This window comes from Lepeophtheirus salmonis, chromosome 10 (assembly GCF_016086655.4).
Source record: "Lepeophtheirus salmonis chromosome 10, UVic_Lsal_1.4, whole genome shotgun sequence".
Taxonomy (NCBI): domain Eukaryota; kingdom Metazoa; phylum Arthropoda; class Copepoda; order Siphonostomatoida; family Caligidae; genus Lepeophtheirus; species Lepeophtheirus salmonis.
The window spans coordinates 239,848-528,205 of record NC_052140.2 but is presented as its reverse complement, the minus strand read 5'-3'; the positions used below and the strand labels follow the sequence as shown (position 1 = coordinate 528,205).

At 32.7% G+C, this 288,358-nt stretch overlaps 10 protein-coding genes and 3 long non-coding RNA genes across 20 annotated transcripts; 7 read left to right on the top strand and 6 right to left on the bottom strand.

The window, feature by feature from the left end:
- Positions 1-59,077: 59,077 nt before the first annotated feature.
- On the bottom strand, positions 59,078-66,350 carry Aldh-III (Aldehyde dehydrogenase type III). 6 transcript variants are annotated; one of them, XM_040720277.2, is made up of 7 exons: positions 66,046-66,349; positions 64,437-65,360; positions 63,550-63,776; positions 63,186-63,482; positions 62,369-62,728; positions 62,063-62,269; positions 59,078-59,683 (listed from the first exon to the last, which is right to left on the bottom strand). In XM_040720277.2, exons 3-7 carry the CDS (start codon positions 63,739-63,741, stop codon positions 59,237-59,239), a joined length of 1,503 nt encoding a protein of 500 aa, XP_040576211.1. In that variant the 5' UTR covers positions 63,742-63,776; positions 64,437-65,360; positions 66,046-66,349; the 3' UTR covers positions 59,078-59,236. The 6 variants fall into 6 exon arrangements, with proteins under 6 accessions (XP_040576211.1, XP_071747646.1, XP_071747645.1 ...); XM_071891545.1 differs by having other exon boundaries at positions 65,198-65,360; positions 66,046-66,326; XM_071891544.1 differs by lacking the exon at positions 64,437-65,360 and having other exon boundaries at positions 66,046-66,350.
- On the top strand, positions 64,036-66,150 carry LOC121125143 (uncharacterized). The gene is made up of 2 exons (XR_005866558.2): positions 64,036-64,478; positions 64,541-66,150. It is a non-coding gene; the product is annotated as an uncharacterized lncRNA (long non-coding RNA).
- Positions 66,351-67,932: 1,582 nt separating the features above from the next.
- LOC121125112 (kelch-like protein 3) lies at positions 67,933-70,910 on the bottom strand. Its single transcript, XM_040720224.2, has 3 exons — positions 69,575-70,910; positions 68,504-69,506; positions 67,933-68,435 (listed from the first exon to the last, which is right to left on the bottom strand). The coding sequence occupies exons 1-3, from the start codon at positions 70,092-70,094 to the stop codon at positions 68,042-68,044; spliced, it is 1,917 nt and encodes a 638-aa protein (XP_040576158.1). The 5' UTR covers positions 70,095-70,910; the 3' UTR covers positions 67,933-68,041.
- A 240-nt stretch (positions 70,911-71,150) lies between these two features.
- LOC121125113 (mitochondrial tRNA methylthiotransferase CDK5RAP1) lies at positions 71,151-73,773 on the bottom strand. 3 transcript variants are annotated; one of them, XM_040720225.2, is made up of 5 exons: positions 73,448-73,773; positions 73,068-73,365; positions 71,968-72,981; positions 71,758-71,907; positions 71,151-71,467 (listed from the first exon to the last, which is right to left on the bottom strand). In XM_040720225.2, exons 2-5 carry the CDS (start codon positions 73,332-73,334, stop codon positions 71,243-71,245), a joined length of 1,656 nt encoding a protein of 551 aa, XP_040576159.1. In that variant the 5' UTR covers positions 73,335-73,365; positions 73,448-73,773; the 3' UTR covers positions 71,151-71,242. The 3 variants fall into 3 exon arrangements, with proteins under 3 accessions (XP_040576159.1, XP_040576160.1, XP_071747644.1); XM_040720226.2 differs by having other exon boundaries at positions 73,068-73,353; positions 73,448-73,588; XM_071891543.1 differs by lacking the exon at positions 73,448-73,773 and having other exon boundaries at positions 73,068-73,447.
- Positions 73,774-85,964: 12,191 nt separating this feature from the next.
- On the top strand, positions 85,965-92,845 carry LOC121125127 (phosphatidylcholine:ceramide cholinephosphotransferase 1). Its single transcript, XM_040720243.2, has 5 exons — positions 85,965-86,688; positions 89,566-89,648; positions 90,962-91,146; positions 92,064-92,165; positions 92,227-92,845. The coding sequence occupies exons 1-5, from the start codon at positions 86,290-86,292 to the stop codon at positions 92,592-92,594; spliced, it is 1,137 nt and encodes a 378-aa protein (XP_040576177.1). The 5' UTR covers positions 85,965-86,289; the 3' UTR covers positions 92,595-92,845.
- Positions 92,846-93,899: 1,054 nt separating this feature from the next.
- LOC121125279 (transmembrane protein 179) lies at positions 93,900-95,949 on the top strand. The gene is made up of 2 exons (XM_040720438.2): positions 93,900-94,458; positions 94,523-95,949. The coding sequence occupies exons 1-2, from the start codon at positions 94,077-94,079 to the stop codon at positions 95,074-95,076; spliced, it is 936 nt and encodes a 311-aa protein (XP_040576372.1). The 5' UTR covers positions 93,900-94,076; the 3' UTR covers positions 95,077-95,949.
- Positions 95,950-96,049: 100 nt separating this feature from the next.
- LOC121125525 (uncharacterized) lies at positions 96,050-202,849 on the top strand. Its single transcript, XM_071891340.1, has 11 exons — positions 96,050-96,353; positions 97,816-98,064; positions 101,677-101,904; positions 156,227-156,361; positions 161,372-161,779; positions 162,368-162,496; positions 163,919-164,157; positions 165,310-165,533; positions 170,266-170,408; positions 201,200-201,399; positions 202,674-202,849. Exons 1-11 carry the CDS (start codon positions 96,050-96,052, stop codon positions 202,740-202,742), a joined length of 2,328 nt encoding a protein of 775 aa, XP_071747441.1. The 3' UTR covers positions 202,743-202,849.
- LOC121125393 (SPARC-related modular calcium-binding protein 1) lies at positions 202,739-207,199 on the bottom strand. Its single transcript, XM_040720590.2, has 9 exons — positions 206,597-207,199; positions 204,677-205,046; positions 204,507-204,566; positions 204,099-204,437; positions 203,915-204,034; positions 203,694-203,851; positions 203,310-203,627; positions 203,087-203,243; positions 202,739-203,025 (listed from the first exon to the last, which is right to left on the bottom strand). Exons 1-9 carry the CDS (start codon positions 206,669-206,671, stop codon positions 202,940-202,942), a joined length of 1,683 nt encoding a protein of 560 aa, XP_040576524.1. The 5' UTR covers positions 206,672-207,199; the 3' UTR covers positions 202,739-202,939.
- Positions 207,200-242,287: 35,088 nt separating this feature from the next.
- LOC139906509 (uncharacterized) lies at positions 242,288-243,629 on the top strand. The gene is made up of 4 exons (XR_011782079.1): positions 242,288-242,425; positions 242,731-242,769; positions 242,842-243,147; positions 243,362-243,629. It is a non-coding gene; the product is annotated as an uncharacterized lncRNA (long non-coding RNA).
- Positions 243,630-257,249: 13,620 nt separating this feature from the next.
- Positions 257,250-258,104, top strand: LOC121125065 (protein YIPF1). Its single transcript, XM_040720167.2, has one exon. The coding sequence runs from the start codon at positions 257,250-257,252 to the stop codon at positions 257,970-257,972; it is 723 nt and encodes a 240-aa protein (XP_040576101.1). The 3' UTR covers positions 257,973-258,104.
- LOC121125066 (ribosomal RNA processing protein 36 homolog) lies at positions 257,993-261,713 on the top strand. The gene is made up of 3 exons (XM_040720169.2): positions 257,993-258,133; positions 258,377-258,655; positions 261,224-261,713. Exons 1-3 carry the CDS (start codon positions 258,104-258,106, stop codon positions 261,533-261,535), a joined length of 621 nt encoding a protein of 206 aa, XP_040576103.1. The 5' UTR covers positions 257,993-258,103; the 3' UTR covers positions 261,536-261,713.
- LOC121125063 (uncharacterized) lies at positions 261,539-264,427 on the bottom strand. Its single transcript, XM_040720166.2, has 3 exons — positions 264,005-264,427; positions 262,382-263,929; positions 261,539-262,309 (listed from the first exon to the last, which is right to left on the bottom strand). The coding sequence occupies exons 1-3, from the start codon at positions 264,075-264,077 to the stop codon at positions 262,281-262,283; spliced, it is 1,650 nt and encodes a 549-aa protein (XP_040576100.1). The 5' UTR covers positions 264,078-264,427; the 3' UTR covers positions 261,539-262,280.
- Positions 264,428-279,472: 15,045 nt separating this feature from the next.
- LOC139906496 (uncharacterized) lies at positions 279,473-281,497 on the bottom strand. Its single transcript, XR_011782051.1, has 3 exons — positions 281,361-281,497; positions 279,770-279,808; positions 279,473-279,680 (listed from the first exon to the last, which is right to left on the bottom strand). It is a non-coding gene; the product is annotated as an uncharacterized lncRNA (long non-coding RNA).
- Positions 281,498-288,358: the final 6,861 nt, after the last annotated feature.

Here is a 288,358-nt window from a genome sequence, read left to right as displayed (position 1 = left end):
TGTATGATAGGTTTCTAAACGGTTGCATACAACGTTATTTGATTTATAAGTAATTCTCCAAATGTCCCAAATTTGGGACATTAATAATAATGAGGACAATAGCTTTTGTAAATAAAAAGCATATATTAAAGGAGCAACTACAAAAAGGTATTTTGTCCTGTTAATCATTCCTTTCTCAAATGATACAATTAAAAACCTCGTACTGAGTGAAGTGATACAAGAGTACCAAGTTCTTTGTCTTTTATGATCACACACGAATGCTCAATCAGGCTTAGAATATTATTAAATATAGTAAGAAAAGAAATTCACTACGCATGAGTTAAATAATAATGACAACATATGAGGAAAAGAAAATTCATTCGCCAAAAATGGGGGAGCTCAAAAATACACGGATTTTCATCTATAATCACTAACTATTTTTAATATATCGGGATTTCCCAGGAATTTTCCAAATAGTCAAGAAGAAAGGGACTCGGGACATATCTCTAATTTCTTTATAGATTATGAAACTATATATATATACGTAAATATTCTTTTCATTCTGTTTGTAGAAATGATACCTGGGATGCATTTGTAAGGCCTTTTTTTTTCTTTCATCTAAATAATTATGCATATTCTGTTAAAAAGTGTTTTAACACTATGCTGTGAATTGCTTATGAAACTACACCCCAATTTTTGCCTACATTTATTTAAACAAAGAAACTTTCTTTTGTTTAGTTTTAATTTCAAGTAATTATCTTTTTTTCTCTTTCTATTTTAATTTTGAAAAAGATGACCTATGTTTGTTGGTGTATCTACCAACATAAGGGTGTTGTCACGATGCCAATAATTTCGAGTATCGGTTCCAGTAGCAATATCAGTATCGCTCTTTTGATATTTTTCGATTCTTAATCTATTTCGACTGAACAAGGAAAAAAAAAATGCTATTAAGCTCTGTGCACCATTGTTATAAATTGAGTGGCAATACCTATAAGTTAAAAAAATATGACAAATCAAAGATCCTGTTTGCCAAAATATTGAGGTCTAAACTAATTATGGATTTAGAATTCATAATCTGTACATAGAGGTGTATAAAATATGTCCTGCAAAGCGGGAAATCCCTTTTCTAGTTGTTTTTTTTTTACTTTCCAAAGCTGTTGTCCATATTATTTTATTCTTGAAGAAAGAAACTACAAGGATACGGTAATCAGTAGTGCGTGTGCTCATGAAAGATGAGGAGTAAGAACAGTGCCGTATGTCAGGAAGATTTTTCGGTCCGCTTTACAAGGGTGAACGGTTGATTTTCTGTGGTGAACGTGGGATATTTAAACAGGGCAAATGCTACAGCATAGATTAAATCTTGCATGAATATCGTCCAATGGACTGTCTGACCATTATTTTCTTCAGGCAAACATTGGGAAAATAAAATGAAAAGGAAAAACTCTAGACGGAAAGTCAATGCCGACCTATTCATAAAGGAAGGAGTATAATGGAGTATAAAATGCACGGTGCAAGAATGAGAGAAAATTTTTGAACTATACAATTAAGTTAAACAATTTAAACCTCCTTAAATATTTTTAAAATAATAACGGATTAAGATAATGAACGAGATTATAATATACCATGGAACAGTTACATCGACCGAAAATAAATTATGTTCACAAGTCTTGATGCTCTTAACTCGCATGTATACGTGCTGATGTGTTTAAAAAAGGAAGAAAAAATGCATGTGTTCTTTATCATGATTAGAAGAAGAAGTTTTCCTCTCTTTCCTTGACGCAAAGGTGTCAATCAAACTGTCCATGTCTTCATGGAGCACCTTGTCCACCATCACCCTGTCCATGTTCAAGAGGGTGAGGGAGGAGAGCCTCTCCTGGTCCATGGTGGTCCTCATGTGGTTCTTGAGCCTTCTGAGACAGGAAAATGACAACTCCGTCTCACAGCTGCTGATGGGCATTGAGGCCAGGATAACGATCACCTTGTATAGCTCCAGCATCAGGCGGAACACTCCCGAGCTTATTAAGTCCACAGCAATTTGTGACGAAACCATGTCTTCTGTGTCAATATCTGCCTAGAGAAACATAAATTTTAAACATATAATGCAAAATGAAACATTATAATATTAACCTTGAATTGCTGGAAGATTGCATGGTCTGACTGGAGCTGTTCGAGTTCAAGTCTGTAGTGCTTGGCGACACGCTCAATGACACAGGTCTCCACTTCACTGTCATTGACGATTGTAATGAGATCCATTGTGATGTTTGTATCGTCGGTGGCAAATCTGCTCTCAAGCTCTAATACAATCTTATTGATTGCAACATCGAAATGTGTTTCACGGAAGTAAGATTCAGTTGTTCCTTTCCACTTTATTCTCCTTGGAATCTTGGCCTCCTTGAATTCCAAATCAATTGAGTCCTCCTGGTCAAATACTGATTTCATCTCAGACGACTTCAACTCAGCAAGTTTCCAGATTGATTCAAAGATTTTCTCATTCATAAGATCTTCAGGAGTCCTAATCACTAGGTTGACGTGTTTCCGGGCCTTTGTTTGGTCAACCTTTCTGCCTTGAAGTTCATTTGACAAGCTAGATGTGCGTCTGAGGAGTGTCTTCAACAGTTCAATGCCGAAAACAAATTCGTGACTAAAGATGCTGTTGAGCAGAGAAGTTGCTGTTGAACTCGACAATGTATTTTTATCTTTTCTCATTATTATGGGGGTCTTCATGATTCTGACCATCCCTAGAGATACAGCGTGTACAGCATCGTGCGGAGACTCCAGCGGGTAGCAGACTGGTTCTTCAGGGTCATCACCTTGGCATGCTCCTCATCTTTACTTGTTATCTTCACCGACTTGTAGATTGCTGACCTCTTTGGTGACCCTTCAATGAAGTTGTATAAAATTTGTACTGTCCCCATTGTATTTCTCAACAGGGTTATATCTGAGAGAAGATCCTTGACTACAAGATTGAGGACATGGGCGTAGCAGTGGATGTAGACACACAGTGTGGCTGCTTCCTTCCACATGGCTACAACCCTTCTTGATGCCGGATATGTTGGAGGCACCGTCCGCAGCCAGGAGACAGTGCGGGCGGGGTTAAGGCCGAGATCCTTGACAACCTCGTGAAGATGCTCAAACAAATATTTGCCGTCAGTCTGGGTAACTTTTACGAACTTGAGGAAGCTCTCTTTCTTGATGCCTTCACTTCATATCCCAGTGACAGACTGAACTGCTCCGTGTTTGACATATCTGATGTCTTAACAATCACAGAGAACCAGTAGTCATCATCGCCGGCACAAGTTTTGACATTTTCAATTATATTTTCCGTCACTTTGGATGCTATAATCTCTATCAGCTCATTTTGGATGTCAGGTGATCCATTTGGCAAAACCTGCCCCAGTTGAACCAATTTTTTTGACTTCGGCCTCCAATCTTTGAGAATATGATTGTCGTGTGAACGCAGGGACAAAAGCTCTAAGAAGTTTCCTCGATTGTTTTCATTAGATTCCGTCAACTTTTCTCTTGTTTCGGAATCGCCCCTAAAAGCCAATCCTTGCTTTGTGAGGAACCCAACAGTTTGGAAAAGATACCTCAAATAAGCTCGCCACTTCAAGACTTCCTCAGCATGTTGAGACTGAACATGGCTGAGAACCGAGGTATTCTTTCTCTTTGATGTGAGGAAATTGATCCACTTTTCCATCGACAGTTTGTGTTTTTTGTTGTTAGAATGAACTTTCAACGAGGAACTGTTTTTCCATGTTTTGAACTTAAATTTCCCAAGGTTGAAATGGAAAATTTGGAACAGGCAAACACTTCTGACTTTTCAACCTTGTCATATTCTAGCCACGGGAACTTAAGGAACCAATCATATTGAAAGTATTTGTCATCTATCTGAGGACTGTATGTTTGTAACTTGGGCTGTAGAGGATGCTCTCTCTCGACTTTAGGCCAAATTTCCCGCTCAGTCTCCACTCTGGTTCTGGTCTGGATGTCCTTCCATTTGGCTCCCACCCAGGTACCGGGTCACCCAGCTGGCTCGTGAAGACAACAGGGTACTCTGGGCCTCCGTCCACAAACTCCATCTCCTCAGGCTTGCTCTTCTCATCTTCCTGGACATTGTCAAGTCTCAGAGTCCTCTGCAGAGGGAATATTGTTGTTGTTGACTACAGATGCTCGGGAGAGAAGATTGGTCCGATATCGAGATTAGGAAGTCTTACTCCATGAGAAATCCGGTAATTTGATGATTCGCCATTATTTTCTATGTGTGCAGTAACTTTTTCTTCAGCAGAAACGGACTTTTCAGATCTTGGTTCAGGCAGTAAGGCCTCAACTGGGCAGGGGCATCGGGACAGGAGGAGGCAGTGACTGAGGATGAGGATGTAGCAGAGGAAGTTTTCTTAACAGCAAAGTTCAATTTTTCTGCTTCTTATGATCCATTTTCACTTGATACTTGCAGCTGGGGTAATTCTTATGGAGTTTAACTTTGTGATCATTAAAGTTGTCCTTCTGTATTTCCTTCTGATAGATAGAACAAATACTCTTAACTCTCTGTTAAAATGCGTTTTCCGCTTCCCGTGATACATTTCTGATAATTAATAAATTACTGCAACAATCCACTCTAAAAAGTACATAACTATTATTTATGTCCCTTTTAAGCAGTAATAATTTAATTTATCTTGTGTTCAATAAAACAAATTCTCACGCTCTTAAATATTTCAAGAGTACTCCATACGAAAAATGTTGTGTGCGTTTTTTTTTTTTTTTGGCTGTAAAGTACTTCACATTTGCAACCAGTAACGTTAAACGTAATATCTAACTCAAATATCCACTCAATGTGAAGTACTTTAAATCCATACGAAAAATGTTGTGTGCGTCTTTGTTTTTTATTTTATATCTTGAAATAATTGCAGTAATTTATTAATTATCAGAAATGTATCACGGGAAGCGGAAAACGCGTTTTATATTCAAAGGTTCAATCATTTATATTTATAAAATGACAGGCAATATTTGAAAGAGATATTACGGTAAATTACAGAATTTGAATTCAAATTTCTGCGATGAATTGAGATACCCGAGAGTGTTAACTGTAGTTTAAAACCTCCGTTTAATTTGGCCCAAATATTGTCTTAGAGATATAGTTTAATTTACTAATTCTATAAATGTGCCGGTGAATTTTGGCTACTTTAAGTACAATTTGTGGTGCTTCCAACACAAAAAATCAGAATCATTTTTTCATTTAAATGAACTATAATTTGTTGGAAAATGTATTCCATGTTCAATTTTGAGAAAAATTATCTAGCTTCCTTTTGGGTGGACGAGCTACAAATATGTAATTTTATTATAATGACTCAGTACTATTATGAGTTGGTCATAAGTTACATATATATAATAGATTTTAATAATTAATTATGACTTAATTCATCTATATTTACATACCTATATAATTGGTGGACGGTTGAGTAAGGTTTTTTTTTACAAAATGGAAACTAACTAGACCTCAATATTTTGGCAAACAGGATCTTTGATTTGTCATATTTTTTTAACTTATAGGTATTGCCACTCAATTTATAACAATGGTGCACAGAGCTTAATAGCATTTTTTTTTTCCTTGTTCAGTCGAAATAGATTAAGAATCGAAAAATATCAAAAGAGCGATACTGATATTGCTACTGGAACCGATACTCGAAATTATTGGCATCGTGACAACACCCTTATGTTGGTAGATACACCAACAAACATAGGTCATCTTTTTCAAAATTAAAATAGAAAGAGAAAAGAAGATAATTACTTGAAATTAAAACTAAACAAAAGAAAGTTTCTTTGTTTAAATAAATGTAGGCAAAAATTGGGGTGTAGTTTCATAAGCAATTCACAGCATAGTGTTAAAACACTTTTTAACAGAATATGCATAATTATTTAGATGAAAGAAAAAAAAGGCCTTACAAATGCATCCCAGGTATCATTTCTACAAACAGAATGAAAAGAATATTTACGTATATATATATAGTTTCATAATCTATAAAGAAATTAGAGATATGTCCCGAGTCCCTTTCTTCTTGACTATTTGGAAAATTCCTGGGAAATCCCGATATATTAAAAATAGTTAGTGATTATAGATGAAAATCCGTGTATTTTTGAGCTCCCCCATTTTTGGCGAATGAATTTTCTTTTCCTCATATGTTGTCATTATTATTTAACTCATGCGTAGTGAACTTCCGTTCCTACTATATTTAATTATATTCTAAACCTGATTGAACATTCGTGTGTGATCATAAAAGACAAAGAACTTGGTACTATTGTATCACTTCACTCAGTACGAGGTTTTTAATTGTATCATTTGAGAAAGGAATTATTAATAGGACAAAATACCTTTTTGTAGTTGCTCCTTGAATATATGTTTTCTTTATTTACAAAAGCTATTGTCCTCATTATTATTAATGTCCCAAATTTGGGACATATGGAGAATTACTTATAAATCAAATAACGTTGTATGCAACCGTTTAGAAACCTATCATACAGGTTAAGTACACGTTTGGAGCCACACTGATACTGTGTACTGGCCAAAACAATGCAAGGTATGTCAATTACATGTCAAAATCAAAAGGCGCGCACGTGTTTTGATATGTCCTAATCCGCTCTAAAGCTTTTGACCAAGTAGTGAAACGAGGACCCACGTTATCAATGTATTGTTGCATAGAAAGAGGGACTGTTTCGTTATTATTTGGAGATATAATTAGCACTTATGATGTTATCTAATGTATTTACTTTTTAGAAGATGTTCATTCGAAGTCCGGAAGACCAATTTAGCTTAACTAAAGAAAAATTTTATAATATCAAGTTTTCATATATCATTAATGTAAAAATATTATTAAACTATGGAGTTCTAAGTCGAGTCTCGAGTCCAAGTTCCGACCTCTGACAATACGTGCCCATTGTAACTTAAATTATACATCCATCATTATAATAACAATCAATAAATCATTAATGCATAATTGAAAACGTCATCCATCCTCTTCTCTTTTTTGGGAAATTAAAAAACAAGGAAAAATCAAAGAATAAGATAATTTATTCTTTCCCCAAAGTAATTTTAGAGTGTGAGCTTTGCGTGCTTCATCAATCGCTCTCCTTATTAAATCTCAGCCTACTTCAATAAGAACAATGACAAAGTGACCTCATATGAAGTGTTAAAACGCTGCATCATTCCATCTACTCAGGCTAACGGTCCCGTTTCGCTACTTGGCTTAAAGCTTTAATCCGCTCAAACGATTTTGTTCTATGAATCCTATGAGCCATGTACTTATGTAATAATTATTTTAAGTACTATTGACTAATAAATACATATTAAGACCTTTTTGTATTTGTATGCCCAATGAAACACATACTGATGTACCAAATTTGGGACCTTAAATACACGTTTATATCAAAATATATTTTTTTATGCTAAATACGGTAAGTTATACAGAATATACTTCATTTATGTGAGAAAAATTTATATATCTAATTCTAACATAATTTGAGTCATAGAGGGTTAAAGACGGATCGTCACCCTGAGGATTCGTTGTGGCGTTACATGTGTAAGTCCTTGTTGGACTCCAATTATAATTGAAGATCGACATAGGAGTCAGTCTTGCCAATGTCCTTTCTTATTTCATTGTCCTCCCTTGGCACTGCTGCTATCTTCCCAAACATTATTTATATTGTCAGTGTTACCATGTAAGTTTTCAAGTGCTTTTTTTTTAACATGCCCAAAATACATGCGATTTTCATCACTACTAGGGATTGTGGTCCAGGGTCCCTTACTTCTTTATTATTTGGAAAATTACAATGCATTAAAAAGGAATCGTGGTTTGTATTGTGTAGGTCTTCATTTATTCAGTCTAGTCTTAGTCCTTCACTGTCGGCCTTTGGAATGTTTACTAAAAATGTTGATGGTTTATTAGGACAAATAAAACAAAAAAAAAAACATTCATTTTATAATTATAATGCAATTCAAAATAAACATATGTTATTTTTTCTTAATTATATAATTTATTCTATTATGAAACCGGATATTTAAAATAAAAAAAAACTGGAAAATACCCTCATTCACTTCGCCAGAAATCAAATTTACCTTCTTTAAGGACCAACAACTTGCAGAAAAATCTTTTGTAGGAACTCTTAAATATCGATTTCAAATTTGCATTAATTTACGGTAGAGGTTAATAAAAAAAGTTGTACCTAACGTTTTCAAAAAGACACACTGGCGCTTTGAGGGAGAGGAAGAAAAGTAGACTGTGTTCACTGCATTGTTCAAAGAGGATCTCATGTTAAAAAATCAGCTGCTTTGGAATATATAAGTGACAGACAGATGTCCACAAATATAATAAAACAATTTATGGAAATTTCATTTTAATTTTTCTTTAAAACTAAAAAGATCAATTGTCATGAATGTTTTGGAAGAAATTAGGCAGACCAATAAATTATCATTAGAGATGATGGGTAATTCATATTGGAAAATACTCATTGATTAACGAACAAACATATTATGAGGGAAGCGCACAATTCCATAATTGTTCCAATTATGAAAACAACCATTTAAAATTATGATTAAAAAATTCAAATGGAATATTTATGTCAACCAAAAATAAACAATAACAACAAATGCACCCGATTTCTTTATATATTAAGGCGAAAAATCCCAAGGAAAAATTGTTCAAGACGAAAGTACCGGACACCCACTTTCTGAACTTTAAAAATATCAACTAAGATTATCCTGTTAGTCCGGAATGGGAGATCATTTAAACAAGGTAGTTTGCTTCTGTTTTTTTCTCCAAAACCACAATACTCCTTTAAAGTCAATGTAGCCAGAAGATCTGGATCTAAGGCCTCCAGGTCTCCAAGAACTTCCCAAGCCATTTCTCAGTGCTTACACTTTATAGTCAGATGCTATTTCCTGAAAAATGAAAGAATAAAGGATAACAGCTTCAGAAAATAAAAATACTCTTCAGATTGCCAACAATTAAAAAACTTGCACGTTCAAAAGTGCTTAGGATTTACACCCCTACTCATGAGCTACTTATGTCCATTAGTTCATTATTCTGTACTTCTTAAGAGCCTTTGCAAGCAAGGCTAAAGTTTCTATCCAAGTCTGAAGTTTAAATACGGATATCTACCCAGTTTCAAATAAAAGACTCGAATCCCATCCCTAATACTACATAGTCTGCATGATAAGTATATATTGGTTCTAATTCATGTACGAATAATAATTATTCTATTAGTGGCTTATATAAGAAATGACTGGATTTGTCTTTCCTATATTTGATGAAAAATTTAGTAAATAAATATTAAAAGGAGTATTAAATCTGCCTACGATTGCTTCAAGATACGAACTAGGAGGAAATACCCCTAATAAGGACAAAGTTTTTCTTAGCAATCGACATCTAATTATGTGATCTACAACATTTTTCATAGAAAAATTGTAAGAAAATAACTGATTACCTTTCAAAATTTGTATTATAGAGATGAGTAAAAAATAACGTTTGGCCCAGTTTTTATCACTAGAGTGGTAAAAAATATAAGCTGCCGTTATTTAAAAAGTAGACACGGAAAATTAACGTAGTTAATGTTTGGGAGGAGAGCAACTTAGTTGTCATGACGTTTCATTGGATTGGCCAAGGAGTACGTTATTTACATGGAGGAAGCGTTATTTTTTCCCTCTAGTATGTTTGGGCCAAAATAATATCAAAAAATAGTAGTAGGTCATATTATATATTATTGAACAACTTTCTCCAAATCATTTAAATAATTCTATAATAATGATTATTATTTTAATTGAGTTTCGTTCTTTTCTGTGATAAACTATTCTTGTTTAAGGCCCAATGGTTTTCTTTTTTAGTTTTATGAATTACGTTATTACATTCATTTTTAAAGTTTTTCATAAAAATATTAAACATGCTGCCAGAAGTTTTGGAAATATAACGTTTGGAAGTCGAACGCATTAATGGTCTTTGAGATAAATAAATAAAAATGTAAGAAACACAACACTAATTGATTGTCATGTGATTGTATTTTTGCTTGCAAATGCACCATGACTGCATACTCCATTTGTTCATTAAATGATTTATAGTCTTTAGCACGTATTTAATGCTCTATTTTCATTTCTTCATAATCTATTTATAAAGTTAATCATTCTTAATCATGATTCATTATTTTGTATCCGAAAAATGTGTTTTGCATTAAAGCCCGTAATGAAAATCTTCAAGGCTGTAAATTAAGTCAATCTTTAAGTATTTAATTTCTGATAATTAATGAGTATACATCAAGAATCGGACTTATTTATTAATCATCTAGAGTGGCTACCAAACTCAATGTTCATTATTATTCGCAGGTCTGCGTATTCCAGTGGTAAGCATGTGCTCAATATATAATTATGCTCCAAGATAGGAGACTGCATTCTATTTACAATTATATAATGCAATCTAATTTGTATCTGTCATAGACCCAAGTACCCAATATGTGCATTAGCCTGTCCCGTTTTGAGGTTCATTTTTGTTTTCTTTTGCACAAATAACTTTTTGACGATCAGAGTAAAAAAAAAAAAAAATACAAAAAAAAGTAAAGTTGAAGGCTTCTCAAGGCATTTTTGGCGTGGTACAAGTCTTTTTGATGGCTCTTGTTGTACCGTTCCAAAAATATGAGAAAAAATCGTATATTAAATACTTCATCCAAGTTGGTTAAAAATGTGAATCTTATTATTACTAATTATTACAATTTTTATTTGACAAATTTAGAATAATCATAAATAAAATATGATTTTTCACTGAAGAATGTGTTAACCTACAAAAACTGTAAGGTAGTTTCATGGGAGTCTGGAAGAAGTGCCCTGGAAGGGCTGTCGTCTCCCTAAATCCATGGATTTTTGACTTTATCAACCCAAAATTATCAGTTAGTTTAAAATTGTAAGTTTTTTACCCATGAGGGTAACGAGTATTCAAGTGAGTAACGTGCATAGCTCGTAATTCCTCATGTGGTTTGCATAGACTTGAAAATACTCGAGAAGAGAAATTCAGCTCGCGGTGCATCACTAAGAATGCTAGGTGTCAAAAATTGGACTTTTTAAATTTATATTAATAAAACATTAATTGTCTCTCTGCCTGAATGTACAAATGTATATTTGAAAAGAGTCACCCTCTGCACTGATCCCTATTATATGTTCAAATGAATTTTGTTTGTTTTTGTTAATGAACGCTCTAAAGACTAAAGTACTCATCAGTCATTCCAACATTTATTATTATTTTTTTTTTTTCAGACTCTTAATTATTATTTCAGTCTGAAGGCGAGAATACATATGAATTGATATAAGTAGATATGTAAATCCTATAAAGTTAGCTGTCCCGTTTTTGTTTTTTTCCCTTAGCAGTTGTGATTATTATTTAATTCCTTCTTGAGTAGTAAACATCCTTTCCTGAATCAATTCAATTATATTCAACCCCTGATTGAATATGCATGTGTGCTTATAAAAGACGGGGAGTAACCCTGAGGATTTGTTACGGAATTATAATTGTAAGTTCTTCTTGGACTCAAGGAGGAAGAATGGTGGTTCTACATCAGAGGAATTCTTGCCAATGTCAGGGTTACCATGTTGAGTGTCTTTCTTTTTTTCAACTTGCCCATTAATCACACGATTTTCAAAACTAGATATTGACTATTTTATGGGTGAGTGTGCTCAAGAAAATGGAGAGTAAACACTGTGGATTTCTTCAGGAATTATCTTTTATTTTATTAATGGAAAATTTGTCTTTTAGCCAACGACTAATTACTCCAGGTCATAGTTTATTATAAAGGGTCAATACTTAATTAGCGTTAACTATCAATATACGAGCAACTTAAAATACAACGTATAATGGTATGGATACAATACATTTAGGGTAGAAATGAGATACACTCGCGTCTTCAGCAATTGTCAGGGATTCTTATAATGACGACAGGTCTGTTTAGACTGAATGTTGTAAGATTCTAGAAGCGTGCTCTTTTAGCTGACGTTATTATGATAATAAAACAGTGACTAAGCATTTAGCTTATTAAGTTTATCAGTTAAAAGTAATGTGCACCTTTCAGCGGACCTGAAATGTATTTGCAAGTGGGGGCCAAATTATATAATGCTGATGTCATCAGTGGTGTTCTTTCTTTGACAATTTCCACAGTTTTTTCTCTATTATTATTTTATCTCATAGAACGTATTGAATAAACAAGAAAATAGAACATTATAATAAACATAAATGTCAAATACATATATACGAGGTGTGTTCAAAAAGTAAGATGACGTTGCAAATTTTGCGGACAAGGTACATTTGGTATGCTACATTTGGCTCTGGACGCCCAAGCACGTCAACATCAACAGTTGCTGTGGATATTGACATGTCGGTTAGCTCGTGGCAAAATGAGTGTCAGCGAATTTGTTTCGAAATTGCTTAATTTTGACAAAAAGAATCGTCGCATTTTTGGCTAAAATCAACATCCCAATCATGCTCCAGCCACCATATACACCGGATTTGGCTCCATGGGACTTTTTCTTGTTCCCAAGGACAGCTCAAGGCTATACTGAAAAAATTGCTACGAGAATTGGCAAAATGCGTGTGCACAAGGGTATTGTATCTGAGGGGGATTACTTTGAATAGTACAACATAAGTTTTCCTAAAAAATACAAAATCCCCTTACTTTTGAACATATAATAAACAGGTATAAAAATTTTTAAAAAAAAACACATAAAAACCATAAAGATAAAAACAAATTTTGATAACGTGAAGAAGAATTTGACGCAATCTTAGTTGACCAAAACATTTCAGTTGTGATTATAACTACACTATCATATTGTAATAGTTGCGGTTCAAAAAATTATGATTGTCTGTTATTGATGTAATCCAAACTCGCACAAAGCTATCTTTACTATTTTATTCTCAGGGTAAACACTCTTAACATTTATTTATTTTTAATGCCAAATTTTAACAGAAACTTTTTTTTTTTTTTTTTTTTGAAAAAAAAAAAATATTTTTTAGAAGTGATAAAAAAATCTTTTTTTATTTGAGACACAATGGGAAAAAAAGTTTCAAATTTTTTTTCATCTTTAACCAAGACGAAATCTTTTTATTGCGATAAAACTTTCTCAAAAGTGGGGGGTCAATGAATCACAAAGGGGAGATGTGCTAGGGTGAACGGCATCTAGTCACCATGAAAATATCAATATGGAGGCCGTACTTTCCAACACTTTGAATACTGAAACTTTTACAAAACATAATTTATTAATTAACAATAGAATTCCAAAAAAAAAAAGTCCTCTTTTTGGAAATCAATGGTGGCCATACCCTAAAAACGGGACAGTCTAATGTTTATTCGTTTATATTATGTTTGTTATATTAAATATGAACCTACTTAAAAAAAATATATCAAGAAACTACTTGAATTGACTATTGTGTCATTGTGAAGACAGACAGAAATATACTTGAAATATATCTCAATCCATCATCATTTTTCATGTGACTTATGCATTCAATTTAGTTAGATTCTATAAAGTTCTTTGAACGTAATTGATGTTTAAATAAATGAACAATTATTTTTTGTACATCGATAGATAGTTATACTATTTCTATGGATCTGGGCAAAATGCATTAGAAATTATTTCAAAAATGGAAACACATTAAGAAATCATAAACTAATTGGTGATATAAAAAATAATACAATCTATTGTATTAATATTAGTGTTGGATTCAAGTATTACTGAAATTTAAAAAAATCGATTTTGCAAAAGTCAGGCTTGTACCCGTTCAGACAATTATCGTTTATCCATTAACTTCTGGCAAAAAAAAACCATTATGGCCCTCATGTATTAATTTACTTCTGCTCATTTAAAAAACAAAACAAAAAGCCGACCTCGTGATTAGTTTTTGACCAAATTGAGTTGACTAATTTGAATTACTCCTGCAAATGACGAAAACACATCATTAAACCCATGCAGAAAGTAACACTTTTAATTTTAAAGTTCAACATGATGTACATCATTTATTAATTAACAATATAATTTCAACAAAATTAATACTATAAATAGATCTGTATCTGAGCTCTCTGACTCATTACTGCACCTACTGAGGATGTAGTCTTCTGTTATGGCCTCTCAGTGCTGGTTGATAGTGGTTTTGAGGGCCCCAGTGTTTGAATCATGGACACTTCAGGCCTTCACCTCGACATGCACCTAAAATGTGTAATCAAGGGGGTAGGCATCAGGGCTGTAGATAGTCCAAAAGGCTCATTCAAAAGAGTCTTACAATGATGGAAATTGGGTTCCTTCATTAATGGTCTGAAAAGTGACCTATCCACCCTCATAAGGCTCTTTCATTTTTTGATAGCTCCCTGGACAGTCTGTTGTGAAACCTCGAGATATCTTACATGGACTTGAGGGGATTGGCTTGGACTGTTTTTGTTTTACTCTTTCAATTCCAGATTGACCTTCTTGACAGTACATTTCTTCTTCTCCAACGTTTTGTACTTGCTGACGGAGTAGACGGTGGTCCTGAAGACGCCCAAGTGTTTCTAGTGTGCAAAGGGAAATTTTTCGATCACGTTCGAGTGTCCTTTTTCCGACTTGTACTTGTTTTGTCATGTAGCTATATAATCTTAATTAATCAACCTTCATTCATTATTGAATGAGGTCATTCAGATTTCACTGGACGACCCCATTGAGACAACAAAGTGTTTTTTTTTTTACTCTAGTAGATTAAAATCTTAAGTCTGCAGCAGAGAACTTAAGCTATGCTTGGAGTTAAGTAGTTTGTATTGAAAAAAAGAGAAGGAGAGAACGATATATCTGATACATCTGAATTAAGACTCTTTTTAATATAAGATGCCTGTTATATGATTTTGGACAGGGAAAATGGACTACTGCCATAAAAAAAAAGAGCTTTCTACATTTAAAATAGTCTTAGTAACGGGAAAATATTTAAATCCATATTTTTTTTTATTGGATTATGCATTTTTAAAACAATGTACATCAAAGAAAGACAATAATGCATACTTCAGAGGGAGAAGTAAACAAACTGACGACCAATTAAATAATGTACAAAAAAAAAAAAAAAGAGCACGCCCAACAACCGTTTAAAGGTTTTTTTTTAACAAACTACTCAACTCTAGCTATAGCAAATATTAGAAACAAAGATGCAGTAATATTTTGAGATACGAGTACCACAGCCTACGAATTTTATTAGGACAATAGCTGGTCCAAAGATGCTTACTTTGCATTTTTATTATGATATTTTATATGCGAAATTACTTTGACTTACAATCTACGGTCCATGAACGAATTCAACTCGTATATTATTGGTATAAAGGTGTATTATAATTTCAATGTCCTTAGCTAAAAGAAAAAAGTTGATAACTTAACTTTTTATTACGCCATCAGCAGAGTTAATTCTGTAGTTTGAATTGCCGAGTATAATTGTGAGAAAAACAAACAAACCCTTATTGTCCATTGACATCTTTGCTCAATCATTCGCACATCTTGTTGGCTCTATGTACATATTTATTTCTCTATGGTTTGACCAATGCAATTTTTTCTTCCATTCTCATAATTCACTTTGTGAAAGGGTTGATTAATTGAGGTTAGTTATAGATAAAAATTATGATAGCCTTAGTGGTTCTTAGTGGACAAAAAGAAGTATCGTAGCCATCTAAAATAGATCCAGTAGCTTTCTTTTCTCCACTTTGCTTTACTAAATGGTACCAGAGTAAAATACTAGCCTACATTGAACGATCACCCGATCCATTTAAACGAAAAATGAAAAAAAAAGGTTTTTCGAAGCTTGTTTGAACAAGCTATGCAATACTTATTATCCACTCTAGCAACATAATAGTGAGTGATGGGACTGAGATGATAATAACTGTGCAAGATGGCAGCAGCCTAAATTAATTTACCTTTTTTTGTATTTATATAGATACAGCTTTTTGAAATATTTTTCTATTAAGATTATAAATATTTTCTAAATTTATTAAGTAATCTAGTAAAATTGGTCCATAACTATTGAGCTTAGATCTTTTGTATTCAATCATGGATGTCTTTACTCAGATTCTACTTGACTCAATGCTCAAAAACTCAAAATTTACCCGACTCAATATTTAATTGTACGTTCTAGAAATAGATGGGGAATATCCGTATCCGTGGACTCGTAACCAGAGCATCAATGTAAAAAATACTCGAATATTCAATGAATTATTCAATTATTCATATGAACAATCCTTCATTTGGGCAAGGGATATTTGAAATCTATGTGCCCAGACATACACACAAAATAAATATTTGTCTCGATATTCAAAAATGCACCTAAAAACGTAACGACAGTTTTACTACAGGGTTTTGCACTACAATTAGAACAAATGTGACCTCATTCAGATCCTGCATGAGTGCATCACGGACAAGTGATTAGATACAAGAGGTTAGATGTCAAATTAAATAAATTACCGTGGTTTTTCATTTTGAGTCAGTTGTCAAGAAAAAGCAGCTTAGAAGAAACACTACCGTTGAATTACACCACGTAAGCCACGAAGTAATTACATCTTCAAACTCACTATACATATACTCAACAAACACAGTCTGGAGGGTCGTTAAGAAGCAGGTTACCTCTGGAAACATCACTGCGAAAATCCAAGTAAGGTCTTGTGTTAAGAAGCAGGGCTGGAGCATTATAGCTACTCCGATCCAGGTACCCTACTTTTTAGCTGGAGAAAAAGTGCTCTATACATCACTCCAAGATCAGCAAGGTTGTTAAACGCATGGTTTTACACTCACACAAGACAAAATGACCGTTTGTAGACCAACAAGAAGGCAGACGTCATGAGCCCTTCTTTCGAGGTTCTAAGCTCGGTGGTGAATCCCTGGATGAACGAGAAGGCAAGTGGAAGACCCTATCTGTTCCAACAGGCTTCTGTATCTACTTACCAGTCCAAGAAGGTGCATTCTAGGCTACACAACAATGTGGCACCCTTTTTGGACACCCAGACGTGACCTTCCAACTCTCCTGACCTGAACCCCTTGGACTTCTATGTCTAGGGAGAGTTGGAGAGACACATCTGCGACACATTACATAGCAGTGGGAAGTTCCTCAAGGCTACTATCAAGCGTGTGGTTGCAAGGCTCCCTCTCCGGACATTATCAAAGTCTACTGAGCATTCTGCGAGAGAATTGAGGGAATGATTGAGGCCAATGGAGCTCATATTGAAAAATAATATTCTTTTACCATCTATGCTGTTAAATAAAACCAAAAAAATTAGTCACACTGCATATTGTCTTTATCTAGATGAGGTGAAATTTATATATGGAATTTAATAAAAAGAAAAAGCAAAAGATACATAAAAAATTAAATAAAAGCATAAAACAAAATTATTCTGTAGATCCGGAATACCTTTTAAAAATTTAAAATTAGTTCTATTACTGATAGTCCTTACAACCGGTCCTAAGACTCGAATGGATCCAAAAAATAAGGACCGACACTATACTAGTTATGGAGTATACTTTTATAAAATTTGACAGTAAATGAATAAACAAAACAAAGCCACAAAATGACTTAAAATTTAATAAAAAAGCAAAAGATACATCAAAAATTAAATAAAAGCATAAAACAAAATTATTCTGTAGATCCAGAATACAAATAGTTTATGGACAGTGGGCGTAGTCTAATATGTCCCCAGCATAGTTCCATGGACAGGGAATCCTAAAGGAGAAGGTAGACAATTGCCAACAATCATTCTTTTACAGCTTGATAAGGCAAACCCCATAACTTTTCTTTTTGGAAGCACACTTTGAATTTTTAAGGAGAGACCAAATAAAATTAAAGTCGTTATAAATCTTTCTTTAATTCCGGCAATGTTCAGTGTGATAAACTCTGGAGTGCCGGCAACTCACCAACGCATGCATAACTGTGTTGAACATTTTGCCACAGTCCTTACAGAGAGTATTAAAAAATAGACCACCCGAGGACATTTGAAATTGGGCAGTAAATCGCTTTCCATCCCTGATTTTAGAGATGGAACTCGTGATCCCCTTTTCCAAGTTTTAGGTAAATTCAAACAATTTAAGTATCCATCCCATATTTTATCCGCCTTTTCTTCAGAGTTGGAGGGAAAATTCATACTTCAGTGCCACGGAATTTGAGTGAGATGGATGATTGCAGCTCTTTTCAGTGGAAAGAAAAACTTTCCACTAATGAAGAAAGAATTATAGTCAAGATCATGAAACGTGATTATATTCCAGGATAACGCTGTCCATTTCAACTTTTTTGGGTCTCTGAGATTTTTAAAGAAAAACTTTTTATTACTATTCTGACGCACAATGTCAATTGTTGAAGAGGATAAATAGACTGGTACCCCTTTCCAAATGATCCTCTGGACAGCTCCCCAAGAATGAGAAAATTCATCGATTTTAGCATTAGCCAATTCTAGGCAGGATGGGACGAAATAAATGCACGCCACTACGACCATGAGTTTCTAGAAAGGTCAATTATAATCTTTTGATAAATTTTCTGAATAATTATAGAGAGCAAAGACAACCCTCCTCCTAAAGGACTTTTGGGTCTTATGGAATCTATGTAGCTTCGATGAAAAAGCTTATTGGGCCGTCAATTTTCTTCGTCAATGACATTGTCGGCTAACCATGGAATAGATGTTGCCTTATAAAGAGTTTCAGGAACAATTTAATAATTAAAGAGGTCAATTCTTTTTTGTAGATTAAATTTCTTCCATTTGTTCATGAAAGAATTTATCAAAAGATTTAGATCCGTCTAGTATAGGAGGCGACATTACTTTCCCACCTAATTCCTAAAATATCAATACTCTTTTTGATGGAGTAATCAGCTATTCTAAGTCCTGCGAAGGGATCCCATTTACCCAGGTGGAGAATAACTGCCTTCTTGTTGTTAATCTTCAAACCAGACCACATTATATCTCAGTTTGAAATTGAATGATGGATGTCTACCCGATTTCAAATAAAATATCCGAAAGCCAAGTGATGAGATATCCCTTGAATATAGAGTTGACTCAATATTCATTCACCCAAACTCGATAGTTATTATAACTCGAATCCAAAACTAATTAAATGCATTAATACATATATTTTATTTTATTGTAATAATTAATGACAAAATACTGCAGCAAACACTGAATGAACAATACTTATAACCATATAAATGTTTTATTGTATGTATATTATATCAACCACCACATCAACTTTCCGTGATTCAGCCACATTGCTTATATGCACATTTTGTCACTTAAAATAAGGAAAGCTTCTATTTTTGTAACAACCATGCGGTGTATTCCTCTCGTAATGCATTGATGGAGGTATTCTTCTGATCAGGTATATCATTACCATATTATCCTACTTCCCATGGGACTTCAACATTGACAAGCTCTTAATAGAAATCTACAACTCTAAACCAAGTTTTGAAATGAAGACCACGTTACCAATATTTGTCCAAAGATCATTTTTTAGCGACACTTTGTTTGTCCGCTAGGGGCGTTGAATATACTCATAACTAGTGATGTGTCGGTCCTTATTTTTTGGACCCATTCCAGTCTTAGGACCGGTTCTAAGGACTATCAGTAATAGAACTAATTTTTTTTTAAATATTGATTGACGTCATCAAGGACCGAACTTTATAAATTTGAAAGTTCTGATATGCATTACTGAACTCTACCGGGACTTAATTTGACGAGATTGCAGTTTTAAGTTCTTATTAAGGACTGACACAACATATTCATAATTAACTATGCAACCTCCATGAATCCACACTTTTAACTGAATTGACAAGGTAAATTATACTAAGAAAAGAAAAAAAACTGTATAAGAAATATAGGAAAATAGGGACGTCATATGTACTGGTATCATATAGGTACAGTTTACACATCCTTACCTTTATCATAGAACGAAACCTTTCCTATAAAAAAATAGAAAAAAGGTCCGAAATCATCTCCCCGTAAGCCAATCAATCATACCAACTGATCTTGTAATTACTCCCAGACTATCATTGTCATATTATTCCTCCACAATCTTTAAATTGAATTATATATATCTATGCTTCCATAATATTAAAATCCTATATAGTATTTTACTCGATACTGTAACATAATATTGCTTAGAAATACTTTATTTAAAGCGTAGCCTTAGATTTGTATTTTTAAATGATAGTCAAAACTTATTTATAGAAATAATAAGATGGTGTATATATATATATACTACAAAATATACAGGGTAGGGCAGCAAAACGTAGACTCGAGAGATGGATTTAGAAGTCCATCAATAATTTTATAATGTCCTAATAGGCAAAAAAAATAATCTTAACAAAAGATGAAAACAAGGTTTTTGCAAAACTTTTTCACACAATATGGCCACCTTTATTATCAATCACAGCCTTTACACGTCTCCTGAAGGTCATCTCTTTGGACCAGAATCGATCCATGTTATCTTAGTAGAGCTTTTGGCACTTGGCGGACGTCTGAGAGGAGCCTGAGTCTACACCTAGTTGCCCTCCGGATAGTTGTCTTCTCCCATGGTGTACCTGAGCACCTTATAGTAGCCCTCGAGGCCAATTTTCTGTCTAGTCTTGAAAAAGAACTGAGGCATCTTCTTTCATCAGAGGCCGCAACGCTGTGGACCATCGTTTGAGCCGTATATTTGGTTTGATAAGCACTGTGGACCTCTTCTTTTGTTTCTGCAAGCCAGTGGTTGCTTGGGGGGTTTTGTAATTGATCAATTTTATTGTCAGAGAAAAATTTCACAATTGACCCATTTGTTGTGATCCCTGTGAGGGTTTTCTTGCAAATCTCAAGCCTCCTGCATTTCATGTCCTCTGTCAGATAGTAAGTCTATGAATCACAGGCTCCTTGAGCACTTAACAATGTCTGGTGTCTTCATCAAATTAACTCCAGTATCTAGGAGATCTGATATGTGCTGCCTTTTTGCTTGTTGCTCGCTCATGATGATGAAATGACTAAATGGTTAGTTTTGTTTACCTAGGTAAAAACGAATGTGGTAATAGAGTATCAAAAAATAATCACTAAACCTTTTCATAGTAATAAGAAACTAAACATTCATTCACAGTCCACGTTTTACTGCCCTACCCTATATATATACGCCAATGGCTCATCAAGAAATTGTATTCCTGTCCTTTTGGAAACGGTAACAACGTGTTTAATGTGCGGCACAACTTGTCTGCAGATATATGACGCTATTATTGCAACATAATGCATGGGATTATAAACGATAATTATGACTGAAAACATTATAGAATGTGAAAAATTCAAACACAAAGAAAAGTTTAGATAACACGAAAATGATGCGATGAAATCATAATATTCCTTTAATTGGTAAGATGGAATTTGCACAAATTAAATCTTAGTAAAAATTATGGTATTACATTTACTCCATCTGTGCCAGGAATTATCTTTAGAAGTCCATATAGATAAAGTATATTTCCTTCTCTAGGGAAACCTACATACGCACATTGAGTTCTATAGAATAATTCATTTCAAGTGTGTTGTCCTTGAACTACGTCGTTCCACATAATATTTGAGATCATATTATGAATTGACTGGATAGAAAACTCCCTAGCGGCTATTCTTTTACATCAAACAGTCCCTGCGGAAAAAGTTATCAGTATGACCAGAAATTTACTCAAACTAACAGGTATGTTTTTCACTTTTTCTTAAACATTAAGTATAAGGGTTGAATCATACACAAAGTTTGAAGTTTGTAGTAGGGGAGGGCCATTTTTTTTTTTAACATGGTATATAATAAATGTTTGTATAACTAATCTTTAGGGTCAGGGGGCCTGGCCAATTAAATACAAACTCTAACAATATCCGAATGTCAAAAAAACTCATCCAAGTGCTTTTTCTACAGGGCTGGTTTTATAGGCGCTCATTAAGGTACTTTTTCTAGTACGAACAGTAAAATACAGTAAAAAATAGGGGTCCAAAACTGTTTTCCCATATTCGAAATACATCTTAGCATACTGATCCAGCCTCAAATCATAGAATTATTGATCTTGAATTACGTAATGTAACATCATGTAAAGGTTATAAGATACAAAAATGAATATTGGAGGAAGAGGATTTTAAAGAACTTCTTCGTTATAGACTCGAGAGTAATTTTCATTGTTCTTAAGTTTTGTACAATTCAAACAAGTAAGAAAATTGTTAAGAGATGTAAGAAAAAATTTCGGGAGTTTCAAAAAAACTTGGAAGAAGTTTTGTCGTATAGTTTGATGTTTTTGAGATCTTTCACTTCTGATATCGTTAATATGTACAAGATATCAGATATACGCTCATCCCTTCCTTTTAGAAAATTCCGGTTGGTTGTAGATGTTAACATAAGAATAAAAAACAATCATTTTAAAACCAAAAACTAGTGTAAAGTAGAAAAATATATATAGACAAAACCCTTTTATAATATATATTTTTCCCCACCATCCACCTATCCATCCTATTCTATACACATTCGTTCGTCCATTCTCCCGATCCAAGGAGCCTGGCTACCCTATCTGTGATGTATCTAAAAATACGGATCGATTGAACCACCTGGGATCTCCTTCCCTCTGATCCGGATCGCGTAGAGTATTGAGAGGACCCTTACAACCAAACTTTCAATTTTATGCCATTTACAAAATTCTAAATTTTGAAGAATTTTTCCCTAAATTATCTTTTTCTTTCCATTTTTTCGTATAGTAGAAAATTGTGGAGCATATTCAAAGACATTTAACTTTTTATCTGTCAAGAACAAGTAAAAATACAAACGGTGTGGACCTTACTCATCGACTCTTAATTCATATAATGTTTGCTCATAAGTAAAATTGCTTGTGAGCGTATTCATTACAACTCACTAGTTACCATATTTATTTATGAATGATAGTGATGAGATCTCAGGCGTGGTTTTTGTACGAGTCACAAGAAAGGGAAGGGGTATATAAACTTCAAAAATCATATTGAATCTTCAGTCGTTAAGAGGTTGTCAATCTCTTTGGATCACTTTCCTCGGAGAGGAGAGTGAGCTATTGAAGACTTGTTCTTCTTAATAGACTGTAATTTAAATCAATTGATTTTTTTACCGGCCTTCCCTTACTCCACTTTGCGAGTAAAGGAAGTGTGCTCCATAATTAATTTTGGTTCGATTAGTTTATTTTCTGAACCTTTTTTTCCTTGGCCTCTCCGTTCGGGGATTTTGGTCTGGAGAGTGAAACACCTTTTTAATAACGACAAAAGAATAAAATAAAGTACTGAAAGGTTTTTCCGTTGTGTTTGGGGTTCACAATTTCACAACGTCCCCCTTTTTATTCGCAAAAATTATTATTTTTGGTGTTTTCATTCGAAGGATTAAATTCTCATTCACGTGATTCGGGTCAAGAAGTCCTCTCTTTTTCTTTTTCGTATTTGAATTTTTATTTAATAAGAGAGGAAGAAATCTTTATGGTTTCAAATATAATTTTTCAATTATAGTAGCAATTTAAAATTGAACAACATTCATAACTTCAAACATGTAATTTGCAGCCTTAAAACTCAAAATGTACATAATTAGTACATTTGTGAAAAGATTCGAGAGTTGATTGGATGTTTCTAAGTAAAGAGGGGTTTAGAAATTATTTTCCTAATTTTTCGGTTTTTTGATACAAGATTCAATTTTGAAATAAATCCATCTTTATTGCTTATATAATACTTAAGTTTGAATAATAATTATAAAACAAATGTGTCCAAATCATATATTTTTTCTTATATCTAAATGCTACTGATACGGGCTATAGGTAAATTAATCAACCATACCTTTTTGGGGTCTCTGGTGTCTGACTCTCGTTTGTATATCTAACATTTCCTACGGACGAATTATATCTTTTTTTTTTTTTTTTTTGATCAAAGCTACGTTTGAATAGAGCCTCAACAGAGAAACACTATCAACATTAAAAACAATGTTGTGAGGTTCGCCAAACTTCAACAAACCGAGAACTTCCTTGCTATTGTTTACTCTCTCTTCTAATGAAAGTTTATCACCCCCCATTAAAAAAACTTTGTGGACAATTGATATATTGTATATATCTTTAAATTCGTATAAGTTATATAAGTTAATTTTTGTACTATAATGAGGGTCCACCTGTATATGAACTCTTGCTACTTTACAAAAAGAAGATATTGTGCGAGCAAATTTTCTTTCGATGTCCGTCTATATTATTACAATCCAATTAAATGCACATACACATACAATAGATGACTTTTTTCAACCTTTGATAAAAGATAAGACAACTTTAAAAAATAAAATTTAGTAGAACTAAATACTTTTGATAACTTTTTCGGAAAATGTAAACCAGAATGATTGAAATGTTGAAAAATATATCAATATGTGGGATATCTTATAATATGTATGTGTGATGCTTCAACTGATTAAAATGCAACAAAAAAAATATTTTTTAGTTTGATATTTATTTTTTATTTTTCTATAAAGAAAATAGGAAACAAAAAAATAATATTTTATGTCGCTTATTTAAGTCATTTTGAAAATAACTGAGTGCCTTTGTTTGTCATATTTTAGATAAACAAATTAAATTTTAGAAAACTTTTTGTTTCAAAATATTTCTTTAAATTACTAAAGATATTATTCATTAATTTCGAATACCAAGTATCATACACCCCATCATAGTGAACAAGAATTTTTTGATTCAAAAAGCAAGAATTTTAAATCTATTTTAAAGTTATGTCCAACTTTATAAACAAGAGATATACTATAAACTTCTCATATTTGTTTTAAAAAAATTTAACTTCTAATTAATATTATGAACTACTGTTCTTAAATTTTATTTTGTCAGTCTATATGAATCATAAAATAAGTTAAGATATAAAAACATAAGTAAAATTGACCAAATTAGCGAGCTAAAAATGAGTTCTATCGAATTTGGTGTCATGCAAAAAAAATTAATGAGTGCTGATTGTCCAAATTATGTTAATGTAACCAGATTTATGGTAGAAAATCCAAATTTTTAAGACCTTTAGGGAATCGCCAAGTTTCAATTGTCTAATCATCTACAACTATAACAAAGAAAGTTTGCCAATCACATGTCAAATCTTTTTCCCTCTAAATTCTCTCATTGAAAATATTTTTAAAGATAAATAAAAAAAAGACTAACTGATAATTAAAATCAGGGGGGATACAGTCGAGAAAATTATATTTGAATGTAATCAACGAATTTCTATTCGTATACTCCTAGCAGATGGGCGTCTTCAGAACAACTTTCTACGCCGTCAGCAAATCCGAAATGTTGGAGAGAAAGAAGGGCTCTGTAAAAAAACCAAACTGGAGGAGTAAAGGAAAATAGCCAAGGTCAATCCCCTCAAGTCCATGAGGGTCAATTCGTGAGATCTCAGCGTTTCACGCCAGATTGTCCAGAGAACTATCAAAAGAGTAGTTGGTATGAGCTTTATGAACTTTTGACACCAACAATGAAAGAATCCCATCTCTTTCATTGCAAGGCTCTTTTGAATGAGTCTTTTGACTTATTTCTAACCTTTTTTGACCCTTTTGGCTTCCCTACAGCTCTGATGTCAAGCCCCTCGGCCATATCTTTTGGGTGCAGATCGAAGGGAAGTCCTGCAGTGTCCGATATCCAAACACCGAGGTCCTCGAAGCCACTGTCATCCAGCACTTGTACGTCATGAGACATCTGCAGCGTGTGCCAGGCCTTCTGCCGTCGCCAGGAAGTTATCATTGCCGGTAAAGGCGGTTACATTAATGATTAAGATAGCTCAGACACCAATCTATTTATAGTGCAAATTTTGTTGAAATTCTATTGTTAATTAATAAATTATATCTTGTTAAAGTTTACATTTTATAGTTTTCCGAAGATTTTAATGGAGCACCGGGTAACTTATTTCGATTTTCAAAACTTTAAATCTGTACTATTGTTATAAAACAAAATTAAACCTTTTCCGTTTTATAAAACTTGCTTGATTGCCTTTTGAAAAAAGGAGGTTATGTAGCATCACCCTGTATAATCCACAAAATATGTACAAATCTAGTTACAATTGAATTGAGGAGATCTTCTAAATGCGTTCAATCGTGCTGAAATTTGGCATGGCATTATAAATTTTCCAATATATACTGCAAATATTTTGCCAGCCACAATCGATTTATCGACCCATTTGATAACGTATATACCTATAGCAATAGAAAATAATTATTATTAAGTTATATTATTTGGACAAGAGTCAAAAACATCAGGCTGATTATAAATAGAACCTAATATAAATGACTTAAGCATTTTTTTTATTATTTTTGAATATTTACATTTAAGTGCATTCAAACCTCATGCAAAAAAAAAAAAAAATGTCAAAATTTTGTAACTACAATGATATGATCAATTAATAAACAAACACAAACTTAGTGTTGGAGTCGAATTTGAGTTTTTGATTTATTTGCGGAATGGACTTTGTGTTAGTACCAAGATATTTTCTTCTAAAAATGTATAGAAAATACCCTGTTTTCATGCAAAAAATATTTTGTGATGTAATAAGTATACATTTTACAAATATAAGACTAAATATCGCATATCAAGTCCGTTGAGTGTCCGATGGCGATAGGTAAAGGTGTATAAAATATGTCCCAGAATGCTTTTTTGAGTTGGCAATCTGAACAGGGTTTTTTTTATTTTACAAACCTATTATCATGAAATTATGTAAGAGAAAAAATCTAAGTATAAAGAAATAATTATTAGAGTGCTCATGAAAGACAGAGTAACAACAAGGGTTTGCTCTGGGAGTTATAACAGTGTGTCCTTTTTGGACTTGAAGTAGAATTGATGAATGAGATCGGAGATCCTTCTTATTTGTGTATTTTCCTTCCTCTCATATAGGCTGGCAGCTGATCTAATAAAAATCATGACAGCAAAATATTCATCAAATTGTGAAGAATATTGCGTGTTTTTTTTTTGTTTTTTTAAATACAAGGACATGTCTTATGTACAGTCATGTGTAAATCCGATGAATCTTTTAGCTGGCTCTCTTTTTTTTTTTTTAATTGGTAATCGGAAGAATGAATTTTCTTTTCCTTAGCAGTTGTCATCATTATTTAATTCCTGAATAATGAACATCCTTTCCTAAATAGACTAAATGATATTCAAAACCTGATTTAACATTCGTGTGAGCTCATACAAAAACGGAGTGTAACCCAAAGGATTTGTTGCTGAGTATCAATTGCAAGTCCTTGTTGGACTCAGAGTAGAATTGGGAAACAACGTCGGAGTAATTCTAGCCAATATCCTTGCTTACTTCCTTCTCTCCTTCCTCCCATGTCACAGCTGATGGTATCTGTTCTAATGAAACGTCATGAGTATTATTCTTCAAATTGACAGGGTTACCATGTTGATTTTTGGGGTTTTTTTTTTTAACTTGTCCATTGTACACAGGATTTTCCTCATTACTTATGTACCACTAGCGATAGACTATCGCCATTTGGACAATAAACACACTCGTTTAATTTATCTTCTTATTTCAGATCTGTCTGGAGCGGTTCAAAAAAGGTGACTGATATACCTTGTCCTTAAGTATTTGATTAAATAATATTTTAATTTTTGAGATTGGTGTGGTTACAGTTTTGGTGAATTTTTCTTTGGGGCCGGTACAGGTTAAACTTAGTTTCAGGACCGAATATGTTCAGTCTACTACAAATCATAACGTTCGCATACCAGTAAAATATTTTCAGACATAAACCCATACAAAAAAGTCAAAAGATTGGATATTTTTGCAATAATTCAAAATAATGCCAAAGACGCTAATTACTTATTTGAGTCTTTAATTGGCTTCATATAAAGTTATTCTAAGTCGATTTTCACAATTTTGAGACAATCATGATGTTATCAACAATTTATTTACCTAATCAGTCTATGTAGACCAAATTTTAAATGAGACCAATCCCAACGAATTTGGGGCAGGGGGGATTTTCAGAACCAAACTAACACGAATATTTAAATATGACTGCTATCCAGGACTGGTTCTAACGTGGGTGTACCCTGGGGAATAGATAAATGTGGGACGCACTTTTTTTCATTCCTTTATTTAAAATCTTTTTTTTTTTAGCTCTATGCAACAGCATTTTTGCCCGCCGTTAAAACTCCCCTTTATTGTTGTTACTTAAGCCATAGAAAATGAAAATGACTATTAATACTTTCAATTACAGTAGGTTTGAACTTTAATGCCTTTTTTAAATAATTTCGATTCAGAGCCATATTTTTAATGGAAATAACTATATAAGTGATAATTTAAATTACTAAGAATTGATGAAAAGTATATTACCATTGCAAGATTAATTATTTATTAACTTATCTTGAACATAGTTCCAGAAAATGTTTTTTATCTTACAAAAATCCATTAAAATGAAGAATCATTCAAGAAAGCCAATATTTTTTTTCAATTGCATTATATTATAGCAAAAACTACGGAATAAACCCTATAGTTATAAATCAACTTCAAAAGATTTCCTGTCAAAAAAGAAAGTTCTATGTTGATAGATATTTTCAGCTTATCTTTTAATTTTCTTATCGAATATTTAGTAAATAGGCAATGGAATGTTGGGGAAAATGTTTCAAATATTAAATATAATACAGCCAATTACTTGACTAATTGAAATAAGTTGTTAGTATTTTAGAGGCTGGAAGATTAACCCCAATTTTAATATGTTTCATATCGTTTGTTTTTATTGACTAGATGGAAATAATCCAATCGACTTATTTATATTTAATTTATGAACTTTTCCTGCCCCTAAAATATTCATTACTTCTTAGAATTAGAATAAACAAAATCTTTTTTTTTAATCAAATTTTTTTATAAAGTCTAAATTTATACGAATAACATTTTTTAATAGAAATTGAGTTTTTTACTCAAAAACTATTACGTTTAAAAAAAATTTAAACAAGAGGATCTTTTTATAGTAACTATAAAAATTCTACATTAGGATGGGGGTAAGGGGGAGGGAAATGAACCCTTTGACGCTATGGTTCTGGTGCCCCTGACCTACGTTTGAGGTAATAACTTCTTGCAAGTGCGTTGCCCATTTAGCTATATTCGAGTAGTCCGTTAAAATATGAACACTTTGAATTTTAAAATTCAGCATGATATAATTTATTAATTAAAAATATAATTTCAACAAAATCAATACTTTACATAAATGTATGCCTGAGCTCTCTTAATTATTAATATAGCCACCCTTAGAGGCAATGATGGCTTCCATGCGTTGGAAGGCCTGTCACCTGCTGCGGATGTAGTCATCTGTCGTGGCGTCCCAGTAATAACTTACTGTGGCTTTGAGGGAATCGTTGACGGACACTGCGGGCCTCACACTCGGACATGCACGATAAATATCATATCATATGAGCAGGGGGCCAAAATGGTTAAAAAAGAGTTCAAAAGAGTCTTGCAACGGAGGAGATGGGTTTCTATAATTGCGGCTATCAAAAGTGGCCTCTCCACCCTCACAAAGCTCTTTCCACATACTTTTTTGAGAGCATTCTGTATAGTCTGGAGTGAAATGCCGAGATTTCTTGTATGGGCCATCATGGTCTTGAGGGTATTGGCCTGGGCTGGTTTCTTTAACTCCTCCGAGTCCAGTTTGGCCTTTTTGACAGTGCCCTATTTCCTCTCCAACGTTTTGGACCTGCTGAAGGGGTATACGTTCGTCTTGGAGATGCCCAACTGCTAAGAGTGTGTAAATGGAACATTGTAAATTACGTTCAAGTGTCATATTCTCGACTTTTATGTCAGCTAGAGAGCTCCTTTTTGTTTTGTTGTGTAACTAATTGTTTATGCTTTAATATATCGAAATATGTAATAATTTTTATAACTCAACCTTCACTAATTATTGAATTAGTAAGTGTACATATTTCAATGGACCACCCGGTACGTATGAATGATGCACAAGTTCGTCTTGAATTAAATTCTGTAACCTGACCTACAACATTTTACGTACATCCTTTTACTGCTAATTTGACAAAACCCCAATATTTAATTGTTTCTTGCCTTTCATAAAACATATACAATACATTTTAATGCAATGTATTTAATTGAAATTTAATAGTTTCTTTTCAAAATGACCATGTTCATATTTATATATTTATCTAAATCGTTCTTTTACGTCGAAATATGGCTTTGAATCGTAATTACACGCTAAAAACCTGTTATTTTTAATAATTACTTAAATGCCAAGTCTTTGTTTGTTAATGTTTAATATATTAATGCCTAATTTATAAGATGGATTATGTGACGCATTATTAACATATTATATTACTCATGAATACATAATTGACAAGTAATTTTAATATCCTCAAAATAAAATGATAGTATACTGTAATAGTTGGTCCTAAATTGGAAATTAATGGACGTGAAATTTGCTTATACAAGTTACATTTTGTACACCACACATTAAATAAATAAGGTAATAATTAAAATATTTCTTGTCCAGACACAGTCTCCTCAGGACTAAAGGACAATGACCTTTGACATCTAAGTATTTTCAAATATAATCACTTGATATATTAATATAACATTATTTTTCTTTAATTGTAACCGAGCTGCCTAGTAAGTGCAATTTGAGAAGCCACCGAAGGATTAATCGCTATAATTTAATAATCAAAATCTAATTAGCAGATAAATAAATTGGACGGCAACAAAAAATCAATATTGAATAAAAATCCAAAAAAGGAGAAAAATCTCAATAGATTCTTTGTACGTCAAATATATATTTACAGCCTAATATTTCATAGACATATTTGAGTCAACTATAGGATTTGTATTCAAATTTGTGGAATAGCATATGTTGCCCAATTTTTTTTAGTTATAATGAAGAACCATTATTTGCAAGGTTTTGTACGGTTCAGTTTCAGCGGTTCTATGTGCTCACGGTCTTGGTTCTTTCATTGCAACAGTTTTGGTCTCGGTTCATATTCATACAGGCTTAGATTGGTAACAGTTACTTAAAATAAGAGGCGTCGCTAAAAAAATTGGGCTCAGGGAATTATATTATATACAAAGTGGGCCGCAGCTACCTTATACGCAGAGTGCCCCAAGTTTTATTAGGTGCCAAAGGGGCGTTCAAAAGGGTTAATAATAATAATTTGTTGATGTTTAAAATGTATTTAAAATATATTATTGCATCGTTATACAATCTATCTTGCATATTTTGTACCATTAACCATAACAATGAAAAGAATATGGTTTTTTTATTTAACTATCCTACTTTTCTTGTCTCTAATCCATTCAACAAAAAATGTTTATAGTACAAATTCAGGGGTGTTCGCAAGATTATATTTGGCTTGTCTTTTAGAAAAAAAAATCAAAGTTTTATATTTATTCAATAAAAATTTAATTATTTTGAAAAAATTTCAAAAATTCAATTTCTTGGAAAAAATCAAAAATCTGTAGTTATTCACAAAAAGTTTAAAATATTAAATTTTTAGAAATAAATTCCGAAAATGCATTGATATTGACAAAAAAATTAAATTTTTTAGAAATAAATTACAAAAATTAAATTTTGAATCTAAATTTTATGAAAAAAAATTTCAAATTTTACATTCTTTGAAAAGGATTTTGAAAAGTACATAATATTTCCCTAAAATTAACTAATTGCAACAATTAAATTTCGTAGAAATTAATTGCATATAGTAAATTTTGTGGAAAATAATTTAAAATATTAAATTTTGGGGAAAATAATTTAAAATATTAAATTTTGTGGAAATAATTTCAAATATTAATTTTTTTGCTCTGCTGCATTATTTGCCAGAATGACCTTGACCTTTTTTTATAAAATTAATCTTTCATAAAATAATTTTACACTGGCCAAAAAAAAAATCTTGTCAATAACATAAATTCCTTAATTTTTGGGGAAGGTGCTACAGCTCCTCCACACCACCGCCAGCAGACGTCCCTGAAATCTAGCCATTTCATCGCGGTTTTCTGAAAATACAAGATTAATAGAAATACACATTTATACCATAACGTAATTTAGTAGTGACGTCATAGAGTATAAATGTTACCATGTGTAGCTATATAAAGCCTTCCATGGCTGTTACTGTTAGAGTACAACTTTTATACTCTATTGTTTCAAAATCTATATTTCTTGCCTAACAGTCGTACCCACTGTACTTCAATTTGAAAATTTTAGCAAGCCGGAATACATGATGGTCTATCTTTGTATTTCTTTTATCCTTGAGAAAATATTACTCTTATTATATTCAAACATCAGTGTGAATCATAAGTAATGAATGGGACAATTAATCGGAATCAGAATCGGAGATTCGGATATCCTTTCTGGTTTAGCATCGCGAAAACAATGTTTAATTTGCGATTCTGATTCTTATTTATTAGAAGTATTTAACTATTTATAACTTTTCTAACCTATGGAAAAGAATCCCCCCCAAAAAAAAATAAGGAATTTTTCTTTTTTATTAGAAAATATAATATTTGAAATTTTAAAATATTTGTCCAAAGAATTTAATTTTCTGTGGATAATTATTTGTTTTTGAAATTTTTCTCAAAAGAACTTAATATTTCATTTTTTTTTTTTTTCAAAAACTATAATTGGAAATTTATTTTTGAATTTTTTTGCCAAAAATATTTTTGAACGTCTGTGGATATTTGAATTTTAAAATTTTCAACTTTTTTTCAAAAAAATCATTTTCGATTTTTTTTTTTTTTTTCAATATTTTCCAAAAACTTAGTTTTTGGAAAAATATTGTAAAAAAAAATCATTTTTAACTATTATTTATAATATTAAAGAACTGGAATCTGCATCGCTAATTTTTACTAGAATTACATCGGAATCGGGATTTTTTCAAATCGATTAGTGATGCGACATCACCAATCATAAACATCATCTAGAGTAAATCTGTGCCCAAACTGCGCCAACAGAGCGATACTCGATTTTATCCATTTTCACAAACACATCAACTCACTCAAACGACTTCTACATAGCAACTGCGAGTTCAAATAACTACAAATTTGTTTAGTAGCTGTCTAGAGATGCTAAATAAATGTGACTCGCTTTTAATTACGTAGTGCTCCCATATTCACATTGAGGTTGGAAACGTTTAATGACCACTCTAGTATAGTCAATCCATATAATGTATGTACAAATAATGGCCCATTTTCTGCAAGCAAATCAAATGCACTAAAAGTGCAAATATTTATTTATTTTCAATACCAGCAAATACGTACATACATTCATTTTAATAATTTTTTGCATGCCCACAGTCATTTTAAAAGTGTTTTAATAGATATAATATAGAATGACATACGTTTTACATATTTTGTAATCCATTTAACTGTCCATTAGTTGGCAAATCTTCCTCTGGGCATTTTACTACTGCTTAGGAACAAGTTATTCATTAATGAGCCTTATTAATGTTCTTTTCTAAATAAATAAAGAGATACGGAGTATGAAGATTAATCACTAATGCGTTACTTAGTAACGCATTACTCTAACGATTACTTTTTTTTAGTAGCGAGTAATCTAACGCACTAGTAATACGATTAAAGTTCATAGTGCGTGACTATTTTTGTGTTTTTCCTTCGAAAGTATCCTCACATATATATATATTTGAGCAGTGTGTAGCTTGGACGGAATATTGGCTACAATATGAAGTGAAGTGTGACAAATCTTTTGCACCTGATGACAACTCATGTCTGCTATACCAGACACAAATGCAACAATGGAAGGAGTTTCTGAATGTAACATATAAAGTAACTTGTAGTTTCTTTGAAAAGGAAGTAGTCAGTAAAGTAAATAAATTACTTTTTGGATTAGTAGTCAGTAATCACTTGTCGGACTCCTTTTTCCAAGTAACTTTGGCAACTCTGCTCACAAGTAGTGTTATCGGTATTTTATGCTAACTACAGGAGTTGTAATGACGTAGTTACTATCTATTTATGTCCTTTCCATTATTCAACATAACCTCTTTTAAAGAGACAATATATCTGAAGTTTTATGTAGGAAGTGTGTGGTTATAACTTATTATTATAGCCATGAGTGAAGAATGGCTATAAAGATAGCTAAGATTCGAGGACCAATATATCTGTTTTTAGGACTGTTCAATGATGAAAAAAGACTGAAAGGGGGGTTAGAAATCAACCCTAGGACCGATCCAACACTACGCACAAGTTAATGTTTGGTACATTGTATATACTAATACGTTCCTTGATCTTTGAAAACAACTCTATAGAATCCTCTATAATCAAAACCATAGTTGTTAATAGTATCTAAAGCATAATTCTGCTCTAAAAAATTATATAAATTTTTTTAAGAAACAAATATATATTCCTAATCATCTATAAAGGGTATTTGCATACCATATTTTTTTATCGAAGTTACGTGAATTCTGAACATAACTCATATACATAGTTGCTTTTTTTTTCCTGTTTATTGGTACTATCTTGTCTCCTCTTGCTTTTTCAGACTCTTTAGGTCCATCGATCAACAAAGTAATTAATCAATGAAATTAAACACTACATTTCTCAACGTAGTGTTGAGTCAGCCCACACTTGGGATTGATGACAGCAGTCCACTCCCTCTTCACGACTAGCTTTTGTATCCAATCGCAACCTTGACTGACAAAAGGGAAGGTAAATTTTGAAAAAAAAGCATATGGTAGATAACCTTTCTGTATTTTTCTTCTTGCCAACTATTAAATATATTAATTATTTAGATATGACTATAGAGGAATACATATTAGAAGGGTTGGTTCAGTCCTTACTTAAGACTGAAGACTGCAGTCCCTTTCAGCTCAGTACCGGTCCGGTAAAGTTCAATCCTGCATATCAGTCCTAAAACTTCCGAATCCAATTTTTATTATTTGTAGTTATAAATTCATTTTTGTGGATTACTGTTCGTACAAGGGATACGAGGGGTGTCTGAAAAGTTACCAACCTAAGGAAGATATAAGGCATGTTTTCTGAATTATGTTTCTATTTTTTAACCTAGTCTCTTTGTAACTCTAAACGCTTCTCCCAAAGATGCTCCCATATCTGTAACATGTCAAAATTGTACTGGACGTTTTTCTATACAAATTGTTCACGTTACACTTTTTGTTTTTGGCTCAATTACTCCGAGTTGGATTGACTTTGACGTGTCCAATTATTTATATTTTTCTATATTTTAAAGACATATTATTAAGGATTATGATAGATGCCTGAGAGATAAAGAAAAGTATGTACAAAATACCTCGGTGTGCATAAATGCACTAAGTATGTAAGTCTAACTGATAAATCAACATTTTGTGCATTTAGTCAAAATATAATTAATACCTTAGTCTTGTATAGATTTATAAAAGTTATGGAGTTGTTTCTTTTCTTTCATTTCAACTTTAATTGAACCATTCTCAGGGTTCGTTGCAAAATCTACATTTATTCAAATAAAAGAGTTTTCTAAAGTTTGGAATTTCATAAATTCTAAAAAAATATTAACAAAAAGGCAAAGTAATTTTATTTTTACATTTTACTTTATTTCAGAAGGCCTCTGCCTCCAATAAAAACTGCCTCGATGCATGTTGTCCAAAGTATGGATAATGACTTCTTTCAGATCATCCAATTTTGGTGTGAGGAGTAGAATTGGACTCCCTCTCAAGGACACACCACTAAAAATTTTAAGGGGGTTGAGATCAGAAGATGAGAAAGCCCACATATTGGAACGAGAAGATTTCCCGGCATTTTTGATTACTTTTTTGCCGTGTCGGAAGACTCTAACGAAACTCTACTGTAGTCGGCATCTCTCTTTCGGCATTGTCTAGTAACTTTAAATTGACTCAGAAGAGAGTCCAAAGTTTTGTTGGCCTTGTCAATTGTGATTTGTGCAACATAGGGCCTGCTTAAATTAGTGAAATCCCTACTTTGTGAACAGTAGTGGTATGTCGGTCATAACTTAGGACTGCAGTTCTTCCCAGTCCAATCCCATTTGTCGGTCTTACAGAAGGTAAAATTGATCCTCGTGATGTCAATGAGTGTGTTTTTCCTTCTTTTAATTATTCTGTTCAATAATAGAATAAATTATATAAATATTTAACAATATAATAAGTTCGTATTGTAATGAAAAAAATGATATCTTTGCAAGAATTGTGAAATAATCTTAGTACATATTTCTTATTTATCTTAACAAACCATCAAATATTTTTATGAAAAATTCCAAGGACCGATCCCAAGAACCGACAGTCCTAAGGACACAATTCTAGGAAATAGGGATTGACATATGTTCTACTTGTAAAAAAAGATTGGAACATTTAGAGGATTTGGGGTTTACAGACAGATGGAAGGAAGTAATTATTATTTGAGCTTCACTTGGTGGATTTCATCTCCTTTAATGGAGGGATTGTTCAATATTCGGAAGGGCCTTCACATCCTAGTCTATGATTGTGACTTCTGACCTCATGAATTAGTGATGTATGTAATTCATGTATATATTATTGCCCCACTTTTTTAGAATTGCTAGTCTGAAGTATAATTTTCTTTTCCTAGGCTGTTATCATTATTATTTAACTCCAGAGTAGTAAACTTCCTATACAATTATATTCTGAACCATCGTAGAATTCTTGACAATGCCCTGGTTTATTTCTTTCTCCCCTTCCTCTTACGTCACATCTGATTGTAGGAGATTTAATGAAACGTCATGACAGCTAAGCTACTCTCCTACAAAACATTCTTCAAATTGTCAGGGTCACCATGTTGATTTTCGGTTTCTTTTTTAACATGCCCAAATTCTCACGATTCTGACCATATTATTCATACTGTAAACAACCTTTAGATGGACGTCTACAATATTGGTCATGTTCTTTTTTGCCCTTCCCGCGTGAAAGAGGTCGGATATTCATAGTTTTTTATTTTCCTCCTCTTCCGTCATTCTCTATAGAAAATGAAAAGAAGAGAATTTAAGCTATACATAAATGTACAGTTAGAACTGATAACAATATAAAAAAACCTACTCTCAAATATTTTGTATTTCATGCGTTTGAATAATTTGAAACCAAATCTTATTTTCGTTTCAAATTTGCTTATATTATTATAACATAATTGTTGAGGTCAAAAAATCCTTGTTTTACAAAAAAAAAATTGCATTTTTTGTCACAAAATAAAATCATTTAATAACTTGAGTAACGGGTTAAAAGAAAAAAGTAAGCTGATTTATAGGGAATCTTTTACTCCATGTTATCCCTAAAACATTAACAACACATATGTATTTTTTTCTCAACTGGTGAATTATTACCATGGCATCTCTAATATTTAGAGTTCTATAAAATATGAAGAAAAAAAATCCGAATCACAACATGGTAACCCTGACAATTTGAAGAATGTTTGAGAAGAGAGGAGATTAGCAGTTAAGACATTTTACTAGATCAGCTACGAGAAGTTAGGTACAGAAGGTTTTCATGTGACTCAGGCATTGTTGAGTTTGGTCATTTTGGGAAGGTGAAACAACCAAGTTTTATAATTATGAAACCCATGTATTCATTCATATTAAGGAAAATAGTAAACTAATGGATGTCAAATGGGACCAACAAATACAAGGCCTTAAACCTAAGTGTATAGTTGATACCTAATAATTTTCAAAAATAGGGAAGAATAAATATAAAAGCATTTGTATCAGTGACGCCAGAATCATAGGGGCGAATGGATCATTGCCCCCAGCTCCCCTTCAATCGCCCAAAAATGGAAAAATAAAGTAATAACAAATCTCGGCTGCGTGGTGATCAATCATCCTTACAGGGAAAAAGCTAGTGTTCCTTTTCGGATAAAGTATTGAGTTTCCTAATCTTCTGGCTTCCATGTATTCTCCTAGTCAAAAAAAAATACAATCTTCTTCAAATAATGAGTGGTCCATTAAAATCTGAACACTTTGAATTATTAACTTCAACAAGATATTATTTATTAATAACCATAGAATATCAACAAAATGAATAGATGTGTATCTGATCTTTCTTAACCATTAATGTACCCACCCATAGCTACAATGATGAATTCCAGGCGGCGGAAGGCCTGGCAACCGCTGGGGATATATAGTACTCTGTCATGGCGTCCCAGTGCTGGCTGACAGAAACTTTGAGATCCTTTTTTTTAAATTTTGGATGACGGACACTGCAGGCCTTTCCCTCGACGTACACCCAAAAGTTGTAGTCATCAGGGCTGTAGGGAGTCCAGAGTGTCAAAAAAAGAGTTCAAAGAACTCAAAAGAGTCTTTCAACAGAGGAGATGGTTCTCAATAATGGATGGTGTCAAAAATGGCATCTCTACCCTCACAAGGCTCTTTCCATCTACTTCTTTGACAGCACTCTGAACAGTCTGGTGTGAAACTCCGAGATCTCTTGCATGGGCCCTCATGGACCTGAGATGATTTGACTGGGCTGTTTTCTTTAACTCCTCCGGGTCCAGTTTGGCCGTTTTGAAAGAGTTTTTCTTCCTCTACAACGTTTTGTACTTACTGTTGGGATAGACAGTGGTCCTGGAGAGACATAAAGGCTTGGAGTTCGTAAATGAAAATTCATTGATCACGTTCAATTATCATTTTTTCGACTTATACGAACGCTAGAAATCTCATATTTTTTGTTTTGTTTGTATCTAATTGCTTATGCTTTAATATATCTAAATATGAGTTAATTTCAATCACTCAACCTTAATTATTTATTGAATTAGTCAGCCTTGTGGAACTCGGAGTTTTTTTTTCCACGAGTGGAGAGGGTGAGGATAGAGCCACTCTGTTCTTCCATACTTTTTGATACTACTCAAAAAAAGTCAATCGAACATAACAAAAGCTTATATATGTTCTGGGTCAATATTAAAATAATCCAGAACAAAAATCAAGAAATGGAGAAAATCCTTGGTTATTTTTTTACTTCATATAATCATACAGCCCAATATCTCCTATAAATGCATTTGAGTCAACTATACATGGAATTTGTGGGATGAGTGAAGATGTCCAAGAATTTTAGCTATTGGTGTGAACCATGATTATATTTAAGATATTTAATTTGGCCGGATATGGCCCTTTTCAATAGATAAGATCCATTTTGGCTACTTTATGTGTAATTTGTGGCGATTTCAATGCAATAGTGTATTTTTCTCTCATTATTCTAATTTTTTGTTCCTAATCGATTCAATATAAAATGTTAATTGCACAAATCTAGCCATTTCATATCCCTTTTCAGTACGTATTACTTTAGTTATATTCAAATATCAGTGTGTCAAATAAGTATTAAGGAGTGTTCAATGGAGTTAGTATGTATTTTTTTATTCTTAAAACCATTTGATTATTTTTTTTTTTTTCCCATTTTAAGCAAGCATGTTTTAAAAGGATGCAAACCCTTTTTTTTAATAAATATCAAGGGGGGGGAAAATAATAAACTATTGGATGTTGAAATAGGACCAAGAACATAAAAGAATTTAAAACTTTCTTTCTTTTCACATACAGAAAATAGTTACAATTTACGACTTTAGTTATAAGATTAAGTCCCCGTGGAAATTAGTATAGAATTAGGGGTCGATATCGGAGTAATTCATACCTATGAATTACATTTTTTATAGGCATAGGGACTAGTATTTATTTCCTTCTTCTTAAACTCTTTGCAGATAATCAAATGAAATCTCATGGCAGCTAATCTAATCTACTCTCAAACATACTTTAAATTGTTATGATTCTCACCTATTTTTATTTTTTTTCCTAGTTAGAATCAAAGTAGAATTGAGGATCGATATCGGAGTAATATGTGCCCAGGTTTTTGCTAGATATAAAGTTTTTTTTTAAATGTTTTTCCTTCCTCTTATTGGTGCTTGTAGCTAATCAAATGAAACGTTATGACGCCCCAAGGTTATCTCCTCCATTTTGTGTTTGAAAATGTCAGGGTTACAATTGTTTAGTTTTCGCTTTCTTTTTTCCTACTAAAAATGATTACGATTTACAATCCTACTGATATGTAAAAACTTTCAAAACAGGGAGAAATAATCAAAATGAGCTCAAATGAGGAGTTAAAAAATAGCACCGGTCAATCCCTTCTAGTCCATCAGGGCGCATATAAGAGATCTCGTGGTTACACAATAGATTGTCTCTAGTCCTTAAAAAAAAAAGATTTGAAAAGAGGATGGAGAGACCACTTTAAACACCAGGAATGAAAAACACCAACCTATTTCCTTCCAAGACTCTTTTTAGTGATTTTGAATTAATCTTTTGAACTCTTTTTGAAACTTTTGCCCCCTCCTGCAGCTCTGATGCCAACCTCCTTGACTACACTTTTTGGATGAATGTCGAGGAAAAGACCTGCCGTGTCCGGCATCCAAACACATAAGCTACTAGCTATGCATGTGCCAGGCGTTTCGCCGTCACCAGGAAGTCATCATTGCTCCTAAGGGAGGCTACATTAATGTTTCAGAGAGCTCAGATACACATCTATTGATGGTATTAATTTTGTTGAAATTATATCTTGTTGAATTTTAAAATTCAAGGTGTTCAGATTTTAATGGACCTTTTTTTAAATTCACACTCACGTCAATTTCAAACATTTTTCCATCCCTAATGTTGTACTTCTAACGGATTTTGGTGCCTTTATTTTTTGCTGTCTTTAGATGAAGAAAAGTTGCGATAACAAATAAAGATCCCATTGTATGTTTGTACGTACATAAAACAAAAGATGATTAATTAATGACTTGAAAGACGTCTGTACCTATTTTGAAAGAATAATAAAAGCCGGGAGTAAGCTATTGGCGCACTTTAGATTAAAGTAATTAATGTTTTTCTCATTCTTTTTTTTAAAGACGATATTTTTAAAATGATGCACTTTTTAAATCATGCATCATTTTGTAGATTGGACAGTCAGTAGTGGTTAAAGGGAAGATCCTCATTTAATGGGTACTTAAAACATAGAGTTGCCAAAAAAATAACAGATAACGAGTAGTGGTGGAAAAATCAACTAACTCGGTGCTTTAACTCAAAAAAAAAAAATAGAAAAAGAAATGAAGACCGCATCATCAATAATTGTACAATGTAGTGGTGGTCATAGTTTCACTTTTTTTAAGTTAATGAACAAAGTAAATTATGTTAAGGGAAGAAAAAGTTGAAAACGACATAAGGGAAAATCAAAAAAAAAAAAAAATCAAATCAAATACAATTGACATCATCTGCGGTATCATAAAAAGGTCTTCGAAAATCAAGCAGTGAGGATGGCGGACTTTAGTTGGTCCTTTGTTGTGTATCAGACTCCCGAAAGCTTCCTCTTGAGATGTCCAAAAATATCAAAGTCCAGAAGGAACAGTTGGGGCTGTGGGGAGGCCAAGAGTCTTGCATTTCAAGCTTGTTGATGAGGATTTTGCTCAGGGGCACACACTTTATTCGATCCAAAGGCTTCAAATCGCTTGTAGGCATTAATGTTTAAGTTTTACTTCACCAAGCGGTGCATGGTGGTCTACCTGCTATCAAATTCAAGAGCAAGGACATTAACGGTCGCCTTGCCTCTTCTGCCTCCCTTTATAAAATTATTTTGGCCTCTTTAGCCTTGATCTGGACCTTCTGGAAGCTTTTAGTGTGCCTCTCGCGGTTACCTGGTACACAGTTGAGCAGATACAGCTAAATACTTTAGGGATCTCTGATGGTGATTTTCGACTCCTCGATCACTTCAAAATTGCAGCTCTGCGATGCTTTATGTTTTTAGTTATGATGCTCTTATTTCTCGGTTGACTTTGCTTATTTTTTGTTGACAGTTTCTTTAGAGAATTGCTTACAAAAAGTTGTGGACTTGAAGATCAAATATATCAAATAGAAAAAAGGAGTACCATTTTAAGAAGTGTTTCATTATAACGTTTACTTTGCTTATTTATCAAAAACAATACATTATGCAACAGCCGTGACGTATCAAGTGAGACGAGGGAATCGACAGCTGACGACAGATACACTGGGTATTTTTGTGTTAGCAAAGTAATGCAATAAAGCAATGCGCGTAGGTTTGCCTCTCGGTCGTGGGATGGAGTAATTGTGATATTATAATGTTTACTTATACTCTAAGAGGGGATGTCTGTAGAGAAAAAACCAAGTAATGCCATAAGAAAAGGAAAAACGATTGATACGTGAGGCTTTTCTTCTTTTTTATTTAATCATTTTTGTGTTTATTAACAAAAAAAAAAAAAATTATTCCCTGTCTTTGAATAAATTGATATAAAAATACGTAAGGAAGTAAATATAAATGAATTAAGATATAGTTACAATATTTTTGCGGCACTAAAGCTATTTTAAATATAAAAAGTTATCCCCTTTATAGCAATCATTCATTTTAGATACTCCAAAATTATAAAACAAACAGCTGATATTAACAAGGGTCTTAATTCAGTTGTATCAAATGTCTTGCTCTGGCCTTCTCCTCACACTCTTACAAAAAACCCATCTCTACTCTTATACTAAATCAGTGCAACTCTATATGACCAATTAAAGGAATAGAAAAACTCACTGAATGATAGTGCTATATAGTATTTAAATAATTAATGTGTGAGTTGGATGTTCGTTCCGCTTGGAAAAATAAGGACAAAACATCAAAAACGGAGACAAAAACAGACTATAGACATAGAATAAAAGTTGTTCAGAATTCTGAGTTACGTACGTACGTTTCATTCTGATCAAACCAGATTCCTGGTCTCTGGAGGGCAATTTAAATTGTTGTTTTTTTGTAATAAACAAGTGTCTTAAAGCTTTTTAAGGTATGGGTTGTCGATTCGAAAATGCATACATAAAAAATTAAAAATCCAAAAAGCGAATTATTAGACTAGCGGAAAAAGAGAGAACGTATGATAAATAGTAATTAAAAAAGGAAATTAGATAAATGAAGGAACAAGAGGATTCGCGAGTTGTTGAGTTATCAAGTTAGAACGTTTCGATTGATAGACGATTCTATTGATACTAGTACAAATATATTCTATGTATACAAAAGTACATTCTTATACATACAGGTTTAATCTTTCTATGCGACCAGCCTAACACGAGTTATTCCTAGTATGTATCTTCATTCTGGTTGAAGAAGGAACATGTCAAGTTAGAAATGTCAATGACAATAAATAAATCAGAAGGTCAAACATTTGGAAAAATTTCTTTATTTTCACCAAAATTAGCATTTCATATGTTGCATTTTCAAGAGTGTCAAAACGGGGAGGAGGTTTTGATTACCTTTACATCAAATGGACCTAAAAAGCAAAAAAGTGTTCAATAGAAATATACCTATTATATATACATATATAGTTTCGAATTTTAACATAAATAAAATATATTTAATTTTTCATTGGCGCTAGTTTTACTTTAAATAAACAAACATCATAACATCTTCCAGTTTCTATATTTTTTTAGTTTGTTCATGCCCTATTGTTCATGAACAACACATCCCTATAAACCAACACTCTCTGTCAATCCTGTTTTAGCCATTAACATAACATTTTCATTTATCAATAATCGTAGGGAATAACAATTATAATAAAGTCATTATGCATTATAAATTTATTTTCAACTTTCTACAAATGATCTTTTGATAAAAGCAATTTAAAAAAAAAAATAATAATAATAATAGATAAAAAAATGCGATAAATTTGCCTTCGTGCAACAAAAAAGATAATAAATGGATTTTATGCAAAAAAGCGATTTCCAAAAACTTAATTTATATATTTTGTATAATGTACATACATACTGACTAAGTTTTCTCTCCCGGATTTCACGGATCTTTTACTACTACACCAAATTCCCTGAAAATATTTATTTTTCATCGAAATCCCGCATTTAATTATTTCATGATATAATTTTCATTTAATCTTGAATGATCGATAATTACGTAATTTACTCCAATAGCATGGTTATACATTACTCATTGACTTTTAGACCGTGGGTCAAATTGTGTACCACAGTTCCGCCATCAAAAAATACAGAATTCAAATTAGTCGTTACCCGTGGGCTCTAAAAAAATCTCTGGACTATTAGTAATAACGATAAATTGAAGAAAATGAGAATATACATGGTGCAACCCCTATTTAACAACCAAAATAAAATAAAAGTTTAATGCCTTCATCCTAAACTAATCAATCATCCGATTTTAGTAAAAATCAATGCCACATGAAAACTGAATAAAAATATAATTATTCAGTAATATCACCTTTGGAATCAATAGCGGATTCATCTCCACCTCAGAACAGAAGCAGGTCTTGATGTTAGCCTTCCTTTGTAAATTCGTGAATTCATCATAGATCCTGGACGACAGCTCGGATTTTGCGTTGGAGGAGGATCTGTTGATGATTCCCTCAACTTTCCACAAACACACACCCCTCCCCCAACACAAAGAAATCCAGGGGATTGAGGTCCTGTGAGCTTGTAGAACAAATCCAAGTCAAAAACAAAAAAAATATTTACAGGGTGGCATGACGCAGAGTCTTGTTCCAGTTCCTTCCTTACTTTCCAACCACAGGATCTATCCAGGTTTAAGAAGTTTGGAATCTCAACATTGTATCGCCTGGCACGGATTATAACAATTTTACATAATTGTTGAATAAATACTGACGTCAAACACTTCTGGCTAGCCGCCAAAACGTTTTTACGAGGCTAGAATTTTGTCGTTGTCCTTGATTGGGATTTAGATCCTGAATTAAACTGATGAATTTGTCCTTCCAAAATAACGTATCAACTTCAGTTCGTGTTTGTACAAGATCATTATACAGTATTATTACTTAATCCCGGCTCATATAAAGTGTAACTACTTAAAATTACATTATTTTGATCCTTTTATACTAATAAAATAATTCATACAGTCTGTTTTAAGTCTTTTATACCTTTCTGTTTGGCAAATAACATATAAATATATAATCATCGTTAGGAATTATTTACATTATTATTCAAAGATTAATGAAGGATATAATATTTCCTATTATTGGAATGAAACTTACTACAAGGTTTTTTACAAACCCGATTTAAAGATGAAGTTTTGAAGTGAAAATTCATAATTTCAAGGATGGGTGAAGAGGAACGAAAAGCAAAGGTAACTGGTCCTTCATTCGCCTTAAAATACGCAAATTAGACGGCTCTATCCCAGAGCCGGATTGCATTCTTGACTACGACGTGGCTACCCTCATACAATATCTCGGAATTAAGGGCTGAGATGGGACCATTATAGACCTTATTAGCTCTGTAGACCCTATTTCCAAATTCAAGCACCTAATATTTCCACTGACCTACTTACTAACTACAATTAAAGAAGAATTCGAGATCGAGATAATCGGAAGGAAGAGCATTCTCGAACGCTTTTAACTGAAGACATTTCGTATATTAGCTCTGAGATGCCCCGGTAAGGCCACTCCCAATGAGGTCCTTACTACTCTTGGAAGCTTTGTCAAATAAGGTAAATATCTTGGGTCATTAAGATTAAAAATAAACGAAAAAAGCCTTAAAGAGCATCCAGCTTTCAAAAATAGAGATATTGGAGCCAGTAACTTCCTGTTCGAAGCCTACGGTGATCCAAAAAAACTGCCTATTTTCTTATCTTTTAGAAATAGTGTTATTAAATTAGAATTTGAAAGAGGAAGGAAACAGTGTTCCCGATGCTTCAAATTCGGTCATACCCTGTCCAAGTGTGACCACGGAAAGTAATCAAATGAGGTAAGATCAAATTCTCCGAACATCGGAGAAAAATTGAACAAAACTTCGAATAGATCCAATAGAATCTTCTTGTTGATGCAACATTCAAATGCACAATGACAAGTTTTTCGAATCCCGAATTACAAGATAAACCGACAGGCTACCCAATTTCAACTTTGACTAAAATTAATGACCCAAATACAAACAAAGAGCCCGAAAAATTTGCTAGCAACGATGGGCTTGGTGAAAAGACACTCCAAACTTGCAATAAAGCAACTCTCAACCCCGTAGACGACTCAACGAAGAGTTTTATAAGTGAAATAGAAAAGCAAAGAAGTATGCGAACTTTTCTACGTAATGAGGATAATATATGTGTTTTGAAGGTCACGCAGGGTCTCTCTGGAAGAAAGAAAGTCACGATAAGAGAATCGCCCGAGTATGAGAAATCCAGAATGTTCAAGCGTTCATGAACTTCGTCAGGGGAGAAGGACTGCGAAGAAAATTTAGAACTGAACCGAGTAGAGTTCGATATACCTTCTGATATCGTAAACAATGCGGTACATAATGTTCAAGGTAAGGTACTGGATATTTTGATGTCTGCCTCCAAAAATACAAGCCCCAAATCAACAAGAGACGAAACAATAGAACAAGGAAAAAAATAAAAAGTGACCATGATTTGTTACTGGATTTCAGATATTTCGGTCTGTTTTATTTTTTTATTAATATATAAAATAAAAAATCATAATTTGAAATGTTTTTTTAATATTGTTTTTAGAGTTTACTCTAATAAACCTTTCATCATATATCTACTTTAATTTTGAGTGGTATACATTAAGTTAGTTAATCATTTTTTTGCTCAAAAACATTTTCTTAGGATTTCAAATAGTATACCAAAATTGAAGGGTTACTTAAAATACCACGTGATGTAGATATAAAATTAAAACTACGATAAATATTATAGATCTATAATTGTGTTCAAAGTTCATATGAATTCCTCAAGTCGAATTTATCATAAAAATAATGTTTTTCACCACAAGAGATTGCATGGTTAGAGCTTGTGCTCTTCAAGATGGTATGGAACTCATTTTCGCAGCCTTTTTTCAAATTCACAATGGTAAAGAGCGTTTTTTAAATTAAAATTATGACTTTTAACTACCTGGAACATTAAATAAGGAACTCAATTTTCCGGCTTTCCTGCTCTCAATAAATCCTTTTTCCTAAAATTCATTAAAAACTTTTTGTTTCACCAAAAGAATAGTTGGAAAGATTGAGATGTACCTATGTCACCTTCCCCCTACCCTGGTTATTAGGCACCACTGTCGTAGACAAAACTTTGAACTCCCAAGATTTAATTGATCTATTAGAAAATTGTATACTTAAAATCATATTTCATTACTGATTTTACCAATAAAAAACCTCATATCTTGGACTTTGAAGAAGATGTCTCAACACATTTTACTTTTATTCTCGTACAAGAATGAATGTTTTAATGAACAAACATTCTTTTTAAAGATTTAATAAATGCATTTCATTATTTTGTTAATGTAATGGTTTTGTGTAGCAAAAAAATCTGGAGTTATTACCCATATATGTAGTTAATAATATGTAAATGCCAGCAAGTCAATTTATGGTTTTAAATAGTCTACAATGATTATAATGATAAGAGATTGGATTACAATTTTTTTTAATACATAATTCTGCTCTCGCTATACTTTTATGACATAACCAAACTTCCTTCTACTATTTTCAACATTACATCAAATATTTTCACGACAGGAGAATGAATAAACAGATTAATCATAAAATGTAAAAATTAATAATTTTACAGTTTAGAGTTTGGACTCATTCAAAGCATCAGGAAACTCTGGAAAAAAAGGACTCGACATTTATAAGATTATCAGTAAATGGTGAGTTTGGCAGTTCCCTTAAAGAGTTTTGGTTAAAGAATTACATATAATTGTTTTAAATGTTGTTGTTTTTTTAAATGACGGTTAAGAGATGTTAAATCATTTACGAAAGTAAGTCTTGTATATCTGGAGGGACGAATGACGTAATGCATATCTTTTTTTTTTATCTTATTTGCTGCAGGATGTTTACTATGCTGTCTATTTGGATACTATATTTATTAACAAGCTCCTTGGAAATCAACGTTTCACTTACACCTGTATTCGGGAGTGCTCTCATATAGAAGGCTTTGACTTGTGTTGTGGTGATGGAAGTTGAGTAACTAATAGATTATGTACTATTAACAATGCTTGAGGCCGTTTTTACAAGACTAGAATTTTATCGTTGTCCTTGATTGGGATTCTAAATTAAACTGATGAATTCGTCCTTCAAAAATAACGTATCAACTTCAGTTTGTGTTTGTACAAGATCATTATGCAGTAATTGTCTTTCAGATAATTAATTAGTATGAAATATTATTCTACAATTGATCTTTGAATACTAATGGGATCCATTCATAAAGTTGGAAGGGTCGAGTGTATTTGCACAATGAGTCCAACAGATTTCGAGTTGCATAAATTAAATGGCTGGATTCAGAGCCAAGATCAAAAAATATTATTCCAACTGAAACTATTAATTAAGAATAATTTATTTTTAGATGTGTGTAGTTAAAATGAAATAGCTGGATTCAGAGCCAAGATCTCACATTTTTGAAATATATATTTAAAATCCAACTTTCATCAGTATACGGAATCTCTATGAAAAATAGGGGGGGAGACCATTATAAGAGTTGAAATCAACAAAACTCTTTGTCTCTCTGTTCCGATGAGTTTAATACAAAATACATAGATACACAAAGAGTTGTCAAGAACAGCCAATCTCTTTCAGTGGCAAAATTGATATAAATATAATTCAATGATTCAGCACTTTTTTTTATTGTGCGTGTTTTTAGTTTTTACAACAAATATTCTTCACCCCTTGCATATAATATAATTAGAAAATGACTCAACATTATTTTGTGTTAGTGCCAACATTTTGTTGTTGCTTTTATGTTCTTTTGATGGTAATAAATATATTTTTATAGCTCAGAAATGCATTCTCAATAGAGATGCGTTTTCTTTTGTTGGAGTACAAGGAGAAAACGGGAGCTAGACATATGGTACACCTGAATTAAGACCCTTGTTAATATCGACTGCATGTGGTATGATTTTGGTGGTAGAAAATGATTTACTTTTACATTTAAAATAGCGTTAGTAAAGAAGGGAAAATATCAGAACAGGAGGTTCTGCAGAATTATATTGGGGGCTTTAATAGCGAAGGATTTTAGGTTTTTCGATTTTTTTGGAAAAAGTAAAAAAAATAAAGCATTTTTCGATTTTTTTTTTTTGGAAAAAGTAAAAAAAATAAAGCAAAAAAAATTATATTAATTTTTGAAATTTTTTTATGAAAAACTATATATTTTTCGGAAAAAAAATTAAAAAATTATATTTTTAGCCAAAAATTTCAGATATTAATTTTTTTTCAAAAAAAAAAATAACTCCTTAGTTTTTAAAAGAAAGATTTAATTTTTTTAGAAAAAAATTCAAAACTCCACACCTATTCACAAAAAAATTAAATTTGTAGAAAAAATTTTAAATATTAATTTTTTGGGAAAAAAATTTTAAAAATCCTTATCTATTAATAGAAAATAAATTTTTTTTGGAAAAAAAATTCAAAACTCCACACCTATTCACAAAAAAAAATTAAATTTGGAGAAAAATTTAAAAAATCCTTCGCTATTAATAGAAAATTAATTTTTTGGAAAAAAAAATTCAAAACTCCACACCTATTCACAAAAAAATTAAATTTGTAGAAAAAATTTCAAATATTGATTTTTTTGGAAAAAAATTTAAAAAATTCATAAATATATTTACCAAAAATTCATCTTCAAATTTTTTCAAATATTAAATTTTTGGAGAAAAATTTCTAAAATCCTTCGCTATTAATAGAAAATTAAATTTTTAGGAAAAAATTGCAAATATTAAATTTTTGAAAATAAAAATTCAAATATGTAGTTTGAAAAAAAAATCAAATATTTAATTTTCTAGGAATTAATTATAATTCCTTAATTTGGGGGGGGGAGGTATAACCTCCATCCCACCCACCCCCTGCCGAAAATTATATTTAAATTCATATATATATATTTTATTATGCATTTTTAAAACAAATTACACGAAAAATTAGTAAGAGCTTTTCTTTCTGAGGTAGATGATAACACCCCACGACCTAATAAATAATGAATAAAAAAGAAGAAAGAGCAAATCCATCGACCTTCTTTCCTTTTTTAATCGCTACACTTACTTTTTATTTACACAGACCTTACACCTTCTTTAATCATCACTGAGGGTTAAAAAAATCAACATGTCGTTCATATCAATCTTTGACGGCGCTTGATTTACAATTTGTACAAATTAATTGGGAACATGGGACTCAAGGACTGGTTCCAAAGACTAATATGACCGGTCCTAAGACTGGAATGGACTAGACCGAAAAAATTAGGAACGACATAACAAAACTCATGATTCATGATGTATCAGATATCCATGTTCACAAAATTCGAGAGTGGTATTAAAAGTTTCTGACCAAACCAAGATACAGGATATTTTTTCTGAATTTTTGATTATAGTCCCCTTGTAACTCTACAAACTTATCCCAGTGATGCTCCCATCTCAGTTACACGGTCAAACAGTATTCAGGGGTTTTCTCTGCAATATAATTGTTCACGAAGGTGATGATTGTCTCTTCATTTGACGAGCATCTTTGCATTCCACTGTGTTTTGACTATATTTTTGTTTTGGGTGTATAATAATGTATCCATGTTTGATCTAAAATAATTACTCGGCGCCAAAACTCGGATTTATTGCCCCTAAATTGCGCCAGCAGATGGATTGTCGATTTAGGTCGTTTTCACAGAAGCACTCACTCACTACAACTATTGTGAAGACCACCGGCCTATATAATAACTGGAAACTCAATAGGCAAAGAAAAGGAGAGTCAACCGTCAGCTGATATTTTATATAAGGTCTATGTAATAAAAAAATCCAAGTAGTAGTAGTATTTATGTAGTAATCAACAGCTGAAGGGTGAGTGGCTCTTTTTATTTTATTATACAATAGGATGTGCAACCGGTTATTATATAGGTCGGTGGTTACGTCATAATCACTGCCCGTCCAAAATGGCGGAAACTGCAGTGAGTAACCGTCAACGGTTACTAGATAGATTTGACTAGCTTTTATTTACAAGTGATGTCATCTTCACGTTGAGGTCGGACCACCCCTCGTATTATATTATAAAAATAATCTCAAATTTCAAGCCTTTGACACATCACTAATCCATATGCATTATCGTTGATTGGTTTGTTGGTACGTGAAGACTGTAAATATGTACCTATCTATAAACTGGATATCATTTATGCAAAATGTATTAGGAAAAAAAGGTTCATATATTAACTCCTATATTTATATAATTAATTGATTCTCTTATGGATTGGCAAGCAAAAACCTAATCCCTCAGAATGATAAAGACAGATTTATGACCACTGAAATAAAAAAACAAATGTATGCACAATGTACATGCATATTGCAAAAACATATGATCAAAAGGAATATTTTTGAAATATGTATCCAAAACATTTAAAGCAATTTTTTTATTCATCAAAATCTGGAACTGTAGGTTTTTTCTATTTGATATCAACTACACAAATATCAATATTTTTATATCTAGAACAGTGGATCCTAACCAACGGGTCACAACTCCAACGGGAGTTGACTAAAGCCTCCTAAAAAGTTGTTCTATGATGTCTTTGAGTTGTATTTTCGAGTTAATAGGGGCACCCGCAGGATTACATATAGGTATATATATATATTTTAGGGGTGGCTTGACTTTTGGAAATTTTTCGAAAAAAATCAAAAATTTGAAAAATTAAATTTTAAACATTAATTTTTTTTATTATAAAAATCCACAGCTAATCACAAAAAATTAAATTTTTTTGGAAAAAAACATCGAAAATCCACAGCTATTTCACAAAAAATTAAATATACTTTTCTTGTAAAAACCAAAAATAAAATTAACCACCTGCGAACACCCCTGGTAAATATAAATATTCTCTAGTTATAATAATAAATTTAACAAAAATTTATTGTAAGTAGGAAAAAACCTTGATGTACAGAATGCCTGGGATGTTTGGAAGTCCATATTTAGAACATAAGATGTATTTACGAGTATTAACATATGTCTATTTTATTTGGTGGGAGAGAAATCATTTTTTTTTTTTCATAAAAAAGAACTTTTTGAATTATTTAAAGGTATATCTATACACATGGTTCATATGTACCAAGTGGTCCATTCCAATCTGAACACTTTGAATTTTAAACTTCAACAAGATATAATTTATTAATCAACCAAAGAATTTCAACAAAATGAATACTATAAATATATGTGTGGTTGAGCTCTCTTAAGCATTAATGTAGCCCCCTTAGCGGCTATGATGGATTCCAGGCGGTGGCAGAAGGCCTGGTACCTGAGGAGGATGTAGTCCTCTGGCATGGTTCCCAGTGCTGGCTCACAGTGGCTTTGAGGGCCTCGATGTTTGGATGACAGACACTGTAAGCCTTCCCCTCGACATGCACCCAAAAAGTGGAGTCTAGGGGGTTTGTATTAGGGTTGTAGGGAGGCAAAAGTGTCAAAAAGATTCTTGCAAGGGATTTGGAGTTCGTGAATGGAAAATCGTAATTTTCTCGACTTTTACGTAAGCTAAAGAGCTCAGGTTTGTGTTGTTTCTTAACTAATTGTTTAAGCTAAAATATATCGAAATATAAATTAATTTCAATCATTCAATCTTCATTATTTTTTTTAAATAGTAAGTGTTCAGATTTCAATGGATGGGTTCATCATTTATTTTTGCAACGTTTAAAACATAATTATAATCATAGGCTTTTAAATTATAAAAAGATTGGTATGAAAATTTTATACAGGTCTAAGACCGTTAGAATTTTTAGTGGACCAAACTCTTTCGATCACTTGTGCCCATATGGCCAGTCCAATAAATTTTGAAATCACTTATAAACTGTTCTAATCGAAGGTGGAGAGTCCCCCTAATGTTTATCAAGCTTATTTTTAGTCCCCCACGGCGGGTTGCCTTTCATAAAGTAATGCTTAATCAACAAACGAAATTATTTTTTCGTCCTTTTTGTGAAAATCCCTCCACACGCTCTATTCAAACGAATACCAAACAGAATTAAATTTACTGATCTGACTGACAGTTATTGTGTGTTCTTCTCAGAGATGCTACTAACTTAAAATACCCTCGATACGCACCAGTAGTGCCATCTCTCGGACTTTGCACGGACTTTTTAAACCCTCCTCGTTCATATATATCTATCATATTAGAAAGAAAGAAACCGAAAATCAACATGGCAACCCCGAGAATTTGAAGAATGTTTTGTGTAGAGTAGCTTAAAGTTTTATTAGGGCAGCTACAAGCAGCTGTGATGAGGGAGGAGGGGGAGAAGGAAATAAACAAAGTCATTGGCAAGATTTACTCTAAGATCGATCCTTCTTTCTACTCGGAGTCCATCAAGGACCTACAATTATAACTCCGCAACAAATATTAAAGGACTTTATGAGGACACACAAATGTTCAATCAGGTTTTGAATAAAAATAAGATGAAGTAGGAAAGGAAGTTACCTATTCAGAAGTTGAATAATAATTCATTTTTTTTATTATTATCAATTCCAAAAAAGCGGGCCAGCTAAAAAATACACACGATTTCCATCACTATTTATACCTATATGTATCCTTTTAAATAATAATTTTGTAAATTAAAAACAATGTTTATGTTGCAGCTGTAAAAAGCATTTACCTTTTCCGATATCATAGGTAATTCCACTCTAATTATGAGACTTATGTGAGTTCAAATCTGAATCCCAGATCAACCAGCTACATCACATACACAAAAACAAGCAGAAAATGCATTAATATTGTAGGCCTAATTAAGGATTAAGGAGAAGACATTTTATTCACTTTATTACATACCTAAGCATCTTTTCAAACATGAATACGGTCATACCAAAAATGAAAAAAAATAGATTCACATTTTAAAAAAAAAGAAGTTTGCAATGCACTTTTACGTATGGTATAAATTTGTATTCATGTCTATACATTTGTGCATAGTGCCTCTGTCTCATTTATCAGAGTAGTATGCATGGAGAAATATGTAAATACACATAGACGAGAAAGGGATTCCGATTGGCAGTTAGGGAGGGTCAATCAGCTATCACATTTCTTAGTCTCTTCAATCATAATTATCATTTAAAATCTTGTGAAATGTTGACGCAATACTAGCGCCTTGGATCATCATGACACGAGATACTTTAGATATTCACGTCAAACACGTCACCGGGTGACCTGAATATAGTGATCCCTGAGGTATACAAGTTTTTGATCTAAGAAATAATAATGTAGTCGTATTAATGAAATATTGCAGGCGTGTGCCTGCATACAAAGAACATTGTATCTATTTGTTTTTCTTATTGGTCTCTTTTGTATATCATAATTCATGTGCCTTTCCAGTATATGGTACGATTTGAATAAAATATAAAGCCTGGTATGTTCAAAATGAGTTTTATTTGTTTTTATTAGTGAACACTCTTAAGACTAAAGTACTCATAAGTCATCCCAACATATTATTTTTTTCTCAAACTTATTCTTTATTTCTTGAGGACAGAACACATATGAATTAACGCTGCATTTTGGGCTCATCTTTCGATTTTTCTGGGTTTTTTTTTCTCGTAATGGATGTTCTAGACGTTGATTGGCTGAATCAGAATTAGCTCCTTTTAAGTGGTTAACAACTCTCAACAACCATTGAACCCAGTGATTTGATTTGATAAGACAATCAAAGACTCGAAACTTGACTAGGACTCGATAGCGAGGACTCATGACTCGACTTGGACCTTAAAACAACGTATTTTATACTGAGCTCAAAATAAGCCTCAACACTTTGGACCCTATATTATAATTATGTACTTGAAAAAAGCTCAAAAGAAATCTGAGGACTCATACTGGACTCGACGTAAATATTCAACGAGTTGGACTTGCAGTATTAGGAATTTCCTCACCAACTGGAAAGCGGCTAGTGATATCATCATCAATCAAACATACATTTAATATTTGTAGGACAAATTAAGTAATAATACTACAAGTCCGTAACTACTCATATATGTCATTGAAGAGTGAGGCATCAGTGTGGCAAGCAGAGGTTTTTGCAATCGCAAAATAGTGGATGTATCCTTAACCCGATTACTACCAGCGAAGAAGTCGGAATGTGTAAAGAAATCTTGAACAAAGGTAGGAGTGGGCAAAATATATATCTTTATTGGTGCAGAGGTCGTTCTGATATTACAGGGAATGAATTTGCAGATATCCTTGGAAAGAGGGGTGCTGAGAGTAAAAATCGTAAGCGTGTAGAAGTCCTACCAAGCTACGCAAAGAAGAAAATACATGATTAAGGCATGAAACATACACATGTCATGCTAAAAGAACCGAAATCAAAAGTTATCAAACGCGGACGTGAAAGCATGAGAATAATGGTTCAAGTTTACACTGGTAACGGGCCTTTTTTGGCGCACCTCAACAAATGGAAGAACAATGTGTGTTTCGAAGAGCCACCTCATCAATAGATGTCCTGCTCTCTCACATGAGGGACATCAATCAATCCAAAAAGAAGACGAAGAACTTCGTATATTAAAATTTAGGAAGTGCACATTCGACAATAATGAAAAATAACTTCAACATCAAATAGGCTTAAGGAACTGCATTGTGTGGTCATGTTGTACATTGTCTTATTTTTGTATTGTTTTATTATAGTGCATGCATATGGTAAACAGAAATAAATTATTTAGCTAACTACATGCACGTATTATGCATTAAAATGAATACTGGAATATTTTTAACAAGATATGTGTAAAGTTCTTGATTAGACGATATATAGGAATGTAAAGCATTTTCAGTAAATACAAACAAAAAGATGGTAACCCTGACAATTTAAGGAACGTTTGGAAGGAAAGCAGCTTAGCTGTCATGACGTTGCAAGCAGCTTTGAGATACAGCAAATATATAAAAATCCTACTACGTATCTAGCAAGAAAATAATCAGGAATTATCAGAATATCGATCCTCAATTCTACTCTACATAAGTCCAACATGGTCTAACACTTATGTATAACTGCCCCCCAAAAAATAATGAGTGTTTGAAAAAAATCCCAAAAATAAAAAAATCTATTGTTACAGATATTCCGAGAAAATTAATATTTTTGTAAAAATAAATTAAAAATTACATTTTCCCGAATTAATATTTTTAATTTTTTATGAACAGCTGTGGACTTGATATATTTTGGAGAAAAAAATTATTTTTTTAATGATCTGCTGTGGATTTTTGAAATTTTTTCCATAAAAATTAATATTTGAAATTAAATTTTTGAAAATTTTTGTGAGTAGCAATGGATTTTTAACAAATTTTAACCAATGTAAAACCAAAAAGTACATGGCACCATCTTGGAAATGATTTTTTAATAGTAGTTTGAGTTCTTATTCCTGTATTTCAACAATCCACGTCATTTTTGAGAGTATTTTCTTTGGTATTTCCCTATTCCATCCTAATCGCTATAGAAATTCAAAAAAAAGTTGACAAGTAAACCACCCTAATATAATGTGCACGCCTTTGTGCATTTTTATTTATGTTATAGTGGAGTCTACATAAAACGGATGAGGATGAAGTTGGGATTTTGCATTTAATAGTATAGAAGAATCTATGTATGTACAACATAATTATAGTATAATTGGAACTAACTCTTTTAAAATAAGAGATTGTTCTAACATGGACTTTCTCTATTCATGTAGTGAGTAAATACTTTGCAAATAGAGCATTTATAGGTATAGATATTTATACAGTGGCATCCGCAAGATAATATATATTTTTATTTTTTTTATTTTGGATATTTGGAACAATTTAGAAAAAAATGGAAAAAAATTTTTAGGAAAATAATTTAAAATATTCAAAAATCTATAGTTATTATGAAAAAAATAAATTTTTTGTATAAAAATTTAAAAAATCTACTGCTGTTTAAACAAAATTTCAGAAATTCAATTTCATATATTAATTTTTTGGGGAAAAAAATTCAAAAATTCACAGCTGGGCAGAAAAAATTTAATTTTTTTCGAAAAAAATGACAAAAATGAAATTTCGAATATTAAACTTTCGTAGAAAAATTTCAAATATCAATAGCAATTCACAGAAAACTAAATTTTTTTTCAGAAAAAAAGGGCTCCAGCTGTTTGGTACACCGGTACTACATATATGTTGTGGGTCCGGGATAGTGACGCATGTACGATTCTTTATAAATTGGTTTTAAAACTGGTGGCATTGCAATATAAAAAAAGTATACCACCAACGACATAATCGACCAAATGTTTGATTAATAGAAGTGTCCTTTCCTAATTAAACATAGGACAGGTCTTGACTAATATTTTATATCCCAACCTTTCTTCAGAAAATACATTTTTTTAAAGACACAATGGGCACTCGCAAGTCGTTCCCTCAAATCATTTCCCTAAAAACAAAATTCATTTCTGCTACATGTACTAAGTACACATTTTTGTACAATCTTTTCCACAAATAATAAGCATAAAAAGGCCGCTAAATTTTTGAAAATGTATACCCAAAATATCAAAATAGAGACATTTGTATTTGAAGAAAAATATTTTTTTATATGAATATTTTTAAATAATTAGTGTTGTTTTATAATCATCATAATTTTCCCTATATTATATCGACAAATCAAGATTTAAGAAAAAATTTCGTCCGTTAATTTTTGCCTTGAATCAGTATTGATTGTTTTAAACATACCTAAAGACCGTTCAACGTCCACCTTAGTAGTTGGGCCAGACTTGAAGTTAGCGTGATCTTCGGGAGTCTTGTTTAAATTGAGGCATCTCCTCGTCACTACCAACGACTATACAGTGGATTTTCCCTCGAAAAATATCATCAAAAAAGGTCGAGCAATTTTTTAAGTGATTGAGAGATCGCTCACAAGTCCTAAGTCTAATTATTAGCCAGAAGTTTTCATTGTTAAAGATTTTGAATTTTTGTGTGATCTTAACCTTATGCTGCAATGATCCAATGGGTAGCATTTTGAACACGTTAAACAAGAGTAGCCCAAAATCAACATGGTCACCCTGACAATTAGAAAAATGTTTTGGAGGAAAGCAGCTTAGTTTTCATTATGTTTTATTATATCAGCTATAAGCCGTGATTTAGCTAATATTAACATCCCTAATTATTATCAATTAATTCTTGAGAATTGTTCACAGCTGAAAAGCAAGAGCTAATTCGAATTCAACCAATCAACATTCAGTACAATACTGATTCAGGGGGTAACTAACTATAACCTCCTTGAATTCAATCTTTTAAATGCTCTAATGACAGGGCGTCCGCACGATTGATTATATTGGGGGCTTTTTTGAAAAAAATTAAAAATACAGTTAAAGTTCAAAACTTTGAAGAAAATAACTTTTGACAATTAATCAAATATTTAATAGTCTAAACATTGGATTAATCATTTCATGGATTTTTTAATTTAAATATAATTTTAGATCCATTAGTTTTATTTATTCTTGTACCTTATTTCTCTTCATTTTTTGAAATAAATAATATACATATATAAATTTCATGAATTTAATGCAATCATAACGAGTTATTTAGTTATAATACACCTATACGATTGGGGAAATTTTTAAGTGAGCGGAAGCGCGCTTATTGCATTAAGAACGAGTGCGAGCGAGCTCACAAAATAAGTAACTGAGAAGGAGTTGGAATGCACTCCGGATTTCTTGAGCGGACTAATGCGCAGATTATTATGTGTTGCGATAATGGAAGATAACCCCTCTCCTCTAAAAGATTAAGGAAGAGTTCAAATCCATTTTATTTCACCGATTTTGAAGGATCAACATCGGAATTGTACTTAAGAACATCAAGAAGCCTTTCTCCATGAGTCAACATATTTCATTCTTCGAACCAAATGGTCAATCTGAACATATTGAGACTTTTCTGGCCAACACATAATTGGATAATTTAGCATTAATATTTTTTTAATATAAATTCAGTACATTTTTGATCTGAATTCTTTGTGGGGTCCAAGTTCGAATACAATTTTTGATTCAACTGAAAGTTGCTTTTTCATTTACATATACTTGCATATGAGATTACGTGGGGCAGTCAGTCAGTATAGTACATGAAGCTATTGTAATTAAATAGTTTATTACAATATCTGAGATATATTTATATTTATATGGAATATCTTTAGTTAATATTGTAAAGGCGCGCTCCCCTTTTCTGTAGTAATCATTGGGCTAACTTACTACTTGGCTTATAGTTTTGGGGCTTTGGTGAATCAACGTAACAAAGGATTTTTCTGTATGCTTTACTCGAATACAAAATCATGTATATTTCTTAAATTTATTACTTACAAAAAAAAAAAAGATATGAAATAAAAACACAAATTAATTTATAAATTAAGTTAAAATTATAATGATCTAACATAATGTATAATGAATCTTGTTTAAAACTTAGGCATTCCAGAGTCGACTTGAAGCAAATCCAAATGAATAAAATATAATTGCAATAACTGTGTATTTAAATAAATTAAGCCCAAAAGGGAGTGAGATGGGTTTAATGATTTTAGAGCCAAAATTAGCTTTTTGATCATTATAGGGTGGATAACGAAAGTCGCCAATTTTTTCTCCAATAAAATCAAGGCCTCGATTCAAAATGGATTTCTTGTGAGAAAAGCATTCGAAGGAATATTTGCCATGGTAGGCTCCATAACCAGACTCTCCAACTCCACCAAAGGGAAGGGATTCGACAGAGAGATGAACAAGAGCGTCATTTATACAAACAGAGCCACTAGATGTTTTCTCAATGAAGTGGGAAGTGAGGCGATCATTGTTGGAGAAGATGTAGAGAGATAAAGGCTTTTTACGCTTATTAATGAAGTTTACCGCTTCTTCTTCACCCTAATAATTAGAAAATATACTCAGGTTATTCATCTTACTCTTAGGAAAAATATTTTTAGCCATTTTAAGTATTTTGATTAAGTACCCTTCCATACCTTTTGGAGTAGTTTATAATATACATATATGTAAATACAATCTAGTAAAATTTTGCTTAGTCATCATGGATCAAGTTTTAGACTTAACAATACATTAAAATACCAAACAAGCTATACTTATATGACTTCTTAGCCAAACTTCCTTTTCATATTGATACATATTTGACATTACATCAAATAATACCTAATAAGTAAAAAGTTCAGAGCGTTTTTTTGCTTCATTTTGACAATAAAATTAACATATTATCCGATTTGGATGATTGTAAACGGTTTTCTGGCTAATCTTTAGTTCCTGGGCAATCCAATAAGTGCTCAAATGCCGGTCCAACTCTACGATTTCCATTATTTTATCCATATTACCAGAACGGAATCGTTGGAACAACCGCTTTTCTGTAGCATTCAATACTATATTTGGTGCATAAAGAGCACATTTTTTTATGGCCGTCTGCTCCACCATTTTACCTTGGCCGTAGTGATACTGAGGAATTAACGAATTTCCTCTTTTTTTTTACTTCCTTTTTGGAAGCTTGTAACACACACAAAACTGTAAATGAACTTTGTTTAGCTTACGCATACTTTCAGCTTTTTTTGATTCAATGTATTAATCGTGAGATATAGCTCACTGAAGACATCTAGCAAACAAACGCTCAGAGTTTTTTTACTTAACATAATAAGATTGGATAATATATTTTTAATACATTTGACGGGGAGATATATAATAAAATTAGGCAATAGAGGAATAACATTTTGATAGACAGTAAGGTTTAAGTCCTTTTATTTGTTGGGGGTCATTTTGATATATCCAATAGTTTAGTATTTTCCTTAAACCCAATAAAAAAAGGGTTTTCATTGTTATGAGCAACGAAGTAAAAGGACTACAGTCAATAGCTGACTGTTTAGTAATATAAATAGTCATGAAAATCGTGTGTATAATGTGTATTTAAAAAAAATTTGAAACCGATAATCAACATGGTAAGCCTGAAGAATATTTTGGAGGAGATCAGCTATAATAAGCTGTGACAACGGAGGAGGGGGAGAAGGATATTGGCAAGAATTACTCCGATGTCGATCCTCAATTATTCAGAGTCCGACAAGGAATTGCAAGTATAACTCAACACAAATCCTCAAGGTTACTTTCCGTCTTTTATGAGCACACACAAATGTTCAATCAGGTTTTGAATATATTTGGGAAAGGAATTTCACATATCAGGAATTAAATAATAATGACAATTGCTAAGGATAAGAACATTCATTCTTCAGATTACCAACTCAAAAACCGGGGGAGCTAAAAATTTCATACGATTTACATAACTAAATATCAGGCTTGTGACCGATCAGGAAAAAAATTGCGATCCGATCCGATATAACGATCAGAGTAATTTGCAATCAGCGATCCAATCAATTTAATTGCGATCAGAGTCAAATATACAATTTCTTTAAACATATAACTAAACCTATATCTGCAAATATACCTTTTTATTCTAAATAAACGATTTATACACCTTTTTCAAATGTATTTATTTACAATATTTTACTATAATATATATATATATGTATATGTAGAAAAAAACCTAAAATATAGTCTGCCGGCGAATAATAAAATATCTACATGAATCATTTCTCTTCTAGCTCTTTTTGTGACATTAACAGGAACTGCTTCTCAATGTTGTCGTCTCTCAGTCTCTGTCTAGTCTAATCTGTTTGGCCTTGCAGAACAAACGCTCGCTGAAGGCACTACATTGTAAACCCAACTTACACATAGTTTAATTCTTTTATAAATGGTAATTTTAAGTGAATCTATTACAATAAATCCTTTTGCCTCTCATCAGTAATTGCAATCCCCAAAAAAATCATATTCATAAATATCGGCCGAAATCAGTTCCTACGACATATATAAGGATCGAGACCAAGTCAAGACAGGGGTTATAAAGTTTGAGACGAAAATCAAGAGGAGTATTTTTAGTTTGAGACCAAGACCGAGTGTATGAGATCCAATACCAAGACCAAGACTTTGATATGAACAGACCAGAACCCTAAAAAAACAGTCTCAAGATAAGGACCGGTCTCGAGAACCACAGCACTTCTACTAAATACTATGTAATTTTGTACAAATTGATCGGATCGCAATTTTTTTCCTATTTCTGTTGCGATATAAAGATCAGGACCGATTGCGATCAGCGATATAATACCGCCATATCGTAATTGATCGCCGATCCGAAAAAACTCCGATTAACAATCCTGCTAAATATACAGCTCTAAGATTAAAAAAGCCTTTCCGTTTTACCTGTACAGTAAGAATAGGAAGAATGGGGCCAAATATTTCTTCTTGCATCACACTATCCGTTTCATCTACATCTGAGTAAATATGTAGTCCCATAAGATTCTCTGATGCATCATGTGGGCCTTTCATTATACATTTTTCCTCTGGCATAGTAACAAGTATTTTGTCTAATCTCTCAAAATGCCTTTTGTTGATAATTCTTCCAATATTCTATAGAAAAAAAATTGTTCAACATTGTTCGATAAGAAAATACAAAATAAGATACCATGGTTATTTCTTTCGGAAACATAAGTACATATTAATACATACCTTGTTATCAACATCCTCGGAATAAAATTCTTTATAAACAGTCTTTATTGTATCGATGAGCTGTAGTTTGACTTTACTATGACATAAAATATAATCTGGTGCTACACAGGTTTGTCCTACATTTGCAAGTTTACCCCATATTAATCTCTTAACAGCAGTTTTGAGTTTGGATGGATTCCTGGCTAAATCCTCATGAATGTAAACAGGACATTTTCCACCCAGTTCCAGAGTAGTAGGAGTAAGATGCTTGGCTGCTGCAGACGCAATGATTCGACCAACATTTGAACTTCCAGTAAAGAAAATGTGATCAAATGGAATTTTAAGAAGCTCTTGAACTACCGGAACATCCCCAGTGATCACCTATTTCAACATATATTTAAATAGATTCAATATTTAAACTAATATACGTGACTCATCAACACAAAAGCCAGCTAGAATTATTTTTCTCAAAATTGAGTACGGATTACATTTGTATTCTGAACAAATACTTTTGATTAACCCCTTGAGTTGCCACATATTACACTTGAAGTAGCAAAAATTAATCGTCACAATTAAAGAAATAAGATGGATGGATCTTATTTGGAAGGGGTCATGTAGGGGCCAAATTAAGTCTCTTAAATCAATTAAAGATTATAAACCATAGCTAAAATTATTGAGTATATAAACTCATACCGCAAAATTCGATGTCAAACCCCATAGTTGACTGAAATATTGGGCTCCACATATATCTGAAGTAAAAAAATTAATTGTGATTTTCTCATTTTCCTGATTTATATTGAAGATTGTTTTTATGTTGACGTACCACTTATTTAAATACCTTAAAGCAGTCATTATCAATGTATTTGGGGAGAAAATCCAGGAGTGCATGAGCAGTTGCTTCAGAAAACTCTGAAGGCTTTATCACGGCACAATTTCCTGCCGCAATTGCTCCTACTAGAGGTGCTACGGTCAACTGGAGAGGGTAATTCCAGGGACTTATAATCAGGACAACACCTAAAGGTTCGTAATGACAATAGACAGAGTCTAAAAGAGTAACAAAGCTTTTCTCTGCTGGTTCATCTTTAACCCATTTGTCAATATTACGGACGGCTTCAATCGTGAGATTTTGTGTAAACTATACAAAAAATAAAGTATTAAAGCAATTATAATTACATAATATACTTGTAAATTAATTTGTATACCTTGATTTCCATCAATATTGACTCTTGTTTAGGTTTTCCAAGATCTTGTTTAAGAGCAGATACAAAGACATCTTCTTGTTCATCAAACATTTTAACAAGAGCTCTTAATTGACTCTTTCGCCACTTTAGATCCTTGGTCTTCCCTGTGTTAAATGCTGATCGAAGAGCATTCACTGTTTTTGGAAAATCCATTCTTCTTTAATAGTTCTTGTCGACCGAATCGAATTCTATGAATAAGTAAAGTCAATAATATTGAATAATTAATGTCAGAAATAATTAAAATTAAATTTTCGTCAAAAAAGTATATATATAATAATAATAATAAATAAAATGTTAATGTCTACCAAATGACAGATGAAAATTCCAACTTAAGGGGTAATACTGATAAGGGAAGATTACTAGGAGTGGAAAATAAATACAATATCTCTATCAATCTAATGTGTCAACAAACACTTGACTATAGATTAGATTGAAAATATCAATATTGTAAATAAAAATTACGTCAAAAGGCAATGCCATTTAAAATCTTTCTTCCATACTCTATACGTACTATACGACCTATTCTGTGACTTATTTAATGGAGGGACTTACAACAGAATATGTATTTACTCAACAATGTGATAGACGATAGTAGATTAATATTTTGTATATGTATTCCTATCCATGTAAATCTAGAATAACTGGAACGCTCACGCGTTGAAAAAATGAAAACAAAATTTTCGTTATGAGGCTATTGTTTTTCCCTTGTGTTTTCATACTCAACAGTGTATTTAGGATTTACTTAATACAGCTTTGTTCATCATTCATAATTAAAACCTGCGTTGCCGACACACAATCTAAGCTAATTAATATAATATTTGCTTATTTAAATAAAGCTTGTAAATTACTTGTGGTTGTGTGCTTTTCTATCTCTTCTACTTTTGAGCACAGTAAGTAAAATATCCTGTAGCACTTGTGGATATGGGATTAATTATTTATCTATATATTTCAGATCATGCCTAATAAGTGCTGTGTTCCTAAGTGCTCCTCCGGATATTATGGAAAACCAGCCATTGCAAGTTTATGGCTCCATTCTTTTCCACTGGATGAATCCTCAAAAGGTGCCTGGCTTAGAGCCATTCCATGGGACAGCAATGGGACTTAGGCACCTTGTAAGTATTCAAGGGTCTGATCTCTCCATTTTCACGAGGATGACTTTGTATATGAGAGCGCAGACCACAAGAGGAAACATCAATCTTCTTATGGAGTTGAAGATAATAAGCTTCAAAAACGTAATAAGTGCCTAGTAAATATTTATCATCCGTCAAAAGTCAGCGGCCTACATCGAGAGCTACCACATCAGCCAGGATTTCTAAGGAAAATGAAGCTATCGTTGAAGCTCAACGATCATTATTCCTTAAAGATTCTGTTATTGACTTAAGTGATTTGTGCCTCAAGTGTGGAGATGAAAAATTCCCAACGAATGTTTATTTGAGGAGGGCGGAGGTTTCAATTCAGTTTTGCTGTCTATCTGAACTGTGTTTTGATTTTGTCGAAATCGAATTCTCAGTGATGTTAAATAGTGATTTGACATTCAATTTATACCACAAGAACGTCAACCTAGATCGGAGCTGCGTGAATCACCTCACAACGTTTAGAGAAAAATCACCTCGCTAATCCTTCTCCAGAAAATCCTTGCTCATATGAAGAGTATTCCTTTTCCTCCAATGAAAGATATGATTAATCACTTAATCAATGAAGTTGAGAGTATCGTTCGTAAACGGAAAAAGTTGATTTTCATTAGAGAGCAACTTGCTTTGATAAACTCTACACTGAAACAGAAGATCTGAGTGACATAAAAAATATTCATTCTGACTCTGATAAAAAGCAAGATTTAAACCAGGAAGAAAAGATTTATATTTATAAAATTTTGTCGACTTTACAATCCACAGAGTTTAGTTTTGAATTAGAGGATGACGAAAAATCGATTTTATTCTTTGTTTCAGGCTATATAGCCAAATCTCAATCCTTAAAGTTAAAATATAATTTATGCGAAGCCAAACTCGTCGTCTCAAAAAGTTTTCCTCAAGTTAGTTTGAACAAATCAATTTAGGAGTGTTCGAAAACCAAGCTCCTAGATCAAATTAATAGAGGAGAACTGGTCACTCCAAGCGATGGCTTATTTTCGATTGTCACACAAATTTATTGTTTATATGACTTTATTATGGTAAGTGAAAATGCAAAATCTTTTTTTTTTTTTTTTCAATGCAACAATTTAAGAAAGGTATTTACAAAAAGATGTTGTGAGATGATAGATTACGAACTAATTATACTTAATCAAAATTGTTCTAATGGTCATATTTTTAAATCTAAAGATTTATTTTATAGCATTTGTTGCCAAGTTTTCAATATTATGACCAAGAATTTCTTTAAAAAAATTAATGATAAAATTAATTTGAAAAGGTTGCATGGCAATGTAAAATCTTGTAAACAGAATAAAAAAATTGTTAAACTTACTTCCTAATAATATATATGTATGTTGTGGCTTGTTGTTATATTATGATAGTTGTCAATAAATCCTTAATTTATTTAAAATAATAAATAATAGTTGTTAAAATTTTACCATCTCTTCTTTTTCTTAATTGAATTTTGTTCCTTTTTTATATACGTCAGACTCATGCAGGAATGAATAAAAAGGCGTGAGCCTTCCATGTCCTAGCCCAAACATATTATGTAATAAAATAGTTTTTTTTAAACATTAGAGCAAAGGTCAACCATACGGGATATGTTCCGAGTACAGAAAGGAATTTTCAGTATTCCTTGTATTTTTAATATTTATTGTTATTATTATAAACACTAAGTTCATCCAAACATGGAGTGCATCTTCAAATATGGGGATTGATACTATTAATCTCGCAATCTCTTATACTTAATATTTTGACAGAACTATTTTTTCCCGGTGTCCGGTAAAGTTATTGTAGTAAAAAGGTTGCGGACAAAGTCATTGGGGTAATATCGTTAAGTACATTATCATTGTGAGACAAAATCGTTGTGGGTAATATTATCGTGAACCATTGTGATTAGTTCCATTGCAGCCTGCAGGGCAATGTTGTCATGTGCAATTTCGTCTCAAGTTATATTCTATTCGGACGATAAAACTATTGAATGGCGAAGAAACATGCCAGGATAGAACCTTCCTAATATACTATGATACAACCTGGCCCACAGTTTGTGTTGGTGAGCTGCTGTGCCCCAAGGCAAGTTATATCTTTCTGCCACCACTACCCTGAGTATTAAGGAACCCTTCTAATATCCCAAAATACATCCCGGCTCTACAGGTAAAGTACTGGGCCTAAAGTAGTTCAAATTCCACCGCCATCGCGTTTCTAAGCACTAAGGAGCAGTTCTAATATGCTTTTTAACACAATCATTTTACCGTGAATCCTTTTTCCCCATTTATCTAACTCATACAATGAGTGATGAACGATGACCAGTTGTCCTCTTTTGTCAGGACACGTTCTCTTTTTAGATCCAGTCCGGAGTTTTTTTTTTATAAATACATGATGAATAGTCTGAACTTATGTAGGGGAAATGGTTCAAAATTTACTTAAAATAAAAGTAAAATCTATATTAATAAAAGCAAAGTTTATCGGTACGAATGTCTGGATGCATGAAAAACAGTAACAAGATGCACTGTATATAGTGCTCTCTGATGTATATCATACACAAATACAGTATAAAGAGAGGTAGCACTCTATAAAATTAATTTAAATCTCGTATACGCCAAGTTCAGCTCATTTAAAAAAAATGGATATTTTATAAAAATGAAAGTAGTGAATTTAGATGTGGTTTAGCAAAGAGCTTAAGTACTCCCTCATATCAAATCATATTTTTTTTTTTGTCTCAAGCTCCTATTCTTATTTTTAAAATTCTCAAGAATCTCCTACATGTAGAGCTGGCGCTGACATTCCATGAGGAAGGGGATGAATACGGAACAAGTATCATAGAGGGGCAAGATGAAATAATTTAGCAACTTTTCTACATAAATCTGGATCCCAGTTAGGGGGGGGGGTAGAAGGTTATATACGTGTAAGGAGGCGATAACCCTAAGCAATCCTTCCTCAGGTACCCTCCTTGACACATGAATGACGTGGATAACTAAAAATCCTGATGACGATTTTAAAAACCAGTCACAAAGGTTAGAATGTTGTAAAAATTTGACATATATTTATATTCAGGGCCATAACCAGGAGTTTTCTTTGTAGGAGGATCTTTACAATAATGAACATTATTAATATCAATGTTTTACAAATTATATTTCTAGACAGAAAAGTTTCTTTTTGAACAAGTTTGGGAAAAAAAGTTAAATGTACTCGTTAATAAAATAATTAACAAGAAAGGATATTTTAGAACTTGGATAAATATATTTATATAGGTAGGTATTGTCACTGATGATATCAATATGAGCTAAAAGATGGTTGACAAATTATATAAAATAAATATGGTTATACATCTAATAGTCAGCAGGCTTATCTATAACACAAAAACCAGTGTAGGATCTCCCCAATATAAGATTTGCATCTAATACAGTCCACGAATCATTTTTAGGATTGTAATACTCCATGGAGCGGAGGTTAGAAGTGCCATCATCTCCACCCACTACATATAATAACCCATTATAGGTAACAACACCCGCATTTCGACGACAATGATTCATGTCTGCAATCGACGTCCACGTTTGTGCTTCTTCACAGTATCGTTCTACACTCTTTCGAACAAAAGGGCCATCGTGGCCACCAATAGCATATAATAAGTCATCAAGAACACCAACTCCGGCTCCTGATCGGCGAGCAGACATATCTCTAACACTGCTCCAGTAATTCTTTTCTGGATGATAGACTTCAACACTGCATAAGTTATTAATGAGAAATAAATAATATTTGACTGTAAATGTGTTAAGTTAGGAAATGCTTACCTCGAAAGACATTGTCGACTATTTCCATCATAACCTCCAACTGCATATATCAATCCATTTAAAACACCAACACCAACACTACTCCTTCTTGTTGACATGCATGCAATACTTCTCCAAACACTTGGTTGAGGAGCGGATGAGGATAAATCTAATACTTCTGCTGTGTTTAGTCCCGAACTTCCATCGAATCCCCCTACGGCGTAAATTCGATCATTTAAAACTGCAACACCTAAAGTAGATCTTCTTGATTCCATCGTTGGTGCTGGCCTCCAAGTATCAGATCCAATATCAAATTCCTCAACCGATTTAACTCTTAAACTGCCATTAAATCCTCCAACACCATAGACTTTACCTTTAACTACCGCTACTCCACAACGACATCGCCGACTGATCATCTCCGATAAGAATAACCATTTCCCTAATTTAAAATCGAAGCACTCCACAGAACGGACAGCTTTAGGTGCCTGTCCCCCAATGGCTAAAAGAACCTTGGGTAATCCTGCTGGTTCGCGAGGTCTAAGACGAGGATTTTCCTCATCTAAAGTGAGATGAAAGGATTTCAAAGAACTCAAAGAACTATCGACAGGTGATGAGAGATTATATAGATGATATTTGAGTGCTTCAATAATAAAGTCTTTGCATTCAGAACTATCTTTGACTAATCGACTCTCTTCGACTTTAGACAATAAATAGAAGGGATCTAATAGAGGTAAACGAACATGTTCTATTAACTTGGAAAGATATTCACAACGTTTGTCTAAATCGTGATTCACCCAAGCAAGAACACTCTCTAATATTTTTTCCTCTCCAGATACTGTAATTGTATTACTGGAAATTAATGGGATAATCATTTTTGGATCCTCCAAACAGAGAAATTCTTCGGAATCTAATACTTCTGTAAAGTGTCCTTCAATATATTTGTGCGTTGACTCCACTAAATCAATACAACCATGAATATCGGCAAAACGATTGATTCCGAGGCAATTACTGGGATGCAACTGACCTGCAAATGGAATATTCATTAAATAAATATTTAAAATTTTGTATGAAATCTATAAAATATCAATGTACCTAAGAGAAATTCACAGCAGAAATCTCTGACGTCCGTCAATTGAAGAACATTGGCAGCAGGTAACAGAGATTGAACATTTTCCTCGTCAACAGTTATTTCCGAGGTGTACACGTAGTCCACCAGCATTTCCAAAGACTCTGGACTCACCAACTCAATCTTAATCACTTGATTGGATTCTCCTTCATCCCAACGTGAGTCAAACATGGCTCGAAAGTAAGGAGATCGAGCACTCAAAACAGCCTTGTGCGCACGAATGGGTTTTAAATTGCTATTAGTCCCCTCAGAGACGGATATAAGTTGAACATCCGTGAGGTTAGAGGAGTTTCTCATAGAATTAAGGGATTCCAAGATTTTCCAAGCATGATGAATGTCCTTGAATCGCCTTTTATTGGGCTCTTCGTCCGTTTGTGAAGGAGGAGAGAGTCCGCCCTCCGTTGGACGAAGGCGCAATTGCTGGTCCTCTGGGTAATGGCGTTGATCCTCCTCATCCTCCTCTGCTTCTAAAAAAGGATCCGACATTTTTAGGAATTAATCATTATCAGTGCTCACAAAAACATATTTCCACTTTTGTTGTAACTTCTAATTCATCCAGAAGTGCTTTACAATTTTGTCCATACGTCATATTTTCTCTTTCCATCTCGAAATGGGAAACAGCGAAACCGGAAAGTTGAAATATAATCCTCGCAACCTTTTCATAATAGGCGAAACGATACTTATTATTTTATTGGAGTAGGTAGGAGAGGGATCTCGACTTTTTCGAACAATGAAGATCTTGAAAATAGATAGAAGGTCTCATTATGTAAAGGTGGTTCCTCTCTTACGTAGAATTAAGATCTGTGAGCTGGCCACGGAGGTAAACGTTTCTCATTCATTGGCTAGTACACATCAGTCATCAAATAATATATGACGGCTCTCTTACGTATTTATTATGAACCATGACAGTTTAGTTACTTTCAACGATACCTTGTACGGGAGTCGTAGTGTTCAATTCCGTCTCTTCTCAAAAATAATATATACTTCGCGTCACTCCAATATACTTCACTCGGAGAAGTTATTTACTTATTATGAAAAGGTTGCGATGATTGAATTTCAACTTTTAGCTTATGCGGCCTCCAAAATCGAGATAAAAAGAACAAATATGACGTACGGGCAAAATTTTTATCCTTACCCAAATAAATATCGGGTTATCAGGTGTGCCTTGTTAAATTATAGCTAAAATCAAATCCATACATAATATTATCCTCTCAGCACAATACAAACAATAATCGATCAACCCTTCATCTCATTGACGTATACAACATTTTATGTTCATAATTATTTAAGAATATCTATTTTGACGATCAATCAGACTAGAAATATAAAGAGAGAAACGAATAAAAAAGAGAAATTATAGATTCCAAAGGGAAATAGTATACGAATCAACTCTACTTTTTTGTGTATCACGCTATTATACATCAATCCAGAATTGATGTTACGTAACAGGCACAATTACAATATTCATTGTATCAATGCAAACATTAATCAACATTTGAACATTCGTAAAGATAAATAATTGTTAAGATCTGTATCCGAGTATTTAATAACAGATTAATACTACTATTTATTTAGAAAAGAAGATGATAATATATTATAAAATGGTGTTGGATCCTAGATTATATTATAATTAATTAATTATTATATCCAATTTGAAATGGTTTCAATGCACTTGAACAGCTTGACATTAGTTTCAAAGAAGTGGGTTCCTTGATTATACCTTTTAAGGTAGCGGAATTTGAGTGCGTAATGTGCACAGTGCAATAGTCTCCTGGCTTTAAGTTGAAATCCTTGGGGAAAATCACTTTGTTGTTCCCATCAGCTCTTCCTTGAAAATCATTGGGCGATCTTTTACTATCCTAGACATATAAGTTAATTTAAAATAATAAATATATTATATACACATATGTAATTATCAGTTTAGGTTTTATGGCAGGATACTCCTTATATTTTAAAATATCAAAAAAAAAAAATCAAAATTCTCCATTTAAAAAAAAATAATTCAATTGTTCCTTTTAAAAAAATATATATATATTATTACAATTAATGCAAAAGAATCTAAGAAGACCCTACACATTTTTCTTTGACAATACCCCTTATATTCTAAAACCAGGACTAATAATTATTGATATAACAACATTTAATATACCCCTTCAATCAAAACACATTGCTCACTATTCAAAAGCTTCTCATTGAGTTGCCGAGACATTGTTTTTTCGAGTTCATATAGTTCTAAAAACCTTTTCTTCTTGAGTTCTTCGGGCACATTGTCATCCAGCTTACGATGAGCATTGGTTTTCTGAAATGATGTGTATGATCAATTATTATGATCTTATAAAGAAGAAAGTAAGCGACTCACCTCTCTCAGACTATATGGGAAAACAAACATCTTATTATACTGAACGCGATGGATCAAATCAATGGTCTCCTGGAAATCCTCATCGCTTTCACCACAAAAACCCGCTATAAAATCTGAAGAAAGAGTTACTGAAGGGATTTGTGATCGAATTTCTTGAACAAGAGACAAATAGGATTCCTTTGTATAGCCTCGCCTCATAGATTCTAGAACTGTATTACTCCCAGCTTGAGCTGGAAGATGAATATGCTTACAGATATTTGATCGTTCTGATATCAATTGTAGAACAGGTTGGGGAAAGTCTTTAGGATGAGGAGAAGTAAAACGTATTCTAACTTCTGGATCGATTCTCGATACTTGATCTAATAAATCAGCAAATCGGGCTCCACCTAACTTAGGTTTGTAAACAGTCTTAAAAGATGTTGAGGATCTTGCATCTGCGGAGACAAAATGAGATGCCTCTGTAGTATCTCTGTATGAATTTACATTTTGACCTAATAAAGTAATTTCCTTCACTCCTTTACCAGAAAGATTACGAACCTCGTCAAGGATTGAGGAGATGGGTCGGGATCTTTCTCTTCCTCGCGTAAAAGGGACAATACAATAGCTGCACATGTTGTCACAGCCTCTCTGAATAGATACAAAGGCTGTAACCGCATCTGCATTTAATTGAACGGGGAGAACATCTGCATAAGTTTCATCTCTTGACAAAATAACATTAATAGCCGATTGATCAGTCATCATGGATACATTTAAGAGACGAGGTAAATCCTTATATGCATCTGGACCCGCTACAACGTCGGCAAGAGGAGGATCTTGGAAGAACTTCTCCTTAAGTCTCTCAGCCATACATCCCAAAATACCGATTTTAAGCTGCCCTTGTAGTCTTCTTTTGTCTCGCGATAAATTTTTAAGTTTCCTCCATACTTTATTCTCAGCGCCCTCACGAATAGAACATGTTACAAGAAGATGAATTTGCGCATCTGCTGGATCACGGGTAAACTTGTAACCATATTTCTGAAGAAATTAAGAAATGAGGTAGATAATAAGGACTTTGCTGGATAACTGATATGATCAATGATAATAAATGATTTGATACCCACTAAAAGTACAGATTGAACAACTTCAGCATCGCTCACATTCATCTGACAGCCCTTAACATCCAGAAATACTCGTCTACCTCCACCATCCAAGTCGATTTCATTGATATATGGGACAGGTGTAGCTTTAGTCGGTATTTGATCACTATGTTTAGGATTAAGAAGGAAATGCTCAAGACCAAGGCCATCATTCGGTATACTCTTCCTTTTACTTCCTCGAGTAAAGGATTGGAAAATCGGTCGACGTATGCATCCAAAAATTCGCTCCATCAATCACAAGGCAACTTTACTATTTATTATACTAATTAGTAATTAATTATTAAGTATCTACAATCTAGACAAGTATATTTAATATTTTTGATTTTACGATTTGAGATACTTACAGCATGAATGTTTGTTTATTTATTTTGAATATGGATGTTGTGATGACGTCACTAGATTGTTTTTAATAAGATGTAAAATTAAAAACATTAAATTAATTTCGATCCTCAATTATAATTCATGTCTATTCATTGGCAAGAACAAACAAAAGCAAGCTAATATGATTTATACTATGACTATAAAAAAACGAGAAATTGTTAGATTTTATTTGAAAGGGGTCATATCGGAGACAATATAACTCTTGGGTATCTTAACTCCTACCACAAATTTGTCTATGAAATAAAAAAAAACATTGGGATTTTCTCCTTTGCTTCATTTTTGTTCAACCTTTTTTTATGTTGACGCACTGCATATGAAAAAAATATTTATCTATGAGTTCTACTAATATCTGGAGTGAACCAAAGGTCAATCACTAAACCTAATGTAGGGGATGTCTATTTTTTATGGTTAAAAACCTAATTGACTTTTTACAATATTACTCCATTTATATTTCAACATCATCACAAAAACTATGTGAAGTCACGTTCTATAATTAATATATCTTCCACCAAGACTACATTTTTGAACTGAAATGAAAATGTTTTTGATGAAAGGATCATGATTAATAATATAAATATTACATGAGACAGTATTACGTCCGTTCCATTTTCATTTCATTACTGAAAATTATTATTAATTTGCTTTATATAATAATAGCATAATTAGTAGTGTAGTTGTAAAAATACATTCTATCTGTGATAAATGTGAAAAGGTAATAATTACCTTTTCACCTTCACACTAAGATGTAGCTAGTTTAATGGTTTCATATTTGCTCATCTTGTTGAGGTTAATTGAAATTATTAACTTTGGTTTTTACATTATTATTTTGCTACTTTCTTCTAATACACCATGGATTTCTCAACTGTTTAGAAATTCATGAATACACTTATAATTTCTTTAAGTAATAATCATTGAAATGCTTCAATAGAAAATTAAATTTTAGGAAGTAAATCCGGGAAAGTATTTTTGTTAGAAGATGTTCCCCATCATTTTGTAAGCAGTAATTGAATTGCTCTTATTTTCAATATGAAAACAAAAAACCATTTTTATTTAAAATAAAATTATATATATATTCATATAAATGAATATCTTAGAATCACCCCTTCAAGGATACTTGGTAAATATGCTATAAGGCAAAATTAATTCATAATATTCAGTGAAAAAATGACAATGGCAAGTTTTTTTAATCAAAAACATTTTTATTTCATTTCAAAAATGTTGTCTTGGTGGAAGATATATTAATTGAAGCACATGACTTCACATATATTTACGGATGCTGTTAAAATATAAATGAAGTAATATTGAAGAAAGTCAATTAGGTTTTTGCCATTTGATTTTTAACCATAAGAAATACACACCCCCGAAGTGAGGCTAAGTGATTCACCCTTGGTTATCTCCAGATATTAATAAAACTTACTGACAGAGCAGTAGATCTGAAACTGTGGAACTCTTTTTTGTTTGATGCAGTTGAGGGAGAATTGACTAAATTTGCAATCTTGACAAAGAAATATAATCATTGTCTTGTTTTTGTTTTTTGTTTTTTAAAGTCATCAAGATATATACACAATGTAAAAAGTATGAGAACCACTGTTCTAGAACAAAGATCATCCTTGCCAGCATAAGAATAAACGAAAAAGCTATTATTAAAATATTAGTATACTCCAAGGTTAATAGAAATACAAGGTTACACCAAGGTTAATAGAAATACAAGGTTAGACCACCATGTAATTGGGCATGCTAGAATTTTTAATCTGATGTATTGTACCAACTGCTGGGCAGGAAAAGCATATTTTGACAAAACACGCAATTACTCATCTACTATAACGTCTATTTTAAAACCTTGGTGGAAGTCAAACATCAGTCGTACATGTGTTATGGTCGTATAACCTTGTATTTTTATTAACCTTGGGTTAGACCATCATGTAATCGGGCTTGCTAGAATTTTCAATTTGATGTATCGTACCGACTGCTGGGAAAGATAGGCAGATTTTGACAAAGCAGGCAACCACTCATAGTCTATGACGTCACTGTTGCTAGAATTTTCAATTTAATGTATCATACCGACTGCTGGTCAAGAAAAACATATTTTGAGAAAACACGCAACCAGGCCCGGTTCCAGAACAGAATACCTTGGGGTGTATCTGAGATTACTGGGGGTGCACTAGTACTATAATAAAACCAGCTACCCAGCTTCAGTTCAGACTTCGCTTTTTTACACACATGCCTTTCTTCCATAGACAAGCACTTCTGCGTAGCTCTACTGACATGCTGGGGCAACAAACAATTACTATACTTAAAGGAGGGTATCATATCATGTATTGTGATGTGGAGAACATTTCAGTTACAACATTAGCTTATTGATAACTTAGATAGCTTTGAATATCAGATAGATTTTTGATATGTGTGAAGTGTAAAAAAGAAGAGAATTATACACTAAAAAAACATGTGACTGCAATTCCAAAAAAAAAATTATTTTGTATAAATTGGGGCAGGATATTTGACATAAAAAACAATTGTACATTACAACTTAAAAATAAAACAGATTTTAGTTGAACCAGGAAATAACACTTTCAGACTTTGAACTTTGTCCAAAAATTAATGAGTATAATTCTTAAGTTTATATAACAGTAAATAAATACAATCAAAAGAAGTATGGGTTCTTATCAACATAGTACAGTAATAAAATAAGCTGTTGTTGACATATATGAACAAATAAATTTAGAATGTCATTCAAACTGTAACAACTACCAGTATGCAGACATCAGGCTTTCAGCAGACATTTTCTCAAACTGTCCCAGGTTCCAAGACCCAAGTCTTGATACACTTTATCCACCATGGAACACGTGATCCTTGTTAGACGAGAAGAGCTGCAGCCTCCTTGAAGCTGTGCTGAATCTTCTCAGTAGCGTCTCTTTCCAATCTCCAGTTAACTTCTTAGTGAGGTCCTTCTCCACATCTCCAATCTGGATGAGACAGGCTTTTCTTTTGTGGAGCCTGCTCCTTCTGTGTTCCCTTTTTTGAGAGTTGAAAGGGAATTTTCACATGATGCAGTTGACGTACCGAAAGTAAGCCTCAGCTTGAATGTTTTTAGCATAGTAGGAATTGCTACTAGAGGCTCACAGTATCGTATCAAAATATTCTATGTAGTACAGTTTTAATTTGATTTGACCATTTCGTCCTGCAGAAACTACTGTGCAACATCAAACTCAGCTTCCTTCATCTCTGTACCTGTTAGGTCAAGCCTGTCCACCGTTGCTCAAGCAACCTCTTTAACTTCTCTCTCATGTACACTGCAGCCAGTGTAGGTTTCTTGAAGTACATATGGAGTGAGCTGCATACACTGAAAAAATTTTAATATGCGAAATCAGAAACATGGCGTGCACCACAACCAAATGCAACTGATGATTAAGCAGTACACGTATGGCACCTCTCTCTGTCATTATTCCTCCACAATTTTCTGCATCCCTCCGTGTACTCCAGACATGACACTTGCTCCATCGCAACATTGACTGAGCGCCTTCGCTGTATTTACCCAATGTCTCTCAACTGTGCCAAAAACAGCTGAGTCAGAGACTTGGTATCACATTGTTTGGTAGTAAGCATTGAGACAAGTAGCTCCCTTACATTGTTGCTCGTGTCCATGCAGTGAAGCCCTATGGACATATTTTCGCAGCCAGAGGCATCTTTGGTGACATCAACCTTTAATGTGTACCAATGTGTATCTTTCACATTTCCTCTGTGATGATTGTACTCATGATTTGAATAATTTCATTTTTGTAAGTGATGTGATGTGTATGAGGCACTCGGAGTGATGATGCTAAAATCCTGGAAAGTTCCTTGTCCTTTTTAAGGGTTAGTCCATCAATGCAAGAAAAATGTAAATTGCCACCTAACCTCTTGCATCCAAAGCATCATCTGAGCGACGAAAATGCAGCTTGTTTAAAGCTATAAATTGAATGATAAAGTGAACAGTCAAAGTGATGAGGATGCTCATATCTCAACGGTATTCAATGGACATTGTCACAAGTTTCACTACAATTTGTTTTATGTGCAAGTATTTTATTATTTTTATCATATTTATAAAATAAATATTTTTTATGGTATTTTTTATTTTTAATTTAGGGTGCAAACAATTTTTTTGTAGGTGCTATGCATGCTTATGCATCCCTGTTGGAACCAGTCCTGCACGCAGCCACGTCAATATTAAAAATATTTAATTGGTAGAAGTCAAACATCAGTCGTACACGCGTTATGGTATAACTTTGTATCTCTATGGACCATGAGTCTACTCTATATTCTCTATGACAACGTTTCTCAAACTTTTTTCATTTATTCAGAGTATCTTTCAAAATTGCATAAAATCTCTAGGCATTTGAGTGTATTATATGATTAAAAATGACACTGCATAGCTTAAATGCAAATGGCCTACACATAATATTTTTAATTCACATTTTACTAATATTCAATTGTTTAGCCTTACTTGTAGCATGGAATATAATTCGTTGCTTGTATCTAGTGGTGTGTCAGTCTTTTTTTTAGGATTGAAGACTGCAGTCCCGTCCAGTTCAGTCTCGATCTGCTCCAGTTCAGTCCTGCATATTAGTCCTAAAACTTATAAAATTCGGTCCTTGCTGACGTCAATCAACTTTATGACTTCCTTGTTTAATCAGTTCTAGAACAGACAGTCTCAAGGACCGGTCCTAAGAATTGACTGGACTGGACCGAATAAATAAGGACTGACACAACTTTACTTCTACATATCTATCCAAGTGACCTTTGGTGCTGACTCAGAGCTGGTGGACTGCTCTGTCTCGACGACGTGGGTTAAGACACTATCTAAGAAACAGGGATCCAGGTCGACCAAGGAGTAACGTGGAGGAAATAAGACTAGGTATGATTTATAAGGAATAAATGACGTAAATATATTGGGACATAGTACATACTACTCTGACATACTGTACAATGCGGATCTCAGCCTATTTATACCATGAGATCAAACAGTACTTTAAATATACATATTAAATAATAAGAAGAAGAAGAGTGGGCAGGAGAGAAGGTCCTTTTATCCTTGGTGCATACATAGCATGGACAAAGGCTTGCATGACTCATTAGTCATGGGGTAAGCTGGAGTCTCAATTCAAAAGTCCGTGATTTCCAGTTCTTGTGGGGTTTTTCTTTATATTCTTTGCTCTTTGTAAAATCAAATGTATTTTCGTGGTTAAATGATAAAACAATAAGCTGTGCCCTAAACTTATGCTAACCACGCTGTGTTATCAATAGTGGGTACTTCAGACAGATTATTATGGTTAATTTTTTATATTTACTTATCTAAAACGGTTTTAAATTTAAATTATTTCATAGGCAAAAAGAATGTATGCAAATATATTTATCTTCTTAATAAACCAGTGTATCTGTATGAATTTAAAAAAAACAGTCACAGAGTATTTAGTGCTCACTACTATATATAATCTACCAACATACTGTTAAAAAAAAAGAGAGTATGATATTATAGAGGGATCCCTGTATAAAAATGAATGAAATCTTGAAGGGGTTTAGCTCAACTCATATTAAAAAGGAAGTAGGTTATCAAATTAAATGAATGTTTTCTCTTATTATGATGAAACGAGCTTTTATTAATATTTTTTTATTCTTGAGGAAAAAACGATATTCCAAGTATTGAGTGAGTAGCTACGTGTGGGAGTACACATGAAGTTGATAATATTGTAGAGAAAAACGCGCGCAAGGAGAAAGGGGAGAAAAAAGCATATGGTATCATTGTTTAAAATACTGATGTGACTATCATCTGCCTGATTTATTATGATTTTTGAGGGTATAACGAAAGTATTTATTAGCAAAATGTTTAATGAAGATATACTACGTATAATTGACTTAGTCGTTTTTTTATCCGTTACAGTAGATTTGAAAACGTCACACTCCATGAAATTGTAATTCATTATGAACCTTATTCTGAGAATAATAGCTAATAAAACGACAAAGTAGAGTATCCCGAAATATATTTGAAGTTCCAGATTTAAAAAAGAAGGCTTTGTTACTGTCAGATAGTACAAAATTCAGAGTTTCATTTCGAAATTAATAAATATTTTATACTTTTTACTGATAACTTGATCGTCATTTGGTGTGGATGACTTAAAACATTTTTATATGTATTTTTATAAATGACATCAGTGCCAACATCCTCCATTAATTTAATGATGGTTCCTCGGGAAGAGATAGGTTTACCCGTATATTTCACCATAATTTTTTTTGATGATTAGCAATGGATAAGTGTATATAGTTGCAATAAGCATCTTTGTGAGGTCAGAGTTAAAGTCTGACTTGATGTATTCATCATTAACTTGATTTTTTAGATGAATATCCATGCTCTTGATATGAGATGAGGATAATGAGTGGCGTGTAATTCTTGACAGGGGATTAAAGGCACATTTATATCGACAAATCCGACAAACCATCTGTTTCTCATCCGGTAAGTATTTTCCAAATTCCTGGGCCTCCATTTTCATAAATCCAGACAGAAGGCGACGTTATTTTAGGCATTTTATTCAGTTCTCTTTCGACTATCACCATCTAATATTATATTAATATTGAATAATAAAGGCGGGAATGATAACGTTCATGATTGATAGAAGAAGATATATATTATTTAATGAATGATGCCATAAGTATTTCTTCTCTTCTCCTCGCACGCTTGTCTATTCTTACCAAAATTATCACCCTTAGTCATGATAAACGGAAACTAACACCAAGGATTCGTTGGGGAGTTATTTTCTTTATTATTAAAGTAGACTTGTATGTGCGTCGACGCATAGTAAATCCAGCCCATGCCGGGCACTTCCCTTAGTAAAAAAGATGTCAGATTTTTTTATGGACTTTTTAAATTAAATGTCAAAATACGATTTTTTTTTTTTTTGTGCAAAACCCTATGAATGCAATATAATTATTCCACTCCTTGATCTGCCTGACGATCTTTCTTTAAAGATTATAAATTTTATTTCATCAAACAGCCTTTTTTAAACACTTGAATTTTATTTATTAGTTTTATGGCTTCTTTTTTTTTAAAAAAATTTTCTTTTTCTTAAATGACCATTTTTTAGAGTAGGAATTTTAATTTGTTTTCCTTTAATGACTAGTTTTAGAAAATTAACTTTTTAATTAAATTTATTGAATTTATCTTATTTTTTCTTAATTTCGTGAAACGGAACTTGACAAAACTTTATTTAAGATAATGGGTTGTTTTTTTGTGGAGCATCGGGCAAAATAGAACTATGCCTCATTGCCCTATAGAACCTTCTCAATTGTCAGTATAGTTGGTTGTTGAGTCTTTAGGTCGATTTTTGGTAGAGTTTCGGGCGATGAAGAAAAGTAGAACTATGAAATCATACTCCATAAAAACCACGAAATCCGATACAGACAATAGGGAAGGATCCATAGGACCATAAGGCATAGTTTTACTTTGCACGTTGCTCCGGGTGTAGTGTGGGATTGCTAAAAACCCCTTCCAATTCATCCAAGGAGCCTATCTAATACTAAAAAATAGTTCCAAGTCCTTGGATTGTACGGGGTACTTGGGGGTACCCCTGGATCCTTAATAAACACCGCTAATTCATCCAAGGAACCCATCTAATACGAAAAAAATAGTTTTAATCCCTCAAGTTGCACGGGGTACTTGAGGATACCCCTGAATTCTTAAAAACCACCGCTAATTCCTCCAATAAATCCAAGGAACCCATTTAATGCCAAAAAATAGTTTAAGCACTCGGTTTGCAAATTGAAAACAGCATTTCTTCTGATTTTTATTTATATGTCACATAACTCTTTTTTTTCTTATGAATGCCTACTTGCAAATAACATTATTTGTATTTCAATAGTCATATCAATAATTGTTTTTTCTTTAATTTTGTAATGGGTACATTCAATTTTAAATTACTTTTATGTTTTTCTTTTTGGAAAGGTTAGAGTATTTAACTGATTCCTGTGGAAATAATTAGTCTAATCCTATGAGGAAATAGTAAATAAAATTAAATTCTAGTTATTATTATTTTTTTTAACCAAATATCTGTATTTTATAGATTCCTACATAAAATCATACAATAAATTACACTTGGGCGGTGGTTTTTAAGGATCCCGGGTTACCCTCAAGTACACCGCGCAACCTGAGGGTTTGGAACTATTTTTTGGTATTAGATGGGTTCCTTGGATAAATTTGAAGTGGTTTTTAACAATCCCACACTACCGCCGGGACACGGGCCAATCCGAAGTTGGAGAATATTCAACCATATTCTAAGAGGCCCTACTTTGTTGCAACAATACTACTCACACTTGAAGGTACTCCCTTGGGGGTATGGAACAAACACACATGTTTATATATTTGTGATAAATAATATTAAGTGAATTTATAATGTGTTATTCTTCATCATGAAGTTTGAACAAAATACGGGCAATTTTCCTCCAGGTCAATCATCCACGGGCAATTTTCTCCAGGGCAGTTTTCCTCCCACGTACCTCAGCATATGTACAGCATATTATTATGATTTATGATAATTGACCGTCATGCGGAAAATATTTCCTGCTGGAATGTAAAAATACGAGAAACTGAAAATAATCCTGACAATTTGAAAAAGGTTTTGGGATGAGAGGAGCTTAGCTGTCACAAAGTTTTATTAGATCAGCTGCAAGTAGTGTTATCAGTCCTTTTTCCTCACTCCTTTCAGTTTTTTTATCAGTCCGATCTTTTTTGCCAATCAACGGTCCTAAGGACTGATACATCGTTCTTTCCGTCCTACGGTCCTAGCTATCTTTTTATTTACTTCACTCATAGCTAGGATTGAAGAATATAAGAGCTAAAAAATAATGATTGATAGCTAGAACGTATACATTCTAGTCACACATATCCTACAGGTATCTTGTCTCTTTGGAAGAGGCAATAAATTATGATGTAACTTCAGCGACTCAAATGACGTAAATAGGAGTAACTACGTAATTTCAGCTGTTGTAGTTTCTACAAAAGACCCATAAGTTCATAGGTGCTAGGACTGAAAATTTTTATTAAGATCGGAATGCAGTCTTTTTAGTTTTTTAGACCTATCCAACACTAGCTCAAGCAATCGCGAGCGAAAGGAAATAATTTAAATCCCACTCCGTGTAGTAAGGATATATTGAAAGCTGTATCATTATTATTATTAATATTACTGCAATGCTGATCCTCAATTCTACTCCGAGTCCAAAAAGGAGTTACACTTATAATAACTTATGAGTCATTTTTGGATGAACTACAGGCATTATTTTCAACTGTCTGGAATATGTTGTGATATCTAATGGACAATGGTATTGACTATAGTATAGAACTTTCATTAGTTATGACTTATGAGAAAACCCTCATTGCTACTTTCTGTCTTTTATGAGCACACGCAATAGTTATTACTTCATATTTAGATGTTCCCATCTCAATTATTAAATTGTAATGAAATCAAATAAAAAAATGATGTTCAAGTTGTAACTGCAAAAAGTTGCTCCCGCTTTGTAGGGCATATTTTATACAAGTATAATCATTGATAGTTATACTTACCCAAGGAAGACTATAGATTTCCTTGACCTACCTTAGTTATTATAGAAACTCTTGCACATCATTTCATTCATCCTTAGTAGTGAGAAGAAAAGTTACCTGTGTCCTGTTATTGCTACTTGCAACAGAGTATGGCATGGTCGTTTTTTGTTCCTTCAAAATCATGGAAAATTTAGGTATTGCAATGAGTTGGAATACATTATAATTACATGATCATCTTAAATTAAGTTACATTATATTAATATGACTTAATGTAATATTTGCTGTGTATCAAAACAATAGCAAACTTGAACAAAATTAAGAAAATTATACATATTTCACAGACATTTTTGGATGAACTACAGGCATTATTTTCAACTGTCTGGATGATGTTATGATATCTAATGATATTGACTTTAGTATAGAGCTTTCATTAGTTTTAAGAAACTTTATTCAGCTCCAATATATGGCCTTTCAAATACGTAAATCGATTATTATTCTTTCATTGCTACCAAGAATTTTGGCGACCTTTATCGACGCCTTTGAATGACTAATCTGAATAATTTATTGACGTAAATTGAAAGTAATTAATAGTTAACGAATACAGACTATTTAATCCAAAATCAATTTTTGAGAAATATCCCCCTAACTTTTTTTTTTTTCAAATTGACTGGTCAAATTTCATTTGAAAATTTGGTGGGTCTCAGAATCGCCAAAGCCAAGAAACCGCATACCATTGCCGAGAAGTTGTTGCTACAAACAATAGAAGACATTTTTCGAGTTATGCTTGGAGGTGAATATGCTGACAAATTGAAATCAATATCCTTGTCTAATAACACGGTCACTAGTTACTAGTTAGCTCAAAAAATGATGTGAAGGAGGATCAACTCAACTAATTTTCTATCCTTGGAGTCACCGCAACTTGATAAAAGTTATCAAGGGGTCACAGCACCAGAAAGGTTGGGAACTAGCTGTTCTGACGTTTATTTATTAAAAGGCTGTGTTCAAATCAGATTCAATTTTAGCCTATTTTCCGATGCAAGGGCATATTCTAAGTATTTTAGAAAAAAATCGTATTAGAATCTAATATGCAGAATTGAAGCATAATTTTATGGAGGGGGTGACAATTGTGCCGTGATTATGTAACTTTAACTTAATATTTCATCATTTCATTCCAAAAATGGGCTTGGGACAAAAAACTTGTTGCATTATCATCTGAGGGAGTCAATTTTGTCTAAATTTATTTAGCAGTATTGTTAGACGTCTTTTAATAGAATCTTTCCTAGAATTAGCAACATCTATAAATACTTTATTCTAACAGTAGTTCAAATACTAAATGTCTGGAAAGTCTAGTGGCACTATGGCCATAGTGCCACTATAGTTTAGAAACGTTTCATTGAAGGTTTAAACGTACTCAAAACGTTTTAAACGTGCATGTAGTCTAAACTAAAACCCAGGAACCCAAGATTATACTGAAAAACTCAATATCTAGTGGAAAACCCCAAACACAGGCAGCCCTGCTACAGTCCCGTCCGGTTCAGTCCCGCATATTAGTACTAAAAACTTATAAAATTATGTCCTTAATGACGTAACTCAACTTTATTTATCGGTGTTTTAATCCGTTTCAGTATTTATAGTCCTATGACTGGTCTGAATCATTAAGGACTGACACATCACTACAAACTACCTATGATATTCAAAATCATTTTTGAGAAAAATCCCCTTAACCTCTTTTATGTTGAAGGGCCTCATTTGTAAAATTTTCAAATAGTTAAAACGTGGATCTAATATTATAGATGATATAGAGAGTATAGTGTCGCGTAATGAATGAGTTATCTGTCTTGATCTTTTAAAATATTAGAAAGGACAAGCTGAAATACATATTATAAGGATTTTTATGGACCATACAAAATTCAGATTCAAAGGTTTTTAAAGGGTGCGGGCGCAAAGGATGGATCGAAAGGAAAGAGAGAGTTAAGATATTAATTACTAATTAGTAATTAATAAAAGAGGAAGGAAGAGAGAGAGGGGAAAGAAGAAATCATAGTCAGGGAACACTGAAATGATTAATGAATGAATAGAAATGATATTTTTTCTTGGTGTGCGTTTATTTTGACGGAAGTGCAAAATAAATATCGCAAATTTATAAAGTAAATTTAGTCAATTAAAGCTTTAACATCTCATATCTTGCCCATTTTTATTTTATAATTTAATTTCTTTTAATAAACAATGACATAGAATATATATATTATATCTTTAATTCAATCCGATTTTATATTAAAACACAGATATTTTGTAGAATCGACACTTTAACAACTGAAGATAAAATGGAGCTTATACACAATTCAACCAAATTTTTGGAAAAAAATTAATAGTTGAAGCATTTTTTTTACTTTTTTTGCATGAAATTGGCACTACCCTTTAGAAACAAAATTGTACGTTAGAAATGAAAGAGTTTGATGTAATTTAATTAAAAAAATCTTGACTAGGTTGTTAACTATTTTGCATAACAATTTTTGGAACCATGTTCGTTAGTTAATAAATTGATTTGTTCTCGCTCTTTTGTATAAATTGACTTGGATACATATTGTGTAATAGACTATTGTATGTTGTACAAAATAAATGTGTTTAATTATATAAATTGGGTGAAATTAAAAATTCATTGACAGTGTCATTGAAATGATAATTGCTTAGTGTTTAAACTTTAAAATGAATTAAATACAATTAGAAAATGGGTAAGAAATGAGTTGTTCAAGTTTGAATTGAATTTATTTATTTTATAAATATTTTGAGGAGTTTCTTTTGCACTCCCGTCCATCATAAAAAAGAGCGTGCTACATGTTCATTTAATTTAGTGTTCCCTGTGGTCCTATAGATGTAATAATAAAAAAGAGAGAGGGAAAGGGAAAAGAAAAAGAAACTGTATAGCTGCCTCAGCTGCTGTATGTTTTTTTGTAAAGTATTTAGTAAAGTAAATGAATACCTCGTAGTTGTAGTGTAGTAGTACTATTTCAGAAGAAGAGGAAGACGAATATATAGACTTGACTTTTAATTGGTGGGGAAGAAGACATTTGAGGATTGGTTGGGTTTTAAAAAAATTTAATTAGTAATTTGAGCATATTTTAAGTGGTGTTAGTGTGAATGATCATAGTGACTACTACAAAAATGTGGAGATGATTGATGACATCATATCTCTAGTACTAAATTGGAGAGTCTACAGGAGGGATTAGTACTACGAGTACTGCGATGGCGACTTCCATCAAGATGTCTGATGTGATGAACGGAGAGGAGGACGAGGAGGAGGAAGAAGAAGAGGATTGCTGCTACTACTCTGAGGATGAGGAATATTGTCGTAATCTACTGCGTGACCATTATGGGAATGGCTACGTAGGGGAGAGTTCCATGGATGCTCTCACCCCACGTGAATCCAATTACTACCAGCGCTCCTCCATCCCCATCCCCATTCAAACCCCTCCTCCCACTCGTAGAAAGAAATATCCCAAAGAAATGCGGAAAACACTTGGAGCTTTTCTCTTTATGATTGCCAACTTCATTGCCACAACGACGTCTCTGTCCATTATTCATGAGCAGAGGCCCTTGTATGATCCTCTTCCCGATACGATCCTTGATCGCATTCATTATCAAGTACTAAAAAAACTACATTCCCTTATTCATTACACAAGTCAACACAATTGCACTTTTTAAGTAATCTCTTGAATTCCATTCTAATAGCACTTGACGCTATACTTGTATTTTGTATGCAATCATCCAATCAAAAGTCGTCTCAAACTCATACAAATACTCCCAAAATTCAAATTGAAAATCTCCAAAACTAAATTTGAGCCGCATTTAAACTCATTACATATCAACGCGTCAAGTGCTATTAAAACTGAATATGGAACTTAAAAGATTATTGTTTCTCTAGACTTCAATTTTAGTTCTAAATAGATTATTTTCAATATTTTACTTGTACAAGTGACCCTACTTAAGCCGGATCTCAAGGGACCACCAATAAAATTATTCCACCATAAAATAAATCCTTCATAAAAAAAACCCAATTCACACTAATTCGGAACTTTCATAAATTTCCATTATAAACGAATATCCCTATTAAGTATCTCCGTCTTAAGTGGTTCCACTCTAACTACTCAAATCAAACTAGGTCCTTCACCCTATTAATATGAATATATTAGAGGAAATCATAGATTTTGAAGTAATGTGCTCAAAATTCAAATATTTATCCTACTCTTAAACTTGTAGTATAATCTTGATAAGAGATAAAATAGTATCTTAAAAGATAAACATTATAATTCCCATGAATTTCTCTATAAAATTCTGTAATTTATCAGTAACTAGGACAAATATTTGAATTCTAAATAATCTTTCATTTCAAACACTTAACGTCAAAATCGATTATATCCAAAGTCCAAATCAACTTTACTCCCCTCAAACGGGCCAAATATTTTGCTGGTATATAATATTTATAAGTACCGGTAAATGTATAATCGACTTTGAGGTAAGGTGGCTGGAATTCATGTATTTTCTCCACGCAATTGAGGAGAAAAAATACGGATCATTAATTAAATCTCGTTGAATATTTTTTTGTTTTATAATTAAATGTCACAGAACTCGTTTTCAAATATTATTTTCTAAAAAATAAAATAAAGCATGTACAATATGTGCTACATCAACATCAAAACAATCTTGAACAAAAATCATGCAAAGGAGAAAATAAACATATTTAAGTCAATTTTAGGGCACATAAGTTAAGATACACATGAATTATAGCTATAGTTTCGAACCTTTATTTGATCTAAAAAACTGATATTGTCCCCTTTCAAATAAAGTATATTCATCTCCACATTATTTTATTGTGGCACATAAATTTTATTAATTTAAATGCAATTTGTGACACACTCAAAGGATTAATAATAATAATTTGTTGATATAAATTGACTATAATTCAGTAATCCACACTCAACTATGAGAAAAATCCTTGCTGTTGATTTGATAGGCCACATATATTGTGTACACGTTGAAATACCTGTAGGAGTTTTTATTTCTTTATCTTAAAATGACTTATTTAATTATGATAAGATGACTTATTTAATTATGATAAAATGACTTATTTAATTATGATAAAATGACTTATTTAATTATGATAAAATGACTTATTTAATTATGATAAAATGACTTATTTAATTATGATAAAATGATTCATTTTAATGAACAACTATTACCTGATGCTATTTTTTCATTTTGATCTATTGAAATCACGTACTTATTAAGGTTTTACGACTACTATATCTGCGTACATTTGAATTTGCCTTTGACCACTGAATACTTCCGAGTTTTGAGTCATTTTCATCAAAAAAATTAATTTGGGCTAGCTCACGCCCTGCGAACGCCCCTGTTATTGGATTATCCTCAAGAATTCCACAATAAATACTTCATCTCATTTTTGCTCTACAACTATCTCAGTCAATTGTGAGATTTATATGTATACAATTAAACACATCTGCAAAATAATCATATATGCTCGTATTGAACTTTGACAGATATACCTATAATGTAAGCAATCTGCAGTTAAGTACAAGTTTTATCATATTGAAGTAATTACGTAGCATCAAATGTTACATAAATATATATATATATATTGATCCCCTTTACATTTCGTTAGATTATATTGGAAAACGTATTATATATCTGACTCATATTGTACATAATATCTATAAGTTAAGGTGATTTGTCATATATATATATTATTCAAATCTCTATAGAGAATGATTTGGATTTATAATAATTATAATGGAGCTTTTCCAAAAACTGTATGCAATAATTGAATATTCCAACATGTATGATCCATATATTAATGCTTTAATTTTTGACTATTTTAATACAAATTATTAAAATAAAAGTATTTTGCAGCACATTATAAAGTTCATAAAATACAGTCTATAAATATATATCTCCATAAATGTGGAATTAGTGAATCCTTTTATTCTGACATTTTCTTGTTCTCTGTTAATAAAAGTTTCAAAATTTTAATTAGGTTATTTGAATGTGGTATCACATTATAAACAAAAAATGGGCCGGTTCCTTTCATTTCCAACTACACAAACCTGAAGTGTGCCTGCTCGAAGGACTTCTAGAGATTTATAAATTTTGCAAGTGTTGGGCCGAACTAATTTGATCAACAATTTAAAAAAAACAACAACTTTGGTTTCAATTTTGGTATTGACCTAAATATCTGTCCATATCGATCTAGACATTACCGAAAGAAAAATCGGTCTTGGATCGAGTCTTATCACTACTAGAAAATATATTAATCAACTTTGAGTTCTAATTACAATAAATAGTGTTACCGAGATCTATATTTAATTTTGATGTAATATTATATTATCAACTAATTGTAAGTACATAATTGCATATATTGTTTTCTCTTAATTTCATGACTGCTATCATGATTTTATACCCTCTATGAACTAATGTTTTTCTTAAACAATTATTTTTTCTTTCTAGAAATGGGCTTTGGATGTATCAGAAATTATTTTACAGATCATGACTTTCTCCACAATTGCGCTTCTACTTTTTCATAAATACAGGTAAGTTACCTTAGTTAAATTACACAAGTCAACAAATTCTTGCCCTTGGACTGAAATGATGTGTTCCTGATTGTATAGAAACTTCAAGAAACATAGAAATAGCCTACAAATATTACTCAAGCAACAAATCTTAAATGACTTAACGAAAAACTATGACTTTTATCATTGTAATCAAATATGAGGAGTTTATTTAATTACCGAAGAAAGAGTACATTTTTTGTGTGCTTACAAAGCTTCCATATCAGAAAAAGATACAGTAATAGTTAAAATATTTTTTGGATCTGGAAACACATTACCTAGAAATAATATTTTATGCTCTTTTCATTTATTTAAATCTTTGCGGGGAAAAATATTTCAAAACCATGTAGCTATTTTTAAAAATGTACAGGGGCGGTCCAGATTTTCTTTCTTGGGCTACTTCATCTAATCAGGGAATGTTAATTAAAAGTACCAAGCCAGTACCAGTAATATGGCAATGCTGGATCCTCACGTGGTCGCCTGGCCTGCTAAAGCTTCTTTCGCCGTGTGGCTGAGGTTAATAAGAAAGACGAATCTCATTAGGAATAATTGAATTTCATTAAATATAGTTTTCAAATAATAATAAATCAATATGGTTTTACCCCATCTTGTTCGTTCCTTATAAGCCCTCAAATATTTTCCCAATCTATCTGGACCACCCTGTAATGTTAATAAAATAGGCAGGGGAAAAACCCCAGACATTTCGGGTTATAAATGTCATTTTTATGATTCTGGAGGTAAAAGCAATCAATAACATACCTAGGGCTGTAAATCATAAGATTTCACGGTATATATAAAGAAAGAAGCCGCTAATTCACATGTTCACCCTGAAAATTCGAAGAATGCTTTGGAGGATAGCAGCTTAGTTATCATTACACTTGTTGTGAGAAGCAATGAGATAACGGTAGCAAACACAAATCCTACTCCATATTTAGGAAGGACATTTGGGGAGAACTACCCCCATTTCGATCCTCAATTCTACTCAGAGTCCAACATGGACTTGTAGTTATAACTCCCCAACTGCTCATAAGTATTATTCTCATCATTCATAAGCACTCACTCCTTGTTATAATTTATCTCCTCAAGAATTGATGAATATTGATACTTACTTTTGAAAAGAAGCAGCACTGTTTAGGTTCCCAACCACAACAAAACTCGCACGCTAAAAAATGTTAAAGATTTACAACCCTAAAATGAAAAAAAAAAAAAAGAATTGTCATTTTGTTGACTAATGTTATAATCAGGCTTCGGCCTTATACAAACTTTAATCCTTCTTTATTATAATTTTTGTTTAGGATGATTGTGATGAGAAGAATGTTCTTTATTCTAGGCCTACTTTATGGATATCGTGCTATAACAATGTTTGTCACTATACTCCCTGCCGCCAATCCCTCATATCATTGTGCTCCCAAATTGGTTGATAGTGGTCGAGTCTTGACAGTTAGAGAAGTGATAAAACGTGTATTGAAGATCCTTTCTGGTAATGTTCTTTTCTTTTGTCAGTTCCGGTTTTAGGAAAATGCGGGACACGGTTAGGACAGGTTTTACTGTGAGTGGGGCCAAAGGCACATAAATGTACTGGGCTTCTCTTTTGATTATACTCGAGGTGACATTGATGTTTTTGGGGGTTTTTTTTTTCTTCAAATTGTGTAAATATAATAGTATCATTTTTTCGCTTATGACATATTTTTTTGGAAACTGATTTGATGACCTTTTTTATTAAAAAATGCATTTTTAAGAAACAAGAGAATTTTTTTTTTTACTTTAAAAAAAATTATACTCTGCGAGATACCTATTCTTATAATCAAGGCATTTCCCAATGCCCCCTTAAAAACGGTCCAAGTCCAAGAAAGGTATTATGAGCATTTTACGAGTGTAACATGTAATTTATAATGTTCCAAATTTTGGGTCATAGTTTAGGAAGATAAGACAGGAATTGTTGTTGTGGGTGATTTATTTAGAAGATCAAATCGATCATATGGAGCAACGTATGTCAGTAGACAACGCGCTCGGGAAAAATTATTCATTTGAGCTGAATGTGCGTAGGTTAGATTCACGCTCGGTCCTTGAGAAGGAAATTTACAGAATATAAATTGACTTCAAAGACAATTCCTAGGTCAGATAGAGTAATTGTCATACTATACTGTTTACTTATACTCAATGAGTGCAACTCAATCACACCAATTAAAGAAAAGTATAAATAAATCGATCTTGCCTTTTATTTATTTTTTGAAATATAATTTAAAAACGTATATTTAGATTATAAGTTAGTCATGTTCTAAACCTTAAGGGTGCCTGCAATGTTCTGTGATGCCTTTCCCCCTAAAACCGATACTTCCTTGTTTATTTAAGATTTCCTTATTATAATGACTTCCTTTTTTGTGACTCCCGTAATAGGTTTTGGACTTTCAATTAATGGAAAACATGTTTACTGTGGTGATTACATTTATTCCGGACATACAATGATCGCTGTGCTATGTTACTTAATTATTGCTGAATGTAAGATCTTCTTTATATATCCCTTTGAGATGATGAGAAATGTGATTACTATATTTTCCAGATACGGATCGTCGATGGTATTTATTTCACTACCTAGTTTGGTTGCTCGCCGTTACTGCAATTGTAATGCTTATGTTAGCTCGAGGGCATTATTCAATTGATGTGATCATTGCATATTATATAACAACAAGGCTGTTTTGGCTCTATCATTCCATAGCTTACTTTGACTCGCTCAAACGGTCAAGTCAAGCTTTAGGACCGGATCGTTCTTTCAATCGATTTGAAAAAATTTGGTGGTGGAGATTGCTCTCGTATTTTGAGAGAAATGTACACTCTGGGCCTCTTCCAAACATCTATTCACTTCCTTTTCTTCGGCCTAAGTGGATGTTGGGTCTCTATCGCCGGGTGTCCACTTCTTCGAGTCATTAGTTGTTGTAATGAACTTCTAATCCATTTAAATTATATGAGTACACTAATCCATTGTTAGTTCTATTTATATCTAATTCATACGTCGTTTTTGCTACACACTTGTTTATATCTATGAAGAATCTCTATTTTTGTTATATCTTAAAAAGTTATTTAGTCTTTTAAAAAAAATCATCCCGTTGTTTTAATTATATATAAAAAATGATTAACAATTAGTATAATAATGAAATAAAATGGACTGCATTGACTCTCAAGATCGTTTGTGGTACTCTTTTGATCCTTTCTTGTAGTAGTAGGTGACTATACAAATGAAGAGAATAAAGATTAGGACTAAGAGTAAAACAAGTCCCAGGGAGAGAAGAGCGCATCGTATCGATTCACAGTCTGTGCATCCAATGAAGATGGGGATAAGTCCTGGTTTGCATTCTGACATGTAGCTACGTTTCTTGCGATGTATATTGAATATAGAATTTCGTTCATACCCTAATCCAAAATCATGTATTGGTAGGTCAAGTCCTGAATGTTTGCACTTTTTCAAAGGCAAAACTAATATGTTTTAATACTATTTGGAGGAACACAAGCTCAAATCACGCAACCTGATAAATCTCCTTTGGTAATCACATTTCTCGTAGTTGTAATTGTATATTGATATCACGTGGTATTTTAAGCAACCCTTTCATTTAAGGAATACATTTGAAATCCCCCAAAAAATGTTTTTGACTGAACGTATACAATTTAAAATCAAAGTAGATTTGTGTTAAAGGGTTTTCTTACGTAAATATTCAAAAAAATTATTGAATGAATTATTTTAACTGATGAATCTGTCCTTCTAAAAAAAAAGTATCAACTTCAGATCGTGTTGGTACAAGATCCTTATGTACTTGAAATATCAAATGTTATTCTTGATGGACCTGATTTTCCAACGAATTAAAGCTGTTGACTCTACATTAGCTCAAAAAGGGTATTACATTGGATATTCATCTAGATAAATCAAGGACTTTCATTCAATGTAAATTGTATATAATAATATCCGTCGATAAAGTAATATCTAAATTATTTACATATATTGATTAATGAACCAACCCATAAAAGGGATATTATGTATATTTTTTTAAATTGTGCCTGTCCCCTTTTGTCAATTGAGGTTGCGAGTGAATAAAAAAGACATAAGGCCGGATGATGTGAATGACGTTGATATATATGATTAATGAAATGAGTAAAAAATAAAGTAAAATCCACCTGACGTCAGACTTGTCACTCTCCCTTTCTTTCTGCTAGTAAGTAAGCTGGGGCAGCTCAATATTGAGCAGTCTCCTCCCCCTCTTTCCTTCACATTAACCATTGCATTCAATCATCTGAGAATCTTATTCCTAAAACATTGGCAATTATTATTTTCTTAGCATCCAGTAAATCGGCGGAGGATCTCTCTGTCTCTCTCTCTAGCTGTACAAAGTTCACTCTAGTTTTGAGCTCTGATCAGGCAAGATGGCGCTCCGAATACTGAACAACGCGGTTCTTCTCGTGCAGATCGGTTTGTACTGCGCCTCCTGGATCCTTTCTCTCTGCATTGTCATTCCCATGAGTCTCCATCAGGATCAGTTCAAAGGACATTGTCTGCTATTTAGCACAGGAGTCTGGCAGGAGGAAGATGGGCAATTTCTAGTGGATTGGGCATCCCAAGCCTACTGCAACTACGTTATATTTGTGGCTGTCATCACTTTTGCACTCTCCTCCTTTCAAATCTTTCGACTCTCCAAGTTTGCATTTAGAGCAAAGGACTCCTCCTTTTTCTCAGCTTTTATTGACGTGATCCTCGGTGCTCTTATGGCTGGCCTCACACTGGCTGCAGCCCTTTTTGTCACTCTGGGTACGTAGGCAAATCTCATATTTATAATCACGCCTTCTATTTCCTCTTTCTTCCATTTCCCTAGGCTTCAAAGTCTGGTGTGACGAAATAACTCTGCGATTCGAAAAGTGCTCTGATGCTACTGGAAATGACATAGACAAAAAGGACGCTATTGACTCTTCAGGCTTTTTCCTACAGATGTTCACTGCACAATTTGGCATCTGGATGTGCTTTACCACTTGGTTTGGTCTTTTCCTCTTCTCAAGTGTTAAGCTGTGCCGCTATCATTTCGAAGAAAATCTAAGAGTCTCTATGGCCAAAGAAAGAAAACGACTCATCAATGAGGATTTAATGAATGAGGGAGTAACAGCATCCTCCAATGAACCACCTCAGCGAGAAGAATCTCTTAGTCGTGTACGGAGGATTAGAAGAAGGTCGGGGTTAGAGGGGCGTTTTCAAGAGGTGACGGAAGAGGAAGTGGATCATGCACCACGTCAGGTTGCTACTGCTTCGGATCCTCCTCCCAGTTCCTCTTCTCCAGGGAATCAAGGAAATAATGAGGAAGTAGCCACTATAAAAGGAAATCAAATTCGTATCATAGAGGAGTCGAGTGGACATTTACCGGATTTACTTCGTTAGGATACGTATTGCTTCTTCTTACGTACTCAATAAGGTTGTACAATAATAATAATAGCACACTTGCGTCTAATGAATTGCGCATCCATAATTGCCTTCCATTTTTTTACTCAATCATCCTAATGTATGTACATGTTACAAGCATCTTCTATTCAATACTTTAAACTACTTATATTTTTATTTTCGATTGGAAGAGAGCAAATATTATTATTATTATTATTGTTATCATAAGTTCTATTGTTTGAGCCCTATAGGAATTGCATTTAGTTATACTCCTCTGTACAACACCATTTCAGTTTTATTTTCTCAAATATTACCTCATTTTGGTATCATTATTAAAATCAAACAAGCCTCTCCCCTACCCCCATAGAAAAGAGTAACCAATATTGTTTATATTTAATGTTCGTTTTTATAGTACTCCACCTCTCTTCATATTTGAAGAGAGAACACAAATTAAATACATATATATATATATATATTAGAGCTTAGTTATTGTTTACAGATAATTAATTCATTAATTATTATTATTATATGTAAATAATATTTGTCAGAAATTATGTTTATTTGAAAGGAAGATGGAAGCATTTTTTTATATAAATTTGATTAATAATACTACTACTCTCACGCTTATGTTGTTGAGAAATGGAATATATATATTATATAGACATATATACACTTAATTTTTTTTAAACTATTATCAATAATGAATTGACCTATGTATGACGAATCTTCCATGTTTCTTTGTTTTATTTTATTGATGTTAATGGATAAATTGTTCAATATGTTCAAAAAAACTAAACTTTGATTTTTTTTTGTCCCTACCCATGATTTTTTGTATTCGCAACCAAAGTAAATAAACATTGAATTGTAAGAAAATCCACGGTTGTCTTAGTTTCAATTGTTGTTCTTTTTGAAAACAAACAAACAAAAAAGCTCTAAATCCTTATTTTTATTCAATTTCAACTCATTTACTAAAATGATGAAGGCCTGGATACTACTCATTTTTGCTGTTAAAGGACTCTTCTCATTAAAAGAGTGGCCAAACTGCCTGGATTTTGCTATCGTTGGAGAAAATGACTTGTTGGAAAGAGGATGGGTATATTCATCTGAGGCATGTGCAACAGAGTGCCTCTCTAGGAATAGTTGCAAGTTGTGGACCTACAAGAATTATACTTGCAATTTGTTTCATGGAAGAAATAACTCGGAAATCAAAAAGAATGGAAATAGTAGGGACTTGGGACATTTATATGGCTTTCGGGATTGTAGCCCAGGAACTGATGGTAAACAGATTAGGGATCGTTATTTTCCTCTAGACAGTTTTTTTTTTTCATAACCGTGCATGACATTTATGTTGTAAGATTTAACTTACAATTAATGTGCTCGGGTTTAAAACGATAATTTAACGATAGTATAATTTTTTAAACATATGTTTGGAAGTACTTTTCAAAGGGATCGTATTAGTAATTGTGATGACTCTGGGTCCTAGATGTTTTGTGGTATGCAGGATTTCATATGATTGAATGCACTTTATGTGTATATTAGTCTTGTAGATCTTTTTCTTGAGAATCTACGATAGAGAAAAAAAATAGTTGGTTATCAATTCTTTTCCTGTGCACACACTTAATTATTTACACTGAACTACACGATTTCAATTCCGTCTGCAAAAAGCTACAACTGATACTGATATTATTAAGTTCTACCAGGCTCTCATGGAGTTACCTTCAAATGTTGTACCAGAAGTTAGTTCAACCGTTAGACGATCTTCTAAATATAAAGAGCTGAGAGAAGCAGTTCTTGATACCTTTGAAAGGTCAAAATCACAACTTTTTGATGAGATTTTTCTATCAAGGCAATATGTGAGGCGTCTGCCTCTTTATCTGAGGGGCAGTTCGAAAGATCGAAATACCAGACGAGATACTTAGTAATAAATTCTCGACCTTCATATTTCCCCCCTTTCTTATGTCTCATGGAGAGGACTCTCTTGAGGTACTTGGTAGTTGATCCCTATGTACTGATCCTTACAAAATCTCAAATTCCTCATCAATAACTAAGCGGAATTCCTCTCACTTCAAAACCTTATAAAATGCCCCCGGTGACTTGTTGGCATATATTCAGATAGACACACTTTGCTTTATTAATATAGACATTAAATACCTTTTAGATTTTCTTTGCAATAATTTTACTTTTTAAGTAATTGTTTAAATTTAACCTACGGCATAATTGTTCATATAAATTAAAATTTGACTCTACAATGAATATGGGTAACGAAGGAGTTGAAAAACTTTTTTCCGCAAATAATTTTGTCCAATTACTCCGAGTTACACCTGCTAGTATATCAATAAAATCACATGAGACTTCCAAAATAACGACCCAACTCTGTCAACTTAATTTAATGCATCACGGGTTTTAAAATGTGTTTCACGTAGTATTGTGCTATTCCTTATTTAGGATTGATGACTGCAGGTCAATCTCGGTTCGGTTCAGTTCAGTCCTGCGTGTCAGCGGTAAAACTTATAAATTTCGGTGCTTGACTAACCTTTATTTCTTTTCTTTTTTAAATAAGTTCTAGTACTGAGAGTTCGAAGGATTGATAGTCTTAAGAACTTCTGGAACTGCTCTAAAATTGGACTGGACCGAATAAATATTGACTGACACAACACTAGTTCCAAATATATCATTTTTGTATAAAAATCTATTTGTTTTTGCTTTACATATACAACAATATTGAACTAACAAAAATAGAGCATTGGCCTGAATGCAGTGTTCAAGGTTTCGATTTGAAGTACCCCGATCTTTTTCAAAGTAAAGAGACAAAAGCCGTGAACCTTCAGGATTGCAGCTGGTACTGTGCAATGAGGAATGGAAGCTCTTGTCGTTTTTGGAACTGGGATGGAAAGGATAATTTGTGCGTTCATAAATCCACCTTTGGACCACCTACAAAATCATCCACAAAAGAATCTGCGTATGGTTCGAATAAATGCTACGGAAAAAGTAATCTAGTTTTCCTTCTATGATAATAGGCTTAATATAAATTGATATTTGATAGTACTAGTTGTTGTATAATGTAGGTAATTGAGACAGTTTAATTTCCAGCTTTATTCGAATTTCGATTACACTTAGTGTAGGAAAATTGTCATTTGGTAAAAAAATATTATTGCTCAGCAGAGTCATGACTACGGTTGTATTTGGGGCGGTGGAGGTGCGATAGTCATAGTTTAGAATAATATCATCTAACAGTATTCTAAAAGAAAAGAAACCGAAAATTAACGTGGTCACCTTGACAAATTTGAAGAATGTTAAAAAGAGGAGCAGTCATGACGTTACATTGGATCAGCTGCAGACAGCCATGAGAAGAGTGAAATAAACACTAATCTATAATAATAACTACTAATGAAAATCCTGTGAAACAATGGGAAGGTAAAAAAAAAAAAACCGAAAATCAATAATATTGTAACCCTGACAATTTGAAGAAAGTTTTGGAGGAGATAAAGAAAAATGCTTATGACGTTTCATTAGATCAGCTACAATCAGCTGTGATAAGGGAGGAAGGAGAAAAGAATATAAAGAAGGACATTTGCTAGAATTACTCCGATGTTGATCCCCAATTCATCTCCGAGTCCAACAAGGACTTACAATTATAACTCCGCAATATATCCTCAGGGTTACACTCTGTCGTTTATGAGCACACACGATTCTTCAATCAGGTTTTAAATATAATTGAGTCTATTTAGGTAAGGATGTTCACTGCTCAGGAATTTAAAAAAAATGACAACTGGTAAGGAAAAGAAAATTCCTTTTTTATTTTACCAATGATAAAAATACTGGCCTGCTAAAAAATTAACTTGATTTACATGATTGAAAATATCCTATATTAAATTTCATTGTTCATCTTTAGGAGAGCCGGGACTACGAGTAGTCGTACTGCTGAAATTCGTTAGCATTTTGAGCAGGTTAAAAAAAAAAGAAGCAAAAATCAATATGGTAACCCAGACTAGGAGAATGAAATAAACAATGATGTCGGGGTCCTCAATTCTACTCTGAGTCAAAAAAGGACTTAGAGTTATAACTCTGTAACAAATACTCTCCGATAACAAATGATTAATCCAGTTATGTATATGATTGTATGCAGTAGGAAAGGAATTTCACACATCAGGAATTAAATAATAATGACAATAGGGGATGAATAGAAAATTCATTCTTCAGATTACCAACTCAAAAAGACAAAAAAAATAATTATAAAAAAACAAAACAAGATGATTGTCAAAAAACCTTCTTTCAAAGAATACTCATAAGATCTTTTTGGCAGACATTTTCCTAATCTATAAAAATAGTATTCTTTTTTTCATCACGGACGATCCAGTGTGGTGTGTATCTTTTTCTTTTTAAATTTTCAGAAAGGAAAGATCAAATTATATTTTCAAAACTCTCAGTATGCCAGTAGAAGAGAATTGATTAGAAAGGTTGCATGAATTCAAGACTAAATAGTATATCCAAGTATAAAGTAATCAATGATTAAACTGCTCTCTTTCAAACCATTATCAGGGTTACCATGTTGACTTTTGGTTTATTTTTAGCATGCCGAAAATCCACACGATTTTTATCACTCCTCATACCCGTTGTCTCAGTCCTGCTAAAGACGAACAATGACGTTTTGCCTAGGTTATTTTTATAGGTGAAAAAAATATAACCCTGAATTTGTGTTTCTCATAGCTGCTTCTGCCTCATGGAATAAAACGTCATGACAGCTATTTATCTCCTCCATAACACTCTTTAATATCCTATATGTGTGACATCGTTGATGTCAATGTGAAGTAATTCAGGGATCGGGTTTCTTTAGAAAATAACTTTATTAATATTTTTATGGATAAGCAAAAAGTCTTTCAAAAGGGGTTTACGCAAAATAAAAAATATACGTTTTTCTAATATATATAGACTGAATAATTTTTTGCCTAAATGTGCGACTTAAAGATGACATATCTGAGCAATACCCTTTTGCATAGATTATTTTTTTACCACATCTTTTCCGCACCAGTCGGTATCGAAATTCGAACAAAGTTGACAAACAAAAAGCTCTTTTCAATAAATATTTTATAATGGCATGAACAAACTAAAATATATATATTATCTGTAAGGGTTTGTGATCATAGAGAAATAAATATATAGAGGTTACCAAGATACTTAGAGTCTCTTAAGTATCTTGGAGGTGACTAAGTACGCAGAAGACTGTTCCATCGCCTTCAGTTGTTAATTTTGGTATACTTAAGGGGTAGTATCTTGTGTGTAAACAATTTAATGGGGGATTTTTTTCCTCTGGATTTTAACGTAACGTCTATTACTAGATCAAGCACGACAGCTGTATTAAACTTCTCAAGATCAAAATGTATATTCTCTACTTGCCTAATTAGGTCAAGCGTATGACAGTATAAACTTTAGTTGTACGAATTCGCTCTTGTTAAGCTTTGAGCAATTCTCAACAATTATTGGGAAGTCATTTCATAGTTTGGAAGAATTTACTCATAATTGTCTAACTACCAACTGATTTCGTGCATTTTTTCTTTTCTGCTTGAGAGGTTGAGAGATACAATAAAAGTAACAACGTGACCCGAGTGGTACATTAAAATCTGAACACCTTGATTTTGAAACTTCAACAAAATATAATTTATTAATTAACAATGTAATGTCAACCAAATTAATACCATCAATAGATGAGTGCCTGAGCTCACTTAATCATTAATGAAGCCTCCCTTAGCGGCCATGATGGCTTACAGGTGGTGGTGGAAGGCCTGGCACAGAAGGAGGATGTAGTCCTCTGTAATAGAGTCCCAGTGCTGGCTGACAGTGAAGTTGAAGGCCTTGGTGTTTGAATTACTGACATGCACCCAAAAGGTGTAGTCGAGGGGGTTGGCATTACATCTGTAGGTGGGCCTAAAAGTGTCAAAAAAGAGTTCAAAATAACTAAAAAGACTCATTCAAAAGGGTCGTTTAACGAAAGAGATAGTTTTATTTAAATGATGTTGTCAAAAGCGGCCTCTCCATTCTCACAACGCTCTTTCCATCTACTTTTTTGATAGCTCTCTAGACAATATGGTGTGAAACTCTAAGATCTCTTGGTTAGGCCCTCGGTTAGACTTGAGGGGATTGGCCTGGGTTGTTTTCTTTAACTCTTCCGGATCCAGTTTGGCCTTTTTGACAGAGCCTTTCTTCCTCTCCAACGTTTCAGACTTGCTAATGAAACTGATGGCGGCATTGAGTGTGGGAAAGGGAAACTCGTCAAACCACGTGCATGTATCATTTTTTCGACTTGTACGTCAACCAAAGAGCCCAGATTTTTTTTAACTAGTTGTTTAAGCTTTAATAAATCGAAATATAACTTAATTTCAATGACTCCACCTTAACTAATCATTGAATTATTAAGTGTTCAGATTTTAAAGTACCACTCTCTAAATAATATTTTCATTGAGGTAGTTTTGTAATCTTTCCGTAAGACGGCGCCATCCTCGATTGTTTTATAAACAATCTAATACAGGCCATTGATGAATCTCTAAAAAATTAATTTCATATAAATCTTGAATCATTAATGTTATTTTATACCTATATTTGAAGCATTAGAGGACTCCCATGAGTCCTATCCTTCTATCCATGGAGGATGGAGTCCTTGGAGTAAAGATGAAACCCCTTGTTTCAATAAACGTTTTGGTGACTTAATCAAATGCGGCGGAGGTTTTCAATACCGTAGAAGAAGCTGTACAAATCCTACCCCAAGATATGGAGGAAGAGTTTGCTCAGGAAAACATTTGGAGGCTTTTCCATGTAATACACACCATTGTCAAGGTAAGACAAAATATAATTTTAGTTTTAGACGTACATGTACAAAGGTATCCATATTCATTCATCATTCAGGCCCTGATATTTAATTGAAGTCCTTGATACTACATAATGTATACTCAATATGTTTATATTAGGGCCCAACCAATATATCGTCCAACTTCATACTGTTTGATAGTGTTGTAACTAAAATACTCGACTTGACTCAAACCGACAATTTTTGGATAATGACTAGGTCCCTCCCGAAATATATTTTATTTAGAAAATTCGACTTTATTTGATCGGTGTGGATCTCAGACACTGTTTTGCTCAGTTTGTAGTGTATCAAGAAGTATGAGCGAAAATTGTGAGCCTCCATGTTCAGCGACGAATGGAGAAACATGTGCAAATGTGCTATGAAGGACTTAGCTTTTTAGTCTCTGAATAACTATGGAATGTTTTCCGCCATATTAGAAAATCGATGCTGGTGGAATTTTGTAGCCAGTTTTAATTAGCAAGATCAACCGTCTTCTTTTCCCACGGACGTTTCCTCTTTTTACATCTTGTCCGTCTTTGGGGCCTTTTTTATTTATTAAATAAGCTTAATACTTTAATTTAATTTCATCAGGCGAGTAATGTCAGTGTGGAGTCCTTCATGGTTTATTTCAACACGTTCTTGATCCTCCTAAGACCAGAAAAGCTTATTTCTGCGTCACAGGTTGTAACTGGTAGGATGTTGGCAACTCTCAGTAGAATCCAAACCTTTAAAAATGTATCCCTGTCTATCAGCTTTGTTCAGAGCAATGAAGATATAAATTGACTTATCAATGAGATTTTCCCATCTTATTTTCCAAATCTATAGCTCCACTTCCAAACTTTCGAATCTTGTCTAGTCTTCTTTGTAGATACCCAACTTTTGGATGAGGCGTGGAAGAATACTGTAGCTCCTTTTAGTTTTAGATCGAGCAACTGTTCAGAAAGACTCATTATGGCATCATTAGATGGCTTCGAGAACCTGGTACTCATTTTTGAAACGAAAATCGGAAAATTTCTGAAAGTATCTCGCACCATCTCGTCCGAGAGAGTCCAAGCAATTTCTTTACACTATTCTTATTTAGGAGGATAATTAAAGAAAATGACTGTTTCCTTAATCATTGTCATGTAATTCCGAATTTGCTACATTTTGCTAGTATTTGCAATCCCCAAATTCAATTTGTGGGCTTTTCATGGCGAGTACAGTGTTCATTGAACGACTTTCTTAATTGTTCCTTGTAGAGCATTGATGTTAGATGACTTGTTATTTGTAGGTATGTTACAAAATGGCGAACTACGGAGCGGGCAAATCTTGCAGGAGGCGTGTGCGGAAGTTAGAAGGGGTTTCAGGATTTCCATAGAAATGCTGAACTTTCATAGCTTAAATGAGAAAAATCCATTTCACGTCATTTATATTTAATGTAGATAAATTCTTAATCTTTCATGTAGATTTTTTTTTTTTAATCCTGTTGCTTCGTTTAATCGCACCATGCGCTGGTTAATAATTTGTCTCAAAATAGTCTTCAAAGTTACAGGCAAATTGTAATGGACAAAATATAAATTTTGATGGATGTTAGTGCATTAATTTATTCACTATTTTTTGAAGTTTTTAATCAATTTGTGGATGCCAAGTACATCAATTTTAATCCGACATTAGCACCTTCAATCTTTAATGCTGCACAATATGAAAGTATGTACTTTGACCTAATTTTTTACCTCTTTTGTTTCTGTTTCAATAACTATCATTAATTGTCTGGAGAGGGTGGGAGAATATACTGGAATTTCATATTATACAATTCAATTGTAGGTATTTAAAAGTGTCATCTTTTACGCAATGCTATACTCTATAATTCATGAAAATTTTATTCAATTTTCTTGATACTTAAGAAAGTGGTGTTGTTTTATTGAAATGTCATATTTTATTAGATCACAGATTTTGGTGTAGGTCATAAGATAAACAGTACGAAAGAAAGGCGGGAAATTCTGATGATAAATTGACTATAACTTCCTCAATATTGAAGCTAGAGACATGATTTTAGTATCAAAATATGTTTTTACTATTATCTATTAGATAAAAGCGGTTTAAAAGGGAAAAAAAAAATGAAATTGAAATTTTTGTGTAACATACTACCTACTATTAATAGCGTCATACACATTCTCCTTCTTCAGACCCAGTGCATTGAGCCGCTGATATTTCTGATCCTGCAAATGCTCAGCGGTTGTTCTCTCTAACTATGAGAAATCTATGAACTTTTCATCAAATTTATTTAATCATATCCCTAAGAATAACGCGTGTCCAAAGATGTTCATAGCGCAAGATGACATTTTATTCGAATCAATATTCATTCTGATAATTTTTTTTCTATTGATGTCCACTCTTTCCTTAGTTAGAGTCTCTTTAGGGAACGCAATCTACGACGGCTGTAGATGTTAGCAGGGGCGTCCGCAGGATTATATTTTTTTTGAGAGGGAGAACGATTTGGTTTTTGGATTTTTTTTCAAAAAATTTGAAAAAGTTAAAATTTTTCCTCTGTTGCATAATTTGCTCGAATGTACTTTTTTGTAGAAAATAAAGAGCTTCAACAAAATATTCATTACATCTATTTCCTCGTAAAAAAATTTCCTCTTGGCGAAAAAATATTTGGATACAAAACAAAAATTCTTCGAATGTAGGCGCATCTGGTTATACTTACTTTTTTGTTTCAAGGGTGCAGATCTAAAATAATATACTATACTAGGAGGAATAACTCCAGAATTTAGTCGAAAACTTGTCGATAGACAACATTATAAGTTTTTCAATTCCTTTATCCTTTATAATTAAAAATATGTTCCTCCTTCAACCATAATAAAACCCCAGGAATTTGGTCTGATCAGAATGATACATACTTAAAATTTTGAACAACTTTTATTTTATGTCTAAAGCCTGTATCAGTCTCCATTTTTGAAATACTCTGGTTATGCGTTTTTATTAGGGACATACATACAACTATAATATTAATTTATAGTATGAATGACCCTAAATGGATCCAAACACAAGACTATGATCCCTTCAGGTACCTCTAGCTCCCGAATTAAACAAAATAATAGTGTTAAATAAGGGAATATCTCAATCTCTTTACCTTGTAATACTTAGGTCCACCTCCAATTTCAACTCTGGAATTAAGCCTTGCATGGAAGTTCCCACAAAAAAAACTACCTCGCCAACTCAAAAATATACAATGTATTTTGTTGTCAGCTGTCGATATTTCAGCTTCTTTTCTTGGAACCTGTATTCCGGACGTTGATTGGTTGAATTAGCGAGTGGTCCATTGAATTCGGAACACTTACTAATTGAATAATTGATGAAGGTTGAGCTATTGAAATTAATTCAAATTTCGATACATTAAAGCATAAATAGTTAGTTACAAAACAAAACAAATTTGAGCTCTCTAGTTTACGTATAAGTCGAGAAAATGAAACTTGAACTTGATTGACGAATTTCCATTCGCTCACTCCAAGCTGTTGGGCATCTCCAGGACACTGTCTACGCCATCAGCCAGTTAGAAACTGTCATGAAAGGTCAAAATAGACTTGAAGGACTTAAAAGAAACACTCAGGACAATCCCCTAAAGTCCATGAGGGCTAGGACGAAGCTTATTTTTAACATTTAAGAAATGTTGAGCTCCGAGGGTAGCAATTTTTTTCTTTTAAGCTAAAAAAATCGTATATAAATTTTGAACGGGTTTGAAAAATATTTAGAGATAGCTCAATGGCTCCAAAGTTTTGAAATGCTACGATTTTTTTCAAAAATGACTGTTTTTACCTGAATATCATTACATCACTTCGTGTTACAACAAATCTTATGATATAAGAAATGTAACTAAATTTCATTTACTATCGAAAATATTTATAGTTTTTTTTACTAACGTTTTGTGCTAATTGCTCAAAAAGAGCAAAGACTTGCAAATAACTTGCAATATTTGCTACATGTCCATCAAAGTCTTAATAGCCAAATTTTAATCAGTAAGTAAAGTAATTAAACTTTTATTTTATTTTAAACTGAGATAATGTTTCTGAGCACTCCTATTTAGTTTAAATTTTGAATGACGGAAAACACGTGATCATTCAAGTCATGTGCTTTCAAACAACAAATTCAAATATGGGTAGGACTGCTTGTGTTCTTCTTCACAAAAAAGAAAGGGAAAAACCTTCTACTTCTAGCTTGTGGATACCATATTATGGAATTAATCATACCAGTCATATTTTTGGCCCTACGTCTTCTTCTGATGTTAAAAAGATATCCAGAAAAATAAAGAAATCCTAAGCCTGGTAAATATATTCCTTGATGATGTGCATCCACAAGGTATAAAATTTATATCAGTTGGTGCTATAAACCACGTTTGATGGCAATCAAACGTGGTTTATACTGCCTAAAAATTTGGATATTTCGATCTCAATTCAAATTGACAGACATAGAGGAGCAAGGATTGAGCAATATTCATGTATTTATAGTATCTTCAAAATAAATTAAGCCTTGAGTGCATCTAATAAGACCTGATTTTAACAATATTCTTCCATTAAAGACATACCGAAGTCAACATAAAAAAAATATATATTGAAGCACTCATGGTACTTTTTCGAGGAACTATGTAGTTGGATTAGCTCTATTTGAGAGTCTATTAAATTCATAATCAAAAAGGGTTTGAATGAAACTCAAGAAAGGCCGTTATTTGCTCAACATAAATTAAAATGCAAAAACTGGGAAGATTTTACAACAAAAATACTCAAAGAATTCTTGAAGCACTTTTCATCAACGGGTTGATATATCGGACCACTATCCGAAAAAGAACCCAATGCACAAAAAAACTGGAGGAAAAATATTCAAATTACAGATATATTTGGAGAGATAGCGATTATATCGTCGAAATAGTTACAAATCCGTCCTCCATCCCCCAAATTGTGCCAATTCAAGATCTGTTGGTCAAACTTAAATATTTGGGAGTCAAACTCTCATGCCAGAACCTTTGAATAACGAAAAGTCATTAAAAAAACAAAAACAAGTTCAGAACTCCTGTCATCCGAAATAGAGAAATAATGGCATTAGTTCTTATTTTAATGCTATTACCCCTTCCAAAGAACCCGGGTCGATGCCTGAGGAGGAGGGAGTGATTGATGATAATAATATGAGCGGGTTCGAACACCCTATCACCTCTTATAAAGACTAAGGCAAAGTCCCACATGATGATCCTAATACTGATTCTATTACCCCCTCCAAAGAACCATCTTTGGTACCTGAGGAGGAGGAACTATATAAAACAAAGGCAATGCCCCACAAGATGGAGAGGCTGCGAATAATGATCCCTCTAGGCATTTTATCATCAATAAAAATAATATAATAATTGAAATTACACCGAGGGATGTCGTCCTGAGTTTTAACATGACCAACAATAGCATAATCCCACAATCTGATGGCGTCCTTTCGGATGAGGTATGCAAAAGGCGAAGTATGGATAGTCCTAAAAACGGAACATCTTGATTTGTCAAAGGTATTGGAATATCGCACTCGTTCACTATCGATGGGTAAAAGAACTAAGCCTCACATTCTGAAAAGGATTCTGAATCCTCACCTCAGGCATCAAAGTCTGGGTTTTTGCTTTATTTCGAAATCTATCATTATTAATTAAGATCTATAACTTTTATATTCTGGGAATTGAAAACAGACCGGAATCACCGAGTTTTTTTTTGGAAATATTATCCAATGATTTTAATTGAATATGGGCATTAAAAAATACTTTCTTTAAATACCAGGGGCGGAAAAGATCGTGGCATGGATTAATGAACCATCTTCTGTCCCTGGATCCAGCCATTATTTGTCTTGAAGACATAAAATCAAAAGTTTCATCCTCTTGCAATCCAAATTGTACTCTCTGCCTTCCAAAAAAGTTTTATGACTTTTTTATTGGAGATAACAAAAGTAGAGATGTTCTGGCACACTATGTAGTCACCAAAAAAGTAAATGATGTTATTTTTGTAAAGGATTAGTCCGCAGGAGTGACTGGAATAAAATATTTATGAACATCAATGAAGTAACGTTTTCTGTAATTAATATATATGGATCAAATGAGCTATCTATTGGAGGGATGTCAAAATTCTGCAAATATTTGTAGCCATCAACATCAAGTGTCTGGAAAATGGACCTGTGAGATAATCCGAAGAGTATGGAAGCTTTGATTAAATTTAATGGAAGGTTTAGTCTCCAAAGAAGTCTAGAGCAATAGATTTTGCTTTATTAAACTCAAAGGCAGTAATTGCAGGAACATTTACATCCTATGAGGCAGTATACCCTTACGATCTTAGAGCAATTTTCATGGCATCAGCTACTAGATATACCATCCTTTCCTTGAAAATCCCCAATGCTGGTGACAAGTCCTGAATCCCGGTGGCGAAAGAACTGAAATGAAATTCTATCCATCGGTATCACTCCAACATAAGAAGCTACTAAAGTCAATCCTCAGAAGTTTTAGGATTTCTAGCCCGGACTCTTGATTGCTAGTATTTATTTTTGGTTTCAATTATTTTTATGTAGTAACTTTTATGGATGTGTTTTATTTATGATGTTTTTTTAAAAATTAATATTATTAATGCACTTTTTCAAAATAAATAAATTAATGACACTGAACTCCCCTCCCACACACACACACTTGAATACACTGCTAGCATTAAACAGGGTATTTTTTTATTTATTGAAAGTTCTTACATAAACATTTTAGTTATTTCTTCATATATGTATATTTATTTACGTAATTGCTTTGTACATATAAGAGAAAGGTGAATAAAAAAAATACCTAGCCCAGAATATTTCGTAATTACGACTACTTCAAAGGTTTTGGATATTAAAGATGAATTTAGGCTATAAAGGTTTTTAAATAAAAAAGGTCAGAAAAAGCCCATATTATATTATATTAATTTAACTTGTTCTGTCTACTTCAAGTAAAAAAATGACCATTGATAATGATTTGGGAAACAAAAATTGTAAATATGGATAAAGTTTATTTTACAAGTGGACAAATGGAACTTACATATACCAAAAAATGCAAGTTATGGGAATCTTTTCTTTTTTGATCAATTAGAACCAAAGGTAGGAAAACCAAAAAAAAAACACCTTTTCGAATGCAAATTTATTCAGTTAAATTTCTTGTATTATAAGGTTTGTTGTAACTAGAAGTGCTTAGATGATATTCAGATCAAAACACTTTTTTTCTTTTAATCGTCAAATCTTTTGTAGCCGTTGAACTATCTCCAAATATTTTTCAGAACTGTTCAAAATTTATATACGATATCTCTCGCCTGACAGAAAAAAATTCCGACCCTCGGAGCTCAATATTTCTCAAAATTAAACAAATAAGCTCGACATTGAGGGTCCATGCAAGAGATCTCACAGTTCACTCCAGACTGTGCAGAGAGCTGACAAAAAAGTGGGCGGAAAGATCCTTGTGGGGGGGTGGAGAGGCCCTTTTTGACAGCAGCAATGAATGAACCCCATCTCCTCCGTTGCAACACTCTTTTGAGTTCTTTCAAACTCTTTTTTCACACTTTTGGCCCCTCCTACAGCCCTGATACGAATCCCCTTGACTACTCCTTTTGGGTGCATGCCAAGGGGAAGGCCTGCATGGTCCTTTATCCAAACACTGAGGCCCTCAAAGCTACTGACAGTCAGTAATGCGATACTATGACAGAGGACTACATCCAAAGTGGGTGCCAGTCCTTCCGACGTCTGGAAGCCATAATTGCCGCTAAGGGCGGATACATTAATGATTAAGAAAACCTCAGACACACATCTAATTATATTTAGTATTAATTTTATTGAAATTCCATTGTTAATTAATAAATTATATCTTGTAGAGTGTTAAAATTCAAAGTGTTTATATTTTAATGGACCACTCGGTAATAGTTACATAGTTGGGAAGATGAATATGCTAACAGCTGCCATCTGATTTTGGGCCTTTTATTTATGTTTCTTCTCGAAGGAATGGTTGTGTGATACAATAAAGGTAACGACGTCATATATTATTCAATTTGTGAATCCCTCCTGTAAGGATTCACAGAATACATAAATATTCAAATGAGATTTTGCGATATATTATCATAATTAATTATTTGTGAAAAATTATTTGAATATTATTCAAATGTGTCTTTTTTTTATAAATTTTTTGGTCATGATAACATTTGTGAAGGACGGATAGAATTTACATATATTTTTATATTTCTATTAATCAAAATATTAAATCTTGCAATTCATGTTCGATAAAGGTATTGACAAAAATGGCCGTACTCCTTTTTTTTCTCCAAAACTTATCCATGTACATTAGAATAGAGCTTAGTTTTTAAGCTTTTTTAAGGTCTCAAAAGGTTCCTTTTGGTCCAAAGAAAGTATTCACTTTCTTTCTAGCTGTTTTAATAGATAGTTAGAGGTAGTCCATCCTTCCTTAATTTTTGAAAAAGGGAATCTGGACCTGAATTAGTCTCCAGCTCTGTTTTCCTTTATTATGACATTTTTGGGCACTTGAAAGGATGTTTTTCACGAATTATACGATCACGATTCCGGTGCCGATTCTAATAAAAATCCCGACCCCAATTCCACATTCGAATTTGGAATGGTTTATAGCTCTACTAACGGTCTTTAGACTATTTTACATCTTATTATATTTTTGCTCACCTGAAAAAATAACTATTTAGAGCTTAATAAGTAGTGTTGTAAATTGTGTTTATTTTTTAGTAACCCCACTTTTTTGGACTTGGTAATCTGAAGACTCAACTTTCATTTAATTTCCTTTGATTATTATTTAATTCTTCAGAAGTGAACTTCTTTTCCTACTACATTCAATTATATTCAAAACCTGATTGAACATTCCTGTGCGTTTATAAAGATTGAAAATAATTGTAATTCCTTATTGAACTCCGAATAGAATTGAGGATCGTCATTGGAGTAATTCTTTAATTAATGTCCTTGTTTATTTCCTTATCCTCCATTGCCACAGCTGATTGTAGCTCATCTAAAGAAACGTCATAATAGATCAGCTGCTCACCTCCAAAACAGTCTTGAAATTGTTGTTTTTCGGATTCTTATTTTTAACATACCCAAAATACATACAATTTTCATCACTAGTAATAAGTACCCCTGAGTACATGGAGCACTTTTAGCGAGTTCAGTAGGTAAGCCGCGAAAGTACAATGATCGGTTTGCTAGATATTATACATCGTGCCTACATTTACAAAAGTTGTTGCACTAAAATACGAATTTAGTGTTTAGAACACGTTTGTATAAGTTCAGTTTGGGTTCAATTTGTTTCTTCTGATTTTTTGAGCATTTTTTTGATCATGTATGATTTTAATATGAAATTTTATAAAATTAAAAAAACTAAAGTCCTGGATTGAACATGATAATTTTCTATATCTTGATTTTTTTTTTTTTCATGACTTAGAAAAGTAATAAATAGTTAAATACCAGTACTCTTTTTTATAAAAAAAAGTTTGTTTATCTGTATAAATGTATGAAAACAGTCATAGGATGGGTGCACTGTATATAGTGATCCCTGATGTATATCATATACATATTTTGATCTAAGAAATAACAATGTAGTCCTATTAATGAAATATTGCATGTGCAATTATGGGTTTAAGGTTCTTTAATTAACTGGTAATATATACTTTATCTTACACAATTATACAAAATATAATATACATTAATCAAGGTTAATGGAAATACAAAGTTATACTATAACGCGTGTACGATATCGTATGATAACTATCAAAGGAGGCTAATGTGGCACACGTTCAACGACGTCTCTGTGGATTTTCACTTAAACTTTAACTTAATCAAGTATGGTTAAAGTTAAGATAATGCAGTTTAAAAAATTAACTAGTTACGTTAAGAGTTAATTTTGATCAATAAAAAATTAACTAGCTAAGTTATAGTAAAAATGAAGCTGTTAAAATAATTAGCTAGTTAAGATAAAAGTTAATTAAGCTAACTAATTAACTTATCAGAGTTAAGTTAAGTGACATTAACTTGACCAACTTAGATTAACCTTGACATGGATTACATTTGTAGTTATTTATACGGAAGTTATATATTAATATTATAGAACAACCTCTCTTCCTTCAAATGTAAATGAATAAATAATTTAAGTTTTAAGTTATATCCTAAACCATACTCTTTTAATTGGGTTGCTATCGAGATATATTTTTCTATTTGGTATATTCGGAGTTGGTTCTTTCAACTTTCTCTGGCGATTCTTAAGAACCTTCTATTCCTCTAATATACCTTCCTGTTTTCCTTATAAATTTATATATGTTTCTTCTTTCCGTGAAATTATTTTTCCAAATTTGTCCCTAAATTTGATTACATTTTTGAAGTAATTTCCATGGACATTCAATAGATCGTTTTGTAGTAGGATGATCTCTCTGCCCCAAACTCCTACAATCTTGCTGGGCATTTGTACTCTTGAGGTTTGATATACTGAGGCTGAATCCAGAATTTCATACAAATTGGCGAATATCTAACATTGGCATATTCTTATTTCTAATCAGTGTTATTTTACCAAAAAAACAACAACATTTTTTCTTATCTTTCTCTTTATCATATTTTTTGACACATCGACTATGTACCAAGATCGATAACATTGGACAATTGTTAAATCTGGATGTACAGGCTTCTGGCCTTATGATGTTCTTAAAAATCTCAACGTTGTTGAGTCTGCCGTCAGGAATAGTGTTTCAATCACAGCCCTGACAGAAATAACGTTACCATTGATCAAAGCAAGCAACGCTGACGTAACGCAGATTAATTTAAGTTATGCTTCAGCCAATATATTGCTATATTCCTTGATGGATGAATGCTCAATCTTCGACTTATGCTCTATTAAATAGTTTAAATCTAATTCGTACTAGCCTAGAATATAAAAATTTATAACTAACCTTGTCAGGAGTTGCTATTACAGCAATGGGGTGGTATTATCTGGTTTTTGATGGAAGAATTGGTTCAATTAGCATTGTTTAGTGAATCAATCGATGAAACTGCAAAAATGAGGATTACGATTAAAGTTCTCGAAATGGAAAAACAATTAAAACGATTAAACAGAAAACCAAAATTTACACTCGTACCTAAAGAAAATACAACTAATTTGTCAGAATTCATTGGGTCAGATACTTTGGGATTATTTCAAATAATTAATATCAATTCCGATTTTTTAAAGGCGCCTGTATCTAAATGGAAATCTAACAGTAGTTATGTTAATATAAAATCCATCCTGGAATACCTATCTGTTGTAAATGATACCGCAGAGAGGGAAGTGAAGCCTTGTAATTATTATATAGGGCAATCAAAAAACGAGCAAAACTTTCAAAACATACTCCAAGTAGTTGATAATTGTCGTGGTCGCATTATTAGTGGTTTAGTTAGTACTTGGAAGGTCTCACACACCAACTCTCAGCCAGATCGATCTATTTCCTTCAGTTAGCATTCGTTTGAATCGATGAATTGGCCGGAAATAATTATGGAGACTGCCTTTTGGATTCGCAAGGAATAATCCTCATCGACAATCTAGAAAAGGGGTAGAACCCTACAAGTGCATATTATTCATTCTTATTGGACCGTTTGAAAACTGAGCTGACAGAAAAGTGCCAACGATTGGCCCACAAAAAATTACTTTTCCATCACTACAATGCACCAGCTCACACATCAGCAGTTGTGGTTTCAAAATTAATGGAAATAGAGTTCCAAATCCAGATGTCCACAGCATTACCAATCTCACATACCTTCTCTCTTCTGTCCTCCATCACCATATCATGGATTTTATCAATGATTTCTGCAGTAGTAACTTCAACAGAGCGTCCAAAGCGTTCAGCCTCACTTGTGCCCATATGACCACACCAAAATGTTTGGAACCACTTATAAACTGTTCTAATCGAAGGTGCAGTTAATCAACACACGAAATTATTTTCCGTCCATTTTTTGAAAATCACTACACTTCCAGGATTCAAATAAATTCTAAACAGAAAGAAATATCAACCGATCAACCTGAAAGTTGGTGCGTGTTCTTTGCACTGCTAAATATTCTTATTTAGAAGTAATGAAATAATATTTTTCATTTAGTAGTGTTGGTATAGGCCAAAATTTTGTTAATTTCAATTCTTCTTCCTCACGATGTAATTTGGTGTGTATTACTTTATCGTCGTAATTCCAGTAGAAGTCACAGTTGTGTAAGAAGTTTTGAGATTCTTTTTGTAATCCAAAGAATCTTTGCACGAGTTCTTGTTCAGTTTCTTCCTGATTACTGTCCTTAATTCTGGTGTGTTCGATGGAAGTCTCAATCGCCGTCTTATAGGTCTACGAGGAGTTGGGCTTATTAGATAGTATTTCGGAGTTTGCCTAGCCTTTCTAATATCGTCATTACCATGTTTATTTCGTCCTTTTTTATTACAATAATTTGAGTTTCTTCTACATTGAAGATGATCTTGAACTCGACAAAAACTCGTAATAACATAGAATTCCAATTTTGTAGTTAGCCAAATAAGTCAATTGTTGTTATTTATCTCCTAAGTATTCCCATACGTCTATCATAATCATTCACAGTATTTTATTCGATACTGTATTATAATATTTACTCAGTAATATTATTTTAAACGCGTAGCAATACAATTACAATGACTATGTTATAGCCAAAATGTATTCATATAAATAATTAGATGGCTAGTTGTATATATTTATACGGCAAGGATCAACAAGAAATTGTATTTCTTTCTTTTTGAAAACGGAGTATAAGTATAAAACAATTAGTACTTTGTTGACTTAATTTTTTGAATTTTTTGGAAAAAAAGTAATATTTGAAATTTTTTAAATAATTTACATTTATATAAGTATGTAATTGTAGAACAGTGTAAACAATTTTTGAAAACAATGAAATCTAGCAATACTCCTTTCAAAATGTATTCAGATCTGCCTAGTGTGATCATATGAACACAGCCTTTTTCTCGGCCAAAGGACGCCATTTTTTCATTCAAAAATCATTTATAAATATTTAATGTTAAAATTTTTCCCACCCCATTGTATTATCTCTGCAAAGATTCGGAGATGATTAACTCATAGTACCAAAAATTAATAGCCTGTAGAGTGAAGACGTAGACTTATAAGGCATAAAATAGGCATATGTACATACAATGGACTTTTCAATCAAACCGTCAGAGGATTGAAGAAAAAAAACAACCCGTAATCAATTAAAAAAAAGAAAATAAAGTCGTTAAAAACTTAATCTCGTAATTGATTATGGGTCTAGGCATAGACTGCATGTATTTAATACTTGTTGTATAATTTTATGTATAATACTAGATTTGGGATTATGGATTATACTCTATTATTAATCAAGGAATAGTGTAATAGCCGGGTCACTAGCCTGATGGGCAAGCCCTTATACTTTTTTACTCAATGGCCGATATCAAGGCTGAATGAGGAGGATTGGAGACGGGACAGTCCTTCTGTAACATAACAATCAAACATGATCAGATGTGTATAAAATACCTCCCATAAGGCAGGAGCGGCTTTTTCTAGTAGACAATCTAAACAGGTTTATTTTTATTTAATTATTGAGGGGGGGGGGGTAAGTAAGTATACCGTATGAACTAGTTTTTCTGCTTATGAAAGATGGAGAGTAACGCGGAGGGACTAATTAGCGTCAGTCCTTGTTGGACTCAGAGTAGAATTGAGGATCGAAATCGGAGTAATTCCATCCCATATGTTCTTTCTATACACAGAATGGGATGATCTTCCTCTCATGGATGCTTGTAGCTGATCTAATACAAAGTAATGACAGCTAAGCTGCCCTCCTTAAAAGCATTTGTCATATTGTCAGCGTTCCATGTTGATCTTTGGTTCCTTTCTTTTAATCTCCCCAAAAGGCTCCTAATTACCATAACTGGAAATGACCATCCTCAGGCATTGAAAATGTTTTGTGTAATTAACTTATGCATCCTTGTTACTATTATTTATAGACTATAACAACTGATTGACAAATAATTTTTTAATACATCTGTCAATCCAAATCTCATTCGCCACACAACTCAACAATGGTACATACTCCTAAAACTATCACTTAATTAAAATTCCATGCGGATCATAGGATATGTTATAGGTACATACTTACATGACATAAGGCATGAACCCCTTGGCTCAAGAGATATATAATCAATGATGTAAATCCGGTGTGTTTTTTTAGAAGGCCCATTAATTTGTAATTGGTAAAATAAAGAAGGAATTTTATTTTCAATAGTCACAGGATTTACATCACTGTAAATGAAAGATCCAGATAAAAAAACCCCATATGTATATATATATATGTTAACAAGGTTTGGCAAAAAACTAACCCCTTAATCACAAGCCCCCCTAATACATAGCTTTAAAAACCATTATATATGCAAGATATACTCCATCACAAATTATTTGCAAAGGGATCTCAATAGTGGTAGTTATCCCTTAATTTTATTACCTTATTTATTTGAATAACCAAAAATGCACAAATATCGAATTTTGTGTGACGTGCAGTGCATTTAGATAAAAATATTAAAAGAACGAAAGATAAAAAAAATTGATGTTCACTGATAGAATGTTTATTACACAAAAAAACAAAAAACTAAGAAAAAAACGAGTGATTCATTTGATTTTTGATCACAAAACCATGTTTTTCTATTATTCAAACCTGCTTTATTCTTGTGGATAGAACAACTACGTATAAAGTAATGGATAGTGCCAAAAGATGAAGGCTCACACTGAAAATTTGTTGCGTAGTCATAAGTGTAATTCCTTGGTGAACGTGAAGTAGAATTGACGATGGAAATCAGAGTAAGTCCCAAGGTAGTGGATAATAAAGGTTTGTTACTCACGACTTTTGTAATTTGACAGAAGTAAGCAAGGCCAATCTAATGTCGTCACATATGTGTGGAAAACACTGGCCCGTAATTGTATTTTGTATTCTGTTGCCTTTTGATTTTTACTTATCTCTCCAGAGAGACATATATTTTATAATGTAAATTTGAATAATACTCTGGAAATTAATTTTTTTTAATGATTTCCCACTTTTATATTGCTTGAATAGTTTGTAATACAGACCAATAATGGTTCTACAGCTAATAATTAATAAGAAGGACTTTGAAGTTTTCTTCTCGCTTGACAAGAATCACAATAACAAAATAGCATTTGCATGTCCAAAATAAAACCGAATTAATCAATAAGATAAAAAAATAAATAGATAATGTAAATTTTGAAGAATATCATTGACCCTTTATTATTTTGTCAATCAATTTTAATACAATCGTATATCGTTACATTTTAACTATTGTTTTCTGTAAAAAAACAACAACTTGTAATTATCTAGTATGGAAAACATTTAATAATTTATTTATTCGTGTTGAGATCTTAGACCTTTACAAGAATTATATTCCAATATGATAACAAGCAATTTAGCTGTTTGGAGAAGGATTCCCGACTTAATAAATTTGGGAATTTCAACGACATTCAGATATTTCAACATAAGTCTACAGAAGTTAAGAGGTTTATTATATATTTTGTAAAACACACAATCACTTAACAGCTCCGAATGACTATTTATATGTAATGGAATATACATTGCAGACCAAAATATCGAGAAAATAGAAGCACGTTGTCATTGTCAGGGTATCAGTTACCTTTTTCGGAGGGATGAAAATCTATTATATCTATAAAGAGGGGAACCTTTAATTTTTAAAATAAGATTAGTGCATAGAAATATGCGGTTAGTCAACGGAAACTTACACTTGAAAGTTTGGGATGGATTCGTGCTCCATTAGTTAGAACTATATTTCTTTCTAGATATTATTTTCTTTCTTCTGTTCAGAAGTAGTAATTCTTTAGATGAAATGCAATTCTTTAATAGGCTTAATTATTTAATTTCTTGACTATTAAACCATTCCTTCATTTTTACAATTCAAGAATGATCAGAGGAGAACATAAATACGGGATATTTTTTGATTCCTCTTATATTAATAAAGTATTAAGTATTTATAAAATGAATTAATTTTATATAAAGATAGGAAATGATTATTTCCTCTTTGAATGGATGAATATAGAATGGAATTAGCCTCCGAAAAGTCAATTGTAAACAATTGAACTTCATCCCTATTATATTTAACATAACTGACATGAGTGTTGTAGTCTTTTCTTTCCATTTGAACACATTCCAAATGTTTTTTAATGGAACTATCAATATTTAATGTCCATTCGTCTAGATATTTTTTTAGGATGGACTCCCAAAACAAGGAGGCTAAAGTTTTCGAATGATTGTAACATATATGGCAAACGTCACTCCGCCTTCCCATGATTCCTAATTGTGGACATGGGGTCTTCCAATGTTTCAAAAATGTATTTTTACAACAAAATCTTTCATAACCAAAATCATGGGATGATTGTAGTATATTTCAGGTATATTTACTCCTATGACTTGGAAAGCGAACAAACAACCTTGAAGTCCGAATGAGAAGGTAACCTTCCATCAATAAATACACCATGTTCATTCATTAGGTTTTCAAGAAATATATTGATACCTTCCCGTCGCTCATGAATAGATTTATTGTAAGGGCTGGTTGATGGATCATCAATAGTTTATGTATCCTCAAAGTTAGGCCATTTTATACATAATGAGTATGTAAATGACAAAGGATACTTTCGGACATTCCCATCAAAAAAGAAAAAGTGATTTGGTAAACATGCTTCTCTTTAATATAAAGCTTCATCTTGTCGTCTTTTTCATCAATTGAAAAAAAAAAAAAAATATGTCCAAGAACATACATTTCGAGAGAATCCTTGGAAATTGTCTCTATTTCCATGGACGAATCCCTACAAAATGTAACTTCTTGTGTAGAAAACCACTTGGAGTATGGACCTCTCTTTCCACAGGATTCTTGAAGGTGAAGATTAGTAAAAATTACGAACCATCTTTTGCTCTTCCTCATCCACAGAATAAAGTGTCACGTCATAATGGAAAGGTCGAATATCGACATAGGATGCAGAAGAAATGTTGTCGGACATGATTCAGAGCGTTTGGAAAATTAATAATAATGGTGTCTAATCCTATAATAGTGTATAATGCATAAGTAAAGAACATTGATCCTCTCGGAGTAAAGCTAGATCGGATCAACTCGCTTTATTTTTTGAGATATCCGTTTTAATACATATTAACAAATATCTGTGGCTATAAATATGACAAATTATATTCAAAAGGTCATAACGGAACCAATTAGAGTCACATTAATTAATGGAAGGTTCTAAATCATAGTTAATATTCGTGAGTATCTCATCCCATCCCTCAAATTTGAAAATAGATTTCATAGTATGCTATAAAAGTATTTGGCCGTTAATAATTATCAAGTAAATAAATAAATCAGGATTTTTGTATCTAAATACATATATATTTAATTTATTAACCATTTTGGAAACATTTACTGCAATCAAAGGTGATAATTTTTATTTATGTAGCAGATGTGAACACCAAAATGATCTATTAAAGAAGGAAAAAGAGTACAGGCAACACTTTTAAAATCTTTTTAAATTTCTAAATATAGTTTTTCAATACAAAAAGGACATCTTTACAAATATCTATAGCGTATTTACCTTCGGTAAATCCGCTTCCAGGAGATTTTGCCGCATGTAATATTCCCCACCTTTTTATCCACTTATATTATAGGGTTCGAACTTTACTCATAGTGTTTATGGTTGAAGATAAAGTTTGTTACATTTCTTTGAGCCTCAACTAAGAATATGAATAAGGTGCCAGTACCTTATAAGTTCTTTCGACAAAGACTTATGACTCCGATAGGTGAATTCTTACTTCCTCGTCCTTATAAACAGTAATCCTTCTTTATGTCCTCATTATTTTTTTGGAATTTTTATTGGAATCACATCGGAAGCGGCTTAGGGATTTTTTTATTAATTCTTCCATCACTCATATGGTTATCTATGTATTAAGATAATATACTAGATAGTAGGCCCTTATCTTGTTTGAAGAAAGAAAAGAAAAAAAAACTACAAAAAAACAAACATACCTATCAAAACTAGAAAATAGATACTTTTGCATTCAAATCCATGTCAATGTTAATTTCACGGTGCCCATAAAAAAATGCAACATACATTTGTGAACCTATGTATGTATTATTATTGGGGTTCGATCCAAGACCTTTATAATTTTTTGTGATCCGAACTAATTAGCACCTTTAAAGAAGTTCAGTCTAAATCAAAAGATTTAAAAGCGATTAAATTCATGTCAACAGTCTGAAAATACGGTTTGGACTGGAATAGTGGTCCATATCAGTCAATAAAATAAATCCTTTATGACCCAAAAATTCATGTAAGTCAGTCCCAATGAAAAAATAGGTATAATTTATATTTAGGTCTAGATCGATTCTATGGATAAATAGTTGATGACGTCAGTTGTGTTGTATAATTGTAACGGCATATGAAGTTAAATGTGTTATATATAATTGATATTTTTACAACTCTTAAATCCAAATAGGGGAGACCATTGGTTCATAGTTTGAGAACAAACAAATCAGCTGACGGTTGGAAAACGATTAAATTGATATGACGGAGCCAATATCGCGGTCTGGAGAGGAATATCAGTTCAAATGGTTCAAGAAGAAATCACTGAAGATCGAATTGAAAAAAAAAAAAAAAAAAGGTTCAACCCTAGTTTGCATGCATATTGAAAATAAATGCAATAATAACAAGGAAATGCGTTATTTCTTTAAGTTAGTTTTCAAAGCCTTGTTTTTAGTAGACACTCACGATGAAAAGTTTTTAATTTATGACAAATATAATTAGATCGCAGAGTGCCTCAAATATATTCAAAACGGCTAAAAAGTTACAATTTCACTTATGGATAATCACATTAAGATACTATTGTAAGATTGTTAAAAAAATTGAGCATTTTTATAAAGAAATGGGCCGCATGGATTAACTGGTATATTCCCCTCCTCCTCCTCCTCCTCGATTCGACCTCGGAAATGGGAAAAGGTTCGATGACAGTCTCCCTTGGCAGATTCCGGAATTCCTATCCTGAACATCTGCTCGCCATTTCGTTTTGCAGGAGAATCTGTTGGTGCATCACTCAACTGTGTCCACAGAAAGAAGTCTATGTGGTTGAAATCCGTTGAGCTCGATGGCCAAAACAGTGGATCCAACAATAATTAAATAAAATAAAAAATCGGAAAACCAGGTAAACGTTGAGCTCTTCGCATCTTCTATGATTTTTTGCAAATTTCCCATGAAATCCTAACCCCTCTGGCATTTTGACTTCATGTTGTGATCAGCACGCTTTGCTGTTGATTCATAATCACATCCAGACTTCCTCAGTTTCTGTTGAGGTTGAAGTACATAGTTTGCAATCTCAATATTGTCACTCTCCAGCGAGGATTGCAACAAGGACACTCTGCACATTGTTTCCTTTATTGCATCACGCAACCTTTCATACAAAAAGAAATAGAAAAAAGGCCCGAAACCATCTTGTAGTTAGTCAAATAAGTCAAGCATACCAACCACTATTTATATCTTGTATACTCTCAGACTATCACTGTCATATTATTTCTACAGCATTTTTAAAATGAATAAGTAAAGCCGTGTCTGTCATTTCTACAATTGCGGAATGAATACTAGTCGGGAACATTTTTTTTAACTAACAACAAAACCTTCTGGCTGGAAGAAACAAAGAAACAAACAATGTATACGTAGCTTTTGCAGGCACCCAAAGTTCATTGTTAAATAACGACTGGACCCTATATGTAAACACAACGTACAGGTTCCGCAGAAAGTTCTTTGAAATGTTTATTAAAGTAGCAATGACATAATTAATTACATAATTTACATATAATTATAGACATAATTCTACACAATTTCAAAAGCATTTAACATAACTTTCATTCGAAATGTCACCCTTAGCCTTGACCACAGTCAGAAGTCTCTCTGGAAGGGACTTGCATGCTGCACACACCATTTCCATGGGGATGATGGAGTAACAGGCAGGGTCCAGTTTGGCCTTCAGATCGTCCAAATTCTTGCTGGGGGTCACACAGGCTCTTTTCTCGAGAATGGGCACCATCCTGTTGGAAGGTCTATGGCTCAATCTGGAAGTGCTATTGGGCCCAGGTAACAAGAACTTTCTCCAGAATGGTGCTGATGTACTCCTCGGTGTTGATCTTCACCCCGGCCGTCACAAACACCAAGGGTGGCTTCCCTGTCTCAGTTCCTGGCGCCCAAACCATCCCAGCCTGTGGTTTCTCCACTCTGTTGACTCAATGACTTCTTTTGGCCGAAATCCGATCATTTTGGGAGTTAAGCCTGTTCCACAGTGAAAATCTTCACATCACTGAACACAATGTTGGGAACCGTTCCAGTTCCCCGCTTCTGAAGAATGACATTGCTTCTATCAAGTCTTTTAGCCTTGACCTTGCATGACAGGTGATGTTGTCCTTCAATTTGTAGGGATACATCCCAAGGACATCTTGTATGAGGTCTTTCATTGTTGTTACACCCAAGTTGAAATTTTAGGCCATCTTGGTGAGTTTCCTAATGTGATTTCTTTATAATCCTTGCATTGACTACTCCGGGTGTCTTTTTTGACCATGGTCTACCTGATCAGGATCTGTCCTTGATAAATTGAGTCTCCTTGCACCTTTCAATGGTTCTCTTGTTGAGCATGGGGTTGACTTTCAGGCTCTTCACTTTCCTCAAGATGGCTAGTCGAGATTTGCTCTTCAGGTACTCCTTAATTATAGTCTCTCTCTTGGCTGCCATTGTCGTTAACATAGCTGTTATTTTATTCAAAGCTGTTTGTTTTGATCTAGTTTCGACCCAGAGTTTAAATATAATATATCGAAACCTTACATATTCTATAAAGTTAATTTAAGAGGACTTTCCGTGGACCCTGTACTTTTAATTTGTATTAAATTCAACTCAAGTTGTTGCTACAGACGTTATAGCTTTAATTAATTAAGAAATTTGTTAAAATGAGATACTGAAATAATAACATTAGTGAAAATCATACCTATTCAAATTTAGGCCTTTTTCAAAGTCCCACATTAAAGAGCAATACCAAATACTTGTAGTTTGATGCGCTGCTGTTTTGTACTCTTATTGCTAAAATCTACCGTTTTTTGTTCTAAATATACTTTCAGAGACAAATAGTTTGATATCTTTGATCAAGAGCACTACAAGATATTGAAACCAAATATATATATATTTTTTATTTACGTTCTTGATTCAAGCAAGAAATAGAATTTTATGCCCTTCTTCTCCCATTAATTTTTTTATTATCTCGGTGATTTAAATTTGGACAGTTATTGTTATTTGTTTTATATAGTTTGAAATAATTGTATCTCTGGATTGATTTGATGATATTTATTCACGAAAAAGAAAACAAAAAACAAATCACAGATACTTATTAAGGTGTTACCTCACTAATTGTGTTGTCAGCTGCCAAGGTTTCTGCTTCTTTTCCTCTAATCAGTGTTTTGAACAACGTTGATTGGTAAAAATTCAAATTAATTCTTGTTCAGCTATTAAAAATTCCCTAAAAATATTTAATAATAATTAAGTAGTTGAAAAGAATCAGCCACCTAACGAGTACCCGACCCAAGGAAAGAAAAGAACGATTTTTTTTGGGAAAAAATATTTTTTTTCCTCTATATACCGAGTGGTCCATTAAAATTTCAACACTTTGAATTATAAACTTCAAGAAGATATTATTTATTAATTAATAAGATAATTTCAACAAAATTAATAACATAAATAGAAGTTTGTCTGAGCTCGCTTGATCATTAATGTAGCCGACCTTCGCGGCACATGATGGCTTCCAGGTGGGGGGGGGAAGGTCTGGCACCCGCTACGGACCTAGTCCTCTGTCATGGCGTCCCAGTGCTGGTTTGTTTCATTGCTGGTGTCAAAAGTGGCCTCTCCACCCACACAAGGCTCTTTCCATCCACTTTTTTGATAGTTCTCTGGACAGTCTGTTGTGAAACCCCGAGATCTCTTGCATGGGCCCTCATGGACTTGAGAGGATTGACCTGGGCTATTTTCTTTAACTTTTTCAGATCCAGTTTGGACTTGTTGGCGGTGTAGACTGTGGTCCTGGAGACCACGTGAAAACGTGAAAGTTTTCAGATAATATGCTAAGTCGTCACCTCATTTGGTCGACTGCTCATCTTAGCCGCTGGCTCAGCCTCATTTAAACTCAGTTAGCCAAAATTATACTTTTGTAAAAAAGGAGCAGACTCACCCAGAGTAGAATCCAGTTGATTTTTTATATTGGTTAGGCTAAAACCATTCAAATAAAAGTATTTTATCAATACTATAATATGACGAGAATTATTGTAAAAAAAAAAAAAATTATAATTTAGATATATATCATGGACGACTAAGAATTATGTGCTGAAATTTGGCACACTTGATCAACTCATGAATTTGAGCTTGTGTGTCAAAAATAATCGATTAATGTGGATAAAATAATGGAAATAATCGAGTCCAACCGTTATGTTAACACTGTATTGTTTGCCAAGGAGATTAACACTAATCAGAAAATTTATAAAGAAAAAAAAAATCCAATAAAAATCATGGATTTCTTTTTCTTTTTTATCATTTATGACAAAAATAAGGTGTTGAGTATTTAAAATGTCATTGCTTTGTTATTTTAATCAGATATTGACGTACACAATACCTGACATTGGATCATGGATTGTGGTTGAGTAACTACAAGGCATGGATTACTATATGAGCTGAATAAATTATAATTGTTTTAATGAATCTATTATCATACAAACATTCATTTAAATCACTCTTTTCACATAAAAGGGCTATTGTTATCAAACCTGTTTGAATCACAATACATTTTATACTCTTGTGTAGGATACGTCATAGGTAGTGTTGTGTCGGTCCTTATTAATTTGGTCTAGTGCAGTCTGAGGACCGATCCTATCGGTCCTAAAGACTGTCAGTCCTTAAGGCGGGTCCTTAACAGTCGGTTCTTGGATTTTTTCAAACAAAAATATCCATGGTTTATTTAGCCAAATAAGATATATGAAATTTGTTTAAGATTATCTTGCAAAAAATACTATTTTTTCAATATAATACGAACTTATTATATTGTTAAATATTTAAATAGTTTATTCTATTATTTAACAGAATAGTTAAAAGAACGAAAAACACCCTCATTGCCATCACGAGGGATCAATTTTACCTCTAGGAAGGACCGACAAATGGGATTGGACTGGACCCCAGTCCTTGTTCCTAAATAAGGAGCGATACAACACTAGTCATATGGATAAGTGGTTAATAGTAGTGTTGGTTTTTGATGTGAAAATCCTAGATCCGTCTGAGACCATAGTGATTTTTAGTAGACATAAATAATTCCTATCTTTGAGGAAATTATTTTTGGACCCATCTCAAAGAAAAATGACGTCTAGATCAATTTTATAGGGACTGTTTAAAATCCGGCATGACTTGTCTGCAGATGTATGGCGTTAGTGTTGCAGGAAAACTCATCCTAATGAAGACTTAAATCATTTGGAAATGTGAAAAACTTAAGCAAAAAAGCAAAGTTTATACCTACAGAAAATTATGTTGCGAAGATATTTGAATTTTTCAACGGAAATTCCGACTTCCTCTTAGGGGTTGACTAACTTTTTTTTAGTGTTGCCCAAAATAATTTGTAATAAAATTAATTTACCACAAATAAATAATCATAATATTTGGAATTTTTTTTCCAAAAAATTTATAATTTTTGCTCAGCTGCATAATTTGCCCGAATGCCATTTTTTTAAACTATATTTTCCTGTAAAATTTTTTTATCCTGACAATAATTTTTTATTGTCAAAACCACGGAGTGAGGAGAAATGCGTCAAATCTTATTTGTTGTTCACTTATACATCTAAAATTATTTATTTTCTGGTTCAAAGACAGTTGATAATTTAGTATTTGCACAAATAATAAAATTGAGCCACAGTCTCTTTAATTTTTCAACTTTAGGTTTTTTTTTTTGGATTGAAAAAAACAGGACAAAAAAAAACAACTTATAAAATATTTCCTGTCGGAAAATATGTATATATCAACTATTGTGATGGAAATTGGGAGCATTTTTATAGGCGGTCCGGTTTTTTTTTTTGAGTTGGCAAACTGAAAAAGGAATTTTCTTTTCCTAAGCTTTTGTCATTATTATTTAATTCCCTTTTTGAAGTTATAATTGTAAGTCCTACTTGGACTAGGATTATAATTGAGGATCAACATCGGAGTCATTCTTGCGTGTGTCCTTATCTATTTCCTTCTCCTCCCCCTCGTCAGAGCAGCTTGTAGCCATGGAAGCTTAGCTACTCTCCTGCAAAACATTTCCTCAAATTGTCAAGGTTGTTGATTTTCGGGTTGAGATATTTCATTTACAATTTATGCGTATATGGACGCAATTAAGAGATACTTTAGGAAATATGTAAATGATTGCATTGGTTGTTTCCATTGAAATAACCTATTTTTGAATTAATTATAATGGATAGTAATGTAAAAAATATGACTAGAGAGAGAAAGAGGTACTTTTTGAAGTTGCAACAGGTTTCATCTTTTCTAAAACTGTTATGATGATTATTTCATTCTTAAGGAGGGAACATTAAATTATAAGGTAATAAATGCAGCGTGAGTTTATGAAAGACGGAGATCAATAATAAGGGTTTGATCAGGGTTTATTAGTGTAAGTAATTGCTGGATTTGGAGTTGAATTAAGGAGCGAAATCGGAGTAATTCCATCCTATATGTCCTTACTGTATACGGAGTGGGATTTGTGTTAATTTCCTTACTCTTCTTCCAATATTCTTCTGATTGTCAGGATGACGACCACTTATTATACATTCACTTATTATTCATATACTTTATAAATGTAAATTTGATAATATTATTTTTTATAACTCTTATGAAATTAACAGGGGAGGGAAACTAATCCGAACAAGAAAGTACTGTGATAGGGTAGGGTGTGATACATTTGAATATTAATTACGCACTATTTTTATAAAAATAGATTTTGAATGCGTACTTCTCCAAGGACACTCGCTCATATAGGGTGAAGTAATGTAGTCAAGTAATATGTATACAATAAATTATTCGTTATTACTCAATTAAAAAGTAATTAAAGTATATTACCTATTAATTATTAGCAAAGTAATATCGGTATAATCCTTTTCTGTTTCAACAAAAGAGTGTTATATATAGATATGTTTAGATTACTTTAAAATATTTTCCCTATTAGTTATTAGAAAATTCATACTGTGTCTAATGGTACACATTTTATTACTATAAAACTCTATCTTATGTGTACCACTAGATATGATCAACCCTGTATATATCTAATTAACGTATTTCATCAAAAAAAGTATCCCTTATTTTCTAATTTTGAATTCAATTCTCATTTTATCTTTAAATTAACTTTTTGTATTATTATGTTTGTACACATGTCCACAACGTTTGAATCATAACTTTGTTTTTGACAAATAAAAAACAATTTTTATACAGTGTTGGGAATTCAATAATTATGTCAATAATTATTTTGCAAGAGATTAACTGAACGACTGGGTCTCGACAAAATCGTCGTACATATTTGCTCTCTCCCTCTCAAATGTAGCTTTGAGATCCACCAAATTTTGGTTAGGTGTAATGCACATGCCTTCCTTACAACATTGTCCCACAAGCCATAGTGGTTTAGGTGATTATGGAAGGTCCATTTCCCATTTCTGGAATCCTACCAAGTTTTTCTTGCGCCAATTTCGGACCAATGCTGTGTGTAATGGAGCTGACGGCATTGGTGGACATACTTGACCATCTCGAGGTTCTTTACAGCTACTTGGATGTCTTAGGATCGACTTGGAGCTCCATAGCAAGGGTTCGAATACTTTTTGTTGGCTTGTCCAACAATTTTAGCTAATAAACGGATCAGGAACTCACCTGTGCGTATTTTGCTGTGCTCAACACTACCAGGCTTACGCCGAAAGACTTCTATACCCTCCTGAAGCTAAAAGCTTCCTGGATCAGGGAATGATATGCCAGATCTCTCCAGTTGAGAGAAGATATGACACGTACTGCATCTGGGACTCTATCTTGGACTTAGATGTAATAGAAACATTTTTGAGGGATCAAAATTGTCAAATTTGAACTATTTAACACGCTGATACCACATATAAAAGATCTGTTAAAATAATAGCTATAAAGATACAAGGAATCAAAGTAATGTCTCCGTTTTGCTTCCCCCACAACCTACTTTTAAACAGAAGGAAATAAACAATCCATTTAGAGGAAAGTTCATAAAACCTATTGGAACATTGTTTATTTCTGACAAAATTTAGTTTTATGTCAAAAATAAACACTCTTTCAAAGATTTTAAAATCATTTTCCTATAAATTGATTTTTTCCTTCCATTTCTGCGCAATTTTCTACTATTAAAAAAATGTGAAAGAAAGAATTAATTAAAAGAAAAATTCTTTTAATATAGTTAATTTGTTAACACAATGCTAAATTTTGACAAATAGATAACTTTTCAAAAGTTTCAAACGGGCTGAGATTGTGAGCATACGTTCCGGACATGTGTAGCAACATAATACAAAAATAAACTAAAGAATTGAATTACAAATGGGAAAATAACGGGTTTTTTTTTTTTCATCAGAGAGCAAACTTGTAGTTCTATGTTGTACATTATGAGAATAAATAATCTAATTAATTGAGAGATCCTTCGCTCCTTTGTCATTTTGTAGATTTCAATTAATTATTATGGAAATAAAAAATGAATGTATAAAATAAATACAATGACCAAGTTGTGGGCGTTCAAAAATTGAATATTAGGCCTATGGATTTCATTGCAAGGGCAATAATAGCAAAATAACTAAAGAAGGATGACGTAAGGCCTCAACTTATATATAATACCCATGGATGTATGTTAGGGTGAGCCTCGTGCCAAACAATTCTTACGTTTGAACTTAATCTCTTTTTTTTGTTGCTACTACATAGTAATGCACCTAATTTTCTTATTATTAAAAGGTTGCGATAATTGAATTCCAACTATCCGCTGTACCTGTCTCTAATTTCGATATGGAAAGAGAAAGTATGACGTGTGGGCAAACATATACAATGTACCTACATAAAGTCAATGAAATTTGTGAAAAAAAGGCAAAAACAATAAAAATCACATTTTTTGGATTTTTGAAAAGATCTGACTATTTTTTTGCTTAAAATAAACAGGGCTTTAAGATCAAATCGGCACTTGTGTGTGCCGGCGATTTTGATATGATGCAGCTGTATGATGGCATCTTTTTTTTTTGCTGACAGAAACGTCCTTGTAACAGCAAACAAAGTTGTGGGCATCATGGCAACAACGGCTCCAGATATAAAGAAGATTGAATAGATAGAGGAGAAACGCCGTTGCGCCTTTGAGGATGATTTTTGTCCACAGCAAGATGAAGATTTCAAATTGGGAGGTTTCAAATGAGACTGGTATCCCAATCCGGACATTGCAAATGATTCTTAAGGAGACTAATGCCTTCATTGGCAAGGAAATATGACCCCCTAGCAGTCGGGATCTTAATACAATGGAATATTTTGTCTGACGCTACGTTGAATCTAAGACAAATCAAACATTTCATGCCATTAAGGACTCTCTAATTGCCTCCATCAAGGAGACAATGCCCAATATGCCGAATATCTACCTCGTCAAAACCTAGTCCTCATTACAGCCTGGATCCAGGCAGCAATTGATGTAGTAGGCGGATACATCAAATAAAGTCCTTTTCAGCAATAATATGTATAATTCAAAGCAATTTTAAAGTAAATTTGCCGAAAAATGTGGCCTCAGTGGCAATTTTTGAAAAATGCACCGATTGGATCTTAACACCCTGTATTTTATACCCAAAAAATATAACTATTTGAAAAATAGCCTTTTATTACCAACAAATGGATGACAGTTTCAAAAAATATCACACTTTATGTACTTCATTGCCGGCGCCCAATCTATTGAGCGTTTTCATAGACGTCATAAATTGCACCATAGTTGAAAGTGACACCATCATGGGGAGTCATACTTTATATTTTTAATACGTAAAACGTTCAATAAAGCTATGATGAAACATAACTGTTAACTGATTGACTGTTAACACTATTAAAAAAAGCTTGTATAAGGATATAATAACATATTATTGGTCAGATATGTAGTAAAAGTAGACAAAAGAGGGATACATTTGTTGAAAATAAATTACAAAAATCCATGTTTTCTAACAAAATTAAATTTTTTGAAAAAAAATTTACAAAAATCCATAGATATTCACAGAAAATCAAATTGAGTCTATGATTTATTTCAAATATAAAATTTTCGAGTAAAAAGCAAACATTTCTTAATTTGGAAAGGGATACAGCCCCTCCAACCCATCCCCTGCGGACGGCCCTGCTTAACATATTCCAGTAGGGGTGATTATGAAGCCCTTAATTCACTCAAATATTTATTTGTTTCCTACATCATAAAAGATATAAGGACATAAATGGGTCATTGCTCCTTTCTTGATTATTGTTCAAGATTGTTTTTGTGTGAACTCATCACAGATGTGTTCATTAAGACCATAGACAAAGTTGGTAAATCTGGCTCACCCTAATTTAGGTACTACATAGGAACATATGTACATAAATATAAAAGTTGTCAAATTGATTATCAACTCTATCAATTAATTAATTATTCAAGTGGTATACTGAGGAGTCAGTGGGGATGTGGTTCCTTTTGAGTGCAAATCAAAAGGAAAAGTATATTTGGGCAACTTTGAGGCAAGCAAAAAAAAAAAAAAAAGAATATAATGAAAAAAGTCAACTTTTGAAACAAATTCACTTGTTCAAGTAAAATATTATCATAAAGTCTAGAGTTGTAACAAAAAAAAAACAACCTTATCCCATAATTCTGGATAGAGAACATCTAATTATAAAGTTATTTTATTCTTAAGGAGAGAACCTATACATTGTATTTACTATAAAGTGTAACCACGAATATGTTTGCTATCGAATGACGGAGAGTAACGCTGAGGAGTTGTAATTATAAGTCCTTTTTAGCCTCGGTGTAGAATTGAGGATCGACATCGGAGGGATTCCAGCCTATATACACTTGCTATCTACGGAGTGAGATTTGTGTTTATTTACTTTTTCTCATCTGATGAAACGTCATGACAGCTGAGCTGCTCTTCTCCCAAACGATCTTCAAATTGTCGAGGTGACAAATTTAATTTTCGGTTGCTTATTTTACATACTAACGGATCATGTTATTTACATCATATGTTCATCATATTGCTACGTGAGACTCGCCTTGGACTCGATGTTAAAAGATTTTGTATTTTAACATACGCCTTATAATTCTTTTATACGGTTTATGAAGTAACGATACGTGCCTGTTAGCTAAAGGAGATACATGTTCGTGGATGTATCTTTTCCACCAGACAAGATATTGCTTTTTACGATACTTTTTGGCCATTTTCTCTTCTGCCATGTCTAACTTTTTCTTCCCTTTGTATTTTTGTTTAATGTTCCTTTAATTCTGACTTGGAAATGGTCTTTGAAGTCCATATACATAATGTACATTTCCTTCTCTAGTAGAGACCGTGAATCGAATCTACGCACATTTAGATAATCAAGAGAATAATGTCTTCCGAAATCATTGTCCAGTCGTTTCTAGCTTTTCTCTTTTTTTAGGCATCATTTTTGCTAATATTACAGTAAAGTAGTTTACAATAATATTAGTTAAAGCAATGCCTTGTAGAATGCGCTTTAAAATGTGTGGACTTTTTCAAGGACGGATAACAGAAACGATACGTGGGACATGACTGTTTTGAAGCTCCGTATAAAGGACTACCACAAGCTCAATAATTGGTAATAACATGGGAAAATATTTATAAATAAAGTTTCAACTGAATTGGGAACCTCCAAAATACGTTCAATCGCCCTGAAATTTGGCATCAGGGCTGTAGGGTGGCCTAACGTGTAAAAAAATAGTTCAAAAGGGTCATTCAATAGAGTCTTGCAACGGGGAAGACGGGTTTCTTTCATTGCTGGTGTCAAAAGTGGCCTCTCCAACCACTCTTTTCACACACTTTTTTGATAGCATTCTAGACAATCTGGTGTGAAACGCCAAGATCTATTACATGGGCCCTCACGGACTTGAGGTGATTGACCAGAGGCTGTTTTCTTTATTCCTCCAGATCCAGTTTGGCATTAGGGCTATAGGGTTCAAAAGTATTTATCATGCTCTTTCCACCCACTTTTTTGATAGCTCTCAGGACAAACTGTTGTAAAACCCCAAGATCTCTTACATGAGTCCTCATGGACTTGAGAAGATTGGCTTGGCCGTTTTCTTTAACTTCTCCTTGACCAGTTTGGCCTTTTTGACAGAGCCCTTCGTCCTCTGCAAGGTTTGGACTTTCTGACGGTGCAGACGGTGGTCCTGGAGACGCCCAACTGCTTGAAGTGTACGAATGAAAATTTGTCGATCACGTTCAAGTGTCCTTTTCTCGACTTGTATGTAAGCTAGAGAGATCAGCTTTATTTGTGTTTTTTTTGTAATGAATTGTTTATACTTTAATATATCGGAATATGAACTAATTTCAATCACTCAAGCATAATTAATTATTGAATTAGTAATTGTTCAGATTTCAATGGATCACCCAGTACCTTATCCAAGGTAGATTCCGTATACTATATATTTACTTACTTAATGAAACACAATGGTACATTACATATGGATGAATCCCTTTCAAATTTATGGGATGGGACTAAGAGTGACAAATGACTCTTTCCGCGTCCTTAACAACTATGCACAAAATCCTATATTTGTGGTATATTTCTTCATTTATAATTCCCATTATGTAGATTTAATAAGGACTCATGCCCATAAAAATGTTTAGGAAATATAATAATTGATGCGTAACCAAAGTTAATTTGAGGATTTTATTATTTCAATTAATTTAAATGACGTATGAGTGAGGGTTGTAAAAAATATGACATCTTACGAGTGCGATAATTGCATTCTTGCTACTTGAATATATGTGTTTTTTATTTCCCAAAGCTGTTTTAAGATTAACACTGATGATTATTTTTGGGAGTTAAAATTGGTAGTTCTTGTTGGACTCAAAGTCGAGGTAACTCCTGCCTTGATCATTGCTAGATTCATAGTCGAATTGGTGTTTATTTAATACATCTTCTAGTTGCTAAGTGATAAGCTCTTTAAAATATACAAAGGTACCTACAACTTATTTTACTTTCGGCTGCTTTCATAAGTTGACTCTTGTATGATTTTAAGGAGCTGACTCTATGTATTATGGAATTAAAAATGTATTACAAATTAGGATTTTTATTTGTATACTAATTTTTATTAATTAAGGACTAATATTCAATTTAAATTGTTTAAAGCATCAATTATATTTAACAGTTGGGAATAAGAAAAATACCAAAGTGGAGTTACTACCGGAAAGTACATTGAAATCTAAACACTTACTAATTCAATAATTAATGAAATTTGAGTGATTAAAATTAATTCATTTTTCGATATATTAAAGCATAAACAATGAGTTACAAAAAAACCTGAGCTCACTACCTTGCGTAAAAGTCGAGAAAAGGGACACTTGAATATGATCAACGAATTTCAATTGGCGTACTTCTTGACGTTGGGCGATTACAGGTCCACATAAGTATGGACCCACACAACACTAGTGTTAATGTCTACTGAATTTTTTTTTTCAATTTGCGGTGGGAAAGGATAATCCAGAGGGTTAAGATCCTGGCTGTTCGTTAGTCAAATCAAAAATTTCTCAAGTTTGTGTAAGTTTACCAAAAAATATCTTCTATATGTCCGTACAGACAGACTTTATATAGCCCTTGGACATCATGGCCCCTTTCTCAGTGACTGTCTTCTTCAGTATATCAGAAGTTAGGCGAGGATATTTCTATTTGCATCAATAAGGCATAATCCAGTTGGTTGAAATCCGGTCCGAGGGGTGATCCACCAATTTTTCAAATTTTGCATGCTCCAATTTTTTTTATTAATTTATGTTTCTGGGCATTATTATCTTGGAAATATTGAAGTTATAAAAATTGGCCCATATACTCTTCAATAGCCTTGGCAACCCCTGTCACGACATTGAGATCAAATTTAGACTTTTTGCCAGAGCTTGGACATAAAAGCATCAGTGGCGTCGTTAGCCTCTTTTTTGGTTCTTAATTTTAAATCCGAAAATTTAAGGATAATATATATTACAATCTATTTCCGAAAATTAATTCAGGAATTCACAAATCTTTTGCTCGTATATGTAAGGGTCCATGGTGAAGTCAATCACTCAAACCAAAGACCTCTAGCTACTGCCTTCAACATGGCACTGAAACTAGTACAGGCCTTAATGAAGAACTTCTTGTCAATGTTGGCCACTGCCTCCAGAATGAAAGCCCTTAAGTAGTCAACAGCGGCATGTACCGTACCGTCGCTAACCTCCCAAATGATGAAGGTTAGCAACGCAATTTTCAATACGGATTAGTTCTGGCGTTTATCAAATATCTTAGAACTAACGATTTTTTTTTAATAAAAGAAAATATCTGCATGTGCGTCTCATTTTCAATTAATTCTAAGGATGTATTTTTCCCCATCACACCCTGTACAATAATATATGCCCGATGCATGTGGTCTATAAATTAACATGTACTAGAGTTTCTCATTTCCCGGGAAATTGTCTTTGAGAAGGTTCCCGGGCAACACATTTTCAAATTTCGAAATCCCAAGGTATATCGGGATCCTCTTAGTAAATATAATAAATCCAGTTGCATTTTAGTATTTAAAAAAATCATCAAAATCTTTAGTCTGTGTTTCTAAAGTTTCTTTCTAATATGAAAAGGAATTGCACATAAGGATTTTTTGATAAATCAGGTCGTTTTCGAGTGCATTTTATGAATAATCGATGTCATTTTCTTCATTGGATCATTATCGTAATTAATAGTGAGCGAATTGGTTTGTTAGAGTCCGTAGGTCCCACTTTTTGAATTCATTACTTTGATTCGACCCATAATAAATGCAACTAAATAGTAAGGGATGAACGAACTAACTTTTGCTAGAGCTGGGAAGATGTATAATTGTAAAATACACAAACCCGACCAGAAAAGGGAGATATCTGAATTGTTACATCTCATACTGCTTCAAAAACATATGTGGTCCGTCACCTTAAAAACCGTTTTGAACAAAAATCAAGAAAAAAGGACACCCTAATTTAACTATTTACTTCAGATAGGTTCTATTATTTACTGATGTTACATGTTACAATGTTTCATGCACATACCAAATGGTCAATTAAAAACAGAACACTTTTAAATTTAAACTTCAAAAAGATATACTCGTAATTCATTAAGTAACAAAAATTAATACTATTTTATGGATGCATGTCTGAGGTCTCTTAATCATTAATGGAGCGGAATGATCGCTTCCAGGTGGCGGTAAAGGCCTGGCACCCACCACAGATGTAGTCATTTGTCATGACGTCCTAGTACTGATTGACAGTGGCTTTGAGGGCCTCGGTGTTTGGATGACGGACACTGCAGGTATGCCCTACAACATGCACACAATAGTTGTAGTGGAGGGTGTTGGGATCAGGGATATAAGGGCCAAAAGTGAGTTCCAAAGAATTCAAAATAGCCTTGCAATGGAGGAGATGGGTATATTTCATTGCTGGTGTCAATAATGGCCCCTCCACCCTCATCAGGCTCTTTCACCACACTTTTTTGATAGGTCTCAGTAAAGTCTGGAGTGAAACCCCAGGATCTCTTACATGGGGCCTAATGGACTTGAGAGGATGGGCCTAGGCTTTTTTCTTTACCTCCTTCGAAGCCTTCTTCCTCTCCAACGTTTTGGACTTGCTGACGGCGTAGATACAGGTCATGGAAACGCCCAACTGCTAGGAGAGCGCGAATGGAAAAAAGTCGATCCTATTCAAGTGTCATTTTCTCGAGTTTTACGTACGCTAGAGAGGATATTTTTGTTTTGATTTGTAACTAATTGTCTATGCCTTATTATATTGAAATATGAATTAATTTCAATCACTCAACCTTCATTAATTATTGAATTTGTAAGTCTCCGGATTTCAATGGACAAGTCTGTAATTAGATAACCCTTATATAAAGAAATCCATATATGTGGAATGTCCAGGAAAGTATTTATTTCACACAGAATATTCCGCTGTTGTAAAACCTCGAATAATAATCCCAGTAGAAAAACCTAACTATTCCGTACTTCTCCTCATAGTTTGTTAAATGATTTCATTATTAGGATCATCTAAACTTATACACTCTGTATTTTTCTCTTCCCCCTCTAATTAGAATATTTCTTTCTTACTTTTTTTAAATGTCTAGACCTTTTTGCAAGTCCAAATTATCTCTCAAAGTACGTAATATTTTATTAGTTTTCAAAGTGCCTACCTAATTAGTCTTGAGTATGTGTTAAATATGTAAAGATTCCATTTGAGTAGGGGTTAAGGCTTCACCTCTGAATATTATGAATTATTATTCGAAAATATGAATGTACAAATCAAAACTCCATCTTTTTTCATATAAAGGTGCATTTTTTCTTCATGGCGCATATGACGTCGTTATTTTGATTAAATTACGCAACCTTTTGCATGAAAATAAAGGGGGAAAAGTCCTACACTCATTTGGTAGCTCTTTCCAATGATGGAATTATTATTCATTTTATTTATATGTGTATTAATTTTTCAATCTACATGAACATTTATGAATTAATTCATGTCGTGGATCACTTAACATCTGGTTAAACTATTCACTTTTACAGTCACATAACCTCTCTATTATAACCATTATTTTTGATTTATTCAATGAGTTATTTTGTATCATCTATTTATTAAAATCTATATTAATAAGGTCTATTAAGAGACGCTCTTTTACAATACTTAAGAAATATGATAAAACTACGAAAGAACTGACAATATGTTAACTATGTCATCAGGGGCCGGAGTCATCACTCCGGAGCCCCCCTCCCAAATTTCTCAAAATAAATAATTCTTCAAATTTATTTTCCATAAAATAAATTTATTCATTTTTTCCCGAAAAATTCAATTTTCTGTAAGAAACTATGAATTTTAGAAATTACATTTGAAAGGGATAGAATCTCATTCTTTTACCAAATTGAATCACACTTGATAATTCCGTTTGAGGCACTCTTTCAAGTCTCACAACCAAAGAAACATATTTACCAACAAAATATGTTGTCTTTCCATAGCTCGATAATTAATTACTTAAATGGCAAATGAGGGGCTTCAATGGATGATGAGATCAATCCCTGTCGTTACGTTCATGATTCATCACTTTATAACAAAAAAATCATTATTCTTTTACAATTATTATTTAATGAACGAATTATTTATCAGCCAGACTCTGCTAAGGATGTGCGTGCCTAGTGTCTATCCAGATGTTAAGTAATATATGTTTATCTATTCTTCAAAATACTTTCTTTAATATTATTTAAAAAATAAAAGTATTAACTATAAATATGTGACAAATGTATTCATTATACAAAAATCGGTCCATGATTTGTAATTATGATATGTTTTCTTGGAATGTTGTTTATTAAATACAAAATGAGCATAACTGAATATGTTTATCGAATTTGTTAAGATTGAATCTAATAATTTTATTGGATCGACAGGTTTCCGTCGTTTTGATTCATAACGATGGACAATGTCTATACTTAATTCATATAAATCTACTAATATGTTGGGGTGATCGACCATCTTCTTTTCTCTATTCTTTTTTTAGAATCTTCCTAGAACATCCGGGGCCTTTTTGTTAATTCATAAAGTGTCCGGCTCTATGCTGAATATATTTTTTTGTTTGAAAATTGACTTTAAAAAAGAAATAATAAATACACAAAATCCTCTAACTGACTCAAATTGATAACCTCTTTTTTGAAAATCTTAATATCGTCACACCAACTTAGGTATGTGAAAATGATTTTACTTTCTGTAACTCTGAATCATAGGGAGAATGATGATAGTGCTCATTGCTCCAGTTTTAAACTATGTGAAGAATGTACTCTCTATCCTGTTCCACATTCTACCGAGTGGTCCACTAAAATCTGGACACTTTGAATTTTAAAATTCGACAAGATATAATTTATTAATTAGTAATATAATTTTAACAAAATTAATACTATAAATAGATGTGTGTCTGAGCTCTCATAATCATTAATGTAGCCGCCCTTAGCGGTTAATGATGGAGGCCTGACACCGTTGCTAATGCGTCCCAATGCTGGCTGACAGTGGCTTTGAGGGCCTTGGTGTTTATATGAAAGACACTGCAAGTCTTCCCCTCGACTAGCACGCAAAAGCGGCAGTCGATGGGGTTGGAATCAGAGTTATTGGGGGGCAAAACGTGTCAAAAAAGATTTCAAAAGAGCTCAAAGGAGTCTTGAAACAGAGCAGATGGGTTTCTTTCCTTGCTCGTGTCAAAAGGGGCCTCTCCACCCTCACTAAGCTCTCTACAAACGCTTTGTTGCATAACTCTCTGGAGAGTCTGGTGTGGAATCTCGAGATGTTTTGTAAGGGCCTTCGTGGACTTGAGGGGATGGGCTTGAGTTTTTTTTTCATTTCTCCGACTCATTTTGGCATTTTTGAAAGAGCCCTTCTTTCTCTTTTGAACTTGTTAACGGGATAGACGGTGGATCTGAAGACACTTAACTGCTTGGTATGAGCAAATGAAAATTCGTCGACCACGTTCAAGCGTCATTTTCTCAACTTGTACGTAAGCTAGAGAGCTTTTGTTTTGTAACTAATTGTCTATGCTTTTATATGTCGATATATAAAACTATTTCAATCGCTTATTAATCTTTGGATTAGTAAGTGTTCCGATTTCAAAGCACCACCCGGTATTAGGTTGTCACTCATAAATTATCTTTTTTTTCTTCGAATAATTGATGACTATATTTTTTTCCAATATGTTAATTTGATTAAATTTGACTTCAGATTTGTAATCACTGAACAATTATAGATAAATTTCATTAATTTAAAAATACTAACATATCCCTATAGTTGTAAAAAATATGAGTTTAGACGACAGGGAGACTTTTTTTGTAGTTGCGACCTGAACAGTATTATATATTTTTCAAAGCGGCTATCAATATTCTCTTATCCTTGAAGAGATAACTTATAATAATAACAGTTTTTGTATGCTCATGAATGATGCAGAGTGACTCATTGTAGAATTGAAGATCGACATCAGAATAATTTATGTCCATGTTCTGGCTTGATACACAGTGGGACTTGTGTTTATTTCCTTTCCCCATAGCTGATTGTAAACGTCATGATAGCTAAACTTCTCTCCTCCCAAACATGATCCATACTGTCATTTTTCTGAAAAAATTACAAAAATCCATAGCTATTCAGAGATAATTCAATTTTTTGGAAAAAAAAAATTGAAAAATTAAATTTCGAAATATTCAATTTTTTGAAAAAAAAAGATCCAAAAATTAATTGTTATTGACAAAAAATTAATTCTTATGGACAAATATTTGAAATTTTTTTTTTTTTTGGAAAACAAATTGTAAAATTAATTTTCAAATATCTAACTTTTTCAGAAAAAATTTGAAAAAGTAGATGTAAAATATAATTTTTTTGGAAAAAAAAATCAAAATTCATTGTTATTAACAAAAAAATGTTTTTTTTGGACAAGAATTAAAAAAAAATAATATCTTTGGAGAAAAAAAAAATATTTATTAAAATATTTGCTCTGCTGCATAATTTTACCAAATTAAGGGGAAAAAAGTAAAAAATCCTTATTTTTAGGCCCCTCCAATCCACTTCCAGCTGTCGCTCCTGAATCATCATTTTGATTGTAGGTATGCTTAACAGCGGTCATATTTTCTACAACTTTACTTATCCACCTATCCACATTGATCTTTTTTAGACATCAAAATATGGGCACTCTTCTTCAATATTGATGTATAAAATTTGCCCCCCCCAGCCTCAATGAAGACATTCTTGAAATTAATAATTATTTATGCATAAATAACTGTCAAATTAAGACACCCAGTCAATTATGATTAATCAAATAATGTAGGTAGGTAACTCCGTAGTTTGAAGACCCTTGATCGACAACAGCATAATATTATGCAACCTCAAAATAAGAGATATATTTTGAATGTTGTAAAATTAACAATGAAGGAAAAATATATTAGAATAAGGAAAATATGAAATTTATAAGGAACAAGGCCTATTTAGAAAAGTGTGAAGGCTTATTGCCCCAATACTATATTTCACTAGAATTTATCTCTTGGTATCCCGTTTTCCCGGGCTCTATCGAAGTTTTATACCTACTTTTTTATTTTCTCGGGAAATTCCGCATTTAATTATGAATATGATTGTTCATATTCATAATATTAAATTATCTTTGATTACGGGTGAGATCAAGTTATATAATAATAGAAGAATAAACAGGACCCCGCTCTCTAAAAAGCAACCCCTGCACTGATTTGGATACTAATCAATATGAAGACCATGGGAGTTGAGAATAATATATGGAAATAACTGAAGCTGATATTAACTAGAGTCTTGTTTCAGATAAAACATCACGGTGATATCTTGCTAACATAAAAATACCCCGTGTCTTTTTGATGAATCAAGGAAGTAATAAGTTTTTTATACTAATGCTCCGTTTCAAAAATGAGAGGAATACAATTTCTTGTTGATCCCTCGTCGTTTAAATGATATACATATTGGCCATTTTTTTTATAGAAACAATATAATAACTACTCTTTTCATCAAATATTACAGAGCAATTTTATAATACAGTTTCGAATAAAATACTATGTAGATTTTACTAATATTTTAGAAATGGTGAAGAAACAATATGCAAGTGATAGTCTGCGAATATATAAGATATAAATAGGAGTTGGTATGATTGACTTATTTGGTTAACTACCACATGATTTCCGGCCCATTTTCTGTTTCTTTTTGGAGGAAAGGTTGCGTGATCCAATACAGATAATGACGTGATAGTTACGTCTATACGTATAGCTATTTAATAATACAGCCTGGAATAAAATACGGTGTACTACGATTTTAATAACATGAAATATATTTATATGTATAAAAAGCGATATATTTGCGCTGGGGAAAAAATCACTCGACTATATATCTCCTCCCATAATATAAAAATGTGTTTTCCGGGAAACCGTTTAAAACTATTTCCCGGTAGATGAGAAGCCCAAGCATGTACTGGGGGTTCATTGAAATCTGGAGACTTACAAATTCAATAATTAATGAAGGCTGAGTGATTGAAATTAATTTATATTTCAATATAGCCCATTCTCCTCATGTCCATGAGGGACCATGCAAGAGATATCGGGGATTCACACCTGACCGTGCAGAGAGCTATCAAAAAAAGTGGTTGGAAAGAACTTTGTTAGGGTAGAGAAGGCACTTTTACCACCAGTCATGAAAGAAACTTATCTCTGTTGCACGACTCTTTTGAACTCTTTTTTGACACTTTTGCCGCCTAGCGCCTTGATGCCAATTCTCTCTACTAGTCCTTTTGGGGCCATGTCGAGAGGAAGGCCTGCAGTTTCCTTCATCCAAACACCGAGGCACTCACGGCCACTTTCAGCCAATAATTGGACATCATGGTAAAAGAATACCTCTGCAGCGTGTACTAGGCCTTCCCCCGCCTGTAAGCTATCATTGCTGCTAAGGGCGGCTACATTAATGATTAAGAGAGCTCAGACACACATCTATTTATAGTATTAGTTTGCTAATTAATAAATTATATTTGTTGAAGTTTAAAATGCAAAAGTGTGAAGATTTTAATGGACCACTCCGTATGCACAATGTAAATTCAACTCATTTTTTGAGGAAGCAGACATGATCCCAGCATGATACACTGCAGTTAGGAGAAAATGAATATCTAGCACATCAGTTGCGCATAGACAATAACTCTGATGAATGAAAAAGGAATTTCCTTTTTCATTCATCTGTCTTCATAATTCACAAAAGTTTCTAAAGACTTGGCATATTATGATCTTGGAAAAATATTATGTTTCTTCCCGAAAAAATATTAGGTTTTTTAGTGTAGTGTTGCGTTTGGACTAAAAATAGTAGACGGGTCTGAAGATAGGGGGCAAGTGGACATTGCTCCTTCCCTTTTGCAGAATTTTTATAGTTATCACTACAAAAACTAGAAATGACACTAGGTAGAGCGCAAACCGCCACCCATGTTAGTTTTTTCTAAATTGGATTTTGAACCATCTTTATTAAAATTACACAAGGACAATAATTTGAGCTCTGTATCTCAATATTATCGAATGTACCGGTCGATTATGTATTTTTAACGTTGACGTTTTTTTACCTTGACCTCTCAAAATTTAATGAGCCTTTCAGGACTTCATATTAACACTTGTTCCACTGTCCGTTCTGTTGGACAGTTAAATACTGTTCAAATGGTCAATTGCTTCCAATTAAGGCAAAATAAGTTTTTTTTTGACATGTGACATAGTTTTATTATCAAATAATCATTGAATTCTGATTTGTTTCAACAAATTTATATCGACAGTCATTATTTTCTGCTTATAACTTTCGCACATACGTAAAGCACAACTTACAGATCCTACACATGTGCAAATTGTAACAAAAGTGTATGCCTAGTAAAGTAAATCGGTCGTATTTTTTAGCTGGCCTGCTTTGTCTGAATTTCTGAGACCTTTATGAATTTAACTAATTTGAACAGTTATCATAGTAAGATTTAATCTGCAAAAAGAAAAATTGGTCTTTATTTTATCCCACGTCATTTTTTTCGAAAAAGAAATGTCACGGCCACGGTTTGAATTACAGTCTACGATATACATTTTGGTCCAGATCAGTCTCTAAAAAATCACGAAAAGCGAACAAAAAATGTAAAAAATACCGCAAATATTAGTTTTTATATTACTTTAAACTTTATCACGCAACCTTTCATTCAAAAATAAACAAAAAAACACAAAAAAATCCAAAATAAGTTGGTGGTTTGCCAATTCATCCAATCTATGCAATAATTGTTTGGAACTGTTTTTATAATAATAATAACGTTATTCATATAGAAAAAGCAAAATATGATATATTTACATTTAATATATATATATGTATGTAAAAAGGCAACAGATCCTCAATGCCAATAATACAATAAAAGAGGTAACATACATTATGAATTCCTCTGTTGTGCTTTTTCATAAGGTCAGGAGTCTCAATTTGGAAGTTTCATTAACAGCGGCAAGAGGCTCTCTAGGAAGACAAAAAGTGGAGGACACGAAAAGATTGTTACTGAAGACTTCTTGACCTATATGTTCTTTGAAATTCTTGCTAACCAGGACCTGATGAAAGAGGTTGTGAATCCTTGGTTGGATGCCGACTATCCTGAATGGCATTACTGTTGGCCATAACAACACAAACTTGGTGCAAGATCATATTATACAGGGCCCTTGGCAACTTCTGTTATTAGAATGGTTCCATAACTAATACATATAACTTTATTGATGTATAATCAGAGTAGAGATGAGGAATCAATGTTGTTTAGGTCCTTCTACCACTCCTCCCTCATAGCCGCTTGTAGTTGATTAAATGAAACGTCATAACAGCTAAGCTTCTCTCCTCTCTAACATTCTTCAAATTGTCAGGTTGATCATGTTGATTTTAGGATTCTTTTTTTCGGACATGTCGATGAACATCACTGTACATCTACATTATTTACCTGCACGGATTCAGCAGATTTCTTTCTTTTGGGAACCATAAACTCTTGGAGACCAAATAAAATTAATATAGTATGCCTTTCAAAACCTTACCGTATGGACGGGGCCTTACAAAATTAACTTTATGTTCCATGTACTTTTGAGAGTGATAACTTTCAAGTTTGGGAGATAATATTATGCAGGTTCCTTAATAACTTCTTTTCGTTGTAGGGGTCCTCCATAACTAATATTCGTACAAATAAAGTTTGGCTATTTGAAAATCTAGCTGAATCCTAATAAATCAATAGCTAACAATATTGTAGATACTACAAGAGGTTCAAATAGATTGGGAAAATATTTAAAGGCATATAACAAGCGAACTAGATGGGGGTACAATCATAATTTTATTATTATTTAAAAGCCACATTTAATGATTATTTATAATAAAATCTGCCTCTCTTGGTCTCTTCCTCTCTGCGACCAAGTGCAGATCCACCATTATCATTGCAATGGTCTTTCACTTTTAAGTTACATTCACTGATTCAATGGAGTAGCCCAAGGAAGAAATTACACCTTCCAAGAAGACAGTGCACAGGCCCACAAGACCAAAAAAGTGCTGGATGTCTTGGTCACAAAATGTCCTAACTTTTGGAGCCCGAATTTTTGTCCTAAGAACAGCTCAGACCTGAAACCATGTGATTTATATCTCTGGCGAAGGTAGCTCAAGTATAAGGGCAGTGCCAAGTATCATTTGCCTGTGGAGTCCCTCACGAAGTCCATTACACTTACAATGTTAAAGCTGGATTTGTACAAGGTCTCCCGGGGATGCTAAAGCTTCCAGCTTCATGTGGCCGAGATTATCAAGAGAGGCAGATCTCATGATAAATAACTTGAATTATGTATATTAAATGTTCCTTTAGAATAAAAAAAAATATGGTTCTATCCCCTATAGTTCCTTTGTTATAAGCCTTTAAAGATTTTACCCTTTTATCTGGACCACCCTGTGGTATAAACATAGAACACGTTTATCAATATTCAAAAAAGGATGAAGCAATAATCCCTTAAAATAATGAAGTATAAAGCTCTCAAGTATTTAGATATAAAAGTAGGAGTAGATATTAAAACATAAGGAATACCTGGGAGAGTTTTAACAAAAACGGTTGTAATTGGCCTTTTTTCTTGAACATCAATACAGTTACAATACAAAACAATGCTATCATATAATGCAGATTATTGTGTACAAATTCAATTGTTTTTTGTGAACTTTTTTTTGAGTTTTTTCTTAATAAAAAACTTAGAGATAAAAGTAATTTCTGAGAGAAACCTTATTTTCGTTATAATATAACCAGTTTTTTATTGTTTTTCCAGTAACTCATATCATTTTAACAATTAATTATTAGGTAATCATCAATATTATTGTATACAAAATCCATCAGTGAGGATAAATGTGAGATATTGTAAATAAGGGGGAGGGGTGTTAATTTATGAAAATGAGTGACTACATATTTTGGTGCAAAAAACAAAAGCAAAATAGGTCGCAAATTTAATGATTTTCACATCTCTTAGTCTAAGAAATGATTTAATCAATTTTTGAGCTTCTTTTGGTAAGATATGATCAATCTTCTGATCGTATCAAAATCCTCAATTTCAAATACATTTGTCATTTGTGTTTGAATTAATTGAAAGACTGGCAGGGAAATATCTAGGATATCTCAAGGATTTATTGCTTTCAAATCAAAATAATGTTCCTTCATTTTAAGTAATAATTTATTGTATCAAACATTTGTGGATGTTGCTAATGGTAGGAAAGATTATATTAAATAGACATTTAATAATTCATGTTCCTATTCGATAAATGTAGAGAAAATCGACTCCCTCGAATAATAGTGTAAGCAAAATTTATTGGTTCAGACCTACGTTTTGAGTAAAATGATCAAATATAAAGATTAAGGTGTAGCCCCCTAAATATTGTTCAAATTTATATAGATTGATTCCATGATTTATAGTTCAAATCAGAACTAAACTATTATTGATTCAATAGTTAAGCTGTATTTGTCTGCTATAGTGTTGGCTCATGGGCTTCGTCATGAACTTAATTTATATATTTTGGACCTTATGTCTAAGCTAAAAAAAGAATTTATGCTTTACTATTAGTTACTTCCAAAAATACTGTCGTCAAAATATATAAATAAATACAGATAAATGCTCTGGCATCTGAAAAGTAAGGCAAAAATTGAATTTCATTTTAACGCATATTGTAGTGTTGAATTAAGTACAAAAGGGACAGTCGCAACAACTGCTTCAATTTTGATTGCATTTTTTGTTCGTCTTTATTATATTACTCAGAGTTATTAGGCATCATCGAACAGACAAACCTTTCTTTATTAATATAGATTCGTTTTATTAATATAGAAGTATTTTGAGTTTTTCATGAGCAAACTCACTTTTTACGTAGTTACTCAATCCCTAGATGTTCTCTTTTCAAGAATGAAAGAATAATGATAATAGCTTGAGAGTATAAAAAACATTGTTCAGATTGACCAATAACAAACAAACTCGCACGTTAAAAAATGCTTAGGATTTACAACTCTACAGGGTGTATGGAAATTAGAGTACTGCAGAAAAACGTTAATAGCAAATGTACTTTTGAAATTAGGATATTTAAAATTCATACATACTAGAGTAGGGCGTTGGCCAGGACATTAAGAAATTGAAATTAATTAAGAATTATTTTACTTAATAAAAAACAAAAAATATTGATCTTAAAATTATTCCCACTGCACGTTGGGGTTTATACCCTTCTTTGCACCCTTTTTTATATGGAGATAGAGAAGGTTTGCCCGCTGTTGCCCGGAACAGTAAGAAAATAAAATTAATTCTGAATGATTCTGTTTTTAAAAGGAAATTATAAGGTTTAGAGAAGACAAAATTAAACAATTAAAAAAGAGAGGAAAAACACTTTCAATGACGTCACGAGGGATCAATTTTACATTCTTTAAGGACGGATTAGAGGGGCCGGTCTGTACTGCGGTCCTCGGTCCTAAATAAGGACCAACACAACATTAGTCTCCAGACCTCAGTAACATATAAAAAAAATTTCTCATGAGCAAATTTACAAATGTCTAGGAGAATCAAATTCTTACTTTCTACACTGTACCCATGTAGGGATTTGTATCAAAAGTTGACGAGTCTAAGTCAATCGAACTCGTAGTAATTGAGCCAGAAACAAAAAGTGTTTGAACCTATCCCCGTCTACCCTACATATAACAAACTTATAATCAAAAGACATGTTCATAAATCATGGATTAAAATAATAATATTATGCCTTTCATTACCCATTTGCAATAATGTTCGATAAAAATACAAATAAACTACGAGGGATTGATTTTTTTTTATTGCTTAACGACTTTAAAAAGTTTTATTCTTATTCTTCACATCTGACAGGGTGAAGAATAAGTTTGGGAAGATATGTTTCAGTTCATAAGTTCAAAGGATATTCATTAATTAGCATGCACTTTTGTGATAATGATCAAATTGTAATATAAATTAATTCGAATTAGATCAAAATGCCCCTTTCCGGATTAGATGGCGGATAAGAAGTGGACGTAAGTATTTTAGGCAACATCATTGACAGCATCCCTTAGGAACACTGCATCATCATCAGGTGTCAGAAGGTACCCAGTGTCATGGTCTGGGCCGATATTATGTCATTTGGGAAGAAGATACACCTCATTTTCATTCAGGAGGATGTAAAGATCAACCAACATGTATATGTTACAAGTATTTTTCTGGCTTCAAAACACCTACGGTTATTCACCTTATATCTTCAACCAAGGCAGGGCACCCTCTCACATAGCAAAACGTGTGCAAAACTGGTCAAAAGCAAATTTAAAACACTATTTGGAAAATAATATGTGACTTCCAAGGTGTCCTGACCTGAATCCTATGGAGTTTTCTATGTGATATGTGATTGTCTATCAGGGCCTGTACAAGCTCCAACCCACCTAAGACACTCTGAAGCGTGCCCTCATCAAAGAATGGGCAAATAAATTTGAAGAAACTGTCCTTGCTGAATTAATGAATTTGTATTGAATTATTATACTTAAACATAGCTTCACAAAACTATTCGTTACTTGGTACAAAATGAATATAAACCATATTATTTATGTTGTCATTTGCCAAAATATCTTACGTCAGGGGCTTTTGACACCATGTAGCCATGTTGTTACAAAAATATTCAAATTATAATGGATTCGTCAATTTTAAATAATTTTTAGTATAGTGTGAACCCGCTTAGTGTGATAACATCGGACCGGATCAAAACTTTTACTATAATATGTTGTCTCTATGTTGTCCGGCTTTATAGTATGCATACATTTATAGTTGTTATAAGACATCCATATGTTGCAATAAATGATAATTATGTATCACCAATCAGCTGCTGTCATTTATACAATACACTTATCTTCATATGACGTCATTGTAGTTCAATACTCACTATTTGGAAGTACAATTGATGGTATTAACAATTTATCTATAGAATCGATTCAAACCGATTTTTTTAAATATCGATATGGACCGTTTTTATCGCATTGGGAGCAATATATATAACATTTCTCAAAGTGGGTGCTGTGGCACAGGGGCTTGTCTCAGAACGTGTCAGGGATGCCCCCAGAAATAATTATTTTTGAAATCTAATAAAATATGATCCGACATATGATTAATAAATATATTTGAAGTCAAGTATACAATCTGTTTAAATATGAATGAATAAAATATTAAATTCATTTTGGATAAATAATTTTGTAAAATTAACCATAAAAATATATATCAAGTACACATTGTCAATAGGCCATCAGGGTCAGCTTGACTGAAGTGAGCAGCATATTGCTTAATCATTTACCTCGAAAATAAATTTGATTTCACAAATAACAAACAACATCATCATGGATCGTTTTCCAAAAATAAAACCCCCATAAGGACTTGACATGATTGACCTTGAAATGGAGCCTTAGCCTATTGCATGTGAGTCTCCGTCCACCTGCTTTGAGTCAGTACCAAAGGTCACTAGGGTAGATACTAGTAAGGGTTGTAAGTACTAGTGTCATTTTATTCATATATTACACTAGGGTGCCTTGGGATTTTATAGAAATTTGAAAAGTGTCCTGGCGGAAAAAAGTGTAAGAAATAGCTGCTTACATGAACCCCTTCACTAAAAATTAAAGGATTTTCTTACCGAATCTCAAAACTAATCTCTATATTATATATATATATATACATATATATAAATCGAGCCTTTAAAACTCCAAGCAAGTTTACTCACCTTTGTATATTCATATTTTCAAACTGCACATGCAGATGCGGCTATTACTTTCGGTGCTCAAATATATATGCAATTACAAATGCCAAAATTAGCTGCATCACTTGAAGATACCCAAATCCAATGAAATATAATTTGTATTATAGTCAATGCGCTTGCACAAAGCCTGATAGAAACATGCATTTAGCTCATCAACAGACAAAAATGTGAGCAACAATCTTAAATTGCATATCTATTGCATACTCTATCCTTTGTTCTTTTTATTTACACTAACTTGTATACAAACATACGTATTACTGATGGGAAAATCAACTCTGTTTACTCACTCATCGGTTATTAAACTCTCGTTCACAAAAAAATGAACAACTCTTCTTGAGTCCTTCAATCGTTCTTATTTAGTAAGGAGTCTTTCAATGTGGGTTGCGTACGTGTTGCAACTAAATTCTAGGGATGAAAATATATTGTCTAAATTACTGTCATAAAAATATAGTAACTTTGAGAGAGGACATATCGGCTGACAAAGTTAACTATAAACCAGGCTTGTGAAAAATTCCAGAAATCAAATTATGCATTTTTTTAAATTATAATTTAGAGCTGATAGAGTAAAGACGAACGCTTAGGAGACATATTTTGTGGCAGTGGTACAGGGAGGGGCACTTTTCGAAGGGTCTTATCGAACATGGCCCTCTGCTACCACCATGGTCTCGAACTGGCCCTGAAGGCTGCCCATAGCTTGACGACGTGGCCAACGGAGATGGACGCCCACTGCCTCTCGGCAAATGTCTTTACTACGTCGACGCTGGGATAGGGGACGGGACAGGGTCTACTTTCGACATTGCCCCAGATACCATAGTTGAAATGATTCATGTTGGGCGAGGAGGGAGGCCACAAATCGTGTTTTCACAAATTGGAAAATTCTTCTCGAGCTATTGTTACATGGTCCTGTTCTTATGTACCGGGGAGAGTCCTGCTAGAACACATAGTTTTCCTCTGGGTAGTTGAACTTTAGCCAAAGGAAGACTTGAAGAGGTTCTGGTACTTCTAGGCCCCGATTTTCAGGCCAAGGAGTACCAATACAGGAGCATCCTCTGCCCATATGATTCCTAACATCATCGCAGAGGCTGAGAAGTTAGTCTGGTTGACGAGTGGAACCATTCGACCGCGAAGATGATGTAGCTGTCTCTCTTAGAGCTTCTCGACTAGCCAACGGTCCAATTTTTCTGTTTTTGTTGCTGTACTGTGGGAGAATCAAATCAGCTATACTTTGCCCTTTGCTTCCATCTCAAAAATGAATTAAACGATTTTAGTAATATGTAGCTCTCAAATGAAGCCTCTCTCACACTATCAAAGTGGAAGTTGCGATTTGTCATCATAAAGAGTATATGGTACTACCTTATGATTGGAACGCAGAACGGAACGGAAATAATGGATCAATGTTGAACGAAGGATAACAATTTGAACAGAGAATAGTGGAACACTTACAAGCCTGATCTGAAATGAATTTTCTTTTCAACAGCTGGTGTCATTATTATTTATTTCCTGAGTAGAGAACTTCCTTTCCTACTAAAATCAATCATATTCAAAACCTGATTTAACATTCATGTGTGCTCATAAAAGACGTAAGAGTGTAACTTTGAGGGTTTGTGCCAGAGTTATAATTGCAAGTCATTGTTGGACTCAGAGTGGAATTGAGGGTCTACATTAAAGAAATTCTTACGAATGACTTTGTTTATTTCCTTCTCCCCCTCCCCCTCATAACAGCTGCTTGTAGCCGATCTAATTAAACGTTTTGAATGCTAAGCCCCTCTTCTCTAAAACATTGATCCAATTTTTAGGGTTACCCTGTTGATTTTTGGTTTTCTTTTTTTTCTAGCATGCCCAAACCACGCACGATTTTCATCACTATTAATAAGTTAGTAACTAACTCTTTACCCCGTCGTTTCCTTTATTGTATCACGCAAGCTTTTCTCCGAAAAGAAACAGAAAATATGTCCAAAATCAGTAGGTTGATATTAGCTCATTCTTCCAAACTATGTAATTATTGTTTGATATAACTCTTGGGAATAATTCCTGTTAGGAAGCAGTGAGCAATTATTTCCACAGCTTAAAAGGAGCTAATTTTAATCCAACTCTTCAACGTTCAGAACAATAACTAGTAGAAAAAAGTAGACACATTAACAGGTGACAACAAAATAGAGTGAATAATATATTTATGTTAGAGAGGTAAGGCCGTTTTACATGTACAAATGGGTGTGTTTTTATTTACTTTCACGTCACGTTTCTTATTTAAATAAATATGAGTAACAAAATATGATAACAACGTTCAAATTTGAATAAATTATACCCAACAGAGATATTGTTGTGATTGTTCATTTATTTTTTAATCAGATAACTAATAGGTGAAGTAAAAAGTTCTGAGCGTCTTTTGGCTTTATTTTGACAATAAAATAAACATTGATAGGATTATCCGATTTACATGGTTCCAAAGGGTTTTCTGGATAATCTTCAGCTCCTAGCAATAGAATAAGTGTTCACATTATTTTACCAACATTTTTGACGTCGTTATTACTAGAACGGAATCTTTGGAACCCCCGCTTTGCTTTTGCGTTCGATATTGCATTGGGTCCATAAACATCACAATTTTTTTTGGTCGCCTGCTCTGCCTTTTTATCTTGATCGTAATGATAGTGAACAATATATCGAATTTTCACTATTTTACTCCCATTTGGAACGATGTAACAAACATAAAACCAAAAAACATTTACAAAAAATAAAACTGTAAATAAACTCTTTTTAATTGTACGCTTAACCTTTAAGCATACTATTTTTTTTTTATGCAAATGTATCCTCTACATAATGAGAGCTTCCATTTACTTTCATGAACCTCTGAAGTGCTAATTGTCGGAATATCTCGAAAAATTCGAGTTCCTCTCCTCCTACTCAAATAATATATTATTCACTTTGCGAAGCTATTTCCTGATTATTAAAAGATTGTACAGGTTACATTTCAAATGTCCACTGTCGCTGTCCCGATTTCGAGATAAAAAGAGATGTATAACGTGAGGGCAACCTTACACAATGCACCCCAGTTTCATTTCTTGCTTATATTACAAAGGATTTTTTTTTTGAGCGGGAAAATTGGAGAAAATTAGAAATTGGAGGGTTTACGTTTTCGATGGGTGAATATTTTATGACGTTATGGTGCTGTATACACTGGTTCTAGTACCAATTTAGGATATTACCCTTTCAAAAGCGTCAGTACCCCGTACCACTAAACGGTACGGTTAACCGAAGAACACTAGGCCATACAAATATGGCTAATACCTTCAGTTTGTCTTCATTATTTTAAATCGAGTTTTATAGAGAATGAAAAGTGCATTCTCCACCATTTTCTGATGTTTGAGTTAAACGTCAAAGTTCGAGCTAAATAGTTCATTTTAATGACTCATTAGTCTATTTCTTTAAAAAGATATGTTCCTTTTAAACGACATATCCCTGGAACAAGGGTATACTATGTAAATAAATTCTTTCTTTGATGCTTGTATTCAATATGCATATTACAAACTGCAGATCATGTTGGATTCGAATTAATGTCAGGTTTGTGGTGTCAGAGGTTTTTTTGGTAACTCCAACACCAACTATATGAAATTATTGTCAAATCCGGGTTTGCCCAATCAACCAATATGGACTATAATTCGAAGATAGAAGGAGGATCATTATGCACCTTTTGTTGCTTTATATATCATTGCACCTTTCTGGAATCTATTTAAATAGTAGTTGGAATCCGCTCTTCTTTTTGAACATTTCTTTAGACCTTCCGACTCCGACTATTTTTAAGTATTCACTTCCGAATCCAACTATGGAAAATTGTACGATTCCGAATTCAACTTTATAAAATTCTACGTACCCGATTCGGACCAAAAATTTCCAACTCCAACGATTTTGAGGACGCTGGTTAAATCTATCGAATTCTAGTAATTAAATATTAATTCAATTCGAACTTGTATTCGAACTTCCAAACAACTGGCTATTTAGATTCTCTGGGATCATTCAGGTTCGAATTAGGTCCAGTTCTTTGAATAAAAAATTTTATGAGCACGAGTTGGAGCCGTCATTTTCAGTAAATATTCGAATTTAGTTAAGTCAAGATTTCTATTTGCAGTTTGAGATATACTCGAGCCAACAGCACTAACACAAACACATAAAACAGATTATAATTAATTACATATTCAAATATGAGATCAATTATGCATTTACATAATTTTTACAGATTAATCATTTATTATTTTTATTACATTAATTAATGTATTATAATCTTCCCTACGGAGATATTTTCTTTGCAAGTAACTTGTTCCAGTTGTTACTCCGAAGTACCTGCAAAGCAATACAGCAAGAGGGATGCATTTGAGCAATATTTGTACAAAGTAATGGTCTTAGGACCGGTCCTTAAGACCGTCAGTACGAGAACTGATTCAAAAAAGAAGAAATAGAGTTTAGTGACTTTATAAAGGACCGAACTTTATAAGTTTTAGGACTGATATGGAGCACTAAACTGGACCGGACCGAGGCAGAACTGGACGGGACTAGAGTCTTCACTCATAAATAAGGATGGACGCAACACCATCAAAGAAACGTATTGTATTTGCAAACGGAAGAAAAAGTTGCATACAGCAAAAGGGAAACATGTCAACATAAAAATCCCATCGGTATTTTCTTATCACACTCAACTCACTTTAGGTGTCATGGATAGTGTTCTGTTGGTTCTGATTTAGGACTGCAGTTGAGTCCAATCCTATCCAGTCCTACTTGTTGTTCCTTAAAGAAGGTAAAACCGATCCCCCGTGACGTCATTGATGGTGTTTTTCCTTTTTTTAAATTCCCTTTTAGCAGTAATAACATAATATGTTCGTATTATATTATAATAAAAAATATATTTTTTCTAAGATATCTGCAATACTCTTAATATGTATCTGATATATATTATTTGGCTGAATTTCATGAAAAATTCCAAGGACCAATGGTCTGAAAAACCGGTCCCAATGATCCACAGTCTCATGATCGATAGGACTGGTCCTAAGACTGGATTGGACTAAAAAAATAAGGGCCCACACAACATTGGTCGTGTGTAATTTTTATAATTTATACTTTTTAATAAATAAACGAAGTAATAAGTTATACTAACTTTTGCTCCATTTCCAAAAGGACAAGACTACAAAGTTTTTAATCTGTTTCGGTATGATTTCAGTCAGACTATTTATTTTAAGATTAATTGTATTAATTTACAGGAGAAATATAGTTCAGTTAATATAGGGGTGAGACGTTCTAGGGCTAAGGTCCTACCAATTGTTTTGTAACTACAATAACTGAATAGATTCTAATACCGGAGGACTAACCTGTATGATGTATAGACTAAGTGATGTGAGTTTGATTTTTATAATTTACTTAATAGTTAACTCGAGGCACCAAATTATAGGGGGCATAAGGATTTCATTCAGTCTGGGGTTGTAGCTGTTTTTTGGTAGTTTGTAGTAAAAGGGTTCAATTACCTTTTAGGCCTTGACTCCCTGTAGCTATAGCTGCTCCGACCCACGTGTCTATATTAGTTAACTCTTCCACCTTGGTAACTGCTGGGGTTTATTGATTAATTCGTTTCTACCCTTGTCTTATAAAGAGCTCGATTTCATATCAAATAAAAAAAAGTCATTGTAGGTCATGCGTCTTGCGACTTACTCGATATAATTGCCATCTGCCTCGATCATGTCCTTGAAAGTGGGAGCAGGCATTGATAACGAGGTCCCTGGGCATGGATGCAAAATACTTTTTAATTGCGTTCACCATACTTATTTTAGTTGAGTGTAGACGTCTATTAGTGTTGTCCTCAAGGACAAAATAATCCATTGGATTAAAATTGGGGGAAGGGGTCAAGTTCTAGTAAGACGTGCATGTGAGATCCTCACTAACACATATCCTTCTCGATGAACTCTGCGTCTTGATCTTCCTGGAGTCCTTCTGTGACCTCTGCAATTTCGAAATAATCCTTTGAGGGTTCTTCGAATCCTCCTGTACCTTCCTGGTTTCCTGGATATAACACATTGTCATCCCAGTGCTGTTATATATGTCATGGTCGAGGATATAGTTTGTGCCACTTTTAAGTGAGACTCACCCAGCTGGATTGGCTTGTCGTCATGTCATCTTCATATGACGAGCGTCTCAAAATGGAGAAAATTATTTCCAAGGTCCAGGAAATGCTCTACGCGTTAAAGCACACAAATGGGATTATTCTACCCGCAATCCAAAGCTACGTGTCCTCCTTGATTAAAATAATGGACTCCCTCTCAGGTGGAGGCACACTAATAGCCACAAAGTAGTTTTTAATTATTCTATGCTGAACTATTAATGTATTAATTAAGAAAAGAAAAAGGTTTTTGGTTCTTTTTAAGTATCAATATAGTATATGAAATTGTTATTTTAAAAGTAAATAATTGTAGGCCTAATAATATTTAATAAATGTATCATATATAAGTAAAAATTATAGTATTACAATTACTCTGTCTGACCTAGAAATTATCAGTGAAGTCCATATATTCATTAAATATATTTCCTTTTCTATGAATGACTGAGACGCGAACTACGTACTTTGAGTAGAAGAGAATAATTTCTCCAGAGCACGTTGGCCATTCCAAAAGTATGAAAAAAAATAAAAATATTTTTTTTAGATAAGACTTCATTTCTATCTTTTTAAAGTCAATGCATGAATAATAATAAAAATTCCAACCGATATCCTATTTTTTCTGACTGTATATTTTTGCTGTTCCATTTTTTTTTTTATTGGTAATCTATATATAGATTTTTTTAAATGTTCCTTTAATTGGTCAGAGGGAGTTGCACTGATTGAGTATAAGTAAACATTATAGTATTACATTGGCTCCATTTGACCTCGGAATCTTATTTGAAGTACAAATACATAAAGTCCTTCTCTAGGAACAACCGGGGCGTGCACTTACACACAATAAGTTCAAGAGAATAACTTCTCTTGAGCGTGTTGTCAATGAGCTACGGGGATTCTATTGAATTTTCTTTTCCTTATTATCTGTGCTAAATGTAGTAGAAGTAATGTACTACTTTAATATTTTACTCACAAATTATTATTTTTCTTCATTTTTAGTGCCTAAGCCCTGGTTATGGTCAGAGTGGAGTAGACCAAAGAATCCATGTGGACAGGATATCCTTCGTCGTGAGTCTCTTTGTGGAGCCCTCCGATATAAATTGCAATCTAAGGAGGAGCTTTATTTGAGTCCAAGTTAGTATCTAAAAGGGGTTCTTTCTGCGAATTTTGCTATGCAGTATACATATCCATTGGTACTAATAATTAATGATGCCATAAGAAGCTCTTAAGTGATTTGAATGATGAAAATTTACTAAAAAAGTAATCTGATACGCCCCTAGTCTTTTTTTTCTTCTTTCTTTTAAAATCCCATACAATGAGTTACCCACAAGGGTGGTCCGAGCAAGACATATTTTTTGAATTAGTCTCCTCGGAACACAACCCACTTCTCCCACACGTCCAAACAGTACTCAGAGTGTTTTCTGTAAGATAAATAAGTGCTCACGAGACATTTTTTGCCTTTGGCTGAATTTCTCCGAGCTGTATTGACTCAAATGCGTCAAATTTTAACACAAAATGCCTTTAGAGGTCTGCTATTTTTTAATCTATTTAAAGGGTACACTTTCAAAAACAAATATTTTATGACAGAGTGATACTGAATTTTGTTCATTTTCACTCAAACAACTGTTACATAACTACTGTACGTCCAAAATGGCAGAAACTTTGGTTAGTAATTGTCAACAGATGTGATTAGCTTTTATTTACGAGTCTTTGCTAACCTCACGTTGAGGTGAGCAACTTTTGGAACCCCCCTTATACCCATACGAGTCTAATAAAAAAGAATCCGTTATTTACTCATTCTGAATTCAATTCTCAAATGTAATATTTTAAGTTGTTGACTAATAATATATGTTCACCTTTTATGCTGACAAAATCAGCCATTTTACACTGCTTGTTTATTTTTGACAAAGTTCTTATTTCTTGTGATGGGACGATTAAAAAAATAAATCCCAATGCCGATTTTGATGCAATTCTAGTAAAAAATACCGATGTCGTTGCTGATTATTTAATATTTAAAAATATACAACTTTGCTATCATTGGTGTTCACAGGCCTATATTGAAGGGAAACATTTTTTTGGAAAAAAATTTGAAAAAATAATCAATTTAAAAAAAATTTCGAAAACCCATGGGTATTCTCAAAAATTAAATTTGAAAAAATAATCAATTTAAAAAAATTTCGAAAACCCATGGGTATTCTCAAAAAGTAAATTTTTGGGGAAATATTTCAAAATCCACAGATGTTCCCAAAAAATAAAACTTTTTTGGGTATAGTTTCAAAAATCCTCTCCTGTTCTCAAAGAAAAAAAAATTAAAATTAAATTTCTAATATAAATTTTTTTGAAAGAAAAATTAAAATATTAAATCTTTTGGAGATTAATTACATAGTTATTCACACAAAGTACATTTTTTTTTGAAAATTTAATATAATTTCAAATATTTTAAATTTTCTTGTAAAAAGCACAAATTCCTTAATTTTGGAAGGGGCTATTTTTTCCATAACCTAGAAAAGTAATAACTAGTTAAATATCATGAATAAATAAGAATTGGAATATCAAATTAAACACTATTTTATCGGTACCGATCCCGATTCCAGAAAAAACAACCTCTTCCGATTAATTGTCCCATCACTAATTATTTTCTTATCTAAATATAGTTCCATATAAGTACTTATTAGATTCTCGTTTATTACTATTATTATTTTTTCAAGCACCGCCCAAGGAACTCATTAAAATTGTCAAGCATTGACCGGTCCGCAGTTAGAAAAGGGTTGGAGTCTACTGCTCTATCACATTCAAACACATTGTATGATAATAATATAATGTATTACAAATCTATATGGAATAGTGTTTCGTGAGTCCAGTGTTCAGTCTCACTACGGTCAAGTTCAGTCCTAAAACTTATAAAGTTTGGTCCTTGATGACGTCAATCAAATTTTTATTTTATTTATCAGTTCTAATACTGAGAGTCCGAAGTCCTTGGGATCACTCCCAAGAACTGATTGGACCGGTCCTAAGACTGAACTGGATCGAATACATACGGTCTGACACAATACTAATGTAGAATGTACATATGTTTGACCAGGTAGCACGTGTTTCTATCACGAATGGAATAAATTATTACGTAAATGACATATAAGTAATTTTAATGAATATTTGCATTGAAATGGCATAGAAACGATTGACTTAATTGCCATTCATTTAATTATATCATTTATTTGTAGATTAATTCTAATTTTATTTTTCCTAGAATGAGTTCATTCCGTTTACACATACAGTATTTATAAGTTAATACTAGTGTTAGGCTACGAACTCGAAAATAACTATAATTTAATTTTTAAAGTCGACAATTTAAATATTTGAACTCTCTCCTTGAAATATTATATACAAAAATCCACTAAAATCGAATGCAAACAGTAAAAACTCGTAATATTCAAGTAAATATATATTATCTTCATCTCTAATTTTTTATACATTTTTATTGAGTAGTTCCTTATGAATTTCATTTTTTCTCCTTTGCTGATTTTGCAAAAGAAAAACCAATAATCTCGTCCTCATTTTTAGCTTTCATAACATGATGTAGTAAAGCATTGTTTGATGTTTCTATGGCCTGGAATTACCTACTCTCATTAGGTATTTGATGAATAATTGACTGCCTCATGTCTTTCCAAACTTCAAATTCCCTTGTAGCCCTTCGGGCAGACACTCTTCAGGCCTAGGTATCCCTAAATGAAATAAAGTGGCCTATTTTGTCTACCAACGAAGTTAAAGGAGGGTATTTTTTGCCTGTCTTTGTGTGTTAATCACCAGATCAATTTGATCAAACTTGGTACGAAAATAATATATATGTTCACATAAGATACCATTACATTTTGATAGGTTTTCTCATTTTGAGCCAGCCAAGATATAGGGGATATTTTCACGAAGCCGGTTTAGCAAGGAGTGTGTAATTTTAAAAGATCGTGTTTACATTTTTGGCAACCGATCTTTTCTTTAGTCAAATTTGCGTTTTGTTAATTTAAAAAAAAAAATATCATTTTTAGCGTTCTTGATATGCTGATGTAGATTAAAGCCAACTATGGCCCAATTGTTCAATCTGGCTAAAAATCATATACATTATTTGATTAAAGATTGACTGCCTTATTTATGTAGACAAAAAAACTGAAGAAGACATGAGCTTGGTATACTTATTAGTCCTTTGTTTACACACCCGAAGATAGTGGCGCCCTCTTTGGGTTATTTTTGTTTCTTAACAATTTGTAGAGATATTTGTTCATTAAAAGAAATTAGTACATCAACACTATCAGCGGATGTTAATGATTTTTTATATTCCTTTTAAAAAGTCAGATAAAGAGTTGAGCTGATTAAGTATAAGTAAACAGTATTGTATATGTTTATTCAGTCTGACCTGAATCTTCTTTGAAGTACATAATCATAATTTTTATTTCCTTCCCTAGCAATGACCGTGAATCGAACCTACGTATATTGACTTCAAGATAATGAATTAACCCATGCGTGTTGTCCATTGAGCTGATTTTTGTAAATTTTATGTTTAGTCATTTCCTATTGTTAAAATTATAGTTTCACTAAATATTTTGTCCTTGCTACGTGTCTTTATTCCAACTCGAGCTGGACTTGAGACAATGTTCGAAAATCCGAACTTGATATATACTTCATACTATTTATTTACACAGACATGGGTTATTGGCCAACCTGCTTATTTCAATATGAAAATCACGGCGTGGAACTTCAATCCAGTAGCATGGCTTCGCTTAAAGAATGTTTCAATGCCTGCTTCCAAGCTTCTCTGAAGGATTGTCTCTATTGGAGCTACGACTTTAAATTAAAAAATGCGGGTTTTACTCAAATCTAAAATTAGATCAGAGTACAAAATCAATGTCTGTTTTGACTGGAAATAGAAACTGTATGCATGATGAAAGTAAGTTTACCTTAGTTAAGAGCTGTGTCAGTGACGGTTTTAGCTTGAGCGGGACTTTGGGCAAAGTTAAATATGTGGGGCCGTTTTCTTTTTTTCCTTTAAAAAAATATTTTCTTTTTTCTAGAAAATTAAATGCAAGGCTTTTTATTTTAAAAACAAATAATCTTTACACATTTAAAAGAAAACAAATTCGAGGTGCATTTTTTACTAAAATGTATTGTTTTGGTTTTTTTTCATAAATGGTCTCCATAGTTCATTTAATGGCGGATTTTTTAAAAGAATATATTTTTCTATTGTAACAGTGACCTTTTTTTTAAGAAAAGTCAATTCTTTTTCTACGTTTAGCCTTTTTCTAAATATTTCTTTTTTGTGTATTTAATAAGTTTAGTTAAAAGTAATTTATGATTTTTAATAGATTTTTTTTTAGTTTTAAATTTTCCCATTAATATTTATCTCCTTGGACATCAAAACATGACCTTAATTGGCGGTCAAACTCGACGATTTCCATTATTTTATGGACATTTTCAACAATTGACCTTCCAGAGCGTGAAATATGACAACTTTTCTCTTTACTGGTGTCCATCTTTGACGCACGCTCAAGCAAAAATGAGTTTAACAATCACAAAACTATCTAATAAGTTTTTTTTTAGTACGAATTGTTATACTTCCAACCACATCAAACATAAGTTAATTGCACTTATACAAAGCAAGATACATATTACCGCAGCCATCTATAAAAAAAATAATGGATTTATTTTTCCATTACATCTATTATTTACATTTTTAGAAAATTATATGCAGCAAAGGGTCCTCAGCAAGGAATTACGGCCCCTACTTTTAATTTCAACCAAGCATGCTGGAATTTGTTTTGGCAAACTGCTTCAATTATCTGTTCGTTATATGGATCACAGCTAACTCTGTTTCTTTCTCTCTCTCTCTGTCTGTTTGTCTCTTATCTCCTTCCTCATCTTTTTTACTTTTTGTTTTTCTTTTTCTCAGAGTACACACCATTGTGCCGGCCAAAGAAGGAGTTGCCGCTAAGGCGGCATATAGTAGCTTCTTTAAACATTACCACGGCTCGATTTGAGTAGACATTGACCTTCAGTAAAGAGCGGGCTATTGTGCAAGTGATCCCCTAAAACTGTCCTTTAGCGTGGCCTATTGCTAACATGTCGTTTGTAAATTACTAATTTATATATTTATTTCAGTTCCACCTCCTTTTTGCGGAGTAATAAATAAAGTCTATGACGAAAGCCTGTTGACATTGGAAGAAACTTTTTTAGAAGAATTTAACCAGTGTTTTGACCTATGTATAAAGAATAAAAAATGTCATCTCTGGCTCATCAAAATATCCCATCAAGATATCCGAATTGTAAATTGTATTATATATGGGAATAATATCACTCAAGGATCTCCCATTATCACAAAAGATTTGGAGGATCCATCCAATTATACAACCTGGACGGGAAGAAGAGATGATTGCATCTCTGAAGTGAAGCCTCGAATCCCTTTCCCCGAGCTATATGAAGAAATGGCTCTTATTGAGCCATGTCAAAAGTCTGAAAGAAAAGAAATGACGAAAGAAGTCAACTTTTGGAACAAATCCAATTGTCCAAGTAACATATTACCATTACATCGAGAGTTGTAAATAATATGACCTATGGAGAGCTTGAGTCTTTTTATAGTTGCGAGCTGAGTTGTGTTTTCTTATTTGTCAAAGCTGTAAAAATGATATCGTATTTCTTTATTTATTGAAGAGAGAACATCGAAATATATAGTGTGTGTGGACATAAATGACGGGAAGTAAATTGATGAATATTTTAAGCAGAAGCATTAAGTGACGATTTTATTAACATTATTTTTTATTACAAGGTTTCATTACATAACTAAACGACAGCTGCAAACAAAATTAAGAAGTTTTGTTTTTTATCTCATGTTTTTAAGTGTACTCTGTGTCCTTGTGGGACAGAGAGTAGAATTGATGATCAATATGAAAGTCATTCATGTCTTATGCTCTTACTAGATACGGAGTAAAATTGAGTGGCATGACTGTTATGTTCATCTCCTTTCAAACATTATTCAAAATTGTCAGGGTTTCCACATTATTATTACCTTTTTACAGAGCTGCAGGTCATTTTGTTTACAACTCTAATTATATCATTTTTTTCAAGTCATTTATATTTGACTGATGATCAATTAATTAGGTCCATGCAAAGAAGCTCATACTTTATGCCCTAAGAACTCGGATTGCCTCGACAAAAGTACAGAGGAAAGACCATTTTATGAATGCGTGTGTCAACTAGGATTGATCATGAGGAATGGAGTTTGTAGAGGTACACAAATATAGCTAATAATACATACACTAGAGATGGGTTAGGGGTATTTTTTTGGAACCAGATAGGTGAACTTTGGACTCTGATAGATGCGGGTATTTATCGAGGAATTTATTTCCCACCTTTTTTGAAAGACAAATCAAATCAAAATTTGGGGAATTATCTTGCCATCAAATATAACGCCCTTCTTATGAAACTGTCACCCATCCCACTTTCTAATATATATGTATATATTATGTAATTATCAACATTTTTGTAAGAGTTTTCCCGCCAAACGATAACGTCACAATGAACTATGAAACTTTTCTTTACTCAGACATGGAATTCTAGATACATGGAAGTCTATCAGAGTCATTTTATTTTGTGTTAGTGAAGTAAGTAGTGATGATAAGTGTTTGTTCCTGTGCGGTTCAATTATTATTGAGCCGCAAATGAACAACATGAATAAGAATTGTATTTATTTTCTTTTTTCCCCACTTGAGTCATAGATCCTTCTTCGTATACATAAAAACTTTATACACTAACAGTTCTTAGTGCATTAATTGTACTTAAATACATTTTTAATTGGCAATTCTTTGAAAATAAACAGTCTAAACGATATCCATACTAAATATTGAGTTTCTTATTTAAAGTTTTAAAAATTAAGACTTTTGGCAAAAATAATTGTAGGGATTAAATTTTGTAACAAAAAACGTGGAAAATACGCCTTTTTGCCTCAAATTTGTAGTTTGACATTTAAAAAAAATGTTAAACACAATATATTTTGGACCTATTTTACTCTAATATATTATTGTATATAATAAATATTGTGTCAGCCTTTATTTAGGATTGAAGACATTAGTTCTGTCTAGTTTACCCTTGGTAGGGCTGTCTTCAGCCCTGTATATCATTTTTTTTTTAATCAGAAGAAATACTGAGAGTCCGAAGGACCGTTTATAAGACTGTACTGGACAGGACTGAATAAATAAGGACTGGCACATCACTATAATAAAAGAAAAAATGATACATTTGGGAAAAGGAAAAATCTCGTCCTTATTCCAGGTACCTAGATTTCCATGGCCCAGCTATTGTTTGTAAGCTGTATCTAAGTACTCATAATAATGAGGCAATACTAAAAATTACCCATCAATAGATATATGACAAATACGCGGGTCAAAATAGAGTCCCGCCAATAAATTAAGATAATAATACCTCGTATGATCTCATATATTAATGGTAAGATTCTCACGCAACCTATCATTCTTAGTTTCTTTCAAAAAGTAGAGAATGTTTTTTTAAATTATATCTCCAGGGTACCCGTTTATAAATTATTCAAGTATTATTTGTCTTCCTATTCCGACTACAAACATTATTCGGACTCATCTCTACTAATTTGTACTAATCACTAAATTACATACCTACGTATTTAAATGACATTTTCAGTTGATTCGATAAATAATTCACCAAAGATAAGGGACTCCAAATTTGAGTCCCTTATTACTCATTACAAAGTAATCGTGGTTGGACGAGTACTTCTCATCTTGGTTTTAGTTGTCTCGTGTACTCTTGGATTCATTTACTCAAAGCAATTAAAGAATGCTGGACTCTATCATCGTACCATTGAAATTGCACTTGTTCTTGCCAATGCAGTGACTCTTATAAACATTTTTAGGTCCACGAAGGTAAGGAGAGGTTATCATTAGTGTTGGATTGGATTTGAGTATTAATCGAACTCAAAAAAAGAAGAAAAAAAAGAGTTTAATGTTTAAGTCGAGAATTATGTGAAAACTTCCTCAAAATATTACTTATCCATTCGTTAATGAACTGGGATTTTATTAAATTGTTTAACATCTATTTAAAATATGTCCGTACAATGGTGTTACACAGGTCATGGACGCTGATTTTTCTATGATTATTAATTACATACATAACTAAGGTGCATCTTTGCTCCTCCTCTGTGAATTAAATCTCCGTCAGCTCCAAGATTAGTTCTTCCATTGATACGAAATTACAATTTCAAAAACTTTTTTGGGCCTGCCATTAAAACAAATTAATGAATTTAGCTTTTTATTGGATTTTTTTTGGGCCAGGATGAAAAAATTTTACGCGAAAATGGAGCTAAAATTTTTAAATTTTTTGCTTTGTTGGATAATTTGCCCGAATAAAAATTTTTTACCCCCTTCTTGGGATGAATTTTTTTTTTATCCTGACCAAAAATAAATCCAATAAAAAGCAAAATTATTTAATTTGTTTTAAGGGGGCACAGCCCCTCCAACTCACCCTCTCTGGACACCCCTGGATTAAACCAATGTAAAATTAGTGAAATAATTATTTAATTAAACAATAAAAGAAGAATCACAGCAATATTACTGTGTGGTATAATTTCCTCAAAATTGGACTTTGTACTGATGTTTTCTTATTCATGATTATTAAGAATGACAAACGTGACGTGAAAATAAAACAATTCACCCATCACTGAAACTTTTTTTCGAACTATAAGATTTTGACGTACAGAACATCTGTAAGGAAGCAGAAACTGACTCCGAGGAGGGATTTACCCTCTCCGAGTCAACTGGAAATATAAATAATTAAGGAAACTATTAAGGCAAAGCCATCATTCCGTAATGGAACAAAGAAACGGAGAAACCGGATTAATTGTAATTATAATATTTGTTACATTCACTACCTTGAACTCGATCCTTATTTATAACTCAAATCGTCCAACACTAGTTTTAATATTATGGATTTTATTTAATCTCCATTTGCATAAATTAACAAGCTTATTTTTCATTCTTTACTTTTAAAAAACTAAACAAACCAAAAAATCCCAAAAGGACATATGCCGAGTCTTGAGTATTCTTGCTCATTTTCTTTGGACAGGAGTTTTTTCATTTTTAACTCTCGAAGCCATTCACATCTATGGACTTATTTGTAATATAGTTCTTCAATATGGGATATTCTCCAAGGTGACAAATTTTGTATTGGGATGGTCTCTTAGCGGTGGGATTGTCATAACATCGATTTGTTTTGAATATGAGGACTACTTTGGTGATCTGACGTAAGTTTTTTCAAAACTTATTTATATCATTTCAGCTGTAAAAATAAGAGTGAATACTGGTGTGCCTTAATAATAAAAAAAAAATTCAGTTGACTCTCTGCAGAAAGTTGATTTACCACTAGTGTTGTGTCGGTCCAGTATAGTTCAGTCTTACTGACAGGAAATATCGATCCTTAGGACTGTCAGTTCAGTGATTTATTAAGCCAAATAGGATACATATACAAGATATGTATTAAGAGCATTGCACACACATATATATAAGTATTTAAATTAATGCAATATAATACTAACATCCAGGGTGGTCCAGATAAATTTGGAATCTTTGAAGACTTATAAGGAACGAACTATAAGGGATAGAACTATAATTTTTTAGTGTTTGAATGCTACATTTAATGACAGTCAGTTATTTATAATTAGATCCACCTCTCTTAATAATCTCGGCCACACGGCAACGGAAGCTTTAGCTGATTGGGTGACCTCATTTGGATCCAACTTTACCATTGTACGGATATGGAATTCTTGGGACTCCACAGAGCAACGATACTTGGTACAGGGATCATACTGGATCCTCTGCCTGAGAAAGAAATCGTATGATCCAGGCTCCAAAAGTGCAGAGATTTTATAGCATTTTTAATTTTTTTTGGACTTGTGGCTCGTCCACTGTCTTCTAAGAAGGTGTAATTTCTTCCTTGGTCTAGTCCATTCGCCCAGAAAATGTAAATTATATGTACAAAACCAATATAATAACAAAAATGCATTGCCCAGGGCTGCTAAAGCTTCCGGTGCCGTGTGGCTGAGGTCATCAAGAAAGGGTAATTCCATTATAAATAAATGAATATTATTAAATGTAGCCTTCAAATAAAAAAAAAATTATGGTTGTACCCCATCCAGTTCGTTCGTTTTAAGCCTTTAAAATTTTTCCCCATTTATCTGGACCACCCGGTATATTATTTTTACTTAGTTAAATAATTTATTCTATTATATAACAAAATAATTTAAAAAAGGAAAATTATCCTTAACGACGTCACATGGGACAAATTTGACCTCCCTTAAGGACCGACAAGAGTCATTGGACTGGATGAAATCGGACTGGACTGGACCATGGTCTAATTAAAGACCGACACAACACTAGTCACCACATTTATCATGCGTGTAGAGGCAATTTATTTCTAAGAACTTTGTATACTATAATCTTTCAACTTTAAAAATTCTCTCTCTCAAAGTAAAGAGGCTCTGTCATTAAAAATGTTTTTTATTTATGAAAAGAAAATTAATTAAATATCATTTGAAATCAGAGAACCTCTTTATTTTGAAAGTGTGATTATAATATGCAAAGTTTAGGTAAGTAAATTGTTTATTGGTTAAATTATACATGCATATATGTTGTAGTACATGCCTGATCCTGGTTTCAACCTCCTTAACTCACTTACACTAGAGTTTTAAATCATAAGTAGATATGTTAAAATGTCATATTTGCTGACAGAGATTACTAAATACACTACAGTTAAATAATATCTCACTAATATGTTTGAATCATACATAATACGTAGAGTGACGAGTTTTACTTGAGGGTTCTCTTAGTGCATGATTAGAGGTGGGACTTGGTTGAGCGTGCGAGGAGAAGGCTGGACGTATGGTATACCTGAATTAAGACACTTGTTAATATCACTACAGACACTATTGTTCCATAATATCTTTGAATAATACAGAATACCTAAAGTGACTAGGTTGACTTATCGTATGTGATTTATGGGATTTGTGTAAGAGAGCGAGGGGAAGGCAGGAGCAAGACCTAGTATTACTGAATTGAGACACTTTTTAATATCAGCTGCATGTCGTATGATTTTGGGGAGAAAATGAATTACTGCTTTAGATAGGTGAACCTTCTACATTAGAAAGATCATTAGTGTATTCAATATTTAAAACGACTTATACTTATCATAAATAAATTGTACTTCAACATGTTGGAATCTATGGAGCATACCCTATTCTTACCCCGAAGAAACTGATATTAGACAAACTATTTGCAGACCATTTGAAGCTCAGACTCCCATTGACACCATTCATGCTGTTGTTCTTGGCCATATTATTCTAGTTCTCTCACAACTTATTACGGAGATTATGAACATTATGAGTATTTGTTTATTTCATTTTTGAATATTTAAATACATCAATAATAACTTACCCTAGTCTTTACACGAAGAAACTGATGTTAGACAAACTATTTGCACGACATTTAAAATAAAAACTCCATTTCAGACCATTCATGCTCTTGTTCTTGAACATATTATTGTAGTTCTCTAATACCTTATCTCGAAATTATGAACACTTAGCTTACTGACCATATTACTTTATTTAGGAATAATTGTAATTTATTTTTAAAAAGTTATTTGATAAATACTTACTCTTACGAATCTAATATTTCAATATTCCATTTTATAATTAGCTTGTTCCTCACACTTTTTACTCATAAACAGGATCTTATTTTTGTATGAATGGCTCTCAATATCTTGAAAATCCTCTCAAAGTCACAATTTACAATAGGGGTGTGTTTCTCTAAATTGTTTCCTCAGAATTTGCTAGGTCTCGCAAATCGTTGTACGCTGGATTTTCATCTATATATGTATTTAATTTTTTTTTAATGGCTCTACCTTGATATCGACGGATAAATGTTCAACAATAGTCAAGCTAACAAATAAAGGGAGTCTTCCTTCTAACGCAGTAATGGCCTCGGTAATTGGGTTGAGATTATAATTAATTATTGACAATTCTTCATAAATAAACTCATCATTTATAATCTCCTTAGCTTTAACGACCTTTGGTGTTTGTTCATTAAGGTTGTTCAAATATTCCCTCGAAGTTATAGAAATAGTAATCAATTGCTTTCAATCAAGTTCCCTAGCGTGTGATGATAGTGCTGGAGGTAAGGGAATTTGTTAAGAAGCAATAGAGTCCGTTTTCTTACCCTGGCATTCAAAAACATTATTTTTATTTCTGAAATGAGCTCGTTTGTCTTTGGGAGTTCTTTACGTGCAAGTTCAACCACGTTATGGAGTACATGAGCTACACAAATAATTTGTTTCAATTTGGGGGTAGCTTCTTTTGAGGTCTTCGCCCACTCTTTTATAGTAGAACGCTCCATCCGTGATGATAACTTTTAATTAATATTCATCAAAGTCCAAACCAAGAGTTAGTTGAATACTCTGAGCGACAAAATTTGAAACATTAACGGCATTAGCAACTTTAATATCTATCATGTTGATTAGATAAGGACTACCCAAGTAACGGCCTTCCAAAGGACCCATCAATATGGCTGTCATTGATCGTTTCTGGTTGTCTTTCGTCTCATCAATAGCTATGAAAATATCCTTATCTCCAATTTTCCCTTTTATTTTGGAGATTACATCCTTGCTGACAACCTACATTAATCTATGTAGAGTCCTTCTAATAGGGACAGTTCTATTTCCATATTTCTTCATAAACTTTGAGAAAATGGGGTTCTCCATGGTGAAAAAAGGTATATTACAGGGAACTTGTATCTTTAAGAGGTCGGTGTTAAAGTTGTCAGAATCATCATGAGTCAAATGATGTTATTATCCATTCATATTCTTGATGTGGGACGAGGACATTAATTGTCGTTTGACTCTGGATGGGGGCTGAAAGAGTACTTACATCGGCATATCCGACAAAATATTTTGTTGTCATCCTGTAGGTAACTCCAAATTTCATGGCTCCCGTTAATTTCAATCCAGGATTAAGGAATTCTTTTTTTAGGCATTTCCCTAATTTTATTGTACAAACTCAAAGGTACTTGGCGAACAATAGGTTCTTTGAGGAGATGTTAGCACAACAATAATTTGAGAAAGAATAAAAAAATATAAAAAAAAAAAAGGAAATTCTACCAACTGTTTTCCTTTTCTAATCTCAAAACAGTAATGGAATTGACCAATTAGACCAGCTTTAGTCATGGACTAATGTTCACTGCCCCTTGCTGACTAAAAACTTGCTGACTTTTGTACAAAATTTGTGATGTAAATTGTCTATACATTTTATCTCGCCCCTTATTTTTTTTTTCTTTGAATTGGTACTCTAAAGAATGAATTTTCCATTCCTCAGCTGTTGTCCATATTATTTAATCCCTGAGTAGTGAAAATTATTTCCGCCTTCATACAATAATATTTAAGCCTGATTGAGCATATGCGCGTACTCATAAAAGACGGATCGTAACCCTGAGGATTTGTTGCAGAGGTGTAATTGCAAGTCCTTGTTTGGTTCAGAGTAGAATTGAGGAGCGATATCGGAGTACACTTCTTGCCAATATCCTTGTTTATTTCCTTATGTCCCTCTCCCCTTGTCAGAGGTGATTTTAGCTGATCTAATCAAACGTCATGACACCTAAGCGACTCTCCTCTAAAACATTCTTCAAATTGTCAGAGTTACGGTTTTGTTATTTTAGTGTGCCCAAAATACACCCGATTTTCATCGCCAGAATACTAATCACTTCGTTCTGGTTTTACCACTTTGTTTTAATTGGTTGTAAGTTGAGCAATGATATGACAGGAACCGTAAATATGAAAATAAATTAACTACATTCTGACTCTATTCTAATATTGCCAACTGATATTTTGTTATAATCATTTTAGGTGCACCGAATATAAATTTTTATTTCCACTTCTAATTATAAAATATATTTTTGTGTTTTTTTTTTTACTTTGGTAAATTAAAAATCAAGGTGCTGGATGAACTATGGCTCATCCCTGATCTATGCTCAAATCCTTCCGAATCTCTTAATAAGTATTGTCGGACTGATTATACTAGAAGCAAGTGGCGGAGGGCGTGATTCGGCAAGTGAGGAGGCCATGACTTTGCTACCAGGTAATTAAATCTGCACTCTTACATTTATGACATAATTTACAATAATTGATTCTGCAAAATATAATTGTTTATTTTACCTTTTGCCTTAATAAAAATAATTATACATCTATATTAATAAAGCAATGTGTGTTTGTCTGGTGTGGACTTATTTTTGAGTGTGCGATTAATATCTTAGAACCACGTGACTGTTTGATTTAAAAAATAATAATGTAGATACGTACGTGTGTAGCTAAAGCTCCACGTGTCATATTAATTAAAAATATTATGAGTGACGTAGCTCAATGAGCAATGCGCTCGGAAGAAATTATTTTCTTGTTCTCTATATGTTTTGGTTCATGTGACCGGTAATTTTATTCACAGTGAATTTTGGCTGCAAAATTCGGGATTTATACGGACAAAAAAGAAAACAGGGCACCCTAGGCAATCTATGAGAGATAACGCTATAATGAGGTTGACTGTTTCAAGATCTTTCACTAGTTCCTGGAAAAAAAATTAAAAAAATCTGTCTAATTTGATTCAAAAAGCGTGCAAAATAAATGTCTGCACTATTTCACGTCGATTGAGTAAAGAATTCAACTTAAAAAGAAATTTCTAAAATACATTCCTTTTCTCCTAAAAATAAGAAAATATCATGGGTGATCTTAAACTTTTGTAAATGACTGTATAATGTGGATCAATTTGACTACATGATGAATGTGTTTAAACAACTTTTGTTATAGTTTAACAAATAACTCTGAGTAATGCCGGGTACATCCCTTAGTGTGTAGTAATAATGAGTTGGGAGATGAATAATAATATGTAAATTTTAGTTGCTTTTATAGGTGTGAAATGAATAGGTACAAATAAGCACTGCATAACAAATAATCATTCAATCTTTATTTCCAAAAAATGCATGATATTAAATGACAAAAACGGTTTTTCTTTTTTCATACTGTGTGATTCATTCAAATCTGAACACTTTGAACTTCAACAAGATATAATTCAATAATTAACAATATATTTTTAACCTAATTAATACTATAAATAGATGTGTGTCTGAGCTCTCTTAATCATTAATGTAGCCGCGCTCAGCGGTAATTATGACTTCCAGGCGGTGGAGGAGGGACTACGAACTGCTGCGGTTGTAGTCCTCTGTTATGGCGTCCCAGCACTGTATAACAGTGGCCTTCCCCTCGATATGCACTCAAAAGTTGTTGTCGGAGGAGGGGGGTAGGCATCAGGGATATAGGGGCCAAAATAACTCAAACGACTCATTTCAAAGTGTTTTGCAACGGAAGAGATGGGTTTAATTCATTTTTGGTCTCAAAAGTGGCCTCTCTACCGTCACAAGGCTCTTTCTACCCACTTTTTGATTACGCTCTGTACAGTCTGGTGTGAAAATCCAAGATCTCTTGCATGGGACCTCATGGACTTGAGGGGATTGACCTGGGTTGTTTTGTTTTGTAACCAATTGTTGATGCTTTAATATATTGAAATATGAGTTAATTTCAATCACTCAACCTTAATTAATTATTGTATTAGTAAGTGTTCAGATATCAATGAACCACCCGAGTATGTTACTCGGAACCCCAAATAACACATGTAAACAAAGTTCACAAAAAGCTATTAAATTTCATATTTAATTCTACTAGTACTTGACAAGTTGATAAGGAATCTATTAATAGGTTTTTTTTTAAATCAAATCTTTTTATCAAGAATTTTCCATTTGAGTTTTATGAGTATTTTTACCCTTGTTATAGGTCATAACCAAATTTTGAACATCAAAAAATTAATAATCCACAAAAAAAAATTAAAAAAATCATGAAATTTTATAACAAATTGATATATTGATATATAAATTGAATATATGATTTTCAATCTCGAGAAAATACAATTTAAAGGTTGAAAACCCACCATTTCTTAAGGTTTTTGTTTGAAAAGGAAGAACGCAGCCTCACATTGCAGATTGGTTTTATGGCAAAGGATCTTATTTGAAGTGTAGATTAATAGGATTAATTAACAAAAGGCTATTTGGTTCTAAAATGTGTAGTTAAGCTTCAACGTTGATTAGATTTTTTTATTTTTGAAGCAGAAATGTATTGATGATTAGTGTTCAATTGTGATACCTTTTTATATTGCATAGAAAAGGGAAATTTCAAATTGAAATAGGTTGAATAGGATTCGAGTTAAAATTCTCGAGTTCGAGGTTTCGATGTTTGAAGTCGTGTCGACTTCAAGTAAGACGATGAAAATCATATTTTACTTTGAGTTTCTAAAATTGGTCTTGAGTTTGTAATAAAGAAATAACATAAATATTGGAGGAAGGTTTATAGCATAAAAATATTCCGTGGCCCCTGACCTGCGGAGTTAAAACTGTCAATTATAAAGGATAAGAAAGTGGTGGGGCTTAGAACTAGTTCAGGAGTGTCCGCAGAATTATATTTTTTTAGGGGGGGGGTTGGACTTTAAACTCTTTTTAGAATTAATTTCATTATTTTTTTTATATTTTTTTTGGCCTTTATTGGCATGCATTTAAACATTTACAATGTCATTAGAATATAACACAATATACTCGAAAAATGATTCGTTAAAGCATATAGACAAACGAAAATTTAAAAAAAAACTATTATAAAATATGTCACAATCATTAGTATTTAAAATAAATAATTTGGAAATAACCTCAATTGGACGATGAACTAAAAAAAATAAATAAACGAGCTTAAATCTTCAATAAAACATTCGCATAAAGATTAGCAATATGTGAAAGTAATTTGAACATTAAAAATTTCAAATGTTTTGCTAAAATTTTTTTTAGAAGTCAGAGCTATTCACAAAAAAAAAAGTCCAAAATTTTATTTCAAATATTCAATTTTCTTGTAAAAAGCAAAAATTGAAACTAAAATTACCTAAAGTGTGAAAACACTCAGTAAATTTTATACATTGGCAAGAATTACTTTAATGTAGATCCACATTTCTACTCTGGGTCCAACAAGTACTTACAATTATAACTCTGCAACCAATCCTACAGGGTACTCTCCGTCTTTATGAGCACACACGAATGTTTAATCAGATTTCGAATATACAGGGGGTCCCTGCATTACTCGGTTTTTGGAATTATTCTGAACGCAACCTTCCACCCAAAAAGAAACGAGAAAAAAAGGTGTTAAATCATTTGCTTGTTAGCCAAATAAGTCAACCAACTTCCTGAGCTCCCCCTGTAGCCCCCCTTAGATTTCGGGGCCACTGATGAAGGTTGGGGCAATACGCACTCTGCGTAAAAGGCCTTGTTTGTATCTAATACCATTTCCTGGGCCCGATTTTTCTAGCGAGCCTCTTATTTTAAGTGCTATTCACCCAATTGAGCCTGCATAAAAAGAACATAGACTGAAGACCGATATAAGCACTGAATCTGAACCGGGTACAACCTTGCTTATTATACAAACTTCTAATTAAGTTTGTGTTGCTGAATAAATATTAGTTAAGTTCCGATTATTTAAATTTTACAGTATTGAAATGACCGGATTAAAAACCAAGTAAATACCAGGGTAAGAATCTTGTCTGGAATACATTAATTTAAATAATTTGTGATGGATAAAATGTTTTATCGTCCTAAACATACACACAAAAAAAGCAAAAATGGTAAAAAATAGACTTTGAAAAATAATTAATCCCATTTTACGAGTTTTGGAAATAAAAAAAGTCTTCTTTTTGTTCCCAAAAAGTACAATATGCAGAGATCCCCTTTTTTGAATGTAGTAGGAAAATAAGTTTACTCCTAAGATGTAAAATAATAACGAAAATAGCTGAGGAAAAAAAATAGTTCTTCAAATTAGTTACAAAAAACAAAAACAAAAAACGGGCCAGCTAAAAAATACACACGATTTACATCACTAGTCATTGTGGTCATTTGAAAAAAAAACAACAACCAAAGTTCTACTAAATATGTACAGTATGAATTGTCTCGTAGATTTTTGGGTTTTCAAGAAATGTCAAATTTTCGTAGGGAGGTAATTTTTTTTTGCATTTTCTTTTTGTGTCCAATTTCCCATCTTGTAAACGAGATATTTATGTATGTGTATATCATACATTATCTGACTATTTTCCAAATGTTGATGATGAGGTAATTATACAATTTTGATGTAAATACTTTTTGCAACTTCTCATGCGCAAGATGTCTTGACTGTTACTCATGTTATTTGCAAAGATACATATCTCTCTATGCACATAATGTCATTGATCTGATGCAGCCCCTAAAAAAGTCAAGAAGAGTTGGGAACGATTCTTTCAAGATCTATTTATTTAGTAACATAAGAGTAATGATTAATTATTTCCACATGAAAAATTAGTAGGAGGAATCAAAACCAAAGCTATTTACCGATTGGCGATACAAGGAACTAAAATATCAATATTATTAGATGATTCTTAGTAATTATTTTTTTGGCCCCATGAGCTTTGAGTGTACTTGAATATGGTTTTATATAACTTTACCGGGAACATTTTTTGCCTCTTGAAAATTTTGTTGTATGGGATATTCGCCGCCATTTTGTTTTTATATTATAGACTCGAACTTTGCCTATTCTCTTTTTTTTATCGAATGAGTTTCTTAATTTTCTTCAAGTATCAACTAAGATGATAAGTAAGGTGCCACTAGTCAATAGTTCTTTTTGAAATAGACTCATGATCCTTTTTTGTTGTAATTACTATTCATTCGTTATTTCATCAAAATTTTCAACGTGTCAGGGCGAATCGTGAATGAAACCTTGGAAAGGTTTCATTGACTTACTAAATAACTTACCGATTTCTCCCCCGTGATGTCAACTGATAGATCAATAAAAGCAAACAATTATTGTTAAACAAATGTCTTAATCTGACCAATGACAACTGAGTTGGAGGTAAAGCAATCGTGTATCAGCGCATTTTGACGTTTAATGATTTATAGCAAGATCTTAGGCATCGTTTCTTTCTCCAAGTGTCTCATTACCAGGATTAAAAAGCGGAGGAACGACAAAAGGTCCCGTGATAGGAATTAGATTGCAAGTGGTGGGCAACCATATTGGTTTCCAAAGAGCTTCAAGAGCGACGTGGACGTGTAGCTGGAAGTCATGGAGACATTGACCTTTCCCTTGGCAGGTTGTCGACAACATGGATACATAATAACAGAGATTTTGCCACAAATTTAAACAATTATACACGAAATTTGGAGTTTTTTCGGAAAATATGGTCATTTTAAGCCATTTTTGACTTGAATTTCATGAAAAAAGCTTCAAATTGGGATATTTCTTTGCTTAGGCCAACAAGCCTATGGGCAATTATATTTTCCATCAAGACTCTGCCCCTGGTCACAAGGGCGAGAAAATTAAAAATTGGTGTCAATGTTGCCTTGGTTCCTGCCTAGACTGCAATACTCTTGAGAGCCATCGAGAAGAAGGACCGTGCCATCTCCCATATCAATGTCCTAAAGGATGTCATGGATAAGGAATGGGATCACATGATCCCATCTTGCAGGAAGACCTGCAAGACCGAGGATCAAAGCATCGGTGGAGGCCAAGGGTTCTACTACTTTGATTTACAAGAATTTTGATAAAGTTGAGTATTGGAAAATTTGTTTATGATTCGCAGGGACGCAGTTTATTGGAAAGATACAACAATAAATACTAAAGGTAAAGCTCAAAGGGGGGAGGCAAGTTGCCTCACTCTTTTTAAGGCAACATATATATATATTAGCATAAAGTATTTTAAGAGAAATTTAAAATTCCCTTCATCTTAAATAGCTGCACCAACATATAAATTGATATGTAAGCTGAAGTACACCTTACTCTGTTATGAAATTTGTGCCAAAAGTTGCACACACAAAAAAAAAATCAAATTCAACTTCAAAAATTCAACTTTTTAGAACTTCCTGTCCTAAAGTCAAAACTAGACCCGGTCTCCCCTATCTACATACATTTGAATATATCGAAGGAGTTGTCGCAAAATTGCAATTCATATCTGTTAATGCAAAAATATCTAAATCTAATCATAAATTATTGGCGGTTATGACTCTGCAGTATTTTAAAGGTTTTCATGATTTTATAATGATTTCAAAATATGTACAGTATAGTACGTTTTACATATTAGGATTAGTATTATGTTGACTCGAACATATTATTGAGCCGGTTCGAATTAACAACACTGGACTGAATTTCCAATTGGCGGCAAAATATATAATGGTGACACTATGGTTTCGGCACCACTAGTTGACTTGACTTGGTCGATTATTTTTCAACTCAACATCACATTTTAGGAAGTAGTCGTCTTAGTGATTTTTTATCACTCAACCTCATCAAATGAAGTTTTGAGTTTTTTTGGCATTGCTGTTCCTAATTTATTTTGAGATGCTTCTAATCATCTTTAAGGGGACATACTAGAGATACATACATACACCAGTGTTTGGTAACAAATATCATGATCTCTGCACAGTTCCACTAAATTATTGATAACAAAGCAAAAATAAAATATCGCCAAAATATAAGATGAGAAGTGGACATTAACTTTTATTATTCTTTTTTACCTTTTTTAATTTAGTAGATCATTCATAGATTCGTACAAAAATTTGACTTCAAACAAGTTTGAGAGTTTTTGTAGCTCCAACTTGAAAATAGATTTTTTTTATAAATCTATTATTATTGATTTAGGCATATACCGGGTGGTCCAGTAAAATCTGATCACTTTGAATTGTAAACTTCAACAAGATATAATTTATCAATTAACAATAGAATTTCAATAAAATTAATATTATAAATAGATGTGTATCTTAGGTTTCTTAATCATTAATGTAGCCATCCTTAGTGACAATTATAGCTTCCAGGCAGCGGCAGAAGGCATGCCTCACACTGTGAATGTATTCCTTTGTCATGGTATCTAAGTGCTGGCTGACAGTGGCTTTGAATGCCTCGGTGTTTGGATGAAGGACACTGCAAACCTTCCCTCGACATGCTTTCAAAATGTTTAGTCAAAGGGTTTCTCATCAGGGCTGTAGGGGTGTCAAAAGTGTTATTGCTGGTGTCAAAAGTGGTCTCTCCACCCTCACAAGACTCTTTCTACACACTTTTTTAAAAATTATCTGGACAGTCTTTTGTGAAACCCCGAGATCTCTTGCATGGACCCTCATGGACTTGAGGGGATTAGCCTGGACTGTTTTCTATAAATCCGGCGGATACAATTTGGCCTTTTTGACATATCGCTTCTTCCTCTCCAACGTTTCAGACTTGTTGAAGAGGTAGACAGTGGTCCTGGAGACGTACAACTCCTTGGATTGCGGGAATGGAAATTCGTCGATCCCGTTCAAGTGTCATTTTCTCCACTTGTACGTAAGCTAGAGAGCGCAAATTTGTTTTGTCTGGTAGGTAATTGTTTATGCTTTTATACCGAAATATGAATTATTTTCAAAGACTCATACTTCATACATTTTTTGAATTAGTAAGTGTTAAGATTTCAATGGACAACAGAGTACTAGAGACTGTTATTATAATACATTTATTTTAAAAAAATAGTTCCCACATTTTTTATGACATTTTCTCCTAATACTTTGTACGTGGATATCCTAAAGTGCGTATACTAAGGAATGAGGGAGAGTGACTCTATGTTAGAGTGTCTTAAAGGTAATTCCATTCTGGACTCAGAGTAAAATTTAGGGTCGACATCAGAGTGACCTCTGTCTATGTCCTTGCTAGATAGGGAGTGAGATTTGTGTGGGCTTCTTTATGAATAAAGTCCTCCTCCTAAACATTCTTCTAATTGTTAAATATTATTTCTCAGTTTCTTTTTTAACATATCGCCAAGTCATATTATTTGCAATTATAATCAAAAACAACTCGGTTCGACGCAAGTGAAAACAACACTTATTTGAATGATTTGCATAGAACCGATATTATGAATCCCATTTGAAAATTTAGCAATTAAAATATCAAGAAAAGAAAAAAAAAGGAGTTAATTTATTTAACATTTGATCTGTGGGTGTTTAATTTATTTTTGCAATAGAAATGAAGAAACTGTATTCTGTACGTGGAAAGATGAAGAATGGTTCTTTCGTTGACTCTTCCTTATAGGTACATTCATAGGTAATAATACTCTATAGGTGGCATGAATAGACACCTTTATGAATTGTTCATGCATATTTAAAAAAATTAATCCACAAAAAGCATGGCTTATAATAATTCTGTAGTCATCATATGAAAGTTTACATTTATAATTATAGGGTGTGAACAATCTTTAAATATATATTCTACAAATTGTATCCAAATATAGAGTATTTATTATTATCAGCTAAAGACAAGACGATACTGCTTATCATGGCTTTAAAACAAAGTAGCTGGATTATTAGATTCCTGGCCGAACTGATATATACACTGGGGCTTCTTCCTTCACTTGAAGTCCTTTGTAATTCATTTTTTCAACTCTCATTATAATAGGTGGAGCAAACAGTTCTGAGGTTTTTTTCTTAATTTTTTTTTTTTGCTTTATTTTGACGAAAAATATTACTTATTAAGTCATTGAAACCTTTCCAAGGTTTCATTTACGATTAAATAACATAGTTAGGAATATCCGATTTAGATGGTTCAAAACGGGGTTTTTGTCAATTTTTCAGTTCCTGGGCAATGGAATAAGTGCTCAGATGCCGTTCCAACTCGACAATTTCCATTATTTTATCGACATTTTCGACGTCCATAATACTTGAACGGAATCGTTGGAACCACAGGCTTCCTGTTGTATTCGATACTGTATTGTGTCCATAAACAGCACCATTTTTTGTTTTGACCGCCTGCTCCACTTTTTCACCTTGGTCTTAGTGATGCTGAAGAATGTATTGTATTTTCTCATTTGTACCTCATGTTTTGGAACGTTGTAACACACGGTTGGCTTCACACAACACAGCACTATTAACCAATAAGCATACTAAGCTTTTGTTATTGCAATGTATTAATCGTGAGATATAGGTCACCAAAAACAACTCAAAACTTTACACTTAACCTATTAGTATAGAGCCTAGGTGAAGACAATTACGCATCAAAGTCTAACATTTGTGAGCCCAAATCAAAGTTTAAACTTGACGCTTCAGAATCAGGGATTTCTTCGAGATCACATATCTCCGAAGTGGTGCTGAATTTAGATGAACCCACTTAAGCTTTACTCCGAAGGACTTCTAGCTTTGTCGAGGAAAATTCGCGGTAATAGTAACCAAAAAATGCTCAAGTAACTCCCATTCCTACTGGACAGAGCTCATATACACCTTGCGAGCAAATTAAGATAACTTCTTTGCTATTCCATAGTGTGCAATTCGATGAGGACATATTTGGACCATATTTTTTTCTTTTTCTTGATTTGATTTTTCAAGAGTGTTTTATTCTTAACTTATCACATGTGTACATATATATATATTTAGATACAGGAAGAGGTAGAGACTCTCTTTTGTGATCAAAAATGTGACTGGTGCCTCAAGTCTGGTTTAAAATAGATTTTTATGATATTTCACACATTACAAGCAATTTGCTCACTGTTTAGTAAGGCGCCAGACACTTAACTCCAACTAAATGTGGTGGATTTGTCGGGTTATTTGTCATTGCTAGCATTCGTTTATCCTTGAGGGTGTGATTTATGAGAGTAAAATTATAATTATAAAGCTAAAAATTTCGTACACATAGAGGGTTTTCATGTGACGTCAGCATTATTGATATCGGCCATTTTAAAGAGGCATAAACAACCATCTTTTATAATAATAAAAATCCCATTTACATTCATACTAAGGCAAAGTGTGTACTATTGGATGTCCAATAAATACACTTAAGTCCTTGCCCTCTATCAAAAATATATCCCTCTACTGCCAGGTCTTATTAAAAATATCAAGCCCTAAAATGTAATTAAAATATGTTATTATATCTTTACACAATCTCATTTCCATTTTGTAGATACAAATTCATTATTACCACGGAAAAAATAATATATTTATCTTCAATTATACTACTTTTCTCGTCCCTAATCGATCAAAGAAAAAAAATTGTTCATAGCTATTTTTAATGCATTTTACTTTAATTTAATTCTAATATCGCTGTTTACCATTTGGTTCAATTAGTACTTAATGCAGGTATTAAGTTTGTTTTATTCATAAAGCCATTTGATGGAATATTATCAAAATTATTTGGAAATGTTTTTATTTGATTTAGTAAAAGTAGCAATTTTGAGCCCCCAAAATGGTGTGCTCTTCAATTATGTTGTATTAAATGATTGTTTTCAGTTGAAAAAATGATGAAATCATACCCCAAAATTTGAATGGATACACCAACAAAACCTCATTTTGTAATGAATTCAAAACAGAAACAAAATAGTTCATAGAATTAGTATCATAAGAAAAACAAAATAAATAAACACGGCATCGATTCGCATAGATGAATTTGTTAATCACTTCTCCGTTAGTAATCATCATTAGACAAGATGGATTATTCATACAAGAAAAGACACATGGATTGAGGAACAAACATACTATGAGGCAAGAGCATCATTCCATCATCATTCCAACAGAAAAAAATCATTAAATACCTTTTATTGTAATAAACATTACATATTTTTTTAGATAAATCATTCAATGGAAACATCAATTTCAACCAAAAATAAACAATGACAACTTATATCCTAATTTATTTATACATTAAGGCGAAATATCCTTAGGTAGAATGGCTTTAAAGGCAAATGTCCTAAGGCAAAATGGTGGTTTAAGGTAAAATTACCGTGTATCTGTAAATATTTTAAAGATGTAACTTTTTAAAAGAAGGTTCCAAAGTCCAATAAAAGTATTGATTTTTCCTGGATAATGGGGGAAAAGAAAAAACAGAATAAAGGTATATTTTAGTGAGGGTTAACGACGTGACATATTTAGTGTGAATTTTTTCTGATTGGCGCCCTCAATTGGGAATGATGTGATAACTGATGGGCGATGGCAAGGACATGATGACGAATAATGATGAAGGACTTGAAAGAGTTTTCGTCTATTTTTAAAATAGTGTCTCCTCCTTCTTTTCTATTTTGACTCTAATTCCTTCATTCTTTGTCATATTTGTCTGATTGCATCATAACGGCAGTGGTTCATTCATTCAGATATAGGTAGTAGTAGTAGAACAAGTACTTGAAATTCAAGACTCCACTCCTTAAGAATGACGTCATATGAGTGCACTTATAACTATATATGTACAGAGGTGTTTAAGCCGCCCAAATTAAGAGACAACAAAGCTATATATTATATGTGATAAATCAATATAAAAACATTCTATACAAGAGGAGAAAATCCCTATATATATATTTCTTATATCTATACATATAGGCCAATATTTCATAGACATATTTGAGTGAATGATAGACTGTGTATTCTAATTTGTGGGATGAATGTAGATGGTCAAGTATTTGTGCTACAGTTTAGAACTTTTATTTTGAATTAAGAGACCTATATCGGCTCTGATACGCCCCTTTTTAACTACAAGATCTATCAATTTTATCCTTTCAATTATTTTTTATTGTGACGATCACTTTTGGCTACTTTAAGTGCAATTTACGGCAACTCCAAAGGATTAATAAGAATAATTTGTTGATAGAAATTGACGATAATTCGTCAAAGAATATTAATGTAGTCCACACTTCATTTTGATAAAAAAATATTCTAATTTTATTATGTGCCACAAAATATGTATAATCAATCAGTTACTTTGATTGAGTGAGTCAAAAATTACATCATTGAAATATAATATCAATATCATCTATGGAATACTACTAGCATACATGTCAGCTATCGATTTACCTTGACATCAGAGTGCACCAATCTTCAAGATTTTTGGAATTCCCAGTAGGAATTTGCATTGATATATAAGTTTTAAACACGCGTCGTTAGTTCGAGATAGCTGCTTAAAGCTCTTAATTCATTTTTAGCTACTGATAATGTGAAAAAACACTTTGACTACGAGTTTTTTGACTAACAAGTTGTGTCCAAGAACGAATTGAACATGTTTGTCGGGGTAGTCATGGGGATTCCGCAGGGCGGATGATATTAACAAAGGTTGTAAATCACTGCTTTTCTGGCATTAAGTATGAATTCGCTTTTGAGTCCCAATCAAGTCCTGAGTCTTCCCTCTACTAATTAATCATAATTAGTAAATAATTCAACACTCACAGTTGGGAAGAATCGGCTAATTACAAACTAATTTTGGGCCTTATTCTTTCTGTTCTTGAGACACGAGAACAACGACAATTTCATCGCATGATATTTAACACATTTTGAAAGATGAATTAAAATTTAGATCAGTTAAAATCCCTCGTTAGAATCCCTCATCTCATTGCACTTTTTGATTGCACAGAGACGGCCATTAATTAATGTATTCTTTATGAGTATTTGATTGGTCCATCTCTTTTCTCATTAATTTTCTGCAGTTAGATGGAGGATTCAGTCAATGCAAGCAATAATAATTAGGAACAAAGAAGTTGCTCTATTAAATAGTGTTGGATTTTAGTTAGAACGATCGAGTTCGAGCTTTGGAGTATTTAGTAAATAGATCAGACAAAAAGAATATTAAATTGATAAATAACTTGTATTTGACTCGGTCCAAAAACGTTTTTTTTTTTTTTGTTCTTGTTGTTGACCGGGAATTAATCATTGTGCCAATGTTCACAATTTTGAAATACAGCTAGTTGCTAGCTTTCATCATGGGAGGGGAGGGGGGCTTAGCTCCAAAATCATCCATCAACACCGCTTATATAATTACTTATATAGCTAGGCTATTTTTTCTATATATTTATTAGTGATGGGACGAGTAATCGGAATCGGAGAAGCGGGATCGGGAATATAATGTTTAATTTGCGATTCTAATTACTATTTATTACTGGGTTTTAACCATTAATTACTTTTCTAGGTTAGGAAAAATAAACACATCCTAAATTAAGGAATTTTTGCTTTTTACAAGACAATATAATATTTGAAATTTTTTTTCAAAAAATTTAATTAAATTTTTTCAAGCTTTTTATAAAAAATTTAACTTTCTGTGAAGGACTAAGTATTTTTCAAATTTTTTCAGAAAAAATTTTCATATTTGAATTTTTTTTCCAAGAAAAAAAAGAACAGTTGTGGATTTTGGAAATTTTCTCCAAAAAATATAATTTTATGACAATAGGCAATAGAGTTTTTTAATTTTTTTAAAATTTAATATTTTGTGAATAGTTGTAGGTTTTTGCAAAATTTGAAATAGCTTGGATTTTTTTTTTTCCAAAAAAATTCCAAAAACCAACACCCCCATTCTCCCCCTAAAATATAATCCTGTGTACGGCCTTGATAGCAAAATTGTATTTTTTAACTACTATTAAAAATATTGCAGAATCGGAATCGGGTGTCACAAACCTTCTCCACTAACCAAAAAAGGGCTATCGACGCAACTTCATGACAAATTAGTTGAGTCCATTAAAAATTAGATCGGTCTTGAATTTCCAAATCGATCCTCAACACTTGTAAAAAATATGTTCAACAATTATTAAGTCAATTTGACTACTTCTTGTAATAAGGCAGTCCATTACTAGTCTAGTAATGTAAAACAATTTAGAAATATTTATCTGCATATAAGGAAATTATTTCACAAAATTGTATCTAGTTATATTATCACAACAAAGTATAAATTAAATTCATTTAGGGCCCTGCCACGCATAGCTAATGTAGTGGCTGTCCCAGGATTAAGGACTACGGTCGATGGAAGTGAGGTCTTATATAGTCCAATCCTAGTTGTCGGTCCTTAAAGAAGGCAAAATCGATCCCCCGTGACGTTGTTGAGGCCGTGTTTCATTTATTATTATTCTGGTATAATAAGCTAGGGAAAATATAATTTGGTATTTCTGGCTTTATTTTTAATGATTTATCGGAAGGGTTGCAATCATCCTATTTAAGGCTAGTATGATGCCCTGTTCTGTGTGAGAACTGTTTACCTACGATAAACCAACTTCATAATGCCCATTTGTAGAAGCCTTGTCACTATGAACAAAAAATCGGACAACCAATATTCAAAGGCCTCTATCTGGCGTTGTCTTGATGATGTCTTGTTACTATTCTCAAATGCTGGCCGATTCTGTTCGATCAACAGCTTCAAACGGTCGAGTGGAGAGCAGAATAGAGCGGGGGTCGCTTGAACTACCGTTGTGCAACACGAATCGAAATGGGAATCGACCCTGTATACATTGCAAATTTTCATGGTCGCTTTCAACGTATTTTTCTTTCAGGTAGTAAAAATGTAAAATATGGGCAGATTTTTTCTTTGAGAAATCCTACTCGACGGAAAATAATTCAAGACTCAACCAGTCGTGTGCAAGTTTGTTCCAAAGGCGTTTGTAGTATATAGTCACACCTTTACAACGCTTTATCGTATGTTCTTATGTGACCAATAATGAATAAGATATACTTAGTTATAAAAAAAGGGGCAAAATACGAAATTAATTTTCTCCCAATTAATATAATATGTTCGTATTATATTGCATTAATGAAAACATGAATATTTTTTGCAAGATGTGTGCAATGCTTTGAATACATATCTCATATATCTTATTTGAATTAATAAACCATCGATATTCTTAGGAAAAATCCCAAGGACCAAGAGTTAATGACCGGTCCAAGTACAGTTGGGACAGCCCTAATACTGGACTGGAGCAAATAAATAAAGACTAACACAAGATCATAGTTACTAACGTTTGAGGTGCGTGGACTTTAGAACTAAAGTTGAGTTTTATTAAAACTCAAATCCAATAGAAATATTTTCTGATCAATTACGTGTTCACAAAAGTGGATCAAATGCATAATTTTAAATGAAAGGCAAAAGCATTTGCATCCCTGGATAATTTTCTGTATAATTTTTGAAATATTTGCATCCTTGTCCGCTAGTGTTGTATTTGAGTCACGAGTTCGGTCGAGTTAGAGTTTTGGGAAATTTCTTCACAATATCTAACGTGGTTGTTCCACCTTTTATATGACATTATAAATGAGACTAATCATTATTACTCCAATAATGTTTCGTATTTTAGTTATTTCTGTCAAGTTTTTTAAATAATATTTTGGAAGAGGAGTTTTTTTGTTTTCTTATATTCCTTTATTTACAAGGCAATCAAGAGTGTTACAGAAAAATTATAAAACTCCCTAAATGATAATAATATTTAATATAAATTATTATAAATATAATATTGATTTTTTTTTAATAGTAATGCATTTTTGAAATTTTACCTGTAAATACTCGTATCCAACACTAATTTAAACCTTTTGCTAGTAACAGTGCCCACTGATTAGAAACGTTTATTTTCATTACCATATTTAATAAGAGGAGGTAACAGTCTCGTATACCTACATAAGCAAGTACATATAAGTACCTATACACTTGACCCCCCTCATGATGAGGCTACTCCTGCAGCAATAGACAAATACACGTCATAAAATGCATAATTTACAACCATTACTACTACGACTAATAATCTTCAATTATAAATGCAATTTATTCGATAATTGTTTTGTTTTAACGAAGTTTTTTTGAATTTGTGTTAAAGAGGATCTTAAAAATAGAAATAAATAACGTACAAACTAGGGATGGGTGTCGGGGCTTTAAAAAAACATCTATTTAGAGCGGGTCGAGCCGAGTAAATTCACTTTGGACTCGGGCAGAACTTGCTATTTCAATAGCCATATACTGATTATGAACTTGAAATATGGAGATTTATAAAAGAGAGGAATTTTACCAACGAATTGATAATTCCTCTCATTTGCTGACAAACTGTGTGTATTGTCACTCCTTTCCAAAAAAAAATTAATACGATTAATCGAAAAATGGCCTCACAAAGAGACAAAAGAATGGATGTTGTGGCTCCACACAAAAACAGTGATCTGAAACTTGACTTAGGCAAACAGGCAGATTATTTACCGGGTGGTCCATTTACTAACTCAGTAATTAATTAAAGTTGAGTGTTTAAAATTAATTCATATTTCGATAAATTAAAGCATAGACAATAACGTAGAAAAAAATAAAATATGAGCTCTGTAGCTTACGTCAAGATAATGACACTGGAGTGTGTTCGACAAATATCATTTCCCGCCCTCCAAGCTGTTGGGCGTCTCCAGGACCACCGTCTACGCCGTCATCAAGCCTGATACGTTGGCTAAGAAGAAAGGCTCTCTCAATAAGGGCAAAATGAGCCCGGAGTAGTTCAAAAAACAGCCCAGGCCAATCCTCTCAAGTCCATGAGGGTCCATGCAAGAGATCTCGGGGTTTCACAACAGACTGTCCATACCTATTGGGTAAATGTCGAGGGGAAGGCCTGGAGTGTTTGTCATCCAAACACCATTTCTCAAATCTACTGTCAGCCAGCACTGGAACGCCATGACAGATGACTACATCCGTAGTGGATGGCATGCATTCTCCCGCCGCCTGGAAGGTATAATTGCCACAAAGGATGGCTACATTAATGATTGAGAGAGCACCAACACACGTCTATTTATATATTAATTTGGTTGGAATTATTATTAATAAATTATATCTTGTTGAAGTTTGGAATTCAAGGTGTTCAGATTTTAATAGCCCACTTGGGTCGACGTCATGAAGGCCAGTAGCGACGGTATTGACATCAGAACGGGCTTCTACAAGATGGCAGAAACAGCAAAGGTTACACAGTCCTTCTTGAAGACACACATTTCATTCTGGACGAAATCACTATGGCCACCAAAACTCACCAGACACCAACCTGGCCGACTTTTCCTTCTGGCTGGACAAGGGAATCTGGAAGCTTTCAAGGCTTCAGTTGATGACCATTGGAACTCCATGAATCCCAATTAGATTATAACCACCTCTCAGATCTTTCCACGGCGCATCAAGGTCATTATCAAAGTTGACTGATGGAGGCTACATGGAAGACTATAAATAACAGTAAGTGTGCCAACATCTGATCAAAGTTTACTTAATATAGTTCCCGAAATACAACCTCTTAAAATTTCAGATTCAAAATGTTTATTTTTCAATTACGCACCTGGTAACTATATAGCCTTAATTACAAAGTATGTATATCAAAATGCAATAAAGTAATGCATCTAATTTACTGATGAGTGATGAGATTGGCGCCACAATAGAAGGGGGCATTGGCCCCTCTCCACTTCTTGAAATACAATAACAATCTCCGTGATTATGTTGTCACTAATTTATGACGTCATGTTTAATACACAATCCCCTCCCACTTTTGAATTGGTTTCGAACGGCGTTACTCAACTCATTTTCCCCTTAACAATTGCGTCAGTTTTTCATTCATGTGTGGAATACAGCAAAGTTTGTCTCCATATACGAGTAGACGCAAACTCTTGGGAATTTATTATATCATCAACTCTTGCTTCTTTCAAAGATAAAAAGGAGTTATATTCAAGAAAATTAAGGGATTGTATTATGTGACTATGAAAAAGAATTTAAGAATGTAGCTAGTTGATACAATTTGACTGAATTGAGCGAGTCGTGAAAAAGTCTTTAAAAATTAACACAGATTCAACTTAAGAGCCATTTAACGAGACCAAAATATGATGTATGTATGTAATCCGTAGAGTAATTTTTGTTCTTTAAAAAAGAAGACAAGTAAACATAACCAATAATGAGGTTTAGCAACAACTCTGTGTAGGAAAAACACAGGCAGTAACCACTCCAGAGACTAAAGTACACCTTGGCTCAATACATCCTTTCCGATAAAAATCGTATTCAGCTGTTTTTATTAGTCTTTTATTCTTGAGTAAAGAACATCCAAGTATTGAGTAGCTAAGTGTGAGTGAGATCCATCAAAATGAAAGGTAACACGGATGGTTTGTTCGGGACTTATCTTGTAGATTATTAAAGCAAAGTGTGTCTGTTAGTCGACATCTAATTACTAACGCTAATCCTAAATGAATGTAAAGTAAAGCCGTAATGTAGATTGTTTTTTTTTTTGCATTTCTAAAATGTCCATTCAGAAACTTCATCAAAAATTGGTCTTCCTCACATTTTTTAATACATATTTTAATCTTATCAAATTTTTTATTGCGTACGAGACTATAGGTATTACTCAGAATCACGTAATTACCTTTACTGTATCACGCAATTTTTTAGTTTGTAAAAAACCAAAAGCTCCAATAAGCTAGAATATTACATTGCCATCAGGGGAGAAGTTGCTTTACTCAGTAAACCGTCTTCCTGGCCACTGCAATAGGACATGAGCGTTGTATACTTATATTAGTTTGTAATCAAGATGTCAGAGAGTGGCGCTGTGTTGCCCGCAAAATAATAAAACCCCATGAAGGATAATGGCGAAAGATATTTCTTTACCTAATTATTTAAACATTGTTTATTGGATATGACGATCCAACATTCCAAAATCTCTGGAGTACAAAATATAGGAGTAGAACTTTTCGAAAAGATAATTAGTTAGGTGCCTCAGAATCGGAGAGACTCTATAAATCCTTGGCTGGTGTTAGATTGCGGAGTGAAGAATAAACTGTAAATGAGATATGATATGAATCCTGGAAATTAGTATACTATCATGGCACCGGATGCAATCTATTCACACGAATGTTTAATCAGGTTTTGAATATAATTTAGTCTATTTAGAAAAGGATGTTCATTATTCAGGAATTAAATAATGATGACAATTGCTAAGGAAAAGAAAATTCATTCTTCATATTACCAATTGTAAAAAACGGGCCACCAAAGAATTTACACTATTTACATCACTAATAATTATTAATGGAGGTATTTGCGTCCTTGGGCGTACACCCCGTACAAAGGCACACAATAATGGTAGCTCGATTTCGTATTTGGAATATATCTCAAGGATTTTGTATTTATTTTTATACAGCTTTGTCAGCTGAATTGGATGTGCACACTTTTATAAACATGGATCTTAGGGTTGTCAATATATTGAGCTCTACACTTAAAGTCCCTACTCTGTATTTTCGATGGAATTTTTATACTAATTCACTTAAAACCTCCTTCTCATTTTGAAAATTGAGATTGTAAAGAGCTTAAATTGCTGTGTTCTATCCGGTAGACTACTTATTATATTGAACCTACTCCTAAAAACTAGTGATGAGACAATTATAAAAATAATTCCGATTCTTTAATATTTTAAACAACATCTAAAAATACCATTTTGCTATCAGGGGCGTCCACAGGAATGTATATACATATTTTTGGTGGTGGGGGAATTTTTTGGAAAAAAAATTGCAAAATTAAATTGCAACAATCAAATTTTTTGGATTTTTTTTCAAAAATCCAAAGTTGTTTACAAAAAATCCACTGTTAATCATAAAATATAAAATTTTAATACTACTCAAGTAACAAATTTACATGATTTTTGTTTTTTTTTATATCTTGACGGTTATATTTAATATTTTTTTTATTTTCATAGCTCAGAAAAGGAATAAATAGTTAAATGCCAATAATAAATAAGAGTTGGAATCGTAAATTAAACAAAATTTTCCGGATGCCTATTTAAAAATAAACAAATTCTCCGATTCCCGATTAATCGTTTCATCACTAATACATATCTAAAAATATCCGTCCTTAATCCGTTTACTTCCATCCCATTATAACCCATTACTAAGATATGGGCTAAGGCTGTATTTGTGTAAATTATGAAACAAGTCATGCTCTATCTATCAGATATATCTTTTGTTTTCTTTTTCACGTACAGAAATATTTGGCAAATAACGTGAGATCTTGAATTGAAAAACATCAAAAAGAATTAGTATTTTAATGGAAATTTATGTTATTAGGACTAACAAAATACAGTCATACATTATGCTCTATGGCTTCTACACTCAGTGTATATATGTATATGAAGTCGACTAACACAAAAACAATCTTGAACAAAAATCAAAAAAAGGAGAAAATCCTAATTTATTTTTCTACTTCAAAATAAATACTAGTTATAGGACGATTATTCGGAATCGGAGAATCAGTTGTTTTTTGGTGAATCCGCATTGAGTAAATAAGGTTTAATGTGCGATTCCGACTCTTATTTATTATTTTTCTAAGTTATGAAAAAAAAAAAAAAAATGTATCTCCCCTCAAAGAATAGAAGAATTTTAGCTTTTTACTATAAAATTTAATATTTGAAATTGAATTTAATTTTTCAAATTTTTTTTTCAATAAATATAATTTTCTGTGAATAACTATTTTTTTTGAAATTTTTCGCCAAAGAAAATTTTATATTAGAAATTTAATTTTTCAATTTTTTTTTTTTTTAAATATTTTTTTAACAGTTGTGGATTTTGGATATTTTTCGACAAAAAAATTAATTTTTTGTGAATAAATATGGAGTATTTAATTTTTTTGTGAATAGTTGTGGATTTCTGAAAAGAATTTTTATATAAAATTGTATATTTGAATTTTTTTTCAAAAATAATTTAATTTTATTAAAACATAAGAAAAAATTGCAAAATGGAATTTTTAAAGTATTAAAGAATCGCCATTGATAATCTTTACAACAATCACATCAGAATCAGCATCGGGATTTTTTTGGAATCATCCCATCACTAATATATACATGCAGCCAATATTCAAAAAATATCGAGTCGATTAGAAGATTATTATTTAAAGTTCTTGGATGAGTAGAGTAGTCAAGAATTTGGGCTACAGTTTTTCCATGTACTGATGCATTGGAATCGGTTAATACTACCGATACTTTTAATACTTATTTTTATAGAATATTAAGGAAAAAAAACCAGTTTTCTAATTTCTTAAATTTGATTATTTTAAATGATTAAAAAAGCTGAGCAACAGCGTCCGTAGGGGGGGCTGGAGGGGCTGAAGCCCTTCCCCACACTAAAGGAATTTCCCCTTCTTACTAGAAAATTTAATCTTTGAATGAATTTTTCCAAATATTTTAATTTTTGATATTTTTTCCCCCCGAAAAATTACAAAAATCAAGCCCCTCCAAAATATTATCATGCGAACCCCCCTGATGAGGATCATTGTAAAGAATAACTTTGGTGTAATTCTACGGGCTCCTACATGCAGGGGCCCTGAATAAAATTATTTTTTATTCAATTTTTATTTTAACATATAAAAAGAGCAATAATAATATACTTTTTAACAAAAGTAATAATGTCCTAAAATACAAAAATAACCTATTATAACCTTTAACAGATCCAAGTTTGACCTTAAGAATTATTAAAGCAGTTCACGTTTGTAGGGTATTATTACGATTCATAGCCATATTCCGCCGTGAAAGAACCATATAGACATAAATGTAAGTTGATAACGATTGATCAATAGCAATACAACATTTCCTGAATAAACTTTGAAGGCACAAATAGCACGCAAACATAAATTGAATCTTGAGACCCTAGTAAACGCATCTATGAATGTATTTGACGTGGCTCTCCAACATTAACTCCCTTAAGGATTAGAATTAAATAAAAAAAGAATCACACGGATAATGAATGGTCCCTTGCACCAGGAGTTCCATCATCAGGTCTGTCAAGTCTCATGCATTTGGTGTGATATTCAAATAATTTTCCTCTCTGGAAAACGATTTTTTTAATGTGGTAAATTGTCATACAATCTCTAATTCTCACGAAAATTCACGAAAAACTCTTTTATGTCGTCATAGATACAAAACATATCCTCTAAATTTTTAAAAGAGTATTTAAAATCATAAGTTCTTAGATACAATTAAATTTTAGTTAAATTGAATCATAGGTGTATTCATTATTCAATAGACTTTGAGCTAATAATTTTGACTTATATAATAGCTATTTCAAAAAAGAGTTGTTAAGAAATGGCTTGATAATACTTATCATGCCCAACTGTATCCTTTGGAAAGACTATTATGTAATTCTAGTAATATATATATTGGCCAACCAGGAATAAATTAACTCCTGAACACAGAGAGGAATTAGATTATCTAAATTTCCTCTTAAAATTATTTAAAACTAATTATAATCCTAACTATGATTGATATATTTAGGTATTTTCTGGCCTAGCCCAAATCAGTGAAAAAATAACGTTAGAAAAAGTAAACAATTTCTTTATTTGTTAATATAACTCCTTTATATATAAAAAATAATCTGAATTGGCTTAAATTTTGGTGTCGGTCGATCCCTAGTTTATAATCTTTAAATGATTTAAGAGACTTATATTGGTTTTCAACCATAAACTCTATCATTTTTTTTTTAACATTCTTTATTTGGTTTATATATTATTTAGAACATACATATATAAATAAACCGGAGTGATTGCGTAACCAGTACATAAATAAACATTATAGTTTATACTTAATACTCCTGGGGATAGAATTTCAACTAATATCCTACAAATCAATTTAAAAAAACAAACAGTCAACATGAAAATTTACAAACACAATAAATATTTGTCAAAATTTCTTAACATCCTTTTTAAAATATTTATATAATTACGTAAAGTCAAAGGAAGGTACCGGATATCTTCTCTTGCAAAATTCCATGCCTCTCATTCTGATTTAGGAATTTTCATTGTGAGAGAGACATAGCGGGCGGAAGCTGCCAAGATGATACCTCTCAACTTATCTTTCCGAATAAGCTGATATGTACGATTAAGGATTACAAGGTGCAGGGCCCTTGTTACGGCAGAAATGTCATTGTTCTTCTTTGAAATTCTATAAAGAACAAGACTTTTAACATATTTTTCTTCCCCATTCGTCAACCCTTTTAGGTTTATGCATATATAATATTTAAAGATGGCTGGGCCGTCCACAAACGCATGATGTGTGTTATTATTGTATAGTTTTCCAGAGTCCTTGCAGGGCCTATCACGGTAAATTTTTTATCACCATTAGAGAAGTAATTATTCTTTTTTTTCAACTCATAGGAAGGCCCCAAACGTTTACTATGAAGCTCCAAGTGCATTCAAGGCTGCATCAAAGTTTAGAGGGACTATCATAACGTGCCACTCACATGGCATACAATCATATTTTGAAGAATTAACAAGTGGAAATTTTATTCTACCATCGTTGAGGAATTCTTCTAAATTTAAATGATAAACTGATAAAATATCTCGTCTGATTGCGTCTTCTTCTAAAATTGAGGGGTCCTTTACATTTCTAAAAAATAAATTTTTATTTAAATGAATCATTATTTTATTATGGCTACTTTAAGGGTTGATGAGATAGAAAGTGACGATAATCCGTCGATGTAATCCAGACTCCATTTTTGAGAAAAAAACTTATAGGTTGCTATTGTGTTGACGACACTCCTATCTAAAGGAATTAACTCTTTATTCAAACGTAGAAAATGATTATTTCATGTAGATCCTTTCATTCTCATTATTGACTCCTAAAAAAACAAGAAAAACAAATTCCCCAGAAGAGTCCATCGATCAGATTATGATCTGACTATCAATACATACACATATATGGTTCATTCTCTTATTAACATTATTTTTAAATATCATCATCGTAAGATACATTTTTCTCTCCACTATCTTTGCTCTTGTATCTATTTTTAAAGAAAGAGATAATTATCTATGTTTTTTGTCTCTCGACCAAAAATGATATGAATTTTTGTGTTCTTCGTTAACCTTCTCGTAGGTGACTCTTTCTTGCATTGTACAGGGTTTTTTACATGACGTCATCCTTTTGAAATTGGACCATCTATTCGTTGGGATTTTGAACAATTTTGAGACTATTTTGTAAAAAACCCAATTTGATTTATTAATTTCAAATCGTGACAAAAAAAGTTACCTCTGTCAGTCAAGTGGGTGTAACATTTTCCCTCTTGTTAGTCTAAGGTCTGACTACCACTCGGCAATTATCAAACTATATTACACGGTCTTACCACTCTAACACAAAAATACCCGATGTATTTTGCAGTCAGCTGTCGATTCACTCATCTCACTTGATACGTCATGGCTATTTCATAATTTATTCTTTTTGATAAATATCTTTCGATGAAAAAAGTTGTTTTATATTTTCCAAAAGGACAGAAATACAATTTCTTGTTGATCAATGATCCATCGTTGTATATATATATTGGTCATTTTATTATTTCTATGAATACATTTTGGGCTATAATATAGAAATACAAATGAATAAATACGCTTTTAATATTAATATTACTATACAGCATGGAATAAAATACTATGATGGAGTTTAATATTAATATATTATATCTAATTCATTTTACAAATTGTGGATAAGTGATATGACTCTGATTCTCTGGGAGTTCTTGGGTCATTGATTATTTCGTTAACTACCAGATGATTTTGGCCTTTTTTAAAAAGGAAAGGTTGTGTGATACAATAAATGTAAGGACGTGATAACTATCAAACATTCATTCATTATTGGTTAATCGTATATACGGGCTACACAACTGAGTTACGTCACTGTTTATATATATTAGTAATAAATGATTACATTCCCTTCGTTCTGCATATGTGGGCACTCAACAGAAAGATAAGCTAGAATGTAGTTTCTCAAAATTAAGTGTGGATTATATTTTTATTTTTCGACGACTTATAGTTAATTTCCATCAAGATATACTTCTTATTACGTCTTTAGAGGATCCACAAATTGCACTGTAAGTAGCCAAAATGGATCTTTACAATAAAAGTATTTTAATGCGCTCATATTGGAGCCAATATCGGTCTCTTAAATCAGACGAACTTTCTCAAATTATAATGTATCTTTACTCATTCCACAAATTTGAATAATAAGCCTGGAAGAGTTGTAACCCACTCGGAGTAAAAAAATAAAAAGATCATTTGTTCAAAATTCAGGGCCAAGCTATAATTTTAATTTTTGAAAATGCTTTTTTAAACAATCTAAGCCCCGCCCAAAATATATATATATATATTTAGATTTTACAAAGTGACCAACAAGTCTTAAGACTGCAACTTCAACTCAATATCTTTGCTATACGTTTATATATTTTTAAATTATGTTTTTTTATATAATTCACACAACCTCCATCTTTTTTTGTTGTAAAACAAACTTCCTTCTAAAACGTTTTCTTGAGCCTCTAACTACACAATCAAGCGGTACGAGGAGACCGGGAGTATCGATGACATGCCCAGGAGTGGTCGCCCGAGGTCCATGAGGACAACTTGGTTGATCGAGGCAATGAGGTCGAGGATCATCCACAAAAGTCAACACCCAATGAGAAAAAAGACTCGTGAGGGGCGTGTTTCTCAAGAAACCTTGCGCAGGGTGGTCAGGGAGGACCTAAAGATGAAGCCGAAGAGTCTACTAAAGCGGCAGCTTCTCTGCGACGCCATAATGGACAATAAATTGACCTGGGCGAAGGTGCTTCTGAAATTCCTCAATTCTTCTACGCACTTTTCAATCATTTGGACTGACAAGAAGATCGCCACCATGGAGCTGGCTTACAACAGCCAACACGATGGGCTTCTGGGTCGGAGCATCACGGAACACCCGAGGCCAGTTCAGCGGTTCAGAGTAAAAAAAAATAAAAGCTCCTTTTCCCAGAAAAAATACTTTTTAGAAACAGATAGAAATATTAATTTATAAAACAAAGCACAATTAAACTAAAGAGCAACATAGTAAGGATTCAAAAAGGTAATTAAAAAAAATTAATATATAAAAAAAAACGTCATTGGATTTAAAATCAACCAAATTTTTTATCAAAAGATTGACAAGGCCCAATCATATTTTTTTAAAGTCACTTCATATCAGAGTCGAGTCGGAATAAATGAGATGTTGGACGGCAAGTTTCGAAAAGAAAAGTTCAACACCCTCCCCCCTTATACAGAAATTTGAGTATAAAATGTCAGATTTTTTATTTTAGAAATTTAAATTTCGAATTATTCAACAAATAGAACCCATTTAATTATTTATTCAGTTATAGACAAAATAAGCTTAATAAACTACTCATTACTGTATAAGTTAGTGACTGACTTATTAAAAATAAAGATTAAACGACTCATGTAGACTTTTTATTTTGATGAACGAGAGTCAAAGAGTTTAAAGTTTTCAAATAAAGAGGCGAAAAGTAACTATTAGACTTCTTAGATTCCTGATGGTTGTGATATACCTATTTTTTCCTGGTAAGATGTCGATTTTTATTATAGCACAGATGACGTCACTTTTTCACTCATAAAGTATATATATTTTCCTACCCTTCGCAGAATTCCCCTTGATACTATAGTTAAAAGTAGAATGGTACAAAGAATGAGTTGAATGCGTACGTGATTTTTCTGCAAGCTGAATATGGTTTTTTATTTCCAAAGCTTTTGAAAAGAGAAAATCCAAGTATAAAATAGTTAATATTGAGGGTCAGAGAAAAAGTAACACCTGGGCCTTTGTTTTATTTATCTATAAAATGGATTATTTTATAACTTTATTACTGCATTCAAATTTAATATTTATTAATGACACAGGGACACAATTTTTATTTTTCAATATACTCGCCTTTTAGATCCCTACACTTTAAAACAAAACATTTTTTAGGTAGGGGGATTCTGGTTTGTTGGTGTGAAACTTTGCTGCTAAATACTGAATTGAAACTTCTTCATGATGTTTTTTTTTTGCTCGAGTGCGAAGAAAATCATCTTGCACAAAGATTTCTCCTGCCCAAAATTTCAGATAATGTGCACTTTTTGAAATAACTACAATGTCTAATAGCTCAGGCACTTTTCAGCCGACGATCCACCAGTACTGCGTTGTGGATTTTTTTCACAGTTTCTGGAGTCGTCACATCATTTGTTCAGCCACTGTGATGCTCTTCCACGGCTAACTCAGCTAAGAAAAAAGTTATTTTTTTAAACCAAGGAACAAACTCACGCAGAGGCGAAAAGTAACTATTAGATTGCTCAAATGTTATATAGATTGTGCTGAGACCTTTCAAATAAAAGTATTGTATCACGTAACAATGACCAATGCTCTCCATTTTGACAATTTCACAGACAACGTTCACTATTGATGGCTGCCAAACAAATACTAAACAACGTGGGGCCTTCAAACTTGAAACATATGATTTGCAGAATGTTTACTTTCTAATAGAGTGATTTTTTTCAAAACAGCTACCACCATTTCTTAGTCCGGCTTACTTCTGGGACCGTCCTTGTTAAGCTCAGAGTAGAATTGAGGATTGAAATCAAAGTAATTCTTGACTATGTGTGGGATTTGTGTTTATTTCTATAATCTCCAAGCTGCTTCCTGCTAATTTAATGAAAGGTCATGACCGCTAATCTACTCTACTCCAAAGCATTCCTCAAAATGTCAGGGTGACCATTTTGATTTTATACAACTCTAGTTAAAATGGTGGTGGATTCTTGGAGGGTCCGTAGTTAGTTATAAAGTAACTTTCAAGTAAACTTAAAAACCTAGTGGACAAAAAAAGTGGCACTTGGTGTATAGCTTTGAAATAACTAAGTTAGTAAATAATAAGAGTTGATTGTCTCATCCCAAACTATGGTGGTCTTTTTTGAATTCTTATTTTGGGGATTTTTTAACGAAAAAAAAAAAAAAAAAAGTTGATTTATTAACATGAATAACAACCATTTATGCATCTTAAAGCCAAAAACATATGTTAATGAATATTATTTCCGCTGATTCCTTCATCGAGAAACATTCATACCCCCCCCCCTCCTCCTCAAGAATTACATCTATTTCCTGAAGGATAAAATATTTTTTTTTTTTTTTTTTTTGGGGGGGCGTTATAACAATACTGAGAATGAAAAAACAAAGAAGGGTTTCTATGGGCAGCTCAGTAAAAATAAATCTAAAATCATATATATTGAGCGTCAACATAAAAACAATCGTGAACAAAAATCAATAATAAAAGATAATCCCAAATTATATTTTTACTTCCTAAATGTAAACGGTATAACATGTTGTGTACAATTTAAAATGGCTCTATATAATTACTTGTGTTTGACACTGTTAGTCTGCTATAATCAATCAGTATCATTCCCCAGTTTTTACTGTGAGTGGGTCTAAGGCAAAGATTTTTGAATTTAATTTCGAATCATTCTTTCTTTATAGAAAATAAGGTTTTGATCTCTGGGCTCCAATTAAAGTGCAGGACCTAGACAGGGATGATTATCCTATGATCAAATGCAAAATGCAACCTTTTTAAAATTGATTGTCAAGGTGACATTTATATATAAATATATTTTTTTTATTTGGTTTTATCTTTAGACAGAAAACTGTACTTTTTAATTATTTATGGAAATTAACTTTTCCATTACGTAATTAATGGGAAATATTGGATAATATTTTATTTCCTTTTTATAAAATATTTTGTATTTCTAAATATATATCATCTTTTTATAAATGTATCAAAGGTATAGACCCAAATTTTTGTACAATCAAGTGTTAGACCTTCGACAATTCCCTTTCCATAAAACTGGCAATGATTTTTTGGAAATATAAGTGCAAGTGGTATCTATAATGTATGTATATACCATAAAGAAAGACAAATATAGAGGTGACAAGGTATGTGAAAGACTGCGTGATGGTCTACAGCCTGTTACCTTTGGTATGTTATACGGAGGGATAAATATTCATTTCAGTGTTCTTTGCTTTTTGGGATAGTATTTTGGCAAAACAGCCATAAATTTTATAGGATCCTTTTTTTTCTTCAGTATTTTAAAATAGGGACTGTTCGATGTACAATAATGACCGCTAGGGGCCTCTATCCAATCAAAACCTAATATAAACTATTAACACTAAGATTAAGTATGGGGGACCCTTTTAGGATTTTAAACGATAGTTATGACTGAAGACATTATAAAATGCAAAAAATGGACGCCTATAAATTTTTTGACTTTTTCTTAGCGTTTACAATTTGAGATCCTGCCAGGTTTTGATAGGATAGAAGGCCCCTACTTGCCATTATCGTTCATCAAACAGTCTCATATACATAGTATTTCCACTGATGTCCTAAATTGCACTATAAATGAAGGAGACGCCGTCTTGGGGGCTCAAAGTTTTAATTACATAAAATAGACAAATTTCCAATTAATCTTGATGAAATTCTATTAAATGGCTTTAATAAAAAAAAAAAAAAGACTTCATACCTGCTTGAATACTAATGGATGTCAATGATAAACAATGATAATTGAATTAAATCGAAGTAATATGTACTAAACATCTTATATTATCTCTGCAACGAAGTTGAACGGAGGATATGTTTTTGCTTCTATTTGCTTGTTGATTAGTCATGAAGATTATGGCAAAAATTTACAGATCGATTTTGATCAAACTGTGTACGAAGATTATGTATGGTCACAGTAAGAGGCTATTAAATTTTGAGAGCTCAAGGTACATAACTCTATTTCATTTTAGGGGGAAGTTTTGCTCATTTTAGTTTCCATTGTAAAAGCCAATTTTTATGTACACTATGGAAATAAGATTGTATAACGATGTATTAACATATTTTTAGAACATTTAAGGGTCATATATAAAATGAAAAATTAGCGATCTCCTACTGTGACCAAGTTTGATCAAAATCCATTTATAACTTTTACCGCAATCCTGGTGACTAACAAACAAACAAAGGTAAAAACATACGCTCTGTTCAACTTCCTCGCGGATGTAACTAGGCAACTTGGAGATACATATTTTATAGGAAGTAAGGTTTAAGTCCTTTTATTTTTTTGGTCCACCTTTAAGATCTAATACTTGATGTCCGATACTTTTGCCTTAAACCATTCTACCCAAGGATATTTCGCCTTAGTGTACAAATAAATGGGGTTATACGTCGTTATTGTTTATTTGCGGTTGAAATTTCATGTTCCTTTTGATTTTTTTTATTAAAATATGCAATGTTTATTACTATAAAGCACATTACATAGTTGTTATCTGCTTAAAAAATGATGGAATTATGCGATTGCCTAATATTTGGCTTGTTCGTTCATCAATGAGTCTTCTCTAGTATGTATAACCCATCATTTTTTTGTTCAATTGAATTTTTGGAGCATAATCCCATCATATTTCCAAGAGAAAACAACAATTTAATTTTTTTTTTTTACAGTAATGAACATTACATACATATTTTAATCGAAAAAATTCAATTGTAACCAAAAATATGGAATAACGACGTATTATCCTCATTTATTTATTATTATTAATAATTTTATTGAAACAAAACCTGGATGTTGATGCTTCTCCCAAAATGCCCTACATCAACAATGCATATGTCATGTAGGAAAAAATACTATTAAGAATCTATTGAACTACAACATACCTTGTCTGCGAGAATAAACCATAGTCATAGTCAATCATTCCAACTATTAGGAGTTAAAAATAGCTTCGATAGTTTTTACTCCTCACATTTAATGTACCCCAATAATTGCTGTCTCTTCCGGACAATGCCTCATTTGAAACAACCAAGGGACTTGACTCATTAGTGTTAAGAAAAATGTGAAAAATTTAATTCATCCTCCCTTACTTCCCCATCTCCAAAAAGTATATATTATAAATAGGATCCAAGAACAATTGATTTGTCTAGACAGAGTGAAACAGAACATTAAATTTTGCCGTCTGTAGTTGATGAATTGTCAAATGGATATTATTTAAGGAAAGAGGCGTCATTTTTACACTCCACGAGGAGGCTCCACGGGTCTAGACATCCTTAATACATTTATTATAACATTGAGAAGGCTCATCCCCACCTCCCAGTAGGAAATGGTAATAAAATGGAGTTAAAATTATGATAATTTTTCGCACCTGATTCATATACATATATATTTGTACCATTTTTGCTATTGTTTTGCAATGTATTTTCCATATATCTACACCATAACTAATAATAATCTATCCATGTTCTTTTAAAGGCACAAACAAGGCTCATATAAAAGAAGCAAAATGGATGTACACTACTCTCATCCCTCGAATACTTCTGATATTTATGAGTTTCTCATTAGGGTCTCTTGGGGAATATACTCAGGATTTCTGGTTACTCTTATTTATGAGTGTTTTTAATGTGTTTTTGGGACTACTGGTTCTTTGGTGCCAGGTTTTGAGTCGGGATAAGGTGAGATTATCATATTAGAAAAATAATTTAACATCAATACATTACATATTACGAACCTACCTATTTTAAAATCATGCATGCAAATCATTACTACTAGTGTTGGATCGGTTTCCTAATCAGTCTTTTTTATGGGCCCGATCTTTTTTACCATTCAACAGTTCTAAGGACCGATACCTGTGTCTAAGCGATCTCTATATCTATTCTTCAATTATAGCTAGGATTGAAAAATATGAAAACAAAGAAATTAATAAATGATAGCTAGAACGTATATCCTATAATATTCTAGCCACACATCACCTACTTTAAACTTGAGCAGTTTTGTCTCTTTAAAGTCGAACCGCTGAAAGGAGTCAAATAGTAACTACGTCATTTCAGAAGTTGTAGATACCTTAAAATACCAGTAAGGAGCGGTCCTAGGACTCACAAATTTTATTAGGACCGGACTCATAGGACAGCAGTCTTTTTAGACGGATCCAACACTAATTATTACTATTCGAACGCATAGTGTTAATGTTGCGTTAGCCCTTATTTCTTGGTCGGGTCCACTTCAGTCCTAAAACCTATTAGGTTCGTTCCTTGATCACGTCACTCAACTTCTTTTTTTTAATCAGCAGTTAAAGTACTGACAGTAGTCCGAAGCACCGACTGTCTCAATGACCGGTCCTTCGGACTGAAATGGACCTAATAACTAATGACTGACACAACATTACATAAGCACAGTTTGCAGGAGGATTCACACTAATTTCTATTGATGTCTTAGAATTGCACGTGACCCTCATGGATATATAATACACGTAATTAACTTATTAATTGCATTTTATTTTCATGAGTCATTGTAACGCAATTTTATGCTTACGGTGTAGGTTTACATTAAGTGCAAATGCATATTTTAAGAACATTACATATATTACAACTATTAGTGATGCCACGGAGGAAAAAATTGCAGAGGGTCCGGTAACAAAGTTGAGTATCTGTATACAGGTTCCGCGTTCCATTTTTGGAATCAGAGGGGTCCATAACAGTAATTTATTGTAACACACATCCAATCTGCGGTATGTTGATCTTAAATTATGAAATTGAGGTGGATGAGAGGGAGGGATCTAATAAGGAGGCCAAGAAGTTTGGTAGGTTAAGTCATCGTTGGTCCAATGTATTTATGATGCAAATAAACAGCAAGACCCAGTTTCAATACCAATTTAGTATAAAACTGTTTTAAATTTCTAGCATAGTACTTATTACTAATCTCTGTTTTTTTACCCGTTTTGAATGTATAGGTGAACATCATTTTCCGAGGTGGATGGAAGCGTTTATTGGAAATAATTTTGAGGAAACCAAAGGATTAAAATTTGAATTTTATGACTTTTTATTTGACTGAATGAATGTAGCGTGATTAAAATGTTATGATTCTATAATAATTATTATAAGTAATAAAATAAGAATATATAAATAATTATATAATTATGACAACAGGGAAAAAAATCTTGAGGAAACTTAATTTCATTTTCATAACCAAATATGATTAGGTTTGATTATACGATAATCAGTCCGCTTTTAAATATTTCTTTAACGGATTCACACCCCTCCTTTTGCCTCCAATTGATCCAATCGAAGAGCTTTGAGATGATTCTGAAAAAGAAAATAATAAAATGATTTGATGCACGTCATTCCTCCTACTTGATGTTTTTACCTTCTTCAACCCCTATACATATTTCCCACTCTGACAAACTAATAGAATTGCTTTGATCTATATCACAATGAATAGGAAGTCGCTTCCCACAGCGTTTCAATCGATGATCCTTTTTAATTTTGACTCGCAAGGATTTTAATTCCTTCTTTGATAATAACTAAGGATGAAAAATAAATATGTAAAAGAAATCCTCAAAAATCCTTCTTTTTTTTTTCAATCTTACCCCGTCTCGATTACGATCCATGGCATTAAACTGCCATTGAACAATTTTCTTATTTAGATTAGCAGCATGCTCATTGTGGGCTTGATGACTTCGAGAGTATAATATTTTGAAGATCTGAATAAGATTTTTTTGAAACTCCTTCTTTTGTGGCTCAGGACATTTCTTCCAAGCTCTCCCCGTCGAAATAGGATTAGAGGATGATTCTTTCATACGAGACGAAATATCTTCGTCCGTACATTGTGGCCTAGCGTTGCGAATGGATGTACCTGGTATTGGTGCTCCTGTTTCTTCGTCAGCACACCAACAATATCCAGTGGACTACTTGGTGAAAAGGATACAAAATGATCATTATTTACTGAGTTAACTTTATCTTGGATGACTTACCGTAAAGCATTGAACTCTTTGGTATTTGCCATTTGAGGTACACTCGGGTACAAAGGCATCTTCTGAGCCAAGAGAGGATGTTTTTGAACGACCTTGTCTACAGCCTTTTGCCTTTTGATTCGAATTGTCGTCTCTCGATGTGTCCATTGTTTGTCTTCCTACAAATGCAAGATGATTTATATTAATTTTTAATTTTGTGAGTTGTTCAAAAACCATCTCACCTGAATTGAGAATGCTTGGACTCTTTACAAATGAGGGCTTCTCTTTGGCTTTAACACTATCTTGTCGCTGCTTTAATGGGTCCTCTTTTGCATTAAGAGATAGAAACAATCTGAATGAGACTGCAAAATAAAAAAATATATATACATTAAATTGCAAAAAACAAAAGAAGCAGAAAACCTTTACCATTCACATCAACTCCCAGACAAGTATTCCACTCCGTCGGAGTCATTTTCTTATCATTATTCATATCACAATATCTCCAAAAAGTGACTGCACACTGTTTATTCCTTGACATACGTTTAACTCCCTTACGGAAGTCTCCAAATTCCCGTCGTTTAATAATACCATTGCCATCACTATCTAATTTCTGAAATTTCCAGTCCACCATTTCTTTTTTAGGGTTGGATTTTCGAGAATGATAATGTGTTGAAGAGTGTAGAACTTGTCCTGACTTCCGAAACTCTGACGTGATAAGTTCTATTACATAATTATTAAATTGCATTCGATCACTTTGAGAACAAACTGGTTAAGAAAAAAGAAAGAAAATAATGGTTTAATCAAATGGTATCGTTCATTTATTTAAAGTCTTACTTCGTTTTGCATGTCTTTTTCGCGTTCCTTTTTTTCCACGCCTCGTTCTTTTTCTTGGAGCTAAAAAGATAAATGGATGACTGGTTATCATCAAGCAAAAGATAACAGAAGATAAAAGGGAGACAACCAAAAAAGAAAGAATTTTAAAGCGATTCAAATGGAATCCTTACCTTTTTTTTTATTGCACTTTGGTTTTTTATAACGAACAGAGGATCCTGGAACAGGTTTCCCCACTTCATTCACACACCAACAATAGCCAGTACCATAGTGGCATTGAACATTCACATAATTCCCATTGGGGTGACACTTTGGAATAAATATGGCAATCCCAGACTCATTACTTGTCTTCATGGCCGAGCGTCTTTCTTCAAAGCATCGCTCCTTTACGGAGAAGCATTCTCCTCTATAACCAACTCTTAGATCCCGGTTCCGACAACTTGCCTTGTCTAACTCGCATCGAGAGGAGTATGTCACTCCATCAGAGCCACACACGGGTCGTTTCCGACTATTTGAACAGTCTAATGAGCATAAACTTGGGTTCTGAAAAGATAAGATGGAATTATCGTCATTATCATCGTCCTCCACTAAGCAGCATTCCTGTATTCCTTTTATCTCATATTTTCCCCATAATATAATATATGAGAAATATGTAATCTTAAGACGTAAAAAGCATAGTATAATCCTTAAATTAAGAGGGAGAAGAACAATAAAACATCTTAGTGGAAGTAGGGAGAATCTTGGAGGATATATGGGGTGAGTTGTTAACACAAAAACAATCTTGAACAAACATCAAGAAAATGAGAAAATATTGTCCAACATATATATATTTACATTAACATATTAATTATAAGCTTTGTATCCAAATATCTGGGATGGGCTGAGATACCTACATATATAAATTATATATAGTTGAGAACCTTTATTTGATTAGTAAAACTTAATTTGGCCCATATATGGCCCCTTTCAAATATATAATTCTTTTATTCTGACGATATTTTTTTCCTATTTTCAATACGATTTGTGACAAAAGGATCCATCCCAATAATTTCCTGATAGAAATGAACGAGAATTATTCGTCCAACAAAGAATACAAATGTAATAATCGTTTAGTTTGATTGTGTATTGAGGAGCCAGAGAGCGACTTATTTATTTACATAGAGGAACAGAGCAGTTCATTCATATATCGTACAAAATGTAAAAATATCCAGCACAAACAAAGGCCACACCATAAAAAACAACCCACCAATGTTTTGTAATTGTATTTTCACTCAATTATTTCAATATTTACTTTCTCTCTACGTAAATACATTATTGACAACTGCAGTCATTGAGTTCGAGGGCTCTTCCCATCTACAAGGACCCTCTTAAACACCTCAATTCATTGGCGAATTGATGTTACATATGGACAATAGGAGTTGTTGCTTGTACCATACAAACATAATAGGTACATTAGACCTACCGGCGTCTAAGAAATTTATAGATATATTTGGTTTTAGCAACAAAAAAAATGTAAATGAGGTTATTTATAGGAAATAAAGTACTCATGGTATTATTTTACAGAGTAAGGATTGGACACACATAATTTGGTATTATTATGTTTTTTGTTATTTATTTTGAAACCATATTGGTATGGGAGGAAGGAGGGTCGATAGCGACGGAAACGATCTTTAATTGTTTTTGAATCTCTCTTTAAAAGAGAAACACCAATTATCATACTTTGATGATTGGTTTGATTATTTGAGCATAAGTAAATAAAAAATAAGTACATTTATATTTCGGGAAATTGACTGTGTATTAAACTCCTTAAAAATGTATATTAAATTAATATCTACTACCCAAGACGGGGGAGGTAGTCCCTTTCACTCATCGTAAAGAAAACAAAGCAAGTCCGGATGTGTGAGTCAAGCTTCCTCCTTGACTATTGCTTTTTATTGATCAAGGAGGATGAGTCAATCTGGATATGATAAGAGTGTTAATGACTTTATTTCGTTGTGAAGAAAGGAAAGGATTTATTTATTTGTGAGGCAAAGGACTCAAATGAAAATGTTTCTATTCGTAATAGCTCCTTATGAAAGAAGATTCTGTCTTACCTTATGCAATTGAGTCCGGATGGAGTGACAATGGGAGGCGAGATGAAGGAGAACGAAGAGAAGAAGGATCCGCATATTAATTCCTTATTATTACACTTGTCTTATGTACAACACAATCACTTGACTCATTCGAAGAAGAAATTTTTATTAAATAAGTAGTCTACTAAATCAAATGAAGATGCGGTCGTCACTTGTTTTACTTGATGTGTTGTTGATATTGATGCAGGAAGACGGATAGAGGAGTCCCAAGTATAGCAAATTAATGTGCTCTAAGCTATTCCTGGAGAGCAGTTAGCTTGATTGATTGCCGAGAGGGATGATGCAGGAGCCGCTCATCCAATCGTATGATTTATTCTCTGACTATTCTAATTAGTATTAATGTATGTATATTTTGTGTTGATGACGATGAACTATGAAGACTTTGGAGATGATGTTGTGTACTAATAATAATGTGTACGTCAGTGTGTGAGACTGCTCTGACTGTCTATTTGAAGGGAACACCAGAACGAGTACGACGACGTTACGACGAATATTATTAGTTACTAGTAATACATATAGAAATACTTGTAGTGAGTCTTGGCTGCCTCTCTTTTGGTTACTCCCGTTCCTTCAAGAATAAGAAGCAGAAGGGGAAAATTGGGACAAGAATCGCGCAAAAATGGCGCGCCCGATCATGTTTCTTCACTTATTTCTTTTTTTATTCTTACTAACATTTATTTTTACTCAATAGTAAAAAATACACATTCTGTTGCGCCTTAAGACGGTATTCCATTAATATTTCCGCTAAATTTCCATATCAATAATAATTTTTATTCATATGCATAATTAGGCTATTAAATTGTAAGCACTTTGGCTCTGTAATTAACAAAAAAGAGGCCGAAAAAGTACGTGGTAATCCTGACAATTTGAGAAAAGCTTCGGAGGAGAGCAGCTTAGCTCTCATGACTAGCTATGGGAAAATTGTACAAATCCTCGTAAGCATACATTTAAAATAAAAGTATAAGTTCGTAACCTGCAAAACATTATTGGACTTATTAACAAGGTTGTGCCCGGATCAGGTTTAGTGGGTATATGGGTAACGAGAAGGATATTAGATGCAAACGGGACTGCAGCTACCTTATACGGAGAGTGCATAGTGCCCAAGTTCTAGCAGGGCCCCCAAAAACTAAGGTTGCTTAACACAATGGATTTCAAAAAGGTAAGGGGATGCTAAGGAGGGGGCGCAAGAAGATGGAGAATTGAGGATTGCTTTCATACATAGTACACATGTTTCGTATAAAGGAGCCTCAGTTAAAAATGTATAAGTGTTGGGAGGAGCTTGGCATAGTAAAGTTTGGGCAACCCTGGCTTAAGAAATATTATAGTTATCATTTTTAGGGGCCGAAAAGCTTAGTAGCGGACCTGGATCCATAATCTACCCCACCCTTTCTCCCTTCCATTAACACCGTCTGGTGCTTAAACCTACTTTTACAGATCCAAAAGAAGCCCTTAGCTATTTGGAACACAGATACAACTGTATCACCCTGACGACGTAAAAAAATCATGGTACAATTGTAAACAAAAATAAAACTCAGAAAATGAACTTATATCTAATTTATTTTTTACCTCTAATATATATATTATTTTCTGGATATATTCTATATAGGAGCAAAAACACAAGAATCGAGACCGATAAACAATATATTGCGGCCTCGGTTCGACAGTGTGGATTCATTTTCCTGCGGGTCAAGAACCGGAACAGTTTGAACAGCTAGACCAATAAGGGCACAACCCTGAAATAATTAGTGATTTCTCCTATTTTGAAAAATTAATCTTATCTTCAGAGGTGTATAAAATCAGGGACGTCCACAGGATTGTAATTTTAGTACTAGAAATTTGAAAAAATAAATTTCAAATATTAAATTTTTTGATTTTTTTAAAAAGATCTAAAGCTATTCACAAAAAATTAAACTTTTTGAAAAAAAATTCAAAAATCTCTAGCTATCATCACAAAATTAAATTAAAATATCCAATTTTTCGGAAAAAAAATAAATCGAAATATTAAAGTTTGTGGAAACAAATTTCATTGATCCATTCATATTCAGAGAAAATTAGGTTGTTTTAATTTTTTTTTCAAAAATCTTTAGCTTCTCTTCTAAAAATTTAATTTTTAAAAAAAATTTCAAATGTTAAATTTATTGAAAAAAAATTCAAATATTAAATTTTTTTGAAAAAAAATTCAAAATATTAAAGTTTTTGGAGAAAAATTTCATTAATCAATAGATATTCACAAAAATTAATTTTTTGAAAAAAAATTCAAAAATCTTATTTTGGAACATAAATTATAATGTCCAAAGCTATTTACAATAAAATAATTTCGGGGGGGCCACCCCTAGGGACGCCTCTGGGAAAGCTCTACGTAAAAATTTGAAGAGACAAATTCCACTATTGAAGGGACATACTACATCTATCCTATAAAAAGTATTATTTTTGACCTTCAAAATGAATGCAAAATATGTCCCCACGCCCCCTTCATCATTTTAGTGTGACAACTCAGTATTTTTGTACACAAAGGATGTGTTCATCGTACATCGTGGGAATAATAATCCACAAAATTACCTGCAGTCATTTCAAAAATGTTTGATTAGCATTACGGAATTGATGGCATGAGTCCCAGACAAATTGACTATTGATTTAGGCCCATCCTGGGTACAATGAAACCCTTATACGCCACAAATACATTTTTAGAAAAAAAAACATTTATAAAAGGAAGGATCTTAATAAAAAAAAGGGTCATTTTAAAAATGGGCATTCAATGATATATGCAGAAAATGTAAGTCCTTAAAAAGAGGGACATAAAGTGTTTTCCCTGACGTCATAAATTACATCATAGGTGAGACTCTATCTTGGGATCTCAAAAGAGGATATTTTTAATACAAAAAATGGACAAGGTTCCCATAAATATTGATGAAACTTCATCAAATGGTTTTAGCAATTAAAAAAATGACTTAACATCTTCATTGAATACTACTTGAAGCAAAGGATAAACACTTATATTTGAATTAAGCCAAAGTAATATGTACTAAAAATTCATATATATTGATCAAATAGGAGGGATGAGAAACGTTTGAAAGTTATAGAAAAATAAATATCTTATTATTTCCTTTGTAATAGTTGATTTTTATATAGCATATTATGTAAATAAGATTGTATAAGGATGTAAGAGTATTTTAAATACATTTTAGGCTCAGATATATAATACAACTAGGCAATAATGGGATATTTATGATAGACGTTAATTCCTTTTATTTGTTGTCCACTATGTCCCTTAACATGAATGGAAAAGGGCTTTCATTGTTATAAAACTTAGTTGTTGAGGCCACCAAATTGGCTTGAATCAACAATGATGACGCCAAATGAAAACGCTCTATTGGGAAAATAAAAACAAAGTTTTGCAAATTTCCGCTCATGCTGAAACCGTCCATTAATAGGATTCTAAAGACCCCCCCCCAAGGAATAAACACAACTCCCACTCTGTATAAGCCAAGAAAATCAGGAGTTAACCTTTATACATAGATGTTATCTCCTAAAGTACTCAAAGAATAATGTTATTACTTTACAAGATACAAAAATATTGCTTAGGTTGTTAACAATAACAAAAATAGCACGCTCAAAAATGCTTCCAATTTACAAAACTAGGTATCAACCAAATACTATTCCTAGGTCAGATAGAGTAATTGTAATGTTATAATGCTAACTAATACTTAATCACCTCAACTCTATCTAACCAATGAAAAGGAACATGCAAAAAATGACATGGTAAAAATGTTTAGAAGAAAAGCAGTTTAGCTGTCATGACGTTTTATTAGATTATCTTGCGCGGAAATCCTCGCAATTCCTACTCCGTATCAATAAAATACATTGAAAGGTAGGAATGAATCCAATACTACTCTGAGTCCAACGAGGACCTACACTTATAAACTCTCCAACCAATCCTCAGTTTTACTAATATTAATTCATGAGCTTGTGTTTATTTTCCATACAATGAGACTTAAGGCATCTATCGTGTGTGTACACGTATACATACTACGTCTTATGTCAGTCCTTATTTATACACTGCAATTCATTCCACTCTGAAGACCGGTCCTTAAGACTCTCGATCATTTGCATAATCAGTAATAGAACTGACAATAAAAAAGAAGAAATAAAGTTGAGGAACATCATCAAGGACCGAAGTTTTAGGACTGATATGCAGGACAGAACTGGGTTGGACTGCAGTCTTCAGTTCTCAATAAGGACATCCACATCACTATATATATACATATATTTGGTCGATTTTTCGTGGAGAAACGGGGATGTAGAGGTATGCATCATTGCCCTATGGAACTTTCCCAATTGTTGGGATCGTTTGTTATTGAGTCTTTAGGTCGATTTTTAGTTGAGTATTGGGCAAAAAGGCAAATTATAACTATGAAAACATCATTCACGGTCAACGATACAGACAATAGGGAAGGGTCCATAGGGTAATGAGTCATAGTTCTACTTTCCACCAAAGAACGAACTATTAGCTCTTGTTATTTAATTAAAGGAAGTCTCTTTGAGAACAATTCTTCTCCCGATTTCCTTTTTATTAATATATATATAAACACATACGTCTACATGCACGATAGATGTGGTATCCCCCTTTCAATAGTAAGAAAGAAAAAAAAAAACAGTCATTAGATTGCCAACTAGAAAGAAAATTCGCACGCATTAAAGTCAAATTTTGTATATGGAGTAACTGTTGCCTGTTGAAGTGAGTGAATTGGATCATATTGAAAGAGTTGCATCGAAAAGGGATCGCGCCTTCTTATTATCAGAGACTGGAGTGGAGACGGAGAATAAGACCAGGGATCTCTGGCTCTATGTACGATCTCTAACAGTCTGTTATATTTACAGTATGAATTACCGGGACAGTTTGAGATATGTACTGCTGATGACGGGAGAAGGGGGGTGGGTCCAGCAGACACACTCATTGAGAATATAGGTATCTCACTCAATGTTGTCTACGGTGGCTTCAATAGTGGCATCGATTCGGGCCCTGAACTGCGTGCAGGCCCGAGAAAATTTCTTGCATTCCAGGACTCTGTTGATCCTTTATTCAAGGATACTCTGGATAAAATAATCTATCAGATTTAGGACGGGGGATCTTTGAAACCTCAACATTTCTAGTATTCCAATCGCTGTTCACTGCGTTCTGTTTCTAAAAATGTTATAAGCTTGAAATATTCTGTTGTTGAGTCCATGGCAGTGTTTTGGCTACTAAGTGAAATGTTTCTATTTATATTTAACTAAAAAAATAATAATAGTCATTGTGCAATTTGGCCATCGTATATGTCATAAAAATCCGGAACATTGGATTTCACTGTTGCACCCTGTAAGTATAAAGTAATCACTAGTGCTTGAAATCCGTAGAGTAACACCAATGATTTGTTGCAGAGTTATAAGTGTAATTTTTTTTTTTTTTAACAAAGTAGATTTGAGGAAGGACATCGGGGGTAATTCTTACCTAAATCATTGTTAGATACGGAGTGGATTGGTGTGAACTTCTTATATCTTATGACTGCTCCCAGTGGATCTAATATAACGTAATGAAAGCTAAGCTACTTTCCTCAGCTCCCAAACATTCTTCAAGTTGTCAGGATTACCAGATTCAATTTCGGTTTAGGTTATGTCAACCTAATAATGATAAGTTTAATGCAAGTTTGGACAAAAATTGATAGCGATGTCTATTTTTAGCCACATAATTTTATAGCTTAGGCAAAGAGTAAAGCGAATCAGGCTGTACAGGCAGTGTAAATTAGACATACCATGTGTGGTTTGTACAACATCAATATTCCCTTTCACAATTAAATATACTGTAACGGGCAAAATCTAATTTTTTCTCCCCAAAAAATTACAAACTATTAATTTTTCCCCTCACAAAAATCAAACTATGCTGCTCCTGTTCAAAACATTCATCAAATAGTCATAGTTAACATGATGTTTTTTTTTTTTTTTCATCATACGTTCAGGTCATATTTCCTAGAATTTTATGGATTAAACTCATCTCCCGTTGTTTTTATAACTACATACTTTGCATTGAACAATCCCAAAATCCCTAGAAGTTATAAAACAACTTGAAGGAAAAAAGGCCTTTCCAAACTTGTTTGAGCAAGTCTTGAAATATGTACTTATCCAATTTAGCTACTGGATGAGTAGTGAGATTGATGAAGTATAGATATTAATAACTATACAATAGGGAATCAACACAAACTAATTTAATTTATACTTTATTGTTATTATATATTTAGATAAACCCAACTTTTTGAAATAATTTTCCATTAAGCAAATACATATTCATTTAAATTACCTACATTATTTGATTAATTAATTATTGAGATAGTCAAACTCACTTTATATTTGGACTTTGATTCTATCAATTAAATGACTAAACATTTTTCTTTGCCACATGTTTTTACTCGAATTCGAGCTGGATGCTAAAAAACTCGGACTTGATAGTTATTACTCGAATCCCAACACTAGCAAATACATTACATTTATTGATGTAGACATGGGTTATTGGTCGTCGTCATGCTCATTATAATATGCAAATCATGGTGTGGAACTTCCTTCCAGTAGTATGGCTTTGCTTAAAGAATGTTTTAATGCTTGCTTTCAAGCTTTTCAGAAGAAGAGGGAGCTACGATTTTAAATTAAAAAAGTTTTTTTTTTTATATATTTTTGTTATACTCAACGTCTTATAACGGATGAGATGGGGTTATTTCATTGCTGGTCTACAAAGTGGCCTCTCCACCCTCACTGGTTTCTTTCTCCCCACTTTTTTGATAGCTCTCTTGACAGTTTGGTGTAAAATCCCCAGATCTTTCGTATGGACCCCCATGTACTTGAGAGGATTGGTATGGACTGTTTTCTTTCACTACTCCGGGTACAGTTTGGCCTTCTTGACAGAGCCTTTCTTCCTCTCCAGCGTTTTAGACTTGCTGATGGCTCAAATGGTAGTTCTGGAGACGCACAACTGGATTGACTATATTTATTTCTCTTCTTCTGTCGCCTATACTCGATCCCTAACGTATTTCAAAGCTCAAAAACTCGAACTCGATAGTTATTAGTCGAATCTAACACTAATGATTTAAAACTCTCATTTGCAAGGATATAATAACATTTTTATTCGGAAGTTTTGTTTTACAAGTGTCTATAAAAATCATAACTACATTTATCGAAATAATATTACACACAAGAATGTTCAGCATGTTTATATGACTTTTATTTTACGCACTAAAGGTGCACTTTGAAAACTTTGAACATGTTGAATGATCTTACGATTCATGAAACGTAGTAGTTGTGCTATTGAAATGAAATGAAAAATATAATTTTTCATTTCATTAGGGATATTCTGATTATTTATATTCATTATCAGAGATGTATGAAATATGTCCTAGAAAACAGGAGGGCCACATTTATTCTAATATTTTAAATCTGTGATCATTATTACTTAATTCTTAAAAAGAGAAACATAGGTATAAAGTAATATTTATACCATTTCGAATTCAGAATGGGAATAGTCCATTTCAAAATGGAATAGTCAAATTTAGTATGAGAATAGTCTAATTCAAAATAGAAATAACTGTTGTTTCATTGAAATCTGAACACTGATTGATTCAATGATTAATGAAGATTGAGTGATTGAAATTAATTCATATTTTGAAATATTAAAGCATAAACAATTAGTTACACAACAAAACAAATATGAGCTCTCTAGCTTATGTACAATTCGAGAAAATGACAGTTGAACGTGATCGACAAATTTCCATTTGTATGCTCCAAGTAGTTGGGCATTTCCAGGACCACCGCCTATACCTTAAGAAAGTCCTAAACGTAAAGCTCTATTGTAGCACCCTACAGCCCTGAAGCAAAACCCCCTCGACTACACCTTTTGGCTGCATGTCGAGAGAAGGCCTGCAGTGTCCCTGTGTCTTCAAAACACTTTTGTTTTGATTCGGATTCATAAATATAGATTGCTTACTTGAGGAAAAAATTGAAGGGAGAGATAGCTGATGAATACAAACAGCAATAGCCGTTTCGTTTTACTTAATAATGTGATTTTAGGGGCCTAATGGATAATGAGGGTCCTCAACACAGTGTAAATTTTCCTCTTTTCTATCATCATATGGCAAGTTTAATTATGAAATCGAGGAAATGTCGAAATAGTTCATCCTTATTGTTATAATAATTCATCAATCTCAATTTTCACTCTTAGGAAGGAGTATGATCACCTAAAGGAATCTCCATGATTGGTGTTTATATTAGCCTGTAATCCCATGAAGCCTATAACATTTTTTTTAGAATATCTAAGACAAATAAACATGTAATCAATGAAGTATCATTTATTCTACAAAATATTAAATAATCATAAAACTAAGCCTCTCAACCTATTATTATTTTTTTTTATTGCTCTTCATTGGAACGTATTTAAACATTTACAATCTTATTATAAATTAACATATTATACTCGAAAAATAATCCGTTAAAACATGTAGAAAAACGAAAATAAAAAAACAAACATTATAAAATATGGCATAATGAAGTGTATTTAAAATAAATAATTTAGAAATAACATCAATTGGACGATGAACTAAAAAAATAAATAAAAGAGTTTAAATCTTCAATAAAACATTCGCATAAAGATTAGGAATATGTAAAATTACATCAAATGTTGTCTTCTTTTACTGTACGTAATTTATTGACTATATATTGTGTTTTAATAATAATTGCATCAACTCTTTCATTATGTGAAGTAGAGAGAGAGGAAATCTTCTTTACCCGGTTGTATCTTGAGTAAAGAACTAACCATTTTAATAACGTTCCCATAAATTTTAGATAAAAATTTACATTCCCACAAAATATGATTGGTTGTCTCTTTTGAACATTGACAGAAGAAGCCCATTCGCCTTTCGTCATTAAAATACTTGGTAGCAACCTCGAGAGTCCCAGATAATATTCTGTATTTAAACCATTTTTCGCTCGAACTAAAAAACTTATTCGTGGTTGCCTTAAGGCTTTCTTGGCTACGTTTTTTAATGCTGCGTCGTTCCAAATATGCGTTGAATGGTCTAAGGTTGGTGTGTACAAACGTTTTCTCAAGTAGGAAGTACTTGTCTTTCAATTTATTATTGATATTTTTCAAATTATTGAATCTTAAACTGAATAAGATATGACAACTATCAAATATAACTGCACTCTTGATTTCAGAAGGTCTCTTTTTACTCTATTTTTTTTAAAATTGGTAATCTGAAGAATGAATTTTCTTTTCTTTAGCTGTTGGTATTATTAATTACTCTTGAATATCCTTTCCTAAATAGATTCAAAACCTGATTGAACATTTGTGTTTGCTCATAAAAGACGGTCACTAACCTAGAGGATTTGTTTGCGGAGTTATAGTTGCAAGTCGTTGTTGGACTCAGAGTAGAATTGAGGATCGGTATTGGAGTAACTCCAGTCAATGCCCTTGTTTATTTCCTTTTCTCCTTCTTTCCTTGTGACAGCTGATTGTAGCTGATCTAATGAAACATCATGAGCATTATTCTTTCTCTCCTCCAGAACATTCTTCAAAATATCAGGGTTACGATGTTGATTTTTTTAATTCTTAAAACCTGATTGTTGTACACAGGATTTTCAACACTAGGAACAAGAAACTTGAAAATATTCGGACAGGAAACAAAAATAGCGGCACATCTCTACTTAAAACCATCCAATACTATCAAAAAAATTAAATATTATTTATTAGTTATTTAATACTACTACAATTTGAATGTTTTGGAACACAACTTCTTGACATCATCCCTCTATGTGCTTTTATCTATGCCCGGATTACACAAGAGAATGATAGTAACAAAAGCAAATATAACCCTGTGTGCCATACATTAGTCGTAATAACTTAATACAATAGCTCCCTTGAACATACGATGAATGAATAGGTTAGTATATTATTTTTATGAGTTATTTCATTGATTAAACTTGAAATTTCAATTTGTGTTAAATCACAGTCCGTTTTATTGTCCAGGAATGTACCAAAATTGGTCCAGACCAAAATCACAGATTATAGACTGACATTTAATCGTTTTTCAATCGTAGACCAATTTTTTGGATCTCAATCTATGTACCAATTCCTCCCCTATCCACCAAATTTATGAGTAATAAAAAATAAGATTTATGCAACACATACTAAATCATAAATGTTATTATATGTAAATGTTCACAACTTTAAAACACACATGACGTCATAAATAATTCATTTGCGGAATTGTTTAAGACCAGGGATGTCCAATCTTTTAATATAATGCCTTGCCACTTGAAATATTTGAATACCCACAGAACCTATTAAATTAAATTTCATAATGATGGCTTTATAAAATAAAACAATTAAAATACATATTTATTTCAAATTTTGGCCAAATATGATAAAAAATACTCCTTACAGTGAGAATGAGTAGTGGGCCATACTTAAGCATTAAGAGTTGGACATCCCTGACTTGGATTGAATTTTATATGAAACCGTTAGATTTGTTTGTTTGACCGATCTTGGCCAAACTACTTTAAGATAAAAATCATAACCCAACACTAATATATATATTTGCAGAGTGATAAAGGTATAATATAATGTTTGAGTCATTAAAAAATCATAATCATTATTGACCGATAAGATTGCTTAAGTCTCCTCGTAATGAATCAACACAAGCTTAGAGTTTTATAATTGAAAATTCAATGATATCTTTTTTGAGAAATCTATCTTTAGAATGATATTCATAATAGGAACAATAACAATACAATAGGTAGAATTGAAAGGTATGGTCATACTAAGATATAACTCTGAGCCAAATTTAGAAGTCGTTTTTGGCAACTCTTACTTAATTAATAAATTATGTATATACAAATATATATACTGACAAAGACATACTAGTGATGTCAGGGATCGTGACTACGAACCGGTTTGGAAACCGCTTAATTGAGACCCACCAACTGTCTATCAAAATGAACTGGCTGTATACCGTGAATTTGTAATTACCAAGCAAGAAGAAAAAGTGTAGGCTCATGATTTGGCATGTGAATATCAACTAAATTGCATTGTGTGTAATAACAGAATCTGACATAATTTCATAAAAAATATGGTAACATTTAGAGACGAAATACATGGAAATCCAAACTTATACCATAACACTTTTCCGACTCTTGTTTGACTTCCACAACGCTTTTTAATAGTGACATCAAAGACCGTTACTGTTTCTTGTATTATATGCTGTTAATATACAGTTGTTATATTCATTGACGTCAAAATCTGTCTGTCTTGCACAGCAATTGGTAAATTGAAAATTCTAGCGAGCCCGATTACATGGGGATATAATATTGTATTTCTATCAAACTTGCTAGGACTGATTGCCTAATCGGTTTTTTCATTCCCTTTCAGTCTTTATTTTATTGGTCCAATCTTTTTTAACATTCAACGGTTCTTCAGTCCTAGCTATCTTTGTGTTTATTATTCACTCATAGCTAGGATTGAATAATATAAAAACGAAGAAAATAATAAATGATAGCTAGAATGTATAATGATAAGTTCTAGTCACACACCTCCTAATTGAAACTTCAGCTATCATGTCTCTTGAAAGAGGTTATGTTGAACAGCTAAAGGAACTATTAAAGGACTCAAGGGAGTCCTTTAGTTGCTAGAAATTGTTTTGAGCACCTTAAAAAGAAACAATTCGAATACAACCAATCAATGGCTCAGAACACTGATGGAAGGAAAATAAGTGGAAACATTTAGAGTACCCCAAAAATGCACCATAAATTTTATTGTTAGTTTTTCAGGTAACCATAACGGACAAGACCCCTTCCTGGTATTACATATTATGTACTATTTTTACAGAAAATAGTACAAGAAAGAACAAGTCTTTTTTCTGTTACTGACTAAAGTTTCAGCCAATTTGGACGTGCAATTTTTATGTAATAGTCGTTTGAGTAAGTCGATGCAAGTCTTTTTGTGAAAATGGACAAAATCGAGTATTGAGCGTTCATTAAATAGCAGACATATAAAGGCTAGTTGTATTAAAATTTGAAGTGCTTAGGTTTAAGTAATTGAACCAAAAACAATGAATTATTTTGTATCTTTGTTAGATCGGAAAATTTTATGACCAACCACATGTTATTAGTGTGTATTTTTTGGCTATTTTAATACAAATGACAAAAACATAAGTATTTTGTGGTACACTATAAAGTTCAAATGCTCACAGTTATATTACTCATAAATACATGATAGCCATGTAATAGATCAATATTAAATGATATCATCAGTGTATAATTGGTTATAAGAATGAGGAATGTTTTAACTAAATCATGCATTTTAGGGACGAAGAAATTGCAACATGTACAGCTTGCAGTTACCACTTGTAACTTGTACAACCATCGCAACTTGTACACATCAATAATATGAAGCAAGGAAATACTTTGGGATTTTCTCTTTTTTTTACTTTTGTTCAAGATTGTTTTTATATTGCTGAACCACAGATGTCCGTAAAAAAGAAAACAGTTGGTCATCCCAAGATGACTGCTCACAATGAGATCCAGTCAGATGAGAGAGGCAGAACTCTTAGTTTATTTTTAATCCTCCCGTCTATGAGTATCTTCAACATTCAAATATTAAGGCCTTTTGTGTATGATTTTTTTTAGATAAAAAAAAGGTTTACTTTTTTTCACGCCCAATAGATGAATGAACTCAAGAGTGCATTAAAATCTTTATTATTATAGGAGAAAGAAATGAGATGTTGTGGGAGTTAAGAATGGGTGTTAGTGAAAATTTTGTGCTTAGGAAATACACCTATTTGCAGTATGCATCTATAAAAAGGAACCATACATTATATGCATATACATATAGGTCGGGTCATTTAATGGAAAGTTTACATTTATTTCATCCGATTTAAATTAAATTTGTTGGTCTTAATTGAGCTATATCTCACGTTTAATACTTGGTATAAAAAAAGAAGAAGCTTAAAGCATAAATTCATAGAAAATGAGTTTTGCAACCAGCATTTCAATTAATTCACACAAAAAAGTGTGTCGTATTCTTCCCAAAATAAACAAAGGATTACATCGACATAAGGCAGATGACGTCAAAATTTGGAAATTTTGATGTGATCAGTTGATTGATCATATCTGACTAAAATAAGTTCAGACATATATTATGGATTCCTTTGGACAAATAATTGGAGCATCATTCATTTCAATTTTAAATATCCTTGAATTTTTACAAAATGGGAACTTTTGTTTGACACTTTTATTCTCTTGAACATTGAATGTTGTATAAAAATCAACAGTTATTCTTAATCAATCCCCAAATTATATATTTTATGAAATAGCAAATGTAGGCATGTTGAGTTAAAATTTGGCGACTCCAACTCAAACAAGCTCGGAGTAATTGAGGTACAAACAAAAAAGTGATAGAATATTTTATTGTATACTAATAAGAACTCAAGTATGAAAGGAGCCGATATTTATTAATATCCATATCATCGTTACAATCATCAAAATATACGAGTATACACAACTGTACCTGATTGACTTTGCTCATATGTTATAGAAAGTGTTTAATTGGAAGTAGCCAAGTTTCTATCCTTGCATATGATGTTACAAAATAAGTGGACTTTTTGTGTGTGTTTAAATTCTAGAGCGTTTTCACTTAGGTCATCATACATTTCATCTTAAGGGAAGGAGGCATCATTTTGGGGACTCAAAGTTGATATTCTTACTACATAAAATGAACAAATATCCAATAAATCCTGATTAAGCTACATCAAATGGCTTTAAGAATAAAATTATCCTAACACTTACATTGAATACTACTTTTTCCTAGTATAGTATAAGTCTTTCTTTTCGGTCCTGTCTATTCTTAGGACTTGTTCTATCAGTCCTTGGGACTGATCGTTACGACTATTGACCGTTTGGACTGTCAGTACTTCCGGGGAGTACATTGAAATCTGAACACTTACTAATTCAATAACTAATGAAAGTTGAGTGATAGAAATTAATTCATATTTTGATATATTAAAACATAAATAATTATTCAGGAAACAAAACAAACGTGAAATCTCTAGCTTACGTACAAGTCGATAAAATGAGTCTTGACCGTGATCAACTAATTTATATTTATGTAGTTCAAGGAGTTAGGGATCTCCAGTACCAATGTCTATGAAGTCAGCAAGTCCAAAACGTTTGAAAGGAAGAAGGGCTTTGTTAAAAAGGGCAAACTAGATCCGGATGAGTAAAAGAAAACAGCCCAGGTCCACGAGGGATCATGCAAGAGATATCGGGGGTTTCATAGCAGATTGTAGAAAGAAAATAAAAAAAGTGGGTGAAAAGAGCCTTGTGAGGGCAGAGGCCACTTTTGACACGAGAAATGAAAGAAACCCACCCTTTCTGTCCCAAGACTCTTTTGAGTTCTTTTGAACTCTTTTTTGACACCTTTGCCCCCCCCTAAGTCCTGATGAATGGAAGGCCTGCAGTTTCCGTCATCCGAACACGGAGGCCTTCAAAACCCCTTTCAGCCATCACTTGAACACTATAACAGAGGAATATATCCACAGGTCTTGAACTGCTACCTGTCCTAAATAAGGATTGACTTAAAATTACTTGTTGTTATAATAAATAGTGCTGTGTTGAATTCAATGATTGTAATATGTTCTGAATACCCCTATGAGAGGTCTAATTTTGTACAATCTTTGGTTTCTTGATAGATTAGGGACGAGAAAAGTATTATTATTGAATAAAAATATCCTATTCTTTCCATGGTACTATTTAATTCGTATCTACGATATACAAATAAGATTGTGTAAAGATATAATAACATATTGTAATTACATTTTAGGGCTTGATATTTTTTAATAAGACCTGGCAATAGAGGGATATATTTTTGATAGAGGGCAAGGACTTAAGTGTATTTATTGGACATCCAATAGTACACACTTTGCCTTAGTATGAATGTAATTGGGATTTTTATTATTAAAAAAGATGGTTGTTTATGCCTCTTTCAAAATGGCCGACATCAATAATGCTGACGTCACATGAAAACCCTATATGTGTACGAAATTTTTAGCTTTATAAGTATAATTTTACTCTCATAAATCACACCCTCAAGGATAAACGAATGCTAGCAATGACAAATAACCCGACAAATCCACCACATTTAGTTGGAGTTAAGTGTCTGGCGCCTTACTAAACAGTGAGCAAATTGCTTGTAATGTGTGAAATATCATAAAAATCTATTTTAAACCAGACTTGAGGCACCAGTCACATTTTTGATCACAAAAGAGAGTCTCTACCTCTTCCTGTATCTAAATATATATATATATATGTACACATGTGATAAGTTAAGAAAAAAACACTCTTGAAAAATCAAATCAAGAAAAAGAAAAAAACATGGCCTGTCAACACAAAAGCATGCAAGACTTGTTCTAAAACCAAAAACTACTATTTAAATGTTTTGCAGGTAGTAAAAAATGATCGGGGAAAAAAATCCAACTATACGAAATTCAATCCAATTTTTTCATTTTGTTAGAGTTGATTTGATTAGTTTGGCGAAGAGCATCATTAATTTAATATCAAACATTACTACTTTTGAGTAAAAAACAAGAAAGTACAGATTTTGTGTCAATTAAATTGTTCAATTAAATATATACATAAGTGCTTGGTGGTCTTTATAGACCACCTTTGATTTGACTCTCTTTTTGCACAAACACTCCGGGGACCAAGTCATACATTTGAGAGAATGGGTAATAAAATATAAGAAATTTTAAAAATTAAGGCCCGTTTGATGCATACTAATAAATATGCATTGCCTTTAATATGTGCATGGCTATAAATTGGGTCTTAAAAACCTCCCTTTTTACACTAATTCATTGGTTTAATAAGGAAATTAAGCTATATAATAATGTTTATTTAGAAATAACATGGCTAAAGGCAAAATAGTTATTAACAAGCATAGAATAATTAAAACATAAGATCAATGATTTATCTGGTTAATTTTTCATAGATAGTAGTTATATACTCGTAATATAATAATAATAGTTAAATAATAGTGTTGAAAGCGATTTTTTTTTCAGTTCGGTCTTTTGCAATTTTTTCGGTTTCAATCTATGAATTAATTATCTCCCCATGCCTGATTTATAAGTTGTACAAATTTAATTAATGCAACACTTTAACTTCCATTGATATTTTTGTAGGTCGATGTTCACTAGTGTTGAGACTCGGTCTAGCACCAATTTTTTTCCCCGGTTCGGTCTTAAGTAATCTTTTCTAGACCGACTTTTCGGTCCAGACCGCGGTATCAGACCGTGGATCGATTTTTTCGGTCTCAATTTATGGACCAATTTTTTTCTGTCTCATAAATTATGTGGTGGTTCTTCCGGGTTTTTTTTGGACGAGAAAATCTTCACCATTGACGCCAAGCATACACGTAAAAACGATAGATGGAACTGTCTGGACCCTGATGAGGTCCAACCAGTCATAAAAACAAAGAATCTGGTTTCGGTTATAGTCCTGGTGTTCATCAGCACGGAGGGACAAGCTATGACCCCACTTCTTCCAAAAGGACCAGTAGGTGGTCTACAAGGGCGTTCTCTAGGACGTGGTCATCCCATGAATGAATGAAGTCACTGATGAGACACTATATACATTCTACCAAGACTAGACTCATAAGGCCAAGGCTGTCCAAGCGGTCTTGGGACAAAATGTGCCGTATTTTAGACTTCTATTTTATAGGCCAGCCAACACACCGGATCTCAATCCTTATGGTTTTACCTGTTGGGCAGGATAGGGAGGATTGCCTGCAAGAATAATAATGCCTCAGTTGAGGCCTTGAAGGCTCAATCGTCAATTCAATGAAGGACATGGATCTACACGAGGTATCAAAGGCATACCGTGCATTCAGGGTCCGTCTACAGATCGTTATCGACAACAAAGGCTTTCATTATAAATAATCATTTTACATTTAATGTAGCTTTCAAATGTATAAAAATAATATTTATATCTCTTATACAAGTCTCATAATTAGCCGTTAAAGTTATTCTGGATTTACCTTGTCCACCCTGTATATAGCCCAATATTTCATATACACACTTGAGTCAATGTCAGGCTTATTTGTCAAATTTATTTGATGAGTCAAACTTCCTAAGTATTTTAGCTATACATAGTATGTAACCTTTCTTTGATTTTTATAGACATCTATTGGACCCGATATGTCCATTTACATAATATATATCAATTTATCATTCTGTGACCGTCAATTTTGGCGAGAAACTCCTAAATAATTAAATTATTTGTTTTTAGTTAATAATTTTTCGGCTTGAATAGAATAAATTTAAAAGGATAAGAGTTGCAAAAATAATTAATCATCAGACTCCCTTTCGTAAGAAATATTCAATTCCTTATATTTTGCTATTAAATCAAGGTATTTATTTTCAGGTTTTAATTGGTAGTCAGTCATATCTTGAGACAGATTAACATCAGAGCCGGTGGTAGTCCTAATACCAAAAATATATTTAAAGAATTTTAATATATTTCATATGCTTTACGATGTGAGAAGCTCAAAAATCATTTTTTATGGATTCAAGTATAACTTATACCATGGCGCATCGGCTTTAAAGTTTTTCTAAAATGTTATTTTTGATGATTTTGGTTAGTTTTTGGACAAAAAGTATCGATAAAACACATGATTGAACGCTAAAAAAGGTATTAAACTAAAATAGGATTATTTTTGAATAATACTTTCTATATATATTTTATTATCGAAGAGTCAAGATTGCCAAGTACAATGAACTGAAGAAAAACAGCCAGGAGCACGGATGGCAGTACTAAAAAGTATACTCCCATCTATCAACGTTACCCTCGTTATATCAACTCATTTTTGGTGGAAAAGTATTTAACTTTTCAAAAGATTATACTTTCATTTATTATTTCAAGTTACTTTTTGTAATACCAATTTGAAAATTAGAATGATATTATATTATTTGATATGTTTTCTGAGACATCTATGACTTCAAACGTAAAATTAAGACAGTTATTGGTTTAGATTATTATAAAACTAGTTTAGCTACTTGATTGTTATGATAAATAAATAAAGATTATTGAAAGGAGTTGGCAAAAGTCCTTCTTGATTTACACGGCTAAAGCAACATTTTTAATTCATGCAAAAGAGGACAATTTATTATGTTATGGATAAACACGAGTATTTGGAGTACATTGAATTATGTATTTTTTCTATGACAACTTGCAATATATCACAAAGATTGAGCCCGCAGGATTATATATAGGAATAAAACGGGGATAGTATACAGCTCTAGATTTATAAAACTAATTTTTATTCCTTTGAATCTACATTTTATGCTTTTCAGTGTTCTACGGAAATATTAAATCAAAGTGTATACAATTCTTTATTTATCTTAAAAATTGCAATTTTTAATCGAGGTTTAGTGAATTTAATTATATGTTATGATTAAAAGTTTTATTTTACCTTTTGATTTCTTCTTTTTTTAAATTTAAGAAACTAAGTGTGCAACAAAAGTAAGAAAATTGTAATATTGTCACTACTTTTATAGAATATTCGCACTCTCATCAAAAACTGGAGGTTACTAATTTCATTCCCTGCATTCGCTTCAAGTAATGAATATTTCATAGAATTAAAAAAAAAAAAAAATAGAAATTTAGAATTTTTATTATAAAGAAAACAAATTACAGGGGCGTGCGCAAGGGAATTTTTCCTTTTAGTAGAAAATTTAACATTTGATTTTTTGAAAAAATAATCAAATATTTCAATTTCAACTAAATTTTTCAATTAATTTTTCAAAAAAATCCCAAAAAAATTATTTTCTGTGAATAATTGGATTTTTTAAATTGTTATCCAAAAAAATTAACATTTAAAATTAAATTTTTCTACTTTTTTCTGAATCTTTTATTTTTTGTGGACATCTGTGGATTTTTCAAATTTTTTCCAAAAAGTTTAACTTTTTGAGAATAGCTGTATATTTTTGAATTTTTTTTCCAAAAAAATTATTTTCTTTGAATAGCTATGGATTACATAAATATTTTTCTTAAAATTTAATATTTGAAATTATTTTTTTTCTCAAACATTAATTTTTTTTTAAGCAGCTATGGATTTTTCAGTTTTTTTGTGAACAGTTGTAAATTTTTCCCAAAAAATTTAATATCTTAATTTTTTTTTTTTGAACTTTTTTTTAACAGCCGTAGATTTTCGAAAAAATTTTCTTAAAAAATTAATTTCGTGATAATAGTTATAGATTTTTAAACTTTTTTCAATAAAATATAATATTTTCAAATTTTTTTTCAAAAAAACAATCCAAAAACCAACCCCTCCCCTCCCCCAAAAAAAAAAAAATATATATAAAGGTTGATTCAAAACGAGCGGTTTTTGGATTGTAGAAATATTACACATAAAATATTATATTATGATCAAAACTTTATTATGAACCACAAAAACAATCCTTTACAATTATTTCTAGAAAATAATCCCCTTCATATGTTGGACGCAACTAGTCTTTAAATGTCCATTCTTTCGCGTCAATTTTCGATGACGTGTTCGAGCATTGTGACCGGTATCTCACGAATAAATCGCTCAATATTTGCTTCCAATGCTTCAATCGTCGCTGATTTATCCACATAGACTTTTGCTTTTACGTAGTCCCAAAGAAAAAAGTCCAAAGGTGTGATAATACACGATCTTGGTGGCCAAAAAACCCCGGATTTTCTTGGATACGTTCAAGAGCCTTCGGTTTCAACTTTTGGACGAGCTGTATTTTGTATGCCTTTAAACTAACATCTTTCTTCAAAATGCGCCAGGTTGTTGTATACGACAAGCCAAGTTGTTGAGAGCGGTGGCGAATCGATTCTTCACGATCTTCGGCTACACTCTCGGCTACGGCCGCAATATTTTCTACACTACAAGCTGTACGTGGCCTATAGACGACGGGACATCCCAGCAAGTTGCTGCCCCTTCAAATTTGTCGATTATTCTGCGAATTGTGGATTCTGAAGGTCGATTATGTGGACCATAAGTTGGGTGTAATTTGCGAAAAACTTCCTTCACAGAACGCTGATTTTCATTTCATTTTTTAATAGACAGATTACTATCCACCTTATCAAAATGATGTTCACTTACGGAGAATTAAAGATAATGAACATTTTAAAGTAAAAATATGAATTGGTGGATGGCGTAAAAATTATACTTTTTGTAGCTTGAAAATAAGGTTCCTACTCATTACCTATTTGAAAGTAAAAGAAAGGACTTACGACGTCAGATACCAGTGATATCTGTATTCCATTTATTTATAAAAAAACAAGTTAACTTTTTGAATAGTTTAATTTGTTAGGTAGGTCTGTATTTGACCAAATCATTTTTCAAGCAAACGGGTTGGTCTTTACTCCTTCTCGCTAGTCCCTGTTATTACATAGGAACTATTCATATAGAAAAAAAGGTTCTCTAACCTAATCGAGCAATCGGGTAAGAGCTAGATCAGAACCCCTAACATTTAGATTAATAACTGGTAATCGTTAGAGCAAAGAACTCAGAACAGTAATTTAAGGAATTTATGCTACATCACTAATAAATAAATGCAAATATTATTTGTATTTATGTGTACCCAGAAATTTGTTCGTATTTTTTTGCAGAAATAAAAATCTTTTATATCCTATTTTGAAAAGTATATGAGCATAAAAGCTCATGGATTATTATTCGTAAAGGTCTTAATTGGCAGATTCTAAATCCATTTTAATTGTTTGTTCACCATAAATAATTATTATTATTTATCGTTAAAATGTTCAACTTTAAGTGGGTACACTATGTACAAATATATATGTATATTAGACTGGTTCTTAAAATAGTTTTATTAAAAATATTGGGAGGACATAGTTTAAAAAAATGTTTCTTTTGATGAGAAATAAATAAATATAAAGTTTGACCTAAATTTATCAATTTTTAGAGACTTTTAATGTTATTTATTTCATAATTTTATGAAAAAATAAAATACTGATCTAAAAAAAAGTATAAAAACCTGAACACTTTGAATTTTAAACTTTAACAAGATATAATCAAACAATTAACAATAGAATTTCAACAAAATTAATAGTCTAAATACATGTGTGATTGAGCTCTCTAGATAATTAATCTAGCCTCCCTTAGCGCCAATGATGGCTTCCAGGTGGCAGTGGAAAGTCTGGTACCCGCTGCAGATGTAGTCCTCTGTTATTGCGTCCCGTTGCTTGCTGACTGTGCCTTTGAGGGCCTCCGTGTTTGCATAACGGATACTGCAGGCCTTCTTCTCGACATGCACCCAATAGGTGACATCGAGTGGATTCGCATCAGGGCTGTAGGTTAGTATGTGTCGTTCGCGAACGTAACAGCTCTATCAGAACAATCAAGAGCCGGCTCCGCAGGATTAAATAAATATATATGTATATTTTTTTTATATAAGTCTTAGTTATTGGAATTTTTAAGAAATAAAATACACAACTAAACTATAACTTTTGTAAAAAAATACTCAATTTTTATTTAAATTTCAAAAATTAACAGCTATTTACAAAAAAATAATTTTTTGTTTGAAAAAAAAAAAATCAAAAATGAAATTGTACATATTGATGGTTTTGAAAAAAAAAATATTAAATTTTTTAGAAAAATTCACATTTATTTTAGAGAAACATTTCAAATATTAAATTTTGTGAAAAGAAATTTCAAAAATACACAGCTCATCTTAATAAAATTAATTTTTAGAAAAAAATATTTCAAAAATTAAATTCGAAATATTTAATTTTTTGGAAAAAAAAAAATCAAAAATTAAGTTTAAAATAATGAAAAGATTCACAGAATAGCTACATCCCACCCCTTGCGGACTCCCCTGTGCGGACGCCTCTGTAATTGTAATACATCTATTAAAGTAACAAAAAATCTAAGGAGTAGTTTGTGAGGAACGAAATTAAGAGGAAACGGAATTCTCATGACTATTGTAAGGGTGGCATAAGTGTCAAAAAGAATTAAAAAGAGTCTTGCAACGGAAGAGATGGGGTTCTCTCATTGCTGATGTCAAAAGGGCTTGACGTTGGGCGAAATGTACGTTCGGTAAAATCATTCTTGGCTAAAAGTCCCCTCACGGTAGAATATACATATAATTAAATACTATACAAATATCGATATATCTGACTCACATAGTTTCAAAGATCAGCATGCAGTAATAATCACCATTTTATATAAAATAATCATTATTTTAAGTGATGCGACGATACCTATATTATATTTAAAGTTGATAATATTGTAGAGAAAAACGCGTGCAAGGAGAGGGGGGAGGGAGAAAACTTATGCCATCATTGTTTAAAATACTGATGTGATTATCATCTGCCTGCTTTATTATGATTTTTGAAGATATAACGAAAGTATTTATTAGCAAAATGTTTAATGAAGATATACTACGTATAATTGACTTAGACGTTTTTATCCGTTACAGTAGATTTTATAACGTCACACTCCATGAAATTGTAATTCATGGTGAACCTTATTCTCAGAATAATAGCTAATGAAACGACAAAGTAGAGTATTTCGAAATATATTTGAAGTTCCAAGTTTAAAAAAGAAGGCTTTAATTAAATATAATCTACATACTAAAAAATATACCATCATACATTTATGTTAAATATACAAAATTAAACAATTGGAATCAGATAACTAATAACAATAAATTATATATACAGAATATTGAAATAATAGATTGATCCAAATAATATTTTCTTGTTCTGACACCGGAATCCAGTTAAATATGTCATAACTTTAGGTTGCAAAACACAAGCGAGACGTGGAGTTTAATCAAAAAGATAATCACCCCTCTTCTTCATGTGGAAGTTGCTATATACAATTGTGCACAGTATAGATATATCTCTACCGATGAGATCTAATTATTAATAATAAAGCAAATTTCAAAATCATAAAATTAGACAATAAATATACTAATAAAAAAATGTTACAAATAAATCCATCTTAAAGATTTAGAGCAAAAGCTAATTATGTAGTAATGTCCGGCGATATTACTCCTTATTAAGAGCATCAAAAAAGATTTTCCCCTTATTTATGCTTGTATAACAACATACTATTATCATGAAGGATATACACAATTGCTAATTATAATGCTACACCCAATGTAACTACCCCCGTTGTTGTGACCATTTAAGCAGTTATTTTTGTCTTTTATGAGTTTTCTGAACACCATTTCTTGGAGCCTATCAACCATAGCTAAGCCTTAAGTGATAAAAAAAGTAATATTTATTGACTATGTAATATTGGAAAACCTAATTATCATACCCAAGTCTTTAAGTGAAGAAACTAGTCTCAGACAAACTAGTTGCGAACCATCCAAAGCTACTACCCCCGTTGTTGTGACCATTTAAGCAGTTGTTTTTGCTATTTAATGAGTTGTGTATCATAATTCTTGATATGTTTAGCTAAAATAGAATCATATTTTAGGGTTAGAATTTAAAAAAATTGAATACTTACTGTTAGATAGTACAAAATTCAAAGTTCCATTTCGAAATTAGTAAATATTTTATACTTTTTACTGATAATTTGATCGTCATTTGGTGTGGATGACTCAAAACATTTTTATATGTATTTCTATAAATTACATCAGTACCAACATCCTCACTTGATTTAATGTTGATTCCTCGGGAAGGGATAGGTTTACCCGTGTATTTCTCCATAAATTTTTTCAACGTAGATTATGAGTAATGGATAAGGTTATATTACATGCAATAAGCATCTTTGTATATTTAATGAGATCAGCTACAATCAGCTGTGACGGGGGAGGAAGGGAAGAATACCGTCATAATTGTTTGATATCCTGATACAATTACAATACCTCTACACAGAACAACACTAGTTTAGTGTCTTCATTTGATTAATAATTCTTTTTTGGCTCCGATATGTTTTAAAAAAAAATATATAATCTATCATATTATACTTTCTTTAATTGTGACCGGGTTACCTTTAAGTGCAATTTGAAGTGCATCTGAAGGATTTATCAGAACAACTAATTAAAATAAATGGAAAAGAGTTTATTTAAAGAATACAAAATATGTTAATTCAGGCTCCTTTTTGAGAAAAAATCATCGGAGCATATTTTTCCCCCAACAAAATAAGGAAGTTTTTTTACCACACATTTTACTTTTTCAAAATCTAGGAAATACAATTGATATCCATTTTGGAAATATGTCCTAATATAATGAGCACCAAAGGTATCTTTGTAAAGAGAAAAATAAGTTTAGCGATTAAAAATCTGGAAACGATTATTGCGTTTGCTCTTTTTTTTTTAAATAGGTCGTCATGGTGTTAACTTCTTTCGTTGAAGAAGGATTCACGCCTATCAATGATGTTTTTATTGTTTTAAAAATGTATAATAAAAAAAGTATATTTATATATGAATTTAAATAAAATTATAAAATTATTATACTTATAAGATTATAAGAGCATGAAGTTATGAGTTGTATAATATTCTATGAATTTTCCCCTTTATATCTATTTAAAAAATAGTATATTCTTATAGAATAGGTATGTTACAAAAGCGGGAGTGTTAAAATCTTATATCTCCCCCATGTATTAAGTTGCTCGAATAGCTGATCGATAAGAAGTTTCGTGACGCTTAAAACACCATAAATATGTACATCTATTAAAACATAAATTTGCCGACTTTTTCTTAAAGAAATTACAAAAATTTACCCTCATAATGTTCCAGAGAATCATAGCAAAAATTCAAGAAAAAGTTGCAATATATACAGCTTCATTTAATAACTTAAAATGACCTCCGATTTGGCTTCGACGTTTTGGCCCTTCTAATAGAGAATTTTTTTTTAAACTTAAGAAAGCTTGAACATTTTTCTATTCATTAGTGAAATTGAGAGCATCAGTTTTTATGAGAATTTGAAATTTGTAGTGTCTAATAAATTATGATAGGAGTGTCATGTTTATTCTTTTCCAGTCACTGGACCTCGTACAATTCACATCTAGAAATGGTAGGTTTCGTGATTTGAACTATGTAAATGTAGAAGGCCATAATTTGAGTGAGATAATAATAACAAACTCCGTGCCTCATATTTAATACGCCAGTCTTAAGAAACCAGTTCTTAGCACGTGCAATTCAAGGAGAAGACGGATTAAATTTTCGATTTCTCAATTGATTTTAATAATTGATGTATTTATCGGAGGAAACACTCCATATACAACGTAAGAGTCCCTTCTCAAATTCCTATTTTGATTCTTTTCAGACTTTGTAACATACCAACATAGAACTCATCGAGAAGCTGATAAAAATGAACCAAAACACAAATACTTAGTACAAGCACGCACACATTTACTAACACAACCACCGCGTTACTTCCCGAATACAAAAATACCCCATGTATTTTGTTGTCAGCTATCGATTACCTCCTCTCGTTTGATACGTCATATATAAATATATGTTTAAAATTCCAGCTTGTTTTTTTCCCGAGGAAATGCAAAATACCGGGCATCCCGTGGATTAAAACAGCAAAGGGCATGGTACAAATACGCGTTGAACCTCGAGATGATGCCATTTTTACTTAACATATCCAAATTAGTGCACTTCACTTCAATGAAATTATCTGAACTGCTGCAACAGTCATGTAACTACGTCAGTTGAGTCAGACTGCCTTAGAAGATCCTTGTTGCTTCATCTTTCTATATAGTCACATTTCGTGTTGGCTATTTCATTATGAATTATTTTTTATAAATAATCAAAGTAATAAGTTGTTATATAAATACTTAGTCTACGTTTCCAAAAGAAGAGGAATACAATTTCTTGTTGATCCCTCGTCGTTTATACAATATATATTTTGCCAAAATTTATTTATATAAATAAATTTTGGCTATCATAAAGAAATATAAATTTATAGCTACACTTTCAATAGAATATTACTAAGCACTATTATAATACCGTATCGAATAAAATACTATGTAGATTTTAATATTACGAAATATATATTTATAATTCATTTTAAAGATGGTGATGAAATAATATGATGGTTAAAGTCTGAGAGTAGATAAGATAATTATGGCAGTTGGTATGATTGACTTAATTGGCTAACTACCAGATGATTTCGGGCCTTATTATGTATCTTTTCGGGGGAAAGGTTGCGTGATACAATAAAGTTACGACGTGCAACCATAGAGATATTAAGATAATAGCGTACTGATTTGGAGAAAAAAGTGAGATTATTCAGCTGTCGAGGAAAAAATCTATTGCACCCAAAACAAACAAGTCGTTACTACTTCTGCAATACTCTTAGTAGTAGGAACTTTGTTATTTAAAATTCATTGTAATACTCGTTGTTGGTAAGAAATTGAAATATATATTCCTTTAACTATATGTTACACTTATTATTTTCACAATTTGTAGGTTTATAATGCCTACTTGTGTGGCTTATAATTGCACCTTCAGAAGGGCAACCTTCTCTCAGTCCTTCAGGACTAAGAATGATGAGGGTCAACATTATTCTCAGCATGCTGAGAATGATACTAATCCTTATGACCATGGACTAGAGGAGAGATATGGAAGGCCCAATCACGAATTTATTATTATTTTCACGTAAGTAAAATTAATATATTTATATAACAATTTAAAAAAGTCAAATGCTGTTTTAATTTCCCCCCCAATCCTCTGCCCTTTTACTACCCACCTCTACATATATAAATACATATTGGACCACTTTATTGGTTTAAAAAATAATTTCTTTTAGATGCCCAAAAAAATCCAGAGCTTCATAATTGCTGGTTGATTAACTGCCGGAGAGAAAATTGGAATCCCTCTTAGTGGTCGAGAATTTGTTCAAAACATTTCAAGAAGGATTTAATCATTCGACATAAAGTCAAGTGTAGTCTTGTTGATGGAGCAGTACACACTATTTTTGATTTCCCCAAGCACTTAATTATTGTTGAGTCAAATCGAAGAGTGTTAAAACAATCTGCTCCTGAAGAAACAAGGAAGTAATTATCGAAGAAGATATAGACGATGACAATACTCACGCTTCAAATGTACTTTTGGATCATTCGTACTCTTTGCCAAATTCAGTGGATCTCCTGGGCGTAGAGAACAAAAAAGCCAAGCTTCAAATTATAACCCTTGCAGAAGAAAATGAGCAGCTCTTAGAAAATTTAAAGACCTTAAAAGAAGAAGAAAAAAGATTCAAGCAGAAAGCCTTAAGAATTCAAAAGCGGACCAAGACAGTCAGAGATCTATTTCACCATTTAAAGAAAAAAACCTTATTTCTGGGTCAGGCGAAGAAGTACTATCTTCCATAACATCTGGAATCTCCAAAATTTTCTTTCAACGTATAAAAAAACAATAACAAAAAGAGGATAATCTCATGACAAAAATATCCTGATGAATTGAGAAAATTTGCTCTAACTTTGCAGTTGTTCTCTCGAAAGGGGTATGCCTATGTTCGCAAGACATTTAACATGGCTTTGCCACACCCTTCAGTTATTAGAAGTAAGTACGGAACAATCGATGGATCTCCAGGATTTACGGTGGAAGCATTTAAAACCTTGAAACTTCGAGTGGAACAGCAAAGACTCGCGGGAGGAAAGGTTTATTGCAACCTAACGCTCGACGAATTACCATCCGAAAATTAACTGAATTTGACGGCAGTAAATACCATGGCTATGTGGACATTGGAACGGGAGATTCAGACGATTCCATGCCTCCCACCACTCAAGCCTTTGTACTTATGGTGGTTGCCATTAATAGGAATTGGAAAATTCCCATAGGAAACTTTATTATCAATGGATTGTCGGGGGAAGAAAAGGCGAATATACTACAAACAGCCTTAATTGAAGTTGGTGTGATAATACCGAGTATTACTTGTGATGGGCCCTCATGTAATTTTGGAATGTTTAAAGCTCTTGGAGCTACCCTTCATTCAGGCAATATAAAATCTACATTTCTCCACCCTTCCAACTCTGACATAAAAGTCGTTGTTTTATTTGACGTCTGCCATATGCTAAAGCTTGTAGGGAACTCTTTTGCATCAATTGGGGAGCTCCAAAATCATAAGGGAGATGCTATTCGTTGGAGTTTTATAGAAGAATTGTACTCAATACAAGAAAAAAAAAAGGTCTAAGAGCAGGGAAGAAGCTGAGAAAAGCTCACATGGAATGGAAAAGGATGAAGATGAAAGTAAATTTGGCGTGTCAAACACTATCTAGAAGTGTAGCCGATTCTTTGGAGATGCTATCATACGATCTTAAATTACATTAGTTTTCTAATTGTGATGCAACAATAGAGTTTATCCGTATATTCGATACTCTATTTGACGTATTTAACTGACGGAATGTGTTTGCCAACTCTACCAAAGTGCCCCTAAGTAGTGATAACTTTGATTACTGGCGTTCTCTATTCAAATCTAGTTTCTATTACATCAGTGAATAAAGACAAATAGTGGGCAAACGCTTATTGACAGCAGGGAAAAACTGGTTCCCATAGGATTCCTTGTCGCTATAAGAAGCTTCATACATCTATATGATCCCTCATTGAATCTAATTATTTAAAATATCTTTTGACTTACATATTTAGTCAGGATCATTTGGAACTTCTTTTTTTTTGCACCATACGCTCTGCAAATGGTCATAATAATCATCCTTCCGTCAGGCAATTTTCTTTTGCTTATAAGAGACTAATTATCCGGCATGAGATCAAAGCAGGAGCAAGAGGAAATTGCCTGAGTCAAGATAATACAATTTTCCTTTCCTCAAGTGGGCAAACCGAAATGAAAAAATTACCGGATGAGGCTCGATTGCAATGAAATGGTATTTATAAGAAGACATGGATTACTAGTAAAAGGAAACATGATTATACTGATATACCCGATCCTAAATGCAGCATTGTAATTTCTGACTACAAGAGAGTAGTCATTACTTATATAGCAGGGTTTGTAGTAAAAAAATTAGAACAAAAAATATTCTGTGATATATGTCAAGCATCTTTCTATTGTCATGACAACCAGTCAAAGGATTATTCATTCATAAAGAGAATGGACTGGGGAGGATTTTTTCAGACGGTATTAAAATACCTTCAAAATATTTAATTTATATTTGTCAGGAAACCGATAAAGTTTTACAAAGACTATTGAACTCGACAAGTGATGCAGTGCCTAGAGACTCAAACTTAATTTTAAAAACTTCTATTGCTGTAGTAAAAAGTATTGGTGTTAACCAAAAAAAAGTTAGGTCTTTCAATCTCTTATTGACCATGTATTTGATTCATCTCCAGAATCAAATCATTTATTTTCCCTCATAAAAGAAATCGGGGAATGTTATGCAAGGATCAAATTATATCATTAAGGAAACAAGAAAGTGAAAAGATTCAAGGGACCCGAGTTCGAAGTATTCTCACCCATCTCGTCCAATTCAAAAATCATAATTTGTAACATTGTCATTAATATTTTGAAAGACTAAATTATATTTCAATTTAATAAATTAATGATTATAGTAAAATACTCCTTCGAATTATGTTTATTACTTTTATACGAAATATAAGGAAAAATACTTGCCAATTTATAAAACATAAACTTACATACTTATTACATAATTATGTTTGAGTCGATTCTGCGATACTTTTAACGTTTTATTGCTCATGAGGAGTTGATGCAGTCTAAGTTGCAGGGATCGTTCCAAGAGAATGACAAAATTAATGGCATTCTCTTTCAATCCATGAGGCTAATCCTTGGTCTTGGAAGATTGAGTGTAAATTACCGTCCTGGAGGTGCAATTGAACACTACACAAATAGGCATTTTGACCCTACAAATTGTGGATATAATAAGTGCAACAGGGAGTTAATGGAATACATATATAATATGATAACTTACCTATAACACGCATTTCAATTAAAAAGAGGAGGCAAATTAATCCCAATTAACAATGTTATTTAATTTTAAGAGTTAATTTGTATTGAAAAAATACTATAGATTAGTTTGTATTGGACGCAAAAAAAAATTTCGACAGCTGACCGATCTCAAAATATTATTTCGCTATTGAAGAGAATCAGCTTTCTATATTTTTTATATCTCTATGCGTGCAACAGAGCAAATAAAAAAAAAGAAAACCCTATGGAAATTTTAAAAAAGGCAAAAAAAAAAAACACACGCAGAAACAAAAAAAAAAGAAGAAGAAAAGCAAGGAACAGCATAATAGTTGAAGTTCTTAAAAATAAGATTCCCTGTTGTTTATATAATTGATATAAAACTATTTTTGAAGATGGGTAAATATTCTTATATTTTGCGGGGAGATCAATGCTTGGAGTCGAATAATTACTTTAGAGGCTGGTTCCCTCAAAACCGTATAGGAGTTTGTGGGAAGAGGGACTCCTTCTAATCCTCTCCCATTCTTGATGGTGTCCATGATTTTATTCAACAGCTTGCAGTCTCGTTTTTGTCTTTGTTTTGTTTCATTCTACACAAATACAATGTGAATCCTTAAAGTGTTTCCCTGTAAAGAAAACACCCGACGCTATTCTATAGTTTAGATACATCTGCCTTAGACTATGAATATGATCCCAAACTGACTTATGCAGTGAAGAACCCTGCCTTGCTTTTTTGTAGCTTCCATGAACTTATCTTTAAAATCTTCTTTTGGAAGGTAGATCCTCATTCTAGAATTAAAAATGTTATATGGATCTCCTAGGGTTCACTTTAAAAGCGTTTAAAAGCGTATTGTTCAAGTGAATTTTTCCTCATTTTCACTTGTAGACAAGTTTCTACAGCTTCAAAGGACGTCAACCACCGGGTTTTTAATTTTGAGGAGCTCAGTATCAAAAAAGTTACGAATATACATACAAGATCTTTTCCCCGATTACAGTTTATTTTTTAAATGTTTGAAATATAACGTCCTTAGGGTCTCAAATGTTTCTTTTAGTCTATGAATATAATTGGATTACTTTGAAATTGTTTGAAAAATATTTCAAGGTAGCTCAATGGGCCTAAAATTTGAAAACTTCAATTTTTTTTTCTAAAAAAATGTGTTTCTGTTTTGATATAATCTATACATTATATATGATAGTTTTAAAAAAATTTTAAATAAGAAAATTATGTTATGAAATTCAATCAGTAATATTTTTTAAAAAGTTTTTATGAGATATTCGTATTTACGTTGCCAAAAGAACGATAAGCTTGCATACTATCACACTAAAAAATTCAACTTGAAAAAGGGTGTTGGAGGGGGGGGCGTTAAGGCAAAAAGTGGTGATAACATATTACTACATTATAAAAAAACCAAAGTGATATACAAAATTTAGAAAATGTGACTATAAGGTGGCAGCAATGAAAGGGTTTAATATTATCCAATGGATAGAATAGAAGTACAATATATCGAGATTGTACAAATGTACTTCATAATTGGTGCCTTATATTTTATCCTATACTATCAAATACAAACAGACTACTTAGAATAAATAGTTATACCTAATTTTAAAGCCCAAATTATGTAACCTAAAACTTGAAGCATGTACTTAAAGGACGTCCAGTAATTATAAAACTGTATTAAGATAATATAATCTTTTATTTTTATAACTATTAAAACCAAAAGCCCTTGCCAGTTGCCTTTTTGTCTCCAGTTTTTAGAAAAGTTCAAGGCAAAAAAAACTGTGGAAAATATGATTTCGATAACTTCAGAACAATCTAATAACGGTTTGCATGCTTCCTACAACATATCCTGCGGATGATCAGATCTAACTAGGCTTACACAATTGGGTAACAAGACAAAATAGCACACAGTTGGAGCTGGCCAGTTTTTTTGGAATTGGTAGTCTGAAGAATGAATTTTCTTTTCCCTAGTAGTTGTCATTATTACTTAATTCCTGAGTAGTTATCATCCTTTCCTAAATAGATTCTATTATATTCAAAACCTGATTTAACATTTGTTTGTGCTCATAAAAGACGGAGCATAAAACTGAGGGTTTGTTGCGGAGTTATAATTGTAAGTCCTTGTTGGACTCAGAGTATATTTGGGGATGGACAAAGGAATAATTTTAGAAAATGTCCTTGTTTATATCCTTTTCTTCTTCCTCCCTTATTAAACCTGATTGTTGCTGATCTAATGAAACGTCAAGAGAATTATTATTTAACTCCTCCGAATTTTGGTTTCTTTTTTAATTTTAAACTTGCCCATTGTACACAGGATTTTCATCATTTTACATAAGTCACCTGACCAAATTATGAAGTCTATACCTCTTCCTAATAACTCAGTTCAAGGAAGAATAGATGAAATTTGAATCTATTAAGATGAAGTCTTCAGTATCTCACTCTCCACTCAAGAGGATATAGACCCGAAAAGCTTGATGGCCTCTTTACGACTAAAGATTCAATATGATTTTTTAAATCAATAAACACTTAGCCCTAACTCGTATAAAAGCCATGCCTGAGATGGCATCATTCTTATTAATAAATAAATATGGTAATTAATGAGTTTAAATATACGTTGACAAGCAATTTTTGCTTATGAGCAAAAATTACATGAATTAACAATCGATAAGTAAGGATATGAATGTTGTCTAAATCCTCGTGAGTATAAATTAAAAAGTGAAATTATATGTCGGGAACTTTGATAGACGACATATCTGCTGAAAGGCTCATTATTAAAACCTTAGTGCTCCTTGTTTACTAAATCATTTACATTTTTAAAGTATTGATAAAAAATCTACAAGAGCACTTAAGTATCTTGCAGGTTTCCAATTATTACTAACAATGTCAACAATTTTACATCTCTATCAATGAACCTCCTCATATTAAGAGTAGTCAAAAAAAAGTTGTATATACTCGAATATATATAATATTGTAAGTAAAAGGGTTGATCTTATCAAGTGGTAAACTTAATTTAAATTTTAATAAATCAGAAATATATACGTCGATTGTCTTCAAACTCGGTGAGAGATAGGTTCTGTGACTCAAGATTCCTTATGTAAAGTTCCGACTCAATTAAAAACAAAATAAAAGAGTACCACTGTTTATGGCGCCAGGGACTTATTCACGGCTATCATAGTTTTGGGTGTTGCAGGCAGTATAGGCAAAGTCTGCTCCCACATTTTTGTAGAGAGGAAGGAGTGGCTCAATGCAGATGCTTACATCGAAATTCTGGATCAGAAAGTGCTACCTTGGGCAACAGAAATGTTGTTTAATTATTAATAATAAAAGCTATAAGCTGAGGAAAAGAAAATTCATTCTTCGGATTACCAATTCCAAAAAAACAAAAACAAAAAACGGTCCACCTAAAAAATAACAACGATCTACATAACTATTGATAAGAATGTCTTAGATATTCACATTGGTTATATCTTCAACATCTTTCAGGACTTTTAAATATTCTTCAAATCAATTTATATAAATACAACATGTGTGATTTTTTTGGTTTTTTGTGTGCGTACATGGTGTTTGGTTTAGGTAGTTGCTGCATTGGACCACCCTCAATGTCAATGAAATCCAAAGTATGCACGTACAAGTATGTACATACATACTAAAATGACCTGTGAGAAACTTTTTTTTTTTTGTTTAAATTCGATTGTAATGGATGTAGATATATTAGTGATGGGGCTCAGTCTAATAATTCTAAGCCGGTCTCAGATTGTTAATATTTTAACTCATTAGATTATCTGCGAACAGCTATGAGATGAATAAAACAAACCCACATCCCAATCCATATATAGCAATGTCATAGCCAAGAATGACTCTGTTTTCGATCCTCAATCAACTCTAAGTTCCTACAGGGACTTACACTGATAGCATGTGATGAAAACATGTGCATTTACTTGTTTGGCCGGGTTTTTTTTAATTGGTATTCTTAAGTATGAATTTTCCTTTCCTCAGCAGTCGTCATTATTATTTAGTTCCTGTCCAGGGAACTTCTTAAATTCTAAATAGACCCAATTATATTAGGTTAAATAAAACCTTCTTAGCTTTATCTTTAGCTGTATCTCCTAATTTATACATTGCGTCAAAAACCCTTCAAGTATGCTTAAAGGTTAAGTGTACACTTAAAATAAGTTCATTTACAGTTTTATGTTTTGCGTTCCAAAATGGAAGTAAAAAAAAAGAGAACATCCGAATAATTCTTATTTTATTATTCAAATGTGTGGGATAGTTTACGATACCTTAGAATTTTAGCTATAGCTTAGGACCCTTATTTGATATATGAGACTTATATTCACCCCAATATGACCACTCTTAACCATAAACTTCATAAATGTCTCATTCCTTAATTTTAATGATCCGTTTTGCTTACTTTAAGTGTAATTTGCAGGGCATTAAAATGGTTATTAAGAATAATTTGTTTATAAAAATTGACGAATAATTGTCCGGAGACACAAATGTAGTTCAAACTCAATTTTGACGGGCCACATGTATGGGATGTGCTGGAGGGGATGTAGCCCCCCCCCCTAAGGTTTTTTGAAAATTACCGTTTTGGAAATAATAAATATAATCCTGCGGACGCCCCTGATTGTGTACTTGATATGTAAAGCTATATTTAAGAAAAAATATTGTGTTTAGAACTATAATAAGCACTTTTTTACTAAGCCTTGCATTGGTTGGTTTGACTTTGTTATGTTTATGTATGAGCATGATTTTATGTGGGTAAGGGATTCCGCTGTAATTTGGGCAAAACTTGTGTAAAAATAAGGTAGGCTGGAAACTTTAAGAAAAACCCCGACTGTCATTATCTTTTTAATGTACCACCATAAAAAAAGGATGTAAATGTTGTGTTTTTTTTTCATTTGTATGGCGTATATAATTTGAAATAATGATATATTTTTCCTAAAATAACACTTCTCCCACTTATTTATCTAAACGATAAAGAACATAACTTATTGAGTAATAAAATTTTAATAGAGTACACTGTTGTAAAATGTAATTTATGACTATTATCAACGTGCAACTGATACTAAATCAGCTTTTAATCCTAAAAAAAATAAGACGTTATATGTTTAAACAAACAAAGCCATGAAGGTTGTCCCTATTAAAACATTTGATGTCCAAAATGACAGATTCCATTCACAATTAATTAACGCAGAACTTCCCACCACTAGTTTTCCTTAAACTCTATCAGACAACTAGGTTTCTTATCCACTCTCATAACTCGAAAAGTTAAAAGGGAAAATTTGAAAAAAAAACCAACCTTATTGCCAATTATTATTTAAACAAGAATTATTAATTAGTATATACCTACAAAGAATAGATAATTTTATCAATAACAGAGTATAAAATGACATGAATTCTAAGGGTATGTCCATGATGAATTTAAATTAATAGGAAGTCATATGTAATACTTTTTTGAGTTCATAGTACGTAAATTCAACCACTTTAAATCATAGATACAAGATTCAACTTGTAAAAATGAATGAAAAAAGCTGCAATGAAAGAAATACAATACATCTATGTTTATTTAAAAAACCGAGCTGTGATCAAAAGGTACTTAAAATGTTTATTATTTTTTATTCTGTAGTATCCCAGTTGTCACATAAATTCAGATAATTACAAATCATTTAAATATTGATTTATGAGGCTCCTAAAAAAATAAATATGTTATCGAAATTTTCCAAAACACAAAATTCCCTTTATAACAAGCTGTTTGAATGTAAGCCCAAACAGTTTCCGGCAAGATGCAATTGAAGAGTTTAGTATTGCTTACGTTCACTTCTCTGGTTCTTTTGTCCAGCATTCCAGTGAGTAACCCTAAAGGTGAGTTTCTGCATCTATCATGTGTGTATACACAATTTATCCCTAAGAACTATGTGCTTTCAAAATTTAATTGAGGATGGCATTTGCACTCTTACAAAAAAGACACATTTTAAATCACAAAACCTCTTCATTTTGAAATGGGGAATTGTTGAGATTTAAAGATTAATATATAAAAAGTTTTTAGAAATAAATGACACATGGGTCCGCTCCCGTATATAGGTGCGGAAAATCACCTTTACACAAAGTTATTATTAAGAGAGTTTATAAAATAAAATATTATGTATTTCAGGAGTGTGAGGGTTTGCCCATTGATCAATTTTTCTGCTTGGTACGTATTGACCCTGTTTATTTTCTATGTTTCAATGATTTATATTGTATTTTCTCCATATTATGCACATAGTTGAGCCGAATAAATGAATGTCGAATTCCTAGCGATGCTGGAAAAGTGTATACTGTCACGGTCAACTTTTTCATCTTCACAAGAAGCTTTAATTGCAGATGCCCTCCGAATATCCTACCAGTTGGATAGACTGTGATTTTCTTTTCTTTTTTTAATGAACTTGGATTCTTAGCGATGCTTGAAATAAAATAAATATTATATTTAGAGTTTGAGTGTGCTTTGGGGAGGAACGGGTTGGGGATCCTGCAGAGAAGGAAAGACTCGAGTGCCAATTAAATCTAGAGCTGTAAAGAATATGTCACGCTGGTATGTTAAGCTTCAATTAGTAAACATACTTTAGCTAACATGTTCTGGGTAGTAAATAAACCGCAAAAATAGTTTATTCAATTATGAATTGATACCCTATTAATGAGGCATGAGTGTGTTTACTTTAATTTTTATATTAAACAAAGGGATAGAGAGTGAAAAAAAATACAAGTCCCTGAATGATGATATAATTTAATAAAATAGATAAAAACAGATAGACTGCGCTGTCAAAATTCTTCTGAGCATCCATCATTTTTTAAATAACCTGCTAATGACCGTCCCAATCCCCCTATGCATAACATATATAAATTTTAAGTTGATCATGCCCTATAGTAGTGACTAGTTACTAAAAAAACCCACATCTTAAAAGAAACAGATATCAAGTTCTCCATTAAGGTTTGAACACTTTGAATTTTAAATTTTCAACAAATTGTAATTTATTAATTAACAATAGAATTTTAATCAAATGAATACCATAAATAGATGTGTGCCTGAGCTTTTTTAATAATTAATGTAGCCACCCTTAGTGGCAATTATGGCTTCCAGGGGGCAGAGGAAGGACTGATAGACGCTGTGGATGTAGTTCTCTCTCATGGCACCCCAGTGCTGGCTGACAGCTTTCGGGACCTCGGTGTTTGGATGACGGATACTGCAGGCCTTCCCCTCGACAGTCACACAAAAGGTGCAGTCGAGGGGGTTCGCATCATGGCTCTAAGGGGTCAATAGTCTTAACAAAGAGTTCAAAAGAACTCAAAAGAGTCTTGTAACGGAGGGTTTCTTTCATTGCTGGTATTAAAAGTGGCCCCTCCACCCACACAAGGCTCTTTCCACTAACTTTTTTTTATCGCTCTCTGGACAGTCTGATGTGAAATCCCGAGATCATGGACTTGAGAAGATTGACCTGGGCGGTTTTCTGTAACTCCTCTTAGTCCAGTTTGACCTTTTTTATAGAGCCCTTCCTCCTCTCCAACTTTTCAGACTTGCTGACGATGTACTTGGAGAACCCCAATTGCTTGGAGTACGCGAACTGAAATTCGTCCATCAGGTTCAAATGTCCGTTTCCCGACTTGTACCTATCAATTTTGTTTTGTTTTGTAATTAATTGTTTATGCATCAATATATCGAAATATGAACTAATTTAAATCACTCAACCTTCATTAATTATTGAATTAACAAGTGTTCAGATTTCAATAGACGAATAAACGATTACATTATATAAATTTTGTATCCTTTGATGAATTATTTCATCCAATTTGCGCTCGTAAATATCAATTATGATGCTAAAAATACTTTTATTACTTTATACGAATTTTGATGAGATTGCATCTATTATATCAAATAATTTTGTAGCTACCATTGTACGCCTCAGCTATGGAGATAAACAATACATAAAGTTCTTATTTTTTTCAAAACAAATTCTCATTTTTTGTTTGGTTTATCTCTGATTTCGCCCTACCTAGATTGAAGGTACATTATGTAACTCCATGAAAGCAGTTACTTCCCTGGTTGCTTTTTGTCATTTGGTCTTTTAGATCTCATTTACATATACTTTAAGCCATTAATTTCAATAAAAATATTTAAAAAACAAAATCATCAAGATATTATCTTTTATTTTGAGACCTGGTCCTCTCAACTGTAGACTCATAAAGACATGTTGCATATTCTATAGATATTAATCAATTAAAGCTATATATGTAGATATGTTCATTGTACAATGACGTTAAATGAAAAGGTAGCTATATAACATTAATGACTGTGGAAAATGACCACTACAATGAAAACCCGGCCATAACCAAAAATATACAATCATGTACTAATCAGAGGTGTAGCAACATCATAGAATCTGTCTTAACCATAGAGATGACAAGATGTGCAAAAAATTTAGCGAATATATTGAGTGACCACAAGGGTGTACCGGGTGGCCCATTGAAATCTGAACACTTACTAATTCAATAATTAATTAAGGTTGGGTGATTGAAATTAATTCATATTTCAATATATTAAAGCATAAGCAATTAGTTACAAAACAAAACAAAATTGAGCTCTTTGGCTGAGGTACAAGTCGAGAAAATGACACTTGAACCTGATGGACGAATTTCCATTGGTGCACTCCAAGCAATTGGGTTTCTCCAGGTACACCGTCTACGCTGTCAGCAAGTCTGAAAAGTTGGAGAGAAAGAATGCCTGAAGTGTATGTCATCCAAGCACCGAGGCCCTCAAACTAACTGTTAGCCAGTACTGGGACGCCATGACAGAGGACTACGTCTGCAGCGGATGACAAACTATCCACTGCCACCTGGAAGCCATCATTGTCGCTAAGGGAGACTAGATTAATTACCAAGAGAGCTCAGTCACGCATTTATTTATAGTATTAATTTTGTTGAAATTCTATTGTAAATTAATTAACTGGATCTTGTTGAAGTTTAAAATTCAGGTTTTAATGGATCACTCGGTAATATGATTTGTTATTTTTCTGTTTTTCTTACATTAATAATAATCGTCAATTCCAACTAGAGAAAATATATACTACTCTAATGGTGAAATAAAAACTACACCAATCAACGTATTTTCTTTAGCTGCCATTGAAATCTATATTAATAAAGCAAAGTTAGTCTTTCTGTCCTTAATAATATATGAAAACAAGTCACATAGGATTTCTTGGGGGCTTATTTTTTATTTTGTTACGGAAAAGTCTATTTTTTAGCCGACGCTGAGTACTACCACTAGTTTTAAATAATACACCTTTATACCCAGAGATAAAATAATATTCAGGGATATCTTGACATACGAGCTTAATTCGTTCCTTGATGGAGCTATTAAATCAATGAAATTTATTCAAAATTAAAATGAATTTAACTTGAAATGGCTTTTACATTCCGTCCCTAACTTTCGACCAGGTCGTATCCTAATCAAAAATTGCCTTGTTTGACACTCGTATCTCAGTGGTATTACTTCATCTTTGTTTCTACCAATTACCATTGCTCATTGCTGCGGAATAAAGGCTTTAATCTACCACATACTTACTATGGCAAACCCTCAACAAAAAAATCCCTATGTCGTTACAATATATTTACTTTCAAATAGTTTTGACTACTAAATAGTTTTGACTATAGCCTTGTGCAAAAATGATTGCATGGGGCCCAAATTACAAATGTTGTTAGGAATGAGGATAATAATTGAGGCTATGGCAAGTTTTTGCGTGTATGAGCCTGTTTTCTTTCGAAAATTTGAATAAATTTCAAATTACCTTTTTTTTATTTATTAAGTTCACTTTTATTTTAAATAAAATGGGGGCCTTTTGGAAATTTATGATTCAATACGACTGCATAGGTTTGAATGGCTTAACCTGGTCCTACAAAATCACTACTGTACTATAGTCGTAATTAAAAAGAATGGACTAACAAGAACATAGAGTCGATAAAATACCAATTAACGATATACCTCGTGGTCAATAAATTGAAGAATATTAAGTTATAAATCTGATTGTGGAATATTTTTTTGATCTAGAGAGCAGAAATGGGAACTTGAGACTCAAGACTTTACTTGAACTCAAAAGTCATGTAAATTTTTAATTTGTTTAAATGGAATTTTAGCGTATCATTCCATTAGTTCATGGCCCATATACTCTTAAAAATGTAATCACTTGCATGATCAGTGTTTCCATTGTTTAAAAAAATGTTTCTTTCAATGTTACCTTCAGTACTTTTTTGAAATTTTCTCTAATATTAACGGTTGCTAAATTCCTATAACTCAGACTTTTTATTTTAGATTTCAAGCCTTTTTCAACATTTCTTTGTACAATAGGTGAAAACATTGACTTGTACTGAGTTATGGCCAAAATCATATTTTTTTATCCAAAAAAAATCTATTTGATAAGGAATCGGATAGTATTATAACCATTGTTATAGCGGTTGCCCAGACGAATAGGATTAAAGAATAGGATTTTCAAAAATACTTACATCAGCATTATCCCTAATGCAGAATTTATATCTCAACGAATTACTCCCAGATACTTGATTATCTGATATAATTTAATTTAACATGTGTGGAGTAATTTGAAATGTTGAGTTGTTGATAAATCATTTTAAGTGAATTAAATCGAGTTATTACAATTTTAGAAATAAGTTTTGTGTCTTTAAAATATTTCTGTACTTCACATCATGAAAGAAGGACTCGATTTTGTGCGTTTATATCATTATTTCAGCGAACTAGTTGAACACTAAATTGGAACGAATGCTTTGTAGTGACGTTAAAAAATGTATTTCCTAGAGTTTGACTAGGACCAAATGCGTATAAATTGTAACATATGAAATTAACTTATATTAAAATATTTATTATCAATCAACCTTTCAACTAGGCTTGTAAGCGTTCCTTTAAAAAAAAAATCGTTCAGCGTTCATTATTCAGCCACTATTTTCTTTCCGTTCAGCGTTCATTATTCAGCCACTATTTTCTTTCCGTTCAGCGTTCCATTAATTAGATAGTACCAGGATTGTACAGTCTACACTTGTACATACCCTAGCACGCTCACTAAATGAAACTGTACCGTTTTTGAGGCATAAAAAAGTCGGATTCACCAAATGAGATTGCTAAACAAAAACGCTTTCATGTATTTCTGGGCCGCCAAAATTGTTTTTTTTTGTCTGAAATGTCTATTGCAATAATAAAAAAATAATCAAACTAAAGTTTCTAAACAGTAATAGCCGACTAAAAATAACAATACTTATTTTTCATAGAAGTAGAATATCTATGCCAGTTGTGATTAAATCATAGCAGTCTTCTCTTAATCCCATATGTAAATATAGATGAATTAAGTCATAATTAAAATTAGAATCTATTATATATGACTTATGACCAATTCTTAATAGAACTTAGTCATTGTAATAAAATTGTATATTTTTAGCAGTTTAACCCAAAGGGAACCGAAAATATTTTTTCTCAAATCGAACATAGAATACATTTTCCAACAAATTATACTTCATTTCAATGAACAAATGATTCTGATTAATCCTTTGGAGGCACCGCAAATTGTACTTAAAGTAGCTAAAATTCACAACCACATTTATAGAATTAATAAATTATATTTATAGGACAATATTGGGGCCAAATTAAGTGAGAAAGAAAAAACAGAGGTTTTAACCTACAGTTAACACTCTCGGGTATCTCAATTCATCCAAGAAATTTGAATTAAAAGCCTATAACTGACCGTGATATCTCTTTGTAATATTGGTTCAGAAACACCAAGGTCCCGAGCGACCTCAAAGTGCCATTTTCCGGTCTCAAGTAGGCCTAAGGTCCTGCATCAAGTTTTTAAGGAGTGCTCCTTCACCATTCTGTGACATCCTATTTTTTAATTAAATATAAATGATTGAACCTTTTAATATAAGATTATATGAACTATTAACTTTGATTGCATACAGTAACGTTATACATAATAACTAACCAGTGTTGCCATGTGGGTTTAAGCAAAATCAGCTAGACATACTTCTAAAATCCGCTGGATTCAACAACAACAAAAAAAAAAACAGATAAAAAAGACGCTAAATATTTCTTTAATAAATCTATTATCATATCTTATAATTTGAAATACTACATTTACTGTTTCAGGATCCATTTTATTCCTGAACTTGGTTTTTATTAAATTGATTTGGCAGAGTACCCTTTCAACTTTAGCATTGGAATCAGGCAAACTCAATATTGTTAAGGGAACGTAATTAAGCTGAGCAAAAGGATCTAGATTACTAGATTAGACAACCAATATTTTACTGTGTCTTTTATTTCTAGCCATTTGAATTAGAATTTAGAAACAAACTATTATTCCAGATTACAGGTGAAAGGATCAGCCTGATTCCATTTGGTAGGAAGTATAGCTCTATTTACCAAATTTTCAACCGAAAGAGTCCAGTATTCAAGCAATTTGATAGGATCACTATCATTGGACACAGCAATATTGTTGACTCTTTCGACATCATTTGCACGAATATCAAATAACCATGATTATATTCATCACAGTATAAAGAGTGGAACATTTCCGATATGTAACACCTTTTGGTTGATTTGATATAACTAAAATGAGTTTTAATCATTTTGGATTTTGAAAAGTAAAGTCCACAAACTCGGCGATGGGAACAGTAGTAGATAAGGCTGAAAGCGCGGTACTTCGTAAAAAACATCAATAATAGTTTTTTTTTTTTTTAACTTAGAAGGAACTTTTAATCATCTTCCATTTAAAGCTAAAGAAGACACTTTCGTTACTTTCAGAATTTACAATTGTACAAGTACTTTTTGAAAAATAAAATGGTTGAACGTTCTCATCAAGGATGTAAAGTCTCATTTACGTTAATACAGGATGTTTGCAAGGTGGAATTTTATTCCCATTTGTGTGGAACTGTTCTATTCGGAATATAATTATAATTAATCTGGACCAATATTAACTGTTGGATTTGCAGGTAATATAGGCTCCATAATAACCGGGATAGCTCTGTTAATAATGGATTATATCATTCTAAAACGGATGAATAAAATGAGTTGGCGATTGGATATGATTGGTCTTGGGTTTAGTAAAACAAAAAAAAAATGTTGTGCAACTAGTCTCACAAAGTGCATACTGCAGACCACCCCTTGCGACCACCCCCTGAGGATATACTCTCCATCATACATAAAAGTCCGCTCAAATGCTGATCAAAATATTTCTTGACAGATCAGCTGCTATTAGTTCTACAGAACAAAATAAAGATTTTTTTACGGCCCAACAAGTAAATCTGATGGAAGAAATAAAGATATTGAAAAGGAAGGTTATAATAGCTTCGATAAAGGACCATTCGGATTACACAAGTAATGAATATATTCATGCATTTACAACCAATGAGGTAACTGTGCTTGAGGAATCTGAAGTGAGAATTCAAAAAAAGTGCAGTATTAGTTGAGATTGGCAGCTAAATAAGGAAGTCGTAATATTGTCTACTATAAGTGGCTGGATATATCGGATGGAAATCGGAGAACCGATATTGGGTAAAATATTCATTGTGTTTATAAGTGTATTTCTATCTTATAGGTCATATTTACGGTTGTTCAGGTAAATCCGGGCCATCTTTAACCACATCTTGAACAATAAGGAAAGCATTTGACTCAGTTACTTCAATTTCTAATTGAGAGGTTGAACCTTGGCTTTAAGTTAATTGCAATGTAGGAGACTTGGAGGAACACCATCATCGAATTTGCTTGCACCAGGCACAGCCCAGCGTACATCAAAGAGATGCTCAAATATCCAAAAAGCAAAGTCCACGACGTCTAAGCTCTCCTCGTATGCATAAAAGGTTCCTTGAAGCCATTTCTTGGGACTCCAATTAACACTCTTGCTAAAAGACCCTTATAAGCCGTGCAACAGTCTCCAGGGCCATAAACACTGATCTGAGGATGAAGTCATACCACCTCTACAAAAGACATATCCTTACAGACAAAATGTAGGCGACCCGGTCTGCCTAATAAAGAAAATTGCTAAACGATTTGAATTCCCAAAGTAACCAAATAATCTTTTATTCGGATGAGAAATAATGGACTGTCGACAGATCGAACACCTTCCAGAACAACAGATGGTTGGCATCAGAGAGAGCTATACTCTATACTCCTGTCTGACCAAGTGATACGAAAGCTGAGGCTCATGTTGTTGAGTTTCTGTTTCAACAAGACTTGCCCCCCTCTCACAAAGCCCACAAGACCCAAAAAAATACACACCTGGCCCTGTAACTAATCCTATATGAATCCCTTGGATTACTTCTTTTCGAGGGAGTTAGAGACGAAGGTCTCTGCCAGTTCACACAACAGCATCGACTCCTTGAATGCCTCCATCATCATGTACTGGAACAAAGTTTCAATAGACCCATTCATAGAGAGTAACACTTCCAGTCAGTGGTATTGGTTTCCTGTCAATCGATAATAGTCTATATATTGTAGACAAAAATTTACAGGGGCATCCGAAGGATTATATTTAGGAGAGGGGGAGGCTTGGTTTTTGGAATTTTCTGGAAAAATAGATATTATCCTCGCGACTTCTATTTTCATTGTGTCAGGGAGGCATCATTTGAAAAATAGGTTTTAATATTTTTTTAACTCAATAACCCGGTGAGTATTAGCGTTCAAATGAGCTACAGCTTACTAAAATCGGTCCATTCACTGTCAAGATGGAGGACAAAAGGCTAAATATAGCCGATTTGATTCTTGCATGAGGTTCCACCAGTCAATATTATAGGAATCGTGGCATGAGACACGAAGAGGATGACCTCTGTATTAGTTCCAGACACCTCTGAAAATCAGGGCCAATGAGTACTAGAACGCCCTCAATGAGGTGATCTTGCCCCCTGGGTGTTGTCCAACTACACAGAGGGAAATTCTTTTTTCCAGCAGAACTCTGTTCAAGGGCATAAGATAAGGACAACACAGCAATGGCTCGAGGAGAATTTTTAAGACTTCTGGAAAAAAGATTTGTGGCCTTCCTTCTCGCCCGACATGAATCCTCTCGACTATAGTATCTGGAGTTATTCCGAAAGCAGGACCCGCGTATCGAGCCACTAATTATACTTCGCCAAAAGGCAGTAGGTGGTCATATGCAAGGTCCACGTCGTCAAGATGTACACAGCGTTGAGGCCAAAACTCGAGGCCGTGGTTTCAGAAAAGGGCCATATTCGATAAGAGCCTTCAAAAATCCCCCCTCATCCCCTTGTGCTACTGCCACACAAAATATGATTGATTTTATTTGAAAGGCCCTATCAGAACCAATATAAGCCAGTTTAATAATAAAGGTTTTAAACTATAGATTACATTTTTGGGGCATCATAGCATTATGAAATATCGGCTTCTTTTTAACATACGTATATCTATGAATTAATTAAAAAGGATTTTGTCTCTTTCTTTATTTTTGTTCAAAATTGTTTTTATGTTGATGCACCACATATTTTTTTCCCCCTTATTGAAAATTTAATTGTAAAAGGGAATTTTGTGGCTGTTCACGCACAGCTTGGTATATATAGTTTACCTTACTCGCTTCACTCGTCACCTAAGCTATAAAACTATGTGGCTAAACATGGGCCGCACGATCAATTTTTATACAAATTTGCATAAAATATGTCCTGTCGGTATGATAAAATAAAAGAAACCAAAAATGAACGTCGTCATCCTAACAATTGGAAGAATGTTATGGAGCTGAGGTGAGAGGCCTAGCTGTCATGACGTTGTAGGTCTGTTACAAAAAATTTCATATCCAATATTTTCCTTTTAAACCTGTTTTATCTGGTAATGGTCTTTAATGGTAAAAAAACAACTTTTGGATACCAAAGTCAATAGCTTCAATATTAATGAAGTTATGACCAATGAATTTATTATCGGAATTCCATCCCTGTTTCTCCTTTCTATCCTTGTTATAGCCTACATCCAAATCTGTGATCTAATATGATATTTCAATAAAACTACATAACTTTCTTAAACATCAAGAAAATGAAATGAAATTTGTAGGAATTACAGAGCACAGTATAGTGCAGATGATTTTACTTTTAAATACCTGAAATTTAAAAAAAATGATAAGACAAAGTAATTTCATATTGCGCAGTAATAAAGATTGTAGATGCTAATATCGGGTTGGAATTTATGTACTTTAAACTGGAAACTTTACATGATACTAGATAAATAAATGAATTAATAATGGGGGCTCTTAGTTGATATTTTTACTAAAGGAAATGACAAATCTCCAATAAATCAACATGAAACTTCATCAAATGGCTTTAAGAATATAAAAACCCGCATAAAATACTACTTGATTTCGATGATACACAATTATATTTGAGGCTAATCAAATTAATAAGCTATGAAAATCCTGTACTCTTATTATTATTATTATTTTGGATCGATTAGGGACGAGAAAAGTAAGATAATTTGACAAAAATATCTTATTCATTCCATTTAATGTTAGTTAATTTACTGAATACACTATGGAAATAAGATTGTGTAACGATGTACTATCATATTTGGAATGCATTTCAGGGCCAGATATATATAATAAAAGTAGGGATTGGAGGGGTATATTTTGATAGGCAGTTAGGTTTGACAACCAAGATGAATAAAAAAAGAGGTTTTATTGTTTTAAAACCGAGTTGTTTAGGCCCGATGTTAAGAATGTTGAGGTCACATGAATACGCTAAACATTAAAAGTTGCAACTAATACCTTGGAGAGGTTATGTTAGTATAAAATATTAAGTTGCGTTAATGTTAATATTTTTTCAATGTTGTTATTTAAATTAGCAGGATATATATATATATATATAGACTAAATTGATTGACTAACATTATTTTTTTAAATTTGAACTTTTTGAAGAAAAAAAATACATTTATTAATATTTTTACTGAAGGATATTTCCTAATCACTACTATAAGGTAATATAAGGTTTTAAAATGTCAGATTATGGATAATCAAAACAGTTCTCTTCTAGTTTAATTTAATATCTATAATCGAAACTAATAATTTCTTTGATATTTGAGTCATTAATTAGATTGTATAAATATGTTGTCAAAGGGTCCGCAAAATATGTTCAGTTATTTATCGAAAAAATGATGTGAATATTTTAAGAATTATCCATATTTTTTTCAAAAAATCCAAGATTTGATTGCACTAATTAGCAGTAATATCTTTACCCATATTATATAAGCCATTATTAATTATTATGTTCGTATATCTTAAACTTTTAAATAGGAATGGATGATCGATACGGATTCATTTGAAAAGTTCTAATTATGGGAGAGAGAGAATTTAGTTCGCTACCTTTTTGTGTCACGCACCCTTTCCAAATTAAAAAAAGGCTCATAATCAATTAATAGTTAATCGATCCTTTCCCGATAATATAATTAATATTCGGAATTGTTTATAACTTAACATCAAAAGCTAACCCTGATTCAACCAATCTACGTGCAGGATTCTGATTAAGACAAAAGAAGCGGAAACATTGGACAGCTTGCAACAAAACACAATGTATATTTTTGTGTTAGCAAGATTACGTCGTGAGAAATGTTAGGATCTAACTACACAATAAAGATAATTAATTATTCTGCAATAGTATTTACACCCCATCAATGTATTGTCATATTTACATTCCCGCTTTCTAATTGTAACTAAAATGCATTAATTAAAATGAGTTTTTTTTTTTTTTGTTAGACATCATTGATATTTTTATTAGTAGAAAGATTTAAGTATTTGTTTCTGAGATTAGACACCACATCTAAAATTTGTAAATGTTTTTTTTATTTCTAGGAAAGATATATATATATATATTTTTTTTTTTTTTTTAATGTCCATGTATTTTAGAACTACGTATATTCTCGTTGTCTGAATTTGCATGCTGTTCATGATAAAAAATTAATTAATTATACCTGGGTATAGATTGACTCAATCAAACTTATATTGTAAAATTAATTAATTTGGTGGTCCTTTTTACAGTAGTAATCATTAATGTTTGAAAATTATTCTGCTAAATTGCACAATCAATCTTTACTATTTGTATGTTTTAATTACCTCAGTCAACGAATTACCTATCCCATATCAACAAAACAACGTGATTTTTCTTGGATCACTTTGGAGCTCTCTAGCTCTGCCAAATAAGTCAATCCCATCAATTTGTATTTCTTTCTTATGTACTCCTACACTATCGTTGTCATATTATTTATCCAAAATTTACCAAAATGAATTTCAAATATAAATTTCATAATCGTACAAAGTATTTTATTCGATACTGTATCATAATTTTGTTCTTTAATATTTTATTAAGAGCGCAGTATTTCTTCATAGAAGTTAAGTTGTCGCCTGGGTTTCTTTGTTTGTAATGATGATTACTGAAGAAATTACAAATTAATTTTCATGAAACATTATAAGAAGGTTATATACCTTAAAAATTAAGAGCCGATTAAATTTTGAGAGGCCAAGGTCAAAGGTAAATGTCACACAAATGTCAGAAACGACCCTGAGTTTGAACAAATTGAGATACATCATTCAATTTAGTGTAATTTTATGTTAAATTTATGAGAATTCTTGCAATCTACCGAGTCCCACTCTAGTTATTAATTGATAATCAGACACAAAATAGGTAAATAATTTGTCAAAATTTTATATTAAGTAAATATGTAAAAAATTATAATTTCTTCAAAAATTTCTAGCATACTGTCTCGTATACCAGACATTAATTAAATGAAAATCAAGGTTAATAGATGAATAAAAATGACATTAATAGGTTTTGAAGAATAGGGAAGACTGGGGGAGGTTAGTAATTACTTTTGTAAACATAATGCAAATGAGATGATAGATCCATATTCCTATTTTATATTCATAATGTTAATTATGATGTACTTAATCAACCTCAGTAAGATATTATTCTTACGGAATCTAACCTGACCTAATTTACAACAAATTAGTACATACTGCATAATAACTAATATTTTTTGCCGAAAGACTATTATAGCCCCACCCTGTTGATGCTTTGGGATGCTGTTGATGCTATGTGTTAAATTTACATTGTGGAAAATATTAAAAAATAATTTAAAAAAATTAAATATTGAGTATAAAAATTAATAATCTACCTCGGTCTTCCTCGGGAGCCCTTTAGTCAATAAATATTTATTTTCCTTTAGCGTACGCCTATTTTGACTGAAGTGCAACATAATTTTCTCAAATTAATTATGAAAATAAAGTATGTAAATTGAAGCTTTCACAGCTCCTATCTTGATTATTTCAAAAAATAATTACATTTATTTTCATATGGAGCTTAAGCATAAAACAATTATGATTGCAATGAAATAGATTATCTATTTCATATTTTTATTTCACCCCAATTTGTATTATATTATGTTATATCACTTAAACATCTGTAAATATTGTGGAGCTCATTCAAAAATCAGTCAAACTTTTAGTGGGAAAAATTAGCAGTTAAGTAATTTTTTGAAGCACTTTTCCTAATTTAATTTCCATAAAGTTGGTTTTGCTTCAGAAACAAAAATTTAACTTAGATTTTGAAGAATTTTGATGCAATCTAATTGGAAAAAGCGGTGAGTAAGTGGTTATTACTAGTATTGTGTCGGGACGTATTTCTTCGGTCAAGTTCAGTCCAGTCTTAGGACCGATCCTTGAGACTGTCAGTACTGGAACTGATTAAACAAAGAAGAAATAAAGTTGAGTGACGTTATCTACGGTCGAAGTTTTTAGGACAGATATGGAGGGGCTTAATTGGAAGGGACTGCAGTATTGAGTCCTAAATAAGGACGGACACAACACTAATTATTACTGCTTCAAATTTTTTAAACCATGTTAAACATTTTAATATATGTACTATGAAATAACATATTTTTTAAACATTTTAATGAATCATTACTATGGGGAAAAATATGATATTTTTCTCTAATTATCCCTTCTTTTTCATCCCTAATCAATCAATAAAAAAATGTACAAGTCCAGCCATTTTAGGATTTTTAGTACATCATACTTTGATTTAAATCAAATATCACTGTTTATCATTGGCTTCAAGTAGTATTCATTGCAGAAGCAAATTCTTTTTTATTTTAGTTATAAAGTTATAAGATTGAGTTTTATGAAGATTTGTTCATTTTATGTAATAAAAATATCAACTTTGAGCCCCCAAAATGGTGTTTCCTTCAATTATGATGCAATCTAGGACGTCAGTGAAAATTCACTATACTTTATTTATTTCAGAAAATTATTTGCACTCCTGTCAAGTACAAAAAAAAATAGAGCACGTTCCGGTGATCTATATTCATTTTAGTGTTCCCTCCTGTTCTATTTGAATTCTAACATAATGTAGAGTCACGTGGATGTCGCTGCTCTCTCTCTTAAGCTATATTGATGCTTGATGACGTATGATAAACTCATTGGCGTAAGAGGTCGCCACATGTATCACAACATTACAGTGCTGAGGAAAAGATTACTCTACTGTTAAATGTATCCACTTGTGACTTAGTTGTGCCTACGTAGGATCGTCTTTCTCTCTCTTTAATATAATAAGAACATTAATTAATATCCATCAACTCCCTCAACGTGTCATTGTTTTCTCTCCAAGATGAACTCTGCTTTCGTGGATATGGAGGACGAGTATGTGAATGAGCCGTCCACTTCCTCACAAACGGAAGGCCTTTTGGATGGCGAGGAGCCTAAAAAGGAGGGATGGGCCAAATACGAGGGCTATTTCGATGTGGACACGGAGGATGTGATTCAGAACATCAAGTCCGTCCTCGTTCCAAAGCCTGGTTTGAGACTCCACACTTTGGATCTCTATGGCCCATTCTGGATTGCCACAACGCTTGTATTTAGTGCCAGTCTGGGAGCGGATCTTCGATATGACTTTGATGCCATCTCTATTGCCTCCGGATTCATATTCCCCTACGCTCTTCTGACACCTCTCGCCCTCTACGGAATCCTTCTTTGGAAGCAGCTTCCCATTCAAAAGAACATCGCAGAGCTCATTTCCATCTATGGCTACGCACTTGCTCCATTCATCCCCATCTCCTTCCTTCTCATTATACCCATCCCATATCTACAAACCACCGTCATTTTTCTTGGATCACTTTGGAGCTCTGCTGTTCTAGGGCTCCTTCTATGGGACTCACTCCCCCCTCCGTTTAAACAGATTTTCATCGCCTTGCACTTTATCCTTATGTTTATATTCTTATTTTTCTTCACAAAGTCCACATATCCGGATCCCTCTGTGGATTTACATCCAGGAGCATCTGTAGCACCTGCAATTGTACCTGCATCAGGACTAAATGCTACTCATTCGGCTTAGTTAGAGTTTTGTTACGTATTTTATTATTATATTTAGAGCTGCTAATAAAGTTTATATTTTCTGTTTTCATTAATATTAATTTTGATTTACATCTCTAATTTATTTTTTTTGTTTTTTTTTTAAAATTTCAGATGGAAGAAGGATCGACGAATAAATTACGAGTAAGTTCATTAAATATTTATTTAACTTACGTTTGATGTGACTAGAATGGGGATCAGTACAATATGCTAGTTGTCCAACATTGTTTCAATTTGACAAGCACAATGAAAGGAGCGCTTCAAACATTTCCTCCTTAAATTATAGGCATACTAGACATACCCGTGTGTTAACCAATTTTTTTAAAAGTGGAAACTATAAATGCTGCAATAATGATGACTAATTAATACTATAATACTTCATTTCAGTCCAAAATCAAGAAACAAATCTCCTCATTGTCTATTGAAGAACTCCAGCAACTCAAATCAGAGATGGGTTTAAAGGCCTATAATGATAGCGTTGGAAATCCTTCTTCTCTCTCAAAGCATAAAAATACTCTTCGCCTTAAAAGGGATAACAAAAATCGTCCTCGAGAGACATCCTCTAAAAAAACAGTGTCTCGTAAAAGAAAAATAATTGATGAAGCAATGCCGGAACCAAAAAGAGATCCTCGTTTTGATTCAGCTTGTGGGGAATTTAATGAAAAGGTGAGTTTACTAATAGACGAATTGTACCTAGGTACTATATTTGATTATTTCCCTCATCATTCATCAAAATATGAAGTGTCATTGTCAGCATCGTAACTCCCACATGAATGAACTGATAATATTTATTAGTGTTGTATTCCAGTATAAATCAAAGTTTAAATAGTCGCCTATTGATTAATCATCTCCATTCGTTGTTGTATTGAGTAATTCCTAAAAAAAATCGTTTTCACATTTTTGACTCGAGGTTTTTTCTTTATTAGTCGAATGGTGCCCTAGTCTTTCGGCTTTGTTTATTTTACAAAAAAAAATCTCGCCGTCATTTGTGATGGTGTTGTGTCAGTCATTATTTATTCGGTCTATAGTCTGGTCTTCTGACCGGTCCTTTAGATTGTCAGGATTATATATATTTTTTTTTTTTACCTCTGTACAACTATATTTCCACTTATTTTATTAAAACATTAATTTTAATTTTTGAGTATACTAAATACAATTTTCTGCAATATTATTGTAAAATCCTTAGGCAACGGTGGTCTTGTGCATTTTAATTTGGCCCCGTATAAAAGTAACAAAAATCTTTATGCTCAATACTCAACTTAAAATTGAAATAAAATATATCAATCACTTGGTCCATTATACTAATTATATGAGTACACTCCAACAAAAAATGTTGGGATGTCTGCAGTGATTGTTTACAAAAGAAACATGTTCTCTCTTCCGATGTTCTACCGTATAAACTACCCAAGGTTAGTAAGTTGGTAACCCCTCAGTACTTCAACAAAATAGTGAATAGTCTTATCATCTTTTTAAGCCCTCTGATTAAATCCCCGACTGGGGCTTTGAAGCCAACCCTATCTTTCTTCTTCTTTATCTAATCCAAAAATGTAGTTCATTTTGATTTACGCACTAGAATTGATTTGAAAAAGAATCAAAAGTTGAGTGACGTCATCAAGTAAGTTTTTAGGAGTGAACTGTACCGGACTCAGATGGAGCCGAACATAACTGTAGTCTTCAGTCCTAAAAACATATATATTTTGGTCCTTGATGACGTCTCTCAACCTTATTTCTTCTTTTTTAAAATCAGTTCTAGTACTGACAGTCCGAAGGAACTGTCCCAAGACTAGACTGAATAAATACGGACGGACTTTTTTTAATCAGTTCTAGTCCTAAGACTGCACTCGATTGAATCTAATAAATAAGGTCTTTCACAACGTTACTTATTATTGAGGTAGTCAAACTGACTGAATCGTTAAACTTGATTCATTTAATGCAACACAATAAATAAATATATATAATTTTTTTTTTTTTGACAAATACCTGTACTTGGAATCGACTTGTCTCTATTCTTAAAACTTAAACTCGACTCAATATTCAATTACTCGAATCAGGTCGTTACAAGGATTTTGACAAAATATTTATAAAATTAATTTTTTATATAAATCCAAATTTGACCAACAATGAATATTGTTCTTTTGAAAATTGTGACGAAGAACTTTTTGCGTACAAGATTTTAGTTGGGGGAATTAGCATCTTCCCCCACACCCCCGGGCCTGGTTCGATAGTTATAATGCGAATACAACCCTAATATGTATTATTATTAATTGAGTGGAAATTAAATCAAAGTAGTAGGTAAGAACTGCTTCTTCTACTGATGGTGGCGGCGCTAGTGCCAAGTTCATTTGTTTGTCATTTAAACATAATTATTTTTCTATCCTGGGGGCAATGTTTTTTCGAATCATAACACAATAACACATAGTTTTTGAGGGTAGATAGCTTCTTTTAACAAATATGTATTCCTAGCAAGACAGGTGAAAAATAAAATAACGCATTTTAGGTCAATATGTTTTTCCTTCTTGTTCCCTAGCCTCAGTTCAATAGCAGCTTTGTGCTAACTTTTATGTTCCTCTCTTTTTATTATTATTTTTGTGTCTCCTTCATTGTTCGTACTCCCGGGTCTTTAGTATTATTATGCAGTTATTGATTAGCATTTGAAATTATTATTCCTTCATGGCATGGTTGGAGGGGTTTCTTTTACTTTTGTTTTTTTCTATTTCTTCCCGATTTATTTTTTCATTAACCCATAAATGCTTATGTTCATTATAGGAACACCGCGATTATCTGTACAAATTAAATCAATCCTCTGGATTTGAACATATTTTTATTCTCTACTAAATTTCCACACTTTATAATAATATCCTCCGTAGTTCATATCTATTTCCCCACCTACTCAATATTTGATTTAAACTTAAGGATGAATTATACACAGACCTTAACTGAAATGCAGTTTTATCGCAGTGCTTTAATATTGTATTTTTTTGTTCCGTTGTATATGGAGAAATTCGAGATAATAGAAAATATTTTTTCAAAAAATAACATCCAAATTTGCATAGTGTGATCATTTGAGTACGGCCTTTTTCTCAGTCCAAGGACGACCATTTTCGGGAAATAATATTTATTTATAAGCTAAATTAAAAAGATTCATTCAATAAGTATTTATCGGCCTTAATGGGTTAATTGCTTTTATAGAATAAAATATGATTTCTAGCACTATATGTCCTTGTTTTTTTCCAGATCTTCAAGGATGCATACACTTTTGTTGACAAAATCAAAGATAAAGAACAAAAACATCTCAAAGAAAGACTAGAAACTGAGACTGATCAGGAAGAACTACAAAAAATAAAATACCTCATCCAAAGACATGATAATCAAGTAAGAGAAAAACGTAAATTGGAAAAGAAAAAGAAGGATCAAAGTACTGGTGATGACTACAAAGATATTATCAATAGATATGACTCACTTAAAAAGCAAGGAGGACTTGATAAATACATGCTCAAAAAAGAAAAAAAATTGGCCATCAAGTCCAAAAAACGATTACAAAGTTGAGAATTATCATATTATATCATATATATATATTTGAATATGTAAAAAATATTCACTTTTTAAGTTTATCACAATAACATATTTTGTAAAATTTGAAAGAACAATTGGACAGATAAATGCAAGGAAATATTTGAACATGGATAATAATATATAATAATCATAATAAAGTATATAAAAAATTCGCGAGTAAATTTATATAAAAATAAATTCTAACTTTTCGAAAATAATGTGATTTAAAAAAAAAAAAAAAAAAACAGAGCAGAAAGGGGAATACAAATATATATATTGACATATATAAAGATATATTCCCCAAATTACTGAGATCTCTATGGTCTATGGTCATTTAACATATCTATTATCATACTTGACCACAAGCTCACTCACAACTGACTTTAAAGTATGATGATCTATGTTTGTATGCTGACTAAAGACTCACGAGTCTCAGAAAAAATTAGGCTACTTTTTTTTATGTGTGTGAAGGTATAATAGAATATCTTGTAACATGGCACTGGTTTTCAGACTACAATATGTGTTGTGTGTGTGTGTTTAACTCTTCGTTCATTTATCTCTGCGTGAAAATATTCAATTCATTTTTTAGACTCCATTAGTAGTTATAAAAGAGATCAACAATTCGAAAGTAAATCATAATAGACTAATAATATTAGCAAGTAGTAGTAATAGAGAAAGAGAGAGATCTTGGGATAGAGAAAAGAAGAAGGCACTTAAAATATGAATCCTCTTGATTAAGTTACTTCAACGATAAATTCAAAGGCGCCTCTGAAAGTAGACAAATAAATACATTATGATTAGAAATGATTATTGAGTATAGATATGTCATTAATGCATTACCTGGTGACTGACGACCCACTTCCATCGATGTAATTTTGGGTTCACCACGATATTGTCCTGGCCATGCAACTGCCGTGGAAGTAGAGGATCGATGAGACGCATTAACAGATGCGGAACTAGGTGGCCAATTAATTCTTCCTGTTCCAGGAAAGGATGAACCAGCCGCAGTTCCTTGCATAAGTGGAAGTAAATAACTATATGGATTGACGAGAGAATAGGGTCCTCCTGTAGGAGTAAGACCCAGACGTGGATCTGCAGCTAGGCCAGCTAAATGTGCAAGTTGCGGACCTAGACGTGGATCCATGTGAGAATGATCAACATTTCGAGATGCATAAGGTGTTATAGACACTAAAGGAGTGGAGGTATGCGAGGTTGAAGGGGGTGATAAGGGTCTCCTGGATGGGGCAGGAGATCCGTGAAAGCTAGCAGGAGTTGGTGTCCGTGAACCATGACTAAGACCATCATGTTCGATAGAAAATTCACGTCGCAAGTCTCCCAGTCTACTGGGCGAAGCAGGTAAGGCAGTTGGTCGTATGAGTCTAGCTTCTTTTTCATCACGACTTATGATTGAATCAATCGAAAAACTCGACATCCGCCCATTATGATGGTGGTTGTAGTGGTGTCGAGGTGGTGAGGCAGACACGTTGTTATTATTGTTAGGATAAGGAGAATTGGAGCCATCTCTGCTGCCCAGAGAGTCCGTACTAAGTCTGTGCCTTTTATGAGAAGGTGAAGTTTCTGCCAAAGACTCTTGTTGAAGAGCTCTTTTTCTGGGTGATGTAAAATGTGATCGATCTGGACTCGAAGGACCCGATATCTCAACTTTGACGCGTTTCATATCAGGCGTTAATAAACTTCCAGATGAATGAAGATGATTTGAGGGTTCACTTTTAATACGAGCCAGCGTGGGAGTGACGGGAAGCGTCTTTGAAGGCCTAGGAGTATCCGCATGAATTTTTTTGGTGGAGGCTTTAACTTTGGTGGGCAGTTTGGTACCCGTACTGCTACTGCTAGTACTCTCTGAAATGGGAAAGAGTTCACTTTTAACAGTTTTGAGGCTAGGGGGTGCCCATGACTTGATGGATATTCGAGTAACTGGTAATTTAGAAATAAGTCTTTCTAAGCGTGATGACTTCCGTATGCGATCCTGTTGAGGCTTTTTCCTCGGCACATACACGCTGGGTCCAGAGAGGGCTTCCACACGCATGAGAAAAGCACCCACGAGAATGGCGGAATAAGGAGATCTCCGTTTGCGCTTCAGACTTCGCACTTTCTTCCGAAGAGAAATTACTTGTGGAGGGGGTTTCATGACAAATAGTCCGGGGTAGGCGCCCTCTCGGCACCTTTGAGGATGGCTGCATTTACGAGGGGCCTTGGAGACGCAAGGAGAGGACTTGACATGAGGCTCATGCTGCTGAGGCGGACAAGAAGGAAGGATCTCTCTCTTCACTTCAGAGTAAGGCAAAGAAGGTGGCCAGTAAACCTTTTTCGTGATGGGCAGCCAGTTACGACCGTTGCGATGGCTCAGCTCCAGCAAACAACGACCCTCTGCCCAAGGAGAAGAAAAAGAAATCATTAGTTCCACCCACTGGAATCACAGCAACAGAGATAAACTCTCCTTACCTTTAAAGAACTTGAGTCTTCCGGCTGTACTGTCCTCCTCCAAGGAGGAAGCCGGCTCTTCTTTCGTCATCATCCCTCCTGATACTCAGAGACGGGATATCCATTCAAAACCATTCTCCTATCGCCGCCGGGAATTATCAATATTCAACATACAACAACAATATCACTCATTCATTAATTAAACCCTCAGTACTAATGAAAGCAATAACAAGAATCCCTTATGACTGAATCCACGATCACACGAACTGGGGACGACACAGGAGCAACTGAGTGAATCGGAATTCCTTTTCTGGATCCTGCAGTAAGAAGTGACTCCGTCTCTTCCTCGTCTCTTTTTTTTCTTCTTCTTCTTTCTGTTTCTTGCTTTTCCCTTTTTTCTTCCTTTTTCTTACCCTATAGGCAGCTAGGCGCACCACCGAAAACAACACATACACGCACGCACCAACATCACCAGCAGCTGCTCACTCATCCTCCAATAAAACGCACTCCTTATCCACCAAACAAACCAATGGGAAAATTTAACGGTCCTTGTGAATTTCAAATATTTTTTAAGACTTATGAATTGTTAGTATGTATATGTATACTATATTCTATACATTTAAACCGCCACTCTATTCAAACTGAATACTAAGAATTAAAAAGAAAAAAATAACAATAAATACTGAAGGGGGAGTCCCCCTTCATCCCCCCCTCATTCCATTCCATTAATATCTACAAAAGAACTTTTTGCAATCTATATCTATATAATATATGGAATTAAATATATAATAAAATAAAATTCGTTAAAGAAGTTCGTTAAATCCCTCAAAGCCTCTGGCAGGAAGGTAAAGGCTTCCTTTTTTTTTGGTTTTTTTTTTGGTAGTTCTCACCCGATACATAATCTTCCCAAGACATCATATTTAGTATATGTATTTGTCAATATTGAGTGACTTCGTATTCTGGCACATCTGACTTTTGAAAATAGATGCAAGGGATTTCAAAATATTATTCCCTAAATGAGGCAGAAATCCGTTCTTATTATTATGATCATCATCATCAGAATATAAGTAATATGTAATATATTATGTATTTTTAAAAAGAAAAGAAAAGAGAGAAAAAAAAAAGACGTTGGGGAGTAGTGATGTGCTGCACACACTAAAAAACAAAATGAGGATCGAGTTTTTGACGGTTAAAAAATACATGGATATAAAGAGGGAGAGAAAAACTTGGTCGTTTGTTCCTCTCTCTCTCTCTCTCTCTACGTTTTCATCTGCTTATAATAATAATAATGTGAGTTCGTTAGAGAGAGAAAACACGCGCAGAGAATAGAACTGGACTCTGTGAGAACGTCGTGGGAAAAGTAAAAGACTAGAAATGAAAAAGTCGTTGGAGCTCCTACTTCTATTTACTTGGCTCTAACCCCTTAAAAGGGAGGTCTTTTTGAATTCCAGGTGTGTGCAGGTGGTGGGGCGAGCTGTTAAGAGTAGAATAATCGTGTCGTTGTTTTTTAAGGTAGAAGAATATTATCTGTTTTTTTTTCACATAGGGATTCAGGGAGTAGAGGACTCTGGGCTCCGGCTAACTCCCCTTCCATCATCATAATAATAGTTAAAGACTTCAAAAATATGAAAAATATATAATATTATAAAAAACCTACAAACTAACTATGTACTTCTACTCGAAAATAGAGACACAGGAAGCAGATGTTGATTTAAAAAACGACGAAGGATCCTGTAAATCACTGAGGCAAGGAAATTATTATTATTTTTGTTATTCCTTTTATCATAAATTAATCGTTGGACATTTAAAGAAATATATATATATTATAATAAATTTGAATCCTAACGGTTATATTTATAAGTGAGTTATAAAAAGATAATAAACTAGATCCTTTAATAATTAATAGATTATTAGCTAGGAGTTGGATCTAAAATAGTTCATGTTTAGAACCATAGATGGCGCTGCTTTAGGTTTAGCATCCATCAAATATTATTTATATTATATTATTATAATAGTAGCAATGATTCCTTCTTTTCTTTCACCACCAAAGAGACGGGAAAAAACCGTTTTTTCTTCTTCTCATGATAAACAGCAGTCAGGAGCAGGCTCCACCAGATGAACTTTTTTTTTGAGGAGGGGGAAATGAAAGAAGCAGAAGAAAAAGAAAAAAGGAAGGAGAGAAAGATGTCGTTGCTCCTCGTCCACGCTCACACACACACACACATTAGTGCAGGAGTGAGAATTGAAGAAAATTTATAAAAATACCCACGATCACTGAATTTTTCCTATTTTTTTTTTAATGGGCCTATAAAAAAAAAACGTTGGATATGAAAGATTAGTGATGATATGTTTGGAGGCGTTGCGTTGTTACCTGAGATCTTTTTCTCTCTTATTTTTAAAATATATATATATAGTGATCTCTAAAGTATATTAGAGTATGTAGAGGCTCTCATTTCTTCGGAAGTTGCAGTTGAGTCGGAACACGAGAAATGTCCCGTCTCATACTCCTTTCAAAACACAGTCAAATAGAGTTTACAAATCCTTTACCTAACGCATGAATAATAATGTTTGCGTTTTTTGGGTTGATTCTGTGTTCTTAAATAGTATATTTTCCAAAGTATCAAACGTTTACAACATACTTTATTCATGAATAATTTCGTATAAGTATTGGATCCAATGCAGATTTTGTCCGTTTTCTTACTAATTTCATATGGGAATGAGGACCAGAGACTCACTAGGCCACACCGAGGAAATGTTTCCAAGGTACCTTCTCCCTTCGATGAAATGAAGTCCTCATTTTCCTCAAAGAGTTTCCACCCCCATACTTGACGTTGGGGATGGTGTTCTTGGGGTTAAACTCAGGATTTTGCTTCATTCATACAATTCTTTATTGTTCATATATGTATTGTCTAGATCACTGTTAAAATTAACCAACCATTAAAATTATTGACCGTTCTTCTTTTTGTCAGTGAGCACACTTTCAAAATCGGTAACCTATGTTACTCTGTCTTTATGCAAGGACGTAATCACCAGGGGGCCTGTGATTACGGCAATGTTATTATGTATAGAGAATAAAAAGGAAAAAAGAACTAAGAACAATCAAGTTTCTTGTTCTAGTAAAGTTCCATCATTCGAAGCATTTAGGTAATTCGTTGGACATTATTTACCGTCAATTATATAATATTAAATGAAGCTTACATAATATAATTATTAAATGCGGGATTTCCCAGAAATTCCCCAAAAGTGTAAAACCTTATGAAATCCAATGAAACGGGATCTTGGGAGAGTAACCCGAATATGTATGATTGAGTATAATATATTGATTAAAAAAATCAAATTTATTGTATATATATATAACATGAAACAATTTGGAAGAATATTTTTTTATTCTTTGAAAATGTACATAATCTGCGTCATCACAAAATCAATCTTGGATAAAAATAATGAGTTTGAACTTTTTCAGCCAATTTGCCAGATCACTGGTCCGTGGTTTTAACAATACATTTGTGATATTATGTACCATTTAATATATGTAGTTCCTCGACATAATAACAATCTTGAAAGGAAAAAATAAAGAAAAGGAAAAAAATCTCAATCTATATTTTTATTACAAATATGGAGCCCAATATTACATCGATATATATTTGAGTCAATTGTAGGTGTGTTTTTCAAATTTGTGGGATAAATTTAGATACCCAAGACTTTTAGCTATAGTTTAAAACCTTTATTTGATTTAAAAGTCTTTTATTACCCCGTATATGGACCTTTTTAAATTACATAAAATCCCTCGAATGTATCAATCTTTTAATATGGCGATCAATTTTAGCAACTTTAAGGTCAATCTGCGAAGTACCAAAGGGTTAATAAGAATGATTTGTTTATTAAAAAGTGACGAATATTCGTTGAAAAAATGCAAATTTAATTCCCACTCAATATTGAGTAAAATCATTCAAACTTGCATATGTGCTGTACAGATCAATTATTTTACTTATAACAGTTATTATAAATGAGATGGTTTGGATCGGTCTACAAAACAAAAAACAAAAATACTGTAGTCCCATCAGTCCGGCCCTAATAAAATTTGTGAGTCCAAGGACGGATCCTTAGCGGTCATTTATCGTAACTACAACAGCTGAAATGAAAAAAGTTACTAACCTCATTCAAAGAGACAAGAATCCTCAAGTTTAAATTGGGAGTTGTGTGACAAGAACTTATTATTATACGTTCTAGCTATCATTAATTATTTTCTTCGTTTTTATATTCTTCACTCCTAGCTAGGAGTGAAGAAAATAAAAAGACAGCCAAGACAGTAGGTCAGATTAATTGTTCCTTAGGACCGTTCAATGCTAAAGTAGATCGGACCGATTCAAAAAAGGACTGAAAAGAGGGGGGAGACTGATTAGGAAAATAGTCATAGAACCGATTCAACACTACTGATACTGATATATAGTGTTGTGTCAGTACGTATCTATGGATTTGGTCCAATCTAGTCCTAGGACCGGTCCCATCAGTTCTTGGGATCGGTCACATCAGTTCTTGGGATCGGTCCTTAAGACTGTTGTTCTTTCGAACTGACAGTACTAGAAATGATTTTAAACAAAGAAATAAAGTTAAATGACGTCATCAAGGATTGAACTTTATAACTGGACCGGACCGAGACTGAAATGGAATAAATAAGGACTGAATAGTGTTGGATCGGTCTAAAAAAGACTGCAGTCCTCAGTCCGGTCCTTTAAAATATGTTAATCCTGGGACTGGTCTTTATTGGTCTTTTATGGAAAGTAAAACAGCTGAAATTACGTAGTTACTACTAATTACTTCATTTGAGTTGCTAACGTTTCATAACCTCATTCAAAGGGAAAAGATACACTTAAGTTAAAAGTAAAAAGTATGTTACTAGGACTGAAAAACTGATGTATCGGCCCTTAGAACTGAAAGGTGGGCCGGGGGAGGGACTGATTAGGAAATCAGTCCTAGAATTGAATCAACGCTAGACCTGACACAACACTCCTAATGAGTAATATAACTTCTTGAAAATACTCATATATATATATGGTGTATCAACATCAAATCCCTCTTGAACAAAAGTCATGAGTCCCTGTAAATGAGAAACCCTATCGATCTATCATTGTAATACCTACAATATTATTATAAATAAGTGTAATAGAAATGAAACTTCTGTTACTTTCAGTATAGACTCATGTTTCTAAATTTAATGAACGGCAGCTGCATGTATTATTCTCCCATCTTATTTTCCTCTCTTTGGTCATATGTGCTATACATATACAAAAAACATACTTATTTGGAGTGAGGAACAGACTATGAGGATTTTGACGTTTGGGTTAACGGTTGTGTTGTGTGACTCTCAAACAGAAATTCTCATGATGCTTTTTTCCAGAGAGCTGCTTCTTTGCCATCTAGAGGCTGTTGTCATTTTAATTAGATCTATATTAGAATATATATGTGGTATATACATATATCAAAGCCTACAGACCTTTTTCAGCATATTTTGTAATTGTACAACATTTACCAATATATAGTTTATTATTTGCTAGACAAAAATTATTCCATTAATGTCATTGACATTGTTTTTTAAAATTTCCCAAAAACACTAAAGAAATGATTAGAAATATTTAATAACAAAAATGTCGTTAAAGGAAATTCACATGCATTTAAAGGGGCGTACTAGGATGTTTTTTTTTGTTTGGAGGGGAGGGGGGGCTTTTTGACAAAACTTTAACAATGTTTTTTAAATCATTTAAAAAAAAAAGAAAAGACAAATCAAAAAGAATATAACAATGAAAATGATTAATTTTCAAATTGTCACAAAAACACTCACTTTTCGACAATTTGAGAGCAAGATGTTACCTACCCCCATCGGTACCTTGGTACGAAATTTGATGGCGTTACTATAATAGACAGTTTTAATTACCTCCGTCAACGAAGTTGAACAGAAGTTATGTTTTTGTCTTTTCTTATTTACTTGTTAGTTAGTCTATTTGTCATCAAAACTACAGCAAATTTACAAATGAATTTTGATCTAACTTGGTAAGAAGATAAATGTATATGGTCTCAGTCAGAGGATACTAAACTTTGATAGGTCAAGGTCAAAGTAATACAAAACTTTAATTGAAAATGTATAATTGAACATATCTTTGGAATGTATTGAGATATAGAGCTCAAATTGGTGTTCTTATATACATACTTCATATAACATCAAACCCAATTAATGACCAATAAAAAATGACCATAAGCTGAGGTTTGCGCTCTACCAAGTGCCCGTTCGAATTATTGCTATGTTTTATATAGCACTATTTTCTAGCAAATCATTTTTGTCTACATTATTCGACAAAAATATATAATGACAAAAATGTCGTTAAGAGCAATTTTCATTCTTACAGGGGTGTCAATAGGTTTTTTTCCTTCTTAATGTTCCTTTAATTTTTCAGAAGGAGTTGCACTGACTGAGTATACGTAAACATTATAGTATTACATTTACTCCAACTGACCTAGGAATCTCCTTTGAAGTCCATATACATAATGTAATTTCCTTCTCTAGGAACGACCGGGGTACAAACCTACGCACATTGAGTTCAAGATAATTACTTTTCTAGAGCGTGTTGTCCACTGAGCTACGTCGTTCCATTTGACAATTTTCATACATTGTCTATTTTAAGCTGTGTTTTAACAACCATGAAAATTATTGATTGAAAATTATAAGCAAAACATCCGAATTCACTTTCAATTTTTTGACAATTTCTTATTTGTTTTCGACACATTGACAATTTTTTTAATATAGGGGTTGTAGTTTTCTCTTTCTCGTAGTTAAGAGTATGGGTTTGAAGGTGCAATCTAAGAAATTTGATGGTGTTTTACAAGAGACAATTTTCATTGTTGCCTTGTTTTTGTTTGGTAAAGGACGATTTTTTAGCTCATCAAGTGGGAAGGGGAAGGGGTTCGTTATGGACAGGTCAATTTTTTAGAACGTAATAGTACTGTAATACCAATTTAGTATGGTATCGTTTTTAAATGATACTACAATTATACTGAACAACGTTAGTTTGTATTAGAGATTGTATCCCCGGATGCCTTTGTTTTTTATTATCGAGAAAAAATTCCTAAGAAGTTATTTTCTCCAGAGAATCCCAATCCATTAAAAATAAATTATTTGCTTGTATTTATGATATAAAACTTTTCATTGTAAAATGTACATTATCAAATAGAAACAACAAATTTTAGCTGAATTAAAACCTTTTTGGAATCCCTTCCAACCACATCTGTGGAATCAGAAAGAGCTTTTTGGCATTTGAGATATTTGTCTCGAGACTGAAAACTTGTTTAAGCAATAAAAGTGTTGATTTTTTAAGTTTACTAAGGGACCATTTAAAGGGGTAAACTATTCAATTGCTTGATATAAAACCAAAATTTAATTTAAAAAAATTATTTCGCTGGATTTCCATATTACACTTATAATTTCACAAAATCCTGAGAAAACAAAAACCGTCTTACATTTCCAGATCCTTAGTTTTACATACACTTTGACCTCCATATGCACTCATTGGAGTAAATTTCCATGGATTACATCCATCTCGGTTTCTGGAATGACGTCAGGGTAACTTAAAGTAATGCCATATATTGCATCTGATCGCTTTCTTTTATGAATAATTAATCATTACTATAAAGTTATTAATTATTATTCGGGATTTCAGTTGGGAAATATTAATAGAATTTAGTTTTGTCACGATATAAATATGGGGATGTTGGAAATTTGAAGGGTAAGGTTATCATCAGGCATAGCTCTGCCATAGGGCCATGAACGTTGTTTACTTATGTTAAATAAAAGTCAATAAGGCGTCAGAGAGTGGCGCCGTAAACAATATTTACTTATATTAAGAGAAAGTCACACCACCTTGCGGATAATATACATTTTCTAGTTTGCTCATGTCCTATTAAATCGGTTATAGTTTAGTATAGTACTGTTTTAAATATGTCAGGTCTCCGTTACCGGGACAATAGTACCGGGATACCAAAGAACAATAATTTGTCTTGAAACTTGGTTTCGGAACGATTTTTTCACCGGTTCGGTCTTGAGTGTTATGGCCGATATTTCGGTGTAGATCACGATCCGTGGAATGAAATGGGGTAAATTTTCAAATCTTGGACAATTAATTTGATAATAGTATTTATTAAATAATACATTATGAAATAGCCATGACGTATCAAGTGATACGATATAATTGACAGCTGAAACAAAATACAAAAAGGAAATATGTGTTAGCAATGTAACGCCGATTTGAAAGGAAAAAGATAATGTTATGAGGACTAATTTATATTCAAGCTTGTTCCTAGTATCCTTCTCTTGTATAATCCATGCGACGGGTAGACCGGTCTAGGATTATTTCCAGACCTAAACCCCACGTCGATTTGTACAAGACAATCTCAGGTTACTACATAGTTCATACTCTATGGGATTTAATTACTAATTAGTAAAGGATTTCATTAAAATAATATCCTTCTTTTAACAAATTTTAATTAATTTATTTATTCACAATAATAAATAATTCAATTTATATTTTTTTCTCTCAAACGAAAACTTCCGTTTTTTATGGCCTCTCAATAATATTACTATCTTTTATGAGGACTACAGATTTTTATTTGCATCTTACTTATGTGTGAAACACATGTGATGAACATTTTGGACTATCCTAATGTAGTTTTTGTTTCCTCTCAAAAAAAAAAAAAAAATATAATAATATATCCTTACAAATGTGTGTTTCATTATTAAAAGAATCCATGTTCAACAAACGGCTGAAGGGAGTGAAAATTAACAAGTAATGGTCAATTTTTTTAGGGTTGTATCAATCCGTACAACTAGCATTAATATTGACTCGGTTCGACTAGACTTGAGTCCGAATTAAGCTTGATCAATTATATAATGATTATAAACCAGTGGTTACCGAACTTTCAAATATGTATAGCGACTCATTTTAAAACAAACATTCAAGAAGTAAAACGACCGCAGGGGTGGGCTAGTGGCCCTGTAACCTTCCAATTAGGAGTTTTTCCTTTTTACAACATAATTTAATATTTGACAACAGCTGTGGATTTTATGATTTTTTCCCTCAAAAACATTTTTTAAACAGCTGTTGCTGTATAAATATTTTTGAGAAAAGCTATGGATTTTTGAATTTTTTTCCAAAAAATTAAATTTTTTGAGAATATCTATGGATTTTTAATTTTTTATTCTAAAAATCTAACATCTGAAACTTTTTTCCAAAAAATTTAAATTTTTGTCAACAGCTGTAGGTTTTATGATTTTTTTTCCAAAAAAAAAACATTATTTATAAACAGATGTGGATTTATGATTTTTTTTTCCAAAATAAATTAATTTTTGAGAAAAACTATGGATTTTTGATTTTTTTTTCAAAAAACTAAATTTTTTGAGAATAGTTATAGATTTTTGATTGTTTTTTTCTAAAAATTTAATAAATGAAATTTTTTTCAAAAAATTGAATTTTTTGTCAACAGCTATGGATTTTATGATTTAAAAAAATATTTTTTTTTTAAACAACTGTGGATTTATAAATTTTTTTTCCAAAAAATTTAATTTTTTGAGAAAAGCTATGAATTTTTGAATTTTTTTTCCAAAAAATTTAATTTTTTGAGAATAGCTATGGATTTTTGATTTAAAAAAAAAATATATGTTATCCTACGGATGCCCCTGAGAAACTACCATACTGCTTAAAAATAAATTCCTTTTTTTTGTATAACAAATTACAATATATTGCGATTATTGAATTATAGATTATTTCTTTCTTGAAGTAACTAATCATTCCGTAAATGCATCATCAGAGATGAAAATCAAACGATCACCATGCTGTTTGATGTCATATAGGACACTCCTACAACGAAACATAGGGACTTAATGATGGTTTTGAGCCAAGAATGGTAACTTCTCAAACCTCTTTGACTTTGCCCAGCAGCCTTGACCAAAATAGTATTTAAAAAAACCAACTACTACGTGGTGGGAAACTTTTATATATGTTGTATATCTTTGCCCTATGCCCTGCTCACACTAAAATCGACCCTGACTAAATCTAATTATCTCCTCAACGTGGTTGAACAAAAGATATATTTTTTCTTCTGGTTGCTTGTTTGTTAGTCGCTAGGATAAGCTCAAATGTTACAGATCGATTTTGATCAAACTTGGTACAATGATTATATATGCCGGTCATAAGAGTCCTAAGAGGCCATTAAATTTTGAAAGGTCAAAGTAATATGGAAGGTTAAAAATACATGATCGAAAATAACTTTAGAACATATGGAGATACAAAACTCAATTTGATTTTAGGAGAAGGGCTTGCGCTCTACTGAATGACCATTCTAGTCAAATAATATGTTTTAGGTTTCGTGGGACTATACTCCGAAATTGATTTTGTAATCCATCAACATTTCTAATGTGATTCTCCCAATCTCTGAGGGAAAAGACAAGATATATAATACAGTTTTGTATCAAATTGCAAAATTTCACCAGAGTTATTAAAATATATATGATCGTTAGTGTTCAAAAAGCAAAAAAAAAAAAAAAAAAAAGCAAGGGGCGTTCCTATGATTGGGTATTAGAAATGCTGTTTGGTATACCTGTATTATGTTGATACCGGTGGACTGACGCATTTAAAGCGTTACTATAATAAAATGGTATAAAACCCCAGGTCTGAATAATATTACATGATGATTAAGTTATGAAAATATTAGACGACTAATGACGTAACTCGTAGCTAGGTCAAGGTGAAGGTAACACAAAACGTAAAAAATGCATAATCGATCATAATTTAGGAAAAATTGTAAATATATTCTGAACTCAATTTAATTTTGGGAAAAGGTTTTTATTTCTACCGAGTGCATATTCTAGTTTTTGTACTGCCAGAAAAATATTGGTATCATGCACCCTCGCCAGAATGTATTTGTAAGCTGGAAGGGGCTAATTATAGAACAGTGACGTCATCATGGGAGGTCTGAGGAGTTTTTAATTAGGGGGAGGGCAATATGACCATTTTGAGACAATGTTTTTATTTTTTGGGAATGTCAAATTTGACAAATAATATATTTCAAAAGTTTAAGATAAGAAAACTTTTTCAGGAAATTATGAGATTTAAATTTTTTATTGGGATAACTATAACCCTTTACAACTCGATTCGGTTCGGCTCAAGTCGATACAACACTAAAAAGTATGAACTCAATTGTGTTTAATAGCTTTATAAATAAATGCTCAAATAATAAATGCCCATTCGGTATTTGTAGCGCCAGTTTCAGCTTGAATGTGGCATTAGGAAAAAATAAATGCTTGGAGCTCTTTTAAACTTTGATTTTTATAAAAAATATTTTCACGGTTTTTGCGTAATTAATAAATCTTAATTTTTTGTAATTGAATTTTCAGCCTGAAACATGATTTTCATATATTTTTATGTATTATATTGACATAAGATCTCAAAATCTTACGCAATCATAAGGTCAAAAACTTGAAAATTTTTTATTCGTGCTCAAGCTCATTATCAGGCTTGACTGGACGATATTGCGTGAATCCACATGTCCCCTTAGACAGTGGTTCCTAATTTTTTTGTGCACACATTTTTTAATTAAACCATTCATTTGGATTATTATAAGCTATCACAAATAATGTATGGTCGTCAAAAATAATATGGTGCACTTGAACTTGCACTAAACTTAATTTAATTTCAATCATAAAGAGTTGTCAAATTCAAATACACCTATACGAGTGAAAAAATAAGCCCCACTCATTGAGCAGGATTGTACTTATTGGTTTAAGAAACGCGCGGGAGCGTGCTCACAAAATTAGTAACTGAGCGAGAGAGCGCTCAGGATTTGTTGAGAGGACTAATACTCTGATTATTTATTTCATGTTTGTATTTTTGTTTCCAGTGGTGTGCCTGGGGCTGGTCCCCTTCTCATAAAACCAGCCATGGGCATACGTACCTACTACATTTTGTCTCTCTATTATCTTTTTCTAATTTGTCGACTCAAGTCAATCCCTAAAGGTTCAACTCGAGTCGACAACACTGAAAAAACTGTCAAAAATATGCACCAAAAAGAATATCTATGTGGTTCGTCCACACAAAAGTAAGTTTGAATGATTTTTGGCATAGTACATTAATTTCTAATTTATTAATTAATTCAGAAATTAATGAAGGATCAAGGTTTCAAGAAATGTTTCGTAGGAATTTTTATTATTTATTTTTGATAACATTTGATATAAAAAAGGACTAAGGTATTGGAAGCATTCTCCATCAGGTGGGGGAAATGATTTTTCTTTCCTCCCTCCGGTACCACTTTTGTCAAGCATAATAATCTGAATAAAGAATTGGATAGCGATCCAGAAATTCTAATATCTCTAGAGTGGTTCCTACAGTTACAGGAACTGTCAAGGGAATCGCTCAGATTGGGATCGGCACGGAGGGCAATCTCGTGTCAGGACCCTCAGACTCTACCAGAAATACTAGATTATGGAACGACGTGTCTACATAGACAATGCGCTCTGGAGAAGTAATTCTCTTGGGCTCAATATGCGTATGTTCATACTCTGTTATTCCTAGAGAAGGAAATATATGTATGGTATATGGACTTCAAAGACAATTTCCGATGAATAAAATTGTAATACCATAACTTTTACTTACACTTAATCAGTGAAACTCTATTTAACCAATTAAAAAAGAAAAATGAAACCCTATAACGTCCTCACCATAAAAAACAAAACAAAAAAACCAATGTTGGTTCTTTTAACATACCCCACAGGTTTTTATGGATCTCTACCAAACGGTTCAGATTTCAATTCATAGTAATAGTACAATTTAAAGAACGTACATGATTTTTTATGCATTGAAATGAAAGAAAATATATTTCTATGCATAGTTCAAAGATATAATGACTCAAAATGTGTGCTCTACCAAACGGTTGAGCAGGGGTTAAAGGTTTAAAAAAACAAAAACAAAAAATACTAGATGCATATATCTTCTTGGTCAACGAAAAAATAATGTTATCAAATCGAGCCCATGATTTAACTTTTTTTTAAAACTATTATGATGATTATAGTTCGAAGACTATATTGGACCACATTTAAGTTTTTTAAATCAAATAAAGGTTCTAAACTATAACTAAAAGTCTTGGCTATCTTAAGTCATCCCACAAATTTGAATAATAATTCATGTAATTAACTCAAGTTTTTGAGTTGTATGTATTTTTAAAGTAAAAATATACAATGATATAAATATAAAAATGATAAAATGATAAAAATATATTCTCCTTTTCTTGATTTTTGTTCGAGATTATTTTTATGTTGAGGCGCCACGTATAATAACATCCGTCTAATAATACTTAATACTGAATGAAATCAATCCACGCTTCACGTTTTGTGGCTAAAGATGATGATGATGATGGTAGCAGCACGTGTATGACTAAAGGAATGATAAAAATGAAAAAACCACATACAAGTCAAGAAGAAAGATTGTGTCTAGAAATAAATAAATTGTACATAATGTGTACTAGGAGTCGTGGACTTGTTGTTCATGGTTATGCTTGGCTGCTGAAGAATTTTCATTATATTACATATTATTATATCCATACTTTTGACATATTATGTTTTATTTCTTCTACCTACTTGTAAATATGGAGAACCTTATTTCATATTCGTTGGAGCAAAATAGATTTGACAGATGCAAGCCACGCAAGTGTAGGGCCATGGTCACTCCACTTTTTGAAAATATATGTGTCAGGTAAGCTCTTGAGCTTTATGATAACAAAGAAATAGGCTAAACTTTTGCAAGAATGAAAAAGAGTACACATTTGAAGCTTTATCAAATACTTCTTTATTGATATATCTTTCTATTTATAAATTGATTTCCTTTGTCTGTTACCATGGCCTCCAATCTAGGCCAAAGACGCTGCGGCACTTTTTGATGAAGCAGCGGTACACCACTCCTGCGACTTCTTGGTTGTATAGCTGACATCCTTTTAATTACCATACATCTAAGGATTCACGATCATCTGCAAGATCTACAATTACTTCTTTTACCCAATTTTGAGTCCTTGGGACACCTGGATGCATGGCTTTCTCAACCCAAGCAACAATGTCCACGTCATTCCTGATTCCGATTTTTGCCGTCTACCACAGACATCTCACCTTAATCTTGTAAATATTACTCCCTGAGCATCCTACAGCCTTCATGATCTCCTTGACACTCACTTGGGAGTTGAGTAAATGATACATTCTTTGCCCTTTCGCCTCTATGTTGACAACTGATCCTCTTGGACAGTTTTTTTAATATTGTTTATGAATCGAAATAGTCCTTACTTGTAATAACACAACCTTGTATTTTAAAATATTAACTCTAAAGTAATCCATATTGATTTAAAGTCTAGTGCACGATTTTACATGGTACATTGTACAATTATCATTAATTAGAAAGGGCGTACATTAGTGTTATTACTAATCTCCAATTTATTAGACAAGGATCACAAATAATTAGCTTTTAAATAATACATAAACTTTGATTCTACTAAACCTTTACAAAACCTCATGCGTCTTAAACAGTATCATTTTTGACATTGAGTCAACTAACAACTGACACTCTTTTTTCAATTTTAATTTTACATAAAAACCAGAGGTAGTACCCAACCTTGTACGGAGTAATTATGCGTTTATTTTGCTTTAATAATGTAGAAGATCATTCTACTTTCCTTTTTTCCGGAGCACACTCACAATTAACTATTAATTACTTATATCAATTCATATAAATGTTCCCTCCTCAAGAATGAAAGATTAATAGTAAGAGTTTGAGAAAAAAAATTAATATGCTGGAATGACTAATGTGTGCTTTGGTCTCTAGAACGCTCACTAACATAGACAAACATGCTCCCTTTTTGCTATGTACGAAACGCCTGCGAGAGTTTTTCATTTTTACATATCATATTATATACTGAAAATGCATGTGAGAGCAATAAAAATAACAAACAGAAACAGTGTTCTTGTTATACATGGATCCGCCTGCAATATTTCATTAATACGACTATATTGTTCTTTCTTAGATCAAAATATATTTATGATATACATCAGGAAGTACTCTAGACAGTGAACCCTGTGACTCTTTATCAACCAAAGGTCTACAGATATATACTTCACCCCTCTTATCTTTTTTAAAATCAGCTCCATTTTAAGTTGATTTATTTTCTTAGAATAATTCAATCAAGAAAATAAAAGCAAATCACGGGCAGTTATTGAAATAAACCAAGTGATTTCTTCTTTTACCTGCTAACATGAGTTGACTGTTGTATGATTTAAAGCAGTTGATTGGCAGTATTTATAATTCAGAAAGACCTATTTAAGTCTTATTTAAATTAGGTGTAAGTCTGACTCAAATTTGAATCTCTTTCTCCGTACAACCACCTCCTTCCCCCAAAGCTTAATAAAGCTCTAAATAGTATGTATTTAATTTTATTTCAAGCATCGTTAAGAATCCAAGTTTATTTTAAAAAAACAAGTCTATGTAGTCGCGGTTGCCGAAGGAGTCACGAGATTACCAGGACATTTACAAGTAATAGTTCTTGTAAAGAATATATAGTTTAACGTCACAGTATACGTTGTTCCAGCATCGCTATCAGTAACACATTTATCCGTTCGACCCAACTACAATGAACATAACATTAATGATGGAGTAAATGCAATATTAATCATGGAAACATAAATAAAAAATAAAAGTAAGGCCCAATACATACCAAGCAAAAAAGTGGCTCAATGAAGAAACCCTCAGACTCCTGAAAGGAACTCAGTGGTTATAAAAAAAAAATGAATATTAACTATGGGTAAGATGATTTTCCAGACATATATCATGCGTGTACACGTAAATACTAAATACGGTTTTGTCAGATTTGTTAATGAAAAAATCGGCTATATATATTTCTAAAATTGGTTAAATATATTCAATAGCTTATACAAAAGTGTTTTGAAAAGTTTCCGATAGTCACATCTATTTAGGATCTGTTGATAGTAATGAAGATGGCAGTTGTTATATGTAAAATTGTGGAAAAGGAAAAAAATTGAGAATCTAGCTGTCATTAAAAATATTTTTTTAAAGTCTAACCTTTAAATAGATTCAAAAGATAGTAATAAATATAAAAAGTCTTATTGTGTTAAAATTTGAAGCGTCTGAGTCAATCCAACTCTGAGTGATTGGGCAAAAAAAAAAAAAAAAAATGTATTTCATAAATAATTTTTTTGCCAAGTACTATATGGAGAGGTAACAGAGATGAGAGTATTGCTGTGAGAAGTTTGTAGATGTACAAGGAGACCATGTTGAAAAATAAAAAAAATCATTAAAAATCACTTGTATCTTTGTTAGGTCGGAATTTTTTCAGACCAACCTCGTAGCTTGAGGGGTTTAATTTTTTTGGCTCCTCAATATACCATTTTCAGAGTTTCAGAGGGACAATTGAGGTAGGCCCTGGGGGAAAAAATGTATTTTTGCTTAACAATATTTGCAAAATCCATGACGCAGGATTTTTTGATTTTTTTCTTGGCTGGAGGGCTCAAAAAACTTTTCTCAAATATTCTAGAATATTTATTTTCAAGAATATACTAAACTTGAAAGAAAGTTTTTTGGGGTGGATAAGACGAATATAATTTTTTTTTGTATGAAGCGATAGTTTTATATGATAATGATAAAAATTTCTCAATTTGGGGAGGGGTCTACAGTATATTCTATACATAAGCACAAACTCATTAGCATCAGATAAGGTTGATCCAACCCTGAGTGTACTGAGAGTTATTACATTGAAAATTTTAATTTAAATGTAATTTATTTACAGGAAGAAAATCGAAACAATTACTCCATATTTATATTTCGGATATTACTCAAAAACTATTAGAAGGATCAGTTAAGCTCTCCAGATATCCACTAGATGATATTTTTTCCATTTATACAACTAAAAAATCAGCTAGTTCTAGGCGAAAATAAGCTAGTCTGGGAACACTCCGTAAATAGGTGTAACGTGCAATTTTTTCTAAGAACTATCCATATTATAATCTTTAAGCCAAAACTTTTTCTCCCCTTTCAAAATGAAGAGGATCAGTGATTTAAAATGTGTTTTATTTGTAGGTGTGAAAATACCATCATAAATTAATTTTTGAAAGCATAAAAATTACCAACGTCTTTACTCTTTGAGGTATTTGCATTCCAACAAACGGAAAACATTTTGAATTACATAACTTCTTATTTTTAAAGTGGAGATTATAATATGCAAAGTTCTTAGGGATAAATTACGTATACACTCATGATATAGGTGGAAACTCACCTTTAGATATACTCACTGGAACGCTGGACAAAAGAACCAGACAAGCTAATGTAACAAATACTAAGCTCTTCAAATGCATCTTGGTGGAAACTGTTTGGGGTTAGACTCAAAGATCTTGTTTATATAGGGAATTTTGTGTTTGTTGAAAATTTCCGTAACATATTTTTTTTACGACTCTCATAAATCATTACGAAAAAGATTTGTAATTATCTGAATTTATGTGACAATTAGGATATTAGAAAACAAAAAATAATAAACACTTTGAACACCTTTCGTGAACGTTTAGGGAAGACTGTTGGGGATTTTCTCATTTTGATTTTATAAAGTTCTGCATTACTTAATTATGGATAGAGTCTGCCATTTCAGTCATTAAATGTTTGAATTGTGACAACCATCAGGGATTGATTTGTTCAGAGTTATGACGTGTTATTCTTTTAAAGATTAAAAGCTGCTTCTCTATCAGCACGCTGATTATAATCATAAATTACATTTGACAACTTTGTATTCTATTACAACTTTTTATTGCATAAAAAGTTATGTTTTTTTTATCGTTTTTAAAATAGGTGGGAAGAGTGTTTTTGTCAAAAACAAATCATTACTTGGAATTAAATACGTCAAATATATAAAAAATACATTAACTTTTTTTTATGGTGGTACATTGAAAAGATAATGAGAGTTGGGATTTTTCTTAAAGTTTCTAGCCATAGCAAACTCCTCTATGGCAACCTTCCTCATTCTTTGACAAGTTGGACCATAATTACAGCCGAGTCCGTGAAACGCTATCCTCAAATCCTAAGCTGCGCTCATGTCAAACATTCTTCAAATTTTCAGGGTTACCATCTTAATTTTAGGATTATTTTTTATATAACGCTTACAATTTACAATCCTATTCATTGATAAATGAGGGTGAAAATATTATTTTTGACAAGACTGAACTTTATACTAAGTTCAGAATATGTTTAAAGAGATTAAAACGTAAAATAAGAAAATAAATATATTTTGTCATATTTCTCATTTCCACTTTAAACATTGTATCAGAGTCTGCTTTTTCTTTGACATCCCCCAGAGTCTTTTCCGGGATTTCCGTCTTTTTTTTTTTAAAGCAAAAACAAAAATATCCAACATCCTTCTTCCATCCTTTTCATTAAAAAAAAAAAATGAAGATATTAATTAGGGATGTACTGATACCAAAATTTAAGCCGACTCCAATAACATCTTTAGGGACGATTCCGATTTTATACTTATGTATAAAGGAATTACATTAACAAATACAAAAATATTTACTTTTTGGTACTCTTAACTTTCTAATGATTAGTATTAGGCAGGAAAATACATAGATATTTAAATCATAATTATGATTATACAGGGTGCGTGGACAAAATCTACCACTTCAAAAAAACAACAACTACAAGCTTATTTTATAATATTTATTGATAAAATAAAAACGAATATCTTTACTAGGATATAGAGCAGCTATCTATTCAATGTAGCCGCCGTCTGCGGCCAAAACCCACACAATGCGGCTACGAAACAGGCATTTTGGATCTGCACTGCTTCTATCTCACTGAATTTCTCCTTGATGCAGGTGATGAGAGACTGCTTGCTGTTATCGGAGGAGCGGTTGGTCATCTTCTCCACGTTGGACCCGACAAAGTAGTCCAACGGGCTCAAATCCAGTGATGAGGGAGGCCAAGAGGAGAAGGGTACGAACACAAAAGAAGAAAAAATCAGAGAAGAACCAGAGCATGTTTGGCGACCTTGGGTTCTTCAAGATGTTCAGCAGCCTAAAGCTTTTGAGCAGCCTCAACCCTCGAGTCTTTTCAGTCAGAAGTTGGGTTGTCTGACGCCTGTAGGACTTGCACCTTAAGTCCTCCTTCACAAAAGTCCTCACGGTCTACTCGACCACGCCCAGGTCCCTCGCCATGGCTCTCATGGAACGCTGGGGCCCTCGTCGATGATGTCCCTGAGCTTGTTGATGAAAGGGACTCCCGGACAATCCTGGTGCTCTTCTTCTCCTTGTTCTTCCTGTCAACAACTTCCATCGGGTCCAATGACTCCCCAGCTGCTTCCTGAGACTTCTGATCGTTCTAACTGGCATTGACAGAAGGCTAGAGATGTCAGCATTGCTTAATTGCATGTGATCACTAATCATAATCTGAATAGCAGTGCACCTACGATCTCTCTCATTGAACATAATGACTTTTCTTGGGCACTTAAAATCATACTATCGCTACATGTACTGAATAACAATAACTGAAGCCTATGACCTGGGAAAATTTTTAAACCAAAAACAGACGGATCAAACATGAGCTGATGGAGTAATGTTGTCTTTCAAATGCGACAGATTTTGTTCACGCACCCTGTAATTAGTTGTTTATTAATTATAAATTTAAATTTGGAAAAGTTATTGCCTCTCTGTGCTCAAGAGCAATATTATTCCTGGTTGCCAATGCATATATGAAACATTACTGAATAGTCCTTCTACTTTCAATAGATGAAAGTGGGCATGATAAGTTTTTACAAGCAATTTCCTAGCCCCTCTTTTCTTTTTTGTGAAATACATATGTGTTATATAAGTCAAAATTATTTAACACAAGATCTATAGAATTAATGAATACAGGCCTGTATCTGTTAAATTAACTGAAATTGAATTGTATGCAAGATTTTGTGATTTTACATGCTCTTCTAAAAATGTTGGAGGTTATGTTCTTTATTTGTTTGTATATAAAAGAGCTCTTGCCCTAGTATAATTGACGGAAGGTTCTTGCTCAGATTAGGTAAAGCCAGATCTTGATTCAAGTTTCTTCAATTTTTAATTTGCGTGAGGATTAGAGATTGTATGCCAATTTACTATGCATGAAGTTGCATGCGTGAAACATGACAGGCCTGATGTTGGAACTACTGGTTGCAAAGGACAATTTATAATTCATAATTATGACCCCTTAGGGAGTCGATCTTTCAGAGCCATATTTAATACATTGTGAGAGATATTTACAGGAGTCTCAAGTTTTAATTTATGTTTGCGTGCTTTTTGTGCATTCAAAGCCTTTTTCAGGAAATGCTGTATTGTTATTGATCAATCGTTATAATCTTATATTTCTGTCTATATCCAAACATGGATTTTATTATAATGGGTCTTCTTTTTCAACGCATAATTTCTATATTTGCGTCATTCCATAATAAATTTTCACAAGGACACCATTTGATTAAAATTTAGTATGTGGTTTTTTTATTTATATAGTAGTAAATTTTGTGTCTGTAGTATAATCCACCTCTGAGCTATTAGGTCTTAATAATGATTAAATGAGCATTTTGATGAAGTATTTACGATATCTCTTAAACCAAAGCTGATAGGAAAGTATAAAATACATCATTGAAAAGTTGTTAGTTAGTTCAGTCAAAGTTATGTTTTATATTTTTTTTAAATTTTAGTTATAAAAAAAAGTAAATCATGACATTATTTTTTTTTACCTTAAATTGTTCTTTAATTTCGTTAAAATTTTAATCATATAAAAGTAAAACCTTTATAATTTAAAATAAAATAAAATATTGGGAAGAAAATTAATAGAATTAGGAATAATTGTACAACTTATATAAATCCTATACATCACTTGTAAAGTATTTTTTTGTACAATTATTTTATTTTTATACATACAGAAATCTTCGATAAGACTTTTTTTTAATTATACATAAATTAAAGGGATTATTTTTATTTTTCACACCATATCTCTAATCAAAATGCTAACTTATTTTCTTTCTTTCTTTTTTGAGTTTCAAAGATGTTTTTTTGGACGTTGGAGCGAGTAGTAAAGGGGAACTTGGAGGGAAGGTTGTTTACTTGAAGATTCTTGATCCAGGATGTATGTCAAGAAACACCAGTCTCCTCAAGGAGAACTCTCTTTAGGTCAACAATTTTAATAATTGTTGCAACTTATGTGTAGAAAGGACCTTGAATCACTACCGTCCCACGGGTAATTTCGTTTGAAATGGCATCATTACCAGAAGCGTTGGAAGGAAAGAAAGGAAGCTAACAAAATGCCAATTTCTTCATCTTTAAGACCCCAGAATCCAAAATTTTATTTATGAACTAATGTAGGGTAAACAATACCACATCCTAAATTTTTAATCAAATCTGTTTCCACGCGGAAATTTCTCATTGAATGAGCCATTTATAAAAAACTGTGGTATTTAGTACAGTTTTGTTCTTAGGGGTAAACTATCACACTATTGTATCAATCCGTATCAAATTTGGTAAATGAATATTTCATTGTATCCTTGGTAAACTGGTAAAAATAAAATTAGGGCAATTCTTTGTTATAAACCATTATACATACGAGGGTGGTCTGAAAAGTGTCCGATACAAAGATACAATACATTTTTTTCTGAAATTTTAATCTCATTTTTCAACATAAACCCCTTGTAACTCTACAAACTTCTTCTAGCGATGCTCCCATCTCTATAACCCGTTCCGAATAGTACTCGTCGTTTTTCTAGGCAAAATAATTGGTCATGAAGGTGATTGCTTCTTCATTTGATGAAAATCTACTTTGAGCTTGTCAATTAATAATATGCCCCTGTAATGGTTTTTCCTTTTTGAAGATAATCGATAAAAATATCGATTGCTGTTAAATAACAACTGACCGTCCAAAATGCCTGAAAATTTGATGAGTAACTACCAATAGATTCTAGGAAGATGTGACTAGCTTTTATTTAAAAGTCCATTCATCTTCACATTGTCTTCGGAAACTTTTCAGGCCACCCTTGTATATATTTTTTTACAAGTGAACAAAATTAATGTTAATTTAAGTATCAAAGTGTACTTAATTATAAATCTTATAAGCCCCCTTTGTCGATCTGCATAAGGCCAGACAAGATATTAGATACAAAAATATCATTTTTTTACAGATAATATATGATATTATAACTTTTGTTTATGTCAATATTTGATTTGAAGCCTTCTTTGTCCTCAAAAGGGAGTACAAAGTTGAATTAATTCATAGGACATGAGCATACTTGGAAAATATATATTATCTGGAAGATGGTGTGAGAGTCTGTAGCTGGTTGTTTAAAAAATGACGTATTCACAGAATAATTTTGAAAGCGCCCAATATATGAGAAACATAATTGTTTTTTATTTTTACAAAAGACTATTATCATTCAGGGCACTGTTTTATTTTGCCACAAGACGGTGCCGTTATCTGTTGCTTTGTTTACAAACAGTATAAGTAAACAACGCTCATGCCCTATTCAATTACAAAAAACCATTTCGAGATTCTTTGCTAGTTCATAATAAAATCGATTTTTGTGTACAAGGATTATTAAGTAGATCTAGAACAAGATGATTATGTCATGGATTTGGTTGATAACTGGATTTCATCTGGTCATGACTAATTACAAGAAGATCCAGAAAGAAAACTTTTCCTATGGGTATGCCAGGTAACTATATTTTACAGCAGGATGGAGCAATTTAATTTGACCTCCCCTATAGCCTGGATCACCACAAGGCATAATTTAAAAGAAAGCATTTTGGTTTTCTGAGGGCGACCGTCAATGAGCACTGAGCCATGATGTCTGAAGCCTATGCAAGCCATAGTACTCATCGTGGATAACCACGGGTACTAGGCTATTGACGATGGGAGCTTTGTCTTACAGCAGTATGAGGCTCCAGCCCAAACCCTAAATGTAGGCCAGAGGGTCTTAGAGGACAACGTACTATTTTGGAGCTAGTTAATGTGACCCCCTTTAGTCCGAATCGCAACCTTCTGGAGTATGTTTTTTTGCCACATATTCAAAAGAAAGCATATAGTCATAGCCACCCAAATATTGATTCCCTGAAGGCCACCGTCAACGTGCAATGAACCATCATGTTCAAAGCTTATACAAGGACGTTAGGAAAAGATTGGAGGTTGTTCGTACAACCAATGGGGCTTTTTTGGAGTTTGTTCTAGTTTTAAAATATATTTATATAAAGATTATCAACTCCTGTGTATTTGTTTACTACGGCTCTTTGTTCTTGATTGAGTAAAAGGCTGTACATTTTTTTGTTACACCCAGGATATGAATTAACCGATTCATATCCAAAAATACAAATATATGTGGTTGTACTAGAACATTCTTTTGTTTACTCTTGGTAACTAATTACTTATTGACGAAGAAACATTGAAATGAGCTTTAATGGCTTATTGGGACACAAGTTTGAATTAATTAACCTTTCTTCTTTGTAATTATGGGAATTTATATTACTCTACAAACTCTATCCTAGGCCTTAAGTCTTGTAAATAAGTTTACAATAAAAGGTTTTAATGGGTTCTTTATGTCCAATGGTTTTGTGTTTTTATGTATACAGAATATAATATTAGACACAGGGAATCAAAAGCCTGTGTTTCATTTAATATCTAGACTTTGAAACAAAGTTACAAAATGAGTGTTAGCTGGGACCAATAGGGGAAGTAGGAACACATTTCAAATGTAAAAAAGGGGTCAAATGGACATGGATGAGTTAAGCTATGGATAAGTTAAAAATAAAAAGGATATATATATTTTTAAATATCCATATCAGTGATTGATATCCATAATTAATCTTCCTCAGCCCACACTTTAATTCCTTTATTTCTAGAGAATTGTTTTTTTTTCCTTTTTTGTAAAAAAAGAAAAAAAAAAGATTCTCATTCTCTTCGATTCCCTTCAAAATAGACCGATAAAAATACAGGTTTGATGGAAAGCTAAAGTGTGTTTTATATGTATTAAAAGAGATCAAAAAGGGAAAAAGGAAATTTGACCATTAAAGTTGGTGTTGTATTCGAGTTATAATTATGATACTATCAACTTCGAGTTTTTCATTATTGAGCAGCCAAATTGAGTTGGGGGAAAAGTGTGTTTTTATACATATTATTTTCAGAGTTGAGTAGTTTGTCTTTAAAAAACTACATTTAAAAATTGAAAGGGCTGTTTTGTCGTCTCTTTCTTCTTTATATAATGAGTCCACGTGGTGATAACTTCTCCCTCTGAAGTATG

What these genes read in the sequence shown, in the direction of transcription:
- Aldh-III (XM_071891544.1), bottom strand. Translation starts at nt 63,741, where the DNA reads ATGGATTTTCCAAAAACAGTGAATGCTCTTCGATCAGCATTTAACACA. An exon ending in CCGAGGATGTTGATAACAAG is followed by an intron (nt 62,270 to 62,368) that starts GTATGTATTAAT and finishes TTTTTTCTATAG; the next exon opens with AATATTGGAAGAATTATCAA. An exon ending in TTCCTATTCTTACTGTACAG is followed by an intron (nt 59,684 to 62,062) that starts GTAAAACGGAAA and finishes TCTAATTATTAG; the next exon opens with GGTGAAGAAGAAGCGGTAAA.
- LOC121125112 (XM_040720224.2), bottom strand. Translation starts at nt 70,094, where the DNA reads ATGTCGGATCCTTTTTTAGAAGCAGAGGAGGATGAGGAGGATCAACGC. An exon ending in CTGCTGTGAATTTCTCTTAG is followed by an intron (nt 69,507 to 69,574) that starts GTACATTGATAT and finishes TTCCATTTGCAG; the next exon opens with GTCAGTTGCATCCCAGTAAT. An exon ending in AGTCGACAATGTCTTTCGAG is followed by an intron (nt 68,436 to 68,503) that starts GTAAGCATTTCC and finishes TAACTTATGCAG; the next exon opens with TGTTGAAGTCTATCATCCAG.
- LOC121125113 (XM_040720225.2), bottom strand. Translation starts at nt 73,334, where the DNA reads ATGGAGCGAATTTTTGGATGCATACGTCGACCGATTTTCCAATCCTTT. An exon ending in TTGTTCAATCTGTACTTTTA is followed by an intron (nt 72,982 to 73,067) that starts GTGGGTATCAAA and finishes TAATTTCTTCAG; the next exon opens with AAATATGGTTACAAGTTTAC. An exon ending in AATGTGTTTTGATTGAAGGG is followed by an intron (nt 71,468 to 71,757) that starts GTATATTAAATG and finishes TTATATGTCTAG; the next exon opens with GATAGTAAAAGATCGCCCAA.
- LOC121125127 (XM_040720243.2), top strand. Translation starts at nt 86,290, where the DNA reads ATGGCGACTTCCATCAAGATGTCTGATGTGATGAACGGAGAGGAGGAC. An exon ending in CTACTTTTTCATAAATACAG is followed by an intron (nt 89,649 to 90,961) that starts GTAAGTTACCTT and finishes ATTTTTGTTTAG; the next exon opens with GATGATTGTGATGAGAAGAA. An exon ending in TGTATTGAAGATCCTTTCTG is followed by an intron (nt 91,147 to 92,063) that starts GTAATGTTCTTT and finishes CTCCCGTAATAG; the next exon opens with GTTTTGGACTTTCAATTAAT.
- LOC121125279 (XM_040720438.2), top strand. Translation starts at nt 94,077, where the DNA reads ATGGCGCTCCGAATACTGAACAACGCGGTTCTTCTCGTGCAGATCGGT. An exon ending in AGCCCTTTTTGTCACTCTGG is followed by an intron (nt 94,459 to 94,522) that starts GTACGTAGGCAA and finishes CCATTTCCCTAG; the next exon opens with GCTTCAAAGTCTGGTGTGAC.
- LOC121125525 (XM_071891340.1), top strand. Translation starts at nt 96,050, where the DNA reads ATGATGAAGGCCTGGATACTACTCATTTTTGCTGTTAAAGGACTCTTC. An exon ending in GGAGCTTTATTTGAGTCCAA is followed by an intron (nt 156,362 to 161,371) that starts GTTAGTATCTAA and finishes TATTTATTTCAG; the next exon opens with TTCCACCTCCTTTTTGCGGA. An exon ending in GACTACTTTGGTGATCTGAC is followed by an intron (nt 165,534 to 170,265) that starts GTAAGTTTTTTC and finishes TTAAAAATCAAG; the next exon opens with GTGCTGGATGAACTATGGCT.
- LOC121125393 (XM_040720590.2), bottom strand. Translation starts at nt 206,671, where the DNA reads ATGCGGATCCTTCTTCTCTTCGTTCTCCTTCATCTCGCCTCCCATTGT. An exon ending in TCCGGACTCAATTGCATAAG is followed by an intron (nt 205,047 to 206,596) that starts GTAAGACAGAAT and finishes TTATCTTTTCAG; the next exon opens with AACCCAAGTTTATGCTCATT. An exon ending in AAAGAGTTCAATGCTTTACG is followed by an intron (nt 203,628 to 203,693) that starts GTAAGTCATCCA and finishes TTCACCAAGTAG; the next exon opens with TCCACTGGATATTGTTGGTG.
- LOC121125065 (XM_040720167.2), top strand. Translation starts at nt 257,250, where the DNA reads ATGAACTCTGCTTTCGTGGATATGGAGGACGAGTATGTGAATGAGCCG.
- LOC121125066 (XM_040720169.2), top strand. Translation starts at nt 258,104, where the DNA reads ATGGAAGAAGGATCGACGAATAAATTACGA. An exon ending in GATCGACGAATAAATTACGA is followed by an intron (nt 258,134 to 258,376) that starts GTAAGTTCATTA and finishes ACTTCATTTCAG; the next exon opens with TCCAAAATCAAGAAACAAAT. An exon ending in GTGGGGAATTTAATGAAAAG is followed by an intron (nt 258,656 to 261,223) that starts GTGAGTTTACTA and finishes GTTTTTTTCCAG; the next exon opens with ATCTTCAAGGATGCATACAC.
- LOC121125063 (XM_040720166.2), bottom strand. Translation starts at nt 264,077, where the DNA reads ATGATGACGAAAGAAGAGCCGGCTTCCTCCTTGGAGGAGGACAGTACA. An exon ending in AAGACTCAAGTTCTTTAAAG is followed by an intron (nt 263,930 to 264,004) that starts GTAAGGAGAGTT and finishes CTCCTTGGGCAG; the next exon opens with AGGGTCGTTGTTTGCTGGAG. An exon ending in AGTGGGTCGTCAGTCACCAG is followed by an intron (nt 262,310 to 262,381) that starts GTAATGCATTAA and finishes GTCTACTTTCAG; the next exon opens with AGGCGCCTTTGAATTTATCG.